General features: G+C 41.6%; 1 protein-coding gene and 2 pseudogenes across 1 annotated transcript; 2 read left to right on the top strand and 1 right to left on the bottom strand.

The window, feature by feature from the left end:
• Positions 1–6121: 6121 nt before the first annotated feature.
• Positions 6122–184372, bottom strand: GRHL2 (grainyhead like transcription factor 2). Its single transcript, XM_519890.9, has 16 exons — positions 184022–184372; positions 133439–133634; positions 124103–124170; positions 118060–118453; positions 106450–106505; positions 103020–103176; positions 99323–99434; positions 77884–77978; positions 57331–57489; positions 44589–44676; positions 43943–44082; positions 39387–39418; positions 32025–32119; positions 26771–26856; positions 11351–11415; positions 6122–9290 (listed from the first exon to the last, which is right to left on the bottom strand). The coding sequence occupies exons 1-16, from the start codon at positions 184039–184041 to the stop codon at positions 9176–9178; spliced, it is 1878 nt and encodes a 625-aa protein (XP_519890.3). The 5' UTR covers positions 184042–184372; the 3' UTR covers positions 6122–9175.
• Positions 114392–114953, top strand: LOC104007707 (probable ribosome biogenesis protein RLP24; annotated as a pseudogene).
• LOC134810828 (SAP domain-containing ribonucleoprotein-like) lies at positions 147279–148206 on the top strand (annotated as a pseudogene).
• Positions 184373–249396: the final 65024 nt, after the last annotated feature.

Genomic DNA, 249396 nt, shown 5'->3' with positions numbered 1-249396 from the left:
TTCTGTTCCATTGATCTATATCTCTGTTTTGGTACCAGTACCATGCTGTTTTGGTTACCGTAGCCTTGTAGTATAGTTTGAAGTCAGGTAGCATGATGCCTCCAGCTTTGTTCTTTTGGCTTAGGATTGACTTGGCAATGTGGGCTCTTTTTTGGTTCCATATGAACTTTAAAGTAGTTTTTTCCAATTCTGTGAAGAAAGTCATTGGTAGCTTGTTGGGGATGGCGTTGAGTCTATAAATTACCTTGGGCAGTATGGCCATTTTCATGATATTGATTCTTCCTACCCATGAGCATGGAATGTTCTTCCATTTGTTTGTATCCTCTTTTATTTCATTGAGCAATGGTTTGTAGTTCTCCTTGAAGAGGTCCTTCACATCCCTTGTAAGTTGGATTCCTAAGTATTTTATTCTCTCTGAAGCAGTTGTGAATGGGAGTTCACTCATGATTTGGCTCTGTGTTTGTCTGTTATTGGTGTATAAGAATGCTTGTGATTTTTGCACATTGATTTTGTATCCTGAGACTTTGCTGAAGTTGCTCATCAGCTTTAGGAGATTTTGGGCTGAGACAATGGGGTTTTCTAGATATACAATCATGTCGTCTGCAAACAGGGACAATTTGACTTCCTCTTTTCCTAATTGAATACCCTTCATTTCCTTCTTCTGCCTAATTGCCCTGGCCAGAACTTCCAACACTATGTTGAATAGGAGTGGTGAGAGAGGGCATCCCTGTCTTGTGCCAGTTTTCAAAGCGGATGCTTCCAGTTTTTGCCCATTCAGTATGATATTGGCTGTGGGTTTGTCATAGATAACTCTTATTATTTTGAGATACGTCCCATCAATACCTAATTTATTGAGAGTTTTTAGCATGAAGTGTTGTTGAATTTTGTCAAAGGCTTTTTCTGCATCTATTGAGATAATCATGTGGTTTTTGTCTTTGGTTCTGTTTATATGCTGGATTACATTTATTGATTTGCATGTGTTGAACCAGCCTTGCATCCCAGGGTTGAAGCCCACTTGATCATGGTGGATAAGCTTTTTGATGTGCTGCTGGATTCAGTTTGCCAGTATTTCATTGAGGATTTTTGCATCAGTGTTCATCAAGGATATTGGTCTAAAATTCTCTTTTTTGGTTGTGTCTCTGCCAGTCTTTTGTATCAGGATGATGCTGGCCTCATAAAATGAGTTAGGGAGGATTCCCTCTTTTTCTATTGATTGGAATAGTTTCAGAAGGAATGGTACCAGCTCCTCCTTTTACCTCTGGTAGAATTCAGCTATGAATCCATCTGGTCCTGGACTTTTTTTGGTTGGTAAGCTATTGATTACTGCCTCAATTTCAGAGCCTGTTATTGGTCTATTCAGAGATTCAACTTCTTCCTGGTTTAGTCTTGGGAGGGTGTATGTGTCGAGGAATTTATCCATTTCTTCTAGATTTTCTAGTTTATTTGCGTAGAGGTGTTTGTAGTATTCTCTGATGGTAGTTTGTATTTCTGTGGGATCAGTGGTGACATCCCCTTTATCATTTTTTATTGCATCTATTTGATTCTTCTCTCTTTTCTTCTTTATTAGTCTTGCTAGCAGTCTATCGATATTGTTGATCTTTTCAAAAGACCAGCTCCTGGATTCATTAATTTTTTGAAGGGTTTTTTGTGTCTCTATTTCCTTCAGTTCTGTTCTGATTTTTGTTATTTCTTGCCTTCTGCTAGGTTTTGAATGTGTTTGCTCTTGCTTTTCTAATTCTTTTAATTGTGACGTTAGGGTGTCAATTTTGGATCTTTCCTGCTTTCTCTTGTGGGCATTTAGTGCTATAAATTTCCCTCTACACACTGCTTTGCATGTGTCCCAGAGATTCTGGTATGTTGTGTCTTTGTTCTCGTTGGTTTCAAAGAACATCTTTATTTCTGCCTACATTTCGTTATGTACCCAGTAGTCATTCAGGAGCAGGTTGTTCAGTTTCCATGTAGTCAAGCGGTTTTGAATGAGTTTCTTAGTCCTGAGTTCTAGTTTGATTGCACTGTGGTCTGAGAGACAGTTTGTTATAATTTCTGTTCTTTTACATTTGCTGAGGAGTGCTTTACTTCCAATTATGTGGTCAATTTTGGAGTAGGTGTGGTGTGCTGAAAAAAATGTATATTCTGTTGATTTGGGGTGGAGAGTTCTGTAGATGTCTATTAGGTCCTCTTGGTGCAGAGCTGAGTTCAATTCCTGGGTATCCTTGTTAACTTTCTGTCTTGTTGATCTGTCTAATGTTGACAGTGGGGTGTTAAAGTTGTGTGGGAGTCGAAGTCTCTTTGTAGGTCTCTAAGGACTTGCTTTATGAATCTGGGTGCTCCTGTATTGGGTGCATATATATTTAGGATAGTTAGCTCTTCTTGTTGAATTGATCCCTTTACCATTATATAATGGCCTTCTTTGTCTCTTTTGATCTTTGTTGGTTTAAAGTCTGTTTTATCAGAGATTAGGATTGCAACCCCTGCCTTTTTTTGTTTTCCAATTGCTTGGTAGATCTTCCTCCATCCCTTCATTTTGAGCCTATGTGTGTCTCTGCACGTGAGATGGGTTTCCTGAATACAGCACACAGATGGGTCTTGACTATCCAATTTGCCAGTCTGTGTCTTTTAATTGGAGCATTTAGCCCATTTACATTTAAGGTTAATATTGTTATGTGTGAATTTGATCCTGTCCTTATGATGTTAGCTGGTTATTTTGCTCGTTAGTTGATGCAGTTTCTTCCTAGTCTCGATGGTCTTTACATTTTGGCATGATTTTGCAGCGGCTGGTACCGGTTGTTCCTTTCCAGGTTTAGCGCTTCCTTCAGGAGCTCTTTTAGGGCAGGCCTGGTGGTGACAAAATCTCTCAGCATTTGCTTGTCTGTAAAGTATTTTATTTCTCCTTCACTTATGAAGCTTAGTTTGGCTGGATATGAAATTCTGGGTTGACAATTCTTTTCTTTAAGAATGTTGAATATTGGCCCTCCACTCTCTTCTGGCTTGTAGGGTTTCTGCCGAGAGATCAGCTGTTAGTCTGATGGGCTTCCCTTTGAGGGTAACCCGACCTTTCTCTCTGGCTGTCCTTAACATTTTTTCCTTCATTTCAACTTTGGTGAATCTGACAATTATGTGTCTTGGAGTTGCTCTTCTCGAGGAGTATCTTTGTGACGTTCTCTGTATTTCCTGAATCTGAACGTTGGCCTGCCTTGCTAGATTGGGGAAGTTCTCCTGGATAATATCCTGCAGAGTGTTTTCCAACTTGGTTCCATTCTCCCCATCACTTTCAGGTACACCAATCAGACATGGATTTGGTCTTTTCACATAGTCCCATATTTCTTGGAGGCTTTGTTTGTTTCTTCTTATTCTTTTTTTCTGTAAACTTCCCTTCTCACTTCATTTCATTCATTTCATCTTCCATTGCTGATACCCTTTCTTCCAGTTGATCGCATCAGCTCCTGAGGCTTCTGCATTCTTCACGTAGTTCTCGAGCCTTGGCTTTCAGCTCCATCAGCTCCTTTAAGGACTTCTCTGCATTGGTTATTCTAGTTATCCATTCGTCTAATTTTTTTTCAAAGTTTTTAACTTCTCTACCATTGGTTTGAATTTCCTCCTGTAGCTCGGAGTACTTTGATCGTCTGAAGCCTTCTTCTCTCAGCTCGTCAAAGTCATTCCCCATCCAGCTTTGTTCCGTTGCTGATGAGGAGCTGCATTCCTTTGGAGGAGGAGAGGTGCTCTGCTTTTTAGAGTTTCCAGTTTTTCTGCTCTGTTTTTTCCCCATCTTTGTGGCTTTATCTACTTTTGGTCTTTGATGATGGTGACGTACAGAAGGGTTTTTGGTGTGGATGTCCTTTCTGTTTGTTAGTTTTCCTTCTAACAGATAGGACCCTCAGCTGCAGGTCTGTTGGAGTTTGCTAGAAGTCCACTCCAGACCCTGTTTGCCTGGGTATCAGCAGCGGTGGCTGCAGAACAGCGGTGGCTGTAGAACAGCGGATATTGGTGAACCACAAATGCTGCTGCCTGATCGTTCCTCTGAAAGTTTTGTCTCAGAGGAGTACCCGGACATGTGAGATGTCAGTCTGCCCCTACTGGGGGATGCCTCCCAGTTAGGCTGCTTGGGGGTCAAGGACCCGCTTGAGGAGGCAGTCTGCCCGTTCTCAGATCTCCAGCTGCGTGCTGGGAGAACCACTGCTCTCTTCAAAGCTGTCAGACAGGGACATTTAAGTCTGCAGAGGTTACTGCTGTCTTTTTGTTTGTCTGTGCCCTGACCCCAGAGGTGGAGCCTACAGAGGCAGGCAGGCAGGTCTCCTTGAGCTGCGGTAGGCTCCACCGAGTTCGAGCTTCCCGGCTGCTTTGTTTGCCTAATCAAGCCTGGGCAATTGCAGGCGCCCCCTCCCCCAGCATCGCTGCCACCTTGCAGTTTGATCTCAGACTGCTGTGCTAGCAATCAGCGAGACTCCATGGGCGTAGGACCCTCCGAGGCAGGTGCGGGATATAATCTCCTGGTGTGCCATTTTTTAAGCCCGTTGGAAAAGCACAGTATTAGGGTGGGATTTTCCAGGTGCCGTCTGTCACCCCTTTCTTTGACCAGGAAAGGGAACTCCCTGACCCCTTGCGCTTCCCGAGTGAGGCAATGCCTTGCCCTGCTTCGGCTCGCGCAGGGTGCACTGCACCTACTGTCCTGCACCCACTGTCTGGCACTCCCTAGTGAGATGAACCCGGTACCTCAGATGGAAATGCAGAAATCAACCGTTGTCTGCATTGCTCATGCTGGGAGCTGTAGACCGGAGCTGTTCCTATTCAGCCATCTTGGCTCCACCCCCCTTGGTGCCTTTTCACCATCCTCTTTCTTGCTGCTTCTGGCTGATCAGAGGCCCCACTATAGAATTCCTGAGTCCCCAAAATCCATTCCCAAGTTTCCAGATCACTATCCTTTTGCACCCCACCTCCTATGAGGGCAGACTGTGTCTAACTTGCCTCTCTCTCCAGCACACGGCAAAACATCAGGTCCAGAGTAATTGAACTGAATCAGTGTAGAGAGTGGGAGACAAGAGCTGGTACTGAACTTCACGACACTGACAACTGTCATCGCCTATCCAACCAGCGTCTCATTCCAGGGAACTGGGTGGCACACATGGCGAGCACCTAACAGCAGGACTGTGGCTGCCACAGGCCAAGGGGGAGGCTGCCTCGCGAGATGTGGAGACCAGCTCGTATCCTCAGCTGGACCTACTTGGACAGCTGGGGAGAGCACCAAGACCTCCTAATGAGGCTGTGGAACACAGTCATGACAACAAGCCTTGGAGCCCATTTCTAATCCCAGGATCTCTCCAGAAGACTCTGCAATGAGCGCTTCCTCCAGGCCCTCACTTCCCAGTCCCTGGTCTAGGCACAGAGGCTGCTGGAGATGCTGCTGGGGTTGAAGTTGGTCAAGGGAGGCTTCCTGAAGGCAAATGTTTAGCCAAGATTTGAAAGCTGTGGACATGTATAGACAGAGAGATAGGAAGATGTAGAAGAATGTAGAAACGCTACTTGTTTGGAACAGAGCTGCTCTTGGGAGATAATCATGGACAGCAGTTAAAGGAGTGTGGGTGGCTCCACAGAGTGGTACCCACCAAGGAAACCCCAGCAGATACTGGGATAGTGCATCCAGGTGTTCACAATCGAGCCAACAACAGATCTTAGGGAGCCTGTGGGTTCCAGGGCAAGAGATTGTGAGAAAACTGGAGTTAGAGCCACATGGTTTCAGCCTCCATGTGGAGGTTGGTGCAGGTGAACTAAGGAAGCAGAAAGCTTTTGTGGGAATTCAAGGGCAGGCGAGTGTGCCTGGGAGTGAGGATGGGCAGAAGCAAGTGAACAGAACCAACTCCCTGCCCAAAGGGACTGGCCAAGAATAACCACCCTGGGGAGCCTGCCGTGGTCACACAGAAGCCCTGGAAGTTCTTCAGCCCTCTTCACATTTAACACTGGGGTGAAGCACAGCAAAGTAACTTTACCAGGAAATCCCTGCTCTGTTGAAGCCCAGGACCTGAAGGCAGGGTGGGCAGCTAGAATTTTCCCACGTCACATGGAAACCTCTCTCCAACAAGGTAAAAATCCGCAACACTGGCTGCACAGAAAGCACCAGACACTGTTGTTTTACTCTTATGTTATGTTATGAATATTTATTTTTTTCTCCTTAAAAATGTACAAAAAATAAAATAACTGTATTTATAGTTTATAGATTCCCCCTCTCCCATTTACAAAACTATTAAGTTACATTTACCTTTTTTTTTTTAAAACATGAGAGCAAATTGTACATATATCAATCTCCCTTGCTTGTCTTTAAGAAAGGGCCGTTCATAGCATTTGGCACAAACCCTCTATTTCTGTTGCATTTGCATGATTTTAAATAAGAAGGAAAATAAACATTTGATTTATTTCATGCTTCCTAAGTTTCTGGGCAGGGACATGCCTTACTCTTTTAGAAACCAATTCCAAGATGACATCTGACTGCATTTTTCTGTTGGTCCGAACTTCTAAACACTCATAAAGTTTAAACAATTTGGAGATGTATGAGGAAAAACTCTTGTTCTGTTCAGTTCAGACTTTGTTAAAAAAAAAAAAAAAAAAGAAAGAAAAATGCTCATTTCACATGTCCATGATCTTCCATGGATTTTTTTAAGCTTATTTGAGTTGAGTTTGATTAATTTAAGGGACAAAAAAGAAGAGGCGGCAAGTTTTCCTATCTCTTTGGAGTGTTTCGCTCGGGAAATTTTGCTCATCAAAGTTCAGCTAACATACACAGCGGACACATCAAAGGCAAACTGGGGTGCTCCGAGGATGCAGAGGGGAATGGATCGGAAGGGATGTGGCACTTGGCACCACCCTCTGGTGGCACTGGCCTCATATCCCTTGTTGTGGCAATTGTCACCACCATGATTGCTCAAGGACTTAGGAAACATGCACAGCATCTTCAGTTCATCTTCTGCCTTAGGGCAGGACTGGCAAACAGTTTCATAAAGAGGCTGGAGAGAGAGGGGTAGGTTGCCTGTGTCAGGCTGCCAAATCTTTGTCTTTTTCCTACTCTGGAGTCCTATGCCCCAGTCCGAGTATTTGCCGTTGTTATGTCTGCCAATCATGTTTGAAACTATTCCTAACCCTAGGAGCATGGGAAGTGCATAGTACAACATGTATTTCCAACACTGAATTTGTCCATCTCAGAACAGAGCCCCATTAGTACCCTGGAGGGTCCCCAAGCTGCTGGTCCGGGGTGTGGCAGTCAGAGTGGAGGAGGAGGGGACAGACTGGAGCACAGCTGGATCCACGATGCAAACCTTTGGCCCCACAGAAGGGTTAACATGCCCAGAGGACACACAGCAAGGTGCCCCGTCACTGCTGCTCGGAGATCTTCTTGGCCACAGCACCTGCCCTCTGTCCCATTCAATTCAATTCAATTCCTCCGCAACCTCAAGGAGAAACAGCTGAGCTAGAAGCAGCCCCTCCATCCTGCTCTGCATCTAAGGGACAGATGAGGTGGGAGCGCAGGAAGCCCTTAGAGAGCGGGCCTCCAGGTAAGAGTCAAAGTGCTTTACAAACAAATCTGGGCCTTTGTAGAGAACCTGTCCTAGACCCAGGGCCTTGGGTGCAGGATGTGTCTAGCTACCAAAAAGCTAGTGCTTCAGCCCACAAGGGCGAACGCAAACCCCTAAACCTGTCCCCTCAAAGAGAACAGTGGTCCATGATGGCTCATCATTTTGCGATTGTTTAGGGGAGTGTTTTTCGCTTCCAGCTCCCAGGGCATGTAGCAGGAGACCACAGCTTCTCTCTCCCAGTTTCCCTCCTGAGGCTGGTTTCACGGGAGCCAGGTATCTTGGCACATTCTTTCTCACTCACTTCCTTAAAACCCAGCACCCAGGAATGAGGCAAACAATACCCCCTTTCCATCTGGTGGCCCAGGAGGAAGCCCCAGCCTGCCGACTCAGAGCTGAGCTGTTCACAGCTCTCACATGGCAGCAGGCCTTTTAAAGGGCCACTTGAGATGAAGGGCGTGTTTGTAAACTGGGAGGCACAGTACAGTGTCCAGGATTCTCATGATAGCCAAGGAGCTCTGCAGCAGACCCAGCCATAGGGCCCTGATGGCAAACCCCCTGCAGAGGCTCTCCAGAAAGCTCAGGCCGTGCCCGCAGCCAAAGCTGGAGAAGGAGCTGGGGTCTCAGACAGAATGACCTTTCCCACGAGAGAGCGCAAAGGGAAAGTCAAGCAAAACACATCATTGTGAGATAAATGTGGTGGCCTCGGAGGAGAGTCATGCCCATGGAGAAGGAGAGGGGGCTTCCTCTGGGGACAGGGAACGAGCCCCCAGGTATGCCCATTGCAGAGTCCATCTTGGCATCAGCTGCAGTCACCTTAACATCCCAAAGGCCCTCTCCCTAGCCCTGCAAGTCTCCTGAACAGGCACAGAGGCAAAAACCCCCGTTAAAACGGTCTCCAGGTCTGTGTCTCCTCTAGGCCAGTGGCAGTAAACATGCCCACATACCACAGGTAAAATATATTATTACAATATTATAAACACTATGTACAATGCAGACAGGCAGACTTTCTGTGTTACTAATTACACAGTGATTGAATGTCTTCCTGTACAAGGCCTGGTGGCCACTTGCTGGGAACCCTGGAGGTATTTAGCAAGACAGCCTTCACCAGAGCAACCTAAAGGTGTCTGACCAGAAAGTGGGCATCCACCTCTTGCCCCACCTATAACTACTGCACCCAGCAGTAGCTCATTTTGTCCAGCCACTCGGGAGATGTGGAGGGGTGAGAAAGAAGGGATGGGAATTTTTTAGGCTGTTCGGGATGAGTGTTTCTCTTGAAGGGGGAACGCTGGACGGTCTCATCTGGAGCTAGCAGTGGCCTGCAGAGTCCTGGCGGTCCTGGACCCGGGCTCCAGGAAAAGGTGGGCAATAAATAGGAATCCAACAGGCCTAAGGCACCTTCCTGAGGGGCTCAGGCTTCAGCTCCGTGGTAGGTGCCAGTGGATGGGCCAAGCACACCGACAGTGGGGCCTGTCCCTTGCCCCACTCCCCAGCACAGTCTTGTAACAGCAGTTGTGAGATGGGGGAGATGGGTCTCCAGGTTCTGGGGCTGGGGCTTCTGTCTCTCTCAGGGAGGAACGCACTGAGAGCTCCAGCCAAAGCGGATGCCAAACCCAGGGCTAGATTTCCATGAGCGTGACCTTGAAGCCCTCCACCATGCTCTCCATGTTGAGGATGAAGGTGTCCTCGTTCGAGTAGTGCTCGATGATGTTGTCATCCATGTTCACCAAGATGCTGCCATGGAGTGGGGAGGGGTGTGAAAAACAAAGACGCCGTGAACAATGTGCCCAGGGCAAGGGGAGCTCCAGGCTGGGGGTTCTCGTAGCCATTCTTTTTGTGGTGGAGGCTGGGAGGAGTGGAGGAGAGAGGACACAAGGCAGGGAAAGACCCTCATTCTGTTTTCTTTCCCCAAAAACTAGTTTGAGGAAAGCAAAGCCTCAGTTTCTCAGAACTAACATTCAACCCAAACCGCTTGCATTATAGATGAGTAAACTGAGGCCCAGGGAAGTTAGGAAGCCCAGAATCACAGTTACTGATTACCAGGGCCAGAACCTAAATCATTAGGCTAACTCTTTTCAGTAAACCATGTTGCCCTTGAAAATGCATTTTTAAAAATGCATTGCCTCTGCTCTTAGGAGGAAGAAGAAAACAAGCAAGAATTGCAGCTACCCTTTTTTGAGCATGTAATATGACCTTGTGTTTAGTTCTCACAGCAACTGTGAAGGTAGGTGTCATCGCCATTTTGCAAATGAGAAAACTGACCTCAACAACGTTAAATTGTTTCCCCAAGTTCATTCAGTTAGCACATGGCTGAGCTTGATTTTGAAATTAGCTTTACCTCATTCTGACACTTGTACTTTACCACCTGTGACCTACTCCTGTGGCTAACTAACCCTGGTAGAGTTTTAAGAAAGCCAACAGCTTCCAGAGACTTCCATAATTTCCTTAAGCCAATTTCATGATTTGAAGTCAGACAGATGCTGGTTTGAGAATGAACCACTGACTCTATCATTTTACAGTTATGTGTCAGCAGGCAAGCTGTTTAGCCTTTCAGAGCCTCAGTTTATCCTCCTGTAAAAATAAGAACAGTCACTTAGCTTTAACGGATTGTTTTTATGATAAAAACATTTAGCACAACACCTGATACAGAGCTTGATGAAAGCAAAATGTTATCATCAGCATGTACCGCTGCACTGAGGATTTCTGCTCGGCAATAAGACTGTGAGACACGACTCAAATCTCACTGTCAGTAATACACCCAGCCTACTACATTGACCTCGGCAAGAAGTATAACGTGCATTTTAGTGAATCTTCCAACAAGAGCTCAGGTGGAAAGGGTTTCCTGTCAGAGCCTCCAATCAACCAACAGGACTCATCACTCAGAAAGCCTGAGCTTCCCAGATAATCCAATTTCCTTTATGAAAGTGATCCAGAGAAGAGTTGACTCATCTTCTGCCTTTTGTAGGAAAATACCCCAGAAGCTGAGTCAACAGATACCCTCTCCTGGCACTTCCACTAGCTCCTGTGGCCCCTACTCTTAGACCGTCACACATAGGAAGCCCACACAGAAAGTCAGACGGCAGAACATGGAAGCTAAGCACTTGAGCTTTGAGGACACAGATGGGTTCAAATCTGTCCTCTACCTACTGAACAAGAGACCTTGGGCGACATGCTTAAGCCACCTCTGGCTTGTTTTCTTCATCAATAAATCAGAGATAAGAGATTCCACCTCATACAGTGGTGAGAACTAAATAGAGGAATACATGTAAAGTACTTAGGAAGGGACCCCAAACCTACTGAACACCGAGTAAATATGACCTGTTGTTCTTAACAATGAGAACACACAGGTCCAATGATCATTTGAGAACATTTTCTTGATAATTACCTTAGAGGAATCCCCTATGTTCCAAACCATTTTTTGTTCCTAGTATGCCACCCAGAAACCAACCCCAAGGGCCATACGTGATTCCCTATAAACTCCACTCCCTGCAGAAAGGTGACTTTGCCATTCTCCCCAGTGTCCACAGCACCTCCAGACCTCTGTGGTCTTCCTGCTTGTCTTGTCATTGAAATAGGCATCTCAGTTGACATAGTGCCAATGCACTGCCTCCCTCCCTCCCTCTCTCCTAAAGATCTTCCAAATGCAATCTCCTCTGCAATTCTCTGGAAGAAGGACACAATTTTTATGAAAAGTGGGCAACAGACCTAACAAAAGACAGGCATCATTTTATTTTTAAGGCATCATGTGGACTTATCTGATTTGAAAGTCAATTTAAGTTCAGTTTCTTTCTTACCCTTTTTTGCTTTTCTTGTAAAGCTTTGCTATCTTCTCCACGGGCAGCCCATATTTCTCAGATATCTGTAATACCAATAACAAGAAGGCAGATGAGCACAGAAGGACGCCCAACTGGAGGCAAGGGGGAAAGTTCCAATTTCACTCCCTTGGACATTTTCCCAGGGATAGAGTGCTCTTCACTCATGAGTCGAACTCTCAAAACACTCATTTATGAGCCTCTCCCTTTGGATAGACTTTAAATCATTCAACAAAAAACCCAGCCTCATGGGAATTCAATCTATGATAAAAGTGGCGTTCCAGGTCAGTCAGAAAAAGATGATGGACTGTAACTATGATGTTGGATGAAATAGTAGCCATCTAGAAAAAAATTCAACAAGTTATATTGGATTCCTTCTCCACTCCTTACACCAAAATACATTTGATACAGATCAAAGATTTACATGTGAAAGATGAAACCATAAAAGTAGAGGAAGAAACCATGAGTTAATTTTTTGGATAGCTGTCATCTTAAAGTAAGGAAGATCTTTCTAAACAAGACATGAAACCTAAAGAAAAAGGTCAAAAGGTTAATAAAAACAACACAACTTTAAAAATGCAGTACAGAAAAAAAAAACTAAAATGCTGAAGACAAAAAATACACTGGGAAACATTTTTGCAACAGAAATGACAGACATGGAACTAACTTCCTTAAGTTAAAAAGAACTCCTGCAAATCAAGAAAAAGATCAGCAATTCAATGGGCAAAGGAAGAAAAATCCTGAAGAAGCAATTCACGGAAGAAAAATAATTGGACAATGAGCATATAAAAAAATGCACCACACAGTCATAATTTAAAATTTTCAAATTAAAGCAAAGTAGGATACTACTTTTATTTTTATTTATTTATTTATTTATTTATTTATTTATTTATTTATTTTTTGAGATGGAATCTTGCTCTGGTTCCCAGGCTGGAGTGCAGTGGCATGATCTCGGCTCACTGCAACCTCTGCCTCCCAGGTTCAAGTGATTCTCCTGCCTCAGCCTCCTGAGTAGCTGGGACTACAGGTGAGCGCCACCACACCTGGCTAATTTTTGTATTTTTAGTAGAGATGGGGTTTCATCATGTTGGCCAGGCTGGTCTCGAACTCCTGACCTCGTGATCCACCCAGCTCGGCCTCCCAAAGTCCTGGGATTACAGGCGTGAGCCACCACACCCGGCCTATTTTTCAAACTAACAAAAAACTAAAACTTGATAATACAGCATCAGCCAGAGTATGAGAAACAGCAGTTCTCATATTCCATATTGTTACTCTCACATGCAAGAATAACATGCTCAGCCTCTGGGAAAGAAATTTGGCAGAAGCTATTAAAATTTTAAATGCATATTTCCTTTGACCCACATATTCCATATCTAGTAATCAGGTCTACAGAAATACATTCAGATGTACACAAAGATTTTCAAAGCATCACTGTTTAGGATAGAGAAAACTGCATATAACAAACATCCGTTAAACACATTTTAATAATTCACACTTAAAAATCATGCAGTCATCAAAAGAAATGTGGAAAGCCTACATGAATTCACATTAACAAAAATATTCTTAACATATTGAGGAGAAAATACCAAGTTGCAAAACTGTGTTTATGGTGTGATTCCACTTGTATTTTTAAATATATATATATATGTAAGTACATAGAGAATATTTGAAGGACCCACCAACATAATATTAGCAGGGACTACCACTGAAGAATGGACAGAAACAAGGAGATCCTTTTACTTTTTATTTTGAAAAATTCTGTTCTATTTATTTTTACAATCATTGTGTTTCACTTTTATAAATATAAAGTAGTAACAGTTTACAGATGGATTCGGGAAAGCCCTGCCCTAAATGTCTTTCATACCCTCTCTACTCCCAAATCAACTCTGTCTGCCCCTTCTGAGCCAGCAGCTGGTGGGGCTCACAGGCAGCTGAGAAAGGTGAAGTTTGAAATGTGGATTATTGGAAAGTCTAGCAGAGGCTGGAAAGAGAGGCTGAAGAGGTCTAGAGCAGAGCTGGAGGAGCTTTGGATCCTAAGAAGAGTTCACTCTACAGAGACTCACAGATTCCCACCCTTCCATCTATCTCACCCCACGGGAAGAACTCCCCATCCCCTAATAAGGCCCAAAGGCATGGAACAGGTGAGCAGAGAACTGGGAGAGCAGAAGGAGACTGGGACCGAGTAGCGGGCCTGACAGACATCACTAATCCATCACTGATGAGATTACCTCACAGTCACACCTGAGCCAAACGAGCCAAGAATGAAAAACAACACATCCAGTGGGGGCCTTTGGACTGCAAAGAAAATTGGCAGAACTTCTGTTGGAGGCATCAATTTGAACAGAACATAAAAGAGCACTTAAGAAAAACAGAAGACTTGTGGAGCACACGCATGCAAAATTCTGATATACAAATATGATTATTGATCTAAACATTTTTTGAAGTTGAGCAAATGAAAGGATAGGTGGTCAATTTAGCAATCTCAATAGTGTCAGAAAATATCAAGTCAAAAACAATTTCAAAGTGCAAAGCAAAAGGATAGAGCATAGATGGAAATCATGACGGAAAAGAAGAAAGACTTGAAAACATCCTCGAACTTCCTGGACAGAAATAGCAAGTTACCTCCAAAAAAGATAAGCCTGGCTTCAGTCTTCTCATCTCAACACTAGAAACCAAATGACAGTGGACAGGAACTCTTACAGACTACAGGAAAAAAGTATTTCACTCCATAAATCCCATACACCAACAAGCTATCTCTCACTTATCAGGGTGAAAGAGCAGTGTATTTCACCCAAATATCTCATTTGAAAAAATACAGTTGGCCCTCAGTATCTCCAGGTTCTGCATTCTTGGATTCAATCAGCCATGGATTGAAAATATTAGAAAAAATGAAAAATAAAAGTACAATGGCAAAAAGTAATATGAATCAAAACAATACAGTATAACAATTATTTGCATGGCCTTTACAATGTATTACGCATTATAAAAGTAATCTAGAGATTATTTAAAGTACATGGGAGGATGTGTGTGTGTTACAGGCAAATATCTATGCCATTTTACATGAGGGACTTGAGCATCTGTGGATTTGAGTTTGGGGGAGGTGTCCTGGAACTAGTCCTCCCCAGGACCTCAAGGGACCACTAGATTCACAAAAGAGCTCCATCCAAATAGCAAATGCATCCAAATGGAGATATCAAACTAGAGAAAAGGGAAAGGAAAAAAAGCCACCAGTGTCATGCTGTAAACTTGAGTATATATAGCAGAGGTGTCCAATCTTTTGGCTTCTCCGGGCCACATTGAAAGAATTGTCTTGGGCCACACATAAAACACACTAACACTAATGACAGCTGATGGACTTTAAAAAATTGCAAAAAAATATGCATAATGTGTTAAGAAAGTTTACGAATTTGTGTTGGGCCATATTCAAAGCTATCTTGGCCCACATGCAGCTTGCAGGCCGTGGGTTGGACAAGCTTGGCACATAGGGTCATGTGGACTGCAAATGTGAAATGTATGTGCTAAATATTCTTGAAGTAAAAAGGACAAAGAAAAATCTAATCGTTTTCTAGAAATAAAGCATTAAACTATTTTTGCAAAATCTGGAAGTTGGAAGTTGATGGGGAGAGGGTAGGCATTTCAACTGGCTAATTTTAGTGAGAGGAGGGAAGGAGGCAAGGGAGAAAATACAGCTCTGAAGTCTCATCTCACAGAGGGAGGAGCGGAGCTGGAAGGCACTGGTGGAGAAAATAGTTGGAAGTTTATTTTCAAATAGTAGTGAAGAATTACTTCAGGAATTTGGAAAATTTAGGAAACGTAAATAATAATTTTCAAATTTAAAAGTTGAAATACAACAACTTAGAATCTGACTGCAAAACTAAAGAGAAAGTAAGAAGAAGCCACAAAATGAAATAAATAATAAACAAAAAGATGGAAGAAATACAATCAAGTGTATCAGTTATTACACCAAATGAGAATAAACTTCATTCTTCCAGCAAAAGCCAGAGTGTCTCAGTGAGTATAAAAGAAAATAAATAAATAAAGAGAAAGATAAAGAAAGAAGCCCAGCTATACGGTGTTTAAAAGAAAAGCACTGAAGACAATGTGGTGAGTGAAGGATGACTGATGGGTGACCATACCAATCAAATGCAAACAAGGCAAAAGAGGAGTGACAAGGTATAATTTAAGGTTGACGAGGTTAAGAATGGATATGATATAATGATATGATACATGGATATGAATGGATATGATATATGATATAATGATAAAAAGCACTATTGATGGAGAAGCTACAGCAATCATAAAACTTTATGCATCTGATAACATGGCACTTAAGCAAAAATTATTATAGGTAATTGTTACAGATGTAATAATTTTTGCTTAAGTGCTTTGCTATTGCAAAATGAAAATGCAATTATTGTGGGAGATTCACTTGAAAACCTTGAAACAATGCAATTATAGTGAGAGATTTCAATAGACCTTTTTAAGAATTGAACAAATCTAGTAGATGGCTAGGTAAAAAAAAAGTTTCCAGAAATGTTTAACCTCTTTGAAATACTTCTACGTAACCCTGGCTGTATAGCAGCTCACCATCTCTTTAGAATATCAAATTCCTTTAGCGACTCCTTGAGAAGATATTGTATCTGTCTAAATGAACACTAGAAAGTTTCCTTGAACATCTTAATGCTGTTAATGCTGTTTCCAAATCTGGCGAGACACTCAATAAGGTACAGTTGACATAGCTTTCATCACTCCTCCCCCAAAACGCCGTTTTGAAGAATTTATGCTTTCTTTCTCTCTTCCTCCCATGCCTGGCATCTGCACTGTTTGTCATGTCTCCTGGTGGCCACACTTGCACATGCAAATTAAAAGGGAATTGCCAAGGGGAGCTGGTTCTGCATCCAGAGGGCTCTGAGCGAAGTTTTGCTGAAGGGATGAAGGAAAAAGAACCCCAGACGTAGCCAATTCTCAGGAGTCAGCTCACTACCTTCCCCATTCCCTGGGATTCTAGAATGACCCAGTTAACAGAGCTGGTGACTGGAAAAAGTCCTTGAAGGACAACCTGCTTCCACATCATTTCTAGAGCTGCCATTTCCTCAGCACGGTTGATCTTAACCTGGGGGTCTACAGATGCCCAAACAGTATATATATGAACTTGGATGGGGAAAACATTCATCTTTATTTTCACTAACCTCAAACTGGAATGTAGCATTTTCTTCAAGTATGAACATAAAATAACATTAGCAGTACCTGTGTCTTTTCTAACAATGGAAATCACAGATATTTCATGTCATATTAGAATCCTGCAGATGTTCCAAAATACTGATGACATTCATTCATCATACTTTGAAATTACAGTTATTAGTCTCACCCATAGATCATATTTAATGCATGAATAAGGAGCACATGTTTCCTATATCATAAGCATGGTTTTTTATTATTTTGATGATAAATATCAATATAACCAGTTTCCTTTATAATCCTATGTATTTTATTTTATACATCTAAAAACATTATTCTGTAAAGGGTCCATATATTTCAGCAGACTGCCAAAGGTATCCATGGCACAAAAAGGTAAGCACCCCGATAAACATTTTTCTGTGTATAAGAGCTTGTTGCATACTCGGAAGTCCTATAGATTACATTATTTGTACCTAACTACCATTCTGACTTCCTTGCCCTTCAAGAGTTGGTTTTTTTTGAACTTTGGTTAGGGTTACTTGGAACTTCTTTTTAAAATAAAATGGAAAAATAAAATAGGGACTTTTTTCCACTCAACATCAACCAGCTTATATCTGTTAGTTCCCCCTGTTCCTAAAGAAAAGTGAATCTGATGCTTGGGTTTTCTCTTTTTGGGGGTTTGATTCCCAGCTCCCCAAAGCATGAAAGGGAACACCTCGGCTCACAAATCAACTGATGTAAGTCAGAACTGGGTAAGGGCATAAAATCTAGGGTAGCAGCGGCACCAGCCATAGCTAGCATTTATTGAGTCACTGGGTCCCCAGCACACAGGCATGTGGAGCTTTGCATCTATTCACTTGCTTAGTCCTCACATCATGACAATGGAATAAGTGCTTTTGTGAGCTCTGTCTCTCAGATTAGAGAACTGAGGCTTCCAGTTAGTAAGTAACTCACCCAGGATCCCTCAGCTAATAAGTGGCAGAGACAGAATTTGAAAGGGAACAACCTGGCAGATGGCTTTAGATTCTCAACTGCTAGAGAAAATGGGCATATGTTGAGATGGTTTGGGGGCAAGACTCACAGACCCCATCCAGTACAAAGAAGCAACTGTACAAAGAAGCAACTGGCAGAAACCTCTGCCTCCAGGAGGGCAAAGTCCTGCTCTCAGTGCAACTCTCAGCATCAAAGGCAGCTTGCAAATGTGCCACCCTGGGACAGTGTTCCCTGCCTGCATGCACGTCAGGGAGATGCGCTTTGCCAAATTCAGAATCCTGGAAAGTGAGACCAGGCAGGATATCATCATGCAGAGGAAGCTGGCTGTCTGTCAGGGGTGGCAGAAAATTCCTTCTGCCCAGGGGCTGGATGAGATCACCCACACAACAATCCTTCCTTCTATGAATGGAAAACGTGTGGCACATGATCGTTCTGTCAGAACAGGGTGATTTGGAGTGCTTGGGTTTTTTTCTTTGTGTTTTTCTTTTTTTCTTTTTCTGTCTTTTTTTGTTTGTTTGTTTCGCTCTGTCGCCCAGGCTAGAGTGCAGTGGCGGGATCTCCACTCACTGCAAGCTCCGTCTCCTGGGTTCACACCATTCTCCTGCCTCAGCCTCCCGAGTAGCTGGGACTACAGGTGCCCGCCACCACACCCTGCTAATTTTTTGTATTTTTAGTAGAGACGGGGTTTCACCACGTTAGCCAGGATGGTCTCAATCTCCTGACCTCGTGATCCACCCGTCTCGGCCTCCCAGAGTGCTGGGATTACAGGCGTGAGCCACTACGCCCGGCCTTTTCTTTGTGTTTTTCAAGTTGTCTCAACTGAGCATGCATTTTTATAAAAAGTGCATTTTATAAAAAGTGCATTATCAATATTTGTAAAAACCCCAAAGACTTCCTTGACACCCAGGACGATTCTAGATCTTGGAGATATCTCATCAATATGTTATTGGTTGTCTGATGATCTATAATTTTTGGACTTATTTTGTGGAAAGTTCTCTTTGCCCAGAAACGTCATGTACATGATAGGCAGAAGTTACAGACCAGTTCCAATTCAGCCAGCCTTCTCCAGAGGCATACGACAGAACTGCCTGCTCTGGAAGTCAATTACGTTTAATGATTTTTATGTGGAGTTATATGCTGTTCATTCACTGGGGGCGCTTAAGATATACATCAAAAAAGCAGTGGACTCTTGCTTGTAAATGCTGCCTAGGTGGCCATGTTTGACATTTCAGGAGAACCAGGTATGATCCATGAATCGCCTCCACACATGAATGACACAGTTGGACAAAAAGTGGGTGCTACTAAGGCCATGAGCGACCTTTTTCTTTGTAGACATCAGCTAGCTTCATTGAGAGAGAACATCCCTATCCCTTTCTCTAGCCTCTTCACCTTAGGGGAAACACAATCTGTCTCTCCACCTCATAGCACTCATGGTCATTGCCTGTGTGTGTGTGTTTGTGTGTGTGTGTGTGTGTCTGTTAGACACATAAAATACACTAACAGACACACAGACACACACAGACACATGAACACACACCCAGTATATATTAATTTATAATTTCTGTGTGTTACTTTAAGCACCATGTATACACACTCATTTATCCTCACAACAATCCTATATCCCATTTTATTATCCTCATAATATTATCTCATATTATTATTCTCATTTCAGAAGTGATGACACTGGAGTGTAGAGAGGTTGAGTAACTCGCCCAGCTCAGCTGTCTGACTACATGGGATCAACACCACACAGACTACGTCTTGCCTGATGGCTTAGTATTGCCTGATCTCTTTAGATGTGGTGAGCTGTGAATGGGAATGTTTATCCTTCTTGTGATAACTTTTCAGATGTAAATGTCTCCCTAATTGGGCTTAAGTTGCTTGAGGACTTAAGTTGGCTCTATCAATTTGTGGAGCTGTCAGCCCTTTGGAAACCACCCCCTCTGGACCTCAGTTTCTACATCTGTAAAGTAGTGATGATGCTATTTACCTGCCATGTTCATGGGGATATTATAAAAATCTAGTGTAGCAGGGCATGTGAAGATCACACCACCCACAGCACTCAGTCTAGGGGTATACATACAGCAGATGCCCAATTCAGTCAGCAAAACTTATGCTGAAGGCTCTGGGAATACACCACAGAAAAGAAACACAGCCCCTGATCTCATGAACTTGACATTCAACTGGGGAAGAGAGAAACAATAAACATGGAACAAATATAACTACGTCAAGTGGTGATAAGTGCTGTGAATGACAGAGAACGATGAAGATGCTATTTACGTGGGTGGGCTGGGAAGGCCCATCTGATAAAGCAACATGTGAGCAGCGGCCTGGAAGAAGTGAGCCTTGTCCATATGGAGGAAGGACATTTCAGGCAGAGGGAACAGCAAGTGCAAAGGCCCTGAGGTATGAGTGGCCCTGCTGGCCTTGGGGATTAGCCAGAAGCTACAGTGGCCGGAGATGCTTTATTTGCAAGATTACTAGGTAAAAATCACTAGAAATGCAGATAAAAAGAATTGGAAACTCATCTCACTACCACCATCACCACCACCAAATTCCTTGTCTTTAAGGCAGTTTAAAACCTAATTATAACAATAAAGAAGCCAAATTGAATCATCAAAGTTATGTGGATGGCTTGATTGATGTAATACTAAATATGCAAATGAAAAGAAAAATAGTCTATATTCTCCAAATGATACCAAGTATGGGAATATTTAGTAATATCTGGCTGATAGAGAACTTTTTTTCTTGTTCTAGCTGGGTGTATAGATCTGTAGAGATAATGATTTTCTGGCAGGTGAAATGAAGGTCTGGGGGGTTTAGGACTACTGAATAAGAAGAATAATCCAGAAAAGTGACTCAGCTTGGCATAGATTAAGCCATAATTACATTCCTCTTTGTTGTGGTCAAGAGTTCTTTCCAAAACAGTAAGAGGTCAAGGGTAGTACAAACAAAACTATTCTTCACGGTAGGCATTTTTCACATGTTGCAAGGAAGGAAACCAAACATTCAAAAATGGACGTACTCAAGACTACATAGTTATGATTTGAACCAAGTCAGTCAAGTTCCCCAGTCTACCCTCTCCTCTCATGCTGCTGCACTTGCATTTATGGCAGTGTCCTGACCTCACTCTTACAGGGAGACTTCCTTCTTCTTTTTTTTTTTTAAGATTGGAGTTTCGCTCTTGTTGCCCAGGCTGGAGTGCAATGGCGCAATCTTGGCTCACCGCAACCTCCGCCTCCCAGGTTCAAGGGATTCTCCTGCTTCAGCCTCCCGAGTAGCTGGCATTACAGGCATGCACCACCACGCCTGGCTAATTTTGTATTTTCAGTAGAGACGGGGTTTCTCCATATTGGCCAGGCTGTTCTCGAACTCCCGACCTCAGGTGATCTGCCCGCCTCAACCTCCCAAAGTATTGGGATTACAGGTGTGAGCCACTACCCCTGGCCTGGAGACTTCTTTAATGAAGACAAACTCAAAAATACTATCTCAAGGAAGAATATAATGTCTGCTGAGTATAAGAACAGCCCAATTTTTAAACAACAGAACTCCAACCTATGAAGTGGCTTAAATTACAGACTCCAGGAAACCCTTGTAGGCTGTAGGAACACTGTCACCATTGCCAAACTGTTCAACAAATCTGCCTGATGTGACACCTTCTGACTCAATCCTAAGTTGCTCGGAAGGAAGGGTGGCAACACTATTCTATCAAGATGACAAATCCACATTTCACCACCAATTGCCAAAAATTATTTTTTTAAAGAAAACTCTTTTTTCGTTTTTTGGCTCCTTATTCTCCAGTTCAGACTTTCTTTTACACCTAAATAACACCTGGCTGAGGATAGGGAGTTGGGTGTTCAGTAGGGGCAATAACAGCAGGTTCTCCAATGGGAAGCAATCCAAACATCCCTAATGTGGAAATAGCTGCATCATCAACATCATTGCCATCATCTGCTCAGCTAAGATCTACTGAATATATGTGTTAAGCTCATTTAATGCTGTTGATGACTTCATTTTATAGATAAGGAAGTTGAGGCACAATCAACCTTTCAATAATTAGTCCAGGAAGAGAGCAAAACAATGTGAATATTGATATGAAGCAGGTGTTTCTATTTCCAAAACAATTGCAAGACTCACACAAGGCATACTTTTACATTTGGAGTTGTGAATTCTGCTGGCCCTGGAAGACTATGAGTTCCTTTCTCAACAGAGAGCATTTAGTCTTCCCAAACCCTTGATGAAGGTGGTAGCCTCGACCCAGGCCAATTCCTAAAATCCGCTGCGATGCGGTTATGAAATAATAGTCTGTAGGGCCACGTCTTGGTTTAAAACTACCTTTGCAGAATGTGCAACCAAAAGAGTGTCATAAGGTGACTTATTACCATCCTAAGTGAATAATGCACGTAGGACCTTAGGGCAGAATCAGACTCTAATACTAGTTCCCAGCCAAGGTACACACCAGCTAGTGGCTCTCACATTAACGGGCTTCAATTCAACCAGGAAGCTTGTTATCAGTGCTGATTCCTGGGCCTACCCCTATAGAATCTGATTCTGAAGATCATGGGTGGGGTTCTGGGATGGCATCTTTGTTTTTGTTTTTTTTCTGAGATGGAGTCACTCTCGCCCAGTCTGGAGTGTGGTGGCACAATCTCAGCTCACTGCAAACTCCGCCTCCCGTGTTCAAGTGATTCTCTTGCCTCAGCCTCTTAAGTGGCTGGGACTACAGCGCATGCCAGCACACTCAGCTAATTTTCTGGTAGAGACGGGGTTTCACCACGTTGGCCAGGCTGGTCTTGAGCTCCTGACCTCAAGTGATCCATCCGTGGGATGGCATCTTTGAAAGGTACCCCAGGTGATTCTGACGGGCCCAGTTAGATAAGCAATGCCCTAGGTCCACAGTAATGAGTAGGGGACTATGTTTGTGTTTATGGGAAGCCATTTTCAACCAGTGACAGAGTTCAAAGTGATGGCCTGAGGTCAAGCATAATATCTCTTGATTAATCACGTTTTCTTAAAAGTTAAGGTTTTTCCCTTTTCTATGCACTGAGCATTTTTTCTGTCTATATAACTTTCAGCTGTTAAAAACTATAAGCTCCCCCACAATGATATTATTTTGAAATTAAAAGTCAAAACAAAACATGGGGGCCAGGGTCACATTGCCTTCTTGTCTTGAGACTTTGTTTAATGTGGGGCTTTGGACTGTGGGGCATAAAGATCATTTCTTGGGAGCAGCTTTTTGCCTCTGGGCTCAGGAGAGAGGACCTCCCCACACAACTTCGGAGTTTCAGATGCAGATACCTGCACCATTTCCACAGCCCCATGCTGTGCCTCCTCCGAAATTTCAAATTCATAGGATATTACATAATGGAATCGAGCAAAAATAACATTCTGCCTTTTGGACAGTAGAAAAGGAGCACTTGAGAAATCCAAAATCTGAGGATTTCTACCCAAACAATGATTTAGTAACAAAGGCTAATTTAACTGTGGACTTGGTATATACCAGGGGCCAGGCAGAGTTTCAGATCTCTGTTGTCTCATTTGTTGTTGTCTCACAACAATCCCACGAGCTAGGTAGTATTATTATTTCCATTTTAACAATGAAGAAGAGGTTAAGAAACTTGTCCAGCTAGCAAGAGGCACAGCCAGAATTTGAACACAGGGTTTCTGAGGCCAAGCCCATATGCCGACCCCTAAGCTATACTGTCTGTATAGTACACACACACACACACCACACACACACAGACACCACACACACCACACACACACCACCACACACCACACACACACCACACACACACAGATACCACACACACACACCACACACACACACCACACACACAAACACCACACACACAAACACCACACACACACACCACACACACCACACACACACCACACACACACACCACACACACACCACACACACACCACACACATACACACATACCACACACACACCAGACACACACCACACACACACACCACACACACACCAGACACACACACCACACACACATACACACACACATCAGACACACACACATCAGACACACACACACCACACACACATACACACACACATCAGACACACACACATCAGACACACACACACCACACACACACACACACACCACACACACACAGACACCACACACACCACACACCACCACACACACACCACACACACACACCACACACACACAGACACCACACACACACCACACACACACCACACACACATACACACACACATCAGACACACACACACACCACACACACATACACACACATACACACACACCACACACACACCAGACACACACACACACCACACACACACCACACACACATACACACACACAGACAGACACACACCACACACACATACACACACATACACACACACCACACACACACACGCACACACACTACCAATACACATTTGTATATACCAATATAGATATATAATATGTCATATTGTATATATTTATATTATACACATGCATATTACCAATATACGAGGGTGCACTGGTGTCACTATGGTAAAGTGTCGTGCACTAGTAAGGCCCTCGTCTAAAGAGAACCCACACCCTGAAAGGAAACCCTTTCTTACCCCACCCAGATCCCAAATAAACTTAGGGTACAACTACAGTGAGCAGGAGCCACTGTTCTTGAAAATTCTACCGCTTCATTTCACAGCATGCTTATGCCCTTGCTTACACGGAGCCTGCTGTCCTTCATGGCTGCCCCCAAGTTGCCGGGGCTGCTTTGTCATTCCAGACTGCATCACCCGAGGATCCTGGAGGAACTTCTCTTGCACAGCTTTCCCATTTGCATAACTTAGGAAGCAAGGAGATAGCTTGTGTTGGTGCTTCAATGAAACCTTTTCTTTTTAGACATAAAGGGGAGATGAAATCAGAATTGCCCTAAGACATCTGACCAGAGCCAGCCTAGGGAACCTGACCTCTCTGTGGCTTACAGGGTCAAAGGATACATCCCCACCCCTCACACTGTACCTTCAGCTAACCAAAGTGAGGCAGGTGTAATGAGCTCCCACTAAAAGGGATCAACAGCCAGATGCTGCTGAGGCGGGGAGGGTAGGCAGAGGTTGCTGAGCTGCTGTTTAAGTGGGAGTGAAGGTGACATTGAGTTCCACTGTGGTCCATTCCAACTGCATCTACAGAACACTTATAGAACTGGTCAGATGCCATGGAAGGTAAAGAAAAGACACCAAGGAAAAAGGAAGACTCGGAGTGTAATGAATCAATTCAGAAATGGTCTAGATCAGAGGTTCTCACACCTAGCTCATCTCAGAATATCCTCAGGAGCTCGTTAAAAATATAAGTTCCTGATCCCCACTTCCTCCCTTCCCTGATCTACCTGCAATTCAGAAGTATCAGAATCTCTAGAGTTGAAGTCAGAGAATATGCATTTAAGCAACTGCTTCTGTGGTTTTCAAATACCACTGTCCCCGTTAAGTCAGTTTTGGTAATATAGTCTTAAAGGCCAGATTGGAGTATGAAATTATCCAAAGCTGTCCAGAGAGGTCTGAATATTTTATGAGCTTTTCCAGCTTATGATCTTCCAGCTTAGTCTATCCCCTAGCAATCTTAGACTCATTTTAAAAACCTTGGTTGATTTGAATATATATAGGTCATATTTTTGTGGCATTGATTTCTGTTTTTGTTTTTCCTTAATGTGAGGCAGATCCAGTAATAACAAACTCCATACTATGGAAAAATCCTATAGAAGAAAAAAGATGACCTAATCCTCCATCAGTGTGTTTCTTAGACGGAGGTCCTTGATGCTGCACTCGGAATTGCCTGGGGACTTGTTAATAACAGATCACAGAGGGCAGCGCGATGACATTGGTACAGTTTTTAAAAATTTCTGGTGAACAGTGAATACTAGATAGATAGATAGATATCACAATTCACCATTTTAACCATCTTAAAGTGTATAATTCAGTGCTGTTTAGTAGATTCACAATACTGTACAACCATCACCTCTATCTAATTCCAAAACATTTTCATCCCCCCCAAAGAAAACCCATTAAGCAGTTGTTCCACCTCCTACCCCCATCCCCTGGCAACCACTAACTTGCCTTTCGTCTCTGTGGATTTGCTTGTTCTCAATATGTCCTATAAATTGAATCATACCACATGTGGCTTTTTGAATCTGGCTGAGCGATTCCACGCCTTGGAACATACCCAAAAGAACTGGAAACAAGTATTCAAACAAAACTTGTCCATGAATGTTCATAGTAGCAGTATTCACAATAGCCAAAAGGTAGAAAAATTCCAATGTCCATCAACTGATAAGTGGAAATACAAAGTGTGGTATATTTACACAACGGAATACTATTTAATCATAAAAAGAGTGAAGTCCTGATTACTACAACACAAAGGAAGCTCAAAAAAGAGTATCCCAAATGAAAGAAATGGTATGATTCCACTTACAGGAACTATCCCATATAGTTTAACATTTAGCTTCATAACCCAAGATGCTGCTCCAATGTAGCAGTTTTCCAAACCAACCAACAATTTTGAACTGTGTTCCTGGCAGTCCTGTTATCTCTATCACTATAAAAAAACAAATCTTCTACAATATAGTTGTATGGGGCAGTGGTCCAGTGGGGGAGCAGTTGGGAGTGAGGGGAGTTAGGGAGTGTATTCAAAGTAGAGTTCTATTGAAGTTATATTCAGGTGAATAACATACAAACAAAATGTAAAATAGCTTCTTGTGAGCCCAAGTTGGGTAATACTAGACAAGACCATGGGTAGGAAGGGAAAAGTCTTACGGCAAATCACTATAATTCTGCATTATTTTTTTTTCTTAACCAAGAGATCATATTTTTTTTGGACTACACCATCACGGCCAGTGAAACACTTGTTAATTGTTTTTGTTTTGTATATATTTGGGAGTTAATCATATCTAATTTGGTTTCATACCAAGAGACAAGTGAGAACTCAGTTTCACCTTCCTCCATAGCATCTAACTGTGATTAGACTTAAACTGACAGGGAATTGGCAGTTTTTCAGTTTCCTTCTCCTCAAGATGCTAATAAGCCCTGACAGTAGCGAGATCAATGCCTCCACAAATCTTAGGTTTTTCTTGTTCTGTATAAAGCTCATTCTGAAGCCATCTCGGTGGCTGCACATTAGTACATGGATTCCAGAGGAGAGAGAACACAGCAGGTTTCCTGGAGGCTGAAAGGAGTATATGGCTTACCGCTTCCATCAGGCCCTTCACTGTGGGAGACTTCAACATCAATGCATCGAACACATCGTCAGTCTCCTTCCTCACGTACAAGAGCACTGGAAGAGAAGGGCAAGAGAGCCACGTGACCGAGGGGCTGCACAATTCCACAGCTGCTCCAGGGGACTGTTTCCTGTCACACAGGTGTTGGAGAGTGGCACCTCCTGCGAAGCCTCAGAACCCTGGTCCAGATAACATTCAACAAGGGTGACTGAGACATCTCCATAAACAACCTGTGGCTAGGGACTGTTAAGGAGTGATTAGATGAGATAAACCGACAACCCGGCCGTAAGATGCTTTGACACAAATGTTCCCATTGGAATTTCTCCTGAGGGGTACATCGCATCTCTTTTTGCAACCTCTTTTCCTCTGTGTTATTTGTTCCTTTGACAAATATTACTGAATGCCCACCTGGGCCCATAGGCTATGTGTGCTAGGAGTTGGGGTTGTGGCAGTGTTAGTTAAATCACAGCCCCTGTCCTTAAGGATTTTGCAGTCCATTTAGAGAAGCAGGCTTTCCTCAAATAAGCAGACAACTAGACACAGGGTTATGGAGGAAAATGTCAGGAAACAGTGCTTATAAGGGCCTGGCCGTGACCTGGAGGGGTTGGGGGAAGTTCCTGGAAGGGTCCCTTGAAGGAGAGATCCAAGTTGTGAATTGTGTGTGCGTGAATGCAGGCAAGTGATGAGATGGGGGCAGTGGGGAGAAAGGGAGAAGAGGGAGAGCAAACTCCAGGCAGATAACAAACTTGCACAGGCCTGGGAGGGAGACGGGGCACTGTCCGAGACAAGGGGAGGAACAGGCTTAGGATGTGGAGTCCCACGGGGCTGGGTTTGACCCCAGAGTGCAACCCCTGCTGTGGGCCTTGGTCATTTAAACCCTCCAAGCCTTGGTCTTCTCTGCGAAACATGGATAATAACATCTGCCTCGCAGAGCTACTGTGAGGGTTAAATGAAATAAAAGCCATGTGGCGCGCTTAGCCCAGGGCCTGCACACAGCAAGCACCCGTCCTCGATCAGTGGGGGAAGCAGTTGTCATGGTTCTAGTGCCCTCAGTGAAGTGGAGTACAGCTTTTCTATTTATTTCTCTGCAAAATAACATTCTGAATTTCAGAACGTAGAGAGTATGAGAGATGACAGGGAAGTCTTGGCTATCTTTAAAGATGTGCACACTGAGGCTCAGAGAGGCTGAGACACTCCCCCAGGGTCCCACAGACGTAACAGCTGCTGGCTGATGTTCCTTCTGCCACCATTGCCCTTTCTGCCTGTCCCCATCCTTACAGCAGTTGTGTTGCAGCTCAGCTCCCAGAATAAACTTGGAACTGTCATTCAGAGGCCACCCTCATCCCCACTGAGTGGTCTCCCTCCTCCCAGTGATGTGGCCTCTGATTCTTCCTTCAGAGGGAAGGAAAAAGGTTAAGGCTGAAGCTCCATGGCCATCTAGGGAAAATGCACAAGGCAAAAAACCCAGCCAACTCTGGGTACCAGCGACACTCAGACACCAACAGAGCCATCAACCAGAAGAACAAAGTTGAAGCTAGAAAATGAAATCAGCTCTCATCCAAACTCCCACCCCTCCTCCCCCTCCTCCCAATCCCGGGGGGACTTCATTAAAGCTGGTTGCTTCACAAAGGCCAAGTCTACACGGGTGCATGTGGCTTCTGCCTGCATTTCCTTTCTGCAGCCAGTGGATGTTCAGTTAGTGTATGGAAAAAAAAGAAAAAGAAAAAGAAAACAATGAACAGGTATTGCCGAGTCTCTTCTTTTTACCAAATATAAAAGTAAAACACCAATTAAATAAATAGAATGTGTCTCCAAAGATTTCCAAATTTAGTTCTTTGGAAGGAATATTTTATAGCCTTCATTTCAGCTAAAATAATCTAATGACCTAATGGCTATTATAAGAGGACTCAATGTTAGCGGTACAAGGAAAAATAATTAGAATACAGGACCTTAGTTACATCCAGATAAGGAAAATTAAAGTCAAGGAAAAAAGCCATTGATTGCTGCTGCAGATAAATAGTCTACAATTCTCTCTGCAGCCCCCAACAGGAAAAAAAAAAAGTAATTTCCAGCAGGCTGACCCCCAAACTATATTCTTTTTCTTTGAGACAGAGTCTCGCTGTCACCCAGACTGGAGTGCAGTGGCGTGATCTCAGCTCACGGCAACCTCTGCCTCCCAGGTTCAAGTGAGTCTCATGCCTCAGCCTCCTGAGTAGCTGAGATTACAGGCATGTGCCACCACACCCGACTAAGTTTTTGTATTTTTAGTAGAGAGGGGGTTTCTCGAACTCCTGGCTTCAAGTGATCCACCTGCCTCAGCCTCCCAAAGTGCTGGGATTACAGGCATGAGCCACCATGCCTGGTCCCCCAAACCATTTTCTATTATGAGTACTGCTTCCACTGGATTTACAAATCTCTTCTTTTGAAATTGTGGTCTTTGAAATGATATGGCTGCTCTTCTTGCTTCAGGTGTGGCTGGAAAGTGTTAAAGGGAGCTGCGTTGATGGGCCTTGGAGTGGCACCAGGCAGGGCAGCTCCACCGTTCCCCTGCTGGGCCTGTTGACAGCAACTCACAAGGTGTGCTGGGCTCACAGTCCACCCCCACAGCTTTCCCAGGGAGCCAGCTTTCATTACTCTGTGTCTGTGGCAGAGCAACTGAAGTAATCACTCTGCTGATAGTCGCAAGAACAACCATCATGCATCCCAGGCATTGTGCAGCCAAAGGCAGGTGGCCACATGGGCAGCCCCCAAGGGACTCCCACACAGACACCCTGCCACAAAGGCAAAAACCAATAATCGTGGCATTGGTAATAATTATGTTCATTCTCTCTCTTGGAGAACTTCTAACAAATAAACAAATAAGCAAAGTAATTGAGCCTTATTCCCCTACTTGTCAAAGACCAGCTCAGTGGATGCTCCAAGCAAGGGGCCCAGTAACCCCACTGACCTTTTCCAAAGAAAAATCACTCCCGAGGAAAGTGCCCGTTATTGCTGGAAGGTTACAGCGCCCTCATGTGTCTATGATTCAGATGTTTCAAAGGCCACAGCCCAGTACAATTTCTAGAGGCAATTTTTGTGCTGGTTTCACAATCTCAAAATAATCTGAAAAACAGTCTTTGGATTAACCTCCAAGCACTCTGTATGAAGGCTAGCCATAATTAGTTTCGCCTGTGTGATTCCGTGATTCTTGATTTCCATGTTACTGCCCTGACTCTATAGAAAAGCCATCCAAGAATGAGGTTCAAATGTACTGGAATATTTGATGGTGAGTTTGTGAAATCAGAAATTTTTTTAAAGGTTTGGCTAGGCATGGTGGCTAACACCTGTAATCCCAGCACTTTGGAAGGCTGTGGCGGGCAGATCGCTTGAGCTCAGGAGTTCGAGACCAGCCTGGACAACATAGTGAAACCCCATCTCTACCAAAAAATTAGCCAGGCATGGTGGCATGTGCCTGTGGTCCCAGCTACTCAGGAGGCTGAGGTGGGAGGATCGCCTGAGCATGGAAGGCAGAGGCTGCAGTGAGCTGAAATCACGCCACTGCACTCCAGCCTGAGTGACAATGAGACTCTGTCTCAAAAAAAAATTTTTTTTTAAAGAAATTTTTGTAAACCTTTAAATGTTTCTAATGTAGAATTTATGCATTTATGCTGTTTCCATTCTGAAGCACTAATTACTTATCCACAGTTATGATAATATCACTTAACTAGTTACTAATAATAAAACTAACAGTTACAACAGCGAACACGGAGTGCTGCCTATGTGGGAGGTGCCTGCCTGAAGCGTCTCCCAGGTATTAACTCCTCAGTCCTCACACAGCTCTATGAGGTAGGCACTTCTGCCATCTCCTTTTTACAGATGAGGACGCCGAGGAGCAGAAGTGTGAGGAACCTCTCCAAGGTCACACAACTGCAGGTGGCTGTGGCAGGCTACAGTGGGGTTCTCTTCACCACAGTGCAAATCCCATTACAACAAACAGGAAAAAAATAAAATTTCTCAATAACAAAGTACTCAAGCCTATGCAGATGGCGGGCATATTTAACATGGTGAACTGACTCATTAAAAGTCCATGCAGCACTTCGGGAGGCCAAGGCGGGCGGATCACAAGGTCAAGAGATCGAGACCATCCTGGCCAACATTGTGAAACCCTGTCTCTACTAAAAATACAAAAATTAGCTGGGCGTGGTGGCGTGTGCCTATAGTCCCAGCTACTTGGGAGGCTGAGGCAGGAGAATCACTTGAACCCAGGAGGTGGAGGTTGCAGTGAGCTGAGATCACACCACTGCACTTTAGCCTGGCAACAGAGCAAGACTTTGTCAAAAAAAAAAAAAATTCTGTACTGCTGGCAGACTGAGGCAAGAGGATAGCTTGAGCTCAGGAGTTTGAGACCTGGGCAACATATTGAGACCTCGTCTCTATAAAACATTAGACAGATTAGCCAGACATGGTGGTGCATGCCTGTAGTCCCAGCTGCTCAGGAGGCTGAGGTGGGAGGATAGCTGAAAGTCATCAGGTAGACGCTGCAGTGAGCCATGATCGTGCTACTGCACTACCTCCTGGGTGACAGAGCAAGACCCTGTCTCAAAAAAAAAAAAAAAAAAAATCCAGTACTGGCTAGGTCTTGGGTCTATAGAAGCCTCAGTGTTGGCTGCAGCAGGATACTGAGGGGAATGTGCACCCACACACTTTCCTCTTACTCCGAGGAAGGGCGTGGAATCCTGTATGGCATTGACATGCTGGGCAAGACATGGACACAGTGAAGCTTTGTTTCTTACCCTCTTGGTGAAGCAGAATAAGACCTTTGACTGGGAGAAAATGAGTAAGTGGTGATGCCACAGAAACCTGAGGCTCATTTATTTGGGTGAGATGAATAGTTTGCATGTATCAAATGAGGCTCAATCACTAGTTCTTATGAGGTATGACTGTCCACACACGCAGCAAGAGTTTCATTCTTAACCTTGTACCTTGCTGCTGGATGAGTCTGTTTATTCATTACGTTCTCCCAAGGCAAAGGAAAGAACCAGCACCCAGGAATAACAAATGTTTTCTCAAGGTGTTGAAAGGACAGAGTTTAAAGCAAAGAAGAAGACTGTGGACTTCCTGTGTGAAGAGAAAGTCACCAGGCTGGCACAGAGCCATGGGGGCCTGGGCAAGAGGGCTGCAAGCTCTTCTTGGGAGAGACACCCCGCATCCCTTCTGAGAGGGCATGCCCCAGCAGGAGAGATACCTCGCTTTGTCCCTTCTTCTTTCATCTGCTTTGAAGGCACTGGACCAAACTCCTCTTCCATGGGCCTGAACATCCGTTTAACAAGGACACTGCCACTAGAAAAGATAAGCAGAAATCCTTAAGTAAAACCAGCAAGGTGTCAAAACACACGTTCACATATGTGTCAGTTTCTGTCTTTCCCTTTGCTTATACCATCCCTATGCTCCGTAACTGGATCTACTCACCAACCTCCTTCTTCCCCTTGCAGGTGCCAAGCAATCCCTGTCTGAAGCAGCACAAACACCACTATCTTTAGGGCATGGACTTAACACGTGCTTCCCACTGCGGAATATGGATCCACAAAGGTGAGACTTCAAAAGTGGATTTTACCCACTCCGTCCTACACCTATCCCTTCTTTCTGCTCAAGATCGGGGCTGGGGGGAAGTAAATCTCTGGCGTCCATATGGTGTCCAAGTCACATCATCCCCTCCCAACCAGCTGAGGCCTGGGTGGCCTGCCCCCTTTTGCCAGCCCCCTTGGGGGAACAGCAGAGAAATCTGGAAATGCTGTGAGCCTGACATGAGTTCTGTGATGTGGCTTTCCTGCCATTCTACCTCTCCCTCTGGCCGCAGCAGATGAGACTGCAGTGGCGGAAGTTCCTTAGACACCCAGACCTTGGCTGCCCAGGCCTTTGCTCCTTCTCGGGAGAGGTTTGCATTTCCCTTTCCCAGAAGCCTGTGGTGCTGAGGCCTTGCATGTCCCCAGCTCGGCTGGTTCTGATGTTTCTGCATTTCCTCCCACAGTCACTGTCCTTGCTTAGTCTCCCGGGTACCCTAAGCAAGGGGAGGATTTTTTTTTTTTTTTTTTTTTTTTGAGAGAAACAGAAACTAAGAGGATAGAAGTCATTGATACTGAGAAAATGTCCCCGAATGGAATCTTACTGTTTTTCAAACCTTCAAGGGAACAGATGCAGGTTTTTAGAAATTTTTAGTGTCTCTGAAGTCCTGGGACCTGGTGCTGATCACAATCCCGAAAGACACAATCCCTGATGCCATGATCCTGAATGTTGAAATCCCAAAAATATGACATGAGGGATTTTAGACTTCAGGGCTTTTGATCTTTTGAGATTTCAATATTCAGCATTAAGGCCCAAGCCTCCAGGGACCAGGCACGTGAAGAAATGCCAGATGGGTAGTTCAGCAGAACTGTTAAGACAGGAAATCTGAGACCACATTACCTTGGTTTAAATCCCTGCCTTACAATTTGCTGTAGGAGCCCGGACCAGTTCCTCAACTGTCTTGGGCCTCAGTCTCCTTATATTTAAAAGGAGGCTGTTAAGAAAATTGTATCCCATTTCATTGATGACAAAAGGTACAACGAGTTAAGTGTCAAATGCAGGGCAATGCAACTAACATGTGAAACAGGCTGTTCAGAGAAGCACCTTTGAGGGAGCAACCTCATGATAAAGCTATTCAATAACCCTGAGATAATGAGGAAGGGTGTGAGAAATGCTCTTCAGTGTCAGCATCCTCCGAATTTATTTCCTAGTAAGTCAAACTATGGAAACAACTAGAGAAAAAACTTAAAACCCAGATCCCAGCTGAAGGTGGTAACTTATTAAAGTTTTTAGGGCAGTGTTCCCTCCGCCTTCCTCTTACTACCTTGTCGTAAAAGCAGGTCATGTTACTGTGTCACGTCTTGGAACTGAAGTGACCATGGCCTCAGGGCTAGAAGATTAAAAAACCCATTCACAGCAGTCAGTGACTAGTAGGTTAATCATAGGTAAATAGCCTGAAATATCACCAGACACTCCATCATGCTGTGTGAGGGTTCCTAAGCTAGTGACTTTCTTTTTCACCAAGCAAGATTTATTTATAGTTTTCCAGTTCTGCTGACTTTTGATAGCACCCTGTTCTGAACCATGACAAACTCTGCCATTAAAATAACATCTTGGATAAACCTCATTTCTTCTGGGAGTTCAAAAATACTTTTTCACACTTTCGAATCTATAAACTCAGTAGGAGTGAATAAGTTTATGTGGTTCAAATTCAACTGTTTCATTTGTTTTCAAAGCAAGGCAAGAAAAGAAGGGCAGATATGACTGCCCCATTTGACAGATGAAGAAAGCAAATTTCAGGTCTCCTGATGCCCAGTCCAACTGCAGCCCAACCTCTGTAGCTGTGGGTTCCACAACCATAGCTTCAACCAACCACAATAAAAAAATTCAGAAAAAATTTGCATCTGTACTGGACATGTACAGACTTTTTTCCTCATCATTAGTCCCAAAACAATACAGTATATCAATTACTTACACAGAATTTGCATAGGATTAGGTATTATAAATAATCTAGAGATGATTTAAGGGAGGATGTGTGTCAGTTATAGACAAATACTATGCCATTTTATAAAAGAGACTCTTCAGTCCGTAAATTTTGGTATACGTGGGAGGTCCTGAGGCCAATCTCCTACAGATACTGAGGGATAAATGTACCACAAAAGGACTGGAGAGCAAGAAAAGGGTGCTTTCTCTGACATCAATTTCCATCTCCCTGGCACAATGTGGTGGTTATTATGTAGAATGATTCTAGGCCTGGCAGCACATTCAGCCATTACCTTGTAGGATCAACTCAGGGAAATCAAGTCCCTGAGGTATAAAGTTAGTGTTAAGTTTCATCGGAAAAACAGTGGGAAGGTGTCAGGTCTGAACCATGGATCTCTGGCCATACCTGTAAAAGGCAATGTTGCAGCCTACCTGCCAGGGTCAACCTCACTAGGCTTTGTTTGCCTACGGAGGAGGTGCTCAAGAAGAGGAAAGAATGGGGTTGCAGGCACCACGAAGATGTAGTTTGCCTACTGAGGAGGTGCTCAAGAAGAGGAAAGAATGGGGTTGCAGGCACCACGGAGATGTAGTTTGCCTATTTCTCAATTCTGCTTGTGGCCTATGTATGCTGTTGCCATGAATGCCCTACCTAAATGGAAGTTCCTTGCCCATGTTATCCTCAGAAAAGAGGTCATCTTATATTCAAATCTGCACAAAGTCTTTCACATTATGAAGTAGGGTCTGAATCCATTTATTTTCAATGAATTACTCTTTGGGGAAGAACTTAGCCCAAAATGATTTTAATCAATGCTAGTTTAAGATGTTTAATATAAATCATTTGAGAGAATCAGTAAAAAACCAAAAACAAACAAAAAACACACAACATAGATTTAGTAACTGTTAGTGAATTATGAGCTCAAAATTGCAAGTCATGACTAGGTCAGTAGGCCCCAGAGGAATCATTTTCAAAGGTAATACAGATATTTCTGTTTCCTGCTGAAATGTTATAGCTTGTGGCAGACCAATGTTCCAGCCAAGAAGACTTGAAAAACCATTGAAGAGATTATACATGGTGGTTCCAAGGGAGATAATGGTATGTGGTGTGCCTTTAAGAAGCATGGGAGAAAATAAATTCTTGGAGAGAGTTGAGGTCTGAACATCCCAAGCAGCCTGGAAATGGTAAGATCTTGAAGAGAAACCACTGACCTCTGAACACATGATCACCCAACCTTACCAAGGATCCTACTGCCCCAAATGCAGTGTAGAAGCCACAGAGCTGCTTGACTTGAAGGGACCTTGCTGCAAGCTGGAAAAAGAGGACCTCAGCGGGGCCCACTGGGGACAGAGGATCAGGGCAAGAGGGGTTTCCAAGAAACCAGAGGTCAGATGTAGATGAAGACCAGATCTCCAGAAATAATGGAAATAGAATTTATCATCATGCATGCTATTTGCATATCAACTTGCATATTATTTCAGGGGAGTTTAAAGCCTGCCCCTCTTTCTCCATAAGAGACATCCATAAATTCCACATTAAAGGACCATTCTCTACAGAAAATTATTTGTTTGGCTTGTTCTTTCTTTTCATCTCTATCTCCCTCTCTTCCATTTCTCAATTGAATATCATTTTTTCATGGTCTGAATAGGAATCTTAACAATAACAATAGCTATGATTTAAAAAAAATCAAATTCTGTGTGTCAGGACATTCTATACATTAATGCGTATAATAACGCTAGCAGGTGGCTATTATTATCCTGCTATTTTTAGATGAGAAAACTGAGACTCTAAAAGATTGTTATTTTAAGTTAAGAACTTCTAAGATCAAAACCAGATTCAAATTGTGGCTGACTGGCATATTTTTTAAACCCCCAGATGATTCGATTGTGCAGCAAGGGACCTGGTGTTGAGAACTGCTGTCTGAAAGACTGTTTCTAACTGTCATATCCCCTGCCTACCAGACTGGTAATGCAGAGAAGTCAACACATCTGCATGATTGTGGGGTTACCAGAAGAGGGGCTCTTGTGTGTTATATCCTCAGTCTGGTCATTGTGTGAGTGATGATTTTAAGCACTCATTTGCATACTTGAACACTAATGTGAGCATTAATTTATGTGAGTATTAATCAATGTGGCAGGGAGAGGAAAGAACGTGGCCAATGAGCAGTCCTGATGGAAGCTGTACAAATACCAGCGAAGCTGGCACTCCTTAGGGCTAGGTGAACACATATGGTCGCCTCAGATCTGCTCCCCTCTGCCAGACACACTCATCTGGGCTTGTCACAATCTAGGTCCTACACTCCAAGGAATGAACCAAGGGTGTGCCTTTGTCAAGGCTGGAAAGTTATCTCAGGGAGGGCCTGTCTCTCAATACATACTTTGTAGCCACAGGTCAAGAATTAAGAGGGTTACACAGTAGAGCATCATGGCTAAAAGCCAGTGATGGGAAATGCAGCGAAACCCAGGTTTAAATCCTGCCTCCATCACTTACCAGCTATGTGTCTTTGAACAAGTCTCCTAATCTCTTGAAGCCTCAGTGTCCTCATTATAAAATGGGAGTCATGGGAAATCTGGGGGAATTCAGTGAGTTCATGCATAAAGCACTTAGCACAGTGCCTAGCCAAGGTATCCAGTAATGTTAATTATTACTTTTACACATCACAATAGCTACACACCTACCATGTCTTAACACTCTGGTTCCAACGCTGTTCATGTCACTCATTCAAACTCTAGTGAGATGTGTAAGAGCAAAAGATGCAGACCTTGGGCCTCAAGTTTGTACAATAACACAGGGTGAGCCAACACAGAGAAGTCAAACCAATGGAGTTACAAGTAGGTCGATGGCCATCTAACTGCAGTCAGCTTGCAAGGAAGGACAGTTTGAGGTGAGACAGATTTACAACTGAGGCCTGCACATCAAGGAGCATTCAGGATCTTAGGCCCTTCTCACTCATAATACTAAGTTTTCCCATGAGAACAATAGCATGTTAGTGTTGGATGGAATCTTCGAGATCTTACGCAAGATCCTCAATGTCAAATTAAGGAAACCAAAGCCCAGAGATCAAGGAGCTGGCCCAAGGCTTCACACTGGTAGGCGGCAGTCCAGGAGTGGAACTTGGGCTTCCTGAGCTCAGAGTCAATGTTGTTTCTGTGACGCCACATTGTGCCTCATTAAACATGGGAATTACTGATTAGAATTGACAGTGCTAGTCATTTATGTTCATTCTAACCACTGGGAATGCATTATCTATGTGCCAAGATAAAAAGAACAGTCTAATTAGGCATTTAGAAAATTTAGAACTCAGAATTTAGAGGTTAAGTGCTGGATGAGGTTCTGCTCCTCATCAGCTAGGGAACCATTTGACTCCTTTGAGATTTTCTATCTTTTAGGATAGAAGGTGGCAAACTTTTTCTGTAAAGGGGCAGGCAATAAATATTTAGACTTTGCAGGCCATATGGTCTCTGTTGTAACTACTCAACTCTGCTGCTGTAGCAGCAAAGAAGCCACAGACCATACATAAACGAATTGACACAGCTGTTTCCAGTAGCACTTTACTTAAGGACACTTGGATTTTATTTAATTTTCACATGTCATGCAATATTATTCTTCTTTTGAATTCTTTTCAACCATTGAAAAAATGTAAAAACCATTTGTAGTTTGCAGACTATACTAAAATAGGCGGTGGGCCTGATTTGGTCCTCTGGCTATAGTTTGCCAACCTCTGCTCTAGGAATAAACTCAGCAATATCTGCTCCAATTTGCCAACTGTGAAATGTTTTGCAAGTAAATATATTAATTATATAAGAATAGGGAAGCCCTGGTTTGACTGTAGTTTGAAGAAAAAAGATCTAAAGATTTTAGTGACACACAGGTAACGCAACCAAGAACATAAAGTAGCTATTGAAAATGCATGTAGTTCTAGATTGCTTTGAGTATAAAATAGCATCCAGGTCCTAAGAAGAAATCTCCCAATATAATCTGCAACTTATGTGGTTCAGAACATATATTTATTCTGACCCAGCCAATTTTAAGGAGACTACTAACAAATTTAGTACTATACCTTGGAGGGAAATTAAGATGTTGAGAAGTAAAACTGTATTTTACCAAGAACAGTTGTAGGGAGGACAGGGGTGTTTGAATGACGAGGGAAGATGAGACTTATCCAGAGAGCAGAACTAAGGCCAACGGGTAGAAGTCAAAAGAAGGTAGACATCAGCTCAACAGACAAAAGAACTCCCTACGAGCTGGAATCGTCCAATAGTGTGATGAGCTATCTCACACACATGAACTCTCCATCACTGGGAATTTTCATGTAGAAAATGGCTGACTGCTTGTCAAAGAGGTGGTATAGCTGTTACCATCATCTACGAGAGGAGGTCAGCTAAATGACCTTAAGGTTTCTTTTTGGCCCTAAAATTCTGAGTCTACAAACTGAATTAATGGATAGAAAGCACTTTGAAGATCTGGCTGCTCCTAAAAGCCTGCAGAACCACATTCAGGATGTGGAGACATTGGGAGTCTCTGTGACTGTCTCTTACCTACAATTGAAAAGGCTCTCAGTCCAATTGGTATTCAAACCAGCCTCACTACTGGCCTGCCAGGCTAACTTCTCAGGGACAGGGCTTTGAGAGTTGTGTGTGCATCCCAGGCAGTACTGGAAGAAGGGTAGGCTGTCATCTTTGACTCTTGCCTCAAGCTCATCTTGATCTTGTGTTGGGGCCAAACAATAGTTAAGAAGGACTACTGAGAAGATTTCACCAACTGGATTATTGATGAAAGGATGGAATGGAAGGGATGGGTCCCTTAGAAAAACAGCTAGTTATTCAAAGGGGTGGGTCTTAGGGAGGAAGCGGGTAGGGAAAGAATCCTGGAAGTAGAAAGCTATTCATTCCTCCAGCCCCCAGCCTCCCTTCCAGATGGTCCCCAGAATCAAGCGTCTCTCAGCTCTGAGTCCTGAGGTGAGAGGAGGGTTTCACTTCCTGCCTAGGGTTACCAAGTGCTGGAAGAGCCATTACCACTGACATGAGCTGACTTGGAGTGTTGAAATGAAAGAACCGAGTGTCTTACCCTTCTCGTTCATCATCCGTGTTGTAATACACCTGTGGAACAAAACAATAGGCTTACTGTAGGTCAGAGACAAGAAATGGAAAAAATATTACGTGATGTACAGACTTTCCTAAGGCATAAACTGTCTCTTAAAAAGGCAAAAGACTAATCTGTTTAATAACTGTGTGTGTGTGTGTGTGTGTGTGTGTGTGTGTGTGTGTGTGCGTATTTCTAAGGAAATGCATGTTTAAGTTCCTTATAATCTCCATGGGGTTAATTCCTAGATTTTAATAAAATAAAATTGGAAATCTGATTATTTCTAGCTAAAGTCAGTCTGATTAGATTAACTATGGCATTAAGTCAAATCTTCCTTTTGACATTAAGGAGACATTTTGGCGGGATCTAAAATCCATTGTTTACAAAGGCTCTGGCTTTGCAGGGTGGGTCCTTTCCTGCCCCCTGTGTAGCACAGTGTCTGGAGTCAGCTTGTCTGTGGACCAAATGGGGGATGGAGAGTCGGGTAAGAGGGCAGTGTGACAGTAACTAGGCCTGTCTACTTACTCCCCAAAGGGGCCCGGGGTATCCTGGCATCCCGCAACCACAGAAATTTGGGAGTCAACAGTCTTCAGGCCAGGAAAGGTCATTTAGCTCTGGAAGGTGTTCCTGGCCAGAAGGAAGATCTCCAAAGACAGACTTTAGGTAGTTGGCATGGCAGAAGGCAGAATCAGATTAAAGACATTATGAAGCATCCTTATTATTTTATAGAACCATGGGAGAAACCCAGAGGGCATCTGCTGTGCATATATGTCCTCTTGACCCAATTATCTGTAAACATTAATTGTGGGTCTTTTGTCATCTTTATCTGTGTGTGTCAGGACTGTTGCCTTTGAGTGAAGAATAATACCTGAGTTAGTATCAGACATTTACATATTAACTCAAAAGTAGCCTCTGATCCTAGTATATTAGTCACTGTCCCTGCCCCTGCCTGGGTGAGAAACAGCTGTGTCTAGATAGACAGCCTCCCTGCAAACCTTCTCAAAGGCTCTTGGCAGTTCCTGGGATGCTGCCAAGCCTAGACCTAGTTACAAAACAAGACTGGTTACCTGGAACTCTCTGGGAATGAGTCATTCTAGTCATTAGCTCAGATTTCTACAGGAATTTTTCCTCTTAATTTTTTAATGGCTGTTGTTGTATTGTTTATTTAGTTTCTTCTTAAACAGAAAACAGTGGAGGTAAGTTTTTTCTCCCCACAGCAAGTCTCAGTGTGGCATTCAGAGCAACTGTCATTGGGATGTACTAGGAATAGGACTGCCTAATTTAACGAATATAGAGTAACCCACCTAAGTGAAGGAGGCTGGGGCATTCCACTGGCCATGCAACTGGATTATTTTGATAAAGTTCCCCATGTTGGCTTGTGTTTTGCTGCTTTCTTTAAACATGGCATAGTGTATCTATCTGGCCTGACTGCTGGCCTCTACAAAGTTGGTTGGTGACTAAAAGATGGAAGCAGCCTTCTGTTAGGTGTTTTCCCACCCTCCTGAATGGCCTCTACATCACTGTCCCTGCTTTGTCATTTCTCCTCCTTGCCCATAAAGACCCACTATTTCTTCCATGTCAGCTGTTGGGCCCATTGCACTAACTTAATTTTTAGAGCACGTTTTTCAAACTTTAGAGTGCATAGAAATATCTGGAGACTTTATCATAAATAAAAATTCCTGGAACTTACTTGGGGAATTTTAACTCAAAAGATGAAGGATGGAACTCAGGAATCCGAATCCTTATCAAGAACTCCTGTGATGTGGGAAAAGTTTTTTTACAAACAACAGTGCAAGAGATGGTTTTTGAGTGTGTGAGAGAGGAGTCCTCCTTGGGTTCAAGTACTTTGGGGAAGGCTAATGCCTGCAAAGTAGACATTATCTAAAAAGATGATGCCGCTGCATCCCACCATTTTTCCCAATCTCGCCTAATCTCATGACCTTTAAAGGCATCCAGACATAAACAGCCTGAATATCAGGGCTTCAGTATCAGGCGAGTGAGACTGAAGGGCTCCATAGCACCTGCACATTGGATTTATTCCTTCATACTAGTTTTGATAAGTGTCTGAAGAATATTTCAATCCACAAGTGAATCAATGAGATCATCAGTGGGGTGGGGGGCAGGTGGCCTGAGAGTGAAATACCCATTCCCCAAGTCATGTCCTTGAGTGAACAAGGACTGCTGCCCCATAGCTTCAGCATAGTTTGAGGGTGCCTCACTGGCCATGAGAACCACAGGGCTGCTGGCCCCGCAGTTGTGCACAACTGCATTGCAGCTAATTTTAGCAAGTCTCAGGACTGCGGCGGTTTCTGAGATGGACACCAATCCTTGTGTCTCTCTTGCTCCCCTTTCTCTTTCTACCCACTTAAGAGAAACCAGCTATATCCATTGATCTGCCACTGCTGGCTCTTGTTCTGCAGGTCAAAGTTAGCCAATCTCTGCTCCATCCCCAAATCTAAGGCCATGGCACTGCCTCTTCCCTCCTGTCTTTGGAAGGATCTCCCAGGCATCTAGCTTTTTTGAGAAAAGGCAGTCTGAAAGTCCCTAGCCACTGTCCAAGCTCCTTTCCTTCAGCTAAGCCAGCTGATCAACCACAGGATAGTCACAGGTTGTTCTAGGGACAGCTGAGTGTGTTCCTTTTTTGCCAGAAGCTCAGGGCAGGCTTCTTCATTGACCCCCTCATCTCCAAATCCAAGGCCATGGGAGAAGCCTGAGAGCTCTGAGGAAGGCCTCCAGATATACAGGGGGATATACAGGCAGGATATACAGGGGGGTGCTGATTGGACTGCCTGGCAAATGCTGAAACCAACAGACTGAAAAGTCTGCACTTTTCCTTCTGATTCCACCTCAGGCTGACAGCTGGGCTCATGACACCCGGGGGCAGGAGAGGTCAGTGGACTGACAGTCAGGAGCAGCTAGGTAAGTCCACTTTTCCTCTTCAGATTAATTTACACTTTGTATATTTTGGAGAAATCTTGCCAACAGAACAGGTCAGGTTGCCAGCTTTGACATGGAACTGAGGCCAGAGTTATGACAGTAAACTAAACAATAAGAACAATTTAACTCAACTATCCCTTCTTCTGGAAGGTGTGGAAACCTAGCCCCATAAAATCCCATGGGGCACAGACAGTGCAGACACAAATCATCATCATGGTCTTGGGAATTAAAAAAAAAAAAAGGTACTGGCATGCTTATCTTGATAAATTATAAAATTCTTCCTCCCTACTTTGTGTCCTTGTTCTTATCCAACAAGTAAGACTGGATGAAAATGTTAAATGGGTTTTTAGTGTTGATGTGTTTTAAGAAACAGCTATAGGCATTTTATTACCATGTTGGGTCATGAATAACAACAAAAAAGCCGTGGTTGTAGAGTTGCTCTGTCTCATGAATCTAATAAAAGAACACAGAATACTAGGGGACAAAATACATCCAAAAGAGAAAGTAAAGCCAGTAGGGATTTCTCTTTCTACACCAAGGTCAATTCCATTGAGTGTTTGCATGCTTAGAATGCAAGAAAAACTTAAATGTGTCAGTATGCTCCTGTTTCTCAAAACAGATGTTTCCTCAAAGGACTTTGGGTTTAAAAGAAAACTAATTGATACAAAAATTCATTAAAACCCAATTGATTTGGTGAAAAACAATTCTGGTTAATGCTAAGGAAATAATTATTTTTTCTTTTTTCACACAATTTTTTGTTTATCACATAACAGAAATAATACTAAAAATAAAAAGAAAAAATCAGCCATATCTCATAACCCTGTAAAAAGTGTTGCAATTTTTCTTGCTCCCTTCAAATTCAGTTATATATTTGGGATCATAATATAAACACAAATTACTACTCTACATTTTTTTCCACTGAACATTATCATAACTAGGTCCCATGTTGCTATGTAGTTTCCATAATTAAAATTTTAGTGACTGCATAATATTCCATCAACTTGAGCTACCATAATGAGTTAATTATTGGACATTTATGTTAGTTTGAGATCTTTCGTTTCACTTGTAGATATAACTAGAAGACAGGAATTTTTTTAAGGGGGCTTGCCTACAACCTCATTTTTCTTTTGATGTGAAATGATTTACCTATTAAATGGGAACTTTTTATTTACTAAGCGAAAATTTGTTGAATGAGTTTTATTTAAGCGGAGACTTTCCCCTTGTGCAACTTTATGCAGTTATAGGTGCAGTTCAACTTCTCACCATTAGGTGGAGCTCTATTGTGTTTCAGGATAATCCTGGCCATGACAAAGTTGACAGAACAAAACTTCTTAACAGGTTATCAGCCTTCTCACTTTCTTCCTCTTCCACGCTTTGTCAAGGCTTCACTAATATCAGCTTACTCTCCTCTTCGACTTAGTTTCCTCTCCTGAGACATTCCTTTCTATAAAAATGCATTTACTATAGGGAATGACATTGACTTTTTCTCTAGTGAATGGAAGGTAAGTTATTTTTGAGGTCAACACTGTCTGAAATGCTTCTATCTTAAAGCCCTACTTGCCCTGTGGATGGATGGGAGGTGGGCGTCAGCTGGTAGGTCATACCTGTCCGGTCCTCTGCAGGTTTGCAAAGTGAACATCAGGTATGAAGAGAACTGGCTGTGAGTGGAGATCAGGCATGGTTTTGAAGTAGGTGATGTCACTCTTCTTCTGTAAAGGTATGGCAGCCAACTTCCCATCAGAGGCTGGATGGGATCACAAAACTCATAAATGAGAGAGTCATATATGACTAAGAACTCTCAACTGTAAGTCCTAGTCTTAAAGTCCACGATTTTCTCATATGAAGCTTTCTGAATACCATAGATGTGAACACACTTCAACACCTCCCACCACCTCATCCCAGCAAAACAAACAGGAGCGTAGACTTCAAGTGAGCACTGCTGAGGTGAAGCTCGAGGCCCCTCACACCCTCCTGTCCTTTCATGCACCCAAGATTCCTTGTCTGCAGAAGGAGGATGCTGGTGTCCACATTATTACAAAGTCCTTCCTAGCTCAAACACACTGTGCTCATGTGATTCTATTTGCTTTTCACAGGGATAATCAATCACCCTGTCTCCACTGCCAGGGGAAAGCAAACCATGCCTTGCATGTATGCAGTTTTACCTGCAACCCACTTCTTCCACCTGTTCCCCCAGTGGACACAGCCCACCTGGAGTCTTTAGAAAGCAACATTAGTCTCAGTGAAACTCACAGCTGTTGCATTGAGTTTGGGAGGCCTGGCCTTTCCCTTTCTTCCTGTTCTGCTTCCGCTCTTCATCTCGGATTTTTCTTTCTGCTCCCTGATAGGAAAAAAACAAATACAAAAAATGCCAGGCATATTAGCAGAGCATGCAAAAGTCATGTCACACATAAGTCATGAGGATATGAAACAATACAGGGGAGGAGGTAACCAAGCAGCCCCATTTCCATTCCTCTGGCAAGGTTAGGTTTGGCTCTGAAAGCCAAGACCACTCATAAGTCTATACCACATTTGTGACCTGTGAGGGATCCCACCTCTCCCAGATTTTCTCTCCTTTTTTGGTATCTTTCCTATTTAAAGAAATTCAGTTTTGAATCCATATGGAAAGAATCAACCCAGTTCCCTAAACCAGTGAAATCCATTAAGTGACTTTAGTGATTATAATAAAATGTCAGAAGATGAATCATTGACCCATTAAATTTATTCCTAGGCATGGAGAGGGCTTTAAAGTGTGAATTCCCTATAAAATGTTTCCTTTGCTTTCCTTTTAAGCTTTAAAAAATTATTACAGTGTTGGAAATGAAAGAAGCCATAAGGAAACCACACAAGATGTAGGACCACTTTGTACGTGTAAGCATGGTTTTTGTTTTTGTTTTAATATTTCCATATGTTCTTAGAGATGGTGCTCATTCAACCAAATAGAAAAATGTTTAGTCTATTAAACTCCTTTTTGCTCCTCTGTTTTTGCAATTTGGCTTTTCCATGGGCACCTCTTGCCAAATTGCCAAATTGCCCCCTACTTAACCAATTGACCACCACCTTATATCTCTTTACTTCCTGGCCTATAATGATGCCCTATCTTTTCTCTTTGGTTATTTCTCTATATGAGCTTTGAGAACTCATTTTCTTCTCCTTATCCCCCAAATATAGACATTCCAACGTGGGTTCCTTTTCCTTGCTCTATCTCTACTCTTGCTGTGGAAGAATTAACCTGTATCTTTGTTTTCACAAGGCACTAGGCAGGTGACACTCTGATCAACATCTCCAACCTAAACTCCTTCCCTAAGTTTCAGATTCACATTTACAGTTCTTGCCCATTGTGGTGGCATATTTAGGGAGCAGTAATGCACAGAATGGCCAGCAACCTTTCACCCTTCCGAAATTGTCCCCAAATCATCACATACAAAACAGATAGATTTAACAATATAAAAATGTAATCCTTCTGTATGCAAACAAATCAATTAAAAGACAAAGGACAAGTTGGCGAAAATACTTGCAATAAAATATCACATAAAATATCAAATCCTTAATATATAAATAAATAATGGTTCAAATTTTTAAAAACAGCTAACATACTAATAGAAAAATGGACAAGAGTCATGAAATAGGCAATTCACAGAAAAAGACACACAAATGGTTTGAATTATTACAAAACAATGAGATATATTTTTTGTTTATCAAATTGGCTTTTGTAGAAAAGCAGATTCCCAATTCTGGCCAGCATGACGCCATGACACAGTGAGAATTTATGGTCAATGAAGGCTTCACAAAAGAGATGCCTTATGGCTTTTAAACTAATTTTTGGAGAATGAGTAATAATAGCTAACTCTGTGCCAGGGAATTTCTAAGAGCTTTACATAATAGAATTGAAATAGCTGAATATTTTAACCAGATCATTTAATTATGCATTTTTATATTTTAAAAACTACCAAATGGAATAATTATCTTATTACCAAAGGGGGGGATTTTATAGTGCTTCATATGAAGTTTTGAATTGTCATTGACACTTGCAGATCATGGAAATTCACAGCAAAAGAGGCATAAAATATAAAACTATCTGCTTGGGAAGTCTCTTCATGATATATAAAGGTTTTATACAGTTTTGTGCTAGAAAACATATTTTCAAAAAATGAAGTGTTAAATGCGCAGATACAGTCTTCAATTGGATGTGAAACATAAGCAAAGGGGTTCTTCAAAATACTAAAGTCTGTAATAGGAGCTATTTTTTTCTTGGGTCCATGTAAGGCATTTTTCTATGTGCTAGGGACTCTGTACAATATAACATTTAATATAAATAAAATTTAGATATTTGTTAACCTGTATAAATTATAGCTGCCCCCAGAAACACCCCAAGTTGGGTCAAGGAATTTGATTTCTGAGTTAATGTTTTATTTTGTACTATTTATGAGGAAAGGGACAAGAATTAATCTGTTTCAAGATTTATATACAAGCATACCTCAGAGGTACTGTGGGTTCAGTTCCAGACCCCCATAAAAAAACAAATATTGAAATAAAAAGAGCCGCACTTTTTTTGTTCCCCAGTGCATAGAGAGGTTATGTTTGCACTATACTATATCAAGTGTGCAATAGCGTTATGTCTAAAAAATGTACATACCTTAACTTAAAAATACTTCATTGCTAAAAAAAAAAAAAAATACACACTGAGGCTTTAGCAAGTTGTAATCTTTTTGCTAATAGATGGTCTTACCTTGATGTTAATAGCTGCTGACTGATCAGGGTGAGGGTTGCTGAAGGTTGGGGTGGCTGTAACAATTTCTTACAATAAGGCAAAAATGAAGTTTGATGCATCAATTAACTCTTCCTTTCAAGAAAGATTTCTCTGTAACACGTGATGCTGTTTGATAGCACTTTACCCACAGTAGGACTTCTTTCAAAATCGGAATCAATCCTCCCAAGCACTGCTGCTGTTTTATCAACTAAGTTTATGTAATATTCTAAATTCTTTTTTGTCATTCCAACAATGTTCACAGCCTCTTCACCAGTAGTAGATTCTATCTCATTTTCTTTGCACATCCATAAGATGCAACTCCTCATATGTTCAAGTTTTCTTATGAGATTGCAGCAATTCAATCACATCTTTAGGCTCCACTTCTAGTTCTAGTCTTGCTGTTTCCATCACATCTGCAGTTACTTCCTCTACTGAAGCACTGAACACCTCAAAGTCATCCGTGAGGGCTGGAATCAACTTCTTCAAAACTCCTGTTAATTTTAATATTTTGACCTCCTCCCATGAATCATGAATGTTTTTAATGGCATCTAAAATGGTGAATTCTTTCCAAAAGGCCTTCAACTTACTTTGCCCAGAACCATCAGTGGAATCACTATGTACACCAGCAACAGCCTTACAAAACATATTTCTTAAATAAAAAGACTAGAAAATCAGAATTATTCCTCAATCCATGGGCTGCAGAATGGATGTTGTTGTGTTAGCAGGCATGAAAACAATATTAATCTTTTTGTACATCTCCATCAGAGCTCTTGGGTGACTGGGAACATTGTCAATTAAAAGGGATCTTTTTTTCCTGAGCAGTGGGTCTCAACAGTGGGCTTAAAATGAAGCCCACCAAAAACACATAAGCTGTCATCCAGGCTTTGTTGTTTTGTTTACAGAGCACAAGCAGACTAGATATAGCAAGATTCTTAGGGATCCTAGGATTTTTGGAATGGTACATGAGCACTGACTTCAACTTTAAGAGAGCAGCTGCATTAGCCCCTAACAAGAAAGTCAGCCTCTCCTTTGAGACTTCAAAGCCAGGCATTGACTTCTCTCTAGCTATGAAAGTCCTAGGTGACATCTCCCAATAGAAGGCTGTTTGTTCTACAATGAAAATCTGCTGTTTAGTATAGCCACCTTCATCAATGATCTTAGTTACATCTTCTGCATAACTTGCTGCAGCTTCTACATCAGCACTTGCTGTTTAATCTTGCACATTTATGTTATGGAGATGGTTTCTTTGCTTGAATGTTACGAAGTCATCTCTGCTAGCTTCAAACTTTTCTTCTGCAGCTTCCTCATCTCTCTCAGCCTTCATAGAGTTGAAAAGAGTTAGGGCCTTGCTCTGGATTAGGCTTTGGCCTAAGGGAATGTTGTGGCTGGTTTAATCTTCTATCCAGACCACTAAAACTTTCTCCACAACAGCAGTAGGGCAGTTTCACTTTCTTATCATTTGTGTGTTCACTGGAGTAGCACTTTTAATTTCCTTCAAGAACTTTCCTTTGCATTCGCACGTTGGCTAACCGATAAAAGAGGCCCAGCTCTTGGCCTGTGTCAGCTTTTGATATGCCTTCCTCCCTAAGCTTAATTATTTCTAGCTTCTGATTAAAGTGAAAGAGATGCAATTGTTCCTTTCACTTGAACACTCAGGGGCCATTGTAGGTTTATTCATTGGCTTGGTTTCATATGGTTGTGTCTCAGGCAATAGGAAGACCAAAGGAAGAGAGGGAGAGAGACTAGGGAACAGCTGGTTGGTGGAGCAATCAGAACACACACAACACTGATCAATTAAGTTCACCATCTTATATGGGTGCAGTTGGAGGTGCCCCAAAACAATTACAATAGTAACACCAATGATCATTGATCACAAATTAACATGACAGATATAATAATAATGAAAATGTTTGAAATGTTGAGAGAATCACCAAAATGTGACACGGAGACAAGAACACATGCTGTTGGCAAAATGGAGCTGACAGACTTGATCAATACAGGGTTGTCACAAACCTTCCATTTGTAAAAATTTGTTTTCTGTGAAACATAATAAAGCAAAGCACAATAAAACGAGGTAAGCCTGTATGTTCAATGTAGAATTTTAGCAAAATCACTTGCTTATTTTTCAGGCATTCTTTCATATGCCAAACCCAAAGAATTAACATAAAACATAGAGTATCTATACAGCAGATGGTGGCCCTTCTACAAAAGAAATTTCCTGCCCAGAATGCCCAGCTATCAGCATGACAAAACAGTTTTGATAGTATCCACTCAAGAGAACCACAATTCTTATGTCTAGAATAAAGTTTTTGACTTCACAGTGACCCTGGGAAGCTTCGATACATTCCATTAAAATAAAGAAAACATTCCTTGAGCAAGACCTTCCGAGTATTCCACCTCTTCCTATGATTCTTTGTGACCTCAGACTTTTAGAAAATATTCTTTCTACTGTTATTAAAGTGCAAAAGTCTAGTTCTTCCAGAGGAGAATAATTTGCTACAGATACTAAATTTGTCATTTGAAAATAATTCCCTCCATCTAAATGTTCACTATAGAGTGTTAAATTTGGAAAATATATCTGAAAAATTCCTGCCAATATTGTGATCATTTTTGCCACCGCTTGAGAGGTGATGGCTGTCTTTGTTTTTTATTTAACACTTAAGTTGCTCCTCTACATGTATTTTAAGAATGTGGCTTTATTTCTCTGTATTTCCACAATATGTAGCTATTGTTTGCAGTAATACAAAACCTTCACGAAAGATTGTGAAAGAATTTAATGTTAGCATAAAGATATGCACATAGGTAGGTATCTATGTATGTAGCTATATAAACAGATCCTGAATTTTTAAAATGTAGTAACACATGCATCTCAATAGAAGTATCTTAATACCAAGAATGATTAGGGAAGCGCTTTATTTTCAGCTGCAGTCTCACAGGTGTGAGATTAATTAGAATTAATTGATTGATTAATTAGAAATCAAGCTGGAGAACTGTAAATAGTACAGAATTCCATCTCTTGAAAACTATAGACTGTGATGAGAAAATGTATGGTTTTAAAATGGAATAGCCCTCAACTCTTTTGCCTAACAGGATAAGTCAAAGTGGGCATTTGTATTTACACACCCATTTGAAAAGCCTAAAAATTAAACTTTAATATCTCTTTTTAATCTCCCAGGAATTAGTTTTACCTGGATTTTGAAATTAGAGCTTCAAAAATGATGACAAATTACAGCAAAAGATTTCAGGTCTACTTTGTTAAAGAAATTGACAGTAATTACGATGAATACACCCTGCAGGACTCGTGAGATTTCTTCCTTATGATTTTCCTGACATCCCCGACTCCAACCCTTAATATCAGGATGTGTAACTACCTGCTAGAACCTCTTGACATCACTGCTCACTTGGAATAAATGCTTATCATTTACCCAACATTCTCCAACCATTTTCTTTTACTTAGCACTGATATTTACTGACCGATACGTAAAATAGGAGCTATTGGAAATGCCACCTACTTTCTGATTGGCAAGGTATTTGTTGACATAGTCCTTCCCAGTTTTTATGCATATTTACAAACATGTTCACACAAATAAGTGGTTCTCCCAACCATTTATCTCCTTGCCACAGATTACCCTCTTAACATGACTTCAGGAAACAACTGCTTTGGAAAAATCCATATAATCCTCTTTTTCGCCCTCTCCCTTTTATAGTTTAAAATAACTGAATGAAAATGTATAAAAATATTTTCAAACAAAAGGTATAATCAATCAATAATTGTCTCTGCCCTCTTAGTGTCTTAAAGTCCCTCTCATTCTAGGACATGGGTGAACAACAATATAACATCCTCTGTATATTCTGCATGCTTTTATTCTTTGTTTTTCTTATTATTTATTATATTAACACTATAATGTAAAATAATTTTAGGAGAATCCTTAATCCCTGTCTCTCACTTTCATTTCCAACTACCAAAGTGAATATGAATGGATTGCCAGGTTCCTCTATTCAATTCTACCCCCTCTTTCTCTTCATCTCTAACTTTATTCTTTATTTCCAAGAAGGGGATTCATGGAGGGGGATTCTACAATCTCCCCTGGAATATCTGAAATAAAGTAAGGAAATTCAAATTATTTAAATGCTTCCTTATTTGTGCTTTAAAAAATTATCTGTTATACATCATTTGAAAATGTTTTCTTAATATTTAATATGCTGAATTAAAGACATAAGCTGATTTTTTTGGTTCGGTTTTGTTTCTAAAGCCTACCTTGGCTCTTTGTTGAGGTTTTGAATTGCCAGTTGTCATTTCGGTATTTTATGTATAAAGTTATTTATCAATTCCAGGAGAATGAGTTTGAAATCAGGCCTAGATTTCCATCTAACTACTCTGCATTCTCACTGTGTGTCTCTGGGCAAATTGCTTATGCTGTCTGTACCTTTGATATTTCACCATTTCTATTCAACTGTGTCTATTGAGTTAACAGGCCTCTGGAAACTGTCATGGAAACTTCTCTACTGTCTTGGAAACTGTCCTACTAATTGCTGTGTCATGGAAACTGTCATGGAAACTTCTCTACTGTCTTGGAAACTGTCCTACTAATTGCTGTGTCATGGAAACTGTCCTACTATGTACTGTCCTACTGTGTACTGTCCTACTGTGAACTGTCCTACTGTGTACTGTCCTACTGTGTACTGTAAACTGTCCTGTGTACTGTCCTACTGTGTACTGTGAACTGTTCTACTGTGTACTGTCCTACTGTGTACTGTGAACTGTCCTACTGTGTACTCTGAACTGTCCTACACTGTTCTACTGTGTACTGTCCTACTGTGTACTGTAAACTGTCCTGCTGTGTACTGTCCTACTGTGTACTGTGAACTGTCTTACTGTGAACTGTCCTACTGTGTACTCTGAACTGCCCTACACTGTTCTACTGTGTACTGTCCTACTGTCCTACCAGTGTCATGGAAACTGTCCTACTGATTGCTGTGTCATGGAAACTGTCCTACTATGTACTGTCCTACTGTGTACTGTGAACTGTCCTACTGTGTACTGTCCTACTGTGAACTGTCCTACTGTGTACTGTGTACTGTCCTACTGCGTACTGTCCTACTGTATACTGTGAACTGTTCTACTGTGTACTGTCCTACTGTGTACTGTGTATTGTGAACTGTCCTACTGTGCACTGTCCTACTGTGAACTGTCCTACTGTGTACTGTCCTACTGTGCACTGTCCTACTGTGTACTGTGAACTGTTCTACTGTGTACTGTCCTACTGTGTACTGTGTACTGTGATCTGTCCTACTGTGTACTGTCCTACTGTGTACTGTCCTACTGTGAACTGTCCTACTGTGTACTGTGAACTGTCCTACTGCGTACTGTCCTACTGTGTACTGTGTACTGTCCTACTGTGTACTGTCCTACTGTGTACTGTGAACTGTTCTACTGTGTACTGTCCTACTGTGTACTGTGTACTGTCCTACTGTGTACTGTCCTACTGTGTACTGTCCTACTGTGAACTGTCCTACTGTGTACTGTGTACTGTCCTACTGCGTACTGTCCTACTGTGTACTGTGAACTGTTCTACTGTGTACTGTCCTACTGTGTACTGTAAACTGTCCTACTGTGTTCTGTCCTACTGTGTACTGTAAACTGTCCTACTGTGTACTGTCATACTGTGTACTGTGTACTGTCCTACTGCGTACTGTCCTACTGTGTACTGTGAACTGTTCTACTGTGTACTGTCCTACTGTGTACTGTAAACTGTCCTACTGTGTTCTGTCCTACTGTGTACTGTAAACTGTCCTACTGTGTACTGTGAACTGTCCTACTGTGTACTGTCCTACTGTGTACTGTCATACTGTGTACTGTGAACTGTTCTACTGTGTACTGTCCTACTGTGTATTGTAAACTGTCCTACTGTGTTCTGTCCTACTGTGTACTGTAAACTGTCCTACTGTGTACTGTGAACTGTCCTACTGTGTACTGTCCTACTGTGTACTGTCATACTGTGTACTGTGAACTGTTCTACTGTGTACTGTCCTACTGTGTACTGTGAACTGTTCTACTGTGTTCTGTCCTACTGTGTACTGTGAACTGTTCTACTGTGTACTGTCCTACTGTGTACTGTAAACTGTCCTACTGTGTTCTGTCCTACTGTGTACTGTAAACTGTCCTACTGTGTACTGTAAACTGTCCTACTGTGTTCTGTCCTACTGTGTACTGTAAACTGTCCTACTGTGTACTGTGAACTGTCCTACTGTGTACTGTCCTACTGTGTACTGTCATACTGTGTACTGTGAACTGTTCTACTGTGTACTGTCCTACTGTGTACTGTGAACTGTTCTACTGTGTTCTGTCCTACTGTGTACTGTGAACTGTTCTACTATGTACTGTCCTACTGTGTACTGTAAACTGTCCTACTGTGTACTGTGAACTGTTCTACTGTGAACTGTCCTACTGTGTACTGTGAACTTACTGTGAACTGTCCTACTGTGTACTGTAAACTGCCCTACTGTGTACTGTCCTACTGTGCACTGTGAACTGTTCTACTGTGTACTGTCCTACTGGGTACCGTGAACTGTCTTACTGTGAACTGTCCTACTGTGTACTCTGAACTGTCCTAAACTGTTCTACTGTGTACTGTCCTACTGTCCTACCAGTGTCATGGAAACTGTCCTATTGATTGCTGTGCTGCTGTGATGGCTAGAAGATTGGCATTAACTGAAATCATCATGGCCTGAAAGGCCATTGAGACTTTAGGGATATTTACTGCTATGCCACATGTCCCTAACCCCTGTGCAGTTCTTGTTAATGCGTTTTCTTTCTGTTTTCCTTACCATCTCTGCTTTCTCCTGCCACTGCTAAACCAGAACTCTCAGACATGTTAACAGTACATACACCTTTAATACAACTGACTGCAGCACCTTTAAGAGTGATGGGCTGAATTAACAGCATTTGCAGTGACCTGGATAAGATTGGAGACTATTACTCTAAGTGATGTAACTCAGGAATGGAAAATCAAACATCATATGTTCTCACTGATATGTGGGAGGTAAGCTATGATGACCCAAAGGCATAAGAATGATACAATGGACTTTGGGGACTTCTGGGGAAAAGTGGGAGGGGGTTGAGGGATAAAAGACTACAAATATCATGCAGTGTGTACTGCTCGGGTGATGGGCACACCAAAATCTCACAAATCACCACTAAAGAGCTTACTCATGTAACCAAATACTACCTGTATCCCAATAACTTACGGAAAAATAATTTTAAAAAAGAGTGTTGGGCAATAGTGAACTGGCTACTAATATCTGCTCCCTGTTCCTCTCTCTTCCCAGCATCTAATATGAAGTACTATCCTTTCACTTACAGTTAATCTCTGTAAGCAGTTAGTCAACTTATTTCTCACATACCCCTCCTATCCTTCCCAATTTTAAAATAATTGTACGATGTCTATACCTTGTCAGAATATACTGTCACACTGTCTCCACCATCATTTAGAATTAGATCTACAGGTAAATAGATCCTGAATGCTCACCACCCATCGTTTTATCAATGTCTTTACAGTAATGTTGCTTGTCTAAAGTTTGTTGACTACTAGAGTCCCCGAGAAGAAATATTCTCTGGATTTTGGGGGTTTATTTTGTTTCTGCCTGCAGTCTTTATACTTCAAAGTCAATTTGGCTGTATATAAAATCCTTGGCTCACATTTTCTTTACTTGATTACCTTAAATATCATTGTCTTCTGACAAGGTGTTGCTGTTGAAAAGTTTGATAATCAAATTTCCCTTATAAGTGATTTAATATTTATTTTATTTACTTAGATGCCCAAAGAATATTATTTTCTTTTTTCAAAAAGTCCAATAGCTTAACTATTTTGTATTGGTTATACTGGATCAATTTTCCCAAGTGGGTGGTGGGCTGTTTAAATACATATGCTTTCTGTTTAAAATTTTCCTTAGAGCATATGTATTTAAACGCATATTTAAAGCAATGTATTTTTAGTATTCCATCCCCCCAATTTTTTTTCCTCAAAGATTCCTATTATATGTATATTGGATTTTATTTTTTTTAGATAGGGTCTTGCTGTGTCACCCAGGCTGGAGCATAGGTCACCGTAACCTCAAACTCCTGGACTCAAGAAATCCTCCTGCTTCAGCCTCCTGAGTACCTAGAACTACAGACATGCATCACTGAACCTGGCTAATTTTTACATTTTTTTGTAGAGACAGGGGTCTCGCTTTGTTGCCTAAGCTGGTCTCGAACTCCTGGACTCATGTGATCCTTCCACCTTGGCCTCCCAAAGTGCTGGAATTACAGGTGTGAGCCACGCACCTGGCCTATATTACATCTTCTTTACCTTTCTTCTATATCTGTATTTTCTCTCACACCTCTTTCATTTTCTCTGATTTTAAAAATGTTATTGTTTTCCAGCTTGTTTTCTTAGAGCATTATCTTTTATATTTATTTACTCTTGTGTTGCTTCTAGCATAGTTTTTAATTCTAATCTATTTTAATCTTTTATTTCTAAATTCCTTGAGTTCCATCTCATCTCTTTTCAAGTCATTCTATTTTCTACACATCTCAAGTTGATTTTTTCAAATTGTGATTTACATTGATCTTCATAACTTCCATTATTTCCTTAATTTCATTTAGCTTATTTTGAAATGTTAGGCTACAGTTTTCACCTGTTCTGTGGGCCTTTTTGATAGGCATTCATTATTCATGGGGAAGTCAGTCTGATCTTAATCTCTTTTTTCATGAAACATTGTATGGGATTCAACTGCTTTTTCTTTTCTGTTGGTCATTTTCAAGTGAAATGAGTGAGCCAGGATTTCTTCTAGCTTCATGGCTCCCAGGATGCCCATCTGGTGTGTTCACAGAGTGATACAAATATAGTCAGATTTTCTGAGATCTGCCTACTCTGTATCCCGTCCCATCTTCCTCTTCATTTTTATTTTGACCTCTTTCCTTTTCACCTTTTTTTCTCAACTCAGCTTAGACTTTACTCCGATAATTTTTTTTTTCTCCAAAGCAGGATTTTGTCTTAGAAGGGAACTTTTGTTTCTGACTTCTCAGGATTCATAGAGCCTAAAACATTTCAATGCTCAGTCCTCTTGCACTCACTGGCAAATTAGAATCCACTAGATCTGTACCCTCCCACCCGAGTCTCACATGCTCTCCTGAGACAGCCCACTTCACTTTCCAGTGAGTACTTTGGAAAACTTTGTAGGATTCCTGTTCTTTGGCTATCAGGTGGCCCCATTACTTTCCCTCACAAATGCTGATATCACACAGGTTTTGAAATTGTTGATGCTTGGTCCCATTCATATTTGGGATTTGTGAGGATCTTCTGTCACCTAATCATAGGGTTTTAAGTTTTGCTGTTCACATTTTTCAACTCTTTTGGGGTGGGATTCAGGGAGATTCAAAGTACATGTTTACTAAGTGCATATGTACTAATGAACTTATTTTATAAGTGCTATTTCCATTCCAAAAAGTCCTAGATGAGGTCCCATTTAACCCACAAAATAATAACGGATGCCCTGATATGCTCTGGGACAGGGTCTATGCCCAGTAAAGAATATTAATCTGTTATCTGAGCTATCTAATTGGATCAAACTTATAGCACAATGTATTACAGACTAAAGTTTGTGTACCCCCAAAATTCATATGTTGGACTCCCAATTCCCAATGTGATGGTATTTGTAGGTGAAATTTTGGGGAGGTAATTGGGTTTAGATGAGGTCATGAGGGTAGAGTCTTTATGATAGAATTTGTGTCCTTAGAAAAAGAGACACCAGAGAGCTTGTGCACGTGCTCTGTCTCTATGCCATGTGAGGACACAGTGAGAAGGCAGCTGTCTGCAAGCCAGAAAGCGAGCCCTCACTAAGATCCAAATTAGCTGACACCTTGACCTTGGACTTTCCAGCCTCTAGAACTTTGAGGAATACATTTCAGTTGTTTAAGCCATCCAGTCTATGTTTTTTTGTTATAGCAGCCCGAGCTGACTAAGAAACAGTCAGTCATTAAATTAGTGATAAAAATGATAAACTTAAAAAAAAAAATAGTTGACTGAAGACTTCCTAGATATCTAACAGGAACTGAGAATAGAAGATTACCACTCCCATTGTGATGAGTAAAGTGAATATTTTGACACCACTAGACAAGTGAAGGTGACAAGGAAGAAATGCCATTAAAAGTAATATCTAATAAAAAAGATACCTTTATAAAAAACTGTCATCTTTACTCACTTTGTCACAGAAGACCTTGATCTGGCAATAAGCTCTATGAATGGGTTTATTGCTACGATTGTTATAACTGTATGTGTCAATCTGAATCATCAAAGGAAGTCCTTTCACCCCTTTTTGGGAGGAGAAATCTGTGCTCAAGCAATTCACGGTGATGAAAATCTGAGGGAAAGAGAAAGAAAAAGTTCACAAGTCACCATAAAAAGAATGTACAATAAATGCATAAACTTTAGACTTTAAGTCAAAATACTAAACAACCCCATAAAGACAACCGAAGAATATTTTGATATTCTTTTCACATAAAAACATGCTGAGCATAAAACGTATAATTTATAATTATACATTATTTTTAAAATCTGCTTTCATATTTAATCTTGAAACAGACCATTTAAACTGCTTTCCTGGAAGTATATCAGCAAAGTCTTATTTTATTTTATTTTATTTTATTTTTTTGAGACAGAGTCTCACTCTGTCACCCAGGCTGGAGTGCAGTGGCGTGATCTCAGCTCACTGCAACCTCCACCTCCCAGGTTCACGCCATTCTCCTGCCTAAGCCTCCCAAGTAGCTGGGACTACAGGAGCCTGCCACCACGTCTGGCTAATTTTTTGTATTTTTAGTAGAGACAGGGTTTCACCGTGTTAGCCAGGATGGTCTCAGTCTCCTGACCTCGTGATCCGCCTGCCTCGGCCTCCCAAAGTGCTGGGATGACAGGCGTGAGCCACCGTGCCTGGCCAAGTCTTACTTATTTTTTAAACCTGCATAAGTGGCCTGGGTAAAACACTGTTTCCTCAACATATCAAAGTTGCCACTTCTAATAGTTATATCAGTTATTCTAATCTCTGGCCTGTGGAATAAAAAAAAAAATCAGATAACACCTTCCTTTGCACATTATTGCATTGAAACCTAGTTATTTGTTTACATATCTGTCTTTGTTCCTTGATTATGAAGCATGCAATTTGAGACCACTTATTATTTTTGTATTACTGGTACCTAGTGCCTGGAGGAAAATAAGCACTCAATAAACATTAGATGAGCGAATCACTGAGTTTATCTGCAGAAAGCCTACGAGATTGGGAGTCAAATGCCCCAGGTTTTAGCTCCAGCTGTAACATTAACCAGCTAAGAAACCTTACACAAGTCACTTAATTTCAGATTTCAATTTTCCCTTTAGGATCCCTCCCTGCAGGACAAAATGTAGATACAAATATACTTCCAGGTTAGTGAAAAAGTAAAAGATTGTTAAATGTAAGATCTGAAACAGGAGAGAGAAAATATAGTGAATTAGTGAAGGCATCAACATCCTCACCTTACAGCACAGCGCATCAAGAGATATAAGAGAAATCACATGAATTCAAAAAAATGGAAACTCCAGGAAATTACTAAGATTACAGTGCTGACCAACAAAAGAATTAAAAATAATTATTTTATTTTATTATAAAATATTGGTAAGAAGAGAGGGAGGAGTGTAAATGAGCTAAATTTCTCCTCATTTTAAATAGTGGATGGCAGTCCATTGATACCATTTAAGAGTGATTTATCACGGAATTGAGGTATCAGTGTAGCACCCAGGTTTACATGGTAACTACGCTGATGATTAAGAGGTGGTTTCTGGGGAGATCCAGGCACACTATATTATACTCTTGGTACTATTTTCATTTGATGCCACATGTATTCTTTTTATTTAAAATAAAATGTTAAACTATTCATTGCTTTAAAATTGTAAAATTATGTATTCTGAAAACTATTTCATTAGAAATACTATTTAATGCTTGTCTTATTTGATTCCCTGGGTTTTCCATTCACCTTTAAGCCTTGGACCTGAAGTCCCTCACACCACAGCGACACTATGGAGAGCAGCCCTCAAGGAAGCAAAGCCATGAGAAACGGACTGCATGTTAAAGGCTTTTCAGCCGGGCGTGGTGGCTCATGCCTGTAATCCCAGCACTTTGGAAGGCTGAGGCAGAGGGATCACCTGAGCTCAGGAGTTTGAGATCAGCCTGGGCAACATCCCATCTCTACAAAAAGTTTAAAAATTAGCCGAATGTGGTGGTGCATCCCTGTAGTCCCAGCTACTTGGGAGGCTGAGATGGGAGGATTGCTTGAGCCCAGGAGGTTGAAGCTGCAGTGAGCTGAGACTGCGCCACTACACTCCCAACCTGGGTGACAGAGCGAGATCCTATCTCAAAATAAATAAATAAAATAAAAGCCTTTTGAATTTTTGATTTAACTACTAGACCTGATCTAGTTCATTTTAAACCCAAAGCCTGTAGGCTTTTGGCAATCCAGGCATCTCATTTGTAGTGCTACATCTCTATAAACCTCATTTTTATTTTATTTTTGAGCTCCTCACCTGGCACTGAGGAATGTCTTAGTGGGGTACCACATCCACACCAATCAGGCCAGATGACAGGGCTTAGTGACAGGCTGATTACAGCAACCCTATGCCCTGACCCCTGGGCTCTCACGCTTCCAGCCACTGCCTGAAAACAAGTGCCCAACAACGATCTAATTATGCCAACACATCTAGCAAACTAAGGTACAACACGAGGACCATCAGTAATAAAATTGTACTGTAGATGGGAAGTCAGGGGAAAAAGAAAAAAAAAGGTACTGTATATGGAATCAATGCTAAATGAGTAGATTTTAGCTACTTTTACCAAAAACAAAAAGAAATGGGTAACTGTGTGAGACGTTGGATGTGAGATGATGGATAAAGTATCTACATGTATTCCATAACATCATGCTGTGTGTCTTAAATATATACCATTAAAAGTTGCTTTTAAAAAAAGATGATCTAACTGCCAATACATTCATTTCCTTCATTCATTTCTTTAATTCATGTATTCATTCATTCAGTCTGTAAACATCCACACAAGCCCACAATGGGTCAAACACAACATTAGATACAGGGGATAGAGAAGAAACTCAAACCCCTGCTTCATTGAGCTGACAGTCCAAGAGGGAGATGGATGAGTGATCCAGCAGTGACCAACACAGGGTGGTCCTCTGTGTTGTGTGTACAGAGAGGCAGGTGTGCACAGAGGCCCCAGGAAGACAAAACAGAGCCCTGGGCATGGAGAACACTAGTGAAATACAAACCCACACATTCACTGGGCTTAGAGCAGGGGTCTGACAAGGACTGAGGAACAGTAAAGAAAAAGAGAATGACTAAAGATGCAAATGTCAGGTGATTCACAGGAACTGAGTGACAAAGACTACTAAGAAAGAACACACAGGCTGGGCGTGGTGGCTCACACCTGTAATCCCAGCATTTTGAGAGGCTTAGGTGGGTGGATCACTGGAGGTCAGGAGTTCGAGACCAGCCTGGCCAACATGGTGAAACCCCATCTCTACTAAAAATACAAAAATTAGCTGGGTATGGTGGTGGGCACCTGTAATCCCAGCTACTCAGGAGGCTGAAGCAGGAGAATCTCTTGAACCTGGGAGGTGGAGTTTGCAGTGAGCCGAGATCGTGCCATTGCACTCCAGCCTGGGCAACAAGAGTGCAACTCTGTCAAAAAGAAAGAGAGAGAGAGAGAAAGGAAGGAAGAAAAGAGAGAGAAAGAAAGAAAGAGAAAGAAAGAAAAAGAAAGAAAGAAAGAGGAAGAAAGAAAGAAAGAAAAAAGAAAGAAAGAGAAAGGGAGGGAGGGAGGAGGAGGGGAGGGGAGGGGAAAAAGAGAAAGAAAGAAAAGATAGAAAGAAAGAAAGAAAGAAAGAAAGGAAGAAAGAAAGGAAGGAAGGAAGAAAGAAAGAAAAAAATGCTATGTCCAATTCTCCTACTGATTTTCCATGGTGTAAGTATTTTGCCCACTACAATCACACAGACAGAAAATGCTGTCTGCTGTCCCTGGAGAAGCCCTAATGGCAGAGAATTTTTATTTAACAGTCATTTATGCAACAAATATTTTTGAAGCGCCTACCAAGTTCCTGAAGCTGTGCTAGGCACTAGCATAGATGCACTGGTTATGGTTCCTGCAATCACAGAAGTCAGAGGGAAGATTGAGAGAGAACATACGATGGTGCTCTAAAGATAACAACAGCTTCATCAAACACTAACCTTTAGGTTAAAAAAAAAGTATACTTTTCAGGGAACACCTGAAAAACATCTTGGCCAGAGTGTATAAAATGCAGTTGTATGTCAGCAAAGCAAATGATCACTCTGGTGAGCTATGCAGTTGTTCATCGTTTTGGCCATGTGCTTCATAGAGATCTTCCTGCTGGTGGCCATAATCACAGGAGTCTTAACGCAGACTGGTTATTTTCCACTCCCTCATAAAGCCTGCCTAGAACTACAGGAGCCAGAGGAGAAAAGTGTTCTGATGAATATTTCCTAAGCTATTGAGATTCATGGTTGGCTCAGTGATTTAACCACATGTCAATCACAGTGGACATACATACACTCAGACAGGCAGGAAGCAATATTAAATGTGGCCTTATCAGCTCAAGTCTCAACTAAGAGCCGACGTGATAGATTGTGAATATTTACAAGGGCCATTTAAGTGGGACAGACCCGCCAGATCCACTGAAATAACTGCTTACTGGCGATATACTATAATACATAGTCTAAATTTTCCCTGGAGGAGTTATAAAAACCAACCACCCAGTAGAGATGGTCTTTAAAGGTCAAATGAGCTACCACACATCAGACTTCACCGGGAGACACTTAGGCTAGGTTCTCTCAATAGAGAGAGGTCCTCAGTAGAAGCTCTAATGGGCTCTCTAATTCCATTAAAAGTAAACAACACAAGAATCTGCCTTTTCTGCTACATTGTGTTGTCAGCTCCCAGTGAACCTATAAGGGAAGGAAATTATAATAGGGTTGGCATTGTTTCCTCTTGCCTAGCTGCCTGACCCACTGGCAAAGCACAGTTTCAGTACCTTGATGGTATCAATCATAGTCTCGCTGTGCTGCACTCAAAACCCAAATGGTTGAACTTTAACTGAAATTGGGGGTGGGGAGGAGTTTGGGAAATCATGGAAAGACATTAACTAAAGCCTTAGCTTGGAAACTGATAAGCATTCATTTGTTTCATCTTGCAAACCCAACCATGTCTCAGCTCCATGCACAGCAGGCAAATGTGAAAGCAAATTACTTGGAAGTGTATCTACAAAGCACTTGTTTGTAAATATGTATTAGAGGGGCTTAAGGAAAAGGTATAATTTCCTCTACCAAATGTTCATCCAAATGTCAAGCACAGAAAGTTATTTTTCACTTCGGTGGAAGCCTTGATTATGTAAAGGATGTATAAATGCCGTGAACAATCTATCTGTCTCCCAAGCGTTAAGAAAGTTACAAATGCTCATATAATATTTTTAAAACCTCTCTTACTTGTTTTCCTATAATGCTAATAGCACACAATTTATTTTTTAAGAAAGAATTCATTAGATCAGGTGTATTTAGGCAGATAATAAATACAATTTTAATTTTGTCATCAGTTCAAAGATTGATTCAGATAAAGATTGTTTCTAAATGTACCAAGATCTTTCCCAGAAATAGAAGCAGTCTCATAACATTGGCATTTTTTTACAAAATCATTTGTTACATATGAATTACAATTCCCATTTTGTGGTTTCTACCCAAGACAAGTGACTTTGCTGAAATTATAATACCCCTCAGTTGTACATTATGCATACAGTAAGATTTATTAAAATAAGCACAAATCAATGAGCTTTAGAATTGCTATATTAACTTGATTATTAACTCCTAAAGCTTTTTCTGAGAGCTTTCCATTAAAATAAATGGGCCTACCTTTGATTCAGAAAGCAATTTGGGATTCAAAAAACTGTAACATCTGTGATTTGGTACAATGTATTTATTTTCCTCTTTAAGCAACTGTATTTTGCACTTTTAAGATGTTTCTTTTTAAAGACTAAGAAAGCTACTTATATCCTGATAATCGAGACTGAAAAAAAAATTCTTTTCCAAGAAATTGCACAGGAGAAGCCTCTAAATTAGAGGTACAAGGTATACATAAGAAATAATCATTTTAACACTAGAACACATTTTCCTTTCACAAACAATATATAACTATATAAATGTGCTCTTGCCAGTTTCTCCACTCTGTTCCTTTCTCGGTTTTAGAACTTCTACAGACAGCTTTCTCACATTTTACCTTTCTTCTTCCACTTTGATAGGATTGTATTTGTGTGCAGATGCAATGCCAAATTGAGACGGAAGATAGACTAAAAGTAGACAATATTAAAATGTGAAATCTCAGCTTTGGGTAACCATCTTTTTTTTATGCATGTATTCATCAAATAGTGATTTAATATCTTCTCTCTGTGCTTGGCATTTTGCTGGGAGATGGGAATACGGGATGCAAGACAGACTACCCGCCCCCAGGGATCTTGCTGTTTTGTTGAGGACATAAGAAATGCCTAGCTTTCATAAAACGTACAATTATATAGCACTTTTAGAAAGTACTCTTCAAATTTTTTTATTTCATTTCTTCCTTTCTTCCTGATAAAATATTTATTTTCTCCTCTCAATTGTGCGGGTATGTATGTATACACGCAGATGCATGCTTGGTGGACTCACATACTCTACTGTAGTTCCCCATATTCTTTCAGTGCTCACTTTTTGTTTGTTCTCCTTTCAGAGGCTTTGCTGCCTGCTGTGTGCTCTGCCTTCTGTGCTGTCCCTGCAGATCATCACACTGCCAGCTCCTTCTCATTCAGATTCAGTCCAATGTCAACTCTTCGGAAATACCTGCCTTGACCATCCCATGGAGAGCTGCCTTTTACCTCCTCTCCCTCCTCCTCTCAAACCCTTGGCCCCTGATCAGTGGCACGGTCTGTCAAATTTCTCTTTTCTCCTCTCTTCATCGCCCATACAATTATTTGAATTTATCTTATTATTTATTTGTTTAGTGTTTAATTATCTGTTTGCTCCATGATGCTGAAAAGCCCTTAAGAGGAGGGTACTTGCCTTCCTCAAGCTCACTCTATTCCCAGTACTAGGCCCATGGTAGACAGTCAACAAATATTTGTCCAACAACTTAAGAGAAGATAAATTATTTTTCTAAATACAACTTTATCTATGCTCTTGCTTTCATAAGCAATACCTCCTAAGAGCAGAGATTAATACGAGTAGCTGAAGTCAATTTAATATAGTGGAGTTAGCTGCTCTGACTGGATGTTATCTATCAATCAACAATCATAAATTGAGCATCAACTATATATTCAGCATGAATATCTTCATCAATATGTATGTATGTATATATGTATCTATCTATCTATCTATCCATCCACACTCTGAAGATGCTATATATAGAGGCCATGGGAAATACAGAAGTCTATCTATGGCAGGGCCCTGCCCTCAAGGAAAAGGTGGGGGTCCAACAGTATTCACTGTTGTAGAAGGTATGTAATTAGATATTAAATTGAATACTCCAGACTCTGCTTGCTTTAAGAAGTGAGAGAGAAGGCCAGGCATGGTGGCTCACGCCTATAATCCCAGCACTTTGGGAGGCCGAGGCAGGTGGATCACCTGAGGTCAGGAGTTCGAGACAAGCCTGGCCAACATGGTGAAACCACGTCTCTATTAAAAATACAAAAATAAGCCGGGCATGGTGGTACATGCCTGTAATCCCAGCTACTGGGGAGGCTGAGGCAGGAGAATTGCTTGAACCTGGGAGGCAGAGGTTTTAGTGAGCTGAGATCCCGCCATTGCACTCCAGCCTAGGTGACAGAGCGAGCGAGACTCCATCTCTAAAAACAGAAAGAAGAAGAAGAGAGCTCAACAAGGCAGCCAGGGAAGATTTCCTGTAGGAGTCTTGAGACAGGAGAAAGAGAGATGGAAGAGAAAGAAAGCGCATGCTGGCTCTGAAAAAATGGAGAGATCACCCTAATGGAAAAGGAGGGTTTATATCTGGAAGGTGAAGAAAGAACCTGAAAGGCGGGGAGTGGTGAGGAAAAAGGCAAATCAATCTGCGTTTATCACTGTGATCCAGTAATAAGCACTGAATGAGGCCAAGTGTGCATCTCTGAGGCCAAGGCAGATAGAGTTGTGGCCACAGCCTCCGACATCCAAGCTATAGAGAGGATAGGGGCATGAGGACTGAGAAAAGGCCATTGTGTTCAGTAGTAGAGAGCATCCATGCTACTTCCAGAGGCCAGACCAATGGAAGGGAGGAGAGGAAGGTGATTGCTGGGCAAGTGAGACAGGTCAAGGAGATGGAGAAGAAGCACCTCAGCTAAGGGAGGGATGGGAGTACTGGGAGCGGGCAGCTGTCCAAGCAGCGGGGCACTTCTGAGATGAAGGAGGTGTCCACATGACAAGAGATGAGGTATGTAAGAGGCTCCAGAGAGGAGTGGCTGTGGGAGTCAAGAGCCTCAGAATCAGGGGATAAAGGAGATCAACTCACAAGTGAAGTTTTGTGAGAGGAAGAAAGAGCTTTCTCTGAAGGTGGTGGGTGAGAAGATGTAACAGTAAGAAAGCAAAAGAACTAACATAACTAACTCCATTTTTGTTTAAGGGGTCTTTACCCATTCCTGCACATAGGCAAGGATGATTTCAGAGCACTGACATAATATGTGAAAACAGCAGTCATGTAGCTTTTAAAACTAATCCTGGGATGAATGGGGAAGTATGTAAACAACTAACTATGTTTTGTTAAAGATTTTTAGGAGCATTGTGACCTGACCAAGGACAAGGAAGTTCCCAGCCTCCTTGGACACTCACTGCTGTCCAGATGTCTGCAGTCGCTGGTTACCTCTTGATCTCAATCCTCTTCTTATCCTTCTGCCCTTAATATCGAAAGAGCCTAAAGTTTGTACTGACTTAAGATGGTACCTTAGAACATTAGCTCACCAACTTCTCGGTTATGTTGGCTTTCTGAATAAACTTGCTTTTCCTTCCACCAACCCTTGTCTCTTGAGTCTGGCTTTCAAGTGGTGAGAAGTCAAACCTGGGTTCGCTTATAACGAGAGTAAAGCAAAGCCAGAAAAAAACATCTGCCAAGAGGCTCAAAATGGTGTGCCTGGTGCAAACTCTAGCACTACAGCCTTGGACTCATTGTCTAACCTTTCTGGGCCTCACTTTCTTCTTTTAAATAGGTATAACAACCCCTACGTTGGTACTGTGACACTTACATGAAATAATACTTTTAAACAGTAGAGTGTCATGAAAATCGAAAGAATTTTACTATCATCAACATTATCTCTCTCCTTTCAGACACCTAGTCTCTCAGCTGGTCCTGTTCTTGAACTCCAAGCTCTCACCCCCATGACAGAGTCAACAAAGCCCTCTCCATTTTACCTCCCTAATGCTCCTGCCTGGGTGGCCTCCTTAGCATTCCCAGGGTCCCCCAGTTCAAGCCCTCCTTCCTGCAGGATTACTACTTCCTCTTTCTATTGCTACCTTCCAGCTGGATTCTGTCCCTGGGGATTTTGTGAAGCTAACTTCAAATGATCCAAAGGTAGATTAGTTATGATTTGCATTAATGGAACAAACATTTAATTAAGGAGAATTGATTTGAAAACGTTAAATCTCTCTCCCCACAGCACTTTGGGAGGGGTTGAATCCCAGGTATTGCTGGGGAGAGCACGGGGAAGTCTCTCAGGCAGAAACCTTCACTGCTCTTCAAACTACAACAGTTTCTCCTCTCTGCTCTGTCACTCGAGCAGATCTTGCGAAGCAGCACATCAGGATGAGGGATGTGCATAATGAGAGATTGGGCTGCTTGGTGAAATAATGAGCTCCCAGGCAGAAGAAGAATTTAAGTACAGACTGAAAGATTCATTCACTCGACTTTTTTGGCATTTGTTATGTGAAGCTTTTTCTGTTCATGTTTAATACTTAAAACTTGTTTTGAGTTTTTAACACCTGAATATGGTGCAAAATCCAAAAGGCACAGAAGGGTAAACTGTGAAAATGACCTCCCTTCCTTGTTTCCCAGCCAACCAACAATTTCTTGAGTATCCTTCTAGAAATATGTTATGCAAATACAAATACACCTCATTTCCTATTTTACACAAATGGTAGCATAAAACGCACACAGGTCTGCATCTTGCTTTTTTTCACTTAACAATAAAGTCCGAAGATCGCTTTCTCTCTCCCTTTAAAAAAGTATGAAATATGGAATGACAATTTCTTCAACATTAGGTTGTTTCCAGTGTTTTCCTGTCATAAATAATGCTGCAATGAATGTCTTTCTACGTGGCTTTTGTTCACATGTGCGTGTATAAATTTACTTCTGAAATTGCTTTCTTTAAATCAAGGGCAGCCTTCTTAGCAGCATCTTTATATCGGGCGTTTCCTAATTTAGTGTGCATCAGAATCGCCAGGAGGCCTGGCTGAAGCACAGGTTAAAGGGCCTCACCCCCAGAGTTTCTAATTCAGTGGACCTGGGTTGGGAGATACAAGTATTTGTGTTTGTAACAATCTACGAAGTCAGCACCGATGCTGCTTGTTGAGGACCACAGTTTGAGCAACCACTGCCTGAACCATTGGACTTTGGTGGCCCTCTCCTTGTCCTCTTCGTTCTCCTTCCCCTTCCTTCCTTCCCTGTTCTTTTTCTCTGCTCTTACTCACCACCCCTTCCTTCTCCAGCTCCCCTCCCTCTACATTTTCTAAATGGAGAGTGTCTAAGTCCTATACTTCACCCTGTTTTGCCCACCCTCCAATTCTCTCCCCAGCAATCTCGTCCTTTCTCATGACTTCAATCATCCCCTCTTTACAATTAACACTAACTTCTCTCCTGAGTGTCACACTCTCCTGAGTGGCACAGTGCCCTCTCTCCTTGTGCTTTCCAGGTTCTGCACCTTTGGACACCCCCTTGTTCCCTACCACACACTCTTCTTCCAACTTCCTTATGTCTAAGTCCACCTGACCCTGAAGACACACCCTACATGCCACGTCCTTCCTTGTGTCTTCCTGATCCCACAGAAAGAGGACCTCTCTACATGCTGAAGTACTTAGAAATGAGGTATAGGTGTGTGTGTGTGTGTGTGTGAGAGAGAGAGAGAGAGAGAGCAGAGACAAAGCAAATCTGGCAAAATATTAACAATGAGTCAATCTAGGTAAAGGGTAAGTGGTATCAAATGTATTAGTCTTTCAAATTTTCACTTGAAATTTTAAAAAATAAAATGTAGAAAAATAAAAAATGGAGCTGCCTCTCTCTTCAGACCTCTTCTAGCACTTTATCTCCCATAGACCCACTGTCACTTACCTACCTTGTATTACAATTATTTACATCTGTGTCTCAGTTGCTAGCCTAGTCCAAACATTCTCTGAGCGCAGGGATTCTGCCTGGCTTGTTTGTTCAGGACCCTCCACCGCCTGGCCCAGTGCCTGATATGCAGTGGGTGCGCAGCTTCACAGGAATGGTTATTCCCTTGTCAGAGATAATAAAGGAGATGTTACTACTAGGTCTTTCCAAAACAAAAAGGTGCCATGGAAAGAGCACATGCTTCAGAACCAGACAGCCTAAGGTTAGAATTCCAGCTCTACCAGGCGCCAGCTGTGCAACCTCAGGTAAGCTAGTTAACTTTTCTGGGCTTCAAATTCCTCATTAGTTAAATGGAAACTGCTATTTACTTAAAAATATGAATATTGCATAATGCATATAGATTGCCTGGCAGAGTGCCTGGTATATGGTAATCACTGAACAAATATTAGTCATTGTGTACACATGCACACACAATCATTTTATGAAATCCAAGTATGCAATCTAATTCTCTGCACAATACAATAGTTCGTACATGTTAATTACAGAGTCCTAAGCAAAATTCAGTCCAGAAACCATGGATACTTCACATTCTAACAAAGATCTAGCCATTGATACCTTTGGTGAGATGCCTTCCAAAGATTATTCCTTTTATATATGAATTAACTCCAGCTTTATAGCTTTTCCTAACATCCATTACCTTATAAAACTGGAACAAAGGCATGGCTTTGTTTAAGTTCAATACCAAAGACTCCAGCAAATGTTTACTTTTCTCCTTTAAGGCTTCCTTTACTCACACCACACCTCAGCAAACACATAAAAAAATGCCATTTGCCCTGCTTTGCAGTGTGCAATGCAATCTTTCAAGACCCCTCCCAGGAGTGCCCCCCAGCCCTATTTTTACTTTTGAGACCATGAGATATGTTCTGTAATACTCTGTAATTTTCCACAAGATCGCCTGTTTAAAATCAGCCAATACATTAATTTAGGCAAAAAATTGGAGTATAACTTTTTCTTAATCATGAATATCTATCAACCCCATATCATCCTAGACTGTCTTGTAAGCAGAAAGAGAACTCCCCAGACAAAAGCACTGGGGCGCTGAGGGGTGCGGGCTGTGGAATAAGCAAGGTCATGAACCCACAGGGCACTCAGGAGTGTAGTCTCCTTCAGACAGTCCTTTGGTTTCCATTTGCATCCTGAAAAACAGTGTTTACACATATTCCCTTCTCCTTTGGTATCCAGCAATGGAGGTCAGCAGATTAAGAACGCTGTCCATTTAGGAACAGCCCTTTGGAAAGCATGATCCGTTAAGACTATCAAAACTTTAATTTTCAAAAGAACTGTGCTTGGCACACAATGGAGGCTCAATAAAAACTGGTTAAGCAGTTTAGACCAAAAAGAACTGGAAGAGAGATAGAGGGAAGGGGGAAAGGAGAAAAAAGAACACATTTGAGACAAGTTGATGGATTTGCCATGATTTGGTACCGAATACAAGCCAGCCTTTCAATTAGCATAACCTTATTTTTCACCCAAAGAGACTGAATAATTTGCAGCGTATGAGAAGTGAGAACACCTATGTTTTCTCCAATTTACTCCTTTTCCATAAGCTATGGCCAAAGCCCTGCAGTTCTCACCATCTTATCTTTTAAGCTACTAAAATTGAGATAATGAGGACACAGAGTTATTTTTCCTCTCTAGTAGCAGCTGCTGGAGCAGAAAGCTAGGCTTGGCTTGCTCACCTTGAAAAGACAACACTGAGAGAGGAGGTGAGTGGAGGAAGTGAGAGGAGGAAGAGAGCTAGGTTTTCTATAGAAATAGTAAGTCAGCCTATATGATGGCTCTAGTCACATCTCACAACATGAAGCCAGTCACTGCAGTCACCATGACCCAGGCCACATCAAATGCACTCTTAAGTCCAGGGCAGCTGTCAGGCAGTGCTGGGACATTAAATCAACTTCATTTTCTCCCTTTAAAGTGGATTTACAAATATAGATGAGAACATTTTACTTTCAACTTGCACTTTTAGTTTCTTCTCACCAGCCAACTCATCTTAGCACATCCCTGTTTACCTCCCTGAGACTGGCTCTCAGTTCTTAGATGATACCTCCTTGTTAGTATTAAAGCAAAATCCAACAGGAAGGCAATGGGGCGAAACTATTAATGCAAATAGGGCCCAGAGGAAATATCAACATGTCTCCTCACCTTGCATTTTCCCACAGTTTCAAAAATTACATGCACATCTCTTTTGTAAATCCAATGCATTTGAAGCATTCCAAAGAGACCCAAGATTAGAGGAATCTCTCTATAAAAGGAACATTGGCTTATGTGTAAGTAGTCACTTCCAATTACCACCCTGGTAAATGTGAGGATTTGTTTGTTGAATTTCTTAAGTTGCACATGTAGAGCGGAGGGTCACTGTATGCCTCCTGCAAGCTTCATCTTCTCTGATCATAATCCTCATTCTTGCTTTGGAAATTTCTCAGTGCTGTGCTTCTTGCATGGTTTTGCAAAAAAAGAACAAGGAATTGCCTCCACTATTCATAACAGAAAAAATATACTAAAGAAAGGTGTGCAGAGATCATGTAAATGAATAAAAATGAAATTCAGGATGCCAGGGAAAGGAGCTAGAGAGAGATGGGGGAAATGAAGAATAGATGTGTAAAGGCATGGAGAAGAAAACACTGATATGTCTCAGCACTGTAATTGAAAGCATGCACTGATCTTTGGAGTGAGGTAAGAATTATGCAGAGGAGCTCACTAGTGTTAGGTTAATCAGCATGCAAATGCTCCGTTGAAGAGTGCAAGGAGTTTTCACTCCCACATCAGTTCCGGTCAATGATATGCACGATATGGACAGGTGATGTACCAGGGCAACAGAAGACGTGGATAGAGAGAGCCCTATGTGCTGGAAGTGCTGCACCAGCAGGCCCATCTTTGTGGGGAAGGAGAAAGTGTGGCGTGAGGACAGGGCAGGTGGCAAAAGCAGGGTGGCCTGCTTGAACGGCTTTGCTCAAGGAAATGGGGTCAGCCATTCATTTTCTTTCTTTCTGGATACAAACAGGTTGTACCCTATAGATTGCTTAAAGAAGGAAAATCATAGCTTGCTTTGGCTTAAAACAAAAATCAGATTTCTCTCTATTGGGAGAGTCAACAGCATGGGCTCTGGACTCATAGGGCCCTGGGTTCTAAATTAACTTTTTCCATTTGCCCAATCTTGCAGGGCCTGATATGTTGAGAGGTAATATTTAGTGGAATCAGAATCTAAAAGGCCCAAGAAGATAATCCATGATATCTCTTAGGCTCTTTGCTCCCTTCCCCACCTCCATCGGGTCTCAGCCCTGCCCACCTCCAATCTCATTAGGAAAATTTGTTAACAGAGATAAAAACAGATGCCTTACTTGTGTCCTTGGCCCTTTCTAAAACTGCAACAACTTCCTGTCTGGAAAGTCCTCCCTAATCCCAAAATGCAGGAAGAACATTTGCTGATGCTCTGACAAAGCAGAAGGCTAGACAAACCAATACCCCTAAGTCCTCTCCTGCAACTCAACACACAGCGGGAAGGAGGAGCAGGATAGACATCGCTCAGGAAAGTAATCACTCTGCTTCTGAAAACAGAGGCACTGGGCTAGAAGGCAGCAAAGAATAACCCTGGGAGATCAGAGTTTCATATTATTGAATTATAATAGACTTTTCTAAAAATCATAAAGATCGGAGATGGCCAGTAGTAGACTTATCTGTCAGCATGATTAGTGTGATGGTAGTGAACATTTTCACTGAATCCTGAACTAAGGTCATTCTAAAAGGCTTGGAGGCAGAGCAATTTAAAAAAAGCTTCATGGAAAGAAGGCTTTTTTTAATCTTATGTGTAATAAACCAAGGAAGGGTGAAGCATAGAGACGTGGACAAATTGTTATGGTGTTCCAGTGAAAAGATCCAAGAAGGAAAAGTGTTCCTGAAAGTCAGCACAAAGCACTAAGCAGCATCTTTAATGCTCAAGTAATTCTTCTCTGTGGTCACATGACAGAGGTCGTTGTAGCACACCAAGATTGGTTTAATCTTAAAATCACTGCGAACAGAGAAAACAGCCCTGGACAAAAATAAGGGGCCCAGTTTCAAGGCTCTCCTTAGAAATCTAGGAGGAAAGGAAGCCTGTAATTAGGGTTTGCTGCACTCTGCTCTGGGGGTGATGTCATCACTTAGAGAAAGGCAGTGCTCGGTGCCAGGAATCTGAGCTCACAGCCCTTTAATAACTCACTAGGGTCTTGCGTGGGAATTCCTCATCTTAGGGATTAGTGACCAACAAATCTACTTCTTAGGTATCGGTGTTTGGGTAAGGAGAGAAAGAAAATTAAAAAATTCTTGTAAATGGGAGTCATGTGAAAGAATATGACACAGAAGTCCTCCCATTGGGATCATATGGATGGGATCTTAATCTACACACACACATACACATATGCACACACATACACACAAACACACTTCCCATTGTTTTATGGCTTTTTTTTTTTTTTGCAAAAAAAAACTCAACAGGGGAAGTAAAAAGCCGGCTACCCGAGTGCCACGGCTAGAATCTGGCCTAGAATCTGGCTAGAATCTGGAGTTCAGGTCTGAACTCCATTTCAGTGCTCTTTCTGCTGCCACATACTGGGCCCTGTCCGCCATCAATTTCCAAGCAGTGACAGTGTGGACACTCAGAACCTTGTCCTCCTAGATATCAGAAGCCCAGGGATGCCTGTTCACATTACACAGGCTTCCAGCCTGCAGAGACCCTGAGGGCAAAAGCTGATCCTGTTGGAGACTATTTCTGCTGCATGTGTCATTGTGCAGAAAGACTCTGTCTCACAACCAGCAAAACGGGTTTTGGGTTGAAGAACTCTGCAATAGTTCTGCCAGAATCCGCCTGCAATGGACACTGCAAATCTGGAATTAATCCCCAAATCTCATTTTAACTAATAGCTTTAACACCTTCCCTGGCCAAACGTTTTCCTATAATTTAATTAAATTAAATGATTAGAGTTTCATGTCTTTCCTTTTTTTCTGTTCATGCTAAATGAGAGGTAGAAATAAAATGTAAGTCAGCAATGAAAGAAAATGTATGCTTTGGAGAAATCCATAAACCTTATTATCAGGTCTTGATTACAGATCTGTGGCAAGAATACCAAATACTGGATTGGTTTTTTGTTTTTTAAATAAATGCATCAAAATTTAAATATCCAAATAAAAGCTATCCTTTAACATAATCATCTTGGGAAGGCATACAGGTTTCTCCAATGATGCTGCCATGGCTTTAAAGCATATTTAGAGGGTCTCCTCTGATATGGCCGGCTTCAAAGATGATATATAAAACTTGGTGCAAAAAAAACCTCATTCTTAATCCTCAAGTGGTATTATCCAGCTTGTTGATATGTATTCACATTTGGATCAAGGTGGTTTCTGGTGGTTTTTTTTTAAACATCTTGAAAGATCAAGATTTACCACTATTGTGAGCATTCAGAAGAATGTCACACATTCTCTCTTCAACAGTGGGGACACAAATCAGTGTCTGGCCTGCTGACACTGCGGCCCCATGAGGACCAGGCCAAAGGAGCCAGGGAGCCAAGGAATTCTGGTGGCCTTGCTCGCCCCATTCCTCTGAGCTCCAGGGCAGAAAGACTGAACCTACCTATGGCTTCAGCCTACCCTCCTGAATGCTGAAAGGCAGTGAAGAGCTAAACTGCATATCAGTTGCCTGGGGGACATAGTTGGGCATGAAAACTCAAATGTTCGCCAAAGCTAGGTAGGGAAAGTTCCAGAATGTAGAATGCTAGAGAAAACAATAAAGAAAGAGCCCAGTACCTCATTAGAGCCTTGCAAACACTCAGGCCTAATGGTTGCCAGAATCTTTAATTATCCAAGAGACTTAAAAACCTGGATTTTTAAAAATAATAATCTTCTGATTATTTAATGTGGGCAAAAAAAAGTTAAAATTCTAAACAGAAGTACAAAAATGCATAATACACACATACATATATGCATTCTGTGGACCATCAAAAGGCTGTAGGCCACAGGTTTGTGTCCTCTGGCCACACAAACCAAAATATCATGTGATACTGAAAGGGCCTGCTGCCCTGAAGCCTGTGAAAGTTTCTGTGCAGACGTTACCAACGGGAATTTGAATGCAAATGCAACTGCTCCTGATAGATAAGTCCACAACATGAACATCACAAACACTTCCACTGTGAGAGGGATGCCTTTTACTTCTTGCTTTGTTGAAAACCTTTCTGTCAACAATCGTGCAATTTTGCCTTTTGTAGTCTGCTTATTATAAAATCAATGATATTTTAGAGAAATGCCTTAGGCTCCGCAGACAAAAAAATCCTCTCAGCCTTTCTAATGAAGTAGATTTAACTTTTATGATTTCTCTTTAAAAGCTCTTCAGTAACTAACACAGGAACAGGAAACCAAACACCTCATGTTCTCACTCATAAGTGGGAGCTGAACAATGAGAACACATGGACACGGGGGAGGAACATTACGCACCAGGGCCTGTCGAGGGGTGGGGGCCTAGGGGAGGGAGAGCCTTAGGACAAATACCTAATGCATGCAAGGCTTTTACTTCCTGCTTTGTTGAAAACCTAGATGATGGGTTGATAGGGGCAGCAAACCATCATGGCACACATATACCTATGCAACAAACCTACACGTTCTGCACTTGTATCCAGGAGCTTAAAGTAAAATAAAACATTAAATGCTCTTCAGTAGTCTGGAGAAAAATATTTGGAACTTTTTTCATTACTTATTGATTAACCCAAACCTCAAACAATTGCTGCGACCAAGTAATAGTCACTTAAAATATTATTAATGAAGTTAAAAAAATTTTGCAATATAAAACAATGCAATATAAAATATCCTCCACTGCCATTTTTCAAAGCGTATGTGAGCTTAAACTTGTCTGCTCTGAGCAACATGCATGTTCATACACATGCACACTCACATGTACACCCACAAGCACAGGCACACACATTTAGACAAGGAAAGTAAGCTCCTGCTTATGGTGAATGAGTGGTATGGAATGAACTGGGCTGGAAGATCAACTCAACTCCACATTAACTATCTCATTGGTTTACTACAGAGTCTGAAGCTTCCATCATTAAAGTGTACCTTCCAGGTTAGGCATTTTCTATAAAAGGTCCCTATTGAAGCAGAACAGTTAAAACATTCACCCACTAGCACTCATTATCACAGATTGCATGATAATTAAAATTATGGTAATGATTACAGCTCATAGTTATAGCTTGCCTTAACATTTGTTTTGTTGTTGTTGTTGGTGGTGGTGGTGGTGGTGGTGGGGTGTGTGTGTGTGTGTGTGTGTGTGTGTGTGTGTGTGTGTGTGTTTAAGACAGTCTCATACTGTTACCCAGGCTAGAGTACAGTGGCATGATCATGGCTCATTGCAGCCTCTGCCTCCTGGGCTTGAGCAATCCTCCCACCTCTGCCTCTTGAGTAGCTAGGACTTCAGATGCATGCCACCCTGCCCAGCTAATGTTTATTTTTTATTTTGTAGACATGGGGTCTCCCTACTTTACCCAGGTTACTTTTGAACTTCTGGCCTCAAGGATCCTCCCACCTTGGCCTCCCAAAGTGCTGGGGTTACAGGCATCGGCCACCATGCCTGGTCCTTTAACATTGATAAGACACTTCCAGTTACACGATCCCATTTTCTTCCCAAGGACTCTGACATAGGCCCTGCCTCTCCCTGGTCACACTGTTGCTCAGTTACTGTTTCCAGGCCTCCCTCCCCAGAGCATTGGATCATCATGCTTTATGCCCTCAGCATGATGCTGGCTGCAGCAGAGACATTTGGAAATCTGTGTGTTTGTCTGCATGCCAGAACCGAGGCCCAGAGAGGTCAGATAACTTGCTCAGGATGACTCAGTGGCCATCCTAGTCCTGTGCCGTCACACAGACTGCCTCTTACCAATCAGGTTCAGCAATCTAGCCTCTGAGAGAACAGGGAACGATGAGAAAGGGCGAGCATTGGCTGGAATAAGGAGGCACTAGGCAGGGATGTGGGAAAGGTGCAGACAGCCCTAAGCACAGGAGCACGATGTTCTCAGGAGAGGGCAGGGGCAGGGAGAACGGGGCTCGGGTAGCCGAGGAGGTTAACAAAGTGCCGAAAGCACATGGCTTGGGCAGGAAACTTTAAATGAAGGAGGAGTGGACCTTAGAGACACATTTGCCTACAGTTCTGTGTGGGACCAACCTCGCACCCCATGGCAAGGCCTGCTTCCTTTCTGGGAGGCACTGAGCCATGGAAACTTCTCCAGGCTGTACGGGCACTCTATCACCACTTGCCCATTTGGGCCGCCTTTCTCAGGCCTATTCTACATTGTTTTATTCTTGAGTGAAATGAGACACTGGGCAATTCTTCTTCTGTGGCCGTGCCTGCAAACTCCCAACCCATTTCCTTTCTCACCCAGCCTTCCCCCTGCTCGCAGACAATAAAGCATTGACCAGAGCAATGTACATTGACCTTTTCATTAGTTTGAAGACAAACTCTTCTAACACCCTCCTAGATGGTCCAGAACCAAAGCAAAAAACAAGCTTAGGTTTCATCTGGCACCTTCCCATGAGTGCAAAATAAGAATCAAGGATCAGAAGCTAAGGAACACAGAAAGGAGAGTGGGCATAGCAGAACGGTTTGGGGTTTTCATAAAATCAAAGAGACTCGTGGCTGGAAAGCAAATCTAGGTATCAATGACTCTGCCTTCTTTTATCCAAACCGTTGCAATGGTGGACCTCTCTTCTCAGGGCTCACTTCGCCACAGATTTTACCTTTGTACTTCTTAACCATGTGGGCACTCCAAAAAACAGAAAAAGGTTAGTTAAGCAGCCAACATTAAACAAGTGGCTGAAGGTCACAGTGGTGACCACACCTCCATCAGTAGAGCTCAGGGACCTGCAGCCTGCTTCCTGTATTCCATCCTTCAACCAGCTTAAGCCTGGAAGGGGCTATGGGGTCAGGGGTCTACCCAGTAGCTTACCTACGAAGACATCAGCTCTGAGCTCCTCTCTGTGTCTAGAGGAGGCTGCACAGAGACGCCGTTGGGGGAATCTGCACTGCAGAGGGAAAAGGTTTTCAGGCCCCATCTTCCCAGCTCCAAGTGCTAAAATGAAGCTTGGGGCCTGAAGGATTTGGGTGGGACACGCAGCTTGGCTCATTACATTCTACAGGAAGCCACAGAGGAGCACACTCCCTTTTCTCCCTTACCCTCCACAAAGGCAAAAGATGAAAGGTTCATTTCTTTTTAATAGGAGGCTACTGATACAGGCTTTTAAAAAAGAATAAACTGCTGAGGATGGGCACATATTAAGAGGTATAAACAATGAATCAACGTCACTCACCTTCGCCTCTTCATTCACGTCCCAGGTAAAGGAAACAGCATTATATGCAATCTCTTCAATGTTTCCAATCGTATTAAAGCTCTCCTTGTAATCGGCTGTAACATTAAAAAAAGAACAAGCTTTTAAAGGAGTAAGAGTGACTCAGTGACATGTACTGAACCATCATTTTCCAATGGGTAAATTTAAACTTCGCTTATTTTTCAGGCTATCTCCATGCTAACAGTTAAGGACTGGTGCTCACTGATGTGCTTTTACTAATACTTACTCTATAAGAATGTAAGCGTGTTCCTCTATTAAAAGAGTAAAACTAAGCAAACCAATGTTCTTAGCTAATTTGTTCATTAGTTTCATTTTTTACTAGTTTTATAAAATTATTAAGGTTTTCTTTTTTCTCCCAAGCCCTATGTCACCTACCCACTCTCCCTCCTGCTCACTTTTCTGCCACTTAATTTTGCTAGAAGTACCAGGGTACTTCATATGGAATTTTTTATAGAACAGAATATTCTGTTTATCAGCCAGGCAGTGTCATCAGGACTTTAGTAAAAAAAAAAAAAAAAAAAAAAAAAAAAATTCAGGAGACCACAGTAAAGCTTTTTTAAAATTTCTTTTTGGGGCCGGGTGTGGTGGCTCATGCCTGTAATCCCAGAACTTTGGGAGGCCGAGGTAGGAGGATTACCTGAGGTCAGGAGCTTGAGACCAGCCTGGCTAACATGGTGAAACCCTGTCTCTACTAAAAATATAAAAATTAGCTGGGCATGGTGGCACATGCCTGTAATCCTAGCTACTTAGGAGGCTGAGGCATGAGAATCGCTTGAACTGGGAAGCAGAGGCTGCAGTGAGCTGAGATCATGCCACTGTACTCCAGCCTGGGTGACAGAGTGAGACTCCATCTCAAAAAAAAAAAAAAAAAAAAAAAAAAAAAACACTTTTTGGACTTAGGTACGGAGAGTTGAGTTAATCATAGCTGGTCTATTCAAGGCCTTCTCTTATTTTATGACTTTATTTGATTACTGTGTATTTCTTTTTCTTCCTATTATCCTTCCCACAAATGCAATAGCTATAAATGTGTTTATATATATTCTTACGGAATATATTGGTTTGAATTGCCTGTGTACATAGCTTTAATTTTCATAAATTCTGTTGTTCCATGACTAAAGTTGCCAGATTGGGCAAATATTTGGGATATACTTATCTTCAAAATGTATTCATTATTTATCAGAAATTCAAATTTAACTGGCACTCTGTATTTCATCTGGCAATCCAGACTACAGACCTTTTCGGATCTAACCTCACTGCTCGTTGCATGCCTATTTCTTTTTTTCTTTTTTTTTTTAAATTATACTTTAAGTTTTAAGGTACATGTGCACAATGTGCAGGTTTGTTACATATGTATACATGTGCCATGTTGGTGTGCTGCACCCATTAACTAGTCATTTAGCATTAGGTATATCTCCTAATGCTCTCCCTCCTCCCACCCCACAACAGACCCGGATGTGTCATGTTCCCCTTCCTGAGTCCATGTGTTCTCATTGTTCAGTTCCCACCTATGAGTGAGAACATGCGGTATTCTGTTTTTTGTCCTTGGGATAGTTTGCTGAGAATGATGGTTTCCAGCTTCATCCATGTCCCTACAAAGGACATGAACTCATCATTTTTTATGGCTGCATAGTATTCCATGGTGTATATTTGCCACATTTTCTTAACCCAGTCTATCATTGTTGGACATTTGGGTTGGTTCCAAGTCTTTGCTATTGTGAATAGTGCCGCAATAAACATACGTGTGCATGTGTCTTTATAGCAGCATAGTTGCATGCCTATTTCTAACTGTGGCTCCAGGGACCATCACCACAGTTTACTTATCTCCCATCCCAGAGATGGACCCTTCAGTGGTCTCTGCTCTCTGGTACAGACAACTCTGTGATAAAAATTCGTACTCCTGGGAGCTGAACTGATGACTGATCACATAAAAAGTTACTAAATGTGCTCTCCAGAACAGCCCTCCAGACTCACTCTCCAGGATGGATCAGCCAGTGCAGCCTCCCACCAGAACTCTATTTCCCTTTTTCTCTCTACTTTCTTGCTAATCTGATGAGCACAAGGCAGCATTCCACTGACAACATATTTGCACTTCTTCTACCGCTTTTAAGTTCAAACATCTCTTCTCACACAGGGTAGCCAACCAGGTGTCTCCTTACAGAAACTGCTTACTAATGTCCTTTGCTGTGTTTCTATGGTTTCCCCCTATGGAAATTTTAAAGCCAAACTACATGTTTACATTTTAAATAAAGCACATACTTCAATATAAAAGCATGTGTGGCCACCACAGGAAAGTCAGAGACCATGAACAAACACGAAAAATATTTAAAAGCAATCACAATTTTCTCACCCACAAATAACCAACTATAAACAGATCTGTGGTACACTTCATCCTTTCTATCTTTCTCTCTGCCTCCCTTTCTCAAAAATATGTAAATATTTTATACAATACTGTAACAATTATTTCTTTATTTTTGCCTAATGCATCATCAGCATCTTCCCATGTCAATAAACTGGTGTAAAATTACTTTTAATGGCCAAATACTACTAAATTGAATTATGTGCCAGGACTTTATTTTGCTTGTCTTGGCCAGATGATGTCCAATAGTTTTCTATTTCAAATAATGTTTTATTTATCTATACAGCTAAAAATTCATATATGCTTAATTATATTTCATTAATATATATTCTTAGAAGTGAAAGTAGCAGGTCAAAGGAAAAAAAATTTTTAAGGCTTTTAATTCATTTTGTCAAAGTGTTCCTGCTAAAGTTGAAACAATTGACGTTCACAGTAACAGCGCATGTGCATGTGTTCTCGTTTCCTCAAAATGTTTCCTTCCAAATTGATATGCAAAACATGGTGACTCATTATTTTAATTTGTAATTTATTGATTGTGAAAGAGGTTGAACCATCTTTCATTTTGTTTTTGACTCTTTGTATTTCTTCATTTTTTCTCTGTTTTATTTATTTATTATTTATTTATTTTTATTTTTTGAGATGGAGTCCTGCTCTGTCACCAAGGCTGGAGTGCAGTGGTGCAATCTCAGCACACTGCAAGCTCTGCCTCCCAGGTTCAAGTGATTCTCCTGCCTCAGCCTCCCGAGTAGCTGGGACTACAGGCGCCTGCCACCACGCCAGGCTAATTTTTTGTATTTTTAGTAGAGACGGGGTTTCACTGTGTTAGCCAGGATGGTCTCGATCTCCTGACCTCGTGATCCACCCGCCTCGGCCTCCCAAAGTGCTGAGATTACAGGTGTGAGCCACGGCACCCAGCCCTTTTCTTTGTTTTAAAAATGCATTTATTTATTGAAACACTTCCTGTTCTGTCCTTTGCCCATTTTTTTTTTCTTAGGGTATTCAGTTTTCTTACTGATTTTGAAATAAATAGTTAAAGCTAAAAGAGAAAACAAAAAACAAAGAAAAACAATTTTATATCTTTCAAATTTAGAATAAGGTTATACGACTATACTTGGGATGATTTTAAATATAAACCTGTGCTTCCAGCAGGCCAGCCAAACTCTTAAAATTTTGAAGAGAAAAGAAGACTGTTGAATTTAGATCAACTGAAGTCCTTGATTCTTTATAGCTAATTATTCTAAAAGATAGTCTCGCAACTTTGAAGTTTTAAATACACATTTAAAAATAAGCAGCCTTTAGGTGAATTGTAAAAAAGAAAGCAAATGTCATATCTAGAAATAAAGACAAACCAAGAAAATTTGTTCAAACATGTATCCTAGCTCTCATGAGTTACAACATTATGAGGTTTTATTTCCTATAGCTTCTCCACATAAAAAATGTCTTCTGTTAAAATTGTATTAGCTCAAATAAGGAAAGAATTTCAAAAACAAATGCAATATAGATACAGATAAAATACTCTAATCTTGTTCAAGGTCCCTGTCAGTTTCTATCACCTTCACTTAATCAACAAATGTATTGAGGAAATATTTACTGTGAGCCCTCTATGTGCCAGGCAGTGTCCTCATGCTTGAGAAAGAGCAAGAAACAAAACTAGGTCCCTGATCTTTTGGCTCTTTCAGTCCTAGAGACAGAATATAAATAAGTATATAGATAAATAAATGAACAAGACGATTATCCTTAATCTGCTTTTTTATGCCCAAAACAAAAGGATAGTAAGACTACTTTTTATTGGGTGGTTCCATTACCTTGTATATGTCCTTCATGGCATGTACAAGTATTTTATTTATTTGTTTACTATTTATCACCAACATTTCTCATTAGTTATATATGTTATATGAGGGCAAGGAACTTATCTTAAATACTGCTGCTTTCTCAGTTCTTAATATCATACTCATAGGATGTGCTCCATAAGTTTGTTGAGTGAATGAATGGATGGATCCTTAGGCATTCTAAACAAGAAAGATAACTAAGAGACTAATGTCATGCACTCCTCTCTAGCCTTATACCATACAAGAAATGTCTGCTCATCTCTACCCTTTGTGTTCAGTCTCCACAGGTGGTACAATAGCTCTGCTCCCACTTCACGACTCTCAAAGTCTTCCAAGGGACTAAACAGCTGATGCACACCAATGTGGCTTCTTCCACATGCATAGTTGTCCGACAAATAAAATGGTAACAGATGTGCCTCTGGTTTCTGAAAGCTGGGTGAATGTCCTTGGGTGAGTGTTGTATGCTTAAGAGTTTATGGCCCACGGTAGGAATGGAAACTCAGTAATCTGGTGTTGAGCCTTCCTCAACTTATTTCCTCAAGAAAGTTTCTCAAACCCGAATGTTGTAAATGTTGACAGCTGTAGTCAGGAAAAGGCATAGTAATGAGCTGCTGTGCCAATTTCCTTGAGCTGTCATAACTAATTACCATAAACATGGTGGCTTTGAACAACAGGAATATTTTTGCTCACAGTTCCAGAGGCCAGGAGTTTGAAATCAAGCTGTGCCATGCTAGCAGTGTGTGACTCCGATCTCCGCTTCTGTCTTCACATGGCTTTCTCTTTTGTGTCTCTGCATCTGTTCCCCCTTCACTATCTCTCTCTCTTTTTTTTTTTTTTTTTGATACAGACTCTCACTCTTATTGTCCAGGCTGGAGTGCGATGGTGCAATCTTGGCTCACTGCAATCTCTGCCTCCCGAGTTCAAGCGATTCTTCTGCCTCAGCCTCCCGAGTAGCTGGGATTACAGGCACCAGCAACCATGCCTGGCTAATTTTTTTGATATTTTTAGTAGACATGGGGTTTCACCATGTTGGCCAGGCTGGTCTTGAACTCCTGACCTCAGGTGATCCACCTGCCTCGGTCTCCCAAAGTGCTGGGATTACAGGTGTGAGCCACCGTGCCCAGCCTGTTCCCCCTTCTCTTCTAAGGATTTGTCATTGGATGTAGGGCACACCTTAATCCAGGATGATCTTATCTTGAGATCCTTAATCACAATCTGCAAAGACCTTTTTCTGAAATAAGGTCATATTTACAGGTTCTGGGAGTTAGGACGAGGACATATCATTTTTGAGGGTCCCACTCAACCTCCTACGTCTGGGATTCCTTCCTGTGATTAGAACTCATGTGATCTGAGTGAATGGCTTCTTTTTGCAATGATAGTTACCATAGCTGAAAAATAATCACCCCACTTTAAACGAATTATAAAACACAATTATAAATACATCTTTGTGAACATATTGAATTTCAAATGGACTTTTTTCCCCTAAAAAAAGTGACAAGGCAACATAAAAACTACATATTTTAAATACTAGTTTGTAAACACAATACTAACATCTACCTGGTGAGAATGAGTGAACAAATAGGAAAATGGCTTAATATTTCCCAAAACAGGCATGATGCAACAATATTATTATTGGCTGAAACAGGTTTAAAAAAATTATGCCGGCCAGGCGTGGTGGCTCACGCCTGTAATCCTAACACTTTGGGAGGCCGAGACAGGTGGATCATCTGAGGTCAGGAGTTCAAGACCAGCCTGGCCAACATGGGGAAACCCCATCTCTACTAAAATACAAAAATTAGCCAGGCGTGGTGGCAAGTGCCTGTAATCCCAGCTACTCTGAAGGCTGAGGCAGGAGAATCACTGGAACTCGGGAGGCACAGGTTGCAGTGAGCTGAGATCACACCATTGCACTCCAGCTTGGGTGACAGAGACTCCATCTCAACAACAACAACAACAAAAAGAATAAAACCATGGGTAGAAAAAATGGGAGTCTTTCTAATGAAATAAGAATGAACTTAATCTCATTGTTAATGTCATGTGCTGCCAGAGATATAGCCAAAATGTTCAAGGTCCTCTCTAAGGCTGTGTGTGTCCTTGGAATCTCAGAGTGAAGTGTATGGGAACACATGGAAATTCTCTAGGGCCTGCTAGGATCCTCCCAAAGCAGAACAAGTGTTTCCAAATTCCCATGGCTTACAGGCTTGAGTGGATATTCTATAACGGTGCTTCTCGAATGTTGCAGTGCACCAGAATCACCTGGAGGGCTTTGGTAAAATGCAGATTCTCTGTCCACTCTCAGAGATTCCGATTCCATAGGTCTAGAATGTGGCCAAGAATTTGCATTTCTAGCAAGGTCTCAGGTAGAGCTGATGTGGCTGGTCTGGGGACCACACTTAATATTGTTCGATGGCAAATGGAAATGCCAAAATAATTAAAAGGAACAACTTCATTATTGGATTATTTTGTTGCCTTTGGTTCACTCCACACAGTATTAGAAAGTGCTATATCTGGCCGGGCATGGTGGCTCGTGCCTGTAATCCCAGCAACTTGGGAGGCCAAGGCAGGTGGATCATGAGGTCAGGACTTTGAGACCAGCCTGACCAACGTGGTGAAACCCCATCTCTACTGAAAATACAAAAATTAGCCGGGCGTGGTTGTGGGCACCTGTAATCCCAGCTATGCAGGAGGCTGAGGCAGGAGAATTGCTTGAACCCAGGAGGCGGAGGTTGCAGTGAGCCGAGATTGTGCCATTGCACTCCAGCCTGGGCGACAGAGCAAGACTCTGTCTCAAAAAAAAAAAAAAAAAAAAAAAGAAAGAAAGAAAGTGCTGTACCTGTCATTAAGGTCCTACGTCAACTGTCAATGAAGTCCATGTGACAGTTCCTCTTCGCTTCTCAGATTTCCCTTCTTAGGAGGACTAAATACCAATATGGGAGGACAGGCAGTTACCTGCACAGTAAGATTCGAGCACCACCTGCTCCAGGATGTCTGCTTATTCTTATGCCTGGAAGCTCATCCTGAAACACTCTATCCTTTGGATAAAGACATTGTCATCTCCTGGCATTAAAATGCAAATGCTCTTAGGATATTAGCTGCCACAAACAGAGAACTTACAAGCTCATGCCAAGCCTATGTGAAGCCTTTATCACCTCTGCTAATCCTGGCAGCCACTCTATGAAGCAGGAATCAGCATCTTCCTCCCACAGTGAAGTTAAGCTGTTTGTGGAAAATCACATAGCTGGTAACAAGCCAACCTGTGATTTGAATCCGGGTCTGCTTGATGCAAAAAGCCACACTTTTAACCACTGCCCATATTTGTCTTGCAAATTCAACAACACATTATCAGCAGATATTGGGATCATAGTATGTCCTACAATGGCTACTAGTTTCTTGGGAAGCACTGAAGGAATGTAAGCTTGATGAGGCAAAGAGACTGGACATTTTGGGATCATTGCAAATTCCTTGACAAGAAGGACAAGGTTGGGGTGCTTCAGTAGAGAGGAGACAAACAAGAAAATATCTCCACATACTGCAAGCACTGTGAAGATTGAAAGAAAAATTCCAAAGTTAGCCTTTCTAAGAAAACAAGAGGTGTCAGTGTTGGGGAAATGATGATAAACGTTGCAGTGCTTCTGCAAAGGGCTGCTGAGGATGTGTGAAAGTGCAATGCTTTGTGTTTGTGTTTCTGGCAAGCTATATTTGGCACAGAAATTATAGGATCCAATTCTATTTGAATTGTTATGGCGAATCCTTTTGTTATTTTTTAATTTTTTATCTTTTGCATATAATCACTGGCCTGTTAATAGGTTTTTAAATTCAGACTTCTGTAGGCTGAGCTTTCTTCAAACGGATTGTAGGTGCAAGTGTGATTCTGGAAATCCCGTCAAAGGCAGTGTTAATTCCTCCACCTTAATTAAGCTTCACACGCTTGGTAAATTATAACTACCCCTTTTAATTATTTTTGTATATATTGTTGGAGATTAAAAGGAGTGGCATAATTAATATAAAGATTGCTTCTCTTCTGAAAGGTGCGGATTCTGTCTGGACTAGTGAAATAACGAAGCTGGAATGCTGAAAATGGCTCTGGGCACGATTGCCGACTCAAGGTACATACACCATGGCCTAATAAGATGCTTTTAACAAAAGCTGAGAGCTCGACATAGTTTATATATTTGGGGTCGTGGTGCTTAGAATTCTATTTACAGGGTGGCAATCAAGGTATAAAGAGAAAGAACATGGTGGTGGAGACACACAGACCTGAATTTAATTTTCCGTCCCTCTTCCCACCAAGCCCTGAGATCTTCGGTGAGTTAACTCAACTTCTCTGAACTTGAAATTTCCTAATCTACAAAATAGAGACAATAGCTAAGAGAACTGGGCCCTGCTAGTCTCATAGTGGAAGGTGGGACCAATACTTGTCTCCACTTTGCACCTCCCATCTGTCCTCAAACATCCACTTCTCCCTGTCTGCAGTGCCAAATAGGATCGGCTCAAACTCAGGAAACAGGAGAGGGTCATTCCAGGAGTATTTGCTCTGACTTGAAACAGGCAGAATAAATGAACCCTAGTCTAAGTAGATTCTGAGATTTTTTTGTCTGTTTTCAAAGTCAAAGCAGTGGCTTCTTAAAACCTGAATGACTCACAAGAACTCACTTATGAGTTCATTATTTTCTTTATAATGCTTTACAGAGTCAGAGGTGAACTGGCTGGGTTTCCTTAAGTGTGTTAACACTAGAGCTGATTTTTAGAGGCACTAAAGTATTTCCATCATTGAAATACTGGTCCATGAGCAAATAATAATAATGGCCACCATTTTTTGAGAGCCCTGCGCTAAACATACATACTTCACAAGTATTACCTCAGACAGTTTTTCTTGGTATCTTTTTATTATTATTATTCCCACCTCATAGAATAGGAAACAGGCAAGCATGTAAGTACTCTCCCATCCCCCACAGTCAGTTTGTAAGGGGCCAGGCTGGGATTAGAACTTACGAAATTCATCTACATACATGCCAGAGGCCTTTGACTCCTCTGCTACACAGCCAGATGAGCACCTTTCCATACATAATCCAGGACAATAACAACTGAAATTATGAAAACATATGTGACCAGCATAGAGTGACCCGTCTATTAATATATTATTAAAGGCATAATTATTAGTAATATTATTACTATTTACTCTCCATGGCTTAGTATAATACCCTCACAGATAACATTTGTGTTTCTTAGAACTTTCTCTTTAGGCTACATCTAATATTTTACATGTGCTTGATTCACCCTCCTGTTTGTGGAGAAGGAATTATATAGACAACGTTACAGCTTTCAAGTTGTACTGACCATAAGCACAGAGTATGAACATTTGACATTGTAACCTATTACTATGTTCTGTGTATGCTAGTATTTTTTATTCTGTCTGATTTCATTTTTTAAGAATGTTGGTCTTGACTAACAAACTTGATTTCAAACTGACAATAGGTCATATCCTGTACATAGACACACATAAACACACACGCACGCGTGCCCATGCTTGCACCACAGCACATAGCTCCAGATTTAGTAACTCAGACAGGCTTAACATTCAACTCATTTCATTAGTCCATGTGGCTCAGGGAGATTTTAACTATAACCATTTTGTCTCTGTCCACAAATTTAATTTGTAAATCACACAAAAGTACCTGGCAGTTTCTGACAGTTTTCTGAATGAATGAAAATGCAAACTGTGCTTTGGTAAGTAACATGCTTAAAACACTGCATGAACTACTCAAGCATATGCCAGTTTTCCATTCTTCATGCTTTTGTCTAATATACTGACACTCTTGGGAGTACATGTGGAGACAAGAAGTTATAGGCACGTAGGATTAGAAGTTACTGCCCAAAGTGGTTAATCAGCAGTAATCACCCCGACAAACAGGGCCCCTTCTACCACAAAGCTCCCTAATCTTTTCCCACCCCAGATGACATATCCAGAAATTATAACACTTGGTTAAACCGACTATAATTTATAAAAGGAAACTGAACTGTTTCTGAAGTGGTGGTATTTTATATTATTGGCAAGAGACTCAAGAATGTCTGTTCTATAAGATTCCACAGCCTCATTCTAGTGTCTAACAACCCTCAGTGTGAGAAATAATTTTCAAACACTTATAGTTGTACTTCAGAGTTGCAGACTGAATAGATTCAAACACTAGAAATAACTTTTTGGTAATTGGCAGTGCAGAAGAAAGACTATAAATCTTCAAGTGGATTATCTTTCACTAAATTTGAACTACAAGCCCAATTACTTAAGCAACTCAAAATACAGTAAGATAAATGTTCATTTTCAAGCTTCCCACTTACCCCTGGCTGCCCAAATCACATACACAGAATGAGTTAAGTGACATAGGAAGGTAAACCTCTTACCTGTGTTAAGGGGGTGGGGAGCCACTGGGAAGTGGCTCATGCACTATTCTAGTTTGTTGCAGGAATGATTTTTGCATTAACTGCTACTTGAATGACTCATGTTGCTAGTCCTGTGTACTTTTACTTATTTTTAATCAATTCTGAAATTATTAGAGGATTTTGATATTATGTCAAAATAGGATTTTGAGTTCTCTTAAGGAGGGAAACTGCTGTTGCCGTTACAGTTTACTGTTCTAATGCTGACCCCAGACTGTAGGTGTGAGTGGACTTGAGTCCACAGCAACCTTTGGAGAACTACATGACCTCATTAAGCTGGCTGCCTTATCTGTGAAATGGAGACACTACAGCACCTACGGCACAGGATTGTTAAACAATGACGAGACTCTCATTTATTAAGCACTCAATTATTTCAACACATGTCTTTCCAAAAGCAGAGAAACTAGTGGTGGTCCACATTCCTGAAGCCTGTTCAAAGAGTTTTCTTCAGATTAGCTTTACCTTATTTTGGCTTCTACAACCTCAAAGAGTTTAATTTAATTTTGAAAAAACTTGGCAAGTTTTAGGTTTTGTAAACAAGGAAGAAAAACTTTAAATTTGCCTAATTTCACTCTTGTGGATGTTACAAAGACATACATTTGTTTCTATTGAAGGCCACAGGGAGAGAAACTTCTAGCAAATGCTAGAGGGTGGCTGAATAGACCAGCTCTATAGTTTTGTTCATGAAACATATGATTTCATGAACTATCTAATTGTATCTCTAGGTTTTTTTTTGTCATTTTAAAGCCAATCCAATAATATTAAAAACTATAATACTATGAGAGTGCCTGAAGTTTCCTTAAATGCACATCTGAAAAAGAAAATAATGAGGTCCCAAACAGAAAACATGAAATCAAATAAAAGTATAAATTCCACATTGGAGATGAAAGAATGATGTTATAGCTATGGATATAACAAAAGTCCCACCGGTTAGGGGAAAAACAACTCAATGTCCAGTAAATGTGTATTTAAAAAAATGACAGATAGGAAATATAGCATTGTATAGCACTAAACACAGCAGGTCTATCAGTGGTTTCAGTTATCTGTGCGTGTGAGTGTGTGTGTGTGTTTTGATTTTGAAATCTCGTCATCTAAACCAGTATCTTTATAGGACAGCTTTACCCTGTCATTGAAACAGACTCTCAGAGGTCTCTTCAAGCATCCATCATCTGCTTTTATCTTCTCTGTAACATTCCTTCTGGTTAACTGCTCATGGCTTTAACATTTCCAGGAGTAGGAGAAATATCAGAAAAGGCTTATTAAACAATAATGTGCTGGAACCAGATAAACTGAGTTCCGAGGAACAGTGAAGGAAAATGATGAAGGGACACATTCGTTGTAAGTTTTAATTCCACATCTAGCTACTTGTTTTAAAAAAGTTTGGCTTTCAACAATTTTCCACATGTCTGTTTCAGGAAAACAGAAATAATTTCTAGTTAAGTTTAAAAGGAGACATTTACCTTTGTTTATGAGTATATATATTATGTTTGTAGCTAGCAATTAAGTCTCAGAGGTATTTAAGTTATATCAAAATGTTTATAGTATAATAAAATATATTTAAATATAAGAAATGGAAGTACTAAAGGCATATTTAGTCTTCTAGTATCAGAAAGATACTACCAGAAATGATTCTTTCAGCATGAAAGAGGAGAGTCCAACCCCAGTCAGATTTCTCAGTGAACCAGGCACAGTCCTGCTTACTGTCACTGTCACCTAGATGCACAAAACCACACATGGCAGTGTGCTCATCGATTATGCAACATTGGTTGAGCATCTGTTCTCTGCCAGGTTCTGTACCAGCTGCTAAACATACAAAGATTCAAGGTTAAAAAAATCCTCTCTTCATTCAAAAAGTTCAGCGTCTAATAGGATGAATAAGTGAATGAATGAATAAACCAAGTGAAACACTGCCAAGTGCTATTGTTTAGATCTAAACCAAAGCCCGCAGAGGGAACAGTGGACTCTACCTGGGAAGATTAAGAAGATCTTACCCGAGTGGGGACAGGGAACAAGGTCTCAAGGTGTGAGATGTCTTCCAGGTGAAGAAGCGAGAGAGGGCTATTCTAGGCAAGGAGAACCGCAGAGATGGGTCAAACAAGAGGTTGGAAGTAAGTAGGAAAAAAATAGTGAAGGGTGAAAAGATATCTGTCATTTTAAAATATTAATAAAAGACAGATTATGCTGGATTGAGAAATGGGTGACAGTTTAAGATGTCGGGCAGGAAGTGTAGGCTCCTCTTTTAAGAAACATGGGGTGGAAGGAAAGAAGAGGGCCCAGCAATAGCTTGAAAGAGAGTCTGCAGGGATCAGGGACTGGAGCTGGGGATAGAATCCTGACCCTTCCCTGGAGGGAACCAGAGGGAGCCCGAGGACCACCCCCATCACACACACAGCGGAAGGGATTTTCCCAAGATACTGGCCTCAACAGAATGAGTTTCCAGGATTCATCCTGAGACAGGTATCCAGTAACTGAAAACCCACAGTGGCTCAATTATGATTGAAAATTATTTTCTGCCTAAACAAATATTAAACTTTAAAGAACACTTGCATTTACAGTGTTTTAAGTCAATTAACCTTCACAGCCTACTGTACTTTTATCACATAAATGTTTCTAATCAAGGTTGAGATGAAAAGGAGTTTTCCATAACTGCAGCTTTAGCACGTCTCTAGAAAACAGAGCATGTCTTACACTGCACATGAACTCGTGATAACAGCAAGGGCGGATGCAACAGAGGAAGGATCTGGAGCTGCAAGTGAGGCTGTTGCTGGCCCACACCCCAGAGTTCCCCTCGCATCTAGTCCTATGGAGGACGTGGGGATGGAGCTCACTCTTCTGACTGAGCTCCAACTCAGCCTTAATTCTCACCAGCCCTTGGATTTTGTTTTTTTAATTTGGGAGCTCTCAAGAGGTTTGGTTTGGTTTGTAATCAAATTTATTTTTCATATCTATTCAGAAGTATGGAAACAGCCTAGAAAAACATCAAAAAATGAAATCCTATTTACTTGAGTTATTTTTAAAGGAGGGAAGACCTACATTTTCCAGACTGTAGGGAGAGAGCAAATCTGTATAATTTGGGGAAAAGGACAGCCCTCCAGAGAGCCAGAGAACTAAACTAGGTGGGATGGTGGGAGGCCCTGCTGAAGAAAGTGGAGAGTTGCTGGTGCTCTTGTCTCCCAGGCCTGTTTGGGCCACAAATTCACACTACCTGATCACCTGGCCACCTGATCACCTGGCCACCTGGCCACTTGGCTACCTGACCACCTAGCTACCTGGCCAGCTAGCCACCTGACCACCTGGCTACCTGATCACCTGGCTACCTGACTACCTGACCACTTGGCTACCTGGCCAACTGACCACCTGACTACCTGACCACCTGGCTACCTGGTCACCTAGCTACCTGGCCACTTGACCACCTGACCATCTGACCACCTAGCCACCTGACCACCTGACCCCCTGGCCATTTGACCACCTAGCCACTTGACCACCTGACCACCTAGCCACCTGGCTACCTGAATTCCCAACATGTGGACGTCACCTCTTCCTACACACCACCTTAAATCTCCACCCTCCCACTTTTCGGCATAGCTCTCGGAGTAGCCCAGCCCAGGACTGGCTATAAAAACTGAGAAAGCATGCTTATAGGGCTCATCCGAAGCCAGCTTCCTCTAAAAAACTCAAATAAAAAAACTCTTTTTTTTTAACAGTTTAAATAAACTGTTTAATTATGATTCTTGTTTGAAAGTGGAGCATGACTCCAGATTAAAAAGAGCTTCTAGACCTTAACAGGATAGCCATGCTGAATCATTCACAGAGGTCAACAAAATCTGTGATCAAGAGTCTTTTAAGAGGCTTCCTTTGCCCTCAAAGAGAACTATGGAGAATCAAATGTGAAGAAATGCTTTGATTTCATTTTGAAAACTTAAGTTTTCAAAAAAGTGTGACTTTAATATAAAACTACTTTCAGCAGAGCACAATTTAAACATTGACTCTTAAGAAATAGATTTGTATTAGGACACAGACAAAAATCCTATAATCATATGCTAATAACTGAAATTGTACTATAATTGCCTGCTAATTACCAGGGAAATCTACAGGATTAATATTAATAATGTAACTAATAAATCCTGATACAGGAAAGATTACTGTGAACCAACATTGAAGACAGAGATTGAATAAAGAGCATACTGTTTATTTCACAATTAACTACAACCTTGTGTCAATAATGCTTACACTGGATGTGACTACAATGATGTTTATTTGGATGTGTTTCTGGAATCAGGCTCACTACATCACAACCTGTACTGCCCGTTCTGAAAGCACAAGAGCTGTTATGTGCATTATTTTGGAACATCTGCACCAGAAAGTAGTAAAGGAATTCTTAGTTCTCTTCTGTAGGGAGAAGTTATATATGAATGTGCTACCAATTAACTGTCATAGCTTCTGGCTTTCACTCTATGAAGTTAATGTTGGTTGTTGAACCTCTTCTAATTTTCCTTCCCTGTTTGAAAGGTAACAAATAGAAAAATATGCCTTCCCGAGAACGTGGTTTTGGAATTATCCACTATTTGAGGAGATTTGGACTGATATCTAGTCTAGTTAACTTTTTTATTTGTGATCCATTTTAAATATTTTTTAAATGGCTCACACACTGTGCAAAACTGGATAACTCCACTGTGCAAATAAGTCCTGGGAAACTCCCAGCCTGTTCTATGTGTAGACGGTGCCTCAAAATCAACATGCCCCTGGCTGAACTCAGTACCTGGCCAACCTCCACTCCTTCAACACTTGGCCACGCTGCTCCTTCTGTCTCACCTGCCTCTGGGGAGGGCATCCAACCAGTTAGCAAAGCTGTGCTTTTCTTCATGATCCTTTTGTTCCCCTGTATCCCCCACAGCCAATCAGTCATCAAGGCTCTATCAGCTTGACAGTCTGTCTCTCACTCCTGGGTTAACTTTGTATTTCTCCTTTGCAATTCATGCCTCCAATCTCAGTCTTTCACCTGGCTATTGCTGGTTTTCCATTGCCAGTCCATCCCTCACTGCATCCATCCCATATGCTGGCTCAGAATTACCTCCCTGAAATACAGATATCCCATTACAAACCTGCCAAACATCCCCAATGGTTATCTAAAGCCTCCAACATCAAGCACTGCAACTCATTCAAGAGAAAGTTCATTTTGTCACAGTATTCTATTTGACTATTACTTCTGCACATTCTCCACTGTCTGTCCTTATTAAAGTTCTGGGAGGACTGATGAGCAAATGTAACACAGCCACTTGGATGGATGGCAATTTGCAGGTACAATTTCTATTATTACCCTCTCTTACACATCTTGGATCTCTAAAATCTGCTTCATTCAACAACAGAAAAACATGGCTAAACAAGATATTCATGTTAAACCTCAGTATAAAAAAGTATAAATACACACACATACACACACACACTTGAATATCTCCCCAATAAAACTGTAAAACAAGACTTTGTGGAGCCAAGATACTGTTAAAGCAACAAAGAGCAAGAAACTCTGAGCTCCACTTCTGGCTTAGTGACGTTCCTTTGCAAAGACGCTGAGGTGGGTGGTCGCAGAGGAACTCAAATAGCATTTCCCTAACATTCTACCTGCAGCTCTGAGGTTTGCCACCAGGACTGAGGTGTCAAGAATCAATGAACCTCTAACACTCAGAGCCTTCTGGGTCTGTGGACCCCTAGAATCCTTCCTGGGCTCAGTCAGCCTCCATTGGGGACCCAAGGCTTCAGCCTGTGACACATAGAAACAGCTTAATCAGGGTTTCTTTTAGAGTTTGAGACCAGAAAATTCCATCTATGCTTCATCTCCCTGTCATTCTAAGATGCCCTTAAAAAATGTAAGCCTTTCCACAGCCCCATGTACTGAGGACTTCCTTCCTTCACCCTACTCTCTGCATGGGTCAAATCAACAAATCAACTAGCACTCTCACTAGCGTGCATGAGAGTATCCACCCCTTCCACCTTGGCTAATAGTGTTATCAGACTTTATTAAATAATTTGTCAGTCCCATTTTTTTTTTTTTTTTGAGACGGAGTCTTGCTCTGTTGCCCAGGGTGGAGTGCAGTGGTGTGATCTTGGCTCACTGAAACCTCCACCTCCTGGGTTCAAGGGATTCTCCTGCCTCAGTCTCCCAGGTAGCTGGAATTGTAGGTGCCCGCCACCACGTCCGGCTAATTTTTATATTTTTAGTAGAGATGGGGTTTCACCATGTTGGCCAGGCTGGTCTGGAACTTTCTGCTTCAAGTGATCTGCCTGCCACAGCCTCCCAAAGTGCTAAGATTAGAGGCGTGAGCCACTGCACCCAGCTTCAGTCCCACTTTTTTTGTCTTGATTACTGTACCTATGAATGTGCTATTGCACGACTTGCAGCACCCTTCCTACCTTTTTGACCTCACATGCCCTAGTTATCCTTCCAGATGAGTCTCAGAAACTTCTCTGGGAAGCGCTCTTCTATGCTGCCACTTACCACGTGATATCTTAGCTAGTCATCTTCTTGCCCCTAGTCTTGAGCAGTTTGAGTACAGGGCTCTGCCTTAATTACATTTGTATTGCCAGTGCCTAACAAAGGGTCTGGCACATAGTAGGTGTTCAGTAAACTTTTGCAGAACGAATGTGGAATAACTGTGCTTTTCCTCAAACCGGTGTTAACTAATATGGGGCCATCACTAACTCCAAGTCTTCTTTTAAAGGGGCTTTCTCACTCAGAGAAAATCAAACGACAAATTTAATTTAAGTAGAGATTCCACGCAGGAGGTGGACATAGGTGGACATAGGAATGCTCCTGGGACTGCAGAATGTAAACTTATTTATGACCTTGAATAATTGTTGTTATTCAAGGAGCTCACAAGAGTGAACTTGTGAGACTCAGAGAACTTTGCTTATGTGTTTTGAAAAGCAGCAGAATCCACTTGGGCCTGGGTTTGTTTGGTTTACTTACATCAAGTTCGAGCTCATTGCTAATGTTTTCTTCCCCTGCCCCCAACTCCTGCCAAACAGTTTACGACCCAATGTACAAGAACCGCATATCAAACTGGCTTCCACCAATGTCAGAACTAGCAGCAGCCAAGAAGTCCACCACTCAGACTGCAAAACGTCCTCCATATCTAGAGAGGAAGGCACAGACCAAAGAATCAGGACGTCTGTGAACCAGCCTCTCTCCATGTAGACAGGGCCTGGTGGGTGCCAAGAACTGGCTAGAAGCTGGAATACAAAGGCAGTATATGGTGGAGAGAGGGCTTCGAATAATTGTTTTTTAAAAAATGGTGGCACGCAGTGGCTCACGCCTATAATCCCAGCACTTTGGGAGGCTGAGACGGGCAGATCACGAGGTCAGGAGATCGAGACCATCCTGGCTAACACAGTGAAACCCCATCTCTACTAAAAATACAAAAAATTAGCTGGGCGTGGTGGCGTGTGCCTGTAGCCCCAGCTACTCAGGAGGTTGAGGCAGGAGAATCCCTTGAACCAGGGAGTCGGAGGCTGCAGTGAGCCGAGATCATGCCACCGCACTCCAGCCTGGGCAACAGAGCGAGATTCCATCTCAAAAATAAATAAATAAATAAAATAAAATAAATAAAAATAAAAATGGTGCACATTTTGGCATTCTTGGGTTTCTATCCCACCTACATACCACTTATCACATGTGTGATCTTGCGTAAAATTCTTCCCTCTTAGCATCTTGGCTTTTAAACAAGAAAATGGGATATTTTGGCCAGGCGCGGTGGCTCTCGCCTGTAATCCCAGCACTTTGGGAGGCCGAGGCAGGCAGATCACTTGAGGTCACCCTGGCTGGGAAGAGTGACGGGGAGGGAGGGATGAAGAGAGGTTGGTTAATGGGTACAAACATAGTTAGAGAGCAGGAATAAGTTCCAGCATTCAATAGCAGAGCTGAGTGATTAGAGTTAGCAATAATTTATTGCATATTTCAAAATAGCTAGAAGAAAAGATTTGAGATACTCTGAACACAAAGAAATGGTAAATGTTTGAGGCGATGGATATCCTAAATGCACTGATTTGATCATTGCATATTGTATGCCTGTATCAAAATATCACAGGTACTCCATAAGTACGTATAATTATTATGTATCAATTTAAAAAAAAGAACCCTTGCTTTAGCTAAGGGGCCCTCATCTCGGTCTCTAACTCCAGCCTCAGGGTCACTGCCTGGCTGACTTGGTTGAACCTGCAGATCATAGATGCTGGTGGAGATTTGGGAATTGAGACTTTTGAGCCCTGAGTTTAACCTCCAGTTTCACGGGGGTTTCAAAAAAGAAATGCATTAAATAATTCGGGATACTTTTTAATTTTTTTATTTTTTAGGCCATTAGAATGTTCCTAACCAAAACTAGCAAATGTATGGCCCACGCACTCTCTGCCTTCCTTCACCCTCTGCAGGCACTGATAACCCTCCATGATAGTCCTAGTGGAGACAAAGAGTGACCTCAGAAACCTTCTCAATATCACACTCCAGAGTTAAAGCAGATGACGGTGCAACAGGCAGACATATGTGCCAGGACACCATCGGTGCTCCTTTATGTGGGAAATGGTGTTTACAACCCACTGGCAGAGAAATGCATGATTTGATTTTTTTAATCTAGCAGAAGAATGAATTGTATGAGATTTTTGCATATTTTCTCTCTCTATGTGAGCAGATGTCAGGTTGAGATTGGGGTAGAGACTGTGCTCAGAAGATTCATGTCTCATTGAAGCTAACTGATGGATTTAATGCCTTGTTCTCAGGTTGGAAGCAAGTAGCCCAGCTACCCATGAAGCTACTTAGTAAAGGTCACAAATCTCAGAGATAAAGCATGTGTGTGCCTATGGGGACACATGTGTATACAGAAAGAAAAGTTTGAAGGCAGGCAAGAGATGATAAAGAAGATAAGAAGATCTGAAGTCTTACAAGATCTGAGAAATCATTCTAGTCTCAGAAAAGTAAACCCTGTAACAATATCAAAGTTGGATAAACAGGTATGCCAGTAAAATGCTTTTATTATTTGCCTTATTTGGACCTACTCCATATTTCTCTTTAATTGCTCCTTTCATTTTCTTGGGTAATAATTATAAGGCTAACTTTTCAAATAAAATAAAATTGTTCCTCTGCTCTATGCAGATTTAACTAAACAGGTTAAGGCAAGTATCCCCAACCCCCGTCCTAGTCACCAGGTCTTGGTTTAGTTTATCAGCTCAGGTCAGGAACACAGATCTTATCCCGGCTCTTGCACTAATTATCTGAGGGGGAGTCATGTGATATGGGCCAGTGAGACTTCCTAGGCCTCAGTTTCCTTGTTTATTCGATAAATATGTTTGACTAGTTAATACAATAGGTGTATGTGTGTGATGCGGAGGTGAGGAGCGGCTTAACTATTTTGCAAGAAAAACCAGTAACTAGTTTCATTGTCTTCTACAGTGAGCCTCTGACCCTATCCTAGTCATTAAACTCTGCCAGTGTGGTCAAGAAGTCCTAGCCAGGGTGAAATGGAAGATCTGAAAAGTCCTCATTGTAGTGTATAAGAAATCAAAGTAATTGTCCTTTGCAAGGCTCAGTAATACCTTTTCATACCCAGCAGGATGGGAACCTTCACTTAGCCCACACTCATTTGGACTGAAGCATCTTAGTCAGCAAAATGGGGTAATGAAGTCTACAAATGAGAAATGACTTACTTCTTATGGAAACAGTGGTAAAATTATTTGGAAACACATACATTACTGTCTGTTTTTAAGTAATTTTTGGAAGCTTTAAGATCTATTCCCTGAATTCCCCTACTTTGCTCTGCATCTCAGAGGTTGATTCTGCAAACTGCACTTTCCGGGGTAATGTGCCCTCTGACTCCGAGTTAAATTCTGCCAATGGGAGGCACTGGCAGGAGATCACGAGGCAGAGAGAAGCCAGGACAGTTCTTCTCCTCCCTCTTGGCACTGAGAATGTCTCTGGCAGCAATTCTGCTGTGCTTTCATCTCCCATTGGAAAACAGCTCTCTCTGTGGTCCCAGCTCCTGCTGGGTGGCTCCTACAACACCCACCTCCTCCTCCCTTTGATTCTCCAGCCCTGCAGGTAATAGCTGGATTGTCTCATTGTGCCTTCAGCCTTTCCAACCTTGGCAATGAATTCATGCCCAGTGAATTATTGGGCCATGAGTGTTGCCTTCCAGACTGGACCCCGAGTGATGTGCCATCCAGGGGGCTGCTGGTCTCTACAGAACGGACCTCAAGTTTAGGGGTACACAGACTCCTGGCAGATTCACTCCTTCTTTAAATGGTTCACTTGCGTGACCACCTAGCATTGCTTGCACTAGGCATGTGTTGAAATGGAAAGAACACTGGACAGAGAACTAGAAACTTAATGTGTAGTCACATGACCTTTGCCAAATGGCTTTAGGGTCACACGAGCTTGAGTTTATTTATGTCACAGGGATAAGAGTTCATCTGACCTGCTGACTGCCTACTAGGCTCAAACGGGGAGGCCATGAAAACACGTTTTAGGAATTGAAATGGTCATTGCAAATCTAACTATATGACTATGATTTTATGAGACACAGTTGACTTTCATAGAATAGAAAACGCTTTGCTCTCTGCTTAGCCTGATTTTGGTTACTCAGTCTGATCTGCACTAAATGTCCTGACATAGACTAGTGCCGGGCACATCATAAGAGCTCTGTGGCTCCAGCTGTGATTACTGCGCCAGGCTCCCCTTGGCATTGAGACAACATGTCAGTTTATCGAGGACTATACAGGGAAGTCAAGGTCAACTTACCAATGTCAAGGACCCTCTGCTTCGCCGTATGCTGCCGAGAGTGCCAGTATTTCCAGTATTTGAGCTGTTCATCTCTGTTTTTGTCTTCACTGAAGACCACCATCACCACACTCTGCAGAGGGGAGAATCGTGGAGCTTACTTTTTGTTCAGTGCCTCTGTTGCCTCAGTCTCCAGTTCTGGAAGTTCTACCAGAGGTGTGTTTGTGTCATGTTGCTTTTCTTGCTTTAGAAAAGCCCAGACAAGCTTGGTTGTATGGTCCGTTTTGTTATAAAATGGACCTACTTAAAAAATGAATTTGTCTTTCAAATTCATTTTGAAGCATGAAGGAAAAAAAAAAAGAGTCCTACATCAGTTTTACCAGGAGGTTATAAACAACCAGATTAACCAATTAGCAGCAAATGTATTATTTTGTGAGGTCAGCAGAAACCCCCCCCAAATTTTTTTTTCTTGTATTGGAAACAAGCATTCTTTTGAAATTTCTACTCATTAAACATAAAATGTGATGCCATTTGTAAAGAAGCAAACATCTGTTTGTGGTCTAATTAAGTGGCTCAGGCTGGAATATCAAAATTAATGAGAAAAATACTAAGGAAATGAGGAAAATGCTGAAAGACAAATTCATATTGGTGAACATAGATCTAAACTACAGATATTTCATACACTGAAAAATGCAAGAGCAACTATGATATCTATTTAAATCTAATGTGGATGCACTTTAAAAATGAGCTTGAGAAACTAATTATATCTTGCAGAAATAAGAATTCAAAACTCTTTTCAGTTCTAAATTATAAACAGCCTCATTAAACTAAATACACATTAATTCACCGTCACTTATGAAATGGAGACAGTACCAAAAACAACCCTCTTCCAAAAAAAAACCCTTTAATTACAGTATCAGGAATACTCTTCCTCTCACTCCACATCCAAAACACTTCTTAGGCACTTTCCTACTATTCCTGAAAAATATTTCATGGACTCTCATTCCTTAAGAACTTCTTAGGGCTGGGCCGGGTGACTCATGCCTGTAATCCCAACACTTTGGGAAACTGAGGTGGGAAGATCTCTTGAGTCCAGGAATTCAAGACCAGCCTGGGGAACATAGTGAGACCCTATCTCTGCAAATAAAATAATAAAATAAAAAGCCAGGCATGGTGGTGCACGTCTGAAGTCCCAGCTACTTGGAAGGCTGAGACAGGAGGATCCGTTTGAGCTTGGGAGGTTGAGGCTTCAATGAGTAGTGATCATGCCACTGTACTCCAGCCTGGGTGACAGAGAGAGACCCTGTCTCAAAAACCAAAACCAAAACCAAAACAACCTTCTCCTTTGTAGCAGTTTACACATTAGTAGTCATTTACTTATTTACCATTATTCAGCCAATGGCAATGTCTTCCCAATTAACATCAAACTTAGCAAGGACAGAAACAGTGTCTGCCATTCACCTTGGCACCTGACGAATAACAGACAGCAAATACATGCCGGTGGCTGGCTGTCACTTTGAAATCTGGCTCTTGCCTAAAGTATGTGTAAACAATTTTTACACAAGAAAGCAGATGTTTGTTAGGAAAACTGTTTAGAAATATGTATCCATATTGTTTCGAATTCACAAGCAGTGAGATCTTCAGAGGCACTGGATACATGACAACAAAGAAAACCATTCTCTGTGCTGGTGCAACTATGAGCTCAGCCAGCTTTTCATTCTACCCTCTGCCACGCCTCAAACTTTTCCATTTATGTGTAAAAGTTTACTGCGTGGCTTCCTGGTATTTATTTGTCGCAAAATAAAAATAACATTTAAAGTAATATTTTTTCTGGCAAGTGTCTAAATTAGCATAAATAATGGCATATTCTTGGTATGGAAATTTATTTCTTCAATGATAAAGGAAAACGCAGTTTGAAACTGTTGTTACCACGCCCTACATGCTTCGACTTGGAATGAAACACTGTTCTCAGAAATAAATGCTGATAGGTGACAAACACATTTCTCCTTCCTGCTCCAGAGCCGGGGAGTAAGAAAGAGCCACTCTGAGAGGCGCCAACTTAGTCTCCAAGGGTGGAGGTTGAAGTCCTTACAAGAAAGGGGGGACTCTTCACTTTAGCCAAAATGGAACATAAAGAAATAAAATTTTCTTATTAAATTATTTTCATGATTTCAGCAAAGTAGAATTCTTGGGAAAGTCCCTGTACTCCAAACTGTTGTCATGACCTTAGAATACTAACCACCCACCATTTTTTCCAGGTTGATGATAATGATGTTAAGAGGGTGTATATGAGTTATACTAACACTTGGAATTTATAAGGCTTAAAAAAAAAAAAAGCAAATTTATTCAGTGTCTTCTTACCAGATGCTCATATACAAGAGGGGGAGGATGTAATTTATAGGAAATATATCCAGAGAGAAATAGATCCAGGCTAACATTTCCCTGCCTTCAGCCCTCCATGCTGCTCAACACAGCACAACCTCACAGTAAAGAGAGTTGGGTTCAGGAGTCTGACGCCCTGGGGTAGATCCTGGTTCCCTCACCTTTTAGCTATGTAACCTTGGCCGGTTACTAGTTTCTGAAACTTTATCACCAAGTTTCCTTATCTGTAATATCATAAAAACAACAGTGCCTTTTTCATAGGGTTGTTGTCAGTTTCAGTGAGTTACTAGACAGATGGCACCTAATACAATACCTGGCGCTTGAAGATAATAAATATAAATTGTTATTTTATGACTCTTGTTATTATTATTGTGAGGGCATATTCTTCACCGCAGTCTTGACCACAGCGTTAGAACTTACTAATTCTCCTGATGGGCACACAGCACACCAGCAACTTTCTCACTGCGGTGAGCTCAACCTTGTGTGGAACCTGCGCCCCACCTGCACTGGGGGCATGCCCGAGTTGTGGCGCTGTAGGCACACCATGTGCCCCCTTCTTAAGTGTTCTGAAGTGGTAGGAGGAGGGAGCTGTGACTAAAATAAGGTGGGCTGGGCATCATGGACCCAACACCATAAATCATTTTACAACAGATCGGGAAAGTCCTTCCACCTCTTTTCAGAGCTGTGCTATAATTTTCCTTTTCAGTAGAGAAGGATTACCAGGCCTCTCCCTTCTTGGCAGTAGCAAGTACGCCAGAAGCTGGCAGGCTTCCAGAAAAGGGAGAGCCAGTTTCATTTCCCACAAGTAGAAATAATACTCATGAATCTGAAAACTCCCCCAAGTGACTCCTGGTGGGGATCGTGCCTCATCTCTGGAACCCTGAGAAAGCCCTGGGCTGCAGAAGGCTTTGAAACCAAGTTCCACCAGGCCCAGGGATTCAGAGTGAACTGCATTTTCCTTTACAGAATAGAACAAAGCTCTTTCTCACCCACAGAGGGGTTCTGACTTACAGCTACTTACTTGAAAAATTAAGATCAATTGATTGAAAATAACAACAACAAGGAAGCACATAAGCAGTGAGTGAAGCGGGAAAATTCCTCGGATACAGTCAGACAGCATGTTCCAACCGTGCCCCTTCCCTGGGGTTTACTGGTTACTGATTACAATGATCAATTACGAGCCAATAAGTGCTCTTGCCCCAACTCTCTGACATTCGTTCTAGAATTATTTATGTTGAAGGTTTTATTTTTTTTCCATGCCATTCCACAAGGCTGTGAGGTAGCCATTCCGTTCATCGGATTCCTTTGTACTTTATCTGAGAAATGTGGCCCCTACCCTGACTTTGCTGATGGGGTGTCGGAAGCATTTGTTGTCTCCGGTCTCGCTGAGTGTTATGGCATAGAACTGTCCTTTGTTGAGGTAGGTCATGGGGCCCTCCCCCTGCTTCTGACGGAGAGATTTGGTGGCTTCCAGGGTGTACTGAAACGTGCCACTGTGAAAGAAAACAAACAGCGGTCAGACCCACTCACTTGGACATTTCTGCTTTTTTGACCAATTTCACATCATAGCATTTCACATGAATATTAACCAATGTTTACTGTTTTAGAGACAAAACACAGCATATGGCAAAAGAGATGAGACCAGATCAAAGGTCATTGCTAGTACAATGTATACAACATTTCTAACAGTGGCCCATAAACCAGATGGTTTGGAAGGGGAGAAAGTCCACGATGTGCCTGGCGAATTGTGCAAAAAACAGCTCTACCAGGAGAACCCCTGGTAGATCTTAGCTGGCAATTAGGTAATGCTTGAAGCTTAAGAATTAATAGAATTTGCCATTTTTACCCTAACAACAAAACAACTAAATAAATAATTTTGTTCAATTCATGTATATACCTAACCTTTTTTTTTTTTTTTTGTCTAACCAAGGTGTTACAGATAGCTGTATCTTACTATAAAACATCTCAAAACATGAAAATCCAAAACTCAAACATTCACTTGAGAATCTAGTTCCCTAATAACAGGGAGTACTTTTTGTATTTTGCTTCTTGTTTTCAAGCCTGCGGAAGAACTCATGGCAGGGTTGTTCTAAATCAGGGGTTTGCAAATGATGGCCCATAGGCCAAATCCATCTCACTGCCTGTTTTTGTAAATAAAGGTTTATGGGAACACAGCTGCACTCATTTGTTTACATACTGTCTATGACTGCTTTCGTACTATAGCAGCAAGGTTGAGTCGTTGTGGTAGAGACGATAGCCTGCCAAACCTAAAATTCTTACTCTCTAGTTCATTTCAGAAAAAGTGTGCAGATCCCTGCTCTAAATAGTGTCCCTCACATTTTTTAAAAAACATGATATAATTTACAAAGGAAAAACACTGATTTTTCCCAACTTCGAAGAGTATATCAATTATTTAAAATAACACAACAGGTATGAACCACAATCATTTTTTGTTTAACACATTCATTCAGAACTATTTATTTCTGCTATACTGCAGGACGGCTCACAGTGACAACCCAATAACAAACACCACATAATTTCTAGATCATCAGAAACTGTCCATTGTGTTTATTTTTTTAGCTCTTTTATTTCATAGTCTTTGGAAGGCTGGGCACAAAAATGACTCAAACTTTATCTCTGAAAATGGCCTCCTGACAGGATTATGGGGGGCTCTTGCTTTCTATGTTAAATATTTCTGTAATGTTTTATTTATTTTTTAACTTTTATAATAAGAAGAAAATCTGAAGGGCAGAATAATATTCCTGTTTTATGATAAAAAATCTTAGGCTTAAGCTAATAAACTAAGCAAATTCCAGAATATGTGTCTTAAAAGAAGTTGGGAAATAAATCATTCAAAACAGAACTGATTCCATTGTCATTTTGTCTGAAAAAGCAATTTCAACAGAGTACCATTGAATCATAACATTTTAGACCTGGACAGGATATTAGGAATCACCTAGACCACTAGCTTGCATCTTGTCTAGGGCACAGACTGCTTTGAAAACATGAAGAAAGCAGTGAATTTTCCTTCCCAGATAAAGGCACTTATGAACATAAATGATTTTTAATATAATTTCAGGGATTTGTGTCCATCAAGCCTGCCCATAACACAGGATAAAAACCCAAGATTCAGCCCACCTTCCTCATTTCACAGCTAAGGAGAGGCTAAGAGACGTGCTCGCTCTGCTGGACCATGGCAGCAGCGGAAAGAGAAACGAGGTCAAGTCACTGGTAGGTCCTTGCTCTTCCCACTGGCCTGGCAGCTGCTGACATGGTGCTTTGGATTTACAGCATGCAAATTAGACTCCTATTCCCACATTTTAGAAGGCAATTTCAAGTCCATTCTTCCTTGCCTCCCGCTTCCTGCCCCCAGGAATTCTAAATAAGATGATCTGGGGAGGATGAGTGGGGAGCCTGAGATTGGAACCAGAGGACTTTAAGAGGAAACCAGGAGAATGGAAAAGGGCCATATGTGTAAAAGCAAAGGGGCAAGAAACAGTGGGAGATGGGATTTTAAGTAAAGAGGGACCAAAACATAGAGGGCCCTGATGACCTTCATAAGGAATTTGATTTCAATTCTGCCTGAAATGATAAAATCTTCGGTACGTTTTGTAAATGGGGGAGATAAATTCATTTCTTGCCACTCTCTCACTCTTTTTTTTTTTTTTATGTGATGGGGTCTTACTATGTTGGCCAGGCTGGTCTTGAACTTCTGAGCTCAAGTGATCCTCCCACCTCAACCTCCCAAAGTGCTGGATTACAGGCATGAGCCACCACGCCCAGCTGCCATTCTCTCCTGTCTTCAGACATGATCATAACCAAGGTCTTAAAACATGACTCTTTTACCTGGAATGTTCTTAATCTTCCTTCTTTTCTTAGAAAACACCTGCTATTAATCCTTCAAGATGCAGCTCAAATGCCACTTCCTGTGAATATTTGCCCTCAACCCCACACACCTTCCTACTCCCACACACATGTGCAGGCCTATAGGTCCATTTAGTTCTGTTTATATATCTCTGTAGCAGGACTCATCTCTTAGCAAATGTTTTTCAATTTGTTTGTCATCACATTTGTCTCCTCCAAAAGTGTGGACCTCTTGTAAGGAGAGATTATATCTTATCCCCAACCCTACTCACACTGCTGCACATGGAAGGCACCTGAGTGCATGATAGCTGGTAGCTGGCTATGTGCACAGTGGAACAAAAAAGAAGTGTTGGCAGGGAGATCCAATGTATTGCAATAGCTCAGGAGAAAGTTGACAAGGGTAACTTGGAAAGGAGATGACAGGTGGAACAGACAATTCAGCATTTAGCAAGTGCTGAGAAAGTCCAACAGGAAAGAAGCCAGATCCTTTACCTCTAGCTGGGGTGGCTTGGAGAATGGGAACATCATTAGCCACAATAGGAAATAAAAGCAGAACACCAGGTGTGAAACAAGTGGAAAAGGAGGGAAAGAAGAAAAAAGATGGAGCTTCATATTACACTTGTTGGGCTGGAAGCACATGAGTATGAGGTTCAGAGGAACACCTACAAAAGAATGTCTAGCCAACAGAAGGAAGAAAAGGGGTGTAGGCCCCAGAAAATTGTCCAAGACTGGAAATAATGATATAGAAGTCCTTTGTATAAAGAAAAAAGCACTGAGGCAAAGGAAATCACACTGTTCTGTAAAAGTTTACAAAGAAAAAAGGTTTAAAGGTATAACTCAAATGTACATTTAAAGGTTTATCAGTTAATCAGTTTCTAAGGATGCATCTCCTGGTAACTCACCTTGATGTCTGATCATACATGTACTCCTCAGCCCCAACTGAAGCACTCCGAAATTTCTGCAAAATATGAGTCATCGGAATTAAAACAAATAGGTAAGTCATTATGCAAAAATGATAATAATAAATGTATCCAAACTATTTTATTCTCTCACTAGAAAATAAAGTTATGTATTTGATATTATGTTTTCAACTACAGCAAAAGTAGTCATAGAACTCACCTATCACCTCCTCACTGAGAGCTACACTCAACAGAAAATACATTCGTGCTTTGTATGTTATTCACGTGTCCACAGGTGTTCCTACAGAGTTTGAGGTACTGGAAGCTGTTTCCTCAAATACATAATACATCTCTTCCATTTGCTATTGTCTCCAACACTTATTCCAAATGTCATAAATTCTGAATTAACAGAACATGAATTACACAGAGGTCATATAGCGCAGCAAAAAGCAATACAGTAGAATGGTTAAGAACATAGTTTCTGAAGCAAGATTGTATAGGGTCAAGTTCTAGCTCTTTTACCTGTTACCTATACAAAATGAGGCAAATGCTATATTTTCTTCATCTATAAAATTTCTATTTATAATAATTAGAAGAATTAAATAAGTTTTAAAAAGTACTAAGAATAGGCTGGGCATGGTGGCTTATGCCTGTAATCCCACACTTTGGGAGGCCAAGGCAGGAGGATTGCTTGAAGCCAGGAGTTTCAGACCAGCCTGGACAATAAAGCAAGACCTGTCTTGACTAAAAATAAAATAAAATTAGCTTTGTGTGGTGGCTCATCCCTGTAGTCCCAGCTACCCAGAAAGTTGAGGCGGAAGCATCGCTTGAGCCCAAGAGTTCAAGGCTGCAGTGAGCTACGATCACGTCACTTCAGATCAGCCTGAGCGACAGGCTGGAGTGCCTATTAAGACCCTATTTTCTTAAAAAAAATGAAGTTACTAAGAATAGAGCCTGGTACATAGTGAGCACTATGTACATGTATAAATACTATTATAAAGTAATAATTTGACCCTATTCAGTGCCCTTCTCTAAGGATCTTCATTATCACAATATTGTTAAGAGTAGGTTTTCTGGGGAAACTAAGTTTAGTATTACACACAAAGAAGCTTGGGTCTCAAGATGTTCAATTGTATGTACAGTGCATATAGGATGTGCTTTGCTGCATCTTAGAACCTTTTCAAAAGTAGATGACCAAAAGCCCTAATTCTTGATCTGAAGCGAATATTGTAGAATACTGATGAAAAAGCATTTCATTGACCACGTATCTTGTTCTTTCACTATGACCATTTTTCAAGTGTCTCTTCCTAAGAGATAACCTTCCTGCCTCTCATTTCTGTGCAATAAACTTACATTCTTTGACCGGCATTTCAAGGGTTTCCTTCTAAAGGAAAAATGTTACCACAGCTATTTTCCAGACTTCCTCACAACTCCTAACCATCATCTCTGGAACTCAGCATACCTTATATCACAGTTTCCATACATATTTATGATCCTTCTTTTTATCCAATCTTACTTCTTGAATTCAAGAAGATTATCTTCCCTTCAAACTTTACCCACATGAATCCCATGAACATTGCCCAAATAATTGTTGGCTGAATAAATAATCATGACAGAGAATCAAAGGTACAGATTTGTGTTTCTTTTGCAATAAATTAGGTAATCAGCAAAGCATTCAATGGGAATTTTCTGGGGCTTCACAATCTGCTTTGGTGCCAGAAGAAACACAAAATTATATATAACACTGTCCTGGCCTCAGAGAGATAAAAATTGGTTGAGGGGATGGAATAAATTCACATTAAAAAAAAAAAAACTAAAATACAGCAAATGACTATATATGAAAGTTTATGTTGAATCATTCATTCTTTCATGTGTCTTGACTGGAAAAGCATGGACTGGGCATTACCAGGAAAGGAAGATCAGCAAAATTATAGGGGGATTTCATAGAGCTGGTGAGCTTCGCTCTGACCCTTGGAAGTCAAAGACAGCCTGGATTAACTGAAGGAACTGAGAGAAAGTAACCCAAGCAAGGGAGGGCCACCATGAGTCAAGACAAAAACGATGAGTACAAATGTGGTGCATACATGAGGCCAAGAACACAGGCCTTGCCTGGTTATTTAGCAGGGACTTGAAAACGTAGGTCCTGCTGCCCAATATGATAGCCCCTAGCTCCATGTGCTATTTAAATTTAAGTTGATTAGACTGAAATAAATTTAAACATCTGATTCCTCAGTCAACTAGCCACATTTCAAGTATACATTAACACATTGGCTAGTGACTAACATTGGATAGTATTAAAAAAAAAATCCATCATTGCAGAAAGCTCTACTGGACAGGCTGATTTAGGAAAATGTATTTACATTTAATATGGTCAGGAATTAGAAAATTTTGGAGTAGGAGGGTAATATGATGAAAAAAATATTGGAGACACAGATGCATTTCCAAAGTGTTTGCTTGAAGGAATATGCAGTAATCCATAAAAACCATGGTGAATCAGCATTAGTAAACATGGCAAGAATGAATTACCATCCATGCCATAGATTTCTGCAGCCTGAGGATAGGCTAACCTCCTAAAGCATATTGGACTTGTAAATTCTGTGGTTCTAATCCCCCAGATGGCATGAGAAGGTATGATACTACAAATCTTCAGACTCAGAAAGACTCAACTACATGCTGCTGAAATAGAGAATCCCACTTCAATGCATGAATGCATGAGAACAAGAACTGTGAAAAAATAAACGTTTTTCACAGTTCCATGTTATAGTAGTGGTGACTACTGTAGTTACCATGTTACAAACATAGATATTACTTTTCATTAAGCTTAAAATTTTTTCTTCAATTCTGTTACATTATCTTTATAATTTTAAAAGAATTAAATGGATAGTGTACCTAGAAAACGTCACCATCCTTTAGATGAGACCTGATTACATTGATGGGTTACATGGCTGTAAGTAAATTAGTATTAGGAATTAGAACCAAAATGCTCAGGTCATTCTGGCTACAGTTATCAAGTTTCCACAGTTGCTCGGAGACCTATTAATATAATTTGTAGGATGCTAAAAGGCAGTCAGACAGCCAACATCACTGTAGTTTACTGTGATTTGATAGAGTGCATCTGTAAATTTGAACTCAGAAAAATGATAGTAAAGAAGGTATGCTAACATATACTTGATAGATTACTCTTAAAGGACCTTAGACATTAGGCAACAGTAAACATATTTAAATCTCAAATATTGGAATTCTGTTCTTTCTCTTGGGTTGCAAAGACAAGATATCTGGTAAGAATATGTCTCAAAAAGACAATGATTCTTTAACTGTAGGGAAATCATAAATTGCTAAACCATTTCTTGTCTTTGATTAGCCACAATTTTTTAGGTCCCATCATTTATTCATTCACTCTTTCAATAAATATTTATTGAACATTTACTTTTTATCAGGCACTGTGCTCAGTGCTACAGACACAGTGGTGAACAAAAGGAGAATAGGTCCCTGCTCTCATGAAGCTTCTGGTAAAGTAGGAAAAAACGCTAATCAAATATTTTAAAAACTACAAACTGTGTGCAGGCACTCTGAAGAAGAGCAAAAGTTCGAGCTCATCAAATTCACTGCTATGAGAAAGGGAAAATTGGCATCACTGGCAGTCAACCTTAATGTTCCTAACAGAGTGCAATGTTTCCAGAGAAACATGGATAAGGTTGTATGGGGGAGGATCGTAAGTTAGACTTGGGATAAGTAAAAAAATCAATCGGGCAGTTAGATATAATAAATATAATTATATTAATAATAATAATATATATAATAATAAGTATTATTATATTTATATTATTATAGTTATAAGTATTATTATATTTGTATTATTATAGTTATAACATAAATATTATTACATTATAATAAATATTAGTTCAGAAGAGAGGACCAGGCTGGAGAGTGAAATTGGAAGGTCTTTTGGACACAGATGATAACTGAAGCTGTGGACATGAAGCCAAGAGCATTTGCAAGAGGGAGGAGTGATCAACAGTGTCAAATGGTGCTGCAAAGTTAAATAACAGCTTTAACAGAACTGGGACATTCATAGACATTCTATGCATGAGATGAGTAAATGCCATGTTAATATAAATAATGAGTGATCTAGTCTTATCAACTTTGACTACATATAGATTTAAATCCTCCTAAGGTATAAAATGTGTATCCCAGAGAATTTCTAAAATTTTACTTGATGCTAAAACACATTAACAAAGTGACAGAAATTTGGTGTTATCATAGCCACTGCATCATATGCTTAAGATAAACATAATAAAACTGTGTGCATTAATCCGAAGTGAGGCCATGTTCCAATGTAGTAGATGAATCAACGTTTTTGAGATTTTGTCCTTTAAATGTGTGGAGGATAATGGACTACCAGCTGTCAATTAATTAAGTTGGATAGGGTTTAGATCCAGGATCACTTCCAGTTTCAGACTAGATGAATATAAAATCAATGGACTAATGATCATACATCTATCCAGATAATGACAAAGAATCATTATTTGCTTTCATTTCAAGATGCTCTGCAAACTATGTTAATTCTACAAATAACATGCCTGGAGTTGAGTTATGAAATACACAGTAGAGCTGTCCGATGTTCACTTATAAATAATTCTCAATTCCTGAGCACATGGGAGGACTAATGGGAGAATTAAACTTCTCGGCCCTCTTGCAGTTATGTTGATCAGGTGACTAGTTCTAGCCAACAAAATGTGAGATGGTGCAGTTGCGCCACTTCCAGGTCAACTAGTCAATATGACTAAAGTCAGTAAAGTATGACTTTACAAGTCAGTATGCCATCTCCATGGCCTCCTTTCCTCTGCTGGGGAGACACTAGAAACCACACATAGAGATGATAATGTCACAAGATGCAGGGACCCTGGATTCCTGAGTCACTAATTGGAAGAGAACTGTACAGACATGCATCAGTGTTTTATTAGCAAGAAATAATATTTTATTATATTAAATCACTGAGATCTTGATGTTGCTTTGTTCCTAAACCAGAAACTATTGTTAACTGACTTATAGAAAATTGTAGTACAGAATAAACAAATTCTTCCTTCCATTTTGATTTATTATGATTATATATCTATATGATTTTTGATAAAAATCCTTCCATCTTTTAATTTTTAAATGTTTCTTAAAATATTTTTGGTCTTAAATACCACTCCATTGTATATTTATCAACTATACTCTTTGCTTATTAGTGGCATGATCTTTGGTTTGTTTCTTAACCTCTCTGAACCTCTGTCTCTTCATCTGTAAAATGGAAAAAATAATGCACCTTCCTTGCAGGATGACAGTAAGGATAAGACGTAAAATGAGTAAGCCATGGTGCCTGGCACAGAGTAGAACTCAATAAATGGCATCTAGCATTATTTCCCTTCACACATACAGACAGATTGTAAGCTTCTAGAAGGCAGAAACCAGTATGCCTTTTGCCCTAAGCTTCCACATCACCACAGTGCCTAATACCCAGTATAAATCAACACATATTTGCCAAATGTTATTACAAAGAGGATGTAGAATAAAATATAGATCAAATTAGCTAAAATTCATCCATTAAAGTGCTTTTTTTTTTTTTTTTTTTTTTTTTTTTTTGGAGACAGGGCCTTGCTCTGTCACCCAAGCTGGAGTGCAGTGGCATGATCATAGCTTGCTGCAGCCTGAACTTCCTGGACTGAAGCAATCCTCCCGCCTCAGCCTCCCAAGCAGCTCGGACTACAGGTGCATGCCACCACACCTAGCTAATTTTTTTATTTTGTATTTTTGTAGAGACAGGGTCTCACTATGTTGCCCGGGCTAGTCTTGAACTCATGGGCTCAAATGATCCACCCGCCTCTGCCTCCCAAAGTGCTGGGATTACAGGCACAAGCCACCACTCCCAGTCTAAAGCACTTTTTAATGCTACCACTGTCTTTTCAAAAATCCCAGCCTGAGTTAAAGCAAACTACTCCCTTCCCTGCTACCACTGTGCACACATGCACGTGCACATACACACAGAAGAATTGGTTTCAAATGGCAAAATAAATTTGATTATTCAACCCGGGTTCAGGATATTTTAATAGTTTGCCTAGAATAAATGAGTTTAGACAAATTTTCCTTAATGAAATTTTCTTGGTGAAATTACTCTGAAATCACTTAATCTTATAACCAGTTGACAATGAAATAGCTAAAGATCATAGTAGGTCATTCAATTTAATTTACACCAGGCTGAAATACAACATGCCATGTAAACACTGATTTCCAAGACAAGGACAGCAGCTCAGCCAAAATCAGTGGGAATAGTCTTTATATTTCGTTTCTGGTAAGTTTCTTTACTTTCTCATCTACTTCAAAATAAAGCCCAAAATACAATAGCTTCCTTTCACAAGCCTCTTTATCTACAATACAAACATAACTGATAACACATCCCCCAAATAGCATGATGATTCCGTTGACATTGGACCACATCCATACACTCTTCTGTGACTAATGGAATATTTCTACACTGTGTGAGAAAATACATCAGTGGCAATCTTTTGGTGAAAAAACATGTACCTCACATGGGATCATGGAGTGATAATTTCAGTTATTTTCTTCTACAGAAGCACCCCTCACTACTTAAGAGCAAATCAAATAATCAACAATACCAAAGACTCTACAAGATCCTTCACTCAGTTTAAAAACAAAAAACAAACAAAAAAAAAACAAAGAAAGTAAGTTTGCTAACTGTTTTAAGCAACATGATGCAGGAAGCTAAGAAAGATAATTTTAAGACCATTTTTTAAATTTCAAGAGCATTGAAAGTTTGGTTGTAAAGCTACCAGAACCCAAGAAATATGACAGCCTCTTAAGGACAAGGAATTTATCATATGTCACTTTCATCACTCCCTGATTCCACAGAATACAGCAGGCACTCAGAAATGACTGGTGCCAGGAGTGGCAGGGCTGCTAGTGCAACTTCTATGTCCTAGTATACAACAGTTGCTCTCTGCAACTTTGCAGAGAGCCAGTCCCTGCTCATCAACCTTTTGTACTCTTTGCTCACCTGAAAGATTAAAAAAAAAAAAATCTGAGATGGACCAAGGACAGTCAAATATTTTTAAAAAGATTTTGGTGAATCACTGTCTTAAGCAATGGAACTATTGAGAATTAGAAGGCCCCAGGCTTCTCTGAGTGTGTAGTCATATGGTTAAGGATTTAGGTCCTGAAGCCAGACAGCTTAGGTTGAGTCCTATCCCTCCTGCTTACTGCTAAATAACCATGAGCATACTTATGCTCTCTATCCCTCAGTTTCCTCATTTAGAATATAGAGATGACAATAATAGTACCTACCACATAGGGCTTTTGTGAGGCTTATATATCCTTAGAATGATGCCCAGCACATAGTGAGTACCCATCAAATATTCATTATTTTCAAATATTATTACTTAAAGATGAAATCTCAAGCTCAGGTAGCTGCATTTTCCCCAATGGAAATTAAATAGGCAGCAGGCTAAAGATATTATCATGCTGCCACTACACTCACTCCTCTTTAGGAAACTGGAAAACCACACATTCTCTCCTTCTGCCATTGTCTTTTATTGGCCTAGGTGGGCTGAAAAGTAGAGAACCAATGACCCCCATCTTGAATGCAGAGGCAGCCCTCCTAAACAGTGAAGAAGCTGATCTGAGCTAATAAAAATACACATTACATATTCTACATCAAAATTTGGAAAAGGTACCAACGATTTTATCACAAATTGCTGTTTTACCAAGATCCCAAGGCAATTCAATGAATACAAGATCATCTTTTTAACAAATGGTGCCGCAACGAAACCAGTATGGCTGAATATCAGTATGGAGAAAAGGGTCTCAATCCTTACCTCACACCATATATAAAAATTACATCACCTCTCAAGCTTGGTGTTTGGTTGGTGGGGACCCACACGGGTTCAACATGCATATTGAGAAGTGTTATATTTGTTCAGGGCCCATCTACCCTGGCCACAGCATGATGTTTGTCCGCAATAATTGCAAGGTGTTCAGATTTTGCAAATCTAAATGTCATAAAAACTTTAAAAAGAAGCACAATCCTCCAAAGTTAGGTGAACCAAAGCATTCCAGAAAGCAGCTGGTAAAGGGCTTACAGCGTATAATTCATTTGAATTTGAAAAATGTAGAAATGAACCTATCGAATACCAGTGAGAGCTATGGAATAAAACTATTGATTCAATGAAGAGAGTTGAAGAAATCAAACAGAAATGCCAAGCTAAATTTATAATGAACAGATCGAAGAAAAATAAAGAGCTACAAAAGTTCAGGATATCAAAGAAGTAAAGCAAAACATCCATCTTATCTGAGCCCCCCTTGCAGGCAAAGGGAAGTAGTTGGAAGAGAAAATGGTACAACAGTTACAAGAGGATGTGGACATGGAAGATGCTTCTTAAAAATCTCTGTAACCATTTCTTTTATGTACATTTGAAAATGCCCTTTGGAGACTTGGAACTGCTAAATTATTATTTTTTACATAAGGTCACTTAAATGAAAAGTGATTAAAATATATCTTTCCTACATTGCCATCTACAAAACATCAGATATTACAGATGTTAGATTGCATCTCAGTGTTAAATCTTTACTGATAGATGTACTTACATAAATCATGAAAATTCTACTTATAACTATAGAAGTGAATTGTGGATGTAAAATGGTTATGCCATTTGGATAATGGCACTAGACAGCATTTGTACAATAACTAATGGCAAAAATTCATGGCTAGTGATGTATAAAATAAAATATTCTTTGCAGTAAAATGTTCCCTTTATTAATGTTATAGAAGGGGGATACAACAAGGAACTAACAATTTGTATGACAGTGTCAAATATTATTTTGATTTTAGTATTTCCTGCTTGGTTTATTTGCATCTTAGAAGAGCATAATGACATTGTTTGATGAAGCCTAATTATGCTGGACTGTTTTGACCTGGTTTAACCCTTCTGATAGGTAGTTGTGGATGTTGGGGATGAGAACTGAACAATCTTTGCCTGGAATGACACTATAGTCTAGAATTTCCACTTTGAAGAATGCTTAGTTCTAACTTGTGATTCCTGGTAGAACAAACTTTATTTTTCTAGCCTAGCAATGATCTAGAAGCAGAGGAATCCCAGTGCCTTTTAAAAGTTATTATGTGGTTTTCTTTTAAAAAGCTCCTGTTTTTGGAAAGTAGAATTTATAGGTACAACATCTGTTCATTATTTGCACATAAAACCATTTAAAAAGTAAAAAAAAAAAAATTACTTCGAAATGAATCAGAAACCTACATGAAAGACATGAAACTAATAAACATCTAAAGAAAAACAAAAAACAAACAAAAAAAGTTTGTGACATTGGGTTAGGGAAAGATTTCTTAAATGATATAACAAATGCATAAACTATAAAAGACAACATTAATAAAGTAGACTTAATCAGATTAAATGCCGTCACTCATGGAAAGATATAGTTAAAAAAACAAAAAGGCTAATGGACTGCAAAATATGTGACTAATGAAGGGCCTATACTCACATTATATAAAGAACTCTTACAACTTAATAAAAGGAAGAAAACCCAATTTAAAAATTGGACAAATAATTTGAATAGACACTTCACAAAAGAAGTTATAGGAAGGGCCAAATAAGTACATGAAATGATGTTCAACCTCACTACACATAAAGAAATGCAAATTCAAAGCACAATGAGACACCATCACATATCCACTAAAAGAGCTGAAGTTTAAAAGTTACCAAATTTTGGCAAGGGTGTGGAAAACAGGGATCCTCATATGTCGCTGGTAGGAACAAAATGGTATAGCCACTTTGAAGCACCGTGTGGTAGTACTTTATGAAGTTAAACATACAGGAGCCACATGGCCTAGCAATTCCAGCTCTAGGTATTTACCCGAGAGAAATGAAAGCATATGTCCACGTTGAAATATAAACAGGAATGTCCACAGCAGCATTTTTCATAATAGCCAAAAGCTGGAAGCAACCACATGTCCATCAACTAGTGACTAGCTATAGTGGTATACACTCACTATGAAATACTACTCAGCAACTTTAAAAAACAACTATTAAAACAAGCAACAAGGCTGGGCATAGTGGCTCACACCACTATCCCAGCACTTCGGGAGGCCGAAGCAGGTGGATCACCTGAGGTCAGGAGTTCAAGACCAGCCTGACAACATGGTGAAACCCTGTCTCTACTAAAAACACACACACACACACACACACACACACAAAATTTAGCCAGGCATGGTGGTGCACACCTGTAATCCCAGCTACTCGGGAGGCTGAGGCAGGAGAATCGCTTGAACCGGGGAGGCAGAGGTTGCAGTGAGCCAAGATCTCGCCACTGCACTCCAGCCTGGGCCACACAGTGAGACTCCATCTCAAAAACAAACAAACAAACAAAAAAGCAAGAACATAAATAAGTCTCAAAAATATGCTAAGCAATAAAAGGCAACATAGGAGACTATATCCTCTATCACTTCATTTACATGAAATTTTAGATAAGGCAAAACTATAGTGACAGTAGGCAGATCCACGCTCGCCAAATGCAAGGTGAGCAGGGAAGGCTTCAAATGCAAAGAGCTTCAAGGAAATTTTCAGGGCAAGGGAACTTTCTATACCTAGATTCTGATGTTGGTTTCACAATTGTATACAATTACCAAAATTCTCAACTGTGCACTTAGAACTTCTGAATTTAAAATAAACAAGCAAAGTTAGTCCTATGAGCTCCTGAGAAGAATACATATTCTCTATTTGTAAAGTAGAAAGAATGCACACATACACACACTTGATTATTGATAACGCAAATTCTCCTTCTTGAGTATTCCATCAGACAAGGTTTTTTAAAGTTTTATTGGTTTGTTTTGCTTTGTTTTGAGATGGAGTTTCGTTCTTGTCACCCAGGCTGGAGTGCAGTGGCATGATCTCGGCTCACTGCAACCTCCGCCTCCCGGGTTGAAGCGATTCTCCCACCTCAGCCTCCCAAGTATCTGGAATTACAGGTGCCTGCCACCAGGCCTGGCTAATTTTTTTTTTTTTTTTTTTGTATTTTTAGTAGAGACAGGAGTTCACCATGTTGGCCAGGCTGGTCTTGAACTCCTGGCCTCGATCCACCCACTTCGGCCTCCCAAAGTGCTGGGATTACAGGCAGGAGCCACCGCATCCAGCCAAAGTTACATTGTTTTTTAAAAAAGAATGGACAAGCCCTACCTTTAGCTACCTACCATTTGGAAGGTTACAAACTAGAAAAGATCAAGGTGAAAACTTTACAAAGCAGAAGTTTCCACACAAACATCTCTTAATTCCTCATAAATATTTAATCTTAAGACTAAAATGAAAACGAAGAAATCCATCATCTAAGAACCAAGAAAAATAGAAATATTCCTCCATACACATACACATCGACAGGTTTATTAATACCTGTTTAGAAAGAATGCCAGACTACCAACAAACACATCTTTTAAAAAACTAATTGAAACTAAAACTTGCTGTTTAATTCATTTATCACACTTTGAAAGGAAATAGAAAAATATTAGCTAGGGGCTCTGGGTTTGGGTTCCGGCCGTCGATGGAGCCTGGGACTCACCTCTGTGGCTGCGTCCTTGAAGCTCTCGCTGTATGTGCTGTCCGGGGTGCTGCGCTGGTCGTCTTTGAGATAGGCGCTGTGGGTGGCCAGCGAGGGCACGTCATACTGAGTCTGTTCAAAGATAACCACTCGTTGCTCTTCCCCATCTCCCCGGGGATAGTGCACAGGTGGGGCCATGAAAACTGGTGTGAAATCTTCAGCTTTCACCACCGTGATTCCCGACACCGGGATGATGGCAGAGCTCTCGGGGAAGCTGATGCTGTACTGTTCCCGCTTGGAATTCTCCAGGTGATCTTGATTTAGGGAAAGGTTCACTGGAACAGTCTTTAGGACTTGGACTCGGTTTTCTCCTCCACTCAAATTACTCTGGGCTTCACTGGTGCCAAGGCAGTTTCTGTGTGTTGAAACCCCCCGCAACATGATAGAATTAGAAAAATCACCATTCGGCAACGCCTAATAAAATAACCAATGCAGGCAATAATTATTGGATGTTAATGCCATTAAGGGACAGGGGGCTGGCAAACTTCACAACGAAACGCAATGGGATCCTTGCGTCACTAGAAGTAGGACCACGAGTGAGCCATGCGCCCCCTGGTATCATGCAACCTGAAGTACTCAGTCTCACTGTAAAAAACAAAATCAAAACGAGGCCAGGCGCGGTGCCTCATGCCTGTAATCCCAGCACTTTGGGAGGCCAAGGCGGATGGATCACCTGAGGTCAGTTCAAGACCAGCCTGGCTAACATGGTGAAACCCCGTCTCTAAAAAAAAAATACAAAAAATTAGCCAGGAGTGGTGGCGCCTGCCTGTAATCCCAGCTACTCGGGAGGCTGAGGCAGGAGAATCACTTGAACCCGGGAGGCAGAGGTTGTGGTGAGTCGAGATGGCGCCATTGCACTCCAGACTGGACAACAAGAATGAAACTGTCTCAAAACAAAACAAAACAAAACAAAACCTAACCCTAAATCTAATCAAACCTTCATATCTAACTTTCAGCTCTTAGGAAATACAGGAACACAAAGAATGACTTAAACAACATCAAAAAGAAGCGATCAGACAAACCAGAATGCAGCACATCCTACTGACCTAAATTTGTCAACAAGTCAAAGGCATGAAAAAAGGAGGAAGGGTGGAAGAAGTTCTAGATTAAAAGAGACTTAAAAGTCATAAAAATCAAGTATGAGAAGCAGCTCTTGTTTGGATCTTGACCTGAACAAACCAAAAAGGCACTTATCAGGCAACGGGAATTTTGAGACAACTGATTATGGACTGGGATTTGGCGATATTAAGGAAGTATTGTTGTCAGGTGCGGTGACTCACGCCTGTAATCCCAGAACTTTGGGAGCCCAAGGCAGGCGAATCACCTGTGGTCAGGAGTTCCAGACCAGCCTGGCCAAAATGGTGAAACCCCATCTCTACTAAAAATACAAAATTAGCCAGGCACAGTGGCATGCGCCTGTAGTCCCAGCTACTCGGGAGGCTGAGGTGGGAGAATCACTTGAACCCAGGAGGCAGAGGTTGCAGTGAGTCGAGATCACACCACTGCACTCCAACCTGGGGGACAGAGCGAGACTCTGTCTCAAAAAAAAAAAAAAAAGTATTGTTAATTCAGTTAGGGGTGATAATGATTTTGAGCTTATGTAATAAAATGTCCTTTTTTATTTTTTAGACACACAAATCAGAAGTAGTTAGAGGTTAACTAATATGATGACATGACAGGGATTTAAATACTATTGCAATTTGAAAAAAAAAAGAAAAGGAAAGAGAGAAAAGGTCAGTATCAAGCAGATATTAAGCAGTGGCAAAAATTTATCATTGCTGAACTGGAGAATGGGATGGGTATTTGGGGGGTTTATTACACTATTCTCTGTACTTCTGTATGTGTTTGAAAATTTTTACCAAAAAGTTAGTTTTAAAACACAAAAAGAAAAAAGCAGGAGGAGGACAAACATGGTAATTTGAAGGACTAGGACAAACATGGTAATTTGAAGGACTAGGGAGTGGGGAGGATATTTTTTACCATTCTGTGGGCATCTTAAAGGAGAAATAAAATAATGAGAATTTATCATTCAAGTATTTTCACCAAATTGAGAGAGAACATGAGCTCACTGACGTCCTTAGCACTGAATTCCTTTGGGGGCTTAAGGAAGTGGTGTAGCTTGGCTTATGTAAAACAAGATCTCCCAGATCTCAGACCTCCTGGGTGGTACAGAGAGAAAGGAGAGGATGTAGAATATTAATTCTTGCCAGACTAGAATAAAATACTTTCATCTATACTAAAGAAGTCTGGGAGAGAGCAGAAACAAATAAGAACTCATTAATGGAAAATTATTGTTGACAGCAAAATGATTTTATTAGCCAAGTCCCTCTGGTCAGTGCAATTTTGGGGCCACCTCTCACTAATTTATGGATTCTTCTGAGTAATGTGGAGAGAAAATACATCTTTTGCCCCCTCTCTGATGCCTGGGTTGTTTGTTTGTTTCTGTTTTTTATCTAGCATGTGCTTTCTGGGGCTTTGTGGCATCTCTCATTGTGAGGGCTATTCTCTTAAAATTTGCTCTTCTGAGGCCGGGCTTGGTGGCTCACACCTGTAATCCCAGCACTTTGGGAGGCCGAGGTGGATGGATCACCTGAGGTCGGGAGTTCGAGACTAGCCTGACCAACATGGAGAAACGCCATCTCTACTAAAAATACAAAATTAGCCAGGCGTGGTGGCACATGCATGTAATCCCAGCTACTCAGGAGGCTGAGGCAGGAGAATCACTTGAACCTGCCGGGATCGGAGGTTGCAGTGAGCTGAGATCATGCCATTGTATTCTAGCCCGGGCAACAAGGGCAAAACTCCATCTCAAAAAAAAAAATGTTCTTCCAAGAACTGGGCTCTTCTGGCTCCTGTGTGTAAAGAAGGAAGCCCATTAGCCTTTGAGCTTGCCTAAGTACCAAGCAGGACTTGATATTTTCAGCTTTGATTTTTCAGATGAAACTTCAAAGTGAAACTTGCAAAAAGAATTTCTCCACATGAACACAGCAAATAGAAAAATATTTAAGATATCTAAAACTTTATGTGTAGAAGAAATAAGTCTAGAAAATAATTTCCTAAGGAGTAAAATCACAAGTCTACACACTTTCTAGCCTTAAGTAATGACCTGATTTCATGATCAAATCAATAGAGTGAACCTGTATATAAGAAAGAGTGAAAATTTAGAATTTATGTTTCATCTGAATCCAGCTAGTTGGAGGATGCCAAAACCCAGACCACCCATTTACATTACCATGTCCTAAACCTCATTGTTTAAACATTGCATGGAATGTTAATAGATATTCCTCACATACACACAAAAAAAGAGTCCATCATGAAATCAGTAATAAAAAACAAACAAAATTGCCATAACGAGACCACCGTGACTGGGTTGCAAACATCATGAACCCAGTAAAGGTTCCAGCATTCCTTCACCTGTTTAGTCAAAACCCAGGATTTCCCGAACTCATGTCAGCCCAGATCCTTGAGTGAAGAAATAACCATTAATACTTGGGGATAAGCCCCTACAGGTTAGGAGTACATAAACTGGTCTACATTTATTGGCTACAAAGTTGTTACCCAGTTTCCACCCCAGGCTTTGCACACACACAGCCTCATTGGCTTTGCCAAAATATTTAAAGTTAACCAACTTCTCTATAGTTAGAGTCCATTTGGGGCCAAGTTTCTTAATTCTTTAATTCATGCAAAACATAGGAATTCTAAAGAAAGAATACAAGTCAAAATATTTTTTGGCTTTGGTGTCCTAATAAACAAACAAATAAGCAAGATATGGAATTGTATAAATCTAGTTGAATATTGTTATCATACCACCAGAAAATAACAGATTCAGCACCAACCTAAAATGTGTAACTATGCCTCTGTTAAACAGTTTTAGCTTTTGAAGCTAATACCAGAGAACTTCACAAATACATCTAAAAAATGAATAATTAAAACTAAGAATTATTGTGAGACAGAAATTACCTGCAATAGAATTTAAAATTGAACCAAATATTATAATACGAGAAAAATGCAATGATAATAATGGTGTGTTAAACATACTTTTTAGAAAATTCGGATCATGTCATTGAGATTCTGTTATTTTTCCAGGTAGCAACTTCTGTATACAAACAGTTGTAATGATACTATATTAACATATAGCAACTTAATTCATGAATATGCTGCAGATCACAATGACATCCTTCCAAATTATATTCAATGAAAACTCTAAGTCATAATTAATCTATATAAGGTAGTTTAGTCTATACTTCACTGCAGTTTTTTTTTAAAGTGCTCTGTGAAAATCACAAAAGTAACCATTAAAATACAATGAGCAGCTGTTGCTTTGTAATGTTGTCCTAAGAGATACTCACTTGTCTGTGATGTGAAAGGTAGACAGAGCACATGGCTTAAACTTGTTTTTCCCTGATCCTGCTATAATTCTGGCACAGGACTAAGCAGATAGCACAAGTTTAACTCAATAAAACTGGCTGGGTCAAGGAAAAGTTTTAGGGCCTGAAGAGTGTCAGCCTCTTCTTCCAGTGAGGTCCCAGGACCCCAGGGCAGTGTGGAGCTTCAGGAGATCCCTAATGGAACAGTGACTCAGATGCAGGCAGCCTTCATGTTCTGCTGGGGTTGCGCCCTGGAGATGCTGCACAGCATATGGCTGCTGGTTGGTGGAGAGGCCCCTGCTGCTAATCACAGAAGACTGTAATGTCACAAGCAGTTCCTATCAAGGCCAGGTCAGATTCTGACACATGTGCTAGTAGGGGATTTTACTTCCATATGGAAGAACCTCCAATAGAAAAACACTATGGCTTCTCTCCATCCCACTGCAGGGGAAGAGATTTATTGATGGGTGAGTTTGAAAGAAGTGGGTGAGTTTGGGCCAGGTGCGATGGCCCACACCTGTAATCCCAGCACTTTGGGAGGCTGAGGCGGGCAGATCACAAGGTCGGGAGATAGAGCCCATCCTGGCCAATATAGTGAAACTCTGTCTCTACCAAAATACAAAAAATTAGCCGGGCATGGTGGTGCGCACTTGCAGTCCCAGCTACTCAGGATGCTGAGGCAGGAAAATAGCTTGAACCTGGGAGGCGGAGATTACAGTGAGCCAAGATGGTGCCACTACACTCCAGCCTGGTGACAGAGCGAGACTCCGTCTCAAAAAAAAAAAAAAAAAAAAAAGAAGTGGATGAGTTTGAAAGAAGTAGCTGAGCAGGGTGATTCGGTCCCTTCTGGTCCTGTCTCCTTTTCTGGATCATACTGGCTAAAGAGAGGGGACTCACCCTCCAGTCACCCCTGCTGTGCCATAAACGGTACAAAGTCATGCCTGGGACTGAATGGGTACACTTACCTAATTCAGGACTGAAATGTTACAAGCTACAGATTCCAAGTCACATTCTCCAATTGGCTTCATCAGAAATAAAGCTGCTTTTGATTTTTTTGCCCCTTTTGAATCTTAATTTATCTGACTGTGCCTTGCTTTTCAGCTGGTTCTTGATTGAGGAGGGCAGACAAGGGGTGTTCCATAGTGATCTCCTGCAGCTGTCCTTCCCCTTCACCCTGACAGCGATAGCCCTTACAGTCGCCTCCACCTATGCCTCCCTTGGCTGAGAAAGAGCCCAACCTCCTTTCTTTCCCCTTCCCTGATCATCAAAAGCAATCCTTCAAGTGTCTCACTTCCTGAGGGGCCTAATTGCAGTTATAATGCCATAGGATTGATCAGAAAAGTTAATCCCAGCAATGGGCTATCTTACCAGCATCTCACCTCTGACTCAGGATTTTAAGCCTCCTTGGAATCTGAAGAGGGGTATCTGAAGAGGGTGGAGAGACCCTTTGGATGCACAACCAAACATGCAATTTGCTCTCCTCATTGAGAGATCTAGCATTGGTCCAGACTCAAAAGACAGATAGATGATGCTAAGCTTCTTGACCCCATCTCCTCTCAAGAACAAAACATACAGTTTAATAACATTGTTTTTTAGAAAACATAGAGTTATTCTGGGGGCCAGGCAAATTCCTTTACCTTTTCTCCTGGTCTTCTTGGCTGTCACTTGCTTTGCTTACAGACAGCAGCCTCTTGTCTCGAGGAACCTGGAAACATCACCAACCATCAGTCAGACATACACAGATGCAACCATGACCATGTTCAGAGCTGGACACCGGCATAAGCAAAGAAACCAAAATGGAATGTTCTCCAGGAAATGGTGGAAAAGTTGCTATCACCAGGAGATGATAAAGGCTAGTAGCCTGAGTGACAATGATTATGGAGCCAGAGACAAAGGGTTGGTGATAAACATATGGCCACAACAGACATGATTCGGCTGCTCACTGCTGGCCTAGGTGACTCTCCCTGGACCCGAGCACCTCTCATGCGCTCCCCACCTTGGGAGTGTAAGAGGGGAGAGGAGCAATGTGAGCAGAGGTGAATCTAGACTTGGGTGCCTTTGATCAGACAAAAACATAATAGAGTTACAACAAGTGTCACCATAAAGAACAGGGAGCTACCCTCCCCTCTGATGAGAACTTTAAGTGCTGACGTGGTTGGGAGTGCTTAGGCACGGGGGGGGGGGGGGGCATACTGAGCCAGTAGCTGGGGGAAGCATCCAGTATACCTGGGCCCCCCTTTGTCCACCTTCCTACACAGCTTGTGGACTTGCTTCCACAATTTTGTTTCATTATTGTCTTAAAACTCCTAATGCCCTTTGGGAGGCCAAGGCGGGCGGATCACGAGGTCAGGAGGTAGAGACCATCCCGGCTAACACAGTGAAACCCCGTCTCTACTAAAAATACAAAAAATTAGCTGGGCGTGGTGGCAGGCACCTGTAGTCCCAGCTACTCAGGAGGCTGAGGCCAGAGAATGGCGTGAACCTGGGAGGCGGAGCTTGCAGTGAGCCGAGATCGCGCCACTGCACTCTAGCCTGGGCGACAGAGCGAGACTCAGTCTCAAAAAAAAAAAAAAAAAAAAAAAAAAAAACTCCCAATGCCAACATATTACCTGAAAAATACTGAAAAAGTGCTCATTGAAAGAAGGGCCATCCCACCAGCTCTGTCTCTGACCATCATCTAATCCGTCTACTGCATCCTAGATACTTTACTCTGCCATTGTTTTCAAACACATGAATAAGTAGGCTTGAATTGGGTTGGTTGATTGAATTTTTTGTTTGTGTATTTTTCTTTCTTTCTTTTTTGCTCTGTCTCCAGATCTTCCTTCTAGCCAAACTCCTTTGCACCCAAAAAGCAGCCTTTGCTTTCTTGAGATGAAAGAACATTCATGAAAATCATCCCTCTACTGGAGTCCTCTAGCAATTCCTGTGATTTCCACTTACCTGACTATGTACACAAGCCCAGATACCTGGCTTAGTGTGGGGACAGAGCAGAGTGGCCAGGAGTCCAGACCTAGAGGCTGCTTGCCTGGGTTCAGATCTCATCTCTACCACTCAGTAAACTCTGTCCCACTTTCCTCATCTGAAAAATGGGCATAACAATAGTCCCTTATCTCACAGGTTTTTAGTAAAATTAAATGAGTTAATTTAATTTTCTAAGCACTTGGAGTGTCTGGTACTTTATATTTGTTAATAAAAAATAAAATAAATCAATTATAAATCATTCATGTTAACTTTCAGAGTGTATACTATACCAGGCATTGCTAAACACTGGATAGAAATGAGATAAATGATAGTTCTCATCATCTATTGGAGATGACAGATAAACATACAATTTCAATACTCAACACACCTGTGTTCATTGCAGCACTATTCACAGTAGCCAGAAGGAGGAAACCACCCAAATGTCCAACAGCAGATGAATGGAAAAACAAAATGGGACATGGCCATACAACGGAATACTATGCTGCCTTAACAGAGAATGAAATTAAGGTGCATGCTATAAAATGGAGGGACCCTGAAGACACTATGCTAAAAAACTAAGCCAGATACAAAAGGACAAATATTGTATGATTCCACTTATATGAGGTACTCCAGAAGACTCAAATTCACAGACAGAAGGTAAAACAGAGAGAAGCAGCAGGTAGGAGGATAAGAAAGGAATTATTGTTTAAAGAGTACAGAGTTTTCTGTTTGGGAAAATGAAAAGGCTCTGGAAATAGACGGTGGCGATGTTTGCACAACAGTGTGAATGTACTTAATGCCACAGAATTGGACACTTAATAATGGTTAAAATGGTAAATCTTATGTTATATATCTTTTATGACAATTTTTTTAAAGGCATTAAGGAAGAAGTAAGTATTTAAGGAGACCCCACAGCCGTAAAAATAGAATGAAATCATGTCCTTTGCAGCAAGATGGGTGGAGCTGGAGGCCATAATCCTAAGCAAATAAATGCAGGAACAGAAAACCAAATACCACGTGTTCTGACTTATAAATGGGAGCTAAACATTGGGTTCACATTGACATAAAGATGGGAACAACAGACACGGGACTACTAAGGCATGGATGCAGGGCAAGGGCTGAAAAACTATCTTTTGGGTCCTATGCCCACTACCTGGGTGCTGGGCACAGTCGTATCCCAAACCTCAGTGTCACACAAAATATCCATGTAACAAGCCTGCACACATATCCCCAAATCTAAAACAAAAGTTGAAATGATAATTTTTTTTTAAAGAAAAGACCTGCATATGTATCCCAGAACTTAAAGTATAATAATTAAAAATAAATAAATAAATAATAAAAGAGGGAAAAAAGGAGAAAGAAATTCCACTGGCACTGAGATTAAAAACTTAATAAACTGGAAAACTGTACATATATAGAAAAAAGGAGACCTGCCTCCCCAGCTCTGCCTGCCACTATACCCTGAGTTTATGACTCGCCCACCCCACTAGAGAGCACTTAGTTTCTTTCCTAAAATATAGTTATTCCTATAGTGTTTTAAAAATTTAATACCCCATGATACGAGATAAAACTGTGCTACTGACAGGGTTCTCTGGAAGCCTAGAGGACAGAGCTCCCCAGAGGGGCTGAGCCATGGGTAGGAATTTGTCAGGTGGATGGAGAAGGCTTTCTAGCCACCAGGGCTGCTTATAAAAAGGTTAGAGGGCAGGACAAAACAAGGAAGGCATGTCCCGCATGAGGAATGAGTTGGGGGAGATGTGGCCTCAGAGATGAGCAAAGGCCAGACGAGGAAAGGCCTCTGAAGCACGGACAGATGATTTACTTCTTTTGTTGTGTGCTATGGCACCATCACATTTTTCTGGACTGTCAGGCATCCCTCGCCCTCTCCTCTTCCAACCAGGTGGCACAAAGTCCCCTGTGCCTCTGAAACCCATCCCCTGCCCCTGGACACCAGCCTCCAGGCTCAGCCTCCAGGGTCCCTTGCTTGGGCTGCTGAATCAGCTAACTGGTCTCTCCTCTCCTTCATTTCATAACTGTGAATTATTTCTGGATCCATTAGGAAGACTCAGAGTGGTCTGCTTAAAATGCAGTCTGATCTTGTCGTGTTGCTATTATACTTAAAGCCCATCAGTGCTTCCCATTACTCTCAGGTAGGTAGTCTCAAATACGTCTCCCATCTCAATGTAGGCAGCCCCTGTTTTTGCTTCTCACACTTGGGCCAACTATATCTACGACCATGCATATGCTCCTTCTCATAAAAGAGCCATGACACAAAGTCCTCTCTGCCTAGAACATGCCCCACCCCTCCTACCCCCACACTACCACCCATGCCTTCTCCAGGCTAACTTGTGCCCATACTTTGAGTCCCATCTAATTTTCTGTGTCCATGATATGGCAGTCTCTATGCCTACCTTGTACATGGTTATGTCCTCAATGCCTGGAATGTAGTAGGCCCTCACTAAATACTTATTGAAAGAATCAATTGATCAATGAAAATGGCCTGGAAAGGGCAGGACCAAAGAAATAGAAGAATAGGGATTCCAAACACTGAAACATGTTAGCGACTCCCAAAGGTTCATGGAAGTGAATGCTGTTGTTGCCAAGAGCCCCTGATGTGAGCTCTGTGCTGACAGCTGTGCTCGGTTTAAGGTGCTAGGCACAATACCATAAAGGTGGTTATTAACCTGCGGGTTTGCTCTTCTTTGAACCATGCTCTTTTTTGAAACTTTGGCTTTACAAACCATCTTTAGATAAACTGAGAACTCTGAACTTGGTCTCTTCCCTTGAGTCCTAGATGTCCCTACCTGGACATCCTGCAGGCACATCAAACTCAACTCTTAATTATTGTTCTCCTCAGAGCCTTTATTCTGTACTCTCTGCCTTGATTAATCCAGGAATCATCTTAGGCATCTTACCCTTGTTATGAACTCCCCTCACCAACTCTCTGTCTCTCTCTCTTTCTGTCCTGGTCTGTGCATGTGACAGATCATCCTCTACTCTGTGGCAGAGTAGGCATTGCTTCCTCTGGAAAGCTGGTGAATTATCTGGGAGGTTGTCAGTCAACCCACTGCTCTTGGAACATGTCCCTTTTTGACCATTGACCTCCATAAACCATGGTTATGGGTTTATAGCAATGTGTTTGTCCTGGACTGTGATTGTCGGTGATCTCTCTGAGGTGGTGAACTGAATATCATCTGCCATTAGATATCCAATATTTACCCCCATTACTGGGAGGTCATAGCTACTTAGTGAATATTTTTTGGGTGTGTGTGTGTGTGGGTGGGTGGATGGATGGATGGATGGATGGATGGATGGATGGATAGATGGATAGATGGATAGATGGACAAACAAATCAACCAACAAATTGGTTTCCAGCAGTACTGGTCAATAGAACAGATAGAAACTAACTGACCAGGGAAGCCTATTTTTCACTACAGCTGGAACCAGATGATGATAAACCAGCTCTTTCAAGAGGAAAATAAAGTTACATAAAGTAAGTCAAAACATTTTTTAAATATCTGGCTAATTGAATCTGTCACATTTTTCTGTCATGCCTGGAATTCATGGAAAGGTCGCACAACTATGGAGCTATTACTGGTAAGTAGTTTAAACTGGATAGAGAACTGGGCTAGAATTTTAGTCTCTAAATTATGACTGATTCTATATATTTGGGTTTTAAAAATAAACACCACTTTATGAGTAAGCAACTTATTAAGCTCCAAATGCATACTTTTAAAATTTTTAAATGGATTGAAAAAAGGGCATTTTGTAAATGGTGGACATTGTAAAACAATGGCTATTAGGAAACATACAGGATTGTCCTGTGATCTTGGGTAAATCCCACTGAGTTGCATGAACTATAAAATGTAAAACCTGATGGACTTCACTGCAATGATCTGTGGTGACAGTTATCAACTGTAGGTGAAAAGACCTTGAAATTTATGAAGTATTATGCAAAGGTATGCCTTTGCCACGTTCACAGGACAGGGACCACCATTTCTGGAGTGCCTGCGTGTAGCTCATGAACTCCTCCCTGTGGACAGAGTCCATGACTGTCCCCACAGGTGTGATATACTCCAACTTCAGGAGTGAGGAAAAATGGTTTCTTTGACAAAAATAGAATCAATTCATCCTCTGAAGAGGCATACAAAGTCTATAAAATGTGAATGATAACATGGCAGCAATTTTTACAATAACTTAACTTCCCAGAGTTTACACGCATTTAAACCAAAAAAACAGACTGCTGTGTTTCATTAACATTTCACTTGACTACAGAAAAAGGTCTATCCTCAAGGGACATTTAACTTTGTTATAACTTTAACACCAACATATATAAGCTGTGAACACCCAGGCAACTGAAAAGGGCTTCAAAATGATCATTTGAACATACAGTGTTTGAAAATAAGACCAATTCTTTCCAGAAACACTAAAATGTTTCAAGCAAAAGTATAGCAAAGCTCATGTGAAATAAAAGAAGCTATGTAACTCTAGTAGTCCACACAGTCTTGGAAATATTAATTCAACAGAAGGAGTTCTAGACTTGGCTGCAACTTGAGTTTTATGTAAACTCCCTACCTGGTATCTCAGAATAGTTACAGAAAGCAATATTTCAACTTTCCTTTGAATGCTAGCATAAGAGGACAAGTAATCTAGGTACCATATTTACTAGTACTTAATCACCCATATTTACTAATACTTAATTATCCTCTGCATCTGTGGGAAATAAAATATATTGCCTTCATAAATTACTAATTATGGACTGGACGTGGTGACTCACGCCTAATCCCAGCACTTTGGAAGGTCAAGGCCGGTGGATCACTCAAAGCCAGGAGTTCAAGAGCAGCCTTGCCAACATGTGCAAAATCCCGTCTCTACTAAAAATACATATACAAAAATTAGCCGGTTGCGGTGATGCATGTCTTATTCCCAGCTACCTGGGAGGCTGAGGCAGGAAAATTGTTTGAACTCGGGAGACAGAGGTTACAGTGAGCTGAGATCATGCCACTGCACTCCAGCCTGGGCAACAGAGCGAGACTCTGTCTAAAAAAAAAAAAAAATTACTAATTATGTTTGTTTCAGGATATGCTTCTCTTTCTCACTAACACAAAAAAAGAATTGTCATCAAATACAGATATATGAAATTATATCCATTTCACAATAACAGAATAAAATCTATATTTTAAAGAATAGGAACAACATATTTCTCCTAAATGTAATCAATATATTTCTTCAAAGCCTTATGAAAACTATTAACTGACATATTAATTTAACATTATAAAAGTTTCAAACAGGCTGGGCATGGTGGCTCACGCCTATAATCCCAGCACTTTGGGAGGTTGAGGAGGGCAGATCACGAGGTCAAGAGATCGAGACCATCCTGGCCAATATGGCGAAACCCCATCTCTACTAAAAATACAAAAATTAGCTGGTCATGGTGGAGTGTGCCTGTAATCCCAGCTACTTGGGAGGCTGAGGCAGGAGAATGACTTGAACCCGGGAGGTGGAGGTTGCAGTGAGCCAAGATCGTGCCACTGCACTCCAGCCTGGTGACAGAGCAAGACTCCATCTCAAAAAAAAAAAAATGTTACAAAGAGAAGTTGTAATGATCTGAATAATCAAATCAGGGTCACTTTAAAGATATATTTATAGATTTTGAAGATCAATACAACTGTCAAGTTTTGACTATTTTTTCATCATAGAAGAAAATCACTTTTCAATTTCTTTCTAACGATGAGACCAAAAACAGTTAAGCCCTCAAGAAGTGGCCCAGTACACGAAGCAGCCTAATTTGATGAGTTCTGTGCTTCCCAACTATCCTCAATACATTTTGAAAATTTTCAATTTGAAACATTTAGAATTTATCCTTGCATTTCTCAAATGAGATCCTCAATCAGAAAGAATGAAAACTATAAAACAACCACAGCCAGAAAAGAAGAAGAAGAATAAAAAGCCTACCATGAAATCATTTTGGTTTTCAGACTTTTTTTTTTTTTTTTTTTTTTTTCAGGAATTCCCCTTCACTGTAGAGAAAATAGCCTTAGTTACATGCAATGTAGTTTAGGCCTTAAAGCATCCTTTCATCTGGAGCCCAAGTCCCCCAAAGTTAAGGTCCTTCTTGCTATGTCAGGAGTCCTGCTGGGAGTTTTATGCCTTCATAAGAGGGTGGTCACAATCTGCCAATGCTGGCTCTCTTGATAAGTGGGAAAGTCAGCCTAGACTGGAGAAAGCCTAGACCAATAGAAAGCCCTTCATATATTTCTCTAGCACTTCTTAACTATAAAGGATGCATTTATTTGAGTTAGCAATATCCTTATTTAAAATACCCTGGATGGTCCTACCTGTCAGTCACTTGCACCTGCCACTCATACCTTGCTCTTCATCTTAGATAAAGCCTCGCTTTGTTTTCAATCATCTCCCCAAGAAGGAATCCCTCCTGAGTGTTTTAATGGGAAAGAAGTTGGGAAAGGAACGTGTAATTTTAGAAAACTCTGGCAGAAGAATAGGTGTGGTGGCAATGCCAGAGGTGGTGGTGGGAGATTTTTTGAAAGCATGAGAACTGTTCTAGGGGAGAGACAGGAGACAATAGCTTGCAAAGTGGAGGCTGCTGGAAGTTAACAGGAAGTAGGAAGCAGAAAGGAAACAGGAAGCGAGACCAAAGGTTACTAAAAGGGAAATTATCTTTCCTGCATGATTTTGCTGAACTCTCTGGTTTTTCCATGATGGAGGGAGAAGGGGAGGTGGGATTCAGTTCTTATTCTAAAATAAGAGTTAATAAGAGTTCATTGTGCCCAACCAGCAAAATAAACACAGCCATCCTCACATTTGTGCCAATTCCCAGCATCAGCCAAAGGTGTTTACAATCAAGGCAGGCAATAAATCTCATTCAGTAAATACTTGTCAACTTTTTATACTTCAATAATTCAAAAGGAGCAGGTCATACCAGGCATAGTTCTTTATGCTTGAGAAAAATCATTGTTTTTTGTTTGATTTCCTGAAATACTCCTATTTTATAGGTAGTATATGGCAATTATATTTTTGAAATATAAGTGCATTACATTTATTTTGCCTTAAGACTTTTTCAAAATAAAAATTTACTACTCATCAAAACAAATGGAGAAAGTTAGGGTTGTAACAAAATTAGGTGTTGAAATTCCTGCAAAAGTCTTCCACGAAAGTGTTCACTGGAATGTTCCTTATAAAACTGAAAAATCTAGAAACCCTGAATGTTTCTAATAAATAGAAAAATCTAGAGGCAACCTAAATGTTCAACCACTGAGCAATAACTAAATTATGGTACAGCCACTGATATGGTTTGGCTCTGTGTCCTCACCCAAATCTCATCTTGAATTGTACTCCCATAATTCCCATGTGTTGTGGGAGGGACACTGTGGCAGATAATTTGAATTGTGGGAGCAGTTTCCCCCATACTGTTCTCGTGATAGCGAATAAGTCTCACAAGATCTGATGGTTTTATCAGGGGTTTCCACTTTTGCATCTTCTTCATTTTCTGTTTCCACTGCCATGTAAGGAGTGCCTTTTGCTTCCCGCCATGATTCTGAGGCCTCCCCAGCCATGTGGAACTGTAAGTCCAATTAAACCTCTTTTTCTTCTCAGTCTCCAGTATGTCTTTATCAGCAGTGTGAAAATGGACTAATAAAGCCACACAATGTAATATACTTCATTCAGCAAAAATAATAATCCTAAAGTAAACATAGCAACAAGGAAGTATTTATAATATGGTAAGAATAATATGCAAATAATATTTATGCGTGTGAACAAGGAACACAAAAAATATTATCCCAAAATGAGCACTTCCTCTGGGTGGGTGATAAAGTTGAGCTTTGTAGATGGGGAAGCAGGGAGCAAGGAGAACAGGAAGAGGCTGAATTCTATATTGACTTTGGAAATGCTATTAGTTCCCTGGCCTGGGACAAACAATCTGTTCCTTCTTCCCACCAGCAAAGGGTTGTCCTGGAGCAGGAAGAAGAGAAAAGTGGAGGCTGGGGACCTACCTTGTAGTAGTCATAGAGCAGGCCGAGGGCAGCAGCACTGTCCTCATCACCATTAATGCTCATCATGGCCTTGGTGGCTGCTGTCAGGGGATTCTCCAAGTATGACTTCCAGGCTTCATCCTCACTGGTGTAGGCTCTTCGGGTATTGAATGGAGGGTCACTGGGCATGGGCACTAAGGCCACTAGTCTTTTATTACTGTAAAAACAAGAGAAATGTGAGGTTCATTTTCAGAGAGAGCAAATTTTTTACCCCTAATAATATACATATTACATGACTACAAACATTAATTTTTATTTCCCCAGAATGGGGGGGAAGGAAGGGAAGAAGTTTAAAGTTAAAGTGACAACTGCTGATTTATTTTTTTTACTGTCTATGAGAAGTAATAAGTCTTTAAAAAGTAGTACCAGTAGTATAAGTTGGTATTATGGTTTGAATGTTCATCACCTCCAAAACCTAAGTTAAAATTTAGTCAACATTGTGATGGTATTGGAAGGTAGGGCTCCCACGTGGTGTTGAGGTGTTTAGGTCATGAATGGATCAATGCCATTATCAAAGGAGTGGGTTCATTGTGACTGAAATAGCTTCACCCCCTCTTGCTCTCTTTCCATCTTACTCTCTCTTTACCCTTCCATCTTTCCCCATAAGATGATGCAGCAAGAAGTCCTTGGTCAGATGCTGCCCCTTGATCCTGGACTTCCGGGCCTCCAGAATTGTGAGCCAATAAATTTCTACCCAGGGTCAGGTATTCTGTTATAGCAGCACAAAATTGACTAAAACAATTGGTCCTCTTCAAACTCAGAGCTCTGTATCCAGTCATTCTAGGGGCCAAGTAATTTTATTTATTTATTCTTTTTTTTTTTTTTCTGAGACAGAGTTTCACTCTTGTTGTCCAGGCTGGAGTGCAATGGTGCAATCTCGGCTCACTGAAACCTCCGCTTCCCAGGTTCAAGGATTCTCTGCCTCAGCCTCCCAAGTAAGTGGGATTACAGGCACCCGCCACCTTGCTTGGCTAATTTTTGTATTTTTAGTAGAGACGGCTGTTCTCAAACTCCTGACCTCAGGTGATCCATGTGCCTGGGCCTCCCAGAGTGCAAGGATTACAGGCATGTGCCACCATGCCTGGCCTAATTATTCTTTATTAATGAATGCAAGAATGGAACCCTAAGAGAGAGCAGGTTTCATTTAATTCTCTGAGTTCTCATTATAAATATGTGTAAGACATTAAATGTAATCAATATGCTAATGATTATTGAAAACTGTTTTATCTAGTTTAATCTATACTTGAAATTACTAGCAAATTATAGACCAACCCATGTCTCAATGTAAAAGGCAATGTAAGCTACTTTGCAAACACAGTGTATTCAGGTAATGCTGTGTAAAATGATATGGAACAGCAGCAATGAGACGGACTCTATTGTAGATCCTGTGCTACAACAGAATTCTACAATATTTAGGTGATATAAAAACTACAAGCTACAAAGACCATCATGGAAAGTGAGGGAGTCTATATGGGGAATTTACAGTAGAAACAGAAATGGGTGGGAGTCAATCAATCCTAACCAAGCCAGCCTTGCATAAAGCAGCAATTTACAAACAAGGCAATGTCTTCAGGTGAGTATGATGACTCAAGTACCCAAAGACCATGACAGTCCTCAGCATTTCCCCTGCTGGGTGCTCGGCTATCAAATAACAGAGCCTGCAGAGGTTTGGTCACTTCTCTCCTAGCCCTCATATGCTTGTTCATTGAAATGGAACCAACATGGAACAATGAGACATTGTATTTCAGTTAACACCTATGTCAGCACATCGTAACATGGCAGGGACATGTGACAAGGCTGGCAAAGGCAACACCAACATCAATCAATAGAAATTCAACTGCCAAGGACTTCTGATGATCATGCAGTCATAAAAGAGGTCCCTTTTTGCCAAGAACCAACATATGTTGGTGCAGATGTGGGAAAGGGAACAGTTATTTACTGTTGATAGGAATGTATATTAGTACAATCTCTATGGAAAACAGTATGGAGATTTTTCAAAGAACCAAAAGTAGATCTACCACTACTTCCAGCAATCCCATTGCTAGGTATTTACCCAAAGGAAAATAAGTCATTATATTAAAAAGACACCTCCACTTGTATGTTTATTACAGCACAATTCACAATTGCAAAGATATGGAAAAAAACCTATGTACCCATCAATCTATGAGTGGTTAAAGAAAACGTGGTGTACACACACACACACACACACACACACCATGAAATAGTACTCAGCCATTAAAAAAGAATGAAAGGAGGTCTTTTGCAGCAACAGTGATGGAACTGGAGGCCACTATCCTAAGTGAAGTAACTCAGGAACAACAACAACAAAAAACAAATACCACATGTTCTCACTTATAAGTGGGAGCTAAGCAGCTATGGGTATGCAAAGGCAAACAGAGTGATATAATAAACATTGGTACAATGTACACTATTCAGGTGACAGGTGCATGAAAAGCCTAGACTTCATCACTATACAATGCATCCATGTAACCAAAAACCACCTGTACCCCTAAAGCTATTGAAATGAAAAATATAGAAATGAAATAAAATGGAAAATAAAAAAAGACTAAAAAAAAGAGGTCTATTTTTGCTGACATCCCTATGGGATCTCCTAACGGTAGATGGTTCCTCAGCTCACTTCGTGATGGAGAACTGGCGTGAACTCACAATGAAAAGTGTGTCAAGGGCCCTTTGTGTGCTGTCATGATGCATGCTTTGGTGTCAGGTCAGAAAAAAAGACACTGACATTGGTAAGATATGTTTGGGGTGGGGCAGATGGGAAATGCACGTTTAGCAGAGTGGAATTCCGGTCGCTAGGCCTCTGAGTCAGGCTCTTTGAGCCAGTGGTTTGGTGAAACTGATTGGAAGGAAAGAGAGAACATTGACTCAATTGCAAATGAGTTAGATTACAAGGGTATAATCAGGCTTCTTGGAATACATGAGAAAACACCCTGGTTGGCGGGCTTACTACCACACTGTTAGGCACTGTGGTGACATGGAGTAGTATAGGCCTTAGAAGTAAGTATTTGTTCACCATTTACAGTGGTGAGAAGCTGGGTAATGTCTAACGTTCACTTTCTTAAATAGTTCAGTGCCTGCTTACCTTACAATGTGCTTATGAAGATCAAATAAAATAATTGATAAAATAGGATTCTGCAAACTGCATAGTACTTTGCAAATAACAGGTATGACTATCACTGCACAGTTTTATGTTCCCGTAAAATTTGTGGATATATCAATTTTTGGTAAAGTTGAGTATAATTTAAAAGTCTTAAAGATAATCATTAATTGAAGGGAAATTGAAGTTGTTCATTCAACAATATTCTTTAAATATTTATTGAGAGCCCAATAGTTGCCAGACATTGTGCTGGTTGTTAAGGATGGAGTGGTACGTGACATAATGTTCTTTACCCCACGTACCTGCCAGAGAGAGAGAATATCACTATCACAGGGCCATGCGTGTGAGAAAGGACATGGGTGGTGCTGTGAGGGCACACGACAGAGGGGACTAACCTAATGACAGGACAAATAAGGGGCCAACATTTCTAAACAAAGCTGAAGCATAGGTAGGAATGTGCTGGTCAATGCTGAGATGGTGAGATGTGGGAAATGCTTTTTAAAGTGAAGGATACTTTGGTAGTGCAGAATAATGGGATTTTCTTACAAAAGGAGCATATTTGTATTTATTTTGGAGAGTCCATTAGAAAAATTTACATATTTAATCTAATGATAAAATAGCATTTCCATGTAGAAAACTTCTAAATATGCAGGGTTGGATTTGGAGACAGGATATGCTGGTGGACTCCTGAGGTTCTATAATGAGGCCTCCAGAAAGAACTAAGAAGGTAGCAGAGGTGGTGGGCCCTGGCTGTGACAATGTCACCGGCCCCCCACAATTGATTAGTTGGGGCCACCCTCGGTGCCTGGTCTGCAGCCTCCACTTGGAGAGTAAAACAGAGGATTTGGAACCTCAGTCGTTGCCCATGAAGGCACAGGCATGCACACTTCCAAAAATGCCCAGTCCTGCAGGAAGGACTTCATGTTATTTGGAGTGATCACACCATTGAAAAGGATGAGGATTTTACTCTGTCATGCCTCAGAGATGCACACATTGCTGTGGAGGAGTGCAGGTGGGGTGAGGTGTTAATTATAAATTCCAAAAGTTTAGCAGGAAGCACCAAGCTGAAGGATCAGAGCCAACTCTCGATTTACACTAAGATGTGTCCTGATTCACTGGAGGGATTTTTCCCTAAATCTTCCTTCTTGAAATCCCTACTTCCTCCTGCTGAGTCTCTTAGCTTGCTGATTTCATCTTTCCTAGCACAAAGCTTTGCTCATAAATTTAAGAGCGCCATCAGCCTTTCCCCTAAAATGAAATTGTTGATGAATCCTTATGTGATCAGTGGAAAAAGTATTTTGGGAAATCACAACATTATTAGCTGTTTCTTTTCACATTCTTGGCAGCCACAGGGGCCTTTTATGCTCTTCCCTTTAACTATGCAATGAATTTGGTTTTCTCTTCACAAATTATAATCTCTCTGGTACACAGCACTGTTGAATGAAGTTTAATTTAATAAAAACAGAATAATCTCTCTGGTACACTGAGCAAAAATGTAGACTTGTAAAGATAGGAAAGTTTCACAGAACAACTTTCACCACAGTTAGGAACACTCTGAAGCTGTTTTATCATTGCTCTTTTGGAAGGGCAATTCTAATTCTGCTCTGGTCCGCTTCTTAAATATCCTTTGTGAAGCTTTAGGTGGGCTATGTCCTGGGTAGCCTCAAACACAGAACGGTAAACAGCAACTGTAAACTCGATCCCAAGGTCCTGCTTTGGAGGAAAATTTTGGGGATCGCCAGAGCAATCACAGCAAGGCTAAGGCCATGTCACACAGACAAATTTTTTTTTTTTCTTGTTAGTTTTCTTTAATCCATGACTTTTCTGTGTGGATGCTGGGAGATGGCTGAGAGATGAGTCATCAGCTGAAGTGATGAAAGGGACCATGCAGCTGTGCCACTGAGACCAAGACCAGCCAGTCTCCAAGGCTCCAGATCATTCTGCCTGGACAGCCCCCTCCATGCTCCCCTGAGTATAATAGCAGTCAAATGCAGGAATGCTTTGCTGGGGAGAAGCAGAGGAAGCTTAACACATAACATTTTCCCCGTCTAAAGATATGTGCAGTTACGGTCAACAGATCCAGACACAAATCCACTTATAAAGACACTTGGGATCCAAAACAAAAACTAGGACAGTGCCCGTCACACAATGCATGTTCATGGGAAACCCCGTTCTAAACCATTAGTGGATGATCTGCTTCTGGGTCAGGGCTTCTTATGTAACAGGGCAGCTCCCTCACCGTGATCTGTTGAAAATCAGCCCTAGACACAAGGGTTTGTAGAGAACAAAACAAAGGACAGAAAAGAAATTTTTTTTAAAAAGAAAATAACAAAGGAAAAAATTAGGATGGTGAAGTATGCACACAAATTATTACTTTTAATCAACTTCTCATATCCATTTCTACAAGGACATTGGTTTGTTTGTGTTTTATGGAATTTTTGTCTTGATATAGGGGGAGGATGCTTTTGGAGTTGGGTAACTTCAGTTTAAATCTCAGCTCTATCAATGAGTGAATTTAGATGAGTTGCTCATCTCCTTGATGAGCAGGTGTCTCTTTGAGCTTCCATTTCTTCCTCTGTATCATGATATTTTATAATATTATTCTAAAGGAATCACTCAGATATTTACATTTGAAGTGCTTGGTGCATTATAGATCTTCCATAGATAATAGTTAGATAGTAGTAGTACGCTCCATAGAACTAATTCTACTAATAACCAGCTCAAAGTCCAATGGACTGTTTTCAGGTCTTAACTCCTTGAATTTTCTTGGCCATTTTTTTGCTTTTGTAAAATCCTGCTTTACTTGTGAGACACTATGCTAAGGTGGTTCTTCTCTTTAGCCAACCATTCTTTCCTAATTTCTGTTCTACCTGTTCTCCTCTTCTTTCTTTAACTCTGACCATTCCTTGGTATTTTTCTTATTTCTGTACATCATTGTTCTTACAGCTTTCATTGCTCTACTTTAATGACTAACAGATATATAGTACCTGAGAGCCATTTCTGTATTTCTACATAGAATCCTTTTGTCATGGAATCAACCTAAATGCCCATCAATAGAAGAATGGATAAAGAAAATGTGGTACATATACATCATAGAATACTATGCAGCCATAAAAAAGAACAAGATCATGTCCTTTGCAGGAACATGGATGGAGCCAGAGGTTATTATCCTTAAACTAACACAGGAATAGAAAACCAAATACTGCATGTTCTCACTTATAAGTGGGAGCCAAATGATGAGAACAAAAGGACACAAAGAGACAAACAACAGACACTGGTGCCTACCAGAGGGCGGGGGGTGAGGGGAGGGGAGGAAGAGGAGCATAAAAAATGACTATTGGGTACTAGGCTTAGTACCTGGGTGATGAAATAAGCTGTACATCAAACTCTTGTGACATGAGTTTACCTATATAACAGACCTGCACATGTACCCCTGAATGTAAAATGAAAGTTAAAAAGAAAAAAAGAATCTTGCTGTCAATTTAAACTCAATGTCTTCAACACTAAGCTAATCATCAGTTCTCAACCAGGCACTCCTCATCATTATCTGTCCCCAGTCACTCAAGGCTGAACCTTATGTACTGTTTTAATATCCAGACTCTGAAGCCAGACTGCCTGGGTGCAAATCTTGGCTGCACCACTTATTAGCTGTGTTACCCTGGATTACTTAGTTAACCTTTCTGTGTATCAGTTTCTTCACCTATAAAATGGAGAAGTATCCCAATGTAGACAGAATAATGATATTCACTTCCTGCTATTTTTGTCAGAATTAAATATACTGACACACTATAAAAGCTGCATACATGCTAGCTATTATTCTTTCTCTTTATCCCTTACATGAAGTCAATCACCATATTTATTATTACAGCTCCAGTCTTATCTCTTCATGCCTTCAACTTTCCCCTCTTTGATCCATATTGAAGGCTAGTGAAATAATCTTCATAGAACATAACTTTTTCAGAGTATACTATGACTCTTTACTGCCTATAACATCAAGTCCAAAATCCTCTGTCTGACATTTAAGGTCTTCCATTATCTGGTTCCAACCTACTTTTCAAAATTTACTTCCTTGTACTTATTTAATTTAAGGAATTAAGCCATTTTCTCTGCAGCTTCCTAAAGATGCCCATTCTTACTTCTACACCTTTCCTCAGACTGTTCCCCTGCCTGAAATTCCCTTCCTGCTTCTCTGTCTAAATTGTGCTCTTATCAAAGTCCAGCTGCAACATCCCATCCTCCAGAAAATTTTCCAGGATTTTCCCTATTTTAGTCTTTCAGGGCCTCCCTTTGCTAAAAACTTTCACAGCCTATGTGTTATTTATTACATAATCTACCATTTAATTTGTATCATGGAAAGATGACTGACTATGCGAAGAAAACTGTCACTGAAGGCCAGGTGCACTGGCTCATGCCTGTAATCCCAGCACTTTCGGAGGCCAAGGCGGGTGGATCACTTGAGGTCAGGAGTTCGAGACCAGCCTGGCCAACTTGGTGAAACCCTGTCTCTACTAAAAATACAAAAAATTAGCCAGGTGTGGTGGTGCGCGCCTGTAATCCCAGCTACTTGGGAGGCTGAGGCAGGAAAATTGCTTGAACCTGGGAGGCGGAGGCTGTAGTGAGCCAAGATCAAGCCACTGCACTCCAGCCTGGGCAACAGAGTGAACTCTGTCTCAAAAAAAAAGGAAAAAAAAAAAGAAAGAGAAAGAGGAAAACTGTCACTGAGGTGTCAGATCCACGAATGACACCAAAACAGTGGCATTCCATCAAATAAAAAGCCCGGCAGTTCCCATGCACAGTCACTGGCCTTTGTCCTGCCTTGGATTCACAACAGCCTGGCTTCACCCTGGGATCTGGAAAACCTTCTTCTCTAGCTTAGTCTTTGGCTTTCTTCTAGAAGCATGAAACTCTACTTCATCCCCAAGTGCATTCACACACACACACACACACACACACACATCTCCCTGAGTAAATTAACACACCTACACACCCAGACTGGCCTTAGGCAGTTACAACTAAAGTGTGTCAGATTGTTTGTAGAAAATGTTAACACACACAAAGGTTAACTAAGTTGTCCAGGGTAACACAGCTACAAAATACATCCAGAATGTGACCACAGGAGATGGTCGTTGAATCAAATCCCTATCATATAGAACTTTACCAGCCCTATCACATAGAACAAGTGATTCAACCTGTCTGGATCTTAGCTTTTGCATTTGTGAAAGAGCTGATAAATTAAATGAGAGAAATGCATGTGATGTACCTGGCAGAGCACTAGACACAGAGTAGTGCCCTCTAATTGGGCCGTGATGAGGATTAGAGAAGAGCAAGATAAACAATATAGGGAAGCCAAACATCTGCTCTTCAATCACCACCACACAACACTTTAAATCCTTATCTGCCCTCAGCCTTTCCTGTCTCTGTTGGTGAAAACTCTACCCTTCTAGTTGCAATACTTGAAGTCATACTTGATTCCTCATTTTCTTACATCCACTTCATTAGAAAATCCCATTGGTTCTACTTTCAAAATATATCCAGACTCTGACCACTTCTCACTACCTCCACTGCTAGCACCCTGGTCCAAGCCACCATCATCTTGCACTTGGATTATTGCACTGTCTCTGTGGTAGCCAGCCTCCCATATGGCCCTCATTGATCCTTGACTCCTAGAATTCACACCCTCGTGAGTCCTCTCCCACACTGGACCAGGGTTGGTCTATATGACCAATAGCACATAGCAGAAGTGATATTATATTGCTACAGAGTTACATAATAAAACTCTGCAGCTTCCATCTTTGTAAGTCTCTCCCCTACTTCCACCCCATCCCCTTGCGCTAGCAAACTACCGTATCATGGCATATTTTGGCAAGGAACTGAAGCCTTGACAAACAGCCGGTGAGGAACTGAGGGCTGCCCACAACCAGGTGAGTGAGCCTAGTAGACTCTCCTGTCTGAGTCAAGTCTTGAATCAATTATGAACCCAGATGACAACTTGACTGCCACTTTATGAAACCCTGAGCCGGAACCTCACAGCTAAGCTGCTCCCAGATTCCTCAGAAAGTGCATGAGATCATGAATGTATGCTAGTTTAGCTGCTAAGTTTTGAGATAGTATGTTACACAGGAATAGAAAATGAATACAGTTTCCTAATAGGTTTCCCTGCTTTTATGATTACCCCCTCCCTCCTTTCCAGTCTATTCTCAACAAAACAGCATCTAGAGAAATCCCATTGAAACGAAATCACATCATGCCCTCTCGTGCTCAATTCTGTAATGACTCCCCTTTTCCTTTAGAATAGAAGTGATGGTTGTTACAATGACCTACCAGGTCCCCCAGGATCATGGGTCCCTTACTTCTACAGTCTATTCTCCCCATACTCTGCTTCTCACTCATTCTCATCTTGCTGCACAGGTCCCACCTTAAGGCCTTGACTTCAGCTGTTTCATCTTCCCAGAATGTTCTTCCCCCAAATACCTAAGGCTAGCTCTCTCATCTCCTTTAAGCTTTTGTCCAAATCTCACCTTAATGAGACTTAACCTGACTACCCTATTTAATGCAGCAACCTGCCTCCACCCATGCTGGAATTTCCAATTCCTTTAAAACTTTCTATCTCCCTTACCCAGCTCTCGACTCTTTCTTTTTTCCATAACAGCCATCACCTCCTTAAACACAATGTAACTTACTTTTTTATTATGGTCAATGTTCCTTGTCTGTCTACCTCCACTAGAACCTAAGTTCCACAGGGCTGGGGTTGTTTTGTTCATGAATATATCACAAGCACCTTGAACAGTGCCTGCGACATACTTGGTAGTCAATTAACATCTGTTAAACGAATGAATAAAAGCTCCATTGCCATTGAGGAATTGAAGTAAAAGTTGTGGCTTAAAATATTAATAAGAGAATGGGAGGAGCTGCATTCTTCAGGTTTTCATAAAATCAATTCACAGCATATTTGTAAAGTTGGTTTTGAGCTATAAAGTTGTATGCAAATGTAAGTTGCCTTGATTTTAGGAAGCATAATTATAAATTTAATTTAATAAGCATCAATCCAATTTGAACTATCTTTCTCCTCCCTCTTAACTCTCCCCTTCAAATTTAAAAAAAAAAGTGGAGATTCATTCTTCTATTCTCCTTAAATGTGACCTAGGAAACCAAGGATATTTACATTTGGACCTGAGGCAACTGGAGGGGAAGGCTAAACTTCAATCAGCAAAGGCCTGATATTAAGAATTCCTTTCGTCTACCTGTTGTCCATCATTCCCAACACTGACTTGACTTAGGGGCAAAAAGAAATTTCTACCCACTACCCTTTCCTTAAGAAGAAGTAATGAAACATTTATATAATTTCCAGGATTTCATGCTATGTACTCTGTCTCAACTGTCCTTTCCCCCACCTCTTTCTCTTTCTCTCTATCTCTCTCTCTCACACACACACAAGCATAGCCTTTATCTTGAGAGCACATGAATTCTACTCTCTCTTTTTTTTTTTTTTTTTTTTTTTTTTTGAGATGGAGTCTCGCTCTGTCCCCCAGGCTGGAGTGCAGTGGCATGACCTCGGCTCACTGCAACCTTCACCTCCCAGGTTCAAGCAATTCTCCTGCCTCAGCCCCCCGCCGAGTAGCTGGGATTGCAGGTGCATGCCACCACGCCCAGCTAATTTTTGTATTTTTAGTAGAGACAGGGTTTCACCATGTTGGTCAGGCTAGTCTTGAACTCCTGACCTCGTGATCCGCCCACCTTGTGCGGATCCCGCCTCCTAAAGTGCTGGGATAACAGGCATGAGCCACTGCGGCCAGCTGAATTCTACTCTCTAAATAGTTTATATTCTGAGTCTTGAGCACTTGAGATTGGTCTCATTTTCTTGTAGCTGATTCACTACGGCTGATTACTGACTTAAGTAACCACTTCATCTCCCTAGCAAAAAAATGACCATATTCAGACCAAAAATGAAAGAGCAAAGGTTTAAAATGTGATAACTACTTTTTTCTTTTGGAATATTGGCCTTTTTCCCATTAACAGAATAAGACTTTCAAATGGAAATTAATGAACCAATTTTCCTACCCAGGGTTAATGTCACAATTTAAATGCCACAAATGATTGTTTGACTGCTAGTTGCTTTCAGCAATATCCCTCCTTTTAGTGCTTGCTAGAGGCAAATCACAAGAGATAACAGATACTTTCCATGTTAGAAGTGAAATGAATCCATAAGCCCAGGACGATATTGATAGCTTCACGTTAAAGATGGCTATGCTCGGGAAAGAGAAGATTCAATTAATTCAGTGAAAATATTATAATGCCCTCCACCACATAAAGTGCATAGTTTTTAAAAACAATAAACTGTAAAACAAAATTTATGTCCATTGAAATTAAGATGGTTTCATTTTAGATACTGATTGCAAAATATACTGATCCACTACTTGAAGCATGGTCTCTCTCTCTCTCTCTCCCCCACCCCCTCTCGGGAGCCCCAGCTTTGTAGTGCCCTAAGCATGCTCTTACTTCACCTATTAAGTAAAAGGATTAGAAATAAAACTAAAGAGCTACAGGAAAGGTAACCCACTGAGCTCTAGAAACAATGAGAAGGATATTACAATAGAAAGTGAAAGGAAGAGGACAAGAAAAGAATTTAAAAATGGAGAGAATTTGTAGAGATGGCAACTTATGAAATGACTAAAATTGGTTAGTGTGTGTGTGTGGTGTGTGTGTAAATCAAAATCTAAAATGTTAACAATGATTATAGGTGAATTTTTATTTTCTCCTTTCTACTTTTTGACTTTTCAAGTAATCTTCAACAATACCATCATACTACTTATTGAGCATCCACTATATGCCAGCTAATGTTCTAAGCCCCTCACATGGGTTAACTCATGTATTCCTTATGTTAATAATAAACTTAGAGTCAGATATGGATATCATGCCCTTCATACAGATGAGTAAATTGAGAATAGAGTGTTAAGTAACTTGCCCAGGTTCAGGTAGCAGTCAGCATTAGATCAGCATTGCATCCAAGTGCCTGAGTTCTCTCTTTTTTTTTTTTTTTTTTTTTTGAGATAAGGTCTTGCTCTGTCCTCCAGGCTAGAAGGCTAGAGGAGTGCAGTGGCACAATCATGGCTCACTGCAACCTGAACCTCCCAGGCTCAAGTGATCCTCCCACCTCAGCCTCCAGAGTGGTCCATCATGCCTGACTAATTTTTTTATTTTTGTAGAGACAAGGTCTCCCTACATTGCCAAGGCTGGTCTTGGACTTCTGAGCTCAAGTGATCCACCTGCTTCAGCATCCCGAAGTGCTGGGATTACAGGTGTGAGCCACCACGCACAACCTCGGAGCCTGAGTTCTTATGCATCCTTCTCTATTTCCTACTCTTGACCATGCTCTATTTTCACAATTAGAAAAAAGTTAGTTGAAAAGGGAAAACTCATAAACAGACAGGATACAAAAGACCAATATAACAGAGGATGATATCCAAATTCAGAGTAATAGAGAAATTATGCAAAAGCGGAGTTTGTAAGCTCCCTGAAGAAAGACAACAAGTTTACATTATTTGTAGAATTCCAAGGTCCTGGAACATTCTAGAGAGTACATATCAGGCAGGAAGGCAGGCAACACATATTTATTGAATGAATTGAATGGGGTGATGGGTAGCAAGTCCTAATTTATCTTTAGTATAATACAACTAGAGGTCATCTATTTTTAAATGTCCTACAGAAAAATGATAGCAAATGATTCATGTAACAGAAATATAGATTAAAGAATTGGGAAATAAGGGAACTATTATATTTAAGAGCAAACAAAAATATGATTTTTAAAGGAAAGAATTGTGTTATAACCAAATTAGCTTTGAAAATTAAAAAGAGAGTCAGTTTTTCTGAGGAAATTACAGCAGTTGAATCTCTAGCAGTAAGAGAGAAAGCACAAAAGCACTTTACAAGCCTGCGGACCGATTTCCATTTAAACACCATTTCATGGGTTTACCTCTAATGTTTACAGCCAATATGGAAAAGAAATGTTAATGCAATTCTAGGAGATAGAAAGCAGAAGAGACTGGAATAAAGGAGAAGCCAGAGTTGAGAAGGCTGCACCCCACCTTTGGTGCAGGAAGGGTTAATGTGTGCTTGAGGACTGTTTTTCTCTCTGAGCTTGGAAAACTCAAGTCTTCAGTGCCTATGGCCAAGCCAGTTCCTGTACAGTGTGCCCAATGGAACTAATTACAACATTAGCTGGCTTCTTAAATACAGAGGAGTCCGCCTTTGGGGTTCCTAGGGCCAGAGAGAGAAATAACATGGTAAAACACCTACAGTAACTTCAAACTGCCACAAAGGCAACAGACAAAAAACATGAGCTTAAAGCAACATGAAAGTCCTTTCATGTGTCTAACCCCCAGCTTACCCTGCTGGGCCTCACTTGTATATATACAAAGGACCCTCCAGGCATCCTCAGAGCCTGTAGCCAGAGCTTCCATCAAGAGAGCGGCCCCCTGCCAGGGCTGAAAGGTCTTCAGTCTAACTCTTCACTTTTAATATGAGAACTGAGAATTTAAGGAAATTTAAGGAAACCTTACATGAGTAAAAGAGAAGCCCCAAGATGAGCAAAAAAGGTTATTTATGAGGAAAATAATTAATGCTAGATACAGAAAATAATGTTAAAAGGAAGATACTTGAGAGGCAGTGGGTGGGGGCCTACTGGAGTGAGGGGTAACAAGATGGCGACCGAGACGGTGGTGCACCATAAGTGGAAGATTGCTGAACTAAAGCAAGAATGTCTTCCTTGTGGTTTGGAGACCAAGGAAATGAAACAAGATGCCATCAAAAGGCTCCAGGCATTTTTTTTTTTTTTTTTTTTGAGAGGGAGTCTTACTCTGTTGCCCAGGCTGGAGTGCAATGGTTCAATCTTGGCTCACCACAACCTCCGCCTCCCGGGTTCAAGCGATTATCCTGCCTCAGTCTCCCGAGTAGCTGGGACTACAAGCACATGCCACCATGCCAGGCTAATTTTTGCATTTTTAGTAGAGATGGGGTTTCACTATGTTGGCCAGGCTGGTCTCCAACTCCTGACCTCATGATCCGCCCACCTTGGCCTCCCAAAGTGCTGGCTCCAGGCATATTTTTCAGGGCATGCTGAAGAGGCAAATGAAGATGTACTGGGAGATGAAACAGAGGAAGAAGAAACAAAGCCCCATAGAAATCCCTGTCAAAGAGGAAGAACTCCCTGAAAAAACTGTTGACGTGGAAGCAGAGAAGAAAGTGGTAAAAATTACATCTGAAATACCACAGGGAGAGAGAATGCAGAAGAGGGCTGAACAAGTCCATGTACCTGTGAGCTTGTAAAGTAAGAAAACTGCCCGGGCAGCTAGGTTTGGGACTTCTTCAGTTTCAACAAAAGGTCTGTCATCTAACAACAAACCTATCAAGAAACCTGGATAAGCTAAAGGAAAGAGCTCAAAGATTTGGTTTGAATGGCTCTTCAATCTCCAGAAAGTCTGAAGATGATGAGAAACTGAAAAGGAGGCAGGACTGATTTGGGATTATCACTGGTTCAGCTGGAACCAGAAGGAACACAGAGGATACAGAGGCAAAGAATAGGAAAAGAGCCGCGCGCTATGGGATTGCCTGCTGAAAAGTTCATGCTGCTTTCTGTTCTCCAGTGGTTTCCATTTCTGTGATTCTTCTCGGTCACAAATATACCTAAATGCACAGTCACGTACCTACCTCCTGCCTTGCAATGAGGGCACATGTACCCCAGCTACATGTGGGAACTCCAGCAGCAATTTGACTTATTGATGTTCCAACTTAAAGCTGTTGTGTTTTTGTTTTTGATTTTTTGCTTGTTAGTTAAAAAAAAAAAATCTGAAAAGAGACGGGGGTAAAAAGAAGCTACTGCACCTACAACACAAGCACAGGCTACTAGAAACCAAGAACCACAAAACAAGTTACATGATTTTTAGAATAAAAATAAAAGTTTGTATGAGGACTGAATAGGAAAGACAGCACAAAATGAATTAATAAACTGAGCAATCAAGCATTGTCCAGTTTTTAAACAAACAAAAAATCATAAGACAAAGTTAAAAGGCATGCAGGATGATTACAGGTGTAAAGTTCAATTTGACAAGAGTTACAGAAGAAAGCAGTGAAGAGGATGAAAGGGAGGAAACAAATGCACAAAAGAAGACTAGAATAGAGTAGAATAATAATGTCTCACAGCTGAAAAAAACTTGAGTATTGGCAAGGCACCAAAGTGCTGGAAAGAATAACGAAAAAGCGGCACTTCTATTCATATCCTGGTGACATTTTTGGGTTGAAGATTAAATTTAAAAATGCTACAAATACTGGGAAAAAACTTAAGTAACATTCAACAGAACAGAACTAGAAACTGCCAGCCAATAAACTTCTCATCCATATCACTAAATGCTGCTAGACAAGAGGAAAGGGATTTGAACATGAAAGTCTAAACAGAGCAAAAGATCAATAAAGTGTGATGGCAAAATAAAATACCTGTTTAGTCGTGAAAAGATTAAAAAACGATTCCACTCATATGTCCCTTTTGAAAACTTTATCCCTTCAGCCAAAGTAAAGAAAGATATGCATGGATAAAGAAATAAATTGATACAGCCATCAGAGAATATCAAATAAGTCAGTAAAATATTAATTGTAGCTGATTTCTGATCACAGAAATGAAATGTATGCCACTAAGAAAGAATTCTTAAATATAATACCAAACTAAAATAAAACACCTGAGAGGTGACAGGAGAAGAGTTGTTTAAAAGGTGCAGTGGGCCCAGCACTGTGGCTCATAGCTATAATTCCAGTGCTTTAGGAGGCCAAGGTGGGAGGATTGCTTGAGGCCAGGAGTTTGAGACCAGCCTGGGCAACATAGCAAGACTCTGTCTCTACAAAAAAAATTTTTATGTAATAATGAGGTAAAATAAAAAGCATGTTGATTTTTCTTTGTACGTAAGGAGAGTAATACATAATGGTTAACTCCTGATATTGATAGAAAAGTTTATGCTTATTAAAAGTTCAAGGGTAACAATTACTAGGATAAAGATAGGATATAGAAATTAAAGAGCAACAATTTCCATAGTATGGTGTGCAGACACCTAGAGAAATCACTTAGATACTTTCAAGGGTTTATGAGTTTAAAACTATTTCCCTAATAATACTGAGATATATGTGCCTTATTCCCTCTGTTGACATTTGTAGTAATGGTATAAAACTAATGTTGGGCAAAAGTTCAAGCTTCTGACATGAATGAAGACAGCGGCATTAAACTATACTTGAGGTATTATATTTTTATCATCACATACAATAAAAACAAAACAAGCAAACAAACAAGCAAATACGTGCTAGTTTCATTTGAGAATGTCCTTCATGAAGCAGTGTAGAATATTAATTTTATTAACCTCACACTTTGGGTACCAACCTTTTTAATATTCTGCGTGACAAAGCAGGAAGTACGTGTAAAGCACTTTGACTGCATACCGAAATACAGCAATTGCCTCAAGGAAAAGCACTCGTGCAGTACTTTGAGTAGGAGTTGAAACTAGCTGCTTTTTTTAAGGGATTCCATTTTTACCTGAAAGAATGACATATTGACAAACTACGTGTTCAAACTTGAGTGTTTGGCTGACGTCTTCTCAAAAATAAACCAAGCGAGAGTCTATCACTTCACAGAAAACAACAGACAGTATTTGTTGCCAATGGTAAAATTTGAGCTTTCAAGCAAAAACAAAAAGGAAAAAAAGAAAATTTTTGGAAACTTGCATCTACCACTACTGATAACTTTCTAGTACTTTATTTTCTGATGAGGTTAATGGATATAATTTTTTGCTAATGTATCATGAAGCACATTAACATTTGGAAAATCCAAATAACTCAGTCAACCAATAATTCCAAATGCCAATGCATGATGTTATAGAATAACACACAAGTATAAGTTCTATTCAAAGTGCAAGACAAGCCTACAGATTTTAATGTAACAGAGAAAGTTCAGTGTATGATTTCAGTTTCCACATTGCAATTAACCTTTAAAAACTACCCGTTTTGAATTTTGGTGAGGTATCAAAGAATATCTAGTTATATGAAAATATATTTTCCTTTTCCAACTATCAGTGTGAAGCAGGATTCTCTAACCAAAATAACATTTTGTAATAGATTGAATGAAGAGGCAGATGTGAGAATCCAGCAGTCATCTGCTAAGCCAGGCATTAAAGAAAGTTGCAAAAATGTAAAATAACACTACTCTTCTCATTAAATTCGTATGTTTTGAAAATTTTAGTTTAGGTTTTACTTTTCTGAAACAGAGTCTTGCTCTCTTGCCCAGCTGGAGTGCAGGGGCATGATCTCAGCTCACTGTAACCTCCACCTCCTGGGTTCAAGCCATTCTGCCTCAGCCTCCCGAGTAGCTGGGATTACAGACATGTGCCACCACACCCAGCTAATTTTTGGTAATTTTTGTAGAGATGGGGTTTTACCATGTTGGCCAGGCTGGTCTCAAACTCCTGACCTCAAGTGATCCACCCACCTCGGCCTCCCAAACTGCTGGGATTACAGGCATGAGCCACCACACCCAACCAGTTATGTTTCATTTCAAAAATGTTATTTCAAGCTGGGTGTGGTGGTACACACCTGGAATCCCAGCTACTTGGGAGGCTGAGGCATGAAGATGGCTTGAGTCCAGGAATTCAAGACCAGCCTGGGCAATATATCAAGATATCATCTCAAAAAGAAAAAAAAAAGGTTAAAAAGCATAATAATAAAATAAAACAATATGTTAATATGCTTTATAACTATCACATGGTTTACAATTATTATTTTAATTGAGCCATAAATAAGTATTTTTTAAAATTTACTGTCTTTAATTTTTCATATGATATATATCAATAGCTATAACCCACATAAATACAAACTCTTCTGGGACTTCAATAATTTAAGAGTATTAAAGGAATTCTGAGAACAAAAATTTGAGAAGCACTGCTCTAGAAAATAACCAGAGAAAAATAATGAAAAAAGATATATTAGCCAGGCACAGTGGCTCACGCCTGTAATTCCAGCACTTTGGGAAGCCAAGGCGGGCAGATCACCTGAGGTCAGGAGTTCGAGACCAGCCTGACCAACATGGTGAAACCCTGTCTCTACTAAAAATACAAAAATTAGCTGGGCCTGGTGTCCAGTGCCTGTAATCCCAGCTACGCAGGAAGCTGAGGCAGGAGAATCGCTTGAACCTGGGAGGCGGAGGTTGTGGTGAGCCGAGATCGCGCCATTGCACTCCAGCCTGGGCAACAAGAGCAAAACTCCATCTCAAAAAAAAAGATATATTGATCAATGCAACAAAAATAAACAAAAATAAAAATAATGATATGGCATAGAAAAAATAAGACTCTATATATCAGCAATTATAATATATGAAAATGGGTTAACTCTACCTTTAAAAGATAAATACTTTCAAACTGGATTTTTTTTTTAAAGCCAGTATTATTTTTTAAGTACCCATGATACATAAGAAAACTGACCTAATATCAGGCCATTAAGCAAGACTCTACCCATTTCAAAGAACTCTTATAATACAAACCAAATTCTCTGACCACAACATAGTTAAATTTTAAACCAACAGCAAAGAAGATGAAATTTAAAGACTATATGTTTTGAAATTATAACATAGTTTTCTAAATATTCACAGGTCAAAGAACAGCTCTTAAAGGAAGCTTTTTTTTAATTAGAACTCCATGATAAAATACTATATGTTGTGGGATATAGATAAATCAGCACTTAGAGGCAAATTTCATACTTTAACTGCTTATGTTAGATGGGAATAAAGGCTAAAAAGTTAAAGAGCTAAGCATATAACGTGTTAGAAAAAAATAAAAGAATTAACCTGAAGAACTTAGAAAGATGGATGTAATAAAGATAAAACAAATTAACGAAGTAAAGACTTGACAGAAAGGACAATTTAAGATGAAAATTGGTTCTTTGAAATGGCAAAGAAAACTAACAAACTGGCAAAGATAATCAAATATTAGAAAAGGAAGACAATTTTAGATGTGACAATTCTCTTCTGAAAAAAGACAATTTTGTGAATCCCTTTATGCTAATATTTGAAAACAGACAAAATGGGAACATTTCTGGAAAAATATAAACAATCCAAAGTGATTCAATTATTTGGAAAGAGAAAAACAGTGATTTTTCAGTGCAGAAACCTGGCAGCTACTACCTTAACCAAGTTATACCCTGAGAGAGGCACATCTTGAAGAGAAAACATCAGACAAATCCAAATGGTGGGGCATTCTATTACGCACCTGATGATTGGTGATTATGGTAGCAACTGTGTTAAACCAATAAGTATGTGAGTCAAAACAAATAAGGTTATGAACCAAAAGAAAACAAAACAAGTAACTTTTGGAGGTGGGATGGTACGTGATTTGTCTTTATTTAGTGGTTTTAAATATATATATAGCTTATGCAACTGAATATAAATGGAAAAGAAGGCTGGGCCAGTGGCTCACACTTGTAATTCTAACATTTTGAGAGGCTGAGGTGGGAGGATCGTTTGAGCCCAGGAATTCAAGACCAAGCAGACAACATGGCAAAAACCCATCTTTACAAATAATAATTTAAAAAATTAGCCACACATGGTGGTGAATGCTTGTAGTCCCAGCTACTTGGGAGGCTGAGGTGGAAGGATCACTTGAGGCCTGGAGATTGAGGTTGCAGTGAGCCGTGATGTGCCACCACACTCCAGCCTGAGTGACACAGTGAGACCCCACCCCCCTTAAAAAAAAAAACAAACTTTCAGTGGATATAAAAGTACTGGACTGAAGAAACAAGCTGGGACGGGTGGTAGTGGGGAACTAATAATTTTGGGTGTTTTCTCTCCATAGCATCCAACATTCTTGATTTCCTTTCCTCTGCTTCATACATAAAAGCATGGTCACAGTCATCTTTATGCAGTTCCCCTCTCCAAGGAAAGAGGTTTTTATTGTACACCTTTCTCTCTTAACCTGTATGGAAAAAAAAAAAAAATCCCCTTTCATTCCTTGTAAGAATAATAGATGTTGGCTGGGCGCAGTGGCTTAAGTCTGTAATCCCAGCACTTTGGGAGGCCGAGGTGGGTGGATCACTTGAGGCCAGGAGTTTGAGACCAGCCTGGGCAATGTGGTGAAACCCATCTCTACTAAAAATAAAAAAAAATTAGCGGGGCATGGTGGCGGGTGCCTGTAATCCCAGCTACTCAGGAGGCTGAGACACGAGAATCACTTGAACCAGGGAGGCGGAGGTTGCAGTGAGCAGAAATCGCACCACTGCACTCCAGCCTGGGTGACAGAGCGAGATTCCATCTAAAAAAAAAAAGAAACAAAGAATAATAGATTTCTACTTTGTGGTCCCAATCAGTATATGAACAGAAGGCCTATTTAGAAATTAAAGTTAAAAAAAAAAGCAAGTTATATTTCATGCAACTTCAATTCCAAAACAACTCAGATATAGATGTTTATATATATATAGATGTTTATATATATATATGTATATATATATATGTATATGTATATGTATAAACATACTTGTATTTGTAAGGCTTGGCAATGGCCTGAGGTACTCGTTTTTGTGTTTATGAATAGACCTGTAGCACACAAGTGCTGCAAAGAAATCTTCATGATCATCCACTCCAAACTTCTCATCTTACAAATAGGAAAACTGAAGTCCAGAGAGGTTATACCATTTCCCTGGGATTACACAGTTATTTTTGTTAACACCGAAATAATTCAAGGACAAATTGCTGGAGGACACATATCCACAGGGGATTGGTTCCAGGCCCACAGATGCTCAAGTGTCTTATATAAAATGGCCTGGTATTTTAGGTATATAACCCATGCACATCCTACTATATACTTTAGATCACCTCTAGATTACTTATAATACCTAATACAATGTAAATGCTAGGAAAATAGTTGTTATATTGTTTTCATTTGTATTATTTTTTACTGTTATTATTGTTATTGTTTTTTTTTCTGAGTATCTTTGAAATACAGCTGGTTAGACCCACAGTTTTGGAACCTTGGATATGAAGAACCAACTGCATACTGTTGGTTAATCATTAGTGCTTTGCCAGGAAGGGGAACATCACACACTGGGGCCATGTACCCTAGAACTTAAAGTATAATAAAAATATATATTTAAAGAAAATCTTTAGTGCTTTGCAAACATATAAGCACTCTTCCATGAGGACAAAACCAAAATTATAAACAGCTTCCTCCATTCACACCCCTGCCCTAAATTTCCCACTCAGTTCATTGAACAAACCTTTATTGAGCTCCTGCTGTACTACAGGCTCTGAGCTAGGTGCAGGGGGCAGTGTTGACCAAGCCAGACACAGTCTCTCCTGTTAAGGAGCATTTCATCTACGAATTGATTAGTTCAAGTCAGCTTATTACCACAGCGTTCTCTAAAAGCTAACAAAAAATTACATTTTTAGAACTATTTTTTTATAATCGGTCCTAATCCCTAGGTATATAAGTCCAAGTATAAAGATGTAATAAAAAATCTTATCATGGAAGTTATGTCTTGTTAAATAACGGAAACACTGCTACTTAAAAACCATGAAAGTTAAGATCATATTCATTTGACAGGTCTTAACTGAGCAACTACTGTGAGCTGGTACTGCTTTGAGTACTGGGATACAGCGATGAAAAAGACAGACCCAGTCTCTGCCCTGGTGAAGCTCTGACAGAAGAATATACAATTGCAGATGTGACAAGTGTTAATGAAGAAAAGTACAGGGTGCTACAAGAGAAAATATCATGGGGACCATGTGGTAGCCAGGAGCACCTCACAACACTTCCAACCACAGAAAGCATCATGGGCCAAAGCTCCTGTTGCCTGTCACTGAAATTTGTCACCACATTTGTGCGGAGACCACACTTCGCCATGGGCTGCTTCCAACCAGCAATCATGTGTGGTAGGACTACCAAAGCGGCACATTCTTGGGGAACAGGGACTCCTCTGATGGCTGGCTCTGACTCAGAGACCCTCACCCCCACCCCATGGCCCTGCTGCATCTTCTTTAGACTGCACAGCAGTCCTGGAAGCTTCTGCTCAACATTTCCTCCCTCTCTCCTTCACTCCAAGTCAGACTCACATTGTTGTCTGACAGCTCCCCCACTTTGCCAGCTCCCTCTGTATTTTTTTCTCACAAGTGGTTCCCCTAATACAAGTATTGCATGTGTAATCCTATCTTAGATTATTCATCACGAAGAACTCAGACTGATGGAGGATCTAATTTAGATTGAGATGGGGCTGCTTAGGATGGGGTTACTGTGAAAGTATTCAAACACAAATTGAGACTTGCAGAAGGAGGAGGAATTTCTCAAGGAAAAGAGGAAGGAATGTCATTACAGGAACAGCACGTGCAAGGTCCCTGAGGCAGGTTGGAACTTCTCCCAATCGAAGGACTAAATGAAGGGCAGTATAGCTGGATCATAATGTTTCAAGAAGGAAGAGGGCAGTGTCTGATGAAACTTAAGAGATAAGCAGAGGCCAGATTATGCCAGGATTTGTAATTCACTTTTAGGATTTTACATTTTGTATGCTAAGTGCACAGGGTACTCATGTGAGGTCTTTAGGAAGGGAACATCTTGATCAAATTCTTTTCTGTTCAATCCATACAGAGGGTGATCTTTTAAAAACACAAGATGTTCTCTTGTGACCTTTAAAAGATCACCCTGTCTGCTGCGTGGGATTGAACAGAAAAGAGGTTGTAGGAGACCAACAAGGCAGTTACTGAAATGGCCCAGGAAGGATAAACTAAGGATTACTTTCTGCATAATGAGGAAAATCATCTTTATAAGGTCTTCCTTAAGATTCTGTAGCCCTTTTCTTTATTTCAAGGCAGTCAATATTTTCTGCCATTTTCTTTATTCAGATAACCGTCTTAAATTTTACATGTTTGTGCAAGTGGGTATTATGTCTCACTCAATTTGTAACCTCACATACTACGTGAATCAGTCTATAATCTCCTCCAAAGTTGTGTAACAGAGATAGTCTACGGTAAAAATGTTGGACTCCACCTCTGTCTTTAAAGCTAAGAGAATAGATTAGAAACTTACAAGTGTTCCACAAGAAAGTAATGGGAAAGTCTGTATAAAATCCATACAAAATATGTTGCTTACACAAGATGTCCCTTCTAGAAAAGGAGATAGGGCAAACAAATTGACTTTATGATAAGTTTGATCTAAAATTAAAATGCTGGAAATAATAAAAGCCAATTAAACTTAAGTTTGCCTGACTAAAATTTAGATGGGCTTCTAATGGAACTATTAGGAAAATAAGAACTAATTATTTGTTTTTCAATAATTAGACAATAATTATAAGCACTCAAGTCCTCTAGTCCTGGATCTGTGCATGGATTTTAAAATATTCTCATTTTTAAATTGATTATTAGCAGTGAATAGAGGGGGGAGAAAGCCTTTTATCTGTATATGCATATGTTATGTGAATATACATGCACATATACATATATCTTCATATGTACGTACATATGTGTGTTTGCAATACACTTAGGGTTAGGGTGGGGTGTGTGTGATGTGGATGAAGGTCATTTGTATGTTAGCTTATTTAAATTAAACCTTTACTTGAGACGATTTAAATAAATTCCAGACAATTGTTTTTAGTTGTTTCATATGCAACCATACAAAAAAAAAAAAAAAAAGCTGGGCATGGCGGCACACCTGTAATCCCAGCTTCTCTGGGGTGAGGCAGGAGGATTGCTTAAACCCAGGAGTCTGAGGCTGCAGTGAGCTATGATCACACCACTGGACTCCAGCCTGGGTAACAGAGCAAGACCCTTTAAAAAAATTCAAGTAATAAGTGATGAATATTTATCTGACCTTGGATTTGGGAATAGCTATGTAAACATAAAAACAGTAGAAGAATCAATGAAGGGCCAAGTACAGTGGCTCACACCTGTAATTCCAGCACTTTTGGGAAGCCAAGGCGGGAGGATTACTTGAGGCCAGGAGTTCAAGATCAGCCTGGGCAACATAGCAAGACCCTATCTCTTAAAATTAAAAAAAAAAAAAAATCAATGAAGAAAAAGTGATAACTTTGACTACAAAACTTGAAACACCTAAAAATGAGTAGAGATTTCAGGTGAAAGGCATTAGAGTAGGGCTGCATTACAAACCCACTCTCCCATAAAACCTAACAAAAATAGACAGAAATTGTGTATGTGTGTATGTGACTGTGCAGACATCTCAAAAATTTGTCAACTGCACAGCCCCATGCCATACATTCCAACAGACGAGGCCAGTGGGGGAAATGGAAGATTTTCGTAACAATGTGCCTCACAAACAGCAGCACAGGAGACAGAAGTTAAATCAACAAATTACGTAGAGTGCTTGCTAATATCCTCCCAATATGGACAGAAGCCCAAAGGAGTAGACAACACCTTAGAAAACTCTTTGAGATGTCATTACCTCCACTTTCAGACTTTAGCAGAGATGGAAAGAACTTGGGGGTCTTTCTAGTATGGGAGAAAAGAGAAGCAGCACAGAACGATCTCATACATACAGAGCTAACTCATTGACTTGGAGTGAATCGTTCTGTTGAAGGGACATTGATCAGTGCATAGAAAGAAAACATGTGGCATGGGTGATGAGCAGGGAGGCAATGGCAAAAATAGCTGAAGACCAGGCACTGCAGAATGGTTGTATTATATTCTTGTAACCAAACACACCAGGAGAAGTCAAGTGGAGTTCCTACAAGTGAGGAGGTGATCCTGTATGGGTACTACTCCTGGTACCTTGGAAATGGCTGCCCATCCCTATACTAGGGATTTTATTTATTTTTTCCTTTCTTTGAGACAGGGTCTCACTCTGCTGCCCAGGCCAGAGTGCAGTGGCACAATCACAGCTCACTGCAGCCTCGATCTCCAGGCCTCAAGTGATTCTCCTACCTCAGCCTCCCAAGTAGCTGGGATTACAGGCGCATGCACCATCACGCCCGGCTAATTTTTTGCATTTTTTGTAGAATCGGGTTTTTGCCACGTTGACCAGGCTGGATTAATGATTTTCTAATAGGGAAAATCACAAGGAGGTGGAGGATATGATTATTAGAGGCAGGGAAGTATGTGATATGGGGGAAGATTCACAGAAGAGTTTAGGGAAAGGCTGCTACACTGTGGACCAAGTCTCAGATCAGAAGGGTGAGCTGTGTTACAGTAGGGAAGAGTGTGTGGAGCCTGAAAGCTCTAGAACTTCTAGAACCCTGCAGTTACATGGGCTCTCCTGCTGGCCATGTGATGTAGTGGGAATAAGCGAGGTGCTGGTGAGCCCGAGTTGCCTGTCTCTTCTATCTGGTGTCACTGCTGCACGAAAATGTGGAGTTCTCTCTCCCAGGTTCACTCATATCAACCAGGTACTAGCCAAGCAATCCTGTTAGAAAGTCAGGTAGGGTTGCAAGAAGCATAAAGCCTTAAATCTTTCTAGGAACTATAGCTGCTTAATTACAACATTTGTGATGCTTGCATCAAATGACTGCAAACGGACATGAAAGTCTGAAGAAAAAACAAAGGTCAGTGTTGTACTTTTTATATTGTCTGATGCTCTATGAAAGCCTCATCTTGTCTACATTGTCTCTGAGGAAAGTGAGAATTTTTTTAACTACACAGACTCCCCAACAACTGTTGGAATATTGCCCAAGGAAAGTGTCTTGCAGAGCTGAATCAAATACAAAATGCAGCCTGATTTTGTTAGCAGAAAGAGTCCACTAGACTGACAGTACAGCCCTTTGCGCTGGTGGCCATTAGTGGCTTGCTTAATGTTATTGTGGCAGCTGCCTGGACACTTTCCCTGCACTCTTTGTTGTCCCGGGGGTACTGGTCCATCCAGAGGAGTTAGGCTGAGTGGAAGGAGGCGTCCATGAATCATCCCCAGCAGAGAATAGGAACTTAGCAAAACTGAAAACAAAATGGGAGATAAATGCAGTAAGACCCTTTGAAGGAAGGAAAACTGGGAAGGGGGCAGGGAGAAGACTGCTGAAAGCCCCGGATGAAGTTTCATAAGAGTTTTCCACTGTGAGTTACTGACATGGCTCCAGTATCCCCAGCTTCCCTTTACTTTTAGCCCTAGTGACTAGGAGATGTGAGGGTGGAAAGGGGAGATGTGAAGAGCCAAAGCGACAGTCCTCAATCGAAGCAGAGGCCCCAGGACTCCATGATCAAGCAGAGGACGGACCTAAAACCCAAAGGCATCCCACCACAGGAACAGGATGATGCTGTCCTGCAGATATGGAGTGAACTTGATCCAGAACATTTAACCAAGGTATGTGAGTTTTCCACCCTGCCACACCTTCAAATGCCCAGGCTTTTCACTGGCCTTAAAAGTCCATGCAAGCAGGTTTCAGATGGTGGCAATAAGTGAAGAAACAATTGATTCATGCAAGTGGGTTGTGGCAGAGCCAAACCTTTATCTTCATGGTTGGAAGTGAATAGATATACGTAAAATGATAGATCAAGAAATAGCAGTATTTATTTCTGAGACATATGGAGGTAAACAAGAAGTAATAGGTCCGGGTGCGGTGGCTCATGCCTGTAATCCCAGCACTTTGGGAGGCCAAGACAGGAGGATCGCCTGAGCTCATGAGTTTGAGACCAGCCAGAGCAACATAGTAAGACTCAGTCTTTACAAATTAGCTGGGCATGGTGGCATGTGCCTGTAGTCCCAGCTACTTGGGAAGCTGAGGTGGGAGTGTCCCTTGAGCCTGGGAGATCGAGGTTGCAGTAAGCCATAAACACACCATTGCACTCCCTCCAGCCTGGGCCAAAGAGGGAGACCCTGTCTCAAAAAAAAAAAAAAAAAAAAAAAAAAAAAAAAAAAAAGGAAAAGAGGTAAAAAGAAATCCAGTACAGTTGCTGGAGATCAGAATCAGAGAGAAGAGTAGGGGAAACTGCTATTTTTTACAGATTGTTTTAAGTATGATTTGATATTTTGAACTAAATATACTTCTTTGATAAAAATTAAAATTATATTTTAAGAAAATATTATGTGGGCCATTTGCAACATGTCTGCAGCCCAGAGGCAGTCTGTGGTTGTCAGTTGTCAACCACTAAACCACCAGGTTTCTGGAGGGAGGCAGTAGGCAAATGGGCACCGGACCTCCTGAGAAGCAGGAGATCAAAACCCCATTTGGTCCCTTTTCAGGAAACAGGCAGTGAAGCATGAGGTTACATTCATAGACCACAGAGTCAGACCACAGGGTTCAAGTTCCATCTCTGCTGCCTGTCAGCCCTGTGACCTCTGACAAGCTACTGAGCCAACCTGCGCTCCCATTTTCTCATAAACCCTCACAGATGTGATTCGAGAATTGAGTTATCCATGGACAGTGCTTAGAGGGGCGCCTGTGACACACTACATACAGTAACTATGAAAGAGCTTGATATTAACATTATTGTAAAGTGCAATATTCTTAAGCCGTCTTTGGTAGAGTACAGTGGCCCCAACACCAGTCAGCTGGCAAAAGACAGGAGGAGTTTGTAATGGGAAACTCGCTAGAGAGGAAGGGAAGAGGAAGGTCAAGCTGACCTCTTAGGTGCAATCCCCAGGCTTTCCTGGACACCCTATCTCCTTGATCCTGGAAATCACCCCCAATCCAACCTCTGCACTGTGGGCATGCCTCACGGGAGAAAGGCTTCCATGTGAAAACACTTAAGATGCCTCTCATTGAAACATGAAAATGCAGTGCCCAGCATGCAACACGTCTTGGTTTTCAACAGACTCTGAAGGGTGGAAAGAGCAGAAATGGCAGGAAAGACATAGGCTTCCTGGTCCCATTTTACATTTTCTTTTTCCTCAGTATATTGTAACAAGGACAGAATCCATGACTTAAGTAAACCTCTAGTTCCTGAACTTGTCAACAATGAGACAGGACTCTGGGAAGAAAGACATTCTCAGGCTGGGAGAGGGGAAGAGGATGTTGAACTGCTGAATGTAAGCGTCATAAGACATTTTTTAAATTTGTAAGAAAAGCTGATGAAGTAGGAAAAGTGATGGCCACACCCCAACCTCATATATAATATTAATGTCTGTGTGTGTGTGTGTGTGTGTGTGTGTGTGTGCAGAGAGACAGAGAGAGAGAAAGAGAGAGGGAGTTGAGTCTGTTCTCTCTTTCCTACTGCAAGACCTCATTGCAGTGATCCCTGTAAGGAGGGAGGGAGGGAGGGAGGGAGGGAGGAACGAGGGAAGGAAGGAAGGAAGGAAAATGAAGGGGGGAAGGAAGGGAGGAAGCAGGAAAGGAAGGAAAGAAGAAAAGGAAGGGAAAGAAAGGGAAAGAAAGGAAAGGAAAGGGAGCAGAAAAAAGGAGAGGAAGAAAGAACAAGGAGGAAGAGAAGAAAGGGGGAAGGACAGAGAGTAGAGGAAGGAGAAGAGGAGGAGAGAGAAGTGAGCATGGAAGTGGAACTTAAAGGTTGAGACTTTCTCCCTCAAACAGAGAGCCCCATCCTAACATTCGTCTGCCTAAACATCTCTAGAAATAAGTCACTACCTGAAAAAGCTCTTCATTCCACTGGCAGAAAGCTCGAGTTGTTAGGAAACTTTCACTTTGTGGCAGCCACTAGCAGGCACCTTGCAGCACTCCAGCTGCCGGGAGAGCAGCTGCCCATGGGCCTGGCTGCAGCCAGGCCTCCCACAGGCTGCTCCCAGCCAGAGGTTGTACTGACCCAGATTCCATGGCAGATGCAGGACTCCTCTGATGGCACAAAATAAAGGACTCCTAGGGCTTTGAGGAAGCTTTCTTAGACTGCTGGGTCTCTCCAGCCCTTGGGCTGGGCTTGCCTCAGAGTCTGGGGGCTCTCCTTCCCTTGCTTAGCTCCCCCACTCCATTCCCTCACAGGTGCATTCCCTTAGTAAGATCCTCGCATGTTTAACCTCATCATGGTGTCTGCTTCTTGGAGCATCTGGACTAACACATACATAAACTGAGACAAAGTCTCTTTGTTTTCACTTATTGGTCCCAGTTCTATCCACAGGAATCACTGTATAAGTCTAATGTACTGTGGCTCCAGTTTTTCTAGCCAAGTATTCATAAAAGCACTGAACTGTCCTGTGTGTGTGCACATATGGGTATGAGCATGTAAATGTATGTGTATGTGTGTAAGAGTGGGGCTGGGGTGAAGAGAATGACAGGAGAGGTAAAATCTGATGAAGAAAGGGTGAGAAGACAGACCCAGTGAGATAAGGGAGACCTGAAGCTGATGACTTCCTGTAAAACATAAATGCTGAAACTTCGCCTTAGTGTGAAAGCCTCAGCAGATACACAAAGGGAGCATAGAAGACATTGAAAGGTTAGTCAAGGACTTTCATGGGCCCAGCAACCTTCAAGGAATAGATAATTCCAACATTGTTTGAATTGTTGCAGCGCATAATAAAGCATGGAAAGTTTCCCAGCTCATTAAAATCAGCTGGTATAACACAGATATCAAAATGCACAATGGCCAGGCGCGATAGCTCACGTGTGTAATCCCAGCACTTTGGGAGGCCAAGGTGGGAAGATCACCTGAGGTCAGGAGTTCGAGACCAGCCTGGCCAACATGGTGAAACCCCTGTCTTTACTAAAAATACAAAAATTAGCCAGGTGTGGTGGCGGGCGCCTGTAATCCCAGCTACTAGGGAGGCTGAGACAGGAGAATCATTTGAACCCAGGAGGTGGAGGTTGCAGTGAGCTGAGATCGAGCCAGTGCACTCCAGCCTAGGCAACAAGAGCAAAACTCCATCTCCAAAAAAAAAAGCACAACAATAGCCTGCACCCACATACACAGAGACACATACACACACCCAGGAAGGAGGAGACCCGTGTCAGTTACAATAACAGCAATGAGAACAAACATTTACTGAGTGTTTACCATGTCTCACAGACTGTTCTAAGGGTTATATACCTCACCATAATGCTGGGAGGCAAGATCTCTCACTATTATTCCCTTTTTATAGATGAGAAACTGAGAGAAATTAAGTAATTTACCCAAGGCCACAACCCCAGTAAGTAGTGGGATTGTGATGAATACAGACATAAAATCCTCAGAAAAATATTGATGAACTGAACCTATTATTTAAACAACTACTACAACAACAACATGACCCTGTAAGGCTTATCCCAGTAATGCAAAACTACTCAAAAAAAATCAGGAAATTTATTGATTGATATCACTATATTAAGAAAACAAGGGAAAAAAACCAATATAAAAATTATTAACAGCTGCAATAAACTGAATGTTTGTACACCCCTAAAATTCATATGTTGAAATACTATCCCTAATGTGATGGCATTTAGAGGTGGAGAGGCCAGGAAACTAGCCAGCTAAGAAGAGGGACTTCACCAGAGCCCCTCCGTGCTGGCACCCGGATCTCAGACCTTTAGCCTATGAAACGGTGAGACATCAGTTTCTGTTGTTTATAAGCCACCCAGTATTTTGCTATAGCAGTCTGATTGCACTAAGACAATAGCCAAGAAACCAACGGCACCATTATGCTCAACAGTGAAATACTGAAAGCATCCTCTGCCAATCCTGACCAGCGTAATAAAAGAGAAAGATTTAAGAAATCAAAACACAGCCTGGCCAACATGGTGAAACCCCATCTCTACTAAAAATACAAAAATTAGTCAGGCATTGTGGTGCACACCTGTAATCCCAGCTACTCGGGTGGCTGAGGCCGGAGAATTGCTTGAACCCGGGAGGCGGAGGTTGCAGTGAGCTGAGATCGTGCCACCGCACTCGGGCCTGGGTGACAGAGTGACTGGGTCTCAAAATGTAAATAAAATAAAACATATTTAATAAGCAAAGATACCTCTTAAAATAGTACCAAAAAGATAACATATTTTTGGATAAACTTTTGAAAGTAAATATAATAAAAGTGCAAGTTCTAATGAAGAGAATGTTTTAATGATACTGAGGAACATCAAAGATGATTTAAATAAATAGAGCAAAACGTATTTGTTTTTATAGGAATGCATGATGTGAATAAGATATCAACTCTATACTAAAGTTATTCATAAAGTTTAATGAATCCCTTCCCTTCTCCTCACTCTCAAATCAGGTTTTCTTAAGAACTACAGAAGCTGATTCCAGTTTGCATTAAAAAAAAAAAGCCAAAATAACCAGAGAGATGTTTTTAAAGTAGACTAATTAGATGGCACAAGATTTCCAGATATTAAAACATTGTATAAACTTAAATAAATAGTTGCTTCATAGGCATAAATAGATCAATGTAACACACTGAAGAGTTAAAAAATAGTCTTAAATACACAAAGGAATTTATAATAAAGGCTGGATTTCAGACAAGTGAGGGAAATATTATGTATTGCTTAATAAATGGCATTGGCACAATAGTTTGGCCATCTAGAAAAACAATTATGTAAAAACCTCACCTCATTTCTTCATTGAATAAATTCCAGGTGGATCAAAGCTTTTAGTGGAAATGTGAAACCACAAAAGAATAAAATAAATAGAATGATAGAATAAAATTTAGGAGAAATTTGCGTGGGGGAAAAGTTGTCTGTATTTAATTTTAGAGCAGAGAAAGCCTTCTTAAGCAAGGCATAAAACCTAGAAGCCATTTAAAAAAAAAAAAAAAAAAAAAAAAAAAACAAGATGAGGCCGGGCACAGTGGCTCATGCCTATAATCCCAGTACTTTGGAAGGCCAAGGCAACGGGCAGATCCCCAGGTCAGGAGTTCAAGACCAGCCTGGCCAACATGGCAAAACCCCATCTCTATTAAAAATACAAAAATTAGCCAGGTGTGGTGGCACACACCTGTAGTCCCAGCTACTCGAGAGCCTGAGGCGTCGCTTGAGGAATCACTTGAACCCAGGAGATGAAGGTTGAAAAAGACTGATAAGATGCACTGCTGGGATGGTAGGCAGCAATAAGCATATTTGACCATTATTGATTGGATTATAAATTAAAGTAGCATTTTTGGAGAGCAATCTATCAAAGGCTTCAATATGCTTAGCCTTTGCCCCAAAGGTTCCGCTTCTATGAATTTGTCCTTTAGTCACTTGTATATTCTTTCTGTGAAATATCATGCAACCCAAAAAATGAAGTGACTGTATTATTGATATGGAACTACCAAAATCATAAAACAACATGTATAAAATTATTTTTGTAAATAATAAGACAAGTGAAAAAAAAAATTTTTTTTTTGAGACAGAGTCTTGCTCTGTTGCCCAGGCCGGAGTGCAGTGGCACGATCTCCACTCACTGCAACCTCCACCTCCCAGGTTCAAGCGATTCTCTTGCCTCAGCCTCCTGAGTGGCTGGGATGACAGGCATGCACCACCATGCCTGGCTAATTTTTTTGTATTTTTAGTAGAGACAGGGTTTCGCCATGTTGGCCAGGCAGGCTGGCCTCAAACTCCTGGCCTCAAGTAATCCACCCGCCTCAGCCTCCCAAAGTACTGGGATTACAGGTGTGAGCCACCACGCCCGGCCGACAAGTGAAAAATTTTAAAACTCACAAATGCATGCGCATTTATATGTGGTACAATGCCTAGAAAAACATCTGGAAGAATATACACAAAAATTGTTAAAGTTCTATTGAAAGTGGTAGGAGAGAAATATAAAAGGCAAGTTTATCTTTTTTCTCACTAAATTGATAGTTATTGTGTAATAACATATATTTTTTAATATTTGTAAATTTTAAGCTAGGAAATTCTACTTGTAGAAATTTATTCTAGGAAATGATCTAAAAATCTTTTTTGTTCGCTCACTGGCCCTTAATTCAGGAATATAAAAATCTTGAAAGATTTTATGCCTAAGGATTTTTATAGAATTATGACTTTATAATAGTGAAAACTCTAGCAACAACCTACATGTAACCTAAATGTAAGTCAATGATGATAAATCCACTGTATATAATGCTCTGCTGACATTAAAATATTTACTGAAAAAGTCGTAAAACTCATGGACAAATACTTATAGAGTTAGTTTGCAAAAAGTTAAAAATATGGCTAGTTGCAGTGGCTCATGCCTGTAATCCCACCACTTTGGGCGGCAGAGGTGGGCTGATCACTCGAGCCCAGGAGTTCGAGACCAGCCTGGGCAACATGGTGAAACACCATCTCTACAAAAAATACAAAATTCAGCTGGGCATGGTGGTGTGAGCCTGTAGTTCCAGCTACAGCTACTCAAGAGGTTGAGGTGGGAAGATCATCTGGGCCTGGGAGGTCAAGGCTGCAGTGAGCCAAAATCACACCACTGCACTCTGCTCTAGGCAACAGAGTAAGACCCTGTCTCAAAATAAATAAATAAATAAAAATATGCAATACAACCAATTACTTAAAGATTACCCTTCATTTACATAAGTGCTTTATAGGTTTTATGGAGGAGAACCATTATTTGTTGCTTGCAAGTGGTTGACTTCCTAATCAAGCAATTCTTATATTTACAGCTTCAAGAACATTTTGTAAAAAAAGTAGAAGATATAGCTTGGATCACATGAAATCCTAGATAATCTAAGAATGTATTTAAAGTAGTGAGTTTAACCTTCTACTAGAATTAAGTATGTTTTCCCCTTAATCAGTAGCCAAACTAATTAAGCTGAATTTTTCTGTTCATGCCCTCTCTGCAAGATTTGTAGAGGAAAAAAAAATATATATCTAAAAGGCTAACCATAAGAGGAAAATTGAAGAAAATAGCCTCAATAATTCACAGACCAGATAATGAGCTCCTGATTAAAGCAGCTGGCTCTAATGCCATCAACACTTTTAAGACAAATTCTTAATTGCCCTACATGTTTTAATGTTGTATCTCAGTTTAGAAAAGTACCAAATTACTTCCATAAATTGCCATTTTCCACAGATGTTATGTTTAACATTATAAGCAACGTGCATGTGACAGATGTTTTAACCCGCAGCTCTAGGAAAGGTTTTTAATATGAAGTTTAATTGCAGAGCCCTGGAGCCTTATCTTTGAAAAGTGACTTCATTTTAAATAGCCCTACTATTTAGATAAACAACCAAAGTGTTTCTCAACCACTAATAGGCCAAAACACACACACACACACAAAAGAAGAAAGAAAGAAAGAAAGAAAGAAAGAAAGAAAGAAAGAAAGAAAGAAAGAAAGAAAGAAAGAAAGGAAAACAAACAAACAGGGAAGGGATGAAAGCCTGACCAAGCCTGAGAAATGAAAAACAGTGGCAGACCTTTGAAATCGAAATAAAAGTACAAAATTTGAAGACTCACACTGTCTTGCCTCATTCTGGACCTGCTTCCACATTTCCCACAACTAATTATCTGAATAATGGAAGGTAAATGTGCAATTGCTTTTTCCCCCTAAATTATGTTTTTTCTAATTACAATCTTAAACCTTGACCTAACTGTCTCATCTTTGGGGTCTCTGCATTTAGCTTGGTGCCCAGCTTTGTGTCTGGCTATAGGCACTCAATAAATCATATAGTCAAATAGGCTTATGTGGTGGCCACTCATTTGTTGTCGTTTGGATGTATTCATCCTGAACTCATCCCGAACTCACCCTTGACTAGGTACCTTGAATTTGTGGTCATTGATCAGGGGACTTTAAATGCTGATCTGAGTCACTGCTTTCACTGGCAAAGGAATGAGGGCTGTGAATTGGGGATTATTCTCAGACCCAATGACGTACTGAGAGAAGAGATCATGGCTCCACACTCTGCTAACAAACTCTTTTTTACTGACTGTAAATGCTCTACAGCTTAACTCTGTACAAAACCCTAAGCACTTTCAAGATCTCAAAATACTCTCTATATATTTAAAGCAAACAAAGATAAAGCTCTCCCGTGATGAAAAAAAAAAAAAAAAAACCTGAGTAAATGGAAAGAAATGCAATTCAGAACAAGTACCATTTTTAATCTACCAAATTGGCAAAGACTAAAGAGAGGATTATAATATGCATTGTTAGAGACGGAATGTGGAATTCTACTCTCAGATACACCATTGGTAGGAGTGTTAATTAGGAGAAAACATATGGATGGCAATTTGGAAATATGAACCAAATGTCTTCAAAAAGTGCGTACCTTTTTATTAGGAATTTCTATTCATTGGAATGTATTTCAAAGAAATAACTAAGAAGTGTGCAAAATTTAGTGATAAGGATAATCATTCAAGGCCAAGCACGGTGGCTCACGCCTGTAATCCAAGCACTTTGGGAGCCCAAGGCGGGTGGATCTCTTGAGACCAGGAGTTCGAGACCAGCCTGGCCAACATAGCAAAACCCCAATATTCCTGCTGAAAATACAAAAATTAGCTGGGCATGGTGGCACACATCTGTAATCTCAGCTATTCGAGAGGCTAAGGCACGAAAATTGCTTGAACCCGGGAGACGGAGGTTGCAGTGAGCTGAGACTGCACCACTGCACTCCAGCCTGAGTGACAGAGTAAGACTCTTGTCTTAAAAAAAAAAAAAAGGGATAATCATTCAAGTATTGACCTTAGTAGTAAAAAACAGGGAAAAATCTAAATATACAACACAGGAGAAATGGTTAATTTGGATATTTTTACCCAGTGTAAAACTATTGGGCCATTAAAAATATTTATTGTCGTGGAAAGCTATCTGTAATAAGTATCAATTTAAAAAATGTTACTAAACAGTATATACATCACTATCTTTTCATACATAGTGTAATTGTATATACATGCACAGAAAAGGGAGTAAAGATATAGATTTCAAATTGTTAACAGTATTAACATCTCTGAGTGGTAGAAAAGTGTTATTTTCTGATACTTTTACATTTAAGTATAAATTAACTACCTCTTATAGAATCTTTTAAATAACACTAAAAAAAGGCTAAAATGAAAGAAAAAAATGTAATGAGTAAAATCCATAGATTAATCTCAAGCTTTCCATATGTGAAAGGAATGAAAGTACTCACACATGCATAAGACCAACATATTTGACATTTAAAAATTTAAACCTCTGAACATTTTTTAAATCTTGAAATTAAAGTAACAAGTTGAAATGATAGCCAGGATTTTAACAAAAGGGTTAATAGTTTTAGGTGCAAAAAGAGCTCTCACAAGTCAATGATAAAAATATGAGTATCTCAATTTATTTTTTAATAAATGAAAAATAAGAACAGGCCTCTGTTAGCCCATAGGGTGCAACTGTACAAATGTTGCAAGGTACAACTTTGGGTAGACGCCAGAGGGGAGCACAGCTGGATCTCAGCCCCAAAGTCCCCCTCAGCCAAGTTCTCTCTCCTCAAGAACATAACACAATCATAGGTAGTAGCCAGGGTAAAAGCAAGAGCTTCACTAAAAAGAAATACAAATTACAAAATAAAAATCTGAGAAAATGTTTAATCTCTTTAACTATCAAATTGCAATTTTTTTTTTTTTTTGCCTTGCAAATAAACAAATTACAATTGTCATTTACTGGTGAGACAACGAGAAAAAGACACCCTCAAACACTGTTGGTAGAACACAAATTGTTAAAATCTTTCTAGGAGTCATTTTCAAATTATGTATCAAGGACCTAAAAATATTTATGTCTCTTGTTCTTATACTTCCAGAAATCTATTCTACAGTAATAACCAGAGATAAAAACCTTTACATATAAACATGATTTATTATACTGAAAAGTCAAAACAACATAAATATTAAAAACAGGAGGTGGTAGATTTCACCTTTAAATGCTATGTAGGAGAATACTTAAGGGATTGGTAAAGTACCAATAGTATAGTATTAAGTGGAAAATGCAGAATGGCATGAATGATGTAAAAAAGAGAATCATAATTTGCACACTCTTTGTAAAACCACATTGATATACTATGCATGCACATAGTAGAAACTGTAAGAAAAGACAAAGTATTAACAGGGTGCTGGAATTATGAGTGATTTTTCTTCTAGATACTTGTTTCTATTTTCCAATTTTTCCCCATAAGCATATATTATTTTCATAACCAGAAAAAGAAACCTCCCAGGAAATGCTTCTTTAAAAAGTAAACACATACAATGCAAAACTGTATCATAAAACAGTTGCAATAAAAGTCAGCCTGGGCAATAGCATTGAAAGCTAGGAGGCAGGTCATTCAGAAATGCTTCACAACAGCAATTTATAAAATAATTCATTAAATATGCAGTACAATAAAAATCTCTGTTATCATAAAAACATTTTCAACTTCTTCCATACTCTAGAACTATTTGCTACAATGACAACATCAAAATCTAGTTAGCCCTGAAAGCTCTAAATAGCATGTTTAATTTTGTTCTTCTTTCCAAGCACACTTGGATACGCTGCAGTGGAAAAACTTGGAGCTTGTAATTCAATGTGTCCTGGGATTTGACCACATGGGTATTTTATTGCTTAGGAAGGATTATGAAGGCTAACAAGCATAACGATACTACTGCTGCACCAATTCAACTTCAGGATGTTAAAAGTGATAAACGACTTGTGTCCCAAAGTTTGTGAACAAAATCGAAATGCAAATTTGTGTTTTTCATGTGGCTGAATATGATACAAAACATACCTTATAGAATGTTTGCTAAAACTAAAGATAAACACAAGATAAAGGGAGACTGTAGTCCTTCCCTCAACCCTCCCACAAGCCCCGTAAGGATAGGTGCCTTTATTTACACTGTTTTTTTTTTTTTTTTTTTTTTTTTTTTTTTTGAGACAGAGTTTCACTCTTGTTGCCCAGGCTGGAGTACAGTGGTGCAATCTCGGCTCACTGCAACCTCCGCCTCCCAGGTTCAAGCGATTCTCCTGACTCAGCCTCCCGAGTAGCTGGGATTACAGGCATGCACCACCACATCCAGCTAATTTTGTATTGTTAATAGAGATGGGGTTTCTTCATGTTGGTCAGGCTGGTCTCAAACTCCCGACCTCAGGTGATCCACCCGCCTCGGCCTCCCTAAGTGCTGGGATTATAGGCATGAGCCACCATGCCCGGCCCATTTAGACTTTCAACATCCGAAGAAGATCATGATTTTTTGAAAATATTAGATATAGTATTTGAGGTTTGAAGAATTTCTATACAATATGAAGAAAAGGATGGGGGAGGGGAGGGCCAGTTGGGAGTGGGAGAGAAGGGGCAATTGCAAATTCACTTTTGAGCACACGGCCAAAATGTATACCTACTAGTTCCTGTTTCACCACCTCTGTGTTTATTCTGCAGCCGAAGATTGCTTTGGTTTTGCTCACATTTTACAAAAGTTCATTTCCACCTTTTTGTTGTTGTTGTATTTTTAGCCTCCTCTCTTTTTTTTTTTTTTTTCCTAATGCAATGTTGGCAACTTCAGTGACTCTGGGAGGCCAGTTTCCCCAGCAAGTTCCCATCAGGTACTTTTTGTTCCCTGCTGTGGATGCTTCTTGGATAGGTTGATAAGCAAAGAAGTTCACGTTGGCGACAACAATTCCATTAAAGACGCCTGCAGTAAATCCTATGATGCAATCTCCTGCAGCTTAACTAACAGACCCAAGCTGGTCTGGCATGATCTATGCACCAGCTTGCAGAAGCAGTCAGATGAGTCACTGTGTGGCCCTCCAGGGAGAAGCAAGTCTATACTCTAAAAAAAAAAATAAATTTTTATTCTAGAAAATACAAAAAAAAAAAAACCCGACCTTGCCTACAACTACCTTTTGTTTTTAAAGGAAGTCATATTCCAGGCTCTCCCTGTCCCTTCAAAAAAGCTCAAAACTGGGCCCAACACCAAGTCTCTCCCATGAACATTCAGGCGGGGTCTGAGGTGGTGAGGCCGGCAGGTTTGCCTCGAGAGAGTTTGCTTCAAGTGAAACTCCATAGGCACATGCAGCCCACTGAGTGGAACAAACTGAGTTTCTTTCATTCTTAGTCATTCCTCAGCTTCAAATTATACACATATTGGAAACTTATACACCTACTTTTGCTATTTTGAAAAATCACTGGATTTAATGATTGGACTTAACACATATGCAAATCTAAAAGGACAAGGTTGTGGAGACACAGATAACGAATCTACAGGTCACTGAGGAATAGCACAGAACTGACAGGCAGCATGCCAGCGTGAAGGGCAGCGCGGCATACCTGGGACAGAGAGGAGAGGGCAGGGACTTCTGCAGGGGATCGGGTCAATTCTACCTGCAACAAGCAAGCAGCAAGTAGGCTTTTCCATTTTATTTAGAGAAGTGTGTATTATTCTTAAGTGTCTCCACTTAATAACTATTTTTATATACAATCTTTAATTTTTTTAAATAAATACATACATAAATACATAAATGCATAAATAAAATTTATCCTTAATTACAAAAGCAGTGCAAGCTCACATCAGCACAGTAGGAAAACACAGAGAAACACTTTTTTGTCTGTTAGGACAAAAAAGTACCTTTATTTTATACTTAGGAGAGCAAACCACTGTTAACTTTTTGTGTTTTTTCTGAATTCTTTATTCTTCATCTTTTTATGCCTATAAACATTCTGATATAACACATCATGAACACTTTCTCTTATCATTAAGGATTTTTTCATTAATGTGATGTGTAATGCTTGCATAGTGTGCCATCATCTCACTAAACCATGATTTACTAAACCAACCCTTGATAGCCAGGCTTTTAGGGTTATACTGATTTTTCACTTTTAAAAATCATGTGGTACTTTATATCTTTAGTTATGTCTTTAAGACAAATCCCTGAAACTGGAATTTAGTTATCAATGGGTAGACCCATTTCAACCAGTTTTGCCAAACTGCCTTCCAGAAAGTTTGTGATAAGTTATAATACTCCACAAATATATTTTACCCAAACCCGGTTTTGTTAATTTTAGCCCCTTTGACAGAGAGACTTAGAATATCTCTGTTATATCATCTGTATTTTCTTATCACTAATACAGCTTACAGCTAATATTATTTTCTGTCTTTATTAGCCACTTATACAGCTTTTACTAATTGTCTACTCATGCTCTTTGACCACCTTTCTATTGAGGTATTTGTTCTTTTTAAAATTATTTTCCAAAATATGTAAGATACACATATTCTTAAAAGTATACACCAGGACTCCAGAGCAACTTAAAAATCCTAGTTTGCAGAGGAAACATAAATGTCCTGTGACCTAATCAAAATTCCCTCCAACATGAGAACCTTTCAGGGGCAATTGCCTTCAGAAAAAGTCGACTTCAGAGACTTTTAAATTCTATAACACAGTAGGATACCAGAGGAGATTTTATTCCTGACCTAAATAAATGATCATTGTGTGCCCTGAAGTGAAATAATATATTACCTTATCCTTGAAGTGAAACTGCGGCTGCTATTCTTATCTTTATATTATTTGAAATCTCTTCTGAACATTTACTAAACTATTCACTTGGCAATATTTTTTGACAGTGGGTGTCTGTGAATTACATTTTATTAAAAGGAGTAATAGGGAAAGGGAGAAGGGGGAGAAAGAAAAAAAAAGAAGGAGAAGGGGAGGGAGAAGAGGAGAAGGAGAAGAAAGAGGATGAGGAAAAGGAAGAGGAGAAAGAATAGAAGGAAGAGGAGGAGGAGGAGGAGGTCATCCCTTTCATCTACTTAAGGTTTTCAGCTTACTAAATTTTAGTCAATGTTCCATTCATTCTGATATTGCCTCACTCTCACTCCATGAGCCTGCCAGAATGAACACTTCCTGGGCTGTCTCTGGGAAGAAGTTCTCAGCGTCCCCGCCAGCCCATTTTATCTGATTTTCTTGTACCACTTTTCTACCATCCCAGCAAGGCTGTGCGGGAGTCCACTAGTTAAACCATTGATTTCACTGCCTTGCTGCCCTTCTGAATTCCATGTGATCCTCTGAATTCCTCCTGCCTTCCAAAAGTCTGTTTGTCATCTGAATCAGACCACCGTTGATTTTGGTGAAGGAGGTGAGGGGGCTTGGGAGTAGAAGCAGGTCCCACTGTGCCTGTAACCTCCTGTCTTGCTAATGTTCATGGCCCCTGCTGTGAGCCGCCACCAGCCCAGACCCCTCTGGAGGGAGAAAATGAGACACAGAATATAGGAGCAGGTAATTATTCACGGAGATCATTTAGTTCAACTCCATTTTACAGATGAAAAATAATGAAAGAAGAATCTTCTGATCTTATGTTAATTATCTTATTGGCAATGCAGGAAAGAGGCAAAAGCTACCTTTGTTCCTTGTTTCTTTGAAAAGTTAGATCCAAGAAGTACAGAAGGCAGTTATTTTATGGGACTCACTGAACTGAGAACCAAAAACAATGATTTGGGGTGAGTGTGGGAAGAAAAGTCAATTTTAACTCCCCAGTAATGGTATCAGAATCTTAACCAGGTATTTCACAGACTCATGTTCATGGTTTAAGAAGTAAACATGCAGTGCTTATCTTGCTCTCAATCTTTCTTAAAAAAAAAAGCATGTTTTTTCAAACTAATCAAAACTCCAAATTTTCAATTTATACTTAGAATCCCAAAATGAAACACAGAAGAAAAAATGTAAGATTTCTTCTTACATTTCTTCTCAATCCAGGCTTTTAGATCAAAATCCTATACTTGCTCACTCACATGCCCTATGATGCATTTGGATGATCCCTAAGGCTCTTTCTAGCTCTAGGATTCTAGATTGCAAATTAAAACCAAAACCAATTATCTAGGAGGCCAAACAGCCACATGCTGTCGCACCCTAGGCCCCGGCAGCAGCCCCTGCTGGCCGCTCACACTCCACTGAGAAAACACTGGCAACTTAACAGTAGTTAAGCAGTTTCTTCCTGCTCCTTCCTGTCCTTTCCTTTCTCCACTCCTCTCTCCTTCACTTCAGCCTTTCCTTGTCTCCTAAAATCCTGATCTAAATTCATGGGCCTTAAAAAAGAAGGGACTCTGGCTCTCAGGGTTAGTTATATTTGTATATTCAGAGTTCAGATGAAAGGCTGGCGCCAAAATAAAGAGAAGCCACAAGCAATTCTTGCTTTCCGTTTCTGTTCCGGAGGGTATCTGCATTCACACTTGTAAAGGAAGCATTTCCTTGGGAGTGAAAGTGAAGTGCTCCCCACAAAGTTCATTGCCATGTTCATTACAAAGTAAAATAAGGTACTTCATCTACCACAGGCATTGATTGCTTTCCACTGAATGCCCATTCAAATGCATGAAGAACCTCCAGAACCCTGACTTATTTTCAAAATATACATTGAAGTCTCCTGAAATGCACCAGCTTTTCTAGCACTTCCTATAAGAATTCTTAAAATGTGTTATTTGATTAGTATTGTATGTGGCAAATCAAAAGGTGCTCTTTTTACAAATAATATTACTACTGCTCACCAAAACTCATGAAGCTGAAACACTTCTCTTTTCCCAGTATAATTGGGGATGGGAGGTAGAGATCCCCAAAGGAATGCTTTCTTATTTCTATCCCACTTAACCCATTATAATCCAGTACTTTTTTTTTTTTTTTTTACCATTTACCATTAAGAAACTTACAGCATAAAACACACTTTCGGTCGGGCATGGTGGTTCATGCCTGTAATCCTAGCACTTTGGGAGGCCAAGGTGAATGGATCACCTGAGGTCAGGAGTTCGAGACAAGACTGGCCAAAATAGCAAAACTCTGTCTCTACTAAAAATACCAAAAAATTAGCCGGGCGTAGTGGCGCACACCTATAGTCCCAGCTACTCAGGAGGCTGAGGTAGGAGAACTGCTTGAACCTAGGAGGCGGAGGTTGCAGTGAGCCGAGATCGTGCCATTGTACTCCAGGCTGGGCAACAAGAGCAAAACTCCAACTCAAAAAATATATATGTATACACTTTTGTTATTACCTATTATAATACAGTTTACCATTTACCATTATAAGAAACTTACAACATAAAATGTACTCTCCTGGTAATGGAAAAATAAACAAAACTGATCTGAAGAGCCTGAATTAATCCAAAGGAAGAAACTATGCAGGCAGGTAGATGGTAGGGTGAATCTGAAATTTGGAGGCCTAAATTTGAAGACCAGTGAAGCTATCTGAGGGACTCCCAGGTACATGTTGTTGTTACTAAGCAACCCACCAGTCCTCCTGGGCCAAAGCAAAAATTCCTATCCAGCCTGTTGCTGCTCATTAAGGAATTTTCCCTGGACAAGTTTGCCAAACCAATCACTACCCTTTATCAGGTTAGGCCTAGTTTTTTTTGTTGTTGTTTTTTGTTTGTTTGTTTTTATTTTTTGTTTGTTTGGTTGTTTTTTTCTGACAGAGTCTTACTCTGGAGTGAGGCTGGAGTGCAGTGGTGCAATCTTGGTTCACTGCAACCTCCACCTCCTGCGTTCAAGCGATTCTCCTGCCTCAGCCTCCCGAGTAGCTGGGAGTACAGGCACGTGCCACCATGCCTGGCTAATTTTTGTGTTATTACTAAAGACGGGGTTTCACCATATTGGCCAGACTGGTATCGAACTCCTGACCTCGTGATCTGCCTGCCTCGGCTTCCCAAAGTGCTGGGATTACAGGCATGAGCCACCGCGCCTGGCCAGGCCTAGTTTTTATAATTGAACAAGAGTCATTGAAAACCTCTTAAAAAGGAAGAGAGTATCAGTACCCTAGTGAATGCCAGGGATCATGAGTGAGAACTCTAATTAACTTAGGGTAAGGCTTTTCTTATACTAAAAATGACTTTAAATTTTTCCAAGGTTAAACCTAGTTGACATCATCTGCTGCAATGATCTTACCTCTTGGCCCAGGTAACAAGGATGGGCTGCTGATGCTGTAAATACTGAAAGAATGCAGCAAAGTTCACTAACTATAGCAGCACCTAAAATCAGACTCACCATTATCTCTATGCGCAGAAGCTGTGCAGTTCTCACCAAGTTCTCACCAAGTTAATATGGGAGGAAAAAAAAACCAGGAAAGTGACATTAGGGAGACAAACCAAGGAAGGAAAGAAGGGAAGGAGGGAACAAGAAGAAAATGTTTAAATGAGGGAGGAAGTAAGGAAGGGGAAAAATACTATGTAACCATAGTTAATTTTTTAACCAGAAATGTATGTCTATAGTTAGAGCAAAGCCATAAAGAGGAACTGAGGCAGTTGCCTGAATTATCTAAAACTTTTTAAAAAGTAAATTTAACAACCTAACATCCAAAAAATCTGATTTGAATTTTCTGTACATTTGAAACAAACACTTCTTCAGGTGATTGGGTACTGTTAATGTTGCTTAAATGCTTCTGTGTATGTTTGATTTATCCAAGTACTTTTTTTTTTTTTTTTTTTTTTTTTGAGACGGAGTCTTGCTGTCGCCCAGGCTGGAGTGCAGTGGCACAATCTCAGCTCACTGCAAGCTCTGCCTCCCGGGTTCACGCCATTCTCCCACCTCAGCCTCCCAAGTAGCTGGGACTACAGGTGCCCGCCACCATGCCCGGCTAATTTTTTGTATTTTTAGTAGAGACGGGGTTTCACTGTGTTGGCCAGGATGGTCTCGATCTCCTGACCTCGTGATCCGCCAGCCTCGGCCTCCCAAAGTGCTGGGATTACGGGCATGAGCCACCGCGCCCGGCTTTATCCAGCTACTTTTCTAAATTCTCCTTTTACTTTCCTGAGCCTAGTAGAAATTGCTAGACATAGCTTTTCATTGATTGCTCTAATACTTACTCCTAATCTCCCTTAAGTCAGGTGGCACTGGGATCATTTGAATGGCCTAGACCCTGCAGTGAGTTTAAAACAGACCCTCGCTGTAGGCCAACAGAAGATCTAGTACCATCTTATCAGAGTAATACTTCAAGCTACCATGAGCCTTAGAAATGAAACTGCAATCATCATCCTATCAAATCATTTCACCAGAGACCAACATCAAACTAGCGCTCTTTACCTTTGACTTTGCGCTACAAAATAGAATCTGAATTCAATGAAACAACAGTCCTCAAAAAAGTGAACACCAAGCATGGCGGCTCATGCCTGCAATCCCAGCACTTTGGGAGGCTAAGGTGGGTGGATCACTTGAGGTCAGGAGTTTGAGACCAGCCTGGCCAACATGATGAAACCCCATCTCTATTAAAAATACAAAAAATCAGCCGAGCGTGGCGGCACACACCTGTAATCCCAGCTACTGGGGAGGCTGAGGCAGGAGAATCTCTTGAACTTGGGAGGTGGAGGTTGCAGTGAGCCAAGATTGTGCCAGTGCACTCCAGCCTGGGCAACAGAATACTCTGTCTCAAAAATAAATAAATAAATAAAAATATAAATAAATAAAAATTGAACACCAGCTCGCACATGAGTGGGATTCAGCCAGAAACCCTAGCTAGACCTTTGGCAAGCCTGATGGAGGCCCATGTGGGTGACATCACTTCAAATCAGTTCTTTTGCAGCTCTGGAAACATATTCCCCTGCAAAAAGACCCCTTTCTTCCAGAAGCAGCAGTTCAGCAAAACAATGAAAGCAAACAACATCTAGGGCAGGCCTAAGAAGTCTTATATCCATGTTAAAATCATATCTGAGGCTGTTCATCCAAGGGAGCATAAAGTAAAAGTCCACAGATTTCTTTCACTTACACATTGGATATGCACCTGAAAAGGTGCATATAAATTGCATCTATTATGTAAACTAACATTAAGTTTAATTTGAAGCAGTGTTGCCCTATTTAAGGCAATTATAATGCCCGGAACATTGTTTAGATGCAGATTCCCTGTGCTCTCGCCTGGAGAATCTGATTCAACACTGCTGGGTTGGGACCCAGGGTGCCTCAGATGATATTTTATATGTTTTAAACTCAGGTGAGTTTGAGATACAATGATTTTAGAAATTCCTGTGGAGATTCCTGTTTTTAAGCATGTGCATCATCTACAACTTGTTTTTCAGTTAGGTTAACTTTGCCTGTGTGTCAGTTTACTTCATTGAAAATGGGAAACTCACTAAAGCACATGCTATGCAGTGTTCCTCCAGACACAGTGGACAAGTCCATGTTTTCTGATGGATATGGTTTATAGAAACTGAACAAGAGCAAGAGGAAGGCAGCAAGGGCAAATTTTACCTTGCACAAGCCTAATGTTAAGGAGTGGAGATGGTAGCTGAAGGTAGGTAGGTTACACTACAAGTTTTAGGGAGGTGGGCGTGTCTGAGCAAACACTATCTATACTTTGTCTCTCTTCTTTAGTTTGAATCCCCAGGGATCCTCCAGAGTGTATGCATTTATTCATCTCTGAATCAAGGAGTGTACAAGATTTAATCCATTGTAGGGAACAGAACTCTGAACCCCTCACCATTAAACTAGTGATACTCAGGGAAAGAAACAAGACTGATGGTTCATCATTTACTCCTTAGGTATTACTATCTCTTGATTACCAAGACCACTTACAAGAATAATTTTGACTGTTTTGAGTATGCAACTGTCCAGATTAATAAGTAGAGAACTGATCATGTTAATTTATTTGATGGTGTCGTTATCTCTGACTCTGATTCACCCACACAGAGCTCCTTTCTGGTCCTAGACCATGCTAACCACACTCTCACCTCAGGGCCCTGGCACTTGCTCTTCCACCTGCCTGTAACACTCTTACCCCAGGTATCTTAGGGCTTGATCCCTCACTTCACTCAGGCCTCCACACAAAGCTCACCTCATTGGAGAAGCTGTCCATGATCACCCTATACGAAAGACCTCCCCATTATTCTCAGTCCCTCCAGCGGGTTTTGCTTTCCTTCACAGCACTTATCATCATCTAATTAAATATATGTTTACTTTTTTGTTGATTTAGTGTCAACAAGCCTGCCCCTTTTCCCCCACCCCCAACACACACACAGTAAGCACCATGCAGGCAGGGACTAGGTTCTATTCACCAGTGAATCTCAATGCCAAGTATATAGTGGCATTCAAGGCATATTCTTTCAAAAAGTGAATGGGTATATGTATTGGTTTGAAAAAGATATGATAAATTCTTGACGTTTCTAACCTTAAAAGAAATTTTGCATAGCCAAATGTAAACAAGCATATGCATTTATAAAACTAAAGACTAGAGAGTTTAATTAAAATGTAGTCATCCCATTACTTGAAAGGTTATCCACATGAGAGACCTATAACTTCAGCCATTTTCTGAATAATAGCAGGACTCCTTAACAAAAAACACACAAAATGACTGAAATTATCATAAGCAAAAATGCGATGAGTAGGGAGAGGCAGTTTATCATGACCTTTATTTATTTATTTATTTTTGAGATGGAGTCTCGCACTGTCACCCAGGCTGGAGTGCAGTGGTGCGATCTCAGCTCACTGCAACCTCCGCCTCTCAGGTTCAAGGGATTCTCCTGCCTCAGCCTCCCAAGTAGCTGAGATTACAGGCACCTGCCACCACACCCAGCTAATTTTTTTTATATTTAGTAGAGACAGGGTTTCACTATGTTGATCAGGCTGGTCATGAACTCCTGACCTCGTGATCCACCTGCCTCGGCCTGCCAAAGTGCTGGGATTACAGGTGTGAGCCACCGCGCCTGGCCCCTGTATTGTATTTTTAAAAACATTTTTGTAACTATTGTATTTTTTCTATTAGGCATTGTGTTTATTAGAAGTATGTCTGTCCATGAGTTGCTTTCCACTACAGTGTAAGCCCCCTGAGAACAGGGCTCATCTTATCCATCTTCGCATGCCTCTATTATGCCTATCTGAATGTGTTACAAATAGTAGGTAACCAGAAAATACACTTACCTAATGAAAAACACCTGTGAGTATCAAATCACATAGTACCTACACGTTCTCTGAATATATTTTATACATTTTGGCAGTAAAATAAGAGTTTCTTAATCTAGCATTGCTTCACTTGTACACATGCTTGCTGACAAAGATCTTAAATCTTCATAAAATTTAAGATGGAGGAGTAGAGAATTTTAAAATATGTACAAAGACAAAATGTCCTAAAAATACTTTGTTTTAATTGGCGATAGCATCAACACTGCAGAACATCAAAAGCAGAACGTTTCAATCTGAAAAGTCCACACCATAAAAAAGACCATGCTACTTCAGTCCAGACTTGTTAACCAGAAATATCTTCCTGTGCAATCCCAAAGATTGCCTAAATCTCAATGGGATTATGAAAGAACATCCAGTGTGTGTTCGTTCATGTTATTTCCAGAAACTACAGGCAGGCCTCGTAAGGTGGATTTTCCATGAGGCTGATGAAGCCTCTCACTTGCTCAGGAAGGAAGCCCCACGCTGTACCCAGGGGCCCGTTTACTTACAGTCCCCACCCCATGTCACACACATAGTTGCATAAGCTTCAGACCCACCCCTGCCGGGGCTCCCTTAGAATACTGATATTAAGAAAACTAGGCTAGAATTCGCAAAAATGATCCAGAAGTCATGTATTGACTTAAAGCATTTTCAACAGCCCAATGAGAGAGAAAAAAACCAGTCGAATTATCTCTTTGCACCATTGTAACGACTACTTTTCCCAGGATACAAAATTTCGTCTTGAAAACCACGACTAGATAAAAGCAACGTTGATTAAATGCAAGCATATGTAATCCCAGATACTTATCACCTGTAAAAACCAGGTGATGCGTGTGGTGAAACCAGATTGCGGGCGCTCAGTACTTATTTCTGATGGTAAACACATTGTTCTTATTGCTGCTAAGTATAACTGGTGAAAATAAAGACCGACCCGTTTTCATTCAGAATTCGAGTTCTGTTGTATCACAAAACTAAGCAAACTAAATGTTAATTGCGCGATTAATTAAACTAGATTTGCAATCATCTTTGACGCGGGCAAGGATCAAAACAAACCCCAAAAACTTGCTGTCGCCTCCGGATTTGGCTACTGAAAATTTCAAACTCGAGTCGTGTTTCCTTGAAGACTAGAGAGATATGGGGAGGAGCTGGGGGTGTTCTCAGACAACCACACACTCTCCTCTTCCTACCCTGCCTCTGACCCTCTCCCGTGTTGGTAACGCTAGTTCTTCCCCTCCGGTATGCTGTACTCGGTTAATTCCTCATCGGTGGCTAACGGGGTACAACTATCTGGCAGTTTTTTGCTTCTTAAGTATGACAGCGCATTTTCTTAGGTTCGCCTAACCTGCCAGCGGCTTTATGTTGAGGCTAGTCCTTCCCCTCCACCCCTGAACAGGTCCGCAGGGCCTTCCCACTCCTCCCTCGTGGTCCCTCAACTTGGGATGGGTCCCCGCCACTTCTCCATGACAGGCCCAGCGGCCCGCGGCCTTGGGGCACCGGCCCTCTCCGGCGAGACACCTTCAGGAAGGTCCCCTCGGGGTGGCCGCAACACCACGGCAAAGTTACCGGTGAAAGCAAAAGGGCGGCCCCGCGCACTTCCAATAGGACGCAGCCAGTTCCCAGGCCCGGACGCGCCCGAGAGGAGGGGGAAGGGAGTGTCCCCGCCGAATCCCGAGAAAGGCCGCGGGACCCACCTCCGGCTCCCTCCCGCGCCCGCCCAGGCCCCACCTCCCCCGGCTCGCACAAAGCCTTCCGAGGGCGGGGGCCGGCCCGCGGGGAGGCCGTCAGGACGCGGCCGGACCGGGCCCAGTGACTCGCGGGCGGCTCCGGCCGCGCAGGCTGTGGCTCCCCGGCGCGTCTGGAGTGCCTGTCCGGGACGGGAAGGACGCGAGCCCAGCGTTCCCGCCGCCCCGAGCCCTCGGCCTTGACGGCGAGAGCACCCCGAGAAGGCTCGGCGCGCCCCACGCAGTCCCGCCTGCCGCGTCCGAGGTGGCGGCCAACTGCGTGGAGGGCCGCGAGCTCGAGGGGCGTGCAGACGCCGTCGGGGCGCGGGTGAATCGCTCAGTGGCAGGCGCCCCTTCGCGCCCCGCCGAGGCCCTAACTCGAGGCCTCACATGAGTTCCCCCAGTTCGCGAACCGTCCTTTCCCCCCGGGCACCTGAGGAAGGTGGCCAAACAATGCGGGGGCGGACCCGGGGGAGGGAGGCGGGGGAGGGGGGGAGGAAGGCGGGATGTCGAGGGAGTGGGGGACGGCGCCGGCCGCCCCCGCGCCCCCCGGCCTCCCAGCGCCTAGCCTCCCATCGGGGACACACGCGGGCGCGCACTCACGCCCACCCTCCTGCCCGGTGCGAGAAGATGGCCGTTTCTGCCTCATATAAAAGCTCTTTGTTGCGGTCACACAAAAGCGGCCAAGCCCCACTTTTCCAGTAGGCCCTTTGGACAAATCGAAGGAACTCAGCTGAACTTCCAAATGGCCCTAAACGCCAGATCGGTGGGAGCAGCTAAAACAGAGAAGGAAGAGCAGGCCTCCCGCGCCCATCTACCAAAACCTCTGGCAATATCCAAGTATTCATCCAGGAGCGGGAGCTGAGACCATTCCTAAGGGAGGAAGGAAAAGGAAAACCCACTTTTACTATCAAGGCCCAAAGGGGATATTAAACATTCACATTGTTGTAGGGTTTCTCCCCTTAATCAGGGTAGAAACATAATGCGGAAAAGTCTGGATCCACCAAAAAGAAAAAGAAAAAAGAAAGAAAAATACCAACAATAGCAACTTAAAAACAAAAACATAACAAACCAGTTGCCATCAGCCCAAAGTGGTAGTAGTAGCAGCAGCCGGCGCGTGTGATCCACTTACTTGTCCGACTCTTGTGACATGTTTGATCCAATGAACTTGCTCCCCTTTTCCTGGAGCCTCAGCCTCTGGTGAAACTGGACTTTCAAGTCTGTGCAGGTGAAGGTGTGTGAGAGCGCCCGAGATGGCAGAACAAGAGCTACAGGTAATTCTGCTTTTCCGTCCCCCCTCACCACTCTCGCTCGCTCGCCCGCTCGCGCCCTCACCTAGCCGGAAAGGTGGGATAAGGGGGGGCCCCTCACATGGGGCCCGAGCTCGGAGGCGGCCGGGCGGCGCGGAGTCCTCCTGGATCGTGGCAATGGGCAGACACAGAGCAGAAAGTGGCGGACTTGGGCGGCCACAGGTAACTTTCTCGCAAGGAGCTGAATTCTTTCACTAAAGGGTACAAGCCCGAGGGACGAGCTGCGCGATGATTGGCTGGGGAGCTCCCTCAGGTGAGCTGCCATTGGCAGAGGCGCGCTCAGGTAAGGCCCTTCTCCAAGTGCAGGTAACTCACTCCGAAGTTTACCTGAGTGGAGCGGCGGCATGCTTGCAGCTCGGCGGCAGCCCGTGAGAGCTGAGGGTCAGTTCTTCGAGTAGATCTCAAGCTGCGTTTTCCTCCTTCTCCAAAGCAGGGATGGGAAGGTGGAGGCTACTGGTTGAAGAGAAGAAAGGGGTTAGGGGAATGCAACACCTGCAAACACTAGGGATTGTGGGTCGAGCGGAAGAGCTAATGAGAGCCGAGCTCAGGTATCCCAAGTCAACCAGAATCAAATGCGCAGTACGCCACAAGGCATTTAATGCCCACAGTAACAGGGCTGTTTGACAGTGGCAGAAGAGGACGGGACTAAAGTTACTTTGTGCTGAGAGGGGGAAAGAAGCACAAAGTTTGGTCTGTTGCGTAATTGAATTTTTAACACTCTTATCCACAACAAACACTTTTTCGTGTCCTGCTGTGTAAAAGACATCAGATATATTACAGATTTTCAAACAGGTGAGCATCCTTTTACGAGCTGGGCAGGTGGGGAGTGGCGTGGTTTTGATGGAGTGAGGAGATTTGGTTGAATGAACGCTAAGATGGCCAGACGCACCTCTTCGATCTCAACTCTGCAGCCTGGGATTCCAGAGCTGCAAACAACCACTGAATTCGTTCTGTAAACCTGTTGTCATTTGACGTTTCCAGGCAGGCATCAACATTTACATTGTAATTCAATAGACGCTACTACTACAAAGGAGCTTTATTCTTCCAGCTTAATATGGTTGCTACGGAAACACTGCAGGATGAAACTGACTTTTTTTGTGGTAATGTTTCTCCTGGTTGGGAACAACGCAAATTAGCAAAGGTGTAATTTATAACCGCTGCTACCAAAGAGTGAAGTATTTGTGGAAGTTCTGACTGGAATCTAGCTCGTACATATGGATTGTGGAAATAAAGGAGGACGTGGAAAGCTTGCCATATTTTATTTCAAGTTAATGCTAAAGCTGCCAGACTTAATACAACTTTCTTTTAATCTTTATGGATCACATATTTTCTGAAAATTACATGATAAAACAAGGTTTGGTTTGTTCCATGTGTCCATTTTCAACAATAAATTTCAAAATTGTATTTTTAAAAAACAATATAAACACACACTTTAAAAAATATATATTTTATTTTAAGACAATGCAGGTACTATTTTAATATAATATTTTAAGATAATGCAATACCTATCATGTTCCTCTCCTTTTTAGAAGCAGCCATATTCTACTTTTATCTGTCTCTTCTGTCATTTACCTCCCTATTTCTAAATAATTTATACTGCCATCTCTTGATTTGCCAATAGATGTTGTGTTCTGACTACCTGTTGCTTCAGATTAGGATTTAGCTCTTTCATGCCAAGCAACTTCTCCTTCCAACACAGCACTTTCACAGTTTAGGAGCTAAGTAAGTGACTATGCCAATAGCAATGACAACACAGCCAATAGTGTACTATTCTTGTTTTCTTCCTTATAAAACCTTGTATCTATTTACTTAGTTTGTTATGCCCCATCCTGATATTTTTCTACAACTGATCTATCAAATGACTATCATGTTTATTTTCCAAATGATCAAACAATCAATTCCAATTTTGTCCTGAAAACAATTCCTCCAGAAATTCATTGTTCTACTGTTTCAGTGGAGATGAGTTGCTCTATGGATCCGCTTCTCAAGTGTCATCCTGGGACACTCCTTTTTTTTTTTTTGACGGAGTCTCTCTCTGTTGCCCAGGCTAGAGTGCAACGGTGTGATCTCAGCTCACTGCAACCTCTGCCTCCCGGGTTCAAGTGATTCTCCTGCCTCAGCCTCCCAAGTAGCTGGGATTACAGGCATGCACCACCACGTCCAGCTAATTTTGTATTTTTAGTAGAGACGGGGTTTCTCCATGTTGGTCAGGCTGGTCTAGAACTCCCAACCTCAGGTGATCCACCTGCCTCGGCCTCCCAAAGTGCTGGGATTACAGGCGTGAGCCACCGCGCCCGGCCTGGGACACTCCTTAATCTGTAGTGTAAGAACCCTCATTTCTGTGTTTTGTGCCTTCTTTCTTGGTTTACTGCTTCATTTTCCATGGCACGTGTTTTAGTAACAGCCCAAGAAAGGGTACAGAAGGTAAAAATTTGAGTTATTACATACTTGAATATGTCTTTATTCAACTTTTACTTTTACTAGAGTTTGACCAAGTGTAGAATTCTTACCAGAATTTCTTCATTCATAATTTTATAGAAATTGCTTTTCACTTATTTATTTTAATTTTTTAATTAAAAAAATTTTTTAGGCCATGCACAGTGGCTTGCACCTGTAATCCCAGCACTTTGGGAGGCCAAGGCAGGAGGATCACTTGAGTCCAGGAGTTCAAGATCAGCATGGGCAATGTAGCTAGACCCCATCTCTACAAAAAATACAAAAATTAACCAGGCATACTGGTGTGCACCTGTAGTCCCGGCTACTCAGGGGGCTGAGGAGAGGAGATTGCCTGACCCCAGGGAGGTCAAGGCTGCAGTGAGTCAAGATCATGACACTGCACTCCAGCCTGGGCTACAGAGCAAAACCTTGTCTCTAAAAAAAATAATTAATTAAATTTTTAAAAACAAGTTCTTACTCTGTCACACCAGCTGGAGTGCAGTGACATGGTCATAGCTCTCTGCAGCCTCAAAATTCTGGACTCAAGTGATCCTCCTGACTCAACTTCCCAAGCAGCTGGGATTACAGGCAAAAATTGCTCTTTTATCTTCTAGCTTCCAGTGTTACTATTGAGAATGTCACTTAATTTTGCTGTGCTTCAGTTTCCTCATCTATAAAATGGAGATTATAATAGTAATTATCTCACTAATATGTCTGAACCACTTAGAACATTACCAGGCACTTATTAAATTCTCAATTATTATTCAATCTTATTATTTATTTTTTAAACTGGATTAATCTCAGAATGTTCTTTTTTTTTTTTTTTTTTTTTTCCTGTTGCACATCTCTTCACCTTTTGTCCTATTTTGGAAGATATTTTCTTGCTTTACTTTCTACTGCAGTTGTTACCTCAACTATTTAAAGAGCTCATTTCATGCTGTCTGTTATAAATACAATTTAGTGATTATGTCACAGTCGCACTAATTTTTTCTATCTTTTGAGAGTATTTACTTACTGTAGGGCTTTCTTTGCCTCCTGCCTTGTCTTGGCTTTCTCTAGCTTCCCTTCTCATGTATTTGTTTTCATCCCATCACGTTAGAGGCTTTCATCCCATCACGTTAGAGGCTTTCATCAACTGTCTGCAAACCTTTTCCTCTCCTTTCATAAGTAGGAATGAGGTAATAGAAACCTCACCAGAAACTCTATATGTGGGTGAGAAAAGTGTGCTTGCTCACTGGTGGGTTTGCTGTATGGTGATCAGACGAAAGCTCATTTTTTCATGGGAAGATACCTCAAATGTCAGAAGTTAGATGTCTTTTCTTTGGGGCTTGTCAGTTTCTCATGAGAAATATCTTATAATCTCTTGCCTGAGGAGGCATTCACTTGGCTGCCAGTGTTCTGGAAGTAGTTCAGGGGAAGAGGTCTGGATGAGTAACTGCTTAGGGTGCAATCTTTCACACTCTTTTCTTTCCTGCAGTTGCCTTATTCCTGCCCTTCTTTGTGCCTGCTGGACAAGCCTCTCTCCTCTTTCTCATGCTGACTGCGAGGAGTGGGACAGGGCACCTGAGACTCCAGCAACTCCAAGTGCCAACATTGACCTGGCCTCTTGCTTTTAGCTGCTCACCTCTCCCTCACCCTTCCGGGATCCTGGGGCCCCTCATCAGCATTTTCTTCTAGTGCTCTCCGTCATCTCCAAGGCCCAGACCACTCTAGGGTTTTGTAGGGAATTGGGCTCTTTCTGTACTGACCACTATGGCCATATTAGAGTGTAGCTTTCACTGTTCTGTTAAACTAGTTTTCACTCCTCCATCGACCCTCTCTATTCTTCAGAATTGTGTTGAAATATAGCTTTTGCTGATGACTCCTCCTCTATCTTCTTTGCCCCTTTGGATTTATCCCTTCATGTTCTTTTACTATCCTTTTCAGGGGAGAATGAAGATAAATACGTGTGTTTAATCCTTTAATCTGAAGTCCATTTCCAAAATTATACAAAAGGTTTTACCAAACTGTCCCAAATTGTTTGTGCAAAGAAACCCAGTGTTTATGGTTAAACCATTCCTTTTGTTGGTTTATGATAGTCAAGAATCTTTTCTTCTTCTCTGGTATCTAATAACTCAACTTTGTTCAGATAGCTTGTTGTCCCCCTACTGGCTAACTACTGCTGTATTCATTGGTTAGATTAGCAAAGGAAAATGTTCGAAAGGACCATTTTAAATTGTCAGCCATGAAATTACCTGTTACCCAAATATTTTGATTCCTTTGGCAGAAGAGTAGTATATAAATATGAAAGTTTCTGCCACGCTCACCATGAGACTCTACTACTCTGTCTCCAAATATCTTTATTCATAAACACTTAAGTACAGCAGTGGTTCCCAAAGTGTGGTCCCTGGATGGACTGTCAACATCAGATCCCCTGGGAACTTGTTAGGAATGCAGATTCACCAACTCACTCCAGACCCATGGAATCAGAAATTTAAAGAACCTGTGTTTCTAACAAGCCTATAGGTGGTTCTGATGCGTCTTAAAATTTGAGAAACACAGTACAGTATTCTGACAGCATAAAGTTGCACACCCTTGGCCATTGAAGACCATCATCCTAAATTATGCTGAACATGCAGTTTTGCAATAGACAGCCATAGAGTAAATAATGGATTTTACCTGTGTGGATTCTTCCAGTCTCAACCTAGTGATTATTTATTTAATGGTTGGCCACTGTCCTTAGTTGGAGTAGTTAGCTCCTCAAAATAATGATCCTGGAATCTGCTGCAGTATGCATCATGAACTTGGAAGTTTCAGCACAGTTTAGAGTTTGATGGTTATTTTAGGAGGTGGCAACAAAGCAAATGTTCATATAAAAACTGGTAACAAGATAGTGCTGTTTCTAATGAAATTATTTATGAGGTAAAAATTCTAATTAAATTCCTGGGGGAAAATAGTGTTATTTTGATTATCATTTAAGTAATGGTCTTTAGCATCTATTAAGATGGCTAATCTCGTTTTCTTATTGTAAAAAGTATTTAGAATTTGATGCTAAATTGTCATTTCATTATGATGAATCTCTTATTATAGTGAGACTTGGGGAAAAGGATGCCATTCTATGGCATCTGGGCAGAAGAATTCAGTTGTGTTTTTTTGTTTGTTTTTGTTTTTGTTTTTTTGAGACAGAGTCTTGCTCTGTTGCCCAGGCTGGAGTGCAGTGGTGTGATCTCTGCTCACTGCAACCTCCACTTCCCAGGTTCAAGTGATTCTTCTGCCTCAGTCTCCTGAGTAGCTGTGCCCACCACCAGGTGCCTGCCATCACGCCCGGCTAATTTTTGTATTTTTAGTAGAGACGGGGTTTCACCATGTTGGCCAGGCTGATCTGGAACTCCTGGCCTCAAATGATCCACCCACCTTGGCCTTCCAAAGTGCTGGGATTACAGGCATGAGCCACCGCGCCCAGCCAGAATCCAGTTTTAAAGGGCTGCAGATCTAGTTGAACAAGTCTGCCTGCTGACCATCTTCCACCATATGTCATCATATGCGGGGCCAGTATAGCAGATCTGCCATTGAATCTGTTGTGAAGCCATGACAGGTACTATCTCCTCCTAGGTTGTTTTGCACTATAAAAACACTAATTTATTAAATTGACTATTATCCCCAAGAAGGAACCTGGAGAAGAATAAAATGTACCTGAATTTGAAATCCACCTAAGGATGTATAACTTAACCAACTGAACATTCAATGGCAGTTGCCTTGCAGTTTGGAGCCTCTTTTTCAGCCAGCAGCCAGCTGGGGTTTGTATATTTATTAAGGATAGCAAGTGTTTCTGTTGCTGGAACTGGCCATAGGTAACCCTTTCACAGAAAGCACTACCCTGTTAAAACAGCATTGAGCATGTATCTTTATCTCTATTCCTTCATCTTTTTTTTTTTTTTTTTTAATTTTAAGACAAGGAGTCACTCTATAACCTAGGCTAGAGTGCAGTGGTACAATCCTAGCTCACTGCAGGCTGCCTCAATCTCCTGGGCTCAAGCAATGCTTGGCCTCTCAAAGTGTTGGGATTATAGGTGTGAGCCACCACATCCTGGCCCTCTAGTCCTTCCTGAATCCTCAGTGATAGAACAGTAAGGAAGGAGAAGAAAGTATTAAAGATGACAACAAAATTGGGAAATTGGGAAATTGGAAAGTGACTGAAGGAGTAAAAACTGATTTAGCAGAGTTGAGACAGATGAGCTTAATCATATGTAGACACTGAGGATCGTGACCATTTAGCCTATAGAACATCAGAAAGGCATAGAACAGGGGTGTCCAATCTTTTGGCTGCTCTGGGCCAAATTAGAAGAAAAATTGTCTTGGGCCACACATAAAATACACTAACACTAACGATAGCTGATGAGCTTAAAAAAAAAATCTGATAACGTTTTAAGAAGGTTACAAATGTGTGTTGGGCTGCATTCAAAGCCATCCTGGGCCACATGTGGCCCACAGGCCAAGGGCTGGACAAGCTTGGCCTAGAAAATCAAGTGTCTGATTATCATTGAAGGTGGGAGTAAGTGATAGGGCTGATGCCAGAGGGATTGATTCAAAAGCTTGATACAAAGCTGTTAGGCCCCTAGGCCCCTAGGCCCCCACCTCCACCCAGTGCAAGTATGCTCCCATCCATATTAGTTTTCCAGGTTGCCATAACAAAATACCACAGATAGTGTGGTTTAAACAACAAAAGTTTATTTTCTCACAGTTCTGGAGGATAGAAGTCCAAGATCAAGGTGCCAGCAGAGATACTTTTTTTGAAGGCCTCTCTCCTTGGCCTGCAGACAGCCATCTTACCGGGTCCTCACATGGTCATTTCACTGTGAGCCCACATGTCTGTGTTCTAATCTCCTTTTCTTATAAACATATGGGATTAGGGCCCACCCATTTGACTCCATCTTACCTTATTTACCTCTTTAAAGGCCCTATCTCCAAATACACTCACGTTCTGGGGTATGAGGGGGTTAGGACTTCAACACTTGAATTTAGGGAGATACAATTCAGCCCAAAACTCCATCCCTCCTCCATGCTAGCAGGAGACAGAGTGTACTGTAGTGAAATTGAACCAGGAGGACTTCCCACTTGGGTACATCAGGGGAACTATCAGGAGAGAGCCACTGGACCTACAAGAAGGAGAGCAAGTGAAAGATCGTATGCTAATCAGTGAGATATCATCTCATAGTTTCCTCCACCCAGCTTAGTAAGCCAGGAGCCAAGTTTATACCACCACCACCCATGCCTCTCCCCCAAGGCAAGAGATCAGAGGATGTTTCTTTAAATAAATTATAAGGTCCTAGAAAAAGATCTACAGATGTGAATGTGTAGGTGTTCCCCAATCTGGAAGAAGGAAGGGAGGAAGGGAGGAAGGAAGGAGGAAGGGAGGAAGGGAGGAAGGGAGGAAGGAAGAAGGGAGGGAGGAAGGAAGGAAGGGAAGGAGGGAGGGAGAGAGGGAGAAAGAAAAGAAAGGAAGGAACCGGGTGCAGTGGCTCATGCCTGTAATCCCAGCACTTTGGGAGGCCGAGGCGGGCGGGTCACCTGAGGTCAGGAGTTGGAGACCAGCCTGACCAACATGGAGAAACCCCGTCTCTACTAAAAATACAAAATTAGCCAGGCGCGGTGGTACATGCCTATAATCCCGGGTACTCGGTGGGCTGAGGCAGGAGAATCACTTGAATCAGGCATGTGGAGGTTGTAGTGAGCTGAGATCGCACCACTGCACTCCAGCCTGGGCAACAAGAGCGAAACTCCGTCTCAAAAAATAAAAAAAAAGGAAAGGAAAGAGAAAAAAAGGAAGAAAGATGCTTGCTGTCTACCATATCTCCCTTCAAAAAAGTCGTTCGTTCCACCCTCACACAGAGCCTCTAATGAGCTTCTTATACCACACTTAAATATAAACATGAGGTCAGAGATCATCAGTGTTTGAGAAAAGCCTCCAAAAGGAAGTAAAATCACCAGAACAAAAGTCTAACTAAAAGAATAACTTTGAGAAAAACTGATAGTACAGGGATGGAATAAAGAGTATATAATTAATACGTAAACAACGCACCCATGAAACAAGAACGATGTACTATTTAAGAGCAACAAAGGGCCAGGCGCAGTGGCTGACGCCTGTAATCCCAGCACTTTGGGAGGCCGACGTGGGCAGATCACTTGAGGACAGGAGTTCGAGGCCAGCGTGGCCAACATGGCGAAACCCCATCTGTACAAAATATACAAAATGTAGCTGGGCGTGGTAGCAGGCCCCTGCAATCCAGCTACTTGGGAGGCTGAGGCAGAAGAATTGTTTGAATCCAGGAGGCGGAGGTTGCAGTGAGCCCAGATCGTACCACTGCACTCCAGCCTGGGTGACAGAGTGAGACTCTGTCTCAAAAAACTAAAAATGAAGGCCGGGCGTGGTGGCTCATGCCAGTAATCCCAGCACTTTGGGAGGCCGAGGCGGGCAGATCACCTGAAGTCGGGAGTTCTAGACCAGCCTGACCAACATGGAGAAACCCCATCTCTACTAAAAACACAAAAAATTAGCCAGGCGTGGTGGCGCATGCCTGTAATCCCAGCTACTTGGGATGCTGAAGCAGGAGAATCGCTTGAACCCGGGAGACGGAGGTTGTGGTGAGCCGAAATCACGCCATTGTACTCCAGCCTCGGCAACAAGAGCAAAACACGGTCTCAAAATAAATAAATAAATAAATAAATAAATAAATAAATGCAACAAAAACAAATATCAGAGAGTCAAAAGAGCTTCTGAACATTAAAAATAGGAAAGCTGAAATAGAGTCTTTAATGGAATGTTTAAAGACAGGATCTAGGAAATCTCCCAGAAAGTAGAACAAAAAGACAGCAAAATGGACAATAAAAGAAAAGAAAAGTGTACAGCCAATTAAGAAACAATAATACATGGCTAACAGATGTTTCAGAAAGAGTAGAAAAAAATAATGGGGAGAAAATTATTAAAGAAAAGATAAAATATGATTTTTAAGAACTAAATAAAGCATTATGTTTCTTATTGATAGGACCCACTTAATGCTCAGCCCAGTGAATTCTGAAAGGCATAAATTGAAGTGATTATTAAACTTCTTGACTGAACTTTCCAGAGAGTAAAAATAAAATGAAATAAGCAAAGAAAAACTGCTTGCACATGAAGGGTCAAGAATCAGAATATATGAGACTTTTTAGCAATACTGCCAGCTTGAAGAGATTAGAAAAATGCCTTTAAATACTGGATTCTATGCCTAGACAAGTTATCAGTGAAGTATAAAAGTAGAATAAAATTTAATTTCAGAAGCGCAAGGTGTCAAAAATTGCCTGTCATGCACTCTTTCCCAGAAAGGTGTTGGATGATATCCTTCATTAAAACATGGGAAAACACCAAAAAAAGGACTAGACCTAAGACTCAGAAAACAGGGTAGCCAACAGAAAAAGAGGAAGGGCCGGGCATGGTGGCTCATGCCTGTAATCCCAGCACTTTGGGATGCCAAAGTGGGTGGATCACTTGAGGCCAAGAGTTTGAGGCTGCATCTCGAAACTGGTGAAACCCCATCTCTGTTAGCCAGGTGTGGTGGTGCACCCCTATAATCCCAGCTACTTGGGAGGCTGAGGCATGAGAATCACTTGAACACAGGAGGCAGAGGCTGCAGTGAGCTGAGATTGTGCCACTGCACTCCAGCCTGCACAACAGAGTGAGACCCTGTCTCAAAAAAAAAAAAAAAGGAAAGTCAGAGAATGACGGCTTTGTAGCCAGCTTAGAGAGTAACTAAACTTCTCCTTTAACAGAGGTCTCTGGATGAAATAGAGGGGGAGAATCCAACTACTAAATTTAAGATTGTAGGAAATTATATTGATAGTCTTTGTGAGTACGGAAAATATTATCAATAGGTACAGGGAAAATGAAGGAGATATTTAGCATTCAGTAGCTCCAGGAAAAAAAAAAAAAGTACAAGAATGGAAATACAATCATATTAATACATACTTGGCTCAACTGAATAATATTCATATGGTCATAGTAATAGAATTACTGAATGATAATTTGCTAAAATTGGTGATAAAACTCAATTGGAAAGGTAAAGGGAGAAAGGTACTGAAGTTGTATGGATAAAAAGGAAGTGGAGGTTGTGGAAGAGTTAAACCAGCTGCCATAGTAGTAAGTCCATAGTTGCTGCCTGCAATTTAAAAATCATGAACTAGCAGCATTAGTGTTAGTCAGGAATGTGTTGGGCTGCTAGTAAATCAAGGCTAAGAGTTTTTTAGAAAAAATAGAATTTACTTTTTCTCACTTAAATAAATGATGGTCTCAAAGTTAGCAACACTGGCTTCAGACCTGATGTTCAGTGATGTCAATTCTGGTATCTCCAAGATTCTCTTGGCCTTTTCCCTATGGACAAAAGATAATCCCTTCAACTGTAACCATTACACCTGTGTTTAAGGCAGCAAGAAGGAGGGAGGAGTGATGCTAGCCTCAGCTATGGTATTCATTAAAAAAAAGCAATACCAGCATTGATATTAGAAGCTTCCAACGTGTCTTCATCTGATGTCCCATTGGCCAGGACTGGATCACACAGTCACCCCGATCTGCAAGAGTGGCTGGAAGAGTGGCTATCAAGCTTTTCCAAGCCCTAAGGCAGGCAAGAAAGAAGGAATTGGAAATGTGTTCTGGGTTAGCAAATCAGCATATTATTTGGAAATGCAGGAGTAAATGTTAGAATTTTTAAGAGAAAGTTCAAATGATGAAAAAGAATTGCTGCCAAGCACAGTGGCTCACACCTGTCATCCCAGCACTTTGGGAGGCCAAGGTGGAAGGATTGCTTGAGCCCAGAAGTCCAAGACCAGCCTGGGCAACATGAGGAAACCCTGTCTCTACAAAAAAAATGCAAACCTTTAGCCAGGCATGGTGACGTGCATCTGTAGTCCCAGGCAAAGGTGGGAGGATTGAAGGAGAAAGAAAAAGAAAGAAAGAAAGAAAGAAAGAAAGAAAGAAAGAAAGAAAGAAAGAAAGAAAGAAGAAAGAAAGAACGAGAGAAAAAGAAAGAAAGAAAGAATTGCCTCTAAGAAGCAGGACTGGCAAATGGATAGGAGTGAGGCATGCATTATAAACAATATTATTTTCAGTATTATTAATCAATGTAATCACTTGACTTTTAAACTACATATATAGTTTTATATACATGTAGAGTTTATATACACATATATACATATACACACACTTTTAATCAAGATAAAGTTAATTTAAGAAATTAAAGTACAAATTGCAAACATACCATCCACTCTTTTGCCCATTTACAGATCTGTTTCCTCAAAACTCTTGCTTTCTTTCCTCCTTCACCCAACTAGCTCCCAACCTTCCTTCACGTCAGTGTTCAATCATCTCTTCCTCAGGGAAACTTCTTTGACTCTCCCAGATGAGAGATAGGTATTTTGGAAAGATACATCTCTCTATAATTTATGTATGGAGCAACATCTTTCTTCTTGAATTACAGTTGTAATTTAACATTTACTTGTGTGGTCTTTGATCACCAACCATCTCCCACCACTAGACTCTAAGCTCCATGAAGGCAACTAACATGTCTATTATTGGTTCACCATCATCTCCCCAGTGCATAGCTGGCAGGTAGTAAATATCTGATGAATGAATAAGTGACAAACACTCTCAATTACAAGCACCCTTCCCATTCTACAACTAGTCCATGGTTGGGGAACTTCAACTGAGTGAGGCATCACATTGAGCACCTTCATCAACATTGTCGAGCAGATAAATTCCAGAAACGTTTATGGAGCCTCTGCTATACTCCAGGTGAACTGGCTTCCTCATTTAAATCTCAACAGTACTCTATGAGATGGTAATTATAAGGGTTAAGGATGCTTTCTACAGCAAACCAAAGATCAGCCAGCTAGTAGGGCTAGTAGGGCCTTTGCCAAGACTGTTTAACTTCTCTTGCACGGTAAGAGATCTGGAGTCTGGAACAGAGGGAGGCAATTGCTGACATTAGATCAACAACTCCATAATTCACAGCTCTGAATCAGTGTTTTTGCACTAGTCTACTGTTCATGGTAGAAAATATCATGTCCTTGCATAGTCAAATTTAAAGGCATAAAGAAGGTAGACAGTGCAGGATGAACATTTTACCCGGAAGCGCTCATCAGACTTCCACTTGTATCTCATTGGCCAGAATTGGGTCACATGACAAGAATGGTTCAGGAGCTGGAAGCACTGTCCATGAGATAAAAAAAATCTCCACCCAATAGTTGAACAAATCAGGGTTATCTTAGCAAGAAAGAAGTGAGAGACAGGTGTTTAACAGGGCCAGGCATGGTGGCTCACGCCTGTAATCCCAGCACCCTGGGAGGTTGAGGTGGGTGGATCACTTGAGGTCAGTAGTTCGAGACCAGCCTGGTCAATGTGGTGAAACCCCATCTCTACTAAAAATACAAAAAATTAGTCAGGTGCTCATGCCTGTAGTCCCAGCTACTTAGGAGGTTGAGGCAGGGAGAATCACTTGAACCCTGGAGGCAGAGGTTGCAGTGAGCTGAGATCACACCACTGCACTCCAGCCTGGGTGACAGAGTGAGATTCCATCTCAAAAAACAAAACAAAAACAAAAGCAAACCAGCAGCAGCTGAGCACAGTCTGTAATCCCAGCACTTTGGGAGGCCAAGGTGGGAGGATCACCTGAGGCCAGGAGTTTGAAACCATCATGAGCAACACAGCGAGACCTCTGTTTCTACTAAAAATAAATTTAAAAAAAAAATTAGCCAGGCATGGTGATGCATGCCTATAATCCCAGCTACCCAGGAGGCTGAGGAGGGAGGATTGCTTGAGCTCTGCAGTGAGCTGTGATCACACCATTGCACTCTAGTCTGGGCAACAGAGCAAGACCCCACCTCAAAAAATTATATATAATAAAATGAAATAATGTTTACAAACCCAACAGTGATACCACAATATTAATAGTTTCATAGTACAGATAATAAATTTGACTTTCACTTTGGATAATGTAAGTAGCAGAGCTACAATTCAAATCTAGATCTGCCCTTTTTCTTTCTTTTTTTTTTTTCTGAGACGGAGTCTCGCTCTGTTGCCCAGGCTGGAGTGCAGTGGTGCGATCTCGGCTCACTGCAACCTCTGCCTCTGGGGTTCACGCCATTCTGCTGCCTCAGCTTCCCGAGTAGCTGGGACTACAGGCACCCGCCACCACACCCAGCTAATTTTTTTGTATTTTTAGTAGGGGTTTCACCGTGTTAGCCAGGATGGTCTCAATCTCCTGACCTCGTGATCCACCCGCCTTGGCCTCCCAAAGTACTGGGATTACAGGCGTGAGCCACCGTGCCCAGCCTAGATCTGCCCTTTTTCAAAGCCTATACCACACTACCTCCTAGACTTGAATATGAAGTTGTTCCTATTCCTGTGTACAGATGTGGTAGACTGAGTCAGGAATGGCTTCAGAGAGGAAAAATACTTGAGGAAAGGTCTTGAAGGAAATAACACAAACTGGGTGGATGGAGAGAATGAGAGGGTGGTTGTGGGAGGTTGTATTAATAATAGCACCCTCTTGACTTTCACTCTGCGCAAAAATGTTTTTTATGTATCCTATTGATCATCAGAGCATCTCTCTCTATTTTGGGGATTATTATTATTGCTTTGATGGGCTAAATGAGCTATAAATAAACTGAGATAACATTTATCCAAGGGAAAATGCCAAAATGAGAACCCAGAGACCATGGCTGGGGCCACAGCAGAACAGAATGCTCCCTCTGAGATTTTTAATGAAACATGCTTATTGTTGATGCCTCAACATCTTGGAAATGTCTCAAACTGGAAAAACATATTCAAATAACCTATTATCATGAAACTTCCTCCACCCTATTTGAAAACCTTCAGCAATTCCTCAGTACACATGTGGCAACCTAACATACCAGTTGCAACCTTCCTCTAACCCCAATTGCCTGAACCCATCCCCAGTGGTCTTCCACATAAGAAGAAACGAGGTGGATGTAGCCTTATATGAGGTCTGCAGAGCTACAGACTGAAGAGAATCATTCTTGTCCAAGCCTTGGGACCCCTTCCCAACCCTTGCCCCAATCACAAATTTGACCACCTAAGCCATGTCTAAACATTTGGAGAGCAGGTCAAAAATACCAGAAAGGACATTTGGAGGGAAAACTTAAGGAGGCTGAAAAGAGATATCAAAACAGAACCAGGCCAGCCTGGGCTGCAGTGAGCTGTGATCACACCACGGCACTCCAGCCTGGGTAATGGAGGGAGATACGGTCAAAAAAAAAAAAAAAAGAAAAGAAAAGAAAGAAGAAGAAGAAGAGGAAGAAGAAGAGGAGGAAGAAGAGGAGGAGGAGGAAGAAGAAGAAGCAGAAGGAAGAGGAGGAGGAGGAGGAAGAGGAAGAGAAGGAGAAAAGAAAAGAAAAAAGAAAACTGGACCAGGAATCTAGGATCTCAAGCCAAGAGATGTGAATGAGTGAAAACCAAATGGGAGCATAAGATTCAGACAGTGAAAAACCTAGGACAATCATCTGCAGCATTTGCTGATGGGATAATTTGCTTTTATTGTCTGACCTGGTCTTAGCACGGCCCCTCCCTCCCCTGCATAAGGTGGTGTCAGCTCTTCCTACGTGGTCCTGGCAAAAAGCCCTGACATTTCTCAGGGTACTACAGAGATATTAGACAGGCCTCTGTGACAGTTTCTGGTTCATGCCCTTCTCAGTATACTAGGTTTTGGAGACAACCAGAGCACGGTACATTTCCACTGTACTTTGTCTATCTCTAGTTGCAGAGATCCGGGCAGAGATATCTGTGGGGTGGGGAGTAGGACATGGCTAGATCTAGGTGTTCCAGCCCAGTTGGTGGGGGGGTCTTGTCATGTGTTCGGGCATTAGCAGCAGAAGACAAGTGAAGGAGGCATCTGAGGCCATGACTGGTCCCACATAGTAGATTTCCAGGTTGGGAGACAGCAAATTTGCCAGGAAGAGAGCCCTACAGTGTTACCTAATGCAGGTGTCCTCTCTAATTCTTAGGCAGTTGGCCTTTCAGTCATGAGAGAGATCTCTCAGAGTGACCTACAGCTCCTTCTGTCTCCTGCCTGGATGTCAGATGTTAGAGACGCACTAAAGGCTTGCTACTTAAAGTGCAGCAGCAGACCAGTTTGCTGTTGGAATAACCTGGTAGCTGGCTAGAAGTACAGAATCTCAGGCTGCACCTCAGACCTCCTGAATCAAACTTGCAGTTTCACAAGATTTGTATGGACATTAGAGTTTGAGAAACACTTGTCTAAGGCTTGGAGATACAGCCATGAGTGGAAGCTGTAGCTTCTGGGGATTCAGGGTAAAGAATGACATGAATTTTTGTAGGTAAATTGTGACCAATGGACCAAGTGTATTGTTGTATCAGAGATTACTCTTCAAAAATCAGCTGTGATTATCAATGAATGAAATTAATATGGCGAAGTGTTGATGGGAAACTTTAGAATGAGCTATGAGTTGGTCACCACCTAAACCCGTTGATCAATCTTAACATCACCAGACCTGATGGGCCTCCTGAAGGACCAACATGGCCAAGCCCATGGCATTACCTTTGAGGTGTTCTTGTCTGAAAAGTAAGATGAATTGAATCAAGCCTCCAGAGCTAATGCCTACAGGAAATAAGGGAGATAAGAAAACAAGTTGAATGACACTCCAAAGAGCCAAGGGAAAACAATCTCCAATGTTGGGAAGCCTACAGGCAGCAGAGTTAGTTACTGCAACAAGTCAGGGGCATGGGGGAAAACATGTGAAGGTTGGAGAGGGGAAGAACCTACATTAAAATGGATTTAAAAGGCAAAGAACTAAATGTAATCTGTGGACCTGGTTTGGATCTTGATTTAGACAATTAACAACCACCTGGTGCTTGGCTCACTGGTTGCTCGTCCCAGCCCTAAGGGCCAAGAATAAAAGGACATCAATTTACCTTTCTCAATCTTACTCCCCAATACTCCCCTTCACTGACTCTGTGCACCAGTTGAACTGCTCTGCTCTGCACATTAAATATTGCATTTTTCAGCTGTTTTTGTTTGTTTGTTTGTTTGTTTTGAGACAGAGTCTTTCTTTGTCACCCAGGCTGGAGTGCAGTGGAACCATCTCAGCTCACTGTAACCTCCACCTTTCAGGTTCAAGAAGTTCTTGTGCCTCAGCCTCCTGAGTAGCTGAGATTACAAACGTGCACCACCACACCCAGTATTTTTAGTAGAGATGGGTTTCACCATGTTGGCCAAGCTGGTCTCAAACTCCTGGCCTCATGTAATTTGCCCACCTCGGCCTCCAAAAGTGCTGGGATTACAGGCGTGAGCCTCCACGCCCCACCAAAAGTAACAATTTTAAGAGTTCTGTATGTATTTGTAACTAAGTAAGCATTTTATTTCTTTTTAACTGTATTTATTTATTTATTTATTTATTTATTTATTTATTTTGAAACGGAGTCCACTCTTGTTGCCCAGGCTGCAGTGCAATGGCGTGATCTCGGCTCACTGCAACCTCCACCTTCTGGTTTCAAGCAATTCTCCTGCCTTAGCCTCCCGAGTAACTGGGATTACAGGCGTCCATCACCACGCACCACTCATTTTTTTTTTTTTTTTTTTTGTATTTTTAGTAGAGACGGGGTTTCACCATATTGGCCAGGCTGGTCTCAAACTCCTGACCTCATGATCCACGTGCCTCGGCCTCCCAAAGTGCTGGGATTATAGGCGTGAGCCACTGTGCCCCGCCTAAGTAAGCATTTTTAAAATGAAACAATGGTATGTTTGTTGTCTGTTGCTGTGTAACAAACTATCCCAAAATTTAGCAGCTTAAAACACAAACACTGAACATACCACATAGTTTCTAAGAGTCAGCAATCCAGGAGCAGCTCAGCCAGGGTTCAAGGTCTCTCATGAACTTATGGTCAAGCTACCAGCAGGGGCTGTGGTCATCTGAAGGTCAGAGGATCGCATGGTTGTTCCACAGACTGCTGGGCACGCTTTAATTATAGGCCTTGTGAAGCTCTCCACATCGATGTCTGAATATCTTCACGACATACAAAAGCTGGTTTCCCCTAAAGCAAATGACAGAGAGAAAGAGAGAGACAGAAACAGAAGTCACAGCATCTTTCATAACCTGATTTTGGAAGTGAAAAACTATTCTTTCTGCTGTTTCCTATTGTTCATATAGACCAATCTTGGTGCAGTGTAAGAAAAAAATGTATGAGGGACACAGAATCTTCAGGGGCTGTCTTAAAGACTGCCTACCCAATATGGGTAGTTTCCAAAGCTTAAAAAAAAAACAAAACTTGTTTTTAATACACCTTATTCAAACAAGATGCTTATAAAAATAAAATAGGTGTGAGGATATTGTGTAATATATAGCTGTGTATGCATCCTGTTAGAACGTCGAATCAGTCTTAACAGGAGAGCTTAAAGTGTTTCATAGGTCTTTTATTTTGGATTTTTTTTCCTTTTTTTTTTATCTTTTCCTTTTATTTTTATTAGTGCATGCTACTTCGAACAAGATATTTGGTATGCTTTAATGATTATATGTTTCCATAATAAATGCAATCCTTTCTTGTTTTTCCTGGCTGCTCTATTTTCATCCAAGGCATTTTGCCTTTTTGGTTAAATCGATTGTGTCCTTGTCTCAGCTGTCTAGCTGTGTCCTTCAGCTGGTAGGAATTTACCAATTTACCAATCTACAGAATCTCAACTGAGTCTGAAATTCTCTGGTTTAAAAAATAGAATCAGCGAGAACAGGCAGATTAGGAGGGAGTGAAAGAACAGCCTGAGAGTAAAATTCTCCAGTGAGTCACCAGCTGCCTGAGTTGCCCCAGGCAAAATGCAAAATGGGTCCTTAGCCAGGATCTGCCCACTGTCCCCACCCGCTCCGTTCCCTGCTGCAGGCATCTCAGCTCTTTGAAAGGAAGACAGCCTGTCCCTAAGAGGGGCCCCAACCCTCCCTGCCTCAGATTTTATGATATAGGCAGCCACCTATGCCAAACAACCTTAGAGGCCCTCTGTTGTCTCTGATAATAGACAAACTAGGCTGGGCGCAGTGGCTCACGCCTGTAATCCCAGCACTTTGAGAGGCCAAGGAGGGCGGATCACCTGAGGTCAGGAGTTCGAGACCAGCCTGACCAACGTGGTGAAACCTTGTCTCTACCAAAAATACAAAAATTAGCCAGGCGTGGTGATGCGTGCCTGTAATCCCAGCTACTCAGGAGGCTGAGGCAGGAGAATCGCTTGAACCCAGGAGGCGGAGGTTGCAGTGAGCCGAGATCATGCCATTGCACTCCAGCCTGGGCAACAGAGCGAGACACAAGACTCCGTCTCAAAAAAAAAAAAAAAAAAAAAAAAAAAAAGACAAACTGGCAGCCTGGGGGTGGGGGAGGGAATAGGGAATTCTGCCCTAAAGTGTACTTTGTTGATATCTTTAGTGATTTCTTTTTTTTTAAATTGAGACAGTATTTTTAAAGTAAAATGTCACTTAAAAGTCTGATTTTATCTTCTTAAAAAAAAAAAAAAACCACATGATCTGACAACACTGGGCCCACATGGCAATAACGGCCTTAAGCAAAGATAGACACCTCCTATTTGCTCCGTCTCTACCACGCTCTGCATCTCCACAATCTTCAGGCTGGGTGTCAGCTGCCATTTAAAATCACTCTTCTACTATTTTTCTAACATTTTTTTCTGAGCATATGTCTTTATCATTAATGAGGAAAAAGGCCAAACTAAAAGGATCACCTATTTTAAGAAATTACAAGAGATCCTCTTTCTCTATGAAAATAAAGAAAATTGCTATGTGTTTATTATGTAAAGAATCACTGTATTTAAAGAACACAAATGAACAATTGCCATTTTTAAAACTACATTAAGAGGTAGGATAAATGAAACAATACAGAATGAAAATGTTACCAAACTGAAAGAGGATAGCCACTTCAAGAGTTTGTTTTTACAAGCAAAGTTGCTGCAACAATGTAGTTATAAATTTGATGTCAGGACATTTAAGCCTGTTACAGATGGTGAATTTGTAAAAAAAGTATCTATTGACCATAGAAAACAAAATATATCCTCCCCAACCAGCATTGAGAAACAATGTAACTCAGCATGTTGAAGACAGGGCTGGAAAAATTAGAGAAATAGTTTGTTGGAGTCTCCAAGGGGACCCCCAATAAATTGCACTCTTTTTTTCCTACCTATGTTCTAACATCGTGAGAAACAAAATAAAGATTAAAGGTGGAGGCCAAAATGTCAACTACAAAAGACAATTACAAATGTCAAATACAATTGAGAGAGGTACAGTTGAGGTTGTGACTTCATAAGAGAGCAGAATTGAGCCTGCATGTTGAAGTCCAGAATTCCAGTCCCCAACCTGCAAACTGACACTATGTGAGACCAAACCCATAGGCAGATTTTGTTCAAAAGAAGAAAGGAAAGCTGGAAGCCATCATAAGTATGTCCCGTTTCCCTTCCTAAATTTTCAAATCAGACAAGTCACTCTAAAATCACCAATGATGGGCTGGGTGCGGTGGCTCACGCCTGTAATCTCAGCAATTTTGGAAGCCGAAGTGGGTGCATCATTTGAGGTCAGGAGTTTGAGATCAGCGGGGCCAACATGGTGAAACACCGTCTCTACTAAAAATAAAAATAAAAAGCCAGGTGTGGTGGTGGGTGCCTGTAGTCCCAGCTACTCAGGAGGCTGAGGCAGGAGAATCACTTGAACCCAGGAGACGGAGGTTGCAGTGAGCCAAGATCATGCCACTGCACTCCAGCCTGGGTGACAGAGCAAGACTCTGTCTCGAGAAAATAAATAAAATAAAATAAAATAAAATTACCAATGATGTGTTATTCTTTGATGAGAGTTCAGATATAAACAATATCCTCTAGTTAGCTTTATGAATGAATGGTGTTAATGAGAATTTAGAGGGAACCTCGGAATTCTTAGACATGGCAACCATGACAGGAAAAGATTTGGTTTTATGACTGTGTATGTAGTGTAAACCTGCACTGGTAAAACTCTTTAAGTGTGACCGCTGGGGATGTTCCTATGAAGAACACTGTGAATGTCAGACTCGCCTCACATCCTAATCCAAGATGGTAATATGTTCTACATTCATGGAACGTAGAAGTGGAAGCTACTGAATGCAGTATCACATAAAAGCAAAACATGCCCATACTGGAATACCTAATTCTGTAAGTATCTTGGGAGAAGTTATCCTACCTATAAAAACAGAGGTACGTACACTTGCACATAGTTGTTTTCTATTATGAAATAGAATTAAAAGAATCTCACCTAGAGAATTCCACGCTAAACTTGGAGTAGCGCAGCATGAAGAATAAGACCTGAGATAGCAACAGGAAAGGTAAAGGAACATTCTGTGGTCCTGCATGAAAGAGGAATGAATTGTCACCTCCTACGGGCAGCCTTACAAGGCCTCTTCTCATCCCTAGAGAATTAGTCATTCTCTAGGTTGGATTCCCATGGCACTTGGGATTTATGCTTTGAAAAAAGCATAAAGTTAAAACTCTGGATTGCAAACACAGAAACCCACTTGGGCTGATCACAGTGGCCATACATCATAAGGTATTGTTTGATTCCATGGGACAGGTTGTCCCCGCCCCACAACCCCCCCACCTCACTGCCACCACCACCACCAAGATCACTAATTTAGAAGGGCTGGGCTGATAATTCACTAGGTGCTCACTAAAACAGTGTAATAAATGTATCTGATTTTTCTCCCGGCCGAACATGGGCAGGGGGTGCTTTGAAGCAAGGTAATTGCGTCTTATTCCTTTTTGTATAATTGCACCTTATTCCTTTTTGTATTTTCTGTACCTAGCTTAGTAGCCTACATGTTAGTGAAGGGAATGTATGCAGTAAACTGAATTGATGTTTTTGTTGAGTTATTGACTGTAAAAATGCACAGACCCAGGCTGTGCTTTGAGGGCAAAACACAAACTGTGCATATATGCACATATGCATAGACACACACAAACATATATACACATACTGCTGTGAGCTGTGTCCTTTAGGATTTTTTAATTACAATCAGAGGAAAAAAAATAGCTCTGGCTACTTTAATCAGAAATGGATTTCTTTTCTTTTCTTTTCTTTTCTTTTTTTTTTTTTGAGAAGGAGTCTCGCTCTATCGCCTAGGCTAAAGTGCAGTGGTGCAATCTTGGTTCACTGCAGCCTCTGCCTCCCAAGTAGCTGGGACTACAGGTGCCTGTCACCATGCCTGGCTAACTTTTGTATTTTTAGTAGAGACGGGGGGGTCTCATCATGTTGGTCAGGATGGTCTCGAACTCCTGACTTCAAATGATCCACCCACCTAGGCTTCCCAAATTGCTGGGATTACAGGCGTGAGCCACCGCGCCTGGCCAGAAATGGATTTCTATAGAAGTATATGGGCAGCTGACAGAATCAAAGGGGAACCTTTATATCAGGGCTCAGGAGGAACAGGAGCTGGGGCTGTTCCTCTGGCTCTCCATGGGGATGAGTTGATGGTTGGCACAGGGCACTGTCACGCCACTTTCTGCTCCTAGTTCAATACTCAGAGCCCAGGGAGAAGGCATCCAATGGAATAAGGGTAGGGCCCCCACATCAAGACTGGGAAGAGGGAAATTGTCTAGATAGGCAAAGGTAGTGGAGTCTACTGCAGGAGCCACTTCAGACCACTGGGGCAGTTACCGCGATGGAAAGTGAGCTGGCTGCTACCTGTCCCCTTCATTCTGCCTGCTGGAAAGTAGCTCGGAAGCTTCTAATACAGGCACCCAGGAGAGACGGAGATGTCCCTCAGCCTTGGCACCCCACTGCAGCTCCATCTGTGAATGCTGTCTCAATGTTCCCTTCCATCCCACACTTGGAAGTATTTCTGCCTCGGGGTCCTGGACCAACACAGCTTTGGTGGATGGTTTTTCTCTCATTCCTAAACTGCCTCCAGCACTTTTCAAATCAGGAAAACCAAAAGGAAAAGCCAATGGTGGGGTAGGGGAGAGAGGTGGGACACTTTCCCGGGGGTGGCAGGGGAAGACAAGCTGGTGTTTAGTTAAAGCATTAATCAATGTCATCCACAGATTCCTCAATTAAAAGATCCGGGGTAGACTCAAAAGTGTATGGAACTAGCAGACACCCTTAGGAGTCTCTTCAGTCCTCTAGATTTGGAGATTCTCCAGATGAGTGAGTGATCTTATCTCAAATGGTGGGGAGCTGAAGTCCACACAGTGTTCATTTCCAGATCCTGATTTACTGGGCTGAGGAGAGCATCTGTGATGGCCCATGTGTCTGCCTCAGCCACCTGCCCCAATCCTGCCCACTACCGTCCTGGAACACTGGCCTGTAGTGCCTGGGAAGGGTGTCATTTGATCTGGAATCAGGCAATTGCAATGCCCACTGAGTGCAGAACACTTCTGATTCGAAAAATCTTACCTTGATGGAGTCTTTCTAAAGCATTCAATTTAGTTTGCATAGAAGGAACAATTCTGGCTGGGCATGGTGGTTCAAGCCTGTAATCCCAGCACTCTGGGAGGCCGAGGTGGGTGAATCATTTGAGGTCAGGAGTTCAAGACCAGCCTGGCCAACTTGGTGAAACCCCGTCTCTACTAAAAATACAAAAATTAGCCTGGTGTGGTCGTAGGCGCCTATAATCCCATCTACTTAGAAGGCTGAGGCAGGAGAATCGCTTGAACCTGGAAGACAGAGGTTGCAGTGAGTCAAGATCGTGCCACTGCACTCCAGCCTGGGTGACAGAGTGAGATTCCATCTCTAAATAAATAAATAAACAAGCAAAAGAACAATTCTGTTTGTCTTCACACTCATATTCCTTTAGTTTATGTAATATTCAAGTAAATCACTTACATTATAAGGAGCATAATAGGTCTGGTGGCAAACTCAGCTGAGCTTTGTCATGCATTCCCCTCAACCTGGGAAGCCAAGGTTTCTCCCAGCCATCCTGGCTCCCTGTCTGGGGACAAATTGCCTATTACACAGAAATATTGACAATGGCTGACACCAGTTTGTAGGTTTATGGGTGATACTTTGGGGTGGTACTATTTTATAGTCTCTAAAATTTCTGTAGGCTTGTATTACTTTTTATAGTCAAAGAAAAATGTGTTTTTAAAGACATATTTGCACATTCAAATGTATTTTTGGCATTTATAAGGAATATATCAAAGACAATTTTCAAGGATTTTGCTGATAAGAGACAGAAAAGGAAAAAACAATCAGTTTTTGATGATGGTAGATGGAAGTGGTTTTATAGATTTTTTTGAGTGCCTTTATGTGTTTACCCTTTATTAACCAGACCTCTATTGACAAATGGAAATTGGAGTAAGAATTAACCATTGTAAAAAAAACCTCCTTGAGTGGGCCAATCAAGATAGGATTTTTGTTTGTTTGTTTGTTTGTTTGTTTGTTTGAGATGGAGTCTTGCTCTGTCGCCCAGGCTGGAGTGCAGTGGCGCAATCTCGGCTCACTGCAAGCTCCACCTCCTGGGTTCATGCCATTCTCCTGCCTCAGCTTCCCGAGTAGCTGGGACTACAGGCGCCTGCCACTACGCCCGGCTAATTTTTTGTATTTTTAGTAGAGATGGGGTTTCACCGTGTTAGCCAGGATGGTCTTGATCTCCTGACCTCATGATCCGCCCACCTTGGCCTCCCAAAGTGGCCAAGTGGTACTTTGTACAGCAGAAAAAGTTTACTAATTTTTTCTACTATAAATGTAATAGAATTCATTTCAATAATCAACATTGAGAGAAAGGATACAACAGTCACTCAATCTAACCACTGAACTGTGACATTTTTGTTTCAAATTATTTTCTCCCCTAAACTTTCAAACCATTGAATGAGTCTTGCCCCATTTTAGCCTCAAAACAATGTTCAAAATAGGCCAGGCAGATGTGATGGTTCCAGTAGGTTCTATGTAGAGACAGCCAGCCTGTCAAAGGGAACGCCCACTGCCTGACTGCTTTGTGCCAGGCGGTTCTTCCAGAGTCAAGCTGGCTGTGTCCAGTGAGGGACACCAGTACCTTGGGAACGCTTAGCACATTCCCCAGAGATAAGGCAATTTTCACTAACCAGACCACTCCATGGATCGCTAGGACAACAAAGAAATATTAAGATCACTTATGTAGATGATTTTTGTTTCTTTATGTGCGTGTATTTTTAAATTTCTGATATTTGTTTCATCTCATCTTTCTTTCAGAAATTTTGTATTGATTGTTTTAAGTCCCTGTGTCAGAAATTGATATAACCGTATGAAATAGTTAATCTGGATAGGGACCCTTTTTTAATGAACTGAATACCTGTTTAGCTAAAATTTAACATGATTTTAAAATTGTTTACCTTTCTGTGGTAATACAAAGCAATTGAAAATATGCCAAACATTTCCCCTCTCATCTCTTTAACTATTAAAAAAACCTCTGGATTTGTGGGGATTTTCTTGTTTGTTTTCGTAACATTCTCTGAAATTATTTTCATACCTCAGGGACAATTTTTTTTTCCTTTGGGATAACTTTCTGCCACTTTGCTGGGTTTTAGTCCAGAGAAACTTAAGGTTGGAATCCAAACAAAACCTTGTTTACTTTTTCCACACTTCAGGAACTAGAGTAAATTCAGTCCACAGAACCCTAGGGGGATGGAAAAGAAAAAAGGGCTTTTCATTGTGCACAGCTGAAATTAGCAAAGAAGGCTTTGTTTACACTGGACATTAACATCCTAATTAAAAGGGTAAGGCAATACATTGATAATGATAGATAATTGCCCTTGAGGGCAGCTATTGATGAGCTCTGGTAATCAAATGTTTGGAGGTATTGAGATGTTAATAGAGTTAAATTCTAGAAGCTGCCCAATTTTTGTGGAAGGAACTTACATTTGGACAGAGCACGTTTTTCTGGCAATCCCCCTTGACGGTGCTTCATCTGGGTTCAGACAGGCAGTATATTCTCTTGGGTATATTCACTTTATTGTTGGCTTCAGGGAAAGAGACAGGGCCCCACAGGTCTCCCTGACCCGGGTTGAGGCTGGTGGCTGTGTCAGGCTGTCCAGTCAGGCAGCGCACCAGTCAGCCTTCCTCCATTTGCTGTTTCACCTTTCCAATCCCTCATTTTCACCCATTGGCTCCTAATGTGGGACACTGCTGTGGGCTTTGGTTTTCTACCTCAGTGAGCGTTCAACAGTCTGTTTTGACGCCTTGCTTTTAGAGCCAGGTTTAACAAAGCAAGGCATGGAATCATTTTCCTAGGAAGTCAAGAAAAACAAATCTAATCGAGCTTCCACTGGTAGGTTATTGTTACTATTTCTGCTTTATTTTTATTCACTTATTTTTTGAGTCTCGCTCTGTCACCCAGGCTAGAGTGCAGTGGCACAATCACAGCTCACTTTCAGCCTCATCCTCCCGAGCTCAAGCAAGCCTCCCACCTCAGCCTCCCTAGTAGCTGAGACTACAGGTGCAACCACCATGCCTGGCTAATCTTTGTATTTTTCGTAGAGAAGGGGTTTTGCCATGTTGCCCAGACTAGTCTTGAGCTTCTGGCCTCAAGTGATTCATTCACATCGACCTCCCAAAGTGTTGGAATAACTGGCATGAGCCGCCACATCTGGCTATTTCTGCATTATATTAAAGAAAGCCTTCTTCCTTCCATATTATGTTAGGACATATACAATAGCTGCTATTTAACCATTTTTAAATGTATTTTTTTTAAATTGTGGTAAAAACCACATAACATTTACCATCTTAACCATTTTTAAGCATATGATTTAATGGTATTAAAAACATTCATAATGTTGTGCAACCATCACCACCACCCATCATTATAACGCTTCTCATCTTGTAAAACTGAAACTCTGTACAAATTAAACCATAGCTTCTCATTGTCCTTTCCCCTCAACCCTGACAACCACTACACTAGCTTCTGTCTTTATGATTTTGACTACTCTTCTTCATACAAGTGGAATCATACAGTATTTGTCCTTTTGTGACTGGCTGATTTCACTTAGCATAGTGTCCTGAAGTTTCATCAAAGTTATAGCACATGTCAGACTTTTTTTTCCTTAAGGCTGAATACTATTCCATTATATGAAAACACCACATTTTGTTTATTCATTCCTCTGTTGGTAGACACTTGGGTTGCTTCCATGTTTTTGCCAATGTGAATAATGCTGCTGTGAACGTGGGTATATACAGATACATCTTTGAGACTCTGCTTTCAATTCTTTTGAGTAGATACCCAGAAGTAGAACGGCTAAATTCTATGGTTATTCTATTTTTAATTTTTTGAGGAACTGTTTTCCACAGTGACTGCACCATTTTACATTCCCACCAACAGTACACAAGAGTTTCTGTTTTTCCATATCCTGCCAACATTTGTTATTTTCTGTTTTCTTGATACTAGCCATCCTGATGGGTGTGAGGTGGTATCTCACTATAGTTTTAACTTGCATTTTTCTAATGATTAGTGATGTTGAGCATCTTTTCATTTGCTTATTGGCCATTGGTGTGTCTTCTTTAAAGAAATGTCTGTTCAAGTCTTTTCTCCATTTTTGAATCTGGTTGTTTTTTGTTGTTGTTATTAATTTTTAAGATTTCTGGGTATCAATTCCTTATCAGATATATGATTTGCAAATATTTTCTCCCATTCTGTGGGTTTCTGTTTTACTCTGTTGATAGTGCCTTTTGATGCCCAAAATTTTAAAATTTTTGCGAAGTTCATCTATTTTTTTCTTTTTTTGTCTGTGCCTTTGATGTTGTATCCAAAAAATCTCTGCCCAGTCCAATGTCATGAAGCTATTTTTTTTTTTTTTTTTTTTGAGACAGAGTCTCACTCTGTGCCCAGGCTGGAGTGCAGTGGCATGATCTTAGCTCACTGCAACCTCCACCTCCCAGGTTCAAGTGATTCTCCTGCCTCAGCCTCCCAAGTAGCTGAGACTACAGGTTCCCACCACCACTCCTGGCTAATTTTTGTTTTGAGATGGAGTCTCACTCTGTCGCCCAGGCTGGAGTGCAATAGCGCAATCTCAGCTCACTGCAACTTCTGCCTCCCAGGTTCAAGCGATTCTCCTGCCTCAGCCTCCTGAGTAGCTGGGATTACAGGCGCCCACCACCATGCCCAGCTAATTTTTGTATTTTTAGTAGAGACGGGATTTCACCATGTTGGTCAGGCTGGTCTCGAACTCCTGACCTCAGGTGATCCGCCCACCTCAGCCTCCCAAAGTGCTGGGATTACAGGCGTGAGCCACCGCACTGGCCTATTTTTGTATTTTTAGTAGAGATGGGGTTTCACCATGTTGGCCACGCTGGCCTCAAACTCTTGATCTCAGGTGATCCACCCACCTTGGCCTCCCAAAGTGCTGGGATTACAAGTGTGAGCCCACTGCACATGGCCTATGAAGCTTTTGCCCTATGTTTTCTTCTAAGAGTTTCACAGTTTTAAGTTCTACATTTAGGTCTCTGAACCATTTTGAAATGACTTTTTTATATGGTGTTAGACGAGTCCAACTTCACTCTTTTGCATGTGGATATGCCGCTTTTCCCTGCACCGTCTGTTGAAAAAACTGTCCTTTTCCCATTGAATGGGTTTGACACTCTTCTCAAAAATTGTTTGACCATATATACATATAAAGGTTTACTTCTGGGCTCTTTATTTTGTTCCATTGGCCTATATGTTTGTGTTTATGCCAATACCATACTGTTTTGATTACTGTAACTTTGTACTAAGTTTTGAAATCAAGAAGTGTGAGTCCTTCAGCTTTGTTTTTCTTTTTCAAGATTTTTGACTATTTTAGGTCCCTAGGGATTCCATATGAATTTTAGTATGGGCTTTACTATTTCTGCAATAATTTTACAATTTTTGATTTTTTAAATGTCAGTTTTATGTCATTCAACTTAATAGTTGAACTCTGTGGCCTACAATAAAGTGATGTAGGCTAAAGGAGTAGGGAACTGATATTTATTGAAGACAATATATACTAGGCTTGGTAACCCACTTACACCTCAAATTACCTCTGGAATATAAACAATGTGAGGGTGAGTATATGGCTCAGCTATTTGCTAAGCAAGTAAATGCTAAGCAGTGGCATAAAATAGACTGGGATATGACAACATCTTCCAGAATGTTTATGAATGTAAGCCCTGCTATATACAAAAACTATATATATGAAAAGTATACCTGATATAGTTAATAATAACTCAATTGTACATTTTATAGTAACTTAAAGAGTGCAATTGGATTGTTCGTAACTCAAAGGATAAATTATTGAGGGGATGGATACCCCATTCTCCATGATGTGCTTATTTCACACCACATGCCCTGTATCAAAACATCTTATGTACTCCATAAATATATATGCCTACTATGTACCCACAAAAATAAAAAAATTTTAAAAAGTGAGTAAGAAGGTGCCTGGCATGTGTTAGCAGCTCAGTGAATGTTGGGATGGAGAAGTGAAATCACAGGTCTGAAGATAAAGTTGATACATAGTGGAAACAAACACCAGCATTTTTGGTTGAATTCAAAACCCACATTCTTTCCATTTCACTCCCATGGTTGGATTTTATACAAGCTCCAGTCTTGGTAGCCCTAACAGCTCTCTTCCCACAATCCCCAATGTCTACCGCCAGTTCTTAGTCACATGATCAGTGAAGTCTGTGAGGTGGTCATCCCGGGCCTATACCACTGGAGCGGGAGGAAAGGGCAAAGACTAGAGGACTTGCCTCACATGCATAGCCACTGACCTGCTCAGTTTCCTCACCATCCCGACAGCCTGCTGATGGCTGAACTGGAGGCCAGACTGTCAAAACTGTGTGAACCAGAGCAATTCCATCTTGAGTAGAAGCTGGGTAAAATGAGGCTGAGACCTACCGGGCTGCATTCCCAGACGGTTAAGGCATTCTAAGTCACAGGATGACATACAAAGTTGACACAAGATACAGGTCGTAAAGACCTTGCTGATAAAACAGGTTGCAGTAAAGAAGCCAGCTAAAATCCCCCAAATCGAGATGGTGACAAGAGTGGCCTCTGGTCTTCCTCATGGATACACTCTCACCAGTGCCATGACAGTTTACAAATGCCATGGCAACATCAGGAAGTTACCCTATATGGTCTAAATAGGGGAAGCATGAATAATCAGCCCCTTGTTTAGCATATCATCAAGTAATAACCATAAAAATGGGCAACCAGCAGCCCTCGGGGCTGCTCTGTCTGTGGAGCAGTAGCCATTCTTTATTCCTTTACTTTCTTTTTTTTTTTTTTGACACAGAGTTTTGCTCTTGTTGCCCAGGCTGGAGTGCAATGGTGCGATCTCGGCTCACCACAACCTCCACCTCCCAGATTCAAGTGATTCTCCAGCCTCAGCCTCTCAAGTAGCTGGGATTACAGGCATGCACCACCATGCCCTGCTAATTTTGTATTTTTAGTAGAGACGAGTTTTTCCATGTTGGTCAGGCTGGTCTCAAACTTCTGACCTCAGGTGATCTGCCTACGTCGGTATCCCAAAGTGCTGGGATTACAGGCATGAGCCACCATGCCCAGCTTTTATTCCTTTATTTCTTCTTTCTTTTTTTTTCTTTTTCTTTTTTCTTTTTTTTTTTTTTTTGAGATGGAGTCTCGCTGTGTTGCCCAGGCCGGAGTGCAGTGGCACAATCTCGGCTCACTGCAAGCTCGGCCTCCCGGGTTCATGCCATTCTGTCTCAGCCTCCCAAGTAGCTGGGACTACAGGTGCCCGCCACCAAGCCCGGCTAATTTTTTTCTTTTTTTTTTTTGTATTTTTAGTAGATACAGGGTTTCACCATGTTAGCCAGGATGGTCTTGATCTCCTGACCTCGTGATCTGCCTGCCTCGGCCTCCCAAAGTGCTGGGATTACAGGCATGAGCCACCACACCCAGCCTATTCCTTTACTTTCTTAAACTTTCTTTCACTTTACTCTATGGACTCACCCTGAATTCTTTCTTGCTCAAGATCCAAGAACCCTCTTTTGAGGTCTGGATTGGGACCCCTTTCCTGTAACACGACTGTACCCCCTTGGCAGACATATGATTCTGCACCCCTGCTTGGTCTCCAATTTCCAGGGATGAAGAAGGAGGGAAATGAGGGAAAATGCTTACTGAGGCATCTTCTATGAGCAGTCACCATACTAAGCTCTTACTTACATTGCTTCTTGCACTGTTCACAACAATCCATGATTATCCTCAATTTAGAAATGTGAAAACTGAAGTCACCGATGAAAAGCCACACACTGCATTTCGACTTGGCTGTCTTTCATTCCAGAGCCTTTATGACCGAAGATGGAAATGAAATGCCATCCTATTATCAAGAAGGAGCATAAGAACAGCTAGAGGAGAGATGCAAGATTGAAATATCATGGAATGGACTATGGTTTATCCTCTCTTCTGGTCGTAAAACACCATCAGGTTGTAATTGTTCAGATCAGAAATTCCCAAGCTTTTAATAAAGCCTTCAGGGAGCCTCATTCAGGGGCAACTGCCCTGTCATTGGGAATAAGTAGAGTGTGTGGGAAATATGTTGTCCTTGGTAAAACCTCCCCTTAGGAAAGAAGGCAAGAGAATTGAGTAAGATAATGATGGGCCAAAAGGAGAAAATAGAGAAAGAGCCTGCATGCTACAGAGAACAAGAGCAAAATTCAAAAGCCTGGCACAGTTGGGCTTGAAACCATCTGTGTAAAGGGGACTAATAATGCTGACCTCACTGGGTCACAAATGACAGAGTTTAAAATGATGGTGTTTTTAAGGGATCTAGCATGTATTAAGAATTTAACACACATTGGTTTTCCTCCCTTCTCCTAGGGATTAGGGAAAGCACATCACTTTGCTTAAATGCGTATAAAAAGGCTTCAGACTGCTTCTAACAATGAGAATCTTTGACAGTGAATATGCAAGCCAAAAATAAAGAGTGGTTGAGAAACTTTGGCCAGTGGTATCCCTATCTCTGCTTACCATCTGGCTCATCAGGAGGGTTTTCCAACTTGGAAAACAGCAGAGGCTCCTGTTTGCAATGCTCCGTCTCTGACAGGGGTGAGCCTGCCCCTTCCCTGACTCCAGCCCATGCTGGGAACAAAAGGATCTTGGGGAGAAAAGCCCTCCCTCTTGGTGCCCCCTTTGTCATTAGCAGAAGGACCAAACCTTAGAAAGGAAGACTAGAGGTGGAGAGGGTGGGGGGAATAGAAGGTTGTTACAGCTGAGTTTTCCTGTGTGCTATGAAATATGCCAAAAAGAGAGAACCAGGGCCTGTAGAGTAACAATTCATATAGACTCACAGATTTCAGAATCTAAGGTAAGATCGTAATGTGTTGTTGTGATCATTTTATTGACATTTTCTCATCAATATCAAGCTGATCCTAGGTACAACTCATTGAGACATTCAATAGTCTTAGCACGCACTTTGTTTCTCCTTTAGAAGTATAAGAAGCATTTCAACTATTTTTTCCATGTATAATTGTTTCCCTTGGACCCTGATGCTTTAGTTCCTGTCCATTGTTGTCAAAGAGCTTTCATTAACTCACAAGGCTTCAGGGAGTTCTGCCTTAGAGCGGGTGTTGAATCCCAACATGTTCTCTGTGTCCTTCAGAGTTGGTGTTAGCCCGTGCCCCTCCTTGCCTGTCCCGCCCATTTGTTCTGCTTTCCCTCTCACGTTACTGAAGGCAAACATCTCAAATGAACCATTTAACCCCCACCCTTACTTTCGTCCAGCTCTGTTGGATCTCGAGGCTTTTAAAAAATTTGACTCATTCAAATGGACTTATTCAAACTGACAAAATGCAGTTTTATACAACTCTAGCCATGAAAACACTATATAAACAGGCTTTAGGTCTTTATCATTCTGCAGAATAATAAAAAAGGAGGACCAAAGTGATTCAAATGGCTGTTTGTTTATTGAGTGCACAGGGCGTTAGGGACCAGGCTTGGGAGACAGCCTTCTGTTTCCTCCCCACTTCATTCCTCTGCTCTGATACATTAGCACTTGCCCTCTGGGCAAGCAGGCTGATTATTTCTGTTGGGAGACTGCCCACATTTTACTTTTTTATAACAACTAAATATATTTCCATTTTAGCTTGGTTTTAACTTAGGGGCCACATGGTGGGCCTGGGAGAGGAATGGCTTTGCATGTTGAGAGAGGCAAGGCCAAGGCCAAGATCAGTGTGGATATCAGGTAGGTCTGCAAGGCTTTACTGGATTAGACAGCACATGCCAATTACTTCCAAAAGCTTGTGTTGCCTCTACCACCCTCACCTTCTGAAACTTAGTGTCTTGTTTATGGAATAGCAGGAAGTGGCTGCATGCCATGAGGTGGTTTTTTATTCACAAAAGAGTTCAAGACACCAACAGTCACACTAATTTTTCTTTTATAATTACTTTTATTTTTCAGTAGGTTGAGAAAACACTTAACTAACTTTGTTTTTCTGAGATGCCCAAACCCTACTTAGGAAGGACTACCTATGGAATGAAAAACTGTTCCACAATCACCAACGGACTCCTTGACAAAATAAAGTGTTCGTTTGGCCAAGCAGCAAGAGTATATCACTTTTTTGTTTTTGTTTTTGAGACAAGAGTCTCACTCTGTCACCCAGGCTGGAGTGCAGTGGTGTGATCTCGGCTCACTGCAACCTCCGCCTCCCAGGTTCAAGCGATTCTCCTGCCTTCAGCCTCCTAAGTAGCTGGGATTACAGGCATGCGCCAACACGCCCGGCTAATTTTTGTATTTTTAGTAGAGCTAGTGTTTCGCCATCTTGGTCAGGCTGGTCTCGAACTCCTAACCTCGTGATCCACCTGCCTTGGCCTCCCAAAGTGCTGGGATTACAGGCTTGAGCCACCGCACCCGACCTGAGTATATCACATATTGGCTAAGCAAGTAGTTTTCTGCCTTTGCTGTATATGGGATTTACCTGGGGTGGTCAAAAAACATGCAGTTCAGATTCTGTCCCCCCAGAGATTCTGGTTCTATGAGCCTAGGCCTAAGTGTCTTCTGTTTTTTTTTGTTTTTGTTTTTGTTTTTGAGACAGAGTCTAGCTCTGTTGCCCAGTCTGGAGTCCAGTGGCGTGATCTTTGCTCACTGCAACCTCTGCCTCCCTGGTTCAAGCGATTCTCCTGCCTCAGCCTCCCAAGTAGCTGGGATTATAGGCATGTGCCACTGTGCCTGGCTAATTTTTTTTTTTTTTTTTTTGTATTTTTAGTAGAGGCAGGGTTTCACCATGTTGGCTAGGCTGGCCTTGAACTCCTGACATCAAGTGATCTGCCCACCTCGGCCTCCCAAAGTGCTGGGATTACAGGTGTGAGCCACCATGCCTGGCACTGAGTATCTTTTATAAGCCCTTCAGGTGATTCTGATAGACAGCCGGGGTTCAGAACACTTGGGCTAGGCTCTTTCCTTTACAGAAAGATCCAGAATTTATTTTAGAAAGATCTAGAAAATAAATTTGTTGTTTGGAGGTCTCTAACTACAAAACCAGAGCTATTGGATTGATTGTACCATATGTAAATCGTTCTTCTATCATTAACAACCACCCAACAACTATGTAAATACACCAGACCCTAGTCTCCTCATCTGTAGAATAGAGGCTTAGCTTATATGGTTTCCAAGGTCCCTCCCAGCTCTAACATTTTATCATATTATGATTCCTAATTGCTCCAATTCCTGAAGAGGATTTCAGCTGGAGGAAATAAGTAGGAATTTAAAAGAAAGAGGCTAAAATCATCATCATCACCATAAACAATAGTTGATAGAGCCAGATCTTAAATCTGGGTTCCTCAAGGGGCTGTTTATGTGGCATAGTTAAGAACACAGACTTAATGATGCTCAGCTCAGCTGCTTATGACCTTGGACATATTACCTAACTTCTCCATCTCAGTTTTTTCGTCTGTAAAGTGGAGTCAGTAATAGCAACTATGTCATAGAATTTTTTAGAAGATTAATTGAGTTTATATAAAATACTTCTATGTTGGCCAGGCTGGTCTTGAACTACCTGAATTTGCAGGAGAATAGTTGTTTATAGGCACATTATTCAAATTCTCTTTTGCCACATCTATTGCGGTCTTCGGTTGTTCTTAAACAACCAGAGAAAATAGGTCGTTTGGAAGAGTAATGTACTTCAAGCTTGCTTGGAAGAGTAATCTACTTCAAGCAAATAAAAATAAATACTTTTTGATTTATGTTGGAGACAAAATAGTAGACAATGATTTGACTTATTTGAATATTTATTATCTTACATAATGGTAAAATTCTCTCCAATGGTTTTCCTATTGCATTTCAAATATAAGTGGACATACAAGCATTTGATTTGCTATTAGGTGTTAAATGAGGAGGGAGAGTGTCAGAAGCCTCAGGTAGAGATCAGGACATTTGGTTTTCAATCTTACCTCTGCCTTGGCCACACCACCAGCTCTCGAAGCCTCAACCTCCTTGGCCATGGTAAAGCATGAGTAAGTTGTCTAAGGGCCCTATCCACAGTGAATTCTGTTTAGGAATGACTTTGGGTCAATATATTTTATTTATTTTATTTTTATTTTTTGAGGTGGAGTCTCGCTGTCACCCAGGCTAGACTGTGGTGATGCGATCTTGGCTCACTGCAGCCTGGACATCCTGGGCTCAAAGGATCCTCCTGCGCCAACCTCCCAAGTAGATGGGACTACTGGTGTGTACCACCAGACCTGGATAATTTTTGTATTTTTTTTTTGTAGAGACAGGGTCTCCCTTTGTTGCCTAGGCTGGTCTTGAACTCCTGGGTTCAAGCAATCCTCCCTCCACAGCCTCACAAAGTCTTGGAATTACACGTGCGAGCTACAGCACCTGGCAGACTTTTGGTCAGTTTGTTGATCTTTTCAAAGAACCAGCTTTCAGTTTCATGGATATTTTTCTCTATTGTTTTTCTAGTCTCTATTTTATTAATTTCTGCTCTCATCTCTGTAATTTTCTTCTTTCTTTTTGCCTTAGATTTAGTTTGCTGTCTTCCTGTTTCTTAAGGTGAAAGGTTAGGTTACTGATCTGAAATTTTTGTCCTTTCTTAATGTCAACATTCAGAGCTATAAATTTCCTTTTAGTCACTGCCCTAGATATTTCCCGTAAGTTCTCATATGTTGCATCTTCACTTTCATTCATGTCAGGCTATTTCTTTTTGTGAGTTTTCCAACTTTTTTCCTACTATTGATTTTATTCCACTGTGTTCATAGAACACACTTGGTAGTATTTCCTTTTTTTTTTTTTTTTTTTTTTTTTTTGAGACAGAGTTTCGCTCTTGTTGCCCAGGCTGGAGTGCAATGGTGCGAACTTGGCTCACTGCAACCTCCGCCTCCCAGGTTCAAGCGATTCTCCTGCCTCAGCCTGCTGAGTAGCTGGGATTACAGGCATGCACCACCACACCCAGCTAATTTTGTGTTTCTAGTAGAGTTGGGGTTTCTCCATGTTGGTCAGGCTAGGCTTGAACTCCCAACCTCAGTTGATCTGCCTGTGTCGGCCTCCCAAAGTGCTGGGATTACAGGCGTGAGCCACCGTGCCTGGCCCGTATTTTTATCTTTTAAAATGTATTGAGGTTTGTTTTGTTGCCTAGCCCATGGTTTATCCTGGAGAATGTTCCATTTGCACTTGAGAAGAATGTGCATTCTTCTGTTGTTGGGTGGAGTGTTCCACAGATGGCAGCTAGGCCTAGTTGTTTTACATGTTATTCAGGTCTTTTATTTCCTTGTTGATCTGTCCAGTTGGTCTATCCACCATTGAAAGTAGTATATTGAAGGATGGACTTGGCCTTTGAAAAATACTTGGACTATGTGAGGCATACAGTATTTCAACTTCTAAGGTGTATTTATATCTATGAAGCACGATTATAGTCACAGCATAGTGTAAAGCAGATAAATAATGATATTTATAGTTCTTTTCTTTTTTCCCCAGGAGGAATGTGTCTCAGGAGTATTCTCTTTTTTATTTTATTTATTTCATTATTTATTTTTTGAGACAGAGTCTCACTGTGTCACCTAGGCTGGAGTGCAGTGACATGATCTCAGTTCACTGCAACCTCTGCCTACCTGGCTCAAGCGATTCTCCCACCTCAGACTCCCGAGTAGCTAGGATTACAGAGGTGAGCACCACCATGTTGGCTAATTGTGTGTGTGTGTGTGTGTGTGTGTGTGTGTTTTAGTAGAGATGGAGTTTCACCATGTTGGTCAGGCTGGTCTTGAACTCCTGACCTCAAGTGATCCAGTGATCCTCCTGCCTTGGCCTCTCAAAGTGCTGGGATTACAGGTGTGAGCCACCACGACCGGCTGGTAGTATTCCCTTTTTTAAAATGGACAAGTAGAAGCCTGGAGCAGCTAACCGATGTGCCCAGGACACAATGAAAGAGTGGCTGAGCAGGGACAGTGGGCGTCTTTGAGGGCTCCCAGTATCACCTTCTCATCAGAAGAACTGCCTTCCTTGTGGGCCGGTTACAAGCTGATAGACACGCACCAACATACTGTGTGTGTGTCAGTGTGACATAGAGAGAGAAAGAGAAAGTGTGCGTGCAAGTGCACAAGGCAATTGCAACGCTAAATTTCATTTATCCTGGAGCCACAGTCAGGTTTAATCATTCCTGGAATTTTCGTGCATGAACAGGGTGTAGTTGTGGACTCATTATTTACATAACATTTTTCTTTCCTCTCCCTCTCACCTGAGGGGGAAAGGGGCTTTCTCTGGAGCCAGGAGAGACACCACCTCCCCTTATCTTTAGTGCTGAAAGCCCACAGGCATGCCTGCTACGTCCTCTGGACTGTGTTAGGGACATGACTTGCGGTGTCAGACCAACCATTTGTAAGGCAGATATGCACAAGGCTTCTCTCTTCTCTTGTTTCCTGTCTTCCCTCATTCTCACCTGGTTGTCCACATAGGGGGCACTCAATCAATATTTATTGATTTGGTTTTGTAATGAGGCCAGACCAAGTTATATCCTGGTTAATGAACTACTGACTTCAATGAGAGGTGGGGCTGACAGAGACCCAGGTGGACTCCGCTGTTTCTCAGGCATTTTCTGGAGTCTCTCTCTGAGAATGACAGATGAAGACTGAGAGAGGGAACACGCAGCAGCCCAGGGTCACAGCAAGAATGGGACATCTGGACTCTGGTCCTGCCACTGAGATGTTCCACCTCTTAGGGGAGTCCTGGCCTCTGTGTCCATGACTGTATTATATGGGTGCTTAATCTAAAGACTGGCAGGGTTGACTTCTGCTTTACTATTTTCTCATTCTGTGAAATGCGCCCTTCCTTTGCTCACTTACTTTCATACTCATGCCCTGATTCAACAAATATTTATACAGCACCTGCTCAGTGCCAGGCACAAAGGAGACCTGGAGTTGGAGGTGGGGATGGGGATGCATAGATAAACAATGGGCGGCTCCAACCCTTGAATCCAACTTGCTGGGTGGAGGGTGAGAATGCAAGACAGACATCTACATGGATAATACTACTGGGTGGGATCTGATTGATAGCTCCTGGGGTAACTCCCCACACAGGCCTGTACAGAGGGTGCTTGCCTCAGAAATCTGGGAAACTGAGGTAATGCCAAGGGGAAGATAGAAGGTAGCAGTGTTCTTGAGTGGGTAGGAAGGCTCAGTGGGACTGTCCTGAGCACTTCACTACATTTAAAGAGATCACAGATCACCTCTCACCCACCTGACGGAGACATCAGGAATGTATGCATGTGATGACTGTGTGTCTAGATATTTCGGGTTGAGTAAAAAACCCACATGGAGGTGTTTATGCTATAGGCTGGGTCTGTTGAATAGGCTACCATGTTCTCTGAGATTAGTTGCCCTTAAGATCTGTTGTTCCTCAAAGATCAACAGAACTCAAGGAGGCCTTAGAAGGAGGCCCACAGGTCTTCCAGGACTATGCCCCAGGGAGCCACACCTGACCTGTAGTTGAGCACAAGCCATCACCTTGGCTCAGCTCAGCCCTATTCCTAGTGATCACAGAGCCTGCAAGCCAATCCAGCCCATGCAAATGCCCAGCAGAGCTTGCAAACAAAACCAAAACTAAAAAACAGAAAATTAAAGGAAATCCCATCACATACTCTCTCATGCAGCCTAAACAACCCTGCTGCCATACACAAGGTCAGGCCACACATCTGCTCTTGGCTACTGGATGATGGGGCACTAGTACTGTATTCATTTCACCTCTCTTCCCAGCGGACCAGAAGAGAGGGGGAATTTCCACCTGGATCTCTGCATACCACCAAAAAGAGATGCAACGTGGATATCATTCAAATCCTACCATGGCAGTGAAAATAACAACCACCTAGCTAAATTGACTGCTCACTGTATTCCAGGCACTGTGTTAAGCACTTTATATACATTATCTTATTCCATTCTTCAATCATACAGGGTAGGGCTATCATTGTCCTTGTTTTTATTGATGAGTAAACTTAGGCTTAGAGAAAACAAACAGTACAATAATTAAAAGCCAGAGTGTGTAACTCCTAAAGGCATATTCTCCTCTCTCTTTTTTTTTTTGGAGAGGTAGGATTTCGCCACATTGGCCAGGCTGGTCTCGAACTCCTAACCTCAGTGATCCACCTACCTTAGCCTCCCAAAGTGCTGGGATTACAGGCATGAGCCACCTTGCTCAGACAAGGCATATTCTTAACCATTACCCAATGTTGCACCTCTCATGGCTTTATTTTACCATAAGGGAAGCAACAGAACACACACAATGAAACCTCTTTCTCTTCTTTAGAATTGAGTTTTGATCTGAGTTTTTGAAGTATTTCTGCTGGATGTGTATTTTTAATATTGTAAGCCACCGCAAATCCTTGATGAAAATAGGCACATCACAAAGCTCAGTTTTTTTAAAAAGCAGCAGAACACACACAGAGATCATGGAAATCTGCTCCAACCTCTGTCTGGTTATAACTGCTTTGGGGTGGGGGCTGGGGGAGCTGTCTTCGTGGCTGCCAGACAGAAGGTTGTTTGAACTTGGCTGGTTATGAGAGCCAACAGAGTGAACTTGAAGAGAAAGATAAACATACAACAACTGTTCAAAGCTTTAGGCGTTATGATTGCTAATTGAGAAAGGCTCTAAATGATAGCTGCTGGGGTGCAGGGATTTCATTCCTGGGGGATTAGAGACTCGGGGTAGCTCTGGGACTGTGTTTCTTCGGACTCCCCCTAAAAAACATTGTAAGCGGTTGTAGCATCCTGGTCAACAGGGAACAGATATACTTCAGAGTGACCCAGGGCAGCAAATCACCTTAACTCTGAACCTCTTCAGGTGGACTCTTCACATGCACACATGTAGGCACTCTCAGACACGTACCCGCACATACACATGCATGCTCTCTTACACATTCACACCCAGACATATCCATGTGCAAAAACACAAGCTCACGTTACACTCACACATTTACACATTCACAGGCACGCATTTTCTCTCCCTCACACACATACACACACTCCTACTCTCTCTTGTCTGCACATGCATGCTCCTGGCAAGCCTGTGGCCATTATACCTGCCCAGGTCTCTTTCTGGGCCCAGCCCCAGCCTGTGCATCCTCAGGCCTGGCTCACCGGGCTGCCATGCTGTCTTCACCTTTCCCTCAGAGCCTGGTCACACTGTCCTGCACTTCAAATGATGACTGTGTGAGAGACCCGAAGCCACTGCAAGTAAGTGTGACCGTTCTGACTGTGTGGTCACTGGGGTAAAAGGCAGGCCCCATAGCTGGCCTCTCACAGGGGCTACTGGCATCTCGCACCCCTCTGGCTCTTTCTTCTTCTGGAGACAGTTTGATCAGGTGGACAGGGCTTTGGGAAAAATAAGGCCTGGGGCAAGCCACGGTTCTGGGACCTTGGATAAGCTGCTGAAACTTCTGAGTCTTGATTTCCTCAGCTGTAGAATGGAGCTAATATGTTATGGAGTTGGAGAGAGTATCAAATCCCATGGCTGACAGGAACTTGCTATGGCAACAAAGGTCATTATCAGTGATTCTTCTGGCTGATAAGTTGTAAAATGTCTCTCTGACTCACTCTCAACTCATATTGGCAAACTTTCCTGCCAAATGAGTCAGTTTTGTGTCAACCTTGCTCCAAAATATTTTTTTTTAAAAAAGAGGCACCAATATACTATACCGATTACCCTCACAAGAAAAGGACCTTTATGTTCACTTCTTCCTGCAAGTATTTAATGGTGTTAAAAAAAACCCACAAATTTTAATAAGACAAAAATGAAATTTCATACTGCCTCAGAAGAGAAAAACAGCAGAGAAAGAGAATCTGCAGAGACAAGATAAAGATAAAATATCTCTTTTCACAATTTTGCTGAACATGGTCCCATTAAACATCCTCCCAATGGTAAGGATGATTGTAAATTCCATTTTCTGAGCACCTACCATGTCCCAAGCACTATTTGGCATCTAATATACTTTGTCTTTCTTCTTCCTTATAGCACTAATCACAAATGTCATGACATCATTACTATTGTCACAATCTATTTCATGTTTACCTTGCTCACTAGATGACAAACTCCAGGAGGGTGTGGGCCTGGTCTCTGCTGTTTGCCGTTATATAGTCTGTGTCTAGTGTAGTGTCTGGCATGTGGCATTGCTTAGTAAACGCTCATTGAACAAATGAATGAGCTACAGTCCTTGCAGCAGAGTAGCAAGTTAGGCATGATCATCTCCATTTTACAGATAAGGAAATGGATGCTCAAAGCGAGATGGCTTCCTAGGAGATACTGCCTTGTGGCGCTGGGAACTACATCCCAGTTGGTTGATTCCAAACACATTTGCTCTCCTGGCTACTAAAGTGACTATTCTAGTAAGGGCCTCCACTAGGTTGCCTTGTTTTGGTTGTACCCTCATGGGTACTTGCTTAATAAACAGTCTTCTGGGTTTAGCTCCTTTAGCTAGTCCTTAGTCTCCCCTGATGGGCTGTTTCCTTTCCTTTTAACTTATCACTCGTTTACTTTCTTGTATCTTACTTTGCATTGCCTCTGCTTAGTCAGTCCCTTTCTTTTTACTCTGAGCAGAGGGCCCATCCTAAACAATCCCATCAAGTCCTCTGGGGTCCTTCTCAGCTCTAGTCCCTTCCTCTGCACCAGAGGCCCCAGCCAAAAGGCTCAGGATAAATATCACCAAGGCTGTACCATGAAATTATAACAGTCACCCCAACTGCCCTGGCTAGAGCCAACAATAACCTCCTTGTTGCCAAATCCCACAGACACTCCAGCATTCTCACCCTACTTGATCTCTTCTCTGCACTTGCTACTATTGACTGCTCCCCCTGGAAGCCACATCTGTTCCCCACTCTCACCCCATCTCCTTTGCAACTTCTATCTTCTTCCCAAATGGTGGTGTCTCTGGGGTTCTCTTTTCATCCTATGTAGTTTCCCTTGGATGCCTTATCTATTCCCCCTTGGCTTTTATATCATCTTCATCCAGAGTTTCTCAATGTTAGTGGGCATGAGGATGATTGGGCAATAATCCTGACTACTGATTTGTTGGGTCAGGCAGGGAGGCTGCATTAGGATGATCAGATGCAGGCTGCTCTCAGTTCTCAGACCACAGGATGAAACACATCGAGCTATACAAACTGGTATTTCCCAGTACCATGCCCTTCCAAACTCCAGGCCTGAATAGCTACTTTCCTACTACGTAGTTGACTTGCTGTCTCCTTGGCCATAGAAGTCACAGTGATGTGCCACTCAACTCCCCCTTCAGGAAGGGACTTTTTGCCCCCAGATGCAGGAAGTGCTGTCATCATCCAGGATTGCCTCCACTGGAAACAATCTCCTTGTCCAAGGTCATGTCACTTCTTAGGGAAGCTCATATTCAATCACTGATCAGTGCAGGAATATAGAAGCTCAGCCGTCTTGGCTCAACCTGGAACAGCTCTGAAAGGCTTTCCTAGCTCCAGAGCTCCCCGAGGGTGAGCTGATGTGCTGGTTATGTAAAGCTGTGTAACAAACCACCTCCAAATGTAACTGCTTAAAACAATGACATTTACTTTGCTCATGAATCTGCATTCTGGACAGGGGTTGGGGTGAGGGAAGAAAACGAAGAGCTAGTCTGTCTCTGCTCCACTTGGTGTCTGCTGGGATGGCTTGGAGGCTGGGGCTGGATGCATCTAAAACCCAACTACTCACAGGTCTGGTGCCTGGACTGGGCACACTCAAACTGTAGGGGCTGGAGCCACTGGGCTCCTTGGGCATCTTTGTGTATGTGTGTGTGTGTGGTTTCTCCATGTGCCCTCTCCAGCATGGAGGCTTCAGGACAGCCAGGCTTCTTACTTGTGGACTAAAGGCACCTGAGAGAGAGCTGGGTGGAAGCTATTATTCCTTTCTATGATATGACCTCAGAAGTCATGCCACATCACACTGGTCACACAGTCACAAAACTGCACCCAGTTTCAAAGGTATGGAACGTGAACCCCACCCCTCCATGGAGGAGAGCCAGCATTACACTGTGAGAACACACATTGATGTGGCTGTTTTTGAGGAGTACACTCTGCCAGAGCCAAGTCTGTCATTAGGCCTGCCCTGCAGCTCAACATCTCCCTCTTTGCACTTCTGTGTCCTCCTCCCATTTTCTGTGCTGCCCTCGAGAGCGCACTTTAAGAAATGACCCTACTCTCTAAACTCTGTCTCAGAGCCTACTTCTCAGGAGCTCAGCCTGTGAGACCAGCCCCTCAAAAGCAATATGTCCAAAACAAAGTCACCATCTTCCCCACCCTCTCCCCCCACCCAGGACTTCCTCTCTTCTCTGTGCCTTTTTTCAACAAATGCCCAGCTGACTCTGTCTAGTGCCAGCTCTCTCCCCCAGCCCCAGATCCAGGCACTCTCCAGTCCCGTTTCTCCCAAACACCTTTCACATGTGTCCACCTCTTTCCCTCCCCAAACCTCTGCTCTCATCCAAGCCACCACCCTCTCCTACCCAGACCTGCACAATAGTCCCATAACTAGTCCCCGCATCCACTCTCAGCTCCCTGCCGCCCAACTCCATTTGTTTCCAGAATGTTCTTTCAAGCCTCATCTATGATTATTTCCTTTTTTATCGCCCATGAGATAAAGTCCACACTTCTTAACTTGGCCCACTAGCCCCTGTGTCAGCAGGCCCTGTCATCCTTTGAAGTCCCATTTTGCATGCAGCTGCTTTGCTGTGTTAGGAGCACAGTAACCTCTCCCTGTCTTGTCAGGGATGCTTCCTCTGGGTGTATAACACTGTTCTTCTCCCCCAGCTCCAGTACTCATTTGTCATGTTTTGGTTCAAATTTCAATTTCTCCAGCAAGCCCTCCCTGCCCCCTCCAGACTGTGTGAGGAGCCCTAACATGAGCTCCGGCAGTACCCCTCCCTCCACAGCACAGTCACACTTCCCAAGAGTCACATGTGTGACTGCCTTCCCTAGAAGCTGGAAGGTCCTTTGGGCAGGGACTGTATCATCTTGTTCACTAGTATAGTCAAGACACTGAGTTCAATGCATGCCACACAGTGGACCCTCAGACCGGCTGCTACATACTATGGGGCAGGTTGTGCACTGAGTAACTTCAGGGGGCTCCATTTGCGTAGACTACACTGTGGAAGCACCTCATAGAATTATGCAGTGCCCAGCCTAAACACACAGTGGCCCAGCAAAAAGTTTTGGATGTATGATCAAATGAATAAATTAATTTTGCTATTTTGGGTGCTCTCTGTTAATAATGAAATTAATGTTTGGCTAAAGGAAAATAACCTGATTTCAGTAGTCTCTTTTCAAATGCCAAAGAATGAAACATTTGCCACTAGGAAAAAAATGCAGAAATCTAATCAATGGTTCTCAGTCCTGGGTGCACGTTAGAATCACCTGGAGGCTCTGAAACATGCTGATGCCCAGGCACAATAGAATCTCTGAGGGTGGGGCCTGGCAGTGGCATTTTTTAATATGTCCCCACATGTCTCTAATGTGCTGCCATGACTGGGAACCTCTGGCCTAAAGAGCATCCAAGCACATCGAAAGTGCTTAAGAAACCCACCTGGTAACCATTAACTGCCCTCTCAAACGTCTCGTTCAGGAGCCACAGGGCTGAGCACCCAAGATGAAAATCTTTTTGAGTTGCATGCATTTCTTCTCTGCTTTTTGGACCTCAGGTGCAGAGAGTTGAGTCTGCCTTTTTCATCAGTTCACAGCACAGTGGCTTCATTGGCCCATGCAAGACTCTTCTCTGGTTTTATACATTGCCTCTTTATTCCTGTTTCTCCTCCAGAGGCAACCAACCATTCTAATGTCTTTGATGAATTATGGTACATACATGTGTTTATATGCATTCTTACACAAACATGTTTTGCTGCTTTTTCTTTTTTTGAGACAGACTCTTGATCTGTTACCCAGGCTGGAGTGCAGTGGTGCGATCTCGGCTCACTGCAACCTCTGCCTGCCAGACTCAAGGGATTCTCCTGCCTCAGCCTCCTGAATAGCTGAGATTACAGGCACCTGCCACCACGCCTGGCTAATTTTTTGTATTTTTAGTAGAGATGGGGTTTCACCATGTTGGCCAGGCTGGTCTCGAACTTCTGACCTCACGTGATCTGTCCACCTTGGCCTCCCAAAATGCTGGGATTACAGGTATGAGCCACCACGCCCGGCCTGTTTTGCCACTTTTTATGCCTGCAGTTTTACTTTATGTAGATATATTGTCTTCAAGACTCATTCTGATTGTTAATTTTTTACTCCATCCATGTTGCTGTGAGTACATCCAGTCAGTTGCTCCTAACTGCTGCAAAGTATTCCAGTCTGTGCTCTCCCACATTTTCCATGCACGCCCCCAGTGACATCCATCCACATTGCTTCCAGCTCCCCAACACTTCAGCTCTGCAGTAATCATCCTTGCTTATGTCTCCTTATGGACCAGAATGAGAATTTATCTGTGATAAAAATTGTCTCTCTGGCCTATAAGATATATATTTTATGTCTCATTATTTATGTGTTTCTGTATAATAGATACACTTACTCCAACATACGTATGCAACATACGCAAAAAAATCCAAGTGTTTTGTATTTGTTTGACTATAATAATAAGCCCAAACAATATGTGCGAATGGCAGTAAGAAAATAATCAGACTCCTAATGCTACAAAAAGAGCTGGGAATCTTGGGATCTTAGTTTCATTTAATCCTGATACCCTTTCAGGCTGAATTTTAACAGAAGGGCAGTCACTAGCAGGGACCACTGGGTCACCTCAAGCAAAATCTCTGTGAAATGTAGCCATGTCTTGGCTTGTTTTAAATGCCATTAGGTAAAAGACTACTAACTTCGGTGGCTCTTAACAGATCTTCTTCCAGGCTAAATATGGCCAAAGATGAAATCCAGTTGCATGCATTAAACCTAACCTCCACTAACAAAGCTAGGCAGAATCAGACATTCCAATTTAGGAAAGAATGACATTTTGCCAAAACTCTGCTTGTTAACAATCAGCATCATAAGCTGAATGGAATGCTGAGAAGACCTCAACATTTCATTGGCAAACATCCTGAGTGGTAGTAATTCATTGAAAATCCTTTGTACAATAGCTACATTATACAATGCACTGATATCTATGAGATTTCCAAACCAGATTTCTGTGTTTTAAAGTAGTTGTTACTATAGCAGAAATATGTAGGTTAACACTGAGACTTGTGATAGTTTTTCCATTTGACCAGAAGCCTCTGCAGTTACTGAGCATTTACTCTCTGGCTAGTATAGCAGTTAATATTGCAGGCTGCTTGTGATATTGTCACTTAAGGAAAGATGAGCACCTTCTCTGTGCCTCACTTCTTCATCTGAAAAACAGGGATGGTAGTAGGGACCCCTTTTGGTGTTGGTGTAAGAGTTAGATGGAATAACACACCTAAGGCACTTTGCAGATGGTAAGCCCTAAAGTGTAACAAGCTCTGGAGATATTCATCAAGTACCCTTGTGATGATTATTTATTTGGGCATCCTGGCCAGAACTGGACATTATAACCCCAGGTAATTTCTTTAGATTCACTTACTTTGTGAATCCTTCTCTGTCTAGTCCAGCACATGTTGTCACCAGGCATCTGAGCCACACAACCCTCCTTCCCCCTCACCCATTGCTCTGGACTGTTTATCTTTTTTTTTTTTTTTTTTTTTTTTTTTGAGACGGAGTCTCGCTCTGTCGCCCAGGCTGGAGGGCAGTGGAGCTATCTAGGCTCACTGCAAGCTCCGCCTCCTGGGTTCACGCCATTCTCCTGCCTCAGCCTCCCAGGACTATAGGCATGCACCACCACGCCCAGCTAATTTTTTTTTTTTTTTTTTTTTGTATTTTTAGTAGAGACGGGGTTTCACTGTGTTAGCCAGGGTGGTCTCTATATCCTGACCTCGTGATCCGCCCGCCTCGGCCTCCCAAAGTGCTGGGAGGTTACAGGCGTGAGCCATCACGCCCGGCCTGGACTGTTCATCTTTTAAGGTACATTTGTTTTGTCTACCCGCTAGATTTTTTTTTTTTCTTTTTTGAAATGGAGTTTGTTCTTATTGCCTAGGCTGGAGTGCAGTGGCACGGTCTCAGCTCACTGCAACCTCTGCATCCTGGGTTCAAGCAATTCTCCTGCCTCAGCCTCCCAAGTAGCTGGGATTACAGGTGCCTGCCATCACACCTGGCTAATTTTTGTATTTTTAGTAGAGACGGGATTTCACCATATTGGCCAGGCTGGTCTCGAACTCCCCACCTCAGGTGATCCACCCGCCTCAGCCTCCCAAAGTGCTGGGATTACAGGCATGAGCCACCGCACCCGGCCCCAACTAGATTTAAATTGGAGGGACTTGACGATGTCTTATTTCCTTTGTATCTCACAAAGCCCTCGGCAAGTTCTAGAACACACAATAGACTGGTAAAAAATGTTTCCTTTGGTATTAATTTACAAAGTTTCTTTGAAATTTTGCTAGCATAGGAATTATACTCTCTGAATTTATTCTGTATATTTACATATAGTAATGGAATCTGAACAGCATAACTTTTCATTCCCTCTTTTGAAGAGAAGTTGAGCTGCTATTTTTTCTTGGCTATTTTTCGTCAATTTTATCCCATGGTATACCTGTGCTTTGAACACAGGTGGATCTTCAATGACTTTTTCCATGGAAGGACTTTCAGTTGAAGTAACTGAGCAGCACAAAGCCTCTGTGTTGTGTGTGTGTGTGTGTGTGTGTGTGTGTGTATATGAGTGTGTGTCCATTCCCTCATAAGACTTTCTAATGGCTAGCATCTACACTAAAATAAAAAATGTGCATCTGCATCTGAACTTCTTTTTTAATCATTATAAAAATATTTTTCAGAACACAGCATTCAAAATGTCTTTTGAGTACTTATGGAAGTAAAAAAGGCTAATCTAGTGTGGTCCAAACAGCAATCGCTCAAGGAGCCCCCACCTCCTAAGAAGGTGGTCAGACGTTTGCTTGAATTTGAATTTCAGGAGAGTCAGTTTCAAAAAGTCACTTCCATTTTACACGATTTTTTCAGCCTTGCTGTGTTCTCATGCCATCAAAGGTTATTATCATACATAATTGTGAAACATTATTACCTTTTACAGGTAGGAAGTTGGATGCATTTCAATTGCTTCACCCAGTCACTGTTGATTCATGTAGTTTTTTGACATTCAAGTTTAAACACATTGCTTCCACAAACAGGAGCAATGATTTCCACGTGGGATACGGCCTTTGCATTCTTATATAATGCTCACTCTTAAAGGCCAAACTGATTTCTGAAGATCATCATTTGTTCTTTCTGTAATGAATGTTTCCCCTTCTGACATGCTATTTTTTTTTATTATTATACTTTAAGTTTTAGGGTACATGTGCACAATGTGCAGGTTAGTTACATATGTATACATGTGCCATGTTGGTGCGCTGCACCCATTAACTCGTCATTTAACATTAGGTATATCTCCTAATGCTATCCCTCCCCCCTCCCCCCACCCCACAACAGTCCCCAGAGTGTGACGTTCCCCTTCCTGTGTCCATGTGTTCTCATTGTTCAATTCCCATCTATGAGTGAGAACAGGCGGTGTTTGGTTTTTTGTCCTTGCGATAGTTTACTGAGAATGATGATTTCCAATTTCATCCATGTCCCTACAAAGGACATGAACTCATCATTTTTTATGGCTGCATAGTATTCCATGGTGTATATGCTGACACGCTTTTTTCTTTAGCTGACCCAATGGGTGCTACTGATGACTCAGTAGGTTTAAGTTCTATATTTCTATATTCAAAGAATTTTTATAAACAGCATCATCACCCTTCCCTTTTTAATTTCAATATTAATTTTTATTTTATTTCATTATTTTCTACCTACCTTGCTTTGTCTAGAAAGGACTTACGATGACTAGTTTAAGGAAGACGTTCCTTTTTCATATCATTTGTTCAATAAACCTGCTACCTTCTGTAAGTTTCTAATCTTATTTATTTGCCCAGGGCCTTGAATCTCATCTTCAGCAGAAACCAAAGATCCAGGAGGCAATGGTTGTGGGGCAAAGAGAAGGCAGGAGAGGGAGGACCCAAAACAACACATGTGATTACTGTTATGCTTAAGAGTCTTTTTTTTTTTTTCCTTTTGAAACAGAGTCTTGCTCTGTCACCCAGACTGGAGTGCAGTGGCACAATCTTGGCTCATTGCAACCTCCACCTCCCGGGTTCAAGTGATTCTCGAGCTTCAGCCTCCCAAGTAGCTGAGATTACAGGTCTTGTAATCACCATGCCCAGCTACTTTTTGTATTTTTAATAGAGACAGCATTTTACCATGCTGGTCAGGCTGGTCTCAAACTCCTGGTCTCAAGTGATCCGCCCACCTCGGCCTCACAGAGTGCTGGGATTACAGGCGTGAGCCACTGTGCCCGGCCATGCTTAGTGTTAATTGTCTGTTTCTATTCATACTTTTTTCTTTTTGATTTCAAAAATGTTAATACAGTTCAAATCAATGTGTCTGGTTCATTTCAGCACCTTACTGCCAAACCCCCAGAGGCAGAGACTCCTTCATTTTCTCTGCTTCGTCTTTATAATAAGCAAGGTATCTGCTGTGTTCAACTTTAAATTTCACATTATTATTCTTTCCCTTGATTTTGACAGATTTGGTGTCCTTTTGCCCCGCCGAGAGCAGAAAGTTTTTGATTTCCTCAATTTTTTGAGATACGGCGAGAGGACTGCAGGAAGAGGGTGCAGATGGGCACAGCTAGTTTGAGAAAAGGGGAGGTGGGAAGACTTCTTCATGCTCACTCCCCACCAAAGCCCTTGGCCAAATGAGGTAGACTCTCATTCTCTTCTGGGGCAGGACAGGATCATCTGATGTCCTCATGTCCTTCTCTGCTCTAACTCAAACATTTAATCTGAATTCCTCTCAGGAACACGTGAGTGAAACACTAGACAGTATTTGGTTTGTACTCATTCCATGTCCTTTCCAGCACCCCAAATTTAAGCCCCCTCTGCTATGTCATTAACCATCACTGGGCCCAGGACAGTCCTTGTTTGGCATGAAGTTTACCTTCTCTCCTCTGAGCTCCAAGGTCTGGGGTCCCAGGGGAGGTGGGGTATTACATTCTCTTGTTCCCTTAACATACACCTGGGGTGCTTCTCTTGGTTGCCTCCCCTGAGCTCTACCTCCTCGTCTCAGGATGGCATTCTCTCTAAGCTACTCCCTGCATTCCTGCATCTGGAGGACTGTGTCCCCTAGACCCTATTCTCTCATGAAAACTTCTAACTGCTAGCATCGAAACTAAAAGCAAAAATACTGACAGGGTAGTCAGACGGTTGCTTGAATGTGAATTTCAGGGGAGCCAGACCTTTTGATCTCTTTCATTAGTGACTCAGGCCCTCATTAACTAACTGTCTGACCTCCATTTAATTATGAAGTGAATTGAATATTCTTGGGGCAGCATCTTGTAGAAGTTAAAAGCACAGGGTTCAGCAGCCCAGAGACCCGGATTAAAATGTGGGCTCTATCCTATACTAGCTGGATGACCTTGGGGGAGTTACTTCATGTCTCTAAACTTGTTTCTTCATTTGTCAAGTGGGCATGGCCATGCTGATATTCTAGGATGGTTACACCGATTAAGTGAGAAAACACATGTTGAGCAGCTATGATGGATCAAGCACTATGCTAGGCATGGTGTGCCACAGTGACCAGGTGGAAGCCATGCCTGGCATCCTGCTGCTTAGACACTGGGTTGGAGGGAACAAGGTCACATCCCAGTTTTGGTGTAGTGTAGACATTCTGTAGAAAGTGATGTCAGCCAGGTGTGGTGGCTCACACCTGTAACCCCAACAATTTAGGAGGCTAAGGCAGGCGGATCGCTTGAGCCAAGGAGTTCGGGACCAGCCTAGGCAACATGGTGAAACCCCATCTCTACTAAAAAAAAATTAGCCAGGTGTGTTGGTGAGTGCCTGTAGTCCCAGCTACTTGGGAGGCTGAGATGAAAATATTGCTAAAAATATATATATATTGCTTCAGCCCAGCAGGTGGATGTTGCAGTGAGCCAAGATCGTGTCACTGTACTCCAGCCTGGGCTACAAAGCAAGACCTTGTCTCAAAAGAAAAGGAAAGAAAGAAAGAAAGAGAGAGAGAGAAGGAAAGAAAGAAAGAAAGAAAGAAAGAAAGAGAGGGACAGAAGGAGGGAGGGAGGGAAGGAAGAGAGAGAGAGAAAGAGAGAGAGGAATGAAGGAAGGAAGGAGAGAGAGAGAGAGAGATGGCTAAGGAGAGACCTGATGGATGAATAGGGGTTAGGGGAGGAAAGTCTTCCAAGCAGAGGGAACAGCATTTACAGCATTCCTAGATCAGGGATGGGGAGAGTCTAGAGGGGAGACTGGCAAGATAAACCTCAGCAGAGACTACCAAAGACCAAGTAAACCACTGCTAGAAGACCAGGTAGGAGGCTGTTGTCTTCATTCAAATGCAATATATTGCTGCCATAAATGGGGATCAAAGCAATGAGGATGTAGAGCAGTCAGTGGATTTGAGAGGGAGTTAGGAGGTAGAGATGATGGGATTTGTGATTTATTAGGTGTGGTGAGTTCAGTCAGCATGGATTCAGCAAATATTTGTTGGTTATATTAGGTTGGTGCAAAACCACAATTACTTTTGCATCAACCTAATATCATTGTACCTCTCAGGACCTTAACTGATTTACTTCCTTACTAACCCCTGGGTCAGATGTCCAGGATTTCTCACTTGACCAGCCCATCCCTACCCATCCCTAGTGGCCAGGATGTAGGCTGTGGATGGCCTTGGGCCATTCCTATTCTAGAAAAGCCATGACATTGAAAAGAACTGTCACCGTTTGAAGATTTGAGAGTTGGTCACTTAGTTAGTGGATTCTGTCCGTCTTTGGATTCTTTGCCTGTCTCTGAAAGCCTGCTTTGTCATCAGCATGGTGGGCTAAGAAAAAGGTCAGAGAGGAGCAGTTACTGACACAGCCACTGCGATGAAGGCAGTTGAACTCACTGAGCCAAGGGTAGAAAAGACCTCAAACAATAATCCAGAAGTATTCTCTCCTTCGGAGAGCATTTTCATTTTTTGTTTTGTTTTTGTTTTTTGGAGACGGAGGAGTCTCTCTCTGTTGCCCAAGGCTGGAGTGCAGTGGCGCAATCTCAGCTCACCGCAACATCCACCTTCTGGGTTCAAGCGATTCTCCTGTCTCAGTCTTCTGAGTAGCTGGGATTACAGGTGCATGCCACCATGTCCAGCTAATTTTTGTATTTTTAGTAGAGACAGGATTTCACCATGTTGGCCATGCTGGTTTTGAGCTCCTGACCTCAGGTGATCTGCCCGCTTCGGCCTCCCAAAGTGCTGGGATTACAGGCGTGAGCTACCACGCCCGGCTTCAGAGAGCCTTTTCTAATCACGCTTTGTATTCTTTTATGCTAAAGTCTATTTAAAATCCCTGATTCCATGCCAACAAATGGCAAGTAGAGGCAGTAAGTACTGTGAGGAATGGCAGGGAAAACAGCCTAGAATTGAAGGTGTTGCATGGACAGGGAACTGCTATGGCCTCTGAGGAAATCAGAACCTTCCCTTCACAGTTTTGGAGAATGACAAGTAAAGCACCTTGATTTATTTAACTTTGATTTATTTATTTTAATTTTATTTTTTGAGACAGAGTCCTCACTATGCTGCCCAGGTTGGTGTTGAATTCCTGGCCTAAAGGGATCCTCCCACCTCAGCCTCCCAAGTAGCTGGGACTATAGGCATGAGCCACCATGCCCAGCCAACTTTGAGTTATTTTGAAGTTACTTTTTGATTGTCAGACATACCATTCTGAAACTGGGACAGGTGGGTCAATATTTTAATAAGTTTTATATCAACAAGAGCAAAAATAGCTGACATTTATTAAAGACTTTTTATGTGCGAGGCCCCATACCAGTCAGGGAACTTTATCTCATTTATTCTACACAATGATGCTATTAGGGAAATAGGACAATTGTTCCCCTTTTGCAGATAAGGAAGCTTAGACTTAGAGAGTTGATGTAACTTGCTCGGTGTTTCACAGCTAGTCCATGGTGGAGTAAGCCAGAAAAAAGCATTAAAATGAGGAGCTTTGGGGTTGAATCAAAGTTGACGGCAAAACAGTTTAGTATTTGTGGAAAATTTTGTGTTCAGAAGCAGGAAAATCATGCTAATTAGTTATGTTGTATAAACAGTAGTAACCACCGTGGTGGTGTGCGCCTGTAATCCCAGCTACTCAGGAGGCTGAGGGAGGAGAATCGCTTGAACCCAGGAGGCGGAGCTTGCAGTGAGCCGAGATCGCACCACTGTACTCCAGCCTGAGCGACAGAGCAAGACTTCATCTCAAAAAAAAAAAAAAAAAAAAAAGGTAGTAACCACATTGTGGCCTCTTGTGCTTGGACAACTTCACAAAGAGAAGTGTCCGTTTGTCCTGACGTCTGAGGGCCCCTTAAGTACCTACAGCCCCTCCGTGGGAATCGTGGTGCCCGCAGCACAGCGCAGCCCTCATGAATGAGTGGCACCCAGAGCACAGCCAGGCAGGCCTCTGCTGGGGCTTCGCCGCCCGGAGTGCACGCACTCTACTCGCTCTCCCTGATGACAGCAGTTGTTGAGAAGGGCGCTAAGCAGGCCTGCAGCCTACAGCCTCCCCACCCCAGCGCCCCGGGGAAGTTTCGCTCCCGGGAGCCAGTCCAGCCGGCCAGTTTGGCTCTGGCGGACAAGTCTGAGCTGGACAAACAGCGTAGGAAGTGCCAGTTCCTGCTCTGCACAGAGCGATCCTGAACTCTTGGTAGAATAACCTGTCCGGCCCAAGAGAAGAAAGATCCCCAGCAAACTGGCCTGACAGCCCCACACTGTCAGAAACCTGCTTGAGAGGCTTGGGTTCTTTGCCTGGATTTTTGAAATTCCCTAAACGGAGCAGTCGTGGAAGCACCTTCCAATGGCACTTCTCTGACAATGATTTTGCTAGCCTGCAATTTTCACCACCTCCCACGGTCTGCTAAGCGAGGAGACTGACCAGCTGAGAGACATCTGGCCACTCATACCTCCTCTCTAGGCCTGTTTTTGTGCTTGTAAAATGAAGTGTTTCGATTCAGTGAGCCTGTAGTTTTGATTCTGAATTTGTTATGGGTAGAATAAACATGGTAGACAGCACTGCTGGAACAGTTGAAAAAAATGGCCTCTCAATTAAAAAGTATGAACTCATGAGGTGAAATCCAGAAGGGAAGCTGTGGTTAAGAGGGCCTGTATTCTACCAACATGTCCCTAGGAAGGGGAAGGAAGCCCAGGGATTTTCCACACTTGAGGGCAGTCCCTAGACACATGCCCTCAGCTGGTTGAAGGTCCCCCCGCAAAGGACCCCTATAACACTGGTGAAAGGCACGAGCATTTCTGGGACATGATCCCCCTACTTTGGGTGGCATGAATAGGAGAAAAGAACATTGAACTGGTGCTGGGAGAAGACTTTACACAGGGGACCTCCCTCCTTCTCCCTCCTCGAAAGGGGAAACCAAGGCCCAGACAGCCCATGTGACTTGCCCACAGGCTTACCTATAGCAAGTTTTGGACTGAGCTCACAGCACAGTCGCCATGCCCAGCCCAGGGCCAGAAAGGGGAGGAAGAGAGTTTTCACTGTGAGTCACTTCTGTTTCTATCCACCCTAGGGGATTTGTTCTCCATGCGATCAGGGTGGACAGCTCACGGCTTCCCTGAGTGGATTTCATTTTAGGGGCCCTCACTCCCCCAACCTCTGCCTTCACGCCATCTTGAATTGCCACAGTGTGCTAGTCCAGAAACCCCACACGGCGCACGATCAGCCTTACCATCCAGGGTGAGGGAGGAAAAAGAAGCTGTTAAAAAGTCATCTCTCGGATTTAAATCAGCCCTGGCTGAAATAATCAAGGGAACTCGGAACTATGGAAAGGTCAAAGGTTTGCAGGTTTAGGGTTTCGTGGGAACATGCGCATGTTTGGACCAGACCCAAGTGCCTGGGTGACCTGTTTGACAGGTAACAATTAGAGAGTAAGAGCTTGCCTGGCTGGAATGTGGCTGCAGAGGCCGGCAGGAGGATCTGGTTTACCTGCTCTGCAGGTGGGGCCTGCCGGGTCCGACAGGCATGTGCACGCACAGCATTCCAAAGAATCGGTTTTCTTTTAAAGACGCACCGATGACTTCAGGGCACAAAAGGGTTGGGTTGAGCCCTGGCTGGAAGCCGTTAGCTATTTGCAAGGTAAAGAAGCAAAATAAATAGTTCCCTGAAGACAGCTCAAGGAAGAAACTGCAGAGGCATTCAGAACTTTTTTTTTTTAATGTCTAAAATGAATGTGTGCTTTTTGTCTCAAGACTTGAGAAACCCCAGACTGGTACAAAATGCCAAAGATAATAGATCTGAAAAGTCATCCCTCTCCTCCTCGGACAGCTTTTTTTCTTTTCTTTTCTTTTCCTTTTTAAAGAGGCCATAATATTGTCGAGAGCAGAAGACAGGCTTCTTGAAGGGTGATGCCTTGCTTGAGATTGTCCAGAAATATTGGCTATTTCTCTCAGCATTGCCGCAGAAGACACCAAAAAAGGCAAAATACTGTTTTTTTTCCTCAATAAATTGTAGATGATGTGTACATTTTGAAAGTTAAAAGTACTATTGGCTGGGTGCGGTGGCTCAAGCCTGTAATCCCAGCACTTTGGGAGGCCGAGGAGGGCGGATCACAGGGTCAGGAGTTTGAGACCAGCCTGACCAACATGGTGAAAACCTGTCTTTACTAAAAATACAAATACTGGCTGGGCATGGTGGCATGCACCTGTAATCCCAGCTACTCAGGAGGCTGAGGCAGGAGAATCATTTGAACCCGGGAGGCGGAGGTTGCAGTGAGCAGAGATCGCACCATTGCACTCCAGCCTGGGTGACAGGGCAAGACTCCATCAAAAAAAAAAAAAATTAAAAGTACTATTTTGGTAAAACATAATTTTAAAAAGTAAGTGATTGTAAATAAGCAGATTCTTTTTCATGTATAAAAGAATAGATTAGGGGCCTGGCTTGGTGGCTCACATCTGTAATCCCAGCACTTTGGGAGGCCAAGGCCAGCAAATCACCTGAGGCCAGGAGTTTGAGACCAGCCTGGCCAACATGTGAAACCCCATCTCTACTAAAAATATAAAAATTAGCCAGGTGTGGTGGTGCATGCCTGTAATCCCAGCTACTTGGGAAGCTGAGGCTGCACTCTAGCCTGGACAAGAGAGTGAGACTCTGTCTCAAAAAAAAAAAAAAAAAACAAAAAATAATAGATTAGGATAATATTATATATATATATATAAAGTGTGTGTGTGTATATATATATATATATACACACACACACACATAGACACAGACCCACCTCTGTTAACGTGACTTCCTTTTAAATTCAAAGGGCTTTTTGATAGTATCAGCTGAATTACCCTATATCATACTCATGGTTGGTGAGAAGACAAAAGTCAAACTCAGGGGGACTGGGACTTGAAAATTATAACGTAATAGGAAACACTACTAAAACATCCTCAAAACTCTGAAAATTTCCAAGTAATTAATCTTTTCTTCTTTAATTTACCAAGTTAGTTTTCTAAAAAATAAAATCCCCTCTTCTTTTACATTGTTTTCTTTTCATAGCCGAAATTGTCAGCTCCAATTAAATGGTAGGTACTTTCCATTCTTCTGTGTCCTCTCAAGGCTCTGAAGCCCTAAGACGCAGTCCAGGGTGCACATCACTGAAGTCCCAGCAGTGAGATGGGAGAGGCAAAGAAGAATTAGCAGCTGGTGATTCCACTGAAAGCACCTCGCCAGTCCGAAGAGTTAATTACAGCAAAGAAGAGGATCTTAAAATTTGACTGGCAGAAAGCAAACAAGCAAACAAAAACTTAGCAGTCTCATTGTTGATTACTGCTAATGGTAAAACAGGTGTTGCTGTGGCAACTTAATTCTTTATTTGTGTAATATGAAGGTTATTATTTTACAGACTACTTACCAGAATTTATTTAAAAATCAGTAATACTAGAGCTGGGCACAGTGGCAAGTGCTTGTAGTCTCAGCTACGTGGGAGGCTGAGGATCGCTTGAGCCCAGGAGGTTGAGGCTGCAGTGACTTGTGTGCATGCCGCTGCACTCTGGCCCAGAAAACAGAGCAAGACCTTGTCACTCTTAAAAAAAAAATCAATAGTAATAATAATAATGTAAAGTCAGAACAAGAACAACTTGAGGTTACAGGCTTCTTACTATGTGCTATGCTGAACTGTCTGCATTTTCTCTTTGAGTCTCACAACGATTCTGAGGCAGGTATTTTCATGATCCCATTTTACAAACCAGGACACTGAGGGAGACAGAAGTTCCAGGACCTGCCTACAGTCATACTGTTATAAGTGGCAGAGCTAGGATCTGAAACTAGACAGTTCATTCCATCAATGATAGTTCTTGAACTCCTGCTCTGACTCAGGCACAACGCCAGGGGTTTACGATACCATGATGGACAAGGTATAGTTGGTCCTTCATGGACAGATTAGACTTCATGAAGTCTAATTATTATCTTTGATTCCAAAATCTGTTCTTTTAACTATCTCCTTGATGACCTCTCAGTGGTTCACACACTTTAAATCATGTCTTTGTCTTTTATTTCACTGATTATCATTCCAGAGACAATGACCTTCACCTCTACCACTCCCCAGCCATGCTGAGACACCTTCAGTAGCAATGTTGTAGTGAGGCAAAGGACAGTGGGCATTTTCTAGGGCATATGCTACATTTACTCCAGGCCTGCTTTATTTGTCTAATTAGTGTCGGAGCAGGGAATTCAAGTTCGAAAGCCCTGCCAGCAGAGCTTACTATGGGTGTGAGAAGCCACTCTGATTATGAAGTATCTTATCAATGACAAATATTTGCTTGGCGATTTTCACCCCTTGATAATTGGAACTCAATCTTCATGGATTCTGACATAATGACTACTTCCTGCAAATCCCAAAAAAACACCAAAGCAAAATTAGCTTGCACTTTACCTCCCAGAGGAAAGAACCCCAAAGCCTTTTCCTTTCCCTGTGGCATTCCACATCTTCCCACGAAGTCCTGCTGTCATTTCCCTGATAATATTTCCTTCAAGTAGTGTAGATAAATCCTGAATGCTGTGTTCTTTGACCGATCCATCCCTTGTGTGCCTTTGTGCAAACTCTAAAGGACAGACATGACTCCTCTGGCTGATCCTCTTTCAGTGGTTATGGACAGGCTGGATAGTCACTTACTTGGGGTGGATTTTATAAAGGAATAATAATAAATGGTAATTGTAATAAGTATATTGAGGCCCGGTGCAGTGGCTCACATCTGTAATCCCAGCACTTTGGGAGGCCAAGGCAGATAGGTCAGGATTTCAAGAGCAGCCTAGCCAACATGGTGAAACCCCGTCTGTACTAAAAATACAAAAATTAGCCGGGCGTGGTAGTGGGCTCCTGTAATCCCAGCTACTCGGGAGGCTGAGGCTAGAGAATCACTTGAACCCAGGAGCTGGAGGTTGCAGTGAGCGGAGATCACGCCATTGCACTCCGGCCTGGGTGACAAGAGCGAAACTCCATCACAAAAATAATAAAATAAAATAAAAGTATATTGAGGGCCTTCAGTGGGCTACACACTGTGCCCAACACTCTGCATGGCATTGTCTCATTTAATAAGCACAGTGACCATAAATATGTACTATGATTACAGGTAACAGGTAAAGAAACCTGCTTGCAGAGGTCAAATAACTTACCTGAGTCACGCAGCTAACAAATGGCAATGCCAAGATACAGAACTAGAGCCATCAGCGCTAGCACCTGTGTCAGACAGGATGTGGAAACAAATGAGTTTGATCTTTAGAGTTTTAAGATTCTGAGATGCTCTGCTCTACTCTACTTGGGACAAAACATACCTGAAGTGTTCCCCCTGGGTTCCTCTGGCCACCACATTTGAAGTGGGAAAATTCAAAATCTGAAGCTGGTTTTTAAAAGAACAACCAGAGTGGAGAAGCTAACTCAAACCACATTCCATGAGGAAGAGTTTAAGGAACCAGAATGTTTAAAGCTAGGAGTTGAGACCAGGGCCGGGGGATCGAGGAGAGAGAGTATGTTAATTGCCTTCATGTAACTGAAGGACAGTCAGAGGGCAGAAAGAATAGGCTGGTGCTGTGGGACTCCAAGCTGGAAAACCAGGACCAATAACGCAAAGTTGGAGGGAGACGGATTTTGTTTCTGTATAAAGACACGTTTGTTACTACTCCGATTGGCAAGTGGTAGAAAGACTGTATGAATCTCAGTTCCACCACCGTGGTGAGCATTTGTTGTTTTACTTGCTAGAGTCCATTTCCCTTTATTCTGAAAGCAATGGTTCGATTTCCTTTAGGGAAATTACATTTTTCCATTGAGGGCAGTCTTTCTTGCTGAGAAAGCCAATCAAGTTGTGCTACCCGATCTCCCCCCAGGAGTTGAGCATGAGACCCAACTTGGCCCAGTCAGGTTCCTTTTGCCAGGACCTATTTTAAGTGGAGTAACCTGAGGGTAGACAAATGGCTGGAACTGATTCTTTCCTAAGTAGTCCCCTTACTAACCTCAGTAGTGGATCCTATCCCTGGAAGTTGGAACTTCCCACAGCAGAATCCAGGAACTGGTCATGTAACATTAGACATATCTAGTAAGAGGGCTGCATCCCCTGGGCTGATGTCCAAGCCAATACTGAGAAGTGGTCACTAACCAATCTGCCCTTAGAGAGCTCTGATGGGCACCCTGCTTAGTGCCCATAAAGACTACCTTCCTCAGAGGATCTACTGTGGCTTTAATCAGGAACACAGACTCATTCAAATTGTTACAGAAAAACTAAGGTTTATTGAAAGGACACGTATGCCTGGGAGCCCTGGAAAAGCTAAGAAACCCAGCCTCAGGAAAAGCAGGAATCAAGGCAGCTCCGTGCTACACTCTTTCACATTTCCAACTCCTCTGCTTACAGCAAAGTAGCTCTCTGTACATTGCCTCTTTTATCCTCTTTCTTCCCAGTTCAGTATTTCTTGTTATTTGTCTACACATGGCCCAAAATGGCTGTTCAGCATCCAAATCTGTGTGATCTCCCGGGTCCAGCCATTGGAACTAACTTCCCTCTGGATGTCTTTGCTAAATCCCCAAGAAAAGGATTTGACTGGCTTAGCCATTGAACCAGACTGCATCACAGTTCCCTGGCCTGCAGATAGGCTATCTCTGCCACATGTCCTTACCAGGGACAGTGAGCTAAGCTGGGGAGATGAATTCACCTGATCTGTTGACTACTTAGCAGAAGCTTGGAACTGGTCAGGAAACATACAAGCCTCTCTTAAGAGGCTTCTTACTTATTAATGATGATACCAAAAACGTAGCACAAGATACATTCTTATATATTAAACATGTATTTTCACACCATTTTCTTACTTTTTTTTATTACTATACTTTAAGTTTTAGGGTACATGTGCACAACGTGCAGGTTAGTTACACATATATACATGTGCCATGTTGGTGTACTGCACCCATTAACTCGTCATTTAACATTAGGTATATCTCCTAATGCTATCCCTCCCCCCTCCCCCCACCCCACAACAGGCCCTGGTGTGTGATGTTCCCCTTCCTGTGTCCATGTGTTCTCATTGTTCAATTCCCACCTATGAGTGAGAACATGCGGTGTTTGGTTTTTTGTCCTTGCGATAGTTTGCTGAGAATGATGGTTTCCAGCTTCATCCATGTCCCTACAAAGGACATGAACTCATCATTTTTTATGGCTGCATAGTATTCCATGGTGTATATGTGCCACATTTTCTTAATCCAGTCTATCATTGTTGGACATTTGGGTTGGTTCCAAGTCTTTGCTATTGTCAATAGTGCCACAATAAACATACGTGTGCATGTGTCTTTATAGCAACATGATTTATAATCCTTTGGGTATACACCCAGTAATGGGATGGCTGGGTCAAATGGTATTTCTAGTTCTAGATCCCTGAGGAATTGCCACACTGACGTCCACAATGGTTGAACTAGTTTACAGTCTCACCAACAGTGTAAAAGTGTTCCTATTTCTCCACATCCTCTCCAGCACCTGTTGTTTCCTGACTTTTGAATGATTGCCATTCTAACTGGTGTGAGATGGTATCTCATTGTGGTTTTGATTTGCATTTCTCTGATGGCCAGTGATGAGCATTTTTTCATGTGTCTTTTGGCTGCATAAATGTCTTCTTTTGAGAATTGTCTATTCATATCTTTTGCCCACTTTTTGATGGGGTTGTTTGTTTTTTTCTTGTAAATTTGTTTGAGTTCGTTATAGATTCTGGATACTGGCCCTTTGTCAGGTGAGTAGATTGCAAAAATTTTCTCCCATTCTGTAGGTTGCCTGTTCACTCTGATGGTAGTTTCTTTTGCTGTGCAGTTCTTTAGTTTAATTAGATCCCATTTGTCAATTTTGGCTTTTGTTGCCATTGCTTTTGGTGTTTTAGACATGAAGTCCTTGCCCATGCCTATGTTCTGAATGGTATTGCCTAGGTTTTCTTCTAGGGTTTTTATGGTTTTAGGCCTAACTTTTAAGTCTTTAATCCATCTTGAATTAATTTTTGTATAAGGTGTAAGGAAGGGATCCAGTTTCAGCTTTCTACATATGGCTAGCCAGTTTTCCCAGCACCATTTATTAAATAGGGAATCCTTTCTCCATTTCTTGTTTTTGTCAGGGTTGTCAAAGATCAGATAGTTGTAGATATGTGGCATTATTCTGAGGGCTCTGTTCTGTTCCATTGGTCTATATCTCTGTTTTGGTACCAGTACCATGCTGTTTTGGTTACTGTAGCCTTGTAGTATAGTTTGAAATCAGGTAGCATGATGCCTCCAGCTTTGTTCTTTTGGCTTAGGATTGACTTCACAATGCAGGCTCTTTTTTGGTTCCATATGAACTTTAAAGTAGTTTTTTCCAATTCTGTGAAGAAAGTCATTGGTAGCTTGATGGGGATGGCATTGAATATAAATTACCTTGGGCAGTATGGCCATTTTCATGATATTGATTCTTCCTACCCATGAGCATGGATTGTTCTTCCATTTGTTTGTATCCTCTTTAATTTCCTTGAGCAGTGGTTTGTAGTTCTCCTTGAAGAGGTCCTTCACATCCCTTGTAAGTTGGATTCCTAGGAATTTTATTCTCTTTGAAGCAATTGTGAATGGGAGTTCACTCATGATTTGGCTCTGTGTTTGTCTGTTATTGGTGTATAAGAATGCTTGTGATTTTTGCACATTGATTTTGTATCCTGAGACTTTGCTGAAGTTGCCTATCAGCTTAAGGAGATTTTGGGCTGAGACAATGAGGTTTTCTAGGTATACAATCATGTCATCTGCAAAGAGGGACAATTTGACTTCCTCTTTTCCTAATTGAATACCCTTTTTTCCTTCTCCTGCCTAATTGCCCTGGCCAGAACTTCCAACACTATGTTGAATAGGAGTGGTGAGAGAGGGCATCCCTGTCTTGTGCCAGTTTTCAAAGGGAATGCTTCCAGTTTTTGCCCATTCAGTATGATATTGGCTGTGGGTTTGTCATAGATAGCTCTTATTATTTTGAGATACATCCCATCAATATCTAATTTATTGAGAGTTTTTAGCATGAAGGTTGTTGAATTTTGTCAAAGGCCTTTTCTGCATCTATTGAGATAATCATGTGGTTTTTGTCTTTGGTTCTGTTTATAAGCTGGATTATATTTATTGATTTGCATATGTTGAACCAGCCTTGCATCCCAGGGATGAAGCCCTCTTGATCATGGTGGATAAGCTTTTTGATGTGCTGCTGGATTCGGTTTGCCAGTATTTTATTGAGGATTTTTGCATCAATGTTCATCAGGGATATTGGTCTAAAATTCTCTTTTTTGGTTGTGTCTCTGCCAGGCTTTGGTATCAGGATGATGCTGGCCTCATAAAATGAATTAGGGAGGATTCCCTCTTTTTCTATTGATTGGAATAGTTTCAAAAGGAATGGTACCAGCTTCTCCGTGTACCTCTGGTAGAATTCGGCTGTGAATCCATCTGGTCCTGGACTTTTTTTGGTTGGTAAGCTATTAATTATTGCCTCAATTTCAGAGCCTGTTATTGGTCTATTCAGAGATTCAACTTCTTCCTGGTTTAGTCTTGGGAGGGTGTATGTGTCAAGGAATTTGTCCATTTCTTCTAGATCTTCTAGTTTATTTGCATAGAGGTGTTTATAGTATTCTCTGATGGTAGTTTGTATTTCTGTGAGATTGGTGGTGATATCCCCTTTATCATTTTTTATCGCATCTATTTGATTCTTCTCTCTTTTCTTCTTTATTAGTCTTGCTAGCGGTCTATCAATTTTGTTGATCTTTTCAAAAAATCAGCTCCTGGATTCATTTTTTTGAAGGGTTTTTTGTGTCTCTATTTCCTTCAGTTCTGCTCTGATCTTAGTTATTTCTTGCCTTCTGCTAGCTTTTGAATGTGTTTGCTCTTGCTTCTCTAGTTCTTTTAATTGTGATGTTAGGGCATCAATTTTAGATCTTTCCTGCTTTCTCTTGTGGGCATTTAGTGCTCTAAATTTCCCTCTACACACTGCTTTGAATGTGTCCCAGAGATTCTGGTATGTTGTGCCTTTGTTCTCATTGGTTTCAAAGAACATCTTTATTTCTGCCTTCATTTTGTTATGTATCCAGTAGTCATTCAGGAGCAGGTTGTTCAGTTTCCATGTAGTTGAGCGGTTTTGAGTGAGTTTCTTAATCCTGAGTTCTAGTTTGATTGCACTGTGGTCTGAGAGACAGTTTGTTATAATTTCTGTTCTTTTCATTTGCTGAGGAGTGCCTTATTTCCAACTAGGTGGTCAATTTTGGAAGAGGTGTGGTGTGGTGCTGAAAAGAATGTATATTCTGTTGATTTGGAGTGGAGAGTTCTGTAGATGTCTATTAGGTCCTCTTGGTGCAGAGCTGAGTTCAATTCCTGGATATCCTTGTTAACTTTCTGTCTCATTGATCTGTCTAATGTTGACAGTGGGGTGTTAAAGTTGTGTGGGAGTCTAAGTCTCTTTGTAGGTCTCTAAGGACTTGCTTAATGAATCTGGGTGCTCCTGTATTGGGTGCATATATGTTTAGGATAGTTAGCTCTTCTTGTTGAATTGATCCCTTTACCATTAAATAATGGCCTTCTTTGTCTCTTTTGATCTTTGTTGGTTTAAAGTCTGTTTTATCAGAGACTGGGATTGCAACCCCTGCCTTTTTTTGTTTTCCATTTGCTTGGTAGATCTTCCTCCATCCCTTTATTCTGAGCCTATGTGTGTCTCTGCACGTGAGATGGGTTTCCTGAATACAGCACACTGATGGGTCTTGACTCTTATCCAATTTTGCCAGTCTGTGTCTTTTAACTGGAGCATTTAGCCCATTTACATTTAAGGTTAATATTGTTATGTGTGAATTTGGTCCTGTCATTATGATGTTAGCTGGTTATTTTGTTCGTTAGTTGATGCAGTTTCTTACTAGCCTCGATGGTCTTTACAATCTGGCATGTTTTTGCAGTGGCTGGTACCGGTTGTTCCTTTCCATGTTTAGTGCTTCCTTCAGGAGCTCTTTTAGTGCAGGACTGGTGGTGACAAAATCTCTCAGCATTTGCTTGTCTGAAAAGTATTTTATTTCTCCTTCACTTATGAAGCTTAGTTTGGCTGGATATGAAATTCTGGGTTGAAAATTCTTTTCTTTAAGAATGTTGAATATTGGCCCCCACTCTCTTCTGGCTTGTAGAGTTTCTGCCGAGGGATCAGCTGTTAGTCTGATGGGCTTCCCTTTGTGGGTAACCCGACCTTTCTCTCTGGCTGCCCTTAACATTTTTTTCCTTCATTTCGACTTTGGTGAATCTGACGATTAAATGTGTCTTGGAGTTGCTCTTCTTGAGGAGTATCTTTGTGGCATTCTCTGTATTTCCTGAATGTGAATGTTGGCCTGCCTTACCAGATTGGGGAAGTTCTCCTGGATAATATCCTGCAGAGTGTTTTCCAACTTGGTTCCATTCTCCCCGTCACTTTCAGCTACATCAATCAGACATAGATTTGGTCTTTTTACATAGTCCCATATTTCTTGGAGGCTTTGTTCATTTCTTTTTATTCTTTTTTCTCTAAACTTCTCTTCTTGCTTCATTTCATTCATTTGATCTTCCATCACTGATACCCTTTCTTCCAGTTGATCGAATCAGCTACTGAGGCTTGTGCATTCATCACGTAGTTCTCATGCCTTGGTTTTCAGCTCCATCAGGTCCTTTAAGGACTTCTCTGTGCTGGTTATTCTAGTTAGCCATTCATCTAATTTTCTTTCAAGGTTTT

The sequence above is a fragment of the Pan troglodytes genome, chromosome 7 (genome assembly GCF_028858775.2).
Source record: "Pan troglodytes isolate AG18354 chromosome 7, NHGRI_mPanTro3-v2.0_pri, whole genome shotgun sequence".
NCBI classification, from domain to species: Eukaryota; Metazoa; Chordata; class Mammalia; order Primates; family Hominidae; genus Pan; species Pan troglodytes.
Note: the sequence above shows the minus strand (reverse complement) of the source record. Positions and strands in the feature narration are given on the sequence as shown.

What these genes read in the sequence shown, in the direction of transcription:
- GRHL2 (XM_519890.9), bottom strand. Translation starts at nt 184,041, where the DNA reads ATGTCACAAGAGTCGGACAA. An exon ending in TGCTCTATGACTACTACAAG is followed by an intron (nt 124,171 to 133,438) that starts GTAGGTCCCCAG and finishes TGATGTTTCCAG; the next exon opens with GTTCCTCGAGACAAGAGGCT. An exon ending in GCAGAGGGTCCTTGACATTG is followed by an intron (nt 77,979 to 99,322) that starts GTAAGTTGACCT and finishes TTAATGTTACAG; the next exon opens with CCGATTACAAGGAGAGCTTT.